The sequence below is a fragment of the Trachypithecus francoisi genome, unplaced genomic scaffold (genome assembly GCF_009764315.1).
Source record: "Trachypithecus francoisi isolate TF-2019V2 unplaced genomic scaffold, Tfra_2.0 Lachesis_group3, whole genome shotgun sequence".
Taxonomy (NCBI): domain Eukaryota; kingdom Metazoa; phylum Chordata; class Mammalia; order Primates; family Cercopithecidae; genus Trachypithecus; species Trachypithecus francoisi.
Window position 1 is genome coordinate 137,739,716 of NW_022681468.1, and position 287,341 is coordinate 138,027,056.

A 287,341-nucleotide genomic window follows, 5' to 3' on the forward strand; every position below is an offset into this window, starting at 1 on the left:
AAGGATGTGGAGAAATCAGAACTCTCAGGCACTGCTGGTAGGTAGGAATGTAAAATGGTGCAGCCACTTTGGAAAACAGTCTGGTAGTTCCCCCAACAGTTAAAGAACAGAGTTACCCTATAACCCAGCAATTCCACTCCTGGAAATACCCAAGAGAAATGAAGACATATATGTCCATACAAAACCTTGTAGATAAATGTTTATAGTAACATTACTGATAATAGCCAAAAGGTGGAAACAACCCAAATATCCATTAATTAATACAATGGAATGTTACTTAATCCCTAAAGAATCACTGAAAAATTAAGAAATAGAGTTCTTTTCAGGGAGGAAATTTAAATTATGCACTTAATAAAAACTATCACCAAAAAATTCAAGAAAGGGGAAATAGAGGGAGAAAAATACATGTGCCATATAGAAAACAACAAATGGCAGACATAAATCCAACCATATCAAAGACTACATTAAATGTGAATGGATTACACACCCCAATAAAAAGGCAGAGATTATCAGACTGGATTTAAGAAAAACAAAAACAAACAACAACAACAAAAAACAGGCACAGTGGCTCACACCTGTAATCCCAGCACTTTGGGAGGCCAAGGCGGGCAATCACAAGGTCAGGAGATCGAGACCATCCTGGATAATACAGTAAAACCCCGTCTCTACTAAAAAAATACAAAAAATTAGCCAGGCATGGTGGTCTGGATCTGGGTGGTGGTTACTTTGGTGTGTTGATGTGTTCCATGAATAAGAATATATTAGACCAGGCGCGCAGCACTCTGGGAGGCCGAGGCAGGTGGATCACGAGGTCAGGAGATCAAGACCATCCTGGCCAACATGGTGAAACCCTGTCTCTACTAAAAATACAAAAACTTAGCTGGGTGTAGTGGTGTGTACCTGTAATCCCAGCTACTCAGGAGGCTGGTGCAGGAGAATCGTTTGAACCTGGGAGGTGGAGGTTGCAGTGAGCTGAGATCATGCCATTGCACTGCAGCCTGGGTGACAGAGCGAGATTCCATCTCAAAAAAACAAAAAACAAAAAACAAAAAAGAATATATTGAGCTGTACAATTATTATTTGTACCCTTTTCTGTATATAATTTTATTCTTCAATATAAGTTTTCTTTAAATAATAAAAGCAGCTAGATTCTCTTTTGAACGCTGAGCAATCAGGCAGCTGTCACTACTGACCTTAAAGCTTTTCTTTTTCTTTATATAAAATATAATTATTTGGGGGCAATAATATAAATAATTTTGTATATAAACAAATGCAAAATTAAATTTACCATAATCCTCTCTTTGTGGCATTTATCATTATTGATCCATGCCAGGTCCCTCTTTATATTTTTTTATCTCCTTTTTGAAATCTCCAATTCCATTTCTCTCCCTCATAGGTATCCACTCTTGCATATTTAATGAATGACTTTGTGATTTATCCTCCACACTTCTATTCACACATAGTTGTACCCATGAACAATATTCAGTATTGCAGTTCTTGTGAGATTTTAAATATTAAAGACTTCGGGTAGACATCTATTCAACATTGTTTTTTATTTCTGAGTCAAGTAGATCGTGTCTATCCCTACTAGCAGCTGTAGAGTTTTACATGTATATATTATTTCTTTTTTTATTTTTCTCTGCTGTCTGCCATGTATATACTATTTTATTTATTCCCCTATTGATATTTAGATGCTTCCAACTCTTTGATATATAGCTATGTTGTGATGAACATCTACTTAACTGTCTCTTTGGGTGACTATGTGAGAATTTTTCTGCCTACATTTATTTTCATAAGTATTCTCAAATTGCTCTCTAGGCTGGCAGTATAATCCCCACCAGTTATGTGAGCAAAACAAGTTTTATTTTCTCGCATCCTAGGCAGTATCTGATATTGTCTAACCTAAATGTTTTTGCCAATATGATGGGTATAAAGCAAGATCTCATTGTTTGCATTTGTATTTATCTGATTACTGCTAAAGCTGACATCTCCTTATATGCTAACAAGCCATTTAAGTGTCCCCATCTGTGAATTGCCTATTAATTTTTGTCAATTTAAAAAATTGGATTTCTTTTCTTTAACGAAGTAACAATTCTTATATATGGAAACTACCATAACCCAACATTTTAAAGATATTATCTTTCTTTTTTTTTTTTTTTTTTTTTGAGACGGAGTCTTGCTCTGTCACCCAGCTGGAGTGCAGTGGCCGGATCTCAGCTCACTGCAAGCTCCGCCTCCCGGGTTCACGCCATTCTCCCGCCTCAGCCTCCGGAGTAGCTGGGACTACAGGCGCCCGCCACCTCGCCCGGCTAGTTTTTTGTATTTTTAGTAGAGACGGGGTTTCACCGTGTTAGCCAGGATGGTCTCCATCTCCTGACCTCGTGATCCACCCGTCTCGGCCTCCCAAAGTGCTGGGATTACAGGCTTGAGCCACCGCGCCCGGCCATCTCTCTTTTATTCCTAATAATTTCCTGTTTTTAAGTTTTATTCGTGAATCCATCTGGAGCTTATTTTTGGACGCAGTGTTTGCCACGGATCTGCTTTTATTGTTTATCCATACAACAGGCCCACCTAATAAATATTCTTTTCTTTCACTATCTGGTCCTTAAGCCTACCGTATAATGTAGGGCCCTGTTGGGGGGCTCCAGCATGTTCCATTACTCATGTATCCGTTCTCATGCAAGTGTCACACTATTTTAATGACTACTGCTTTGTTATGTCACTAAATATATGGCAGGACACATCTCCTTTGAGAGTTGTCTTAGTTATACAGGGCTTTTATTCTATAATGAAATATAGAATCACTGTACAATTCTCCAAAAGTTCTGTTAGGATTCTGATCCCAATATATTAGGCATATATATTGATTTGGGTAGAAGTGACACCTTGACCATATTAAATATTCCCAGCCAGGAAAATGGCATGTCTCCCGTTTACTCGGGCCTCCTTTTAAGATATTTAAGAGAATTTTAAACATTTTCCCACAAAGGCCAAGGGCATTTTTGCGAGTGTAATCTCTGGATGCTTTATACTTTTACTGCATTGTAAATATCTTTATTTGAGACGGAGTCTCGCTCTGTCGCCCAGGCTGGAGTGCAGTGGCGCGATCTCGGCTCACTGCAAGCTCCGCCTTCCGGGTTCACGCCATTCTCCTACCTCAGCCTCCCGAGTAGCTGGGACTGCAGGCGCCCGCCACCACACCCGGCTAATTTTTTGTATTTTTAGTAGAGATGGAGTTTCACCATTCACAGGATGGTCTCGATCTCCTGACCTTGTGATCCGCCCGCCTCGGCCTCCCAGAATACTGGGATTACAGGAGTGAACCACCGCGCCCGGCCATAAATATCTTGTATTGCATAGCCAATGCTCATATAAAGGACCATTACTTATTTTTGTACTGGATTTTTAATACGATGACCTTGCTGGACTCTCTTAACACTTTTCTTTGTGTTCAGTTCGTTGATTCCCTTGGGTCTTCCATTTAAATGGTCGTATCCTCTGCTCTTTGAGGAGCTAACACTCGGGCCGGGCAGCCTCCGGATGCATCTGTTCCTGCCTGGCAGCGCGCCCCGGGCCCCAGCCTTCTCCACCCGCGCTCCCGCCAGGTGCAGCCGCCGGGCCCCGGCCAATGGCAGCGCGGACTAGCCGGGCCGGGCTTGGAGGGACCAATCCCGCCGCTGCCGCCTCCCCTCGCCGCCAACTCGGGAACACGAGCAGGAGGCCATTGGAAAACTTTGGCCAAGATGGCCCGGCGGTGATTTCCGTGCCCGTCTCTCCTGCGCCCGGCCTCTGCGACGCAGGCCCAGCCCCCAAGCCTCGCACGTGCTGCAGCCCCGGCCGGGCCCCGGCTCCTGCTGCCCATGGCGGTGGCCGAGCTGTACACACAGGTAGGAGGGTCCGCTGGGCTCCCGGGAGCGCTGTGGCGGGCCGGCCCTGCTAACGCTGACTCGACCTGGCGCCCGGGCCACACCTGCGCACCTGACACGGCAGGGCGGGCGGGCGCTCGCTGGGGGCCGCGGAGGGGCCGCGGGGACCGGGGGCACGAGCGAGCGTCGCCCCTCCAGGGCCCCGACGTACTCCGTCTCTGCCCGCGGGCAAGCCCCCTCCTGGCTCCGCCCCGCCTGGGTGCCCTGCGCGTGGGAAGACCCTGTGGGAGGGAAGACCCTGTGGGAGGGGCCGCTTCCGCTGCTCCGGCCTCGGGGCCTAGAATCCCCAGTGACCAGGGGTCGCGCGTGGGTCCCCATCTCCCGGGACTGGAGCGCCTCGGCCCCTTCCTTCCACACCACGGGTGGAATCAGAGTTGCCCATGCAGACGTAGAAGCTGAGACGCCAGCGAGTCTCCTGGCACTCCCTTGAACGAGTTGGCACAGAAGCTTATGGCCGCAGTGTTCGGGCTGCTTTCTAGAATTCTGTGCCTTCCAAGTGCGTGAACGTGCATGTAGGCTCATCAGATGCCTAAAGCTGAAGCAGCCTGGGTCACAGGCTTGAGGGCACTGCAGTGGCACCAAGCGCTTGGGGAGCCCAGGGGCCACGAGAGGCAGTCGTAGGCTCTTTGCCTAACATCTGTACTGTTCGCAACAGTACAAATACTACAGTTTGTAAAGCGCCTTTCGTATACCCTGACTCTGGGAAACACTAGAGAATTCCTCAGAAACGTCCTTTCTGCTGGCTGGGGCTCCACCTCTTACCTCGGAAGGGCAGCGTTCCCTCTGAGATGGGCTTCCAAGCCCTCTGAGATGGGTTTGGGTAATTATTTGGATAAAGAGTGTGACAGTGTTAGCACTTTTGAAAAAAAAAAATCTGTTTGAATGGCCATAAAGCCTGATCCTCCTATATACCAGTGGGGAAATCCAGAGACCTCAGTATTCAGACGAGTGGGACTAGAATCCATCCATTTCCCCGGACATGTGCTCTAGCTTTCTACTTTAAAAGACGCTTGCTGTAGATAGAAAAGATAGTCATGAAAATAATCCTGTTTCAATGGTTTAAGCAAACGTTTTTCTTCTACTTTGATTACTTAGTAACAGTCTGGACACAAAGCAACCAAACTCTAGTTTCTCCTCTGTTGCATCTCCATTAACTGGAGTTCTAAATGGACAGTGTTTGAATTGCCCTAGTTTTGTTCTAGAATATTTTCACCAGTGAGAGTGTGAGCCCTCAGATAGCCAACAGCGCTTCTTCAGTCTTCAGTTTACTGGAAGTGAAAGAAGTCTTGGACTAGTCTTAGACTATACTTTGGAGGACACAGAAAAATGCTGCTGCGGAACCAGTTTGAGGTGAGAGTATTTCCAGAAGCAGAAGCACACAGGTGCAAGTGCCCCTACCCTCAGGTGCCTCAAACCTCAACTATTTATTGAATGTCTAGTAAGTACCAGGCACAATGTAGGAAAACTGACAGGAAGGAGTTTAAAGGTACAAGCTTGGAGGGAATGAGAAGCTGAGAATCCCAGAGACTGACGCAGCCCGATGGCCATCCCCACCGACCTTGTGTCCAGGTGGACACCTGGGACACCTGTGTTCCTAGGCTGCCACCTCCCTTCCTGGTAGGCAGTTAGCCCCCATTTTGTCTGTTCTGGAGGTGGGAAGGGGAGGGCCATGGCAGCCAGAGAACGAGGTCAGGGCTTTATTCCCCAGTGCGGGTTTTGAGTGGGGGCTGGCAGGATCAAGGGTGGTATGTTAGGACTGTTAGATTTGTTATGTATGCCAGCAGTGCCCTTGGGCTGTGGAGGAAAGGGGCTGGGGTCAGGTAGCTGAATTCTCAGGTCATTCCAGCTGTTGGAAGATAATTAGAGCTGCAGTGTTGGCCATGGAGGGTGGAGGCAGGTGAGACTGAGAGGCCGGACTGGGGAGTGGGGTGGGGGGGTTGGAGGGACCAGCCAAGGATGACATTTGAGGTTAGATGTGTATGAGAGAGAGCAGGGTGGTGCTCTTGAGTGAATTAAGGATGTGGCCTGAGGAGGAAATATTTCTTAGGAAAGTCATCAGGCAAGTTCTGTATTTGCAGGAGTTGAAGGGGTGAGGGGGCTTCCAAGGGAAGGTGCCTTGCAGAGTGGGAGGTGTCAGAGGGAGGGGATGGGCCCTGCCAAGGGTCTTCTGCCCAGAGGTGGTCACTGAAGCCAACAAGACACTGAGGGTCGCACCACGGTGGGAGAAGGCAGACAGAGAAGAGGGCCAGGGACAGACCAGCGGGAAATGCATCTGTGCAAGGAGTGAGAGGAAGCAGAAGGGCTGAGATGGAGCCAACCAGAGGAGGAGCACACAGGGGAGCTGGGAGGCACCCTGTGGGAACAGGGAAGAGGGAACTCCAGGAGAAGTCTTGGTGAGGGCAGCAATCGCTGCCAGGTGAGGTGTAAAATCATCCATCTCTTTTCAAAAGCTACAGGTGCCATGTCTTAGAAATGTTCAGAGTAACAGTTCCCCTATTTGAAATCTCTCTAAGAGCTGGTCTGGCATTCTCTGCTCGACTACCTCTAGAGGCTCCCATTGCATTCAGACTCACTGACCAGCCTCGAGGTCCTGCCTGTCTCCCTGCCTTCACCTGGACTCACGCTCTGCCAAACTCCTTGCCATTCCCTCAATGCCTTGCCAGCACGTCACCACTGCGTGCCTTGGTGCACGGAACTCCACCTGTCTGAGTCTCTGTCTGTCACCTTTGCCCACAGCACCTGCACCTTCCACCTTCAATTTGTGCAGAACCTCTTCTGAGAAAGCCTCTGCAGCCAGCCCCTCCACATGGTGCCTTCCATATTGCCTGTTAACAGTTCGTGAACCCTCTGTCTCCCCCATTGACCAAGAACTTTCAGTGAGCAGGGGACAGTGGGGGCTTCGTGTTTGTTGTGCACCTGTGTGCATGACGGAACGTTTCTGCTTACAGAAATAGCTAGGACCGTGGAGACGATGATATGGATGATGGTTATTTTTATTTCTATGTACTAGATGCCATCCTCAGAGTTTCATGTGCCCTCTCTCGTTTAATCTGAATAAACAACTCTATGTGTTAGATGATCTCACACTTTTAGAAATGGCTCGAGTCGAGTCAGTTGCTAAGGTAACATACAAGTGATGGAGCCAGAGGTGAAAACCTGTGTTCTTGGTGTCTCTCACCACCACCACCTTGGTTCAACCGCCTTTATTATCTTCCTCTTCTTCAAGGGATCTGACCTTTTCCCCAAACACAGTGGGCTTGTGGGAAGTTCATCCACTTTCTAGTGACACCTCTCCTGACACCTGCTTTTTTATAGTATTCCTTATAATAACTAAATTGGAACCAACTCCAGTGTCCAGCGAGAGGGGGAAAGTTGAGTAAATTATGGAAGACTCACATGATAAAACAGCACGAAGCCATTAAAAGTACTATTTCTGAAGAGTTCCTAACATGAAAACATGGTTATGTGAAAAATGGGGCACAATTATGTATACTGTATGAGGATAAACATAAAATATGCAAACAAAGGAAAAAGACCACATATATCACTGCCTAAAGATTGGACGGTCTTTTTTTCTAGTAGCTGCAGAGAAGTCAACAAGGATGAAGGCTGGGGATGGGTCGTTAGGTTTGGCCACTGGGTTTGGTCCCCAGCATCGTTTCTGTTTAGGTAGAACTGTGAAGGGGAAAGGCAGACCCTGACATGACCCGCTAAAGGGAGGAAACTGGCAGAGGACTGCGGTCTGAAGATGTAAGAAAGGCACCAGGCACGGGTTAACCTTGGAAAGGAGTGAGGGCCTGAGGCTGCAGTGGCAAGAGTTGAAGGCACAGAGATACTGACAGAGAAGGAAGACAGCCCAGAGAACTTGGCAGCTGCTGAGAAGGAAGGATGGGTAGGACGGAGGACTTGAGGGGAGTGACAGTGCCACCAACCTTTTCTCTGACAGCATCATTCGAGACCCTCAGCATCCAGGCCACCTTCTTCTGGGTGAATTTTCACACCTTGATGCCCATTTTAGTGGCACTATTCTCTAGCCTTGGCCTACTCAGCCATGAGTACAGTGCAACTTCTTGTGAGCATCCCTCAGTGCATCCTGGCGTTATGTTAGTACTTTAAGCAGAGCTGGTACATGCTCTGCCCCTAGTGGGTCAAATAAAGTCCTGGTCCTGCCCCTTACTAACTGTGTGATACCAGGCAAGTTACTTAACCTGAGTTTCCACACCAGTATAATGGACTGAATTGTGCTTACCAGCTGAGGAGGTCACTATGAAGATTAATGTGTGTAAAATCCTTAGCACAACACCTGACACATAATGCTTAATAAAGATTACTCGAATACTGATGCTATCATAATACAGTTGATTTTTTTTTTACCTAAATACAGACTTTACATTTATCCCTATAAAATTTTCCATTTTATTTAGTGCCCAGCGTTTCTGAAGCTTGTAAAAACCTTTTGAATCTTGATCATCTTTAGCTAATCATCTGCTGATCTTTAGCTATTTCATCTGCTGATTTGATACATGTGTTTTGCTTTTTCATCTACGATACTGGTGAAAGTGTTGAATGAAAGGGGAGGCAGTAGAGCTCTGTGGCATGCCTCTGGAGACCTTTTCGCTTTTCTAAAGGTTGCTCTTTGCTCATTAATTAGAACTCAGGTGATGAGTGTTTAGTGACAGATTCCCTACAGTCATTCCACCATCTGTTTCTTTCACTTGTGCAAGAGGAACTCACAAATATCTTCGAAGTTCTGCTGAAACTCAGATGTGCAAGGTCAAAAGAAGTATCTTGACTAGCAGTCCAGGGCCCCTGTCTAAAATGAGGTCAAAGTTCAGTGTAATGATTTTTTTTTTTTTTTACTTTGGCTAATTCTAAATAGTTTTTAGACTTTTATATATCATTAACAACTCTGGAAAATTAAATGTATCCATTGTATTATGTATGGGTAGTTCAAAGAGAAAAAAAGGGATGAAAAGACTGAAATCCTAAGTTGAGTCTTTAACTGGTGGAACTGAACCACTGGGAATTTGAATTTTTGCTCAAAAGTTGTTTATGGAGTGCTGGCTATGGGAAGTCATTGCGTTGGATTCCTAGCACAAAGACTAGGCTCTTGAAGTTCAAATGCCAGCGGGGGAGATGGGAGGCAGCCCAGATACCTGGGGGCGGGGCAGAGAGCGCTCAAGGGAAAGCATCAGCTCTGCTAGACGGCAAGCGGCAAGGAGAGTGCTTGGGTGAGGACTGTGTCCAGCTACTCCACACTATTCAGAGCTGTTTGCTCATGGATGGGGAGAGGATGGGTGGGGCCAGGGTGGAAGGAACAGAAGTACACAGCAGAAAGCCAAAGAAGGCCTGCCATGTTCCAGAAAGTGCTAGTGGTTTTGGGTGGCCACAGGCAGAGGGTGGATTGAAAAGAGGGTGAGGCCCGAGTAGGAAAATCAGCCAAAATGCTGGTTGTCCAGGCCTGGCTCTTCCTCAAAACCCATGGGGGGTTGATTTTCAAAGCTTTTCTCTTGCCGGGCCCCACCCACAGGAATTCTAATCAAGTACAGTTGAGAGAGTCTGTCTGTTCAAAGAAACCTGGTGCTCAGCCTGGCTGAGGAAGCCCCTGGGGGCTGCTGCACCAGTCAAGAGAAAATTGGTGGGGGTAGGGTTGGGGGCTGACTTATGGCCATGGCAAGGGGGCTGGTGGGCAGAGGCGGACAGGAGAGAGCTTTTAAAAGGCAGTCTTTTCCAGCACCTGGTGACCGTTGGGCTGTTGGGGTGGAGACACGGGGGGCATCCAGCACTGTCCCAGGCTTCTGACATGGGGGCAAGAGAGCTAGGAAGGAGGAGCGTCCGCATCACTGGAGTTTGGAATTTATGAGTCTACGAGGACATTTAGGGGCTGACATCTTGGAGGCAACTGGAAATGTGGTATAGAGCTCCAGTGCACGATCTGGGTGGGAGGGCTCAGATGCACAGGTGCCAGGCAGTTGCAGAAGCTCTGGAATTGGGTGGAACTCTCCAGAAACAGCCTATCATGAGAAGAGGCTGGAAGGACCTTGGGAGACACGGACATGGGGGGAGTGGGAGGGGCAGGGGAACCAGGGAAGGGGCCTGTGAGGAGTGAGTGAAGAGGAGGAGGAAGAGAGGGGCATGGTGTGACAATCTGGCCTGGCTGACCTGGAGTGTGGACACTCCCAGTCCAGAAAGTGGTTCTAGGAGGGAAACTCATGTTGTCCCATCTTGTCCCATCTTCCATAGACGTCTTCAAGTCATTTCTGTGGCTGATGCCAGAAGATCCCTCAGAAAAGCGGGCGGCGTGAGAAGATGCTGTGTGCCCTAGGGGGGTGGCTGACATGATCTTGAGCTCATAAGGTTCAGTGGTCCCAAGCCTCTGCCTCAGCTTGGAGCCTTAGCATGGGAGGGCACTCGGGGAAGGTGGGAGGTGGCCCTCTCTTTCTTGGCTCTGCTGACGGGCTTGGCAAGCCGTTCCATCCCAGTCCACAGGCTCCTGCCTCATGGGAAGGCCCCATATTCTGGAGGTCAGTTGACAGCTGGTTACATTGTTTGCATGGACTGTGGACTGTGTCTATTTGGATGAATGCTGTAAAGTTAGCTCTTCCTCCAGTTTGAAGCATTGCTTTGTGGGTAGAGGAATGTGAGGGAGGGGGGGATGGGAATGAATGGGTGGAACTTACCTGGAGCTGAGTAAACTCACCGTGTTTACTTACCAGGCTGGGTTTCAGCTGCAAGGGCACTCAGTGCCAGCAGAGGCACCAGGATCGCAGGGTATGGGCAGCCTGGGGTACTGGGCTGAGGAGTCACTGGTCTTCAGAAGAGAAGCCGCCAGTGGTTACGTATGTCCTAATATTACCTGCCATTTAATACCATTTTTAGCTGAAACCAATCCTAAACTATAGTTAGGAGAGCACATGGACTGTCAAGTAGATGGTTGCAGTTCAGAGTTCAGGATTACTTTCAGGGCCAGATTCGTTTAATTAACCAGGAGTTCAAACTAGGAGTCACAGGCCCTAGCTCCACTGGAGTCCTGGTCCTTTGAGACTCTGTGTGCTGTTTGGTGAGTTATTGCTCTCTCTGGGCTTCAGGTAGGGGCTCTGTCAAACAAAAGGATTGACTGGCCTAGTGACTTTCACATTACTTCTCAGAGCCCAGGCTTCCTTGGATTGTCCCCAGGGCCCTCCGCTCCAGCTCCATCAGAACACCACTTTCGCCTGCTTCGCTTAGCCAGCCGGACAACTTCATTTTTTTTTTTTTTTTTTTTTTGAGATGGAGTTTCACTCTTGTCGCCCAGGCTGGAGTGCAATAGCATGATCTTGGCTCACCGAAACCTCTGCCTCCTGGGTTCAAGCGATTCTCCTGCCTCAGCCTCCCAAGTAGCTGGGCTTACAGCCACACCTGGCTAAATTTTTTTGTATTTTTAGTAGAGACGGGGTTTCTCCATATTGGTCAGGCTAGTCTCGATCTCCCGATCTCAGGTGATCCGCCCGCCTCGGCCTCCCAAAGTGCTCTTCCATTCTCGCTCTCTCAAAACTTACACATCCATGTCACATTTCTGCAAGCTCCTGCTTTTTGCTAGCTGTTAAGGATTAAAGCAATTCAAATGATTTAGGGGTAGTCACGATTGATATCCATCCAGTGACTTTTTTGTTGATTAAGCAAGGCGATTTATATTAATAAGATATGTTCCTCATCCAACATTGTCCTAGTCTAGTACTTGTACCGTGAACTTTTTTTTTCTTTTGAGATGGAGTTTCACTCTTGTCTCCCAGACTGGAGGGCAGTGGTGCGATCTCAGCTCACTGCAACCTCCACCTCCTGGGTTCAAGCAATTCTCCTGCCTCAGCCTCCCGAGTAGTTGGGATTACAGGCGCGCACCACCACACCCAGCTGATTTTTGTATTTTTTGTACAGATGGGGTTTAACCATTTTGGCCAAGCTGGTCCTCAACTCCTGACCTCACGTGACCCACCCACCTCAGCCACCCACCTGCTGGGATTACAGATGTGAGCCACCGTGCCCAGGCTGTTTTATTCTTATTCTTTATTTCTTCCAGCATTTTTATATGAACATCTTAAGCATAATGCAATGTTGAAAGAACTTTACAGGTCAGGCATGATGGCTTATACCTGTAATCTTAGCACTTTGGGAGGCTAAGACAGGAGGATCACTTGAACCCAGGAGTTCAAGGCTCCAGTGAACTGTGATCATGTCACTGCACTCCAGCCTGGGCCACAAAACTAGATCCTGTCTCTTAAAAAAAAAAAAAATTATAGTAAACACCTGTTTTACCACCTGGATTCTGGTGTGGACAGTCTACCATATTCATTGTATCCCATGTCTATCCACCTTTCTGTTCTTCTATCTGACCTTCAATTCATCTCAGTTTTTTGAAGCATCTTTAAGTCATATATCAACACACCTTCTACATATTTCAGTATGCGTATTAACTAGAGTTCCATGTTTTTTGTAAAATTTACACACAATGAAATGCACCAATCTTAAGTCTGCATTGTCTTAGGTTTGAAAAGTGCTTAGCCCCTATGTAACCCAAGCCCCCTCAAGATACAGAATGTTACCATCGCTCCCAGAAGACCCCCTCACACACCTTGGGAGTCACTCCCTGGCCCCACCCACCCTCAGAGGCAACTACTGCTGTGAATTGTTTCCCAGCACACATTAGTTTTAGCTGTTCCAGAACTTGATTTTGTGTTCACAATCGGTGGGTTCTTGGTCTCACTGACTTCAAGAATGAAGCCGCAGACCCTCACAGTGAGTGTTACGGTTCTTAAAGATGGTGTGTCTGGAATTTGTTCCTTCTGATGTTCAGACGTCTTTAGAGTTTTTTCCTTCTGGTGGGTTCGTGGTCTCGCTGGCTTCAGGAGTGAAGCAGCAAACCTTAGCAGTGAGTGTTACAGCTCTTAAAGGCAGTGCGTCTGGAGTTGTTTGTTCCTCTTGGTGGGTTCGTGGTCTTGCTGGCTTCAGGAGTGAAGCTGCAGACCTTTGCTATGAGTGTTACAGCTCATAAAGGTAGTGCAGCCCCAAAGAGTGAGCAGCAGCAAGACTTATTGCAAAGAGCAAAAGAACAAAGCCTCCTGTAATCCCAGCACTTTGGGAGGCCGAGGCGGGCGGATCACGAGGTCAGGAGATCAAGACCATCCTGGCTAACACGGTGAAACCCCATCTCTACTAAAAAAAAATACAAAAAACTAGCCGGGCGAGGTGGCGGGCGCCTGTAGTACTAAAAAAAATACAAAAAACTAGCCGGGCGAGGTGGCGGGCGCCTGTAGTCCCAGGTACTCGGGAGGCTGAGGCAGGAGAATGGCGTGAACCCAGGAGGCGGAGCTTGCAATGAGCTGAGATCCGGCCACTGCACTCCAGCCAGAGCGAGACTCCATCTCAAAAAAAAAAAAAAAAAAGAACAAAGCCTCCACAGCCTGGATGGGGACCCAAGCAGGTTGCCACTACTAGGCAGCCTGCTTTTGTTCTATTACCTGACCCAACCCACATCCTGCTGACTGGTTCATTTTACAGAGAGCTGATTGGTCCATTTTTGACAGCGTGCTGATTGGTGCATTTACAATCCCTGAGCTAGACACAGAGTGCTGATTGGTGCATTTTTGACAGAGTGCTGATTGGTGCATTTACAATCCCTGAGCTAGACACAGAGTGCTGATTGGTGCATTTACAACGTTAGCTAGACATAGAGTGCTAGACAGAAAAGTTCTCCAAGTCCCCACTAGGTTAGCTAGACACAGGGTGCTGAGTGGTGTATTTACAATGTCTTAGCTAGACGTAAAGATTCTCCAGGTCCCCACTAGGCCCAGGAGCCCAGCTGGCTTCACCTCGTGGATCCCGCACCAGCGCTGCAGGCGGAGCTGCCTGCTAGTCGCGCGCCCTGCGCCCGCGCTCCTCAGCCCTTGGGCTGTTGATGGGATCAGGAGCCGCGGCGCAGGGGGCGGCGCTCTTCAGGGAGGGGCGGAGGAGGGGAGGGTCAGGCATGGCGGGCTGTAGGCCCGGAGCGCTGCCTGGCAGGGAGGCAGCTGAGGCTCTGTGAGCATTCGAGCTCAGCGCTGGCGGGCCGGCACTGCTGGGGGACCCGAGGCACCCTCTGCAGCTGCTGGCCCGGGTGCTAAGCCCCTCACTGCCCCGGGCCTGCGGCTAGCCGCTCGGAGTGCTGGGCCTGCTGAGCCCACGCCCTCCCGGACCTGGCGCTGGCGCGCGAGCGCCGCGCGTAGCCCCCGTTCCCGCCGGTGCCTCTCCCTCCACACCACTCTACAAGCAGAGGGAGCCGGCTCCGGCCTGGACCAGCCCAGAGAGGGGCTCCCACAGTGCTGTGGTGGGCTGAAGGGCTCCTCAAGCACCGCCAGGGTGGACCTTGAGGCCGAGGAGGCTCCGAGAGCGAGGGCTGCTAGCCTGTTATCACCTCTCAATTTGAAGGGACTCACGTAGGAGGTACTCATTTGTGTAAGGCTTCTTTGACTCAGCGTGCTTTGGTGACTCACCCATGCTATTGCTTGCATCAGTAGTTCATTCCTTTTTATGGGTAAGTTGTATTTCATTGTATGTGTATACTGCAGGCATTTTTTAAAATTCTCATTTATGGACATTTAGTCTGTTTCCAATTTTTGTCCATTATAAATGAAGTTACTATGTCCCATATCCCAGAATTTAATGTACTATTCTTTGAGCGGGGGCTTATATTTTGATATTTGCCTTTAAAGATTAATATTTATTGTTCTGATTATAAAAGTAATAGATGCGTATTGTAGAAAAATACATCAAACTTCTCAGGTGTCTTATGTAAGGACACTAATTTTAAAATCCTACTGGGCGTGGTGGCTCATGCCTGTAATCCCAGCACTTTGGGAGGCTGAGGCGGGTGGATCACTGAAGATCAGAAGTTCGAGACCAGCCTGACCAATATGGTGAGACCCCCGTCTCTACTAAAAAAACAAAATTAGCCAGGCGTGGTGGTGGGCGCCTGTAGTCCCAGCTACTCAGGAGGCCGAGGCAGGAGAATCACTTGAACCCAGGAGGCAGAGGTTGCAGTGAGCCAGGGTCATGCCACTGCACTCCAGCCTGGGCAATAAGAGTGAAAATCCATCTCAAAAAAAGAAAATCCTGTTGGGTCAGTGCCTTATCCTCATGACGTCATTGAACCTTAATTACCTTCTGAAGACCCTGTCTCAGGATATAGTCAGTTGGGGTTAGGGCTTCAACGTATGAATTTGGGGGACACACAGTTCAGCCCACAGCAACGTGGTTCTACCCAAAGACTTGTACATTGGCCGAGCCAGGCGTGCCCATTGCCTGCTGGGAATTGAGCTGGGTGGCTGTATCTGGACTTCTGCATTTCCCACTGTGGGAGTCCTTGGCAGCCCACCGGTGTGATAAGATTGTGATGACATTGCTGTAACAATTCTTTCATAGCATTTTACAAAGTTCTTTCAAGTACAAAGTCTAATTTAACCTCCCAGGGAACTTGTGAAATAGATATTGTTGTGGCGATTTTGTGGATGAGAAAAATGAGGCACTGTTAAGTGTCTGGCCCAGAGTTCCATAGTCAATCAGTGGTAAAAGAAATCACTCTCCTCTAACCCTGTAGACAGCCATGAGATGTTTCCATTAAGGTACTCGCAGATTTCTTTCCCACGTCCAGGCTTTCAGCATTCAAGGTTTATCTAGAAGGCTTTGGGAGTTCCATTGCCTGTAAACTGAGGCAGCCAGGCCCAGTGCGTTGCAAATGCATGAAAGATCACCTCATAAGCAAAATTAGGTAGACGTATTCCTCATAAAGGAGCTGACCTAGTGGACAGAAAGAAACCTTCCTGCATCTAACCATGCATTGATCCATGCTTTTGAAAGTTCTGAAATTCAGCTTTTCTCATCCTGTTGGTCAGTACAACAGGGTCTGGATTCCCGATCCTGAAGAAGTTTGGAAGTCTGCTGAAATAGCCACGGACTACAGAGTTGGTGACAAGGTCCTGCGACTCCTGCTGGAGGATGGAACGGTGAGGGTCCTTGCTGTTCGCAGCTGCGTCGATGTGTAAAGTGGTAGCTGGGGTATGTGTGAGGATGGGGGCACGTGGACCCCGTGGGAGGCACCCAAGGGAGAGTGCATGAGTGGGCACCAGCACCATCCCCAAACGGCCCCCTGGCACCAGGACTCACTGATGTGTCTGTACTCCTTCCCTCCCTCCCCTATGCTGCCCTGCATCCACCAGGCCTCTCTCTGTAAAGAGGGCCCAGCTGCAGGAGCCAGGTCTGTGCCACGGCACTGCATTTCCAGGCACCCAGCATTACTGGGAGACTGCTGAAAAGTGATTCGCCATTTTGGCTTCCTGAGTCTCAGCCCAGAGATTAGGCAAAGATGAAAAACTTGGAGAGAAGTCGTTTGAGCCCAAGGCATGCACTGGTAAAGAAAAACATCAAGATGCGAAGGGGAGGAAAATGAGAAGAGGAAGAAAATAGGCAGGGAGAGGGAGGAGTGGGAGGAGACTGGAGGGAGTCGGTCCACGGATGTACAGAAATGTGTAAGGGAGGGAGTGTGGCAGGAACAAGAAGACAGGGATGCCTAGCTTTGTGTGACATTATGAGGTGCCTCTGTTGGTGCTGGTGTGGTGAGGGGGAGGTGAGGATGAACTTCAGCAGTTGCTCCTGTGGTGGGATGAGCTGGTGAGGAGCTTCCCTGCAAGGCTGCATGTGCCTTCTGATGACGCAGCTTCGGAAGACTTTGCATTTGCTCGAAGTGTCCCTCATGAGTCGTCCTTGCCCACCACTGCTGTAGTGACATTCCACTGGATTTGTAGCTAGGGTGACTGGATGGGTTTAGAATCAAGTATCTGGATAGAGAACTGGGCAGGGGATTTGTGCTCCGTCTGGATCCCAGAGGTGGGTCTGGGGAACATCATGTGAGGATTAATTGACAAAGCATGTAAATGGGTTCTGCAGGGACAGGGCACACTACTTCTAATCAGACTGTCCTGGATTTGGGAGACATTTCCTGAGATCCTGGGAAGGCAGATGACCATAGCAGTTAAAGACACACCCTCTAGAATCAGATGGTCTGGCTTCAGATCCTGGCATGGCCACTTGTTAAGTCTTTGGCAGCAAGCCCCCAGTTTCCCCATATGTACGAAGGAGGTAATGACTGCACCATCCCAGGGTTGCTGAAGTGCGATGAGACAATCCTGTGTGCATGTGGGAAGGCAGGAGCTCTGGGAAAAGCCTCTCGCTCCCTGGGGCTTCCCTGCCCAGCAGGAGCTCTCGCAGCTTTTATTGAGTGTCTCCTGTGCACAGTCTGGGCTCCAATTAGGGATCAGATGGCTTTGTCTGGGGAGGAAAACCTCAAGGCAGCAGCTGCAGTGTCAGTTTGCTGCTTTGGTAATGTCTGCAGGGCTTCAGGTGGCTGCATTCCCGGCCTTGACCCGGCTGCAGAGGCGAGTAGGATGGCGGACAGCCAGACCACTCTTTAATTCAACCCTTTGTCAATACTGTAAGAGAAAAGGCCTGTGTGCTGTAGGAAAATGTCACCTCTGCCTCCACCTGTCAACATAATGTTCGTTACATTTTCTCCCCTCCCCCAAAGACTGTCCTTTCTGTCTCCCTGTTGCTTTCACACATAACACATACAGAGGCCAAGCCAGAAGTGGGGGCTGTGGATTTACAATAGAAAAACAGAGACAAGGAAAGTCAGGAGGTATGAGAATCATTTTTCCTGATTTTATTTTCAAAAGTGTTTAGGTTGAGAATATTCTGGTTGGGGTTAGGTCACAATACACTTGCACTGGTAACAGGGGAGCAGGAGCTGGCCTGAGGAGCTGTGTCCGGTTGTGGATTGCCCCGAGCTGCTGGCTTTACGCAGAACAGACCAACCAGCCAGCGAAACCCCTGCCATCGACAAGGAAGCACTGTACTAGTGAGAGAGCACAGGCTTCAGAGTGAGGCCCAGATTCACTGTGTGACCTTGGACAACAGACTCCTACTTTCTGAACCTGTCTCATTGACTTTCTTGGTTGGGGTAGTCACGTCCTCCCTGGAAGGCAGTTTTGAGGATTAAATGAAACAATCCATGCTGAGTGCTTGGCATGGGGTCTGCACAGTGGCACTTGCTAAGGGGCAGCTGGGCCACCTTGTGGAGCTGGCCCAGGACCAGAGATCAGAAGGAATCCAGAGATACTGACTGAATACCAGGAAGGCGGCAGTGGCCTAGGAAGGTATAAGAGAAACAAGCATGCTGGGTAACCTGCTCAAGTCGCTGTAGTTGGGCTTCACGTCCCCCAGCGGTGAAACAGGAGTGTAGGAATTAGAATACTCTGACAGTGGAAAGGCCCAGTCGTCTGTGGCACAGATGTGACGGGACATACTCACCTCACCTTCGTTCTTCTAAGGCAGCCGTTTTAGGAATACTAGGTTAAATCTGTCAGAAGAGGAGCAAGCCTGGGAAAATTCCCTGGCCCAGGGCTGAGAGTGATAGGAACAGACAGCCCTGCTCGGGGAGCCGTGAGCCCTCGGGCATGTGGGCGACTGCAGACAGGAGACACCTGCACCAGGGGCCTTTCACGGAGAAACCACCACCTGCACGGACTCCTTTAGGTATTTGTCACCACCAAGTGTGTCAACTTTGAGCAGAGACTCAACAACCTTAGAGTTAAAGGGACCTTAGGTCATTGTGTCATTTTAGCTGCAGCATCTTGTTTTCAAACGAAAACTTGCATGACCTCAACATTTAAACCACATACAGGTAGAGCCCCTTTGGGAGATTCAGGAATGGGGCACCTGGATCTCTGCCCATGTAGCTTCTCCAGCACCTCTTATTGAGGCCTCTGTAGCTCTAACAACCCGTGGTCTGGTCTAGCTCCTCTTCGCAGATGAGAGAAATGAGGCCCAGAGAGGGCGAGTGACTTGCCCCAGTGCACATAGCCAGTGCCCTAGTCCCCTGCTCCTACTTTTCATTATTCCAGGAGTCAGCTGTGAAGATTTTCTTGTTGCTATACATGCATTTGCTTTTTAGTGTCAGTGATGACTCTGGAAATAAAAACAGTGCTTCAACAGAATGCCAAAAATCTTCTATTTCCAGAGCTTTACTTTTATCTTTGTCCATAGGAGCTGGATTATTCCGTCAATCCAGAATCTCTGCCTCCACTTCGGAATCCTGACATCCTCGTAGGCGAGAATGACCTCACGGCTCTCAGCTATCTCCATGAGCCCGCGGTGCTCCACAACCTCAGGATCCGCTTTGCAGAATCCAAACTCATTTACACCTACAGTGGTAAGGAGAGCAATTCTAGGAAGTAAGGAATGGCACTGGAATGGAAGCTTGCTGTCTAGAGCCTCCTGGTTGTTTGTTGTTTATACTGAGCACCCAGAGTTTGTTGTAAAAAGAAGTATCTAGGTGGGGAGAGTCTTCAACAAGAACTAAGACTGGACCACCGAGATAAAGAGATGTAACAAAGCTTGTGTTTGGGTTTCTCATCGGATTTGATACATTTATTACTTATTTTGGGCAACTGTATTACTTACATTGTGAACTGCAAAAAGGTCTCAGTTTGGGAGCATTTCCACCTGTCCTGTCATCCAACCATCAGACCAGCCGGAGGGTGTAGGTGACTGGCAGGGAATTCATTCAGTGCATGAAGTGACTTGTCCAGAGTCACACAGAAGGTTTAATAAGTGACAGACCTGGAGTTTCTTAAAAAAACAAACTGGAGAGGCAGGTGGCAGTAAGAATATTGTAACTGCATCTAACATCTTTCCCCAGGAATCATTTTGGTGGCCATGAATCCTTACAAGCAGTTGCCAATATACGGAGATGCCATCATCCACGCCTACAGCGGGCAGAACATGGGTGATATGGACCCACACATATTTGCTGTGGCAGAAGAGGCATACAAGCAGATGGCCAGGTAGCTTCCTGCCAAGCTGGACTTCCCCTTGCTCTGCCAGTGCTCCCTGCATTTGCCAGACCATCACAGTGGAGGGGAGATACCTAGGTTGGGCTCATGAAAAGAGAGAGGCCAGAGATGGTGCTTTGTCGAGCCGACTACCTGGAATGAATAGCGAACGACTGTTCCATGCACCTGACCTGTCAAGACTGAGTTTCCTGGGTGTTGTTCCTTCAAGGTAGTCAAGTCAGTCCTACCAGTTGGGGAATAGCAGATCCTTTTCTTGCAGTGTGTTTGGTTGGAGGAGTGTTGATTTATTCTCTGCTATGAGATGTTTAAGCTTTTTTTTAACCCATTCAAGGAAGCAGAATCTGATGACAGGGGATTTAGCTGCAGGAGGTTTTATGTGCAGGAGACTTGGAGTTGTATCCTAATTTCACTGCTAGGTGTTTCCCGTGGGTGAACTCCCGTGGAGTTCTTGTTTCCTAGCGCACGTGTATGGAAAGCCTCCTGCGAATGAGGCACCGTGCACACATTCCCATATGTCATCTGGGATGGCCTCAGAATAGCCCACGATGCAGATGTCTGGGCGGTAAACAGCTTCGTGGAATAACCAACCTAGGTTAGGCAGCAAGTAAAAGGCAGATCTGGGATTTGTGCTCAGATTTTTAAACTCTAGTTTATTTTTCCCATAACTATCACTTTTGGCTTCAGTGTCTTCATCTGTAAAGTATGAAGAATAAAAACACCACCCTATCTTTGTAGCTGCCTTTACAGTTTGCAAAAGAACTTTCACATACAGTGGTCTCCCTTGAGTCTTACAGCACTCCTTTGAAGTCAACTGACTTCATTGTGCTCTTTTCACAGATGGGAAATCCGAGGCATAGGACCTGGACCTGCTGACTCTTTACCTAAGTCTTTACTGCATAACCCCAGCCGCAGCTCCTGAGCTCCCTCCACTTTATGTCTTTGTCCGTGAGCTGGACTCTCAGAGGGCACCCATTCCTGGTTCTGCTGCTTATAATGAGGGGGCAGGTGGTAGCTTACATGAGGTAGAACACGTGCTGCTTTCCTGCATAGCCGTCTAATGGGCAGTCTGGGGATAGACCGAGCTTCTTCACAGTCATCAGAGACCCGGTGCTGTGCAGCTCCCTGTCCCTGGGGCGGGGCAGGCATCCTCAGGGACAAGCTAGTTCTCAGCTCTGTCTTCCATATTCTAGGTGACAAGGCATATGAGGGGAAGGGTACAGCCCTCCAGGTTAGGGAGACTCTCCGGAAGCCCCACAAAGCACTTCTGCTCACAGCTCATCAGCCAGGACCTCACTCACACAGGGAGGCTGGGATGTGCAGCCTTTCATATGCACAGCGGGGCACTGCCTGGCCACTGGGGCCTAGTCCCTAAGAAGGAAGAGGAGAATGCAAGTGAATACTGGGTAGAGAATTAGCAGCTTCTGCTGCACCAAGATTCCTTCTAACCCTAAAACCTCCACGGTTCTGAGATTTTTCCCTGGCTCCCTGCCGATCTCCCAGGTATTATGGTGATTAGGGTCTGGGTATCAGTGGGATGAGCTCTTTGGCGCTGTAGGGCTGTGCTCCCTTCAGCCCTGAAGAGGCAGTCTCCTTGGCGGTCTGTGACACTGCAGTGACAGAATGGAGCCTAAAGCAAGCTCGTGTGGGCCTTATTTGATGCTAGACAGGGAGTGTCCCTCAGGGCTGTAGAACAGGCCTGGGATTACTGAAGCCCTGTTCTATGCCCTGAGGGACACTGAGCATGTCATTCCCCTTCTCGGAGTCTTCATCTTCTCTCTGAAATGAAAATATTGGACCAGGGCTCTGTACCCAAAGTCTTCTCCAGCATTCACATGGGAGGCTGTGGCTCTGTGCTCTGGGTCAAGTCACTCCACCCACGGTCACCATTTTACTCCTCTGTAAGAGAGATATCTATGTCGTAGGATTTTCGTGAAGCTTAAGTGAGAATCTGTATTCACTCAGCACCTGGCATGTGAGCGGTGCCACATCCACAGAGCCGCGTTAGAAGCTTCCACCATCACGATCTTATGACATGAAAAGTTTAGTGCATTTTTAAAAATCTCTAAATTATATAACAGAGCATGTTGGCTTACAGAGCGCATATGTTCCCAAGCATCTTTTGAATAATTGCTCTCAAAATAATGTCCTTGAAATGTTTTTATGTTTAAGTGGGATGTGCAGAAAGGAGTTGACATAGGACCTGAGGCTGCTATCTTTAGAGGCCTGCTTGCAAGGTGGCCCATGGCTGGCCTCAGATTTCACGACGGTTCCTGACATTTCTTGGTTGATAAAGTGGCTCATTTTACCTAAACTCAAGCTGTTTGTGTAAACAATGTGCTTTATGCTGAATCCCTGCTTTCCTTCTGGGAGTCTGGAATGTTGGCATGTGCTAGGCAGAAGGTGGGCACTGCATCTCTGATGAGCTTCCCTGGCAGCCAGCGTTTCACATGTGCCGTCAAATTCCTTGCTGGAGGAATTGAGTGTGTCCTGTGTGACCTGACTGGGAGAGGACCCCTAGAAGTTTGCACCCAGGTTCCACTGGACCTCGCCCCGCGTGCCTTTTCCCTTGCTGCTTTTGCTCTGTATCCTCTTGCTGCAGTCAGTCTTAGCTGTGAGGATGACTGTATGCTGAGTCCTGTGAGTTCTCTTACTGGGACATTGAACCTGGGGTTGGTCTTGGGGCCCCTCAGTAATTTTGGGGTACTCAATAAATACATGTTGACAGGCAGCATGATGACCTGCACAGGGTCCATCTAGAAAGAGGGTGCTCAGGAGAGGGTGGGGAGGGCAGAGGAGAGATGAAATTCAAGAACAGAGTTTAAAAGCAAAAATCCTGCCCAGAGACTGGGAGGGATGGGAAGGAGCAGTTTTTTGGTTGAGTGGAAAGGTTGAGTAGGAAAGCAGTAAGGTGTAGGGATTGGAATAAAGGTTGGATGAAAAATAGAAAAAAAAAATCTAGAAGGAAATTGATTGAGGTTTTTTTTTTGTTTTCTGTTTTTTGAGACGGAGTCTCACTCTGCTGCCCAGGCTGGAGTGCAGTGGCGTAATCTTGGCTCACTGCAAGCTCCACCTCCCGGGTTCCCGCCATTCTCCTGCCTCAGCCTCCCGAGTAGCTGGGACTACAGGTGCCCGCCACCACGCCCTGCTAATTTTTTGTATTTTTAGTAGAGATGGGGTTTCACTGTGTTAGCCAGGATGGTCTCGATCTCCTGACCTCATGATCCGCCCACCTCGGCCTCCCAAAGTGCTGGAGTTACAGGCGTGAGCCACCGCGCCCGGCCTTGATTGAGATTTTAAAATAGTAGAGTGGCAAAACGGTTTCCCTCTTTTGTCCACATTTGTCTTAGTTAGCACACATCGCCTCTTTAATGGGAAGAAACTAACATTTGAAAACTCTTTTATTTGCTTTAGAAGCAACAGAAACCAGTCCATAATTGTAAGTGGAGAGTCGGGCGCTGGAAAGACAGTGTCAGCTCGCTATGCCATGAGGTACTTCGCCACTGTCAGCAAATCGGGCAGCAACGCTCACGTGGAGGACAAGGTCCTGGCATCCAATCCCATCACCGAGGTGCGTACCACTGTGGAAGGCAGCCGTGTGTTGATGATGGAAATGGGGGTTGGTTGGGTTCTGTGCTCTCCTGGCTAATTCAAGTTCCCACCCTTTAAAGACTAAAGAAGTGAGGTCAGGAGAGACCCAGGAAGCCTGTTTGCTGGTGGGATTTGAAGGAGGTGGGGGCTGCTTTCAAGGCTCTCTCCTGCTATACCTCCTGGGCTGGAAATCTACCATCAGATTCCAGGAGTCCTCTGTTTACATTTACATCCCAGAGGGAAACCAAACATCACTGGTACACTGAATCACTGGTGTTCTCCAGCCAGCTGGCATCAGCTTTCATGAGCTGATTGTTAAAATATTCAGGAATTTTACAAGCTGATTGATAAACCTTTGGTAGTTTGACATCAGTCATGGGAGGAGTATTTATACCTTCTGCCTTGGCAAAGGTCACATGTAAAGACTCTTCCTCCTGCCCTCCCCAAGAGCCGATTCATCAGCACAGTACTGACTGGGACAGACGGTGGGCAAGACCAACCGTGACAGTGCCCAGGGGTGAGGAGACAGCCCTCAAGGAAGAAGGGGCACCCAAAAGGGTGTAAATATTTAGGTTGAGTAGGGAAGCAGTAAGGAGTAAGGATTGGAATAAAGGTTGGATGAAAGATGTGAACTTTTAATTGAGCATCATAGGCATTTGGGGCCTGAGTGAGTTGAGTGAGGCACCTCGTATTCTCTCATTTAATCCTCCCAATTCTGTAAGTGTTCTGGTCAGTCTGGGCTGCTATTATAATATTAAATATAATATACTTTAGTATAATATACTTTACTGTCATTGACCAGGTGGCTTATAAACAACAGAAATTTATTTTTCACAGTTCTGGAGACTGGAAGTCCAAGATCAGGGTGCTAGCAGGGGTCAGGTTCTGGCGAGGCCTCTCTTTTGGGTTCCTGCCTGCTGTCTTCTCACGGTACCTTTATATGGCAGAAAGAGAGCAAGAGAGGTGTCTGGGATCCCTGTTATGTAGGCATTAAAATCCCACTCCCAGGGGCTCTATCCTTGTGACATCATTACTTCCCAAAGGCCCACCTTACCATACCGACACACAGGGTTAGGATTCCAGCGTGAGGATTTTGGGAGGACACAAACATTCAGTCCATAGCAGTGAGTTGCTTATTATTCTCATATTACAGATAGAGAAATTAAGACCTGGAAAGATGAACTACCTTTTTTGTTTGTTTGTTTTTGAGACAGGGTCTCACTGAGTTACCCAGCCTGGAGTGCGGTGGTGCAATCGTAGCTCACTGCAGCCTCCAGCTCCTGGGCTCCAGCAATCCTCCCAGCTCAGCTTTCTGAGTAGCTAGGACTACAGGCACATGCCACCATGCCTGGCTAATTTTTTTGTGTTTTGTAGAGACGGGAGTCTCATTATGTTGCCTTGTCTAGTCTCAGATTTCTGGCCTCAAGTGAATTTCTCACCTCAGCCTCCTGAAGTGCTGGGATTACAGGCGTGAGCCACCGCACCTAGCCAGTGAACTAACTTGTAAGACATTACACAGCTAGCAAAGATAGAACCCAGGGCCCTGAAACATCAGAACCTGTGCTCTTTCTGGTCGTCCCCAGTGTCTGCCAGTGGGACCGAGGAGAGGCTTGAACAGCAGGCTCAGGATTTGTCATGTTCCCTGCCAGCCTGGGGTTGCTTTCTTTCCCCAGACCTCCCTCTGCCAATCAGACCTTCCCCTAGGGTACGGAATTGCATTTTACTAAAAACTCCTGCAATAACTTTGAGGCAAAAATCTTTTAATGTTGTTATTTCAAAAGAGTTATGTTTTTTTAGGCCGTCGGAAATGCCAAGACCACCCGCAATGACAATAGTAGTCGGTTTGGGAAATACACAGAAATCAGTTTTGATGAACAAAATCAAATTATAGGAGCCAACATGAGAACTTACCTCCTGGAGAAATCCAGAGTTGTCTTTCAAGTAAGTATTAAATTTTTCCCCAACTTTTTGAGCATTATTTACAATTACATTCTTATTATATATACTCAGGCAAGCTACGCTATGCTATGAATTGAAGAGTAGGGTTTTCTTATCATTTATTTGCAGTTTGGATTCTTTTTTCTGTTTATTAAAACTTGATGGTGAATAGGTGTAATATCAGGTGAGTTGTATGACTGTAGGAAGAGGTTATGACTTTTTAATTTGGGGGATTTACAAAATCCTTATAGTTGAGAAAGCAAGTATCTCTTTCTAGAGTGCAGAAACTGTTTGAAATAGACAAAGCTGACAGACTGGCTTTCCTATCAGAAAGGGAATGGGATCAGAGCTATCGAGGGGGTTTTAAGAGAAAGGCTTTTCTGCCAGTAAAATGGAGAAAATTCTCACCGTTTTGGCCCAGGAGGAGAGCAACAGTAAACCTTGTATTGCAGGAAGTTTCTAAAAATTTCACTAGGATGAGTTATGTCATTCCCATTCCATAGGACGTTTTCATTTACTAACACTTTCTCTGGGTTGCTCGTTACTTGGAAGGCCATCTCAGGCCACCCAGTTCTCAGTTGAGAGGAAGGGCCTCTTGTGAACTGGCCAGATCACATCCCAGACAGATAATTATCCATCCAGATTAGACATCTAAGACTCTCTAGTTAAAAACATGGCATTTTTGCTTGTGAGGATTTGGTGTGATTTTGAGGACATTTCTTTATCTTACAGTCGGAAAATGAACGAAATTACCACATTTTCTATCAGCTTTGTGCATCTGCACAGCAGTCGGAATTTAAACATCTTAAATTGGGTATGTGATGGATCGTGTGTGGAAGGGTCTCTCTTTTATGTGGGGGCTTAAATTCTAGGTTAACTTTCTTCTTATACTAATATGGCTTTTTTTTTTTTTTTTAAGTATTTGCCCAAAGATATAAGATTCTTTGGTTTCAAGGACAGAATTGGTGCATCTAATTAAGGGGCTGGATTAGGGCTGGGGGGATGAGTTTAGAGAGAGAGGGCACTCTTAAGCCTGAGGTTATTTTTAAAGCTCATTGGGACTGGCATGGTGGCTCACACTTGTAATCCCAGCACTTTGGGAGGCCAAGGCGGGCGGATCACCTGATGTCAGGAGTTCAAGACCAGCCTGGCCAACGTGGCGAAACCCTGTCTCTACTGAAAATACAAAAATTAGCCGGGCATGGTGACACACACCTGTAGCCCCAGCTACTTGGGAGGCTGAGGCAGAAAAATTGCTTGAATCCGGGAGATAGAGGTTGCAGTGAGCCGAGATCACACCACTGCACTCTAGCCTAGGCAACAGAGCAAGACTCCATCTCAAAAAAAAAAAAAAAAAATAGCTCATTGGGTGTTTGTGCTCCTCCAGCTAGAACCACCTGATTAAGACCTCCTGACAGCTGGAACATTTGGTGTCACTAAACCTTCCATTTTATTTGAACATGCATAGATAGTTGTTTTTCTAACACGTATGACATGTTAACCCATTTTTTAAAACAAACCACCTCTATCATAATTTGATGGCTCAAGGTCATTCATTATTTGTAGTCATAATTGATTATATTCTAGAGATAGCTAAAACACAGGGCTATTTGTCCTTCAATACAAAAGGCCCCGAGCCCTGTGCTGTCATGGCTCTCCTGCCTTAGCCATTTGTGCTATGCTGGTAGATGAGAATTGTCGAAGATAACTTCTAGTATGTTGGAGTTGAACTCACACACTCTCTAATTTTGGAGAAGTTGCTTGTGCTCTTAGAATCTAAGTTTCTGCAGATTTCACATGACGGTAATATCCTTGGCGTTGTCTACCAAACAATATGAATAGCGAACTTGCAGAAGGGCTTTCTGAAAGATCCTCTACTATTTAAACGTTAGGTATATGTACGTGTGTGTGTGTGTGTATATATATATATATATAGTCATTATCCTGATTGTTCTAATGGTTTTATAGGAGTATATGCATGTCAAAAGTTTATCGAATTGTACGTGTTAAACATACAGTTTATTGTACATTCAGTAAACCTCAGTAAAGCTATACAAAAATGTTGGGTGCAGGAACAAAAGCCATGAGCTTTAGAGTTAGGCCAGCATTTAAATTCTCAGCTATGGGAGCTTGAGAAAGTTACTTCACTTTTCTGAGTCTTAGCTTCTGCGTCTGTAATGTAGAATTCTTTTTTTGTTGTTTTGTTTTTGTTTTTTTGAGACAGGGTCACCAAGGCTGGGGTGCAGTGGTGCCAACACAGTTCACTGCAGTCTTGAACTCCTGGGCTCAAATGATCCTCCCACGTCAGCCTCCTGAATAGTTGGGACCATTGGCATGTGCCACCATGCCCAGCTAATTTTTTGTAGAGTTGGGGTTTTGCCCTTTTGCCCAGGCTGGTCTTGAACTCCTGGGTTCAAGCAAGCGCCTGCCTCAGGCTCCCAAAGTACTGGGATTACAGGCATGAGCCTCCACACCTGGCTGTAATGCAGAGTTCTAAGGAATAAATGGAATAAACTGTGTAAAGTGCATGACACAGCTCATTAAGTATGAACTTCCCTTCTTCTGATAAATGTGTATGTCCAAATTTCTGTGTTACAGACATAACAAATCTTACTTTTTGATTTCAGGGAGTGCCGAAGAATTTAATTATACGAGAATGGGAGGCAATACTGTCATTGAGGGTGTGAATGATCGAGCTGAAATGGTAGAGACTCAAAAGACCTTCACACTACTGGGTAAGAGCAAATATCCCATCAAAGGATGTAGCCATTTTCCCTTAAAAAAAAAATTAAGGCCAGGCGTAGTGGCTCACGCCTGTAATCCTAACACTTTGGGAGGCCGAGGCAGGCGGATCACAAGGTCAGGAGATCAAGACCATTCTGGCCAACATGGTGAAACCAGTGTCTACTAAAAATACAAAAAATTAGCTGGGCATGGTGGTGGGAATCTATAGCCGCTGCTACTCAGGAGGCTGAGGCAGAGGAATCCCTGGAACTCAGGAGGCGGAGGGTTGCATTGAGCCACTGCACTCCAGCCTGGCGACAGAGCAAGACTCCGTCTCAAAAACAAAATTAAAAGGGGATTCCCAGCATATGTGTGTTCTGAAGGCTCCTAATCAATTCTAATTTTAGGACAAACCATCAGAACGTATTTGGAGACTAAGTGGTCAAGACTGCTTTTCCCTTAAAAGAGCTAGAAATTAACTCTTTTTTCTCCTCAGCCTTCCTGGCTCGCTGTCAGAGGCATGGGCTGCAAGCCATGTGACTGCTGTAATCTCTTCTAGGCTGAATACAAGGATGACTGGTGAAGCCAAGGTCTGATTCGGTTCAGAAGTGGAGCGTTGGCCCTCTGTGGCCTTCATAGGTCTCCTGATGATGACAATAATGACAGCACTCATCTGGAGCTTACAATGTGCTGGGCACCATCCTAAGCACTTCATAACCCTGTGTGAACTCATTCAATCCCTACAACTACCCTAGGAAGTCAGTGCTGCTGTTTCTCCCATTTTATAAGCAGGAAACTAAGGCACAGAGACGGGAAGTGATTTACCCAAGGTTAGGCAGCGGATTCAGAGTAGAACTGGCTTTTGCACTCCAGGGTCTTCAAGCATCTCATTTTGTACAGAAAACCCCATCTTCTGTTGCTCGGATGCTGGCACAGGTGGAGCAGGCACGACTCTCACAGCACAGCCAGTTCCTCCCAGTCCTTCTCGCCTTACTTTTCCCACATAGAGCTCATGTTCAGAAAGGCTGTCTACCAGATGGTGTTTATAAAAACAGGCGTTCGCTCTCCCATTCTGGATGAGTCTAGACATCCACATGAAGCTGCCAGTCAAAGCTTTTGATCAGGGTGAGGCCATCGGCTATTTCTTTCTTTCTCTATTCTTTTCTTTTCTTTTTTTTTTTGAGACGGAATCTTGCTCTGTCGCCAGGCTGGAGTGCAGTGGCACGACCTCTGCCTCCCCGGTTCAAACAATTCCCCTGCCTTAGCTTCCCAAGTAGCTGGGATTACAGGCACGCACCACCACGCCTGGCTAATTTTTGTATTTTAGTAGAGACGGGGTTTCACCGTGTTGGCCAAGACAGTCTCGAGCTCCTGACCTCGTGATCTGTCTGTCTCGGCTTCCCAGAGTGCTGGGATTACAGGTGTGAGCCACCACGCCCGACCGGCTAGCCATTTCTACGTCTTGCTGAAATCTCTCTTGCTAAAATCTCCTACCAATTCATTCTAAGTGCTTTCATTCTTGTGGCCTGGTTGACTATATCTGAATGTAACAGGCTAAGAATTTCAAGTTAAATATATCAAAGGAATAGGCAAGACAATCACAGCTGGATAATGGAAAGTGAAAACAAGATGGTTTTCTAAGCAAAATCACCATCAGACTCTGTTCCCTCAAACCTGCTTCAAGGAGAAGGGCAATTTAAACATTTTATAATAATAAGGTAAACACTTTTGGCACTGATTCACATTTTCTGAAAATAATTATAGTCATCATTTCAATCTGTATAATCTCCGTGGAGAGCGGGCTCAGTGGGTGAGGAGGGGACAGGTGGCCAAACTCTGGCTGGGCTGAAGGATATGCCCCGCCCTGCCCACCGTCATCTCCCTGATCCTTCTACTGTCTCTCACCTCTATCATGTCCTCCTCACAGCAAGGTAATGTAGGGCAAATCGAGTAGGTTTTAGGATCAAATGAATGTGAATTCACATCCTAGTTGGTATGAGTCTAAGGTTACCCACTCTGAGACTTGGTGTCTTTTTTTGAGATGGAGTCTCGCTCTGTCGCCCAGGCTGGAGTGCAATGGTGCAATCTCGGCTCACTGCAACCTCTGCCTCTGGGGCTCAAGCAATTCTCCTGCCTCAGCCTCCTGAGCAGCTGGGATTACAGGCACATGCCACCGCCCCCAGCTAATTTATGTATTTTTAGTAGAGACGGGGTTTCACCATGTTGCCCAGGCCGATCTTGAACTCCTGACCTCAGGTGATCCACCTGCCTCTGCCTCCCAGAGTGCTGGGATTACAGGCATGAGCCACCGTGCCCAGCCAAGACTTGGCGTCTCGATCTGTGAGTGGCAGCACACCTTACCTTTCATGACAACTGGCGGAGGAAGTGTATGTAAAAGTCCCCAGCACCAGCCCAAACACGTAGCTGGTGCGTGGTAACTGCTACTCCCTGCCTTCTAGCTCTCTACGTTCCCAGTTGTCCAAACCCTCACCATACTTTGAGTAAAACCGACTCTTCTTCCATGAAACCTTTTCTAATTTTGGAGATCAGCAATTTGCAGCCATTTGCCCCTGTGTATCACACAACTTAGGTTATGTTTACAGATTTCCACATCACATGCCTCAGTCCCAGGGCCAAGACTGGGACAAGGCGAGAGAAGCACTCGCCCTCAGGGCCCCGCATGTGTGGGATTGGCCCTGGACACAGCCTGTGCACAGACCTAGATGTTTTAGACAAAGCCCTCTGGAGTTCTGTAGAGAGGTGGAGTACTGTGTCCTCTCACAGCGTTAACGGTGATGGCTGCCTGCTGTGCTGTGTGAAGTGGGCAGGTGGTAAGAGGCTGGGGCCACTGCACCTCTTGCCTGCACCTCTCCCTTCAAGAGAGGGTACCTCAGCAAGCGACCCTGCTCCATCTTTTCCTTCACCTTGCACGAGGTCATCAGGGACTCCTCTGTTTAGACACGCTAGGGTGAAGCTAGGTGGCTCATGAACGCTGTGGGTCTTTTCTCATACTGTGGTGGGCACTGTTGTTAAACTGCTTAGATACACCTTGCCCAGTGTGACCTCGGGTGAGTTCCCTAACCTTCCTATTCCTTAGTGTCCTCTTCTGTGAGACGGGAACAATACTAGGATTCCTTCCTGTGGTTGCAATGAGCATGAGAGGAGCTGATGTGTGGAAAATACCGAGGACAGTGCCTGAGGCGGTGTTCCGTTCGCCTTCCCCTCGCTTCTGCTGCTGAGGTCCCTCAGCTAGCATCAAGATTACCCCTGGAGAAGCGCGAGAGGATGCATTTTGATTAAAAAGTCCCTCTCCTCTGCTCTTCTGCTGTGTCTTTCTCATGTGATTCATCCACTGATCCCTGCCATTTGAGTGTTGCTATGCCCCTTGCTCTCTGATGGGACAAACACCTTGGAATCAGGCTGTCTCCGGGACCTCAGGCTCTAGGAACTTGACCAGTGAGCTCCCCCTGGAAATCTGATTCAGGCTGGCATTGCTTTTGTGTGACAGGCTCACTAAGGGTGATTACTTAACACAGGTTTCGAATTCTTTCTTTCATATTATTGCTTTGGAGTTGTCATCTCCCTTTTGCATTTCTGGAAGGCCTGGAGTAGTTGAAGGGATTTAGTTATGGATCACAGAAAGCAGGGAGGAGTGCCAGGATGGAGGCTCCTGCACCTGGCGTTTTTAGTTGCTGCTTGTGATCACTTACCTGTCATTACTGTGGCGGAGGCCTAGGGCTGTGTTTCTGTGGGACACATCTGTCCTTCAGATGGAGGAGCTACCTCCAGATGGAAAGGCAGCAAGTGCCTGGACTCAGCTGGAGCTGGAGTCTTCCCTGTGTTCTTGGATTGAAAGCTTTTGAGACTGATTTTATTTAATCTTTATAGTACAGGAGACTCGGCCAGGTGCAGTGGCTCATGCCTATAATCCCAGCACTTTGGGAGGCCGAGGAGGGTGGATCACTTGAGCCCAGGCATTCAAGACCAGCCTAGACAACATGGTAAAACCCCATCTCTACAAAAAGTTAGCTGGGTGTAGTGGCACACATTTGTAGTCCCAGCTACTCAGGAGGCGGAGGTGGGAGGATTACTCGCACCTAGGAGGTCAAGGCTGCAGTGAGCCATGATCACGCCACTGCACTCCAGCCTGGACAACAGAGTGAGACCTTGTCTAAAAAAAAAAAAGTAGGTTTTGAAATTGTTAAAGAACGTGACCTACCTGCTAATGAAAACTCCAGGTATCCTCAAATGAGGGGTCACTGGCTTCCATTCCAGTGTCCATTCCAGGGTGGACCAGGCAGCCTGCCTGGTGTGAATGAGCCTGCCTGCCAGCCCGAGCGCATCTCTCAGCTCCTCAGGTCACCACAGTGTCATTAACACACGCTGGGAGGATCCCGACCTGGCATCACCGGGCTCACAGCGTGCAGGTCTACACTGTGATTTGCAGGGTTTGAACACACAGTCCTTTCTAGCAGCTGGTTTGCTTTCTTTTTGGCTCCAGGAAATGTGCTAATGCCCTCATGGTGACTGAATATGGTATGTAGTTATAATTTATATTCTACTTACTGCAATCAAAGTCCCAATGGGAAACATGGGGCAGGCTCACAATAGGATACAAGAGGGATTATTTATTATTTACAACTACAAAGTTGTGAGTGGAGTCTAGGGGATCTACTAATACAAGGGGCAGTGGGCACCTGGGGGGCAGCGGCAGAACTGTTCACTGCTCTTTCCCATGTGGGCATCCAAGTGTTTCTGGGTTTCTGGAGCCTAGAAGGAGAGTTGGGTAAAGTCAGCCCCAGAGGAGTAGTGACCTCCTGTCAGTCGGGCCACACAGCCAGCTGGAGGCAGCTTCGCAGAGAAAGCGGCTGGGGAGGATGCACTCAGACCCTTCTCCGCTCCTCTCTCTGTTCTCCTGCCGGGGCTCCCCATGAATCAAGCCCAACCAAAGGCCAGAGGGCATGAAAGGCCATCACCTTGGTTTATAGCAAGTCTCTGGGGCAGAGAGCAGACGATCTGGAGGGGCAAACGGAATCCCTCCAGCAATCCCACCTAGAAAATAATTCAGGGATTCAGAGAGCTTGTGAGCAAAAAGAAAAGTGAAAAACATTCAAAATCAAGCACAGAATCAAGGCAGGACGACTCTCCGAGGAACCTGATGTGAAACAGTTACTCGGGTATTAATTTTTGTGTTGAACTTCCTAGCAGGCATGGCAAAGGGGAAGCCTGTGTATAGACACATATGGCATGTGTCTACAGAGGTCGACTAGAAGGAATAGCGCACCAGAGGCCCCTGGGGTCCACTTCACATTCCTGTCCCAGAGCTTGGCACTGATGCCACCTGCATATCTCGAATGAATCCAGGTGCCCATCTTAATAGTCAGAGAAGAGATGCAGTATTCCTAATCTGGGAAAATGTTTGTTTTCAGGTTTTAAGGAGGATTTTCAGATGGATGTTTTTAAAATCCTGGCAGCCATCCTACATCTGGGCAACGTGCAGATCACCGCGGTGGGCAACGAGAGGTCCTCAGTTAGTGTGAGATGCTCATTTGTTTTACTTTTCCTTTGTCTGAGGGTCATAGTGGAACCGGTTCGCAGCTGGCCTGCCTTTGCTTTTTAGCACCAGGCATAGACGGCCTCCTGGGTAGACTGGTTTAGCAGGAAGCAGGCGGCAAGGGTTTCCAGGGGTTGCCTTCAAGGAGTAAAGCCTCCTCCCCTTGCAACAGTAGAGGAGGGGAAATGTATCTTCTGTGTGTTTTTCTTTTATTCAACAAGTCCGTATGAAGCACCTACTAAGTGCCACGGACTGTGATAGCATCTGGGGAAACAGCAGTGAACAAAACAAAGCAAGAAGCCCTTCAGAGAGCTTATGATCAGGGGTTGGGAGGAGACAAAACCAGCAAATATGGTCTCCGGCAGCTGGTGACGGCTGGCACAGAGGAAAGTAAAGCAGAGGGGGCATGCACAGGGGCTGTGTCTTTCATGTGGGGTGGTCAGAGAAAGCCTTTCTGAGAAGGCGGTGGTGGGCAGCGGCCTGAAGGGGATGAAGAAGCAGGTTGTACCTGTGGATGGGGAAAGAACAGCAAGTGCGGAAACCCACAGGCAGAAGATGTCATTTGAGATACAGCAGGAAGGTCCATGTATCCAGAGGGTGAGTGACAGGGAGAGTGTGGATGAGACCAGAGGGAGAGGGGGATGGCAGACCACGTAGGACCTTAAGGGCACTGGGTAGTTTTCAGCAGAAGGACACTCACTACCTCCTTACACCTGCTTGAATCAGACATCAGTGGTGCTGGCTTCCTGGGAATGTGTGGTAAGTTTGGTGATAGATTTCTTTAATGGATGCAAGTTAATTTAATGTGTATTTCTTCTATGATACATACTATGAGTAGTGATTCTTGGGGGAGGGGTATGTGTTTAATTAGTCTCATCAATGTCCATGTAAAGAAGAAAATGAACACAAGTAAAAAATGTTTCTATGAAACACAGAATCTGCCTACCTTTAAAGCTTTGCATTAACAGTGACATGTCTGTCCTAGTCAACTCAGAATGCCATATCAAAATGCCACAGGCTGACTGGCTTCAACAATAGACATTTGTTTTCTCACAGTTCTAGAGGCTGGAAGTCTGAGAGCAGAGTGTCAGCCTGCTCAGTTCTGGTGAGGACTTCCTGGCTCCTAGATAGCCACCTTCTCATTGCGTCCTCATGGTGGAGAGAGAGCAGACACTGTGTTGCCTCTTACGAGAACACTAATCCCATCATGGCAGGCCTCACCCTCTTGACTTTCACCAACCCTGATTACCTCCCAAAGGCCCCATCTCCAAATACTGTCACGTTGGGGGTTAGGACTTCAACATCTGAGTTTTGGAGGGACACAATATTCAGTCCGTAACCATATCTATTTTCATGTCCCTCAAATAACTGATGGGAATAGTTGATCATTTTGTGTACCCGGTGAGTTCTTGGCTGTCTGCTACCAACGTTTTGGGGAGAGAGCAGAGCTGAGTGGAGCATGAGCTCCTGGGCTCAGTGTTTCAGGCCTGTTGCTGTGACCAGGAAGTAATTCTCCTTCCTCTCCTCCAGCTTTCATCTCAGCACCCTTCCCATCCCCCCGCAGTGTCCAGACCTCCCAGAGTGAGTCAGTTCCCCAAGTGGGAAAGCAGAGAGAGAGGTGACGAGAGGCCTGGGGGAGAATCTGGTGTGTCTGAAGTGGAAAGTCCCTCTGTTTCTTTGCTCAGTTACCTCAGAGAAGCTGGGCTTCTGCCCTTTTTTCCTTAAACCCCCAAAGACTAAAAATGTGATTTCTACCCAACAAATGCCATCACACTGAGCCCTCTCCCGTGAAGCTTGTTATGAAGGTAGCATTTTGGAGGAGGAATTAACATTGACTGGCAGAAAATCCTTTGGAAAGTGTTCTAAGAATATCTGTGGAAAATTCCCAGTCCTATAATTATTGGTCCTAGATTTGGGATCTATTTCCACCCATTTGTATCAGGAACTTGAAATGTTGGACACGTTAAATTTGGACAAAGCCGTCTGACTTTTTGAAAAGCTGCTGCCCCTTTGCATTTTTTCCCCTAGCAGCACCTGCAGCTGAATTGTTTTTGACTCAGAAGGTTTTGTTCTTTCTTAGAAGGAAGGAAACCAAATGCCTCTGCCAGTCCCCTCCCTTATGAGGTCAGGCACGTCAAAGCCAGCTCTGTGTTAGTGTCATGTTGGTCAGCAGGAGTGTGGGTAGACCGCAGGGAGGGGCAGGACTGTTTCCGTGGCTTCCTCCACTGTATCCTGAAGCTTTTTAGTGCAATCACGTGGGTTTCCTGGTGGGCTGGAATGGTGCCCGCAGGGGAGCCTGCCTTGGGAGTTCTGACTGAGAGAGGAGCTGGGAGTCACATCCTCGCCTGAGGACAGGAGCCCTTTGTCCACACCGGCTGAAGGGAAATGGGAGCACCTCTTCCCTCTTTTCATCTGCTGACCAGCGGGGCAGCTCTCATGCCCGGGCTTGGGGGAGAAGCAAGATTTCACTTTGTGCATTCGGGAAAAGTCCCACCCCAGCCCTCATGTCAGCTGAGGCACTAGCTCAGCCACAGGAACCCCACCAGCTTCTGCCTGGCAACAATACCCAGGTACCTCCTGGACCATCATCCAGGCAAACCCCTGGCCACATGAGGTGGGGCAGGGTGAGTGCACACTCTGATAAATGGCCCAGGATGGTACAAAGGGAAGAGAGAGGGCTGCATCCACATCCACAGGAACAGGGCGGGGTCTAGGGAGGATGGCCTCCATGGCCTTAGTCACCACTGACATTCTTTGGTTAAAATGAAAAATCAGTGTGGGATGCAGCCCTGGACTCCGCAGCATTGCTGCAGGGGTGGTCTGCCAAGGGCCAGGTGCAGGAACCGTGCCAGTGCAGCCCTCTTGCTCTACTCCCAGGTCTGTCTCCACCTCCTGAGGCCTGGACATCCTTGTGCCAGCTACTACTCAGCTCTTGCACAGGCCTGAGTGTGGGCACAGAGGCTTTGGCCGGGTGGGTTTGTGTGGCTTTGGATGACTGGGCCACCTGACGGGGCTTGTGCTTGTTTTTGAAGGAGGATGACAGTCACCTGAAGGTGTTCTGTGAGCTCCTGGGCCTGGAGAGTGGCAGAGTTGCTCAGTGGCTGTGCAATCGCAAAATCGTCACAAGCTCTGAGACGGTGGTAAAACCTATGACCAGGCCTCAGGCTGTCAACGCCAGGGATGCACTGGCCAAAAAGATCTATGCTCACCTGTTCGACTTCATTGTGGAGAGAATTAACCAAGCGTTGCAGTTTTCAGGCAAGCAGCACACTTTTATTGGTGTTTTGGACATTTATGGGTAAGATTCTCTTCAGTGAGCCTGTCTTTCCTCCTTTAAATGTTGAGAGTCATGTGGTTTTAGATTATTTTGTTCTGGTTCCTTTGTATTTCACATGATTAGAAAGACAACATTCTTTGCTTTTGCCCCTATAGATGCTGAGTACACTCTACTGGGCTATGGTGCCGTTTATTTAAAGCGCATTAAAGAGATGCTGAATTAGTAATGGCTAGCGTTAAGAGCTTACTGTGTGCCAGCTCTGAGGCTGCTTGACTTCCCTGGGCTTTCTCACTTAATTCTTAAGGAACCTCATAACTATCCCCATTTTAGAGCTACAACAACCAAGGCTTAGAAAGACTCAATAACTTGGTCACAGTTGCTCCACTGGTGGGAAAACCCAGCCCAGTTGTGAGGCTCCTGCTTCTGCTTTTCCCACCAAAGGCCCCTGAGGTGTGGAGCCCCAGGGTTCCTTCCCATTCAAATCACAGGGGATGATAAGTCACCTAGGCCTGCACCTTGCCCAAGCCCAGCGGCCAGAGGTGGACTGAACCCAGGTCTCTGATCAGCGGCCCCCCCCACCCCAGTCATTTTCCGTTCTCGGGTGAGAAGGTCTTCGATGTTCCCCAGCCCTCCTCCAGGAGGTCTTACCCTTCATCCCATCCTGGAATTGGGTTCTTTTTCATTGTCTCTGCATGGTCCTCCTTCTCTAAACCCCAGGCCCAGCTCATGCTGAAACTGCTAGGGAGTAACCAGAGTGGAAGCTGGTTACTTCCACTCTGTAACCAGGGCTCCGCAGAGATTGTTATCCCTCAGGCTTTTCTCAGCAGCTGGCCCCAGTGCCTAGCCCTTGCCCCTCTCCTGGGACCCACCCTGGTTTCTTAGCAGGAGAAGGGGGAAGATTGACCCATGAAAGGCATCGTGGAGTGTTCCACCTGGATTGGGGGATCTTCCCCCACACCCTGGCAAAAAGCAGCTCAACCCCATTCCCCATGCAAAGGGGAGAGCCGAGCCCTGGCCTTCATGGCCCTGCTGCTGCCTCCTGGGGAGGAGCGGGACAGGGCCACAGCACGCTGTTGGACTTGCACCCAGGTGGAGAGGCAGCTTTTCCCATAGCTGTCAAATGGGAGACAGTGCCTCAAGGGAGTTGCTTTGGTTAATTTAGATCCTACGTTAATACGTATGGCTCCCAATTAATAGTACATGTCAACAGTTATAAAATGCTTAATACATTACTGGGATAGTCTAGTCAATTATTTACCTGGTCTTGTTCCAAGAAAGTGTTTGAGCAGCCAGTAAAAGCTCAAGTGAACTTTTAAAAATGGATAGTCCTCATTAAAAATAGTCCTGTTTCACTGTGGTGGAAATATGTAATTGTTCTGTTATTCCCTGTTCTTTTGGGCGTTTTCAAAATGTATTTTTAAATAATGGCAGTTCTTTATTTTAAGAGTATATTTCTTTTTTTTTTTTTTTTTTTTGAGACGGAGTCTTGCTCTGTCACCTAGGCTGAAGTGCAGTGGCACCATCTCAGCTCACTGCAACCTCCGCCTCCCAGGTTCAAGCGATTCTCCTGCCTCAGCCTCCTGGGTAGTTGGGATTACAGGCACCTGCCACCACGCCTGGCTAATTTTTTGTGTTTTTAGTAGACATGGTGTTTCACTGTATTAGCCAGGATTGTCTCGATCTCCTGACCTTGCAGTCTGTCCACCTCGGTCTCCCAAAGTGCTGGGATTACAGGCGTGAGCCACCGTGCCCGGCCATTATTTCATATTTTTATCTAACAAATGTTTATATCCCAGGCACTGTGTTGGAGGCAATGGTTGAACAGCATAGACACACGGCTCCTGCCGCCGTGGGACTGAGACTGGTGAGGGTGGCAGGCCAGCAGTAGAGGTTGGGATGAGTCCTGGGAAGGGAAGAAGGTGTGCTGGAAGTTAACAGGGGATGGGGACAGAGAAGGGGCAGCCATGTGCAAGGAGTAGCAAGCTGGACGGTGGCCCCCAGGCAGGATCCAGGACCACTGTAGTAAGGAATTTGAATTTTTCAGCTATGTGGAAAAACCTGAGACAAGTATTTATAAATTCACAAAGACTTGTTAGAATAAATTATTTTAAGATTCCTCTCAAAAATTCTAACAGCAGCCTCTTTACTGCCACCCTTGAGTTCATGATACGCCTCCAAAAAAATCAGCTTTCCTCTAGGCAGCAGGGCTGCAGCCTGGGGCCAAGCCTTTCCCGCCCCCTCCAGCAGCCTCACTTCTAGGCTAACCCTCGCCCAGGCGTACCTGCAACTTTTGAGAAAGCTCATTTTGACTCGGAAATAAGGAAGCTTCAAAGGAAGAGTTAGCATCTTTGAAAGCAGGTAAAGCTGAAGCTGTGAGCTTCAAGGTCTAAGCTGAGAGCGGACGAAGGCTAGTGACTCCCCGGCCTGTCGTGTGTTATGTTCTTTGGATCCAGAGTTGGAAAAGCCTGGGTCTGGGGGTCAGACCCCTCGGAGTGAGCTCCATAGCGTACCAGTTGCGTGACCCCAAGAAAGTCACAGAACCTCTCCAAGCCCCAGTTTCTGCATCTACAAGATGGGGCCTCTCTTGCAGGGTGATTTTGAAGACGAGATGGAAGGTATGCAGGTACCTTGAAAACCATAAGCATGGATCCAATGTGAAGTGTTACCACAGTCAACGCGCCTCTAGCATTTTAAGTCACAGATCTAGCTCTTTCCATAGGTCCTAAACTTCAGTTCTTTGTGCCCCCAAATAATGCATTGATATTTGACATTTTGCCAGGTTCTAGAAAGCCCTGCCCTTGGCCCCAGCTGTGCGCTGCAGAGCTCAGTGAGACCCTTTTGAATCTCCCCTAGGCCCAGCCCTGGCCTTGCTTCCATGAGCAGACCAGCCTCCAAATCTCAGCCACCAAGGCTGTGTGTGGAATGGGGCCGTTCAAGCTGCCATGAGTCACCCTGGAGCTACCTAGAGGACAGTCCAGGTTCTTACCCTGCCCAGGAATTCCAGATTGAGCCAAACCAGCTCAGTCGAGTGAGACTCTCAGGGGACCCATGATAGGAGCTGGCAGGAACCTCTCAGGATTAGGGTGATTAAGAACAAAGCTTTGGAGGCACCAAACACTGGGGTCGAATTGCATTTCTGGCACCACTTGCTGGTTGTTGGTCCTCACCATGGTCACTCCTTCTCTGACCCTCGTGTGTGACAGTGGAGCCACAGGAGCCCTTCACATAGGGCTGTGTTAGGGTTAAGGGAGGTGACGTGCATAAATGCTGACACCTTAAAGCTCTCAGCAAGCTGCCTTCCAGCAGGAGTGCATCTGGCCAGGTGGTACATTTGGTGCCTCTGTTTTGTTCCACCCACAGCATGTTTTGCAGAGTGACTCACTTAAAAGCCCCAGTTTTCTGACTTTTCTTGAGAACCAGTTAATCTAACATCCTGGCCCACATTCATCCATGGCTACAGCCGGCAGGAGCTGAGTAGCAGCTGCCCCTTGGACAATCCTGATGGCTCTCCAGGCCCCACACGGCTCACTGTTGTGCCATATCCAGTCTGCTTCCCAGGCCTGTCCCCACTGGCTCCTCTCAGTTCTTGAGCTTGCAACTTCAAGGCAACTGCAGAGGCAACTGATGAAAGTCTGAACATGGAAGCCAGCTGTGTCTGTCTCGTCCCTGACGGAGTGTGCTGGGCTGTAGGATATGAAATGACTTTGTCCTTTTCCTCCAGGAACTAGGAAAGCACCCCTTCGGGAGGCAAAATTGTGCCACAATTGTGCTGCTCCTCCCCTCAACAGACAAGGAAAGGAGAATAGGAAACCACATTGCTTTCTCATTGGAGGCACAGGCATCACAGTTAGGCAGCTTCGCAGCTAAGTTCTGACACAAGCTGTGTGACTTTTGGCAAGTTTCTTAACCTCTCGGGCTTATTTTTGACCTATAAAGTCAGAATAACAATTGCCAATATCACTGTTGTTGTGCGGACTACACCATATCGTGGCATGCCTATTTTAATGCCTTGCTTGGGGTAGGTGTTTTATACCTACCAGATTCCTTCCAGGGGACAACCAGGAAAAGGATTATATAGAAACTGACTACTAGGATATCATTAAAACCAGAAGCTTTGAGGGGCATTTAAAACTTGTAGAAGATATAGCAAATGTTTAAGCTTCTAAGTCAAAAAATATCTATAAACAAATGCATATGTCCTGCTTCAGGTTATATTTTAACTTGTTTAAATTGTATTTCAGTTTTGAAACCTTCGATGTGAACAGCTTTGAACAATTTTGCATCAATTACGCTAATGAAAAACTGCAACAACAGTTTAACATGGTAGGTGACCCTTCTGCCTTCTTGACTAGTTCTCAGCCGTGTGTGTGTGTGTGTGTGTGTGTGTGTGTGTGTGTGATCATGGAAAGAGGCATTCTTCAGGTTTCAAATTTTTATGCAAGGAGCCTCATGCTGGGTCACTGCACCACCTTGTGGCCAAATCTTGAAATCACACCCTCTCATCTATTTGCTTTTTTGAATCACCTGCCAATGTGTGAGCCTCACTGCGCCTCTTGGATACAGACCCTCTGTGCAGCCAGGCAAAACTATTAAGTTGGTTGCCTGAGGCCTCCACTTTCTTTCGAGCCTCTCTGTCTTTGCACTTGCTGCTTTCTCTGCCTTAACCCACCTGCTCCTGTTTTTTCCCCATTGCTTTATCTTCACCTGGCCAACTCCAGCTTGTGTTTTGAGATCCAGCTTCCCTGAGAGCCTTCCGCAATACCTCCTGGTCTCCTCCTATGTGCTTCCTTATCACAGGCCCATCACATGGGATTATCATCATTTGCATGCAAGTCTCCAAATAGACTTGGTCACCTGGAGAGTCCAGGACTGGCATTCTTTGTCTCTCTCAGCCCAGTGCTTATCTCAGCGCATGCAGCACTAAACAGCAGATGGCCAATGGATTATGGGAATGAGTTTCTCCAACCTTAATTTAGAACAAGACATATATGGTACCTTCCTAACTACTGATAAGATCAATTATCCTCCCATGGAAACAGACAGGAGATGGATTCCAATTTTTTTTTCCACTAGGAAGATTTGTTTATTCAAAAGACATTTTTGAGTGCATATTGTGTATACCAGGTACCAAGTTAAGTGCTGAGATAGAAAAATGAATAAGACAATTTTTAAAATGTTGACTAAATGCTACTTGTGGCTATTTTGGCATTTATTATTGCTATGTGTATTGAATACAATTTCGACCTCTTAAATCAGTTCCCTAGATGCAAGAACTTTAGTGAATTCACTTTTGAACTCCCAACAGTACTGATGCCTTTCTGCTCCTAACAGAAATGGATGAAATTAAAAGTTGATTGGACATCCTTCTACATTGGCTCTACCATGAAACTACCCTCATATTTTTTAAATAATTGCCTCCTTCACATTTCTATTTGGCTCTGTTTCTGAAAAGCCATGAAAGTGAAAATGCTTTACTAACTCACATTTTCCTTTTAACCTACATCCTAAACTTTGGCTACATGTTCATGGGAAAAATTTTGATTCCAGTTCATAATAGAAATCATGTATTAATACCCTAAAAGTTACTCCATGGAAAGGTTATACCTTTGTTAGTGTTTAGTCTTATTCTGCCTCAGAACCCCTGAGGAAAAGTCTTGGAGAGCTTGGGCTTTGGCTCAGACTAAATTGGGTTTGAGTCTCAGCTCTACCTCCCTCTGGGACCTTGGGCTCTCTGAGCCTCTGTTTCCTTGTTTTAAAAATGAGTCGTCATTACACATTGTATGCATGTGTCAGAATACCCCATGTACCACAAAACTATGTACAACTATTACATATCAATTTTAAAAGAGTCAATAATAGCTGTCTAATATTGTGAGAAGACCTAACATTGAATCCTACTCAGAAGTTTCTTTTTTTTTGCCCAGAATTAATTCATGTATAACCATTAAATTTCATTCCATTGTAAATTTCTATTTCTTTAGCATTTGCAAGGCTTTCCTGGAAATTTGACATTAATAACTACAGCTGAGGTTTATTCCAAGTGCATATTCAGTATAACTCACCTGAAGTCCAACTCTCTGTAGCTGCTACCCTGTCCCCTGGCTGCAATGGCGTTGCTGCTCCCCAACATGTCCACCTTACCCTCAAAGGACACCGATGCCAGATGGCTTGCCAAAAATCACAAATCAGAGGCTGCAATTCTGTTTTTTCTTTTTGCTTCTGTTATCCCTTCCTGTTCTTCTTCCTCATCCACTTCCTCCTCCTTCTCTTCCTTTTTCCTCTTCTCCTTTTTCTGAGTCATCTGTCCATCTGGAGATCCTCCCAGGAGGGGTAGTACCTTCCTTCAGTTGTCGACACAGGAAGCTTTGGTTAGGACTCTCCTGATCTCCGGTCCCCCTCATCTGGCTGCCACTGGGCCTTGCACCTGATGCCCGGAGGGAGCTCAGCAGTAGCAGGTGTAGAAGTGCAGGTGCCACCTTCTCCTCTCAGCCCACTTACCCTCCACGTGACTTTCTGTGGTCAAGTCACGGCGTGGACCCTGTGTCCTGAGCCTGATGTTCATCCTGACCTCTTCCCTCCTCATCCTCCTCCCCAAGTCGCAGCCACCAAGAGCATCAGGCTGAGTCCTCACTGGTCTCATTGCCTCCGGTCCTTCCCTCCTCTGAGCCATCCTTCAGGTCTCGTCATAATCCCTCCACCCTCCAGTGGGTCCTCACTGCTCCTAGAAAGAGGCCATAGGCCCAGAATTCTCTAGGGAGGGTGTGAAGGTCTCGGATGATCTGACTCTGCCATTCTTTGCCACCGCATTGCCTGCTGTCCTCCTGTACTTTCTAACCTGCTTGAGGTGTGTTTCTCAAGCACCCATTGAGCTTTTGTGCGGTTCCCATTGGGATTCTCCATGGGAGGCTTTTGTTCTTGATGCCCCACCGACCCCACCCCACCTCACCATACCTCACCACACCTCACCACCTGCCAGCCAAACTTTCTTTCATCCTCCATGGTAGGCCTGAGTACATCCTCTGGGAAGCCTCCCTGATACCCCTACAGCCCAAATAAGTAGTGCACAAAGATCTCTAAGCAGTGAGCTTCTCGCCCTAGCCCTGCAACTAGCATTCTCAGGTAGGTTGGCTCCACCCAGCCAGGCTGTATTAGGCCAAAGAGACTAGATTTGTCCTTGAATAGCTCCTAGCAGGAAGGGGCTGTAGGACCACACTGAGTACCATGTAGTGCTGGTGGTGACACAGGCTGGCCCAAGCCATGTCCTGGGAGGTGGAGACCCACTCAGACTAGGTGGGAGGATGACAGCTAGACCCACTTTAGGAACTCAGTGGTATTGATCGTAGTGTGGGCCTTGTCCATACTTCAGGGTCTTCCTGTTTAAACATAAATATTACAGATCAACCATTTATGTTTTCCAAATGCTTACGTCCTGCTCTTTGGAAACACATTTTAATATTCTGTTTTACTTTCTGTATTAACTTTGGATTCCCAGCATGTCTTCAAACTGGAACAAGAAGAATACATGAAGGAAGATATCCCTTGGACGCTGATAGATTTCTATGACAATCAACCGGTTATTGACCTGATTGAAGCAAAAATGGGAATTCTGGAGTTACTGGATGAAGAATGTTTGGTAACTTTTAAGAATAATTGTTTTTTTCAACTTTTAAGTATTAACAGATGAGCATTTTGCAAAGCAGTTTTTTTGAAGTGTGCTTGTAAAATCCTGATGTTTACCCAGTTGGTTGGGTGGATATTAATGCTGGGACAGCATCCACAGCAGGGACCCCAGAGGGCCCACTGGGCCTTTTGCCCTCAGCGTGTATAAACCACCCCTGGGGAGCTGCACCACCTCTTAGGTAACGTCCAGCATGGAGGCTGTCCCAAGGTGTATGTAGAAACATGCATGGAAACAGCAAGTGACTCCACTCAAGTTGTCGGTGACTAATAACAATTGAGTTTTCTTTTACATCCTGATTCTTGTGAGTCATCAGCTATAGCTGAAAAATCAACATCGTATGATTCACCGGAAGAGAAAACTCTCTAGGAGTTTTCTTCTTACCATTTCCCTCTGGGAAACCCTGAAGTTGGCCAGCCTGGCAGTGTCTCTCGTGGGGGCACAAGAACAGATAATCCCTGAGAGGATTAATAAGGTTTCAGGGTTAAAGGATTGTTTTTTGGTTTTTTTTTTTTTGAGATGGAGTCTTGCTCTGTCACCCAGGCTGGAGTGCAGTGGTGTGATCTCAGCTCACTGCAACCTCCACTTCCTGAGTTCAAGCGATTCTCCTGTCTCAGCCTCTGGAGTAGCTGGAATTATAGGCGCCCACCACCAGGCCCAGCTAATTTTTTTTTTTTTTGAGACGGAGTCTCACTCTGTTGCCCAGGCTGGCGTGCAGTGGTGTGATCTCGGCTCACTGCAACCTCCGCCTCCCGGATTCAAGTGATTCTCCTGCCTCAGCCTCTTGAGTAGCTGGGATTACAGGTGCACACCACCACGCCCGGCTAATTTTTGTATTTTTAGTAGAGATGGGGTTTCACTATGTTGGTCAGGTTTGTCTCAAACTCCTGACCTCATGATCCACCTGCCTCAGTCTCTCAAAGTGCTAGGATTACAGGCTTGAGCCACCATGCCCAGCCATGCCTGGTTAATTTTTTTTTTCTTTTTTTTTTTTGAGGTGGAGTCTCACTGTCTCCCAGGCTGGAGTGCAGTGGTGTATCTTGGCTCACTGCAAGCTCTGCCTCCTGGGTTCATGCCATTCTTCTGCCTCAGCCTCCCAAGTAGCTGGGACTACAGGTGCCCGCCACGATGCCCAGCTAATTTTTTGTATTTTTAGTAGAGACAGGGTTTCACCATGTTAGCCAGGATGGTCTCCATCTCCTGACCTCGTGATCCGCCCGCCTCAGCCTCCCAAAGTGCTAGGATTACAGGCGTGACCACCGTACCCGGCCAATTTTTGTGTTTTTAGTAGAGACAGGGTTTCCGTCTCAAAAAAAAAAAACAATCACATATATCAAGAACAAATTTTGCAACTAGCTTAGTACAAGGAGGTATGCTCTTATTTCAAGGAGTGAGTTAATTAGGAAGTAAAATCAGAAAAACTATTTTCCTGAGGCAAGGGAAGGGGAAGACTCTCTATTCAGGTACCAGCCTTTTCCCATTCACCCGTGAATTAAGGTCATGTTCATGTAATGGAACCCACACTATTTTTTTCCTGAACCTTTAGACTTCTTTGGGAAGAAATAAAATACCGCCAATTTTTTAGAAATAAAATTCTTCGGCCGGGCGCAGTGGCTCAAGCCTGTAATCCCAGCACTTTGGGAGGCCGAGGCGGGTGGATCACGAGGTCAGGAGATCGAGACCATCCTGGCTAACACGGTGAAACCCCGTCTCTACTAAAAAATACAAAAAACTAGCCGGGCGAGGTGGTGGGCGCCTGTGGTCCCAGCTACTCGGGAGGCTGAGGCAGGAGAATGGCGTAAACCCGGGAGGCGGAGCTTGCAGTGAGCTGAGATCCGGCCACTGCACTCCAGCCTGGGCGACTGAGCGAGACTCCGTCTTAAAAAAAAAAAATAAAAAAATAAATAAAATTCTTCGGCCGGGCGCGGTGGCTCAAGCCTGTAATCCCAGCACTTTGGGAGGCCGAGACGGGCGGATCACGAGGTCAGGAGATCAAGACCATCCTGGCTAACATGGTGAAACCCCGTCTCTACTAAAAAAAAAAAAAAAAAAACCGGGCGAGGTGGCGGACGCCTGTAGTCCCAGCTACTCGGAGGCTGAGGCAAGAGAATGGCATAAACCCGGGAGGTGGAGCTTGCAGTGAGCTGAGATCCAGCCACTGCACTCCAGCCTGGGCGACAGAGCGAGACTCCGTCTCAAAAAAAAAAAGAAAAAAAAAAAAAGAAAGAAATAAAATTATTCATTCTAAAGTCATTGTGCGACCATTTCTTTTTAAAGTTTTGTTCTTTAAAGGGACATTGATGTATCCATTAAAATATCACCTCAAGTACCCCACACATATATGTAATTGTTATTTGTCAATTAATAATTTTTAAAGTGCCCTAAAGATTAAGATCAAGGACAAATTGATGCCTAAAGTTGCTTTTTTAAAAGCCTCTAAGGCCAGGCACAGTGGCTAATGCCTGTAACCCCAGCACTTTGGGGAGGCCGAGGTGGGCGGATCACCTGAGTTTAGGAGTTGGAGACCAGCCTGGGCAACATTGTGAAACCCTGTCTCTACTAAAAATACAAAAATTAGCCTGGCATGGTGGCAGGCACTTGTAATCCCAGCTACTTGGGAGGCTGAGGCAGGAGAATCACTTGAACCCAGGAGGCAGAGGTTGCCATGGACTGAGATGGCGCCGTTGCACTCCAGCCTGGGTAGAAGAGCCAGACTCCATCTCATAAATAAATAAAAGCCTGTAATTGAGAGCAGTTCACCAAGGTGCCAAGTCACCTTGGTTTCTTAGAATTAGTGCTTTTCCTCGCCTGTATGAATCTCTAGTTTTCTTACTTGCTAGTTGGTGTATTTTTGTTTTCCAGTTACCACATGGAACTGATGAAAACTGGCTTCAAAAGCTGTATAATAATTTTGTCAACAAGAACCCTTTGTTTGAAAAGCCTAGAATGTCGAACACATCCTTTGTCATCCAGCACTTTGCTGATAAGGTACTGTGAAGGTCTCTCCAGCAATGCTGTCGACCCCAGAACCCGCACAGCCTCCTGAAGGAGTAGGCAGGCCGGGAATGTTTCTGGTCAGATTCAAGTCACACTTAACATGTAGCTTTGATAAGTGTGTGTTTAACAGTTCCTGATTTGTCTTTATGATGACATACATGAGTTTCAACTGTACTACTTTAAAGACGAATGTGTTGTTAGAAGACCTCACTTCTGATTTTGAATTTACTGTGAATTCATTAACCTCTTACCAGTTTATTTTCTGTATGAAATTGTGATAATCAAGACAGCGTAATTCTTTCCTATGATGAAAGCTATATCTTTTTCTGAAGTTCTGTTTGATTAAACTGGACTATATTACAATGGCAACATAGGTTAATTCACGATGTTGATGGGTTATCTTCGTGCTTTTTTTCATGTTTTGTGTCTTTTTTCTTCTTTATATGTCTCCTTTTTCTTTTTGCTAAACAGATGTTACTTGTCTGAAATGAAAAATTTTTGTTAAAATCGCATTATAGAAAGCTTAGAAAACAGAAGGAAAAAATTGCCATAACCACCTGTCCTAAATGTACATCCTTATTTGTTTTCCTTCCTTAAGGGAGCTCCTACCTCCTCCCATGTCCTGGTTGGGTGTTGCCTTGGTAGCCTAGCCCAGTGCCAGGGCTCACGGGAATGACTTGTGCTTGTCTGTGTTTATTGTAGAGGCTGGTGCTGTGAGTCAGAGCTGGTCACTCCCGAGTGACTGATGGTGGAGGGAGGGGACAGCAACCTGGAAAGCTGTGATCACCTTTGTGTGCTCGCAGAGGACTGTAAAATATTAAAATATAGGATTGGCCAGGTGCAGTGGCTCACACCTGTAATCCCAGCACTTTGGGAGGCTGAGGCGAGTGAATCGCTTGAGGCCAGGAATCCGAGACCAGTCTGGCCAACATGGCGAAACCTTGTCTCTACTACAAAATACAAAAATTAGCCAGGCGTGGTGGCACGCACCTGTAATCCGAGCCACTCAGGTGATTGAGGCAGGAAAATTGCTGGAACCTGGGAGGTGGAGATTGCATTGAGCCGAGATCACGCCATTGCACTCCAGCCTGGCCGACAGAGTGAGACCCTGTCTCAAAAAAAAAAAAAAAAGTTAAGTTTTTAGTGCTTAGACTTTTTCAGACGGGCTCCTGAAAAGATGCCTATGAAATGAATGATCATATGTTAAATTATATTTTCTAGCTATTGTCTTATAATTTCAGGGTTCTGGTCCCATGGGAAAAGGGGGGCGGGGAAGACCAGACTCCATAAAAAGCACATATGGGATTTCTTTCAAGGGTCTCTCTTTATAGGATGTAGTTTCTGTACATGTAAATTCTCTCACCTGCCACTTCCAGGAAGTCTCCCTTCGAAGAACTAGGCAGCGTTTGGGCTGGACTGTGGATTGATTGGTGGGAAGAACCCACACACACTGTGGGGTTAGATGAGGTTTTCAGTCTCACTGGCCAGGGAAATCAGGTCATATTGAATGCAAGGCAGCTGAGCTTAGATGTAGGCACTCAGCACATCTTCCCTTGGTCCCAGAGTCCCCAACAGAGGCACCAGCTGCCTGTGACACTGTCCCCACAGATGCTCGCCCGGACCAGGACAGCTCTATATTTGCCACCTTTGCCTGTCTGTCCTAGTGGCTCACACCACCATTCTGGAAGAATTTGTACAACAATCCAGGTACTTCATTCACAAAGAAGCGTTTACAAACAGCCGGTGTTCCTGGATCTTAACCTACCGGCAAGGATACTTCCTTGCCTGGGGTACAAAGCAGAGGCCATGCCCAGGAACCCTCTGCCTCCAGATTCCAGCACTCTCCCCTATTTCCTCATTGTCAATTTTTAACATTAATTTTAATATATGTTTTTAATTTATGAAAAATATATTATCACATATTAAGATATGCAATCCAGAGGCATAAACTACAGAGAGGTTGAATGTTAAGCAGCCACCCTGATATGCCATGGTTTGAGGGATTCGAGAAGCCTTACTCATCAGAAAGGGCAGCATGGAGAAGTTTTCTAAGCCAGATTCAAGCAGTGCAAACGTTTACCAACTCTAAACCTGCTGATCGGTTTTTCTGTCCTTTCTACCACATTCATGTTGATTTAGGAAACAATGTCTGTTTGAACCCAGTGAACACCACTAAGCTTTTTCCTCCTCCTGGTGGCTTCAAAGGCAAAGGGAGACCTAAGTCAGGTGTTCTTGTATGAACTGCACATACCGCAGGGAGCAACAGGACCCCTGTGGCCAGAGGGAGCTGACAGGTGAGTGCAGAGTGATCAGCAGGCAGGTGAGAGATCCAGGTGGTAGGAGAGAAGACATATTCCCAGCTTATACATAATGGGGCTGCTGTGGTGACGCACAGAAAACAGACCTATTTTTGTAAGAGCGCCTCTATAGCCTTTTTATTAATCTTTCTTTAAAAAGAGATGAAACTTGTGCTTAGAGCCTGTATTCTTTGGCCTCTTTGGGAATAATTAATTGCTTCCTCTGTATAGGTAGAGTATAAATGTGAAGGTTTCCTGGAGAAAAACAGAGACACCGTCCATGACATGCTGGTTGAAATCCTGAGAGCAAGCAAGGTCTGTAAAGTCCTAGTGGTAACTGAAAGTATTATATAATTGACATGGATCTGGATGTACATAAGGAAAGAGTAAGGAGAGAGAGAGAGAGTGTGTGTGTGTGTGTGTGTAAACTCTCTGGACAGTGGTAACTTGTAGCTCACAGTTACAAAAAGATAACTACTATAAATCTACTACATGCAAAATCAGAAATCAAACATGCAGATGACAGGAAGGACAGCTAGTAGAACCATTAAAAAATCACAATTCCAACCAGACGTGGTGGCTTACACCTGTAATCCCAACACTTTGGGAGGCGGAGGTGGGTGGATTGCTTGAGGCCAGAAGTTTGAGACCAGCCTAGCCAAAAAGGCAAGACCCCATCTCTTCTAAAAATACAAAAAATGTTAGCAGGGAGTGGTGACATGCCTGTAGTCCCAGGTACTTGGGAGGCTGAGGTGGGGAAGACTGCTTGGCCCTGGGAGGTAGAGGCTGCAGTGAGCCATGATTGCACCACTGCACTCTAGCCTGGGCAACAGAGCAAGACCCTGTCTCAAAACAAAACAAAATATGAAATTCACTCTGAGAGAAGATAAGACATTTAAAGAAATAACTGATACAAAGCAGAAGGTAGTAAGTGCTTTTAAAGAGGTACAAATACAAGATGAAGACGGTTCAGAGAAGTTGGGATTCGTTCATTCATTGTGAAGGGGGTGGGGCTGGAAAATATTTTAAGAGATTCATGGGTAGGGTTTGGATTTGCAGGGATGAGAATGTGGAGTAGGAGGGAGGAGATTGCAGGTGGAGACACAGAGTGAGCCAGGCACGGAGGTGAGAATAGTAGATGTTTCCACTTTCTGACACTTAGAGTGATACCCACATACAGACATTCACACACTTTTCTTCTCTGTTCCCATTCCTGGGAAAGAAGCCATGGGCCATCCCTAGGGAAGACAGTCCTCTTGTGGAATTGAGATTTGGCTGTAGACGTTGGTGAGGTTGTTCACTGCCCACTAGTTTAGCTGGGTTGTTGTCACCATTTATGTGGCTTGTATGAGTGAGGACTGTGGACAGTTGCTTTTGGACATTGAGATCCTCTCTGTTCCTTCCAGTTTCATCTCTGTGCCAACTTTTTTCAAGAAAATCCAGCTTCTCCTTCTCCTTTTGGTTCAATGATTACAGTTAAATCTGCAAAGCAAGTCATCAAGCCAAACAGCAAGCATTTCCGGACCACAGTTGGGAGCAAGGTACTGAGAAGGTGTTTGAGAGTGAGGGTTCTAAAGGTAGGACCAGGCCCTGGGGAGCCAGGGCACTCAGAGGACCCACATTCCAGGCCTGGACATGGATGGATGCTGGGGCTCTTCCAGTGTAACATGCACTCCACTGCAAGAAGTTCATCGTCGTCATACTTCCACCTCCAAGGCAGCACGCACTGGAGCGAACCACACTTTTGCACAATAACATGGTTTATTCAGTTCTCTGCTGTCTGGGAGTATTAGTGTTTTGTCCAGAACGGTAGGACATGCTGATAAACCACAGTCATGGACTGAAACCTTTCATAAAAGGTGTTTATACGTGAGGTTAACTTTTCTTCCTATTGAGTAACTTAACAAGGTTGGGCTGTGTTTTACCGTGATATAAGCAGAAATTATTTCAGAGCCATGTTTGATCTCTAGCTTTGTTTCCTAGTTCCGCAGCTCTCTGTACTTGCTCATGGAGACCCTCAATGCGACAACGCCCCACTATGTTCGATGCATCAAGCCAAATGATGAGAAGTTACCCTTCGAGTAAGTGTTCTTATGCAACTCACAGTGAAGATGCGGGGAGGCAGTTGCTGCCATAAAGTTGGAGAATTTGCTTCCAGTTGTCTTGAGATTCACCCTGTGTCTGGGTTTTTTTAGTGATTTAGAACAATGCTGCCCTTTACATAAAATGTTAGCTCAGCCCCTCTGGTTAAACCCCCTCATCTCCAGGGCTCAGCAAAAGGGCTAGATTTGAAAGAATCTTCTACAACTAAAGTTTTTGCAACTGAGCCAGAACCTGTTACTTGATTAAAAGAAGAATGAGTATGTGTGTTTGTAGAAGATCGTGGAAGGTCGGAAGATTTGTCCCCACACGTGATGGCATGAGGCATTAGGCTTGTTCTCTGGGACCCCATGGAGGAGACCCAATGCCTGTGAATATAAGGTGTAACGAGTCCCTTGTAGCTTACTAGAGCTGAAAGAGGTGCCTAAAGGGGGATGAGCTGTCTACGGAGGTGGTGAGTGTGTCCGTGGGTCACCAGATGGGTGAGACCTAAGCTGCAGAGCCACCTGTTGGGTGTTTTGTAGAGGAAATTCAAGCATCAGTGGGTGCTTGGGCCAGGCGAGCTAGCACATTTCTTTCCACTTGGTTGTTTGAAGCTCAACTCAAAGGCCGGTTCCCTCAAGGCCTTCTCCCTGCCACCTCCATCAGAGTCAGCTGCTCCTTTATATCCCACTGCACCTTTCTGGACTGTTTTGCAGAGGTGCTATTGTTCTTGGTCATGCAATAGAAACGTACTAAGTATCTGCTGGGTACCTGGCACAGGGTCACAGTCTAGGCAGGTCTGCTGTGCCTGCTTATGGGCATGTTGAGCAGTTACGTTGGCTTAACACATGATAACATTGTCTTTTTTAAGATTTGACTCCAAAAGAATTGTTCAACAGCTGCGAGCCTGCGGTGTTTTAGAAACGATTCGCATTAGTGCACAGAGCTACCCTTCCAGGTATGTTGTCCATCCTTGTTTTGAGGGGAAAAGTAGCCAACTTCAGAGCTATGCTGAGAACCAAGGACATGGCTGCCATGATTTTTGTCAAACACTTTTGGCTTCTGTCAAGTGCCCCCAAGATTTTCCCACTGCCCTGTGGAAGTCCAGAAGAGGCTGAGAAATAGGCTTTGTGGGGGATGGAGGCCACCACCACCTCCTCACCCCATCACTGCATCTCGGCTGCTGGTGGCAACCCCGCTGCCTCCCCGGTGTGCTGGGGAAGACGCTGACTGGGAGAAGGAGCACGACTGCTGGGGCAGACAGTTGTGCTCAGGGTGGTCTTGGTAGTGTCCCAGGCAGGCAGGGTATCAAAGATCAGTGCCTTTATCCTCAGGACAGATTCCACCACCCCCGCCCTGTGACAACAGTGGCAGGTAAGGCAGTGGCATCCCCAGACACAACGCGCTTCCTCTGACACGCCTGGCTTTGATCCCCTTTGATTTTCCAGGTGGACATACATCGAGTTCTACAGTCGCTACGGCATTCTCATGACCAAGCAAGAGCTTTCGTTCAGCGATAAAAAGGAGGTGTGCAAGGCAGTTTTACACAGACTCATTCAGGTCAGTTTCCCCACCTCCTGCGATCGTGGTCTCCTTCCTGGAAGCACGTCTCCCAAACATGCTGTTTTATCTTTGTCTCGGACGCTCAGGACTGTAATCATGAACACCTGAGAGGAGAGAAAATGTGCCCGGAGCATCTGTCTGCTGAGGAGACCGCAGCAGAGCGTTCAGTGGGCCATGAGTCCCTGTTAGGGACGCACATCCGAACCCTGGCCTCCCCAGTGTCCTTGTGTCCTGCTTTGCTCTCCCACGATCTAACCCAGTCCTCTGTGGACCAGGCTTATAGGATATGGTCAGCTGGGGTTGTCGCCAGGCCACGTGGGCTCCAGGCATGGTACCCAGTGTGGATTGACATCATTGCTGCAGTGATGAGTTGTGATGGGAAGGAGATGGGAAGTTACAAGGTCCAGCAAAAGGGATGGTGAAGAGAACCCAAAATGAAGACAGAAAACCAAACTTCCCCGGTTTCTTCTACTCTGATGTAGAGACCACGAGTGAACGGCTGAGGTTCTCCAGCAGCCCAGCTGAGAATCGCCACAAATGACACCCCCCTTCTCACCACAGATGGATTCCTCAGCCTAAGTCCCATTTCTCCCTCCAGGGTGACTTTAAACAAACAACTCAAAGTATACATTTCTAGATCATGATGTGAGTTTTTCTGCCTTAAATGTCAAAATCACAATATTTCTGGCACCTTTGAATCCCTAAAGGTCTTTTCCAAATACTGTACTATAGAAAATCGGAAAGATTTTAATTCTAGCTATATCATTTTTCTCTTCCAGGATTCTAATCAGTACCAGTTTGGTAAAACCAAAATTTTCTTCAGAGCAGGACAAGTGGCTTATTTAGAGAAACTTCGATTGGATAAACTGAGGCAGAGTTGTGTTGTGATACAAAAGCACATTCGTGGCTGGCTCCACAGGAAAAAATTCCTCCGGGAGAGACGAGCCGCCCTGATAATCCAGCAGTACTTCCGGGGTCAGCAAACTGTGAGGTGTGTTGGAATCAAGGAACACATGTGGAACTGTGGGGCTTTCTGTGCTGATTATCTCCAGGGGGAGGACCCATCAAGGACAAGGGACCCTTCTCTTGTGACCAGGGTGCAGATGTGCAGGGGTCCCCTTGGTGGCCATGAGCACTGGGGCAGTAGTGCTGGCCCTGCCTGGCATCTGTGTGGTGAGCCGACACCCAGGGCCCTGCAGGGAGGAAGCCCTGGTGAGAGTGTTACTAAGGAGAGTCAGGGTTCTGGAAGCTCAGGGAGAGGCCCGGGGCCCCTTTCTTGTGGGAACTGAAAATGCCTAAGGCCAGCAAGGCCCAAGTGAAGATCCAAAGGACAGATGTCAAGAATAGCCAGCGATCAGCCTGCCAGCAACAGGTGGGGTGCACCATGGCAGAGGGGGTCCCTGGCAAGGCGTGGCAGCAAACCAATCGCAGAACCCCTGAGCAGGAAGACCACAGCAGCCCCAGCCAAGCCAAGGGCTGAGGGGAGGGCGATCCACCAGCTGTACTGATCCCACCTGCCTTGAGGGGTCCTGAGAGTCCACATGACTCTGCCAGCCCACTGAAGGACCACGGTCGTTTCGGGACTTCCAGGGCTTTGGCGTACCTGCTGGAAAGCACGAGACCAGGGTGCCCCTAGATAAACTCTGTGTTTCTCTCTGCCTGCCCTGCCCCTACTTGGGATGCTGTGAGGATGCTTGAGAAGGCCGGTGTTTAGGGTCAGGCTGCATCTGCAAGCCTGACTTCTTCCTGAGCTGGAGGAGACCAGTGGCAGCCTCTGGCCTTCTCTGCATGACCAGCGTGGTGTGGCGTGGACACACGGCTGGGCTGGCTCGCCCTCCTGTGCTTCTGGGCCCAGTTGATAACAGCAGTCTCTGGGGAAGGAAACCACAGTTATCTTCCCTGCCAAGGCTATGCTCCCTTCCTATTTGGGGCTCACCAGGGCCTGATCATCCTGCCCTGCTGGCCTCTTGCCTGTCCCATTCATTCCGTCCCACTCCTGCCCCCAGTTTAGCTCACAGCATCACCTGCCTTGTACTCTGACGGCACCGTGCTCCACCTCCCACTTCCTTCCCATCTTCCTACATCAGAGCCTGGTTGAGCCACTGGCCTGCACCTGCCTTTAAGGCCCCTGTTTCCTACAGAATAGCATTCAGTCTCTGACGTGATATTCAAAGCCCTCCATAGCCTGGATGCATTCATAAGAATGGAAGCTCCATGAGGGCAGGGGCCACACTTGTCTGGTCATCCATACCTGGACCTAGCATGGTGGCTGTCATAGAAGGTGTTCAACAAATATGTTTTTTAAATAACAAATGGTGCCCATCTGTTTTTCTAACCTCATTGACGTCTAATTTTCTTCATCCATCTTATTATAGTGATTCCAAACTCCTTTTCTGAATATTTCAGGCACTGCAGAGCCTCCATGCCTTTACTCATGCTGGTCCCTCATCCTGAAAGCCTTTTCCAGCCTTCACTGTGTACAGACATCCTACTCCATCATGGGCTGGTTCACGTATTAGCTTTCCCCAAGCAGAATAACTGTTTTTTCCCCTCTCACTTACAGATCTCGTTAGTTGGCATTTTATTTTTCTTTTTTCTTGGCCATTTATTAGTCTTTCTGTACGTGAGGTTGTAAATTCTAAAGGCAAGAACATTATCTTCACCTCTAATCATTTAGACAGGGGCAACAAACTTTTTCTGGAAAGGACCAGATGATCACTATTGAAGGCAGTGGGGTCTTGCAGTCTTTCCTGCTGCTGAGGCGTGAAAGCAGCCATGGGTGGTACGTAAATAGTAGATATGGCTGTGTTTCAGTGAAGCTTGATAAGGACAGGTGGTAGCCATCGTTCGCCAGCCCTGATCTGGAGCCTCCAGCACGATGGCTCCCATGAATGAATGAGGACGTGAATGAGCAAGTGCAGCGCCAGTGCACGGTCTCGTCGTGGTCTCTGTGGGTACCTGAGTGGAGGCGAATTGATTGGCCTGAATGGGAAGCGTGTGGAAGTTCCCATGTGGTTCTTCAAGGAAAGGGAACTGGGGACTGGCCTCAAGTAGTCATTAGAATAAAAAAACCGCTCACAGAGTTTAATATGGAGAGGTGCAAAATATTTGAACCTTCCTTACTAAACACATGCTAGCCAAGCTTGCAGCTGTGTGATGGAAGCTGATGCTCTGTGGATAACAGACTCACTCTTCATCCTTGTTAACCAAGGAAAGCTATTACTGCAGTGGCCTTAAAAGAAGCCTGGGCAGCCATAATCATTCAGAAGCACTGCCGCGGGTATCTTGTTCGCAATCTGTATCAGCTGATTCGCGTGGCCAGCATCACCATCCAGGCCTACACCCGAGGATTCCTGGCAAGGAGGAGGTATCGAAAGGTAAGGCCAACCTCTCTCTAGAGGAGGGGAGGGTGTATGGACCTTCCTTACTGAGAACAAAACGGGGGCCAGGGAAAGACTCCACTATGGGCAACCTCACTTTGTACAAAGTGTCAGCCAAGCCAGAGAGGAGATTCTTCCAGGTGCTGTGGCTCAGGCCTGTAGTCCCAACTGGACATCAGGGAGCTGAAATGGGAGGATTCCTTGAGCCCAGGAGTTCGAGGCTGCAGTGAGCTATGATCATGCCAGTATACTCCAGCCTGCGTGGGCAACAGAGGGAGACCCGGTCTCTCTCTCATGCACACACACACGCGCACACACACACACACACCAGTTGCACTGTTGGTTTCTCTTTCTCCCAATTGGCCCCAAAGAGACCACACCAAAGGAAAGTACATTTTAAGCCAATAATGTGCACGTAACAGACCTTACCTAAAGCAGAGACTGGGTGGGGAAAGACACTTTAAAAGATCAGCACACTGGCCGGGCGCGGTGGCTCACGCCTGTAACTCCAGCACTTTGGGAGGCCGAGGCGGGCGGATCACAAGGTCAGGAGATCGAGATCATCCTGGCTAACACGGTGAAACCCCATCTCTACTAAAAATACAAAAAATTAGCCAGGCGTGGTGGCGGGCACCTGTAGTCCCAGCTACTCAGGAGGCTGAGGCAGGAGAATGGCGGGAACCCGGGAGGCGGAGCTTGCAGTGAACTGAGATCCGGCCACTGCACTCCAGCCTGGGCAACAGAGCGAGACTCCATCTCAAAAAAAAAGAAAAAAAATTCAGCACACTGCCACCCCACAGACTGTAGAGAGCTCTCACAGCCTGATGAGATGGCCAGGGTACCCAACTCCAAAGAAACAAATTCAAAGTAATATAAAATTGAACAAGTTTTCCACATACGCTATTCAAGATTTCTCCAGCACTAATACAAAGCACAATGAGATGGCTCTTTTAGAAGCAGCAGCTTTAGACCCAGAAAAGGGTGATGAGATGAGTTTCATATGGCAAAAACATAATTTTCTTTCTTTCAAGGAGGCAGGTGAGCAGTAAGTGTTCACTTCAATGTAAGGGGTGCATGATCCATCGTGTGAGTGGATGGGAAAGGGGTTGAGATAGGACAAAAGTTTGGTTTCAGAGATTTCACAGTCTTAATTTGGTCACTTCTGATGAAAAAATAAAGTTGTCCAAAGACACTTTAAAGCTGAAAACCTGAACAGTATATTTTGGGGGTTTCTTTCTGGCTAACTCCTGGAATCACCTTTTTTAAAAGAGAAAAAGTATTTATTTTTGAGACAAGTCTCACTCTATTGCTCAGGCTGGAGTGCAGTGGCACAATCATGGCTCACTGCAGCCTCAGCCTCCCAGGCTCAAGCAATCCTCCCATCTCGGCCTCCTGAGTAGCTGGGACCACAGGCGTGACCACCATGCCCAGCTAATTTTTCTTTCTTTTTTTTTTTTGGTAGAGAATGAGTCTCTTTGTGTTGCCAAGGCTGGTCTTGAGCTCCTGGGCTAAAGGGATCCTCATGCCTCAGCCTCCTGAGTAGCTAGGACTACAGGTACATGCCACTACACCTGGCTAATTTTTAAAATTTTTTTGCAGAGATAAGGTATTGCTATGTTGCCTAGGCTGGTCTTGAACTCCTGGCCTCAAGTGATCTTCCCTCCTGGGCCTCCCAAAGCACTGGGATTACAGGTGTGAGCCATAAACCCGGCCCTAATGCAACTGTTTTGATGCTGAATATGACAAGTATCTTTTTGAAATAACTAGTCTCTCTAAAAAATAAAAAAGAAAAAGAAAAGAAAAAAAGAAAGTTATGGCAGAGACCAATTTCTCGGGACACGGATTTCTCATACCTTTTTTTTTTTTTTTTACCAACAATAGTAAGACTGTTTTAGAGAAGCAGTTGGGGTCCAGTTTATATTTCACAAAACCTTGTTTTAAAGATGCTGGAGGAACACAAGGCTGTGATCCTGCAGAAATACGCACGGGCGTGGCTGGCCAGACGCAGATTCCAGAGTATCCGACGATTCGTGCTCAATATTCAGCTTACTTACAGGGTCCAGCATTTGCAGAAAAAGCTGGAAGATCAGGTAGGTGCTCCTAGTGCATCTTTTACATTTACTTTTTCTTACATGGCTGTAGTTTGTTCTGGAGCAGTTCCTTAGCTGTGCCATTAAAATGTATGCCCATGTTAGGAGGTTCAGTTTACGTGGACCACCTGAGCTAGGAAACAGACATACACTGTAAAGGGTTGCTGCCTGTGGTGGTGTAGGTTATATACTGCACAAGTATGCCTACCTCAGACGGCAGGTGGGGCTGAGTCCAGCCTGGCTCCACTTGCCAAGGCAGGTATCCCTATGCGAAGCTGTGTTGCCTTGAGGCAAGGGTAGCTCCTCATTTGCTCAGAGATGCTGTCTGCATGCCAAGCGTGCTGCCTTGGGATGACATCAGCTCAGAGGAGCTGCCATTTCTCATTTCCCACAGGTGCCTTAGGGTCTAGCTGCAGCCCTGCCTAGTTTGGGAAGACTCCCCATACCATTCCCACTGGTATGAAAAGAAACATCCAAGGCCAGGCGTGTTGGCTCACGCCTGTAATCCCAGCACTTTGGGAGGCCATGGAGGGGTGGATCACCTGAGGTCAGGACTTTGAGACCAGCCTGACCAACATTGTGAAATCCCATCTCTACTAAAAATGCAAAATTAGCTGGGCATGGTGATTCATGCCTGTAATCCCAGCTACTCGGGAGGCTGAGGCAGGAGAATCACTTGAACCCGGGAGGCAGAGGTTGCGGTGAGCCAAGATTGCGCCACTGCACTCCAGCCTGGGCAACAAGAGCAAAACTCCATCTCAAAAAAAACAAAAGAAACATGCAGCTGGGCACGGTGGCTCACGCCTGTAATCCCAGCACTTTGGGAGGCTAAGGCAGGTGGATCACGAGGTCAGGAGATCGAGACCATCCTGGCTAACACAGTGAAACCCTGGCTCTACTAAAAATACAAAAAATTAGCCGGGTGTTGTGGCGGGCACCTGTAGTCCCAGCTACTCAGGAGGCTGAGGCAGGAGAATGGCGTGAACCTGGGAGGTGGAGCTTGCAGTGAGCCGACATTGCACCACTGCACTCCAGCCTGGGCAACAGAGAATGAGACTCCATCTCAAAAAACAAAAAAGAAAAGAAAAGAGACATCCATATGCTATGGAACACACAGTGTCCAGATCCGTAAAACTCACTCCCAGGCGTGTCTCCACTAATCCTGAGGCTCTCCTAAGGATTTAAACTTAGGGCTTTAAACTTAACCCTAAGCTGTACCACAGGGGTCCTGAACGAAAAGGTGAGTGGGTGAACAAATAGACTTGGCATCTGATGGGGTTTCCCTCAGTGTGCTGTTGTGTAACAGGCCTGCATGCTACACAGCTTGTGCAGAATAACACTTAAAAATAGCTGCGGCCGGCCAGGAGCAATGCCTGGTGGGAGTCCTGACGCTGCCTGAGCTCTGTCCTAGGTATGTTAGTTTGCTAGGACTGTCAGAGCAAAGTATCACTGACTGGGTGGCTTAAACAACAGATATTTACTGTCTTACAATTTTGGAGGCTGGAGGTCCCATATCAAGGTTTTGGCAGGGTTGGTTTCTTCTAAGTCCTCTCTCCTTAGCTTGTAGATGGCTGCCACTTCTGTCTGTCTTCACGTGATCTTCCCTCCATGCCTGTGTCTGTGTCTTAATCCCCTTTTCTTCTAAGGACGCCAATCATATTGGACTAGGGCTCACCCTGAGGGCTGGTTTTACCTTAATTCCCTCTCTAAAGACCCTGTCTTCAAAACAGCGATATTCCTAAGTTCAGGGGTTAGGACTTCAACAAATGAATTTTGGGGGGCACAGTTCAGCCTGTAACACTAAGGTTGTCCTGGTTCGCCAGAATTGGAAACTTCTCACATTAAAATAGCCACCAGTTTGGGAAGACATGGACCCAGCAAGATCTGCCATACTGTTTCACCACAGAGAAGATGCTAACAAATGTCAGTGCAGTGATAAGTGTGATCAGCGTAAAGCAACCTCTCAAATTTGGATGCCATGTCAAAGGCTATGAGAATTAAATGGAACAGCATCTTTGCTTGGATAAACCTCTAAACATCTGAATTTTCTTTTCTCTAGAACAAGGAAAACCATGGGCTGGTGGAGAAGCTGACCAGCCTGGCTGCTCTTCGAGCTGGGGATGTGGAAAAGATTCAGAAGCTGGAAGCAGAACTAGAAAGAGCAGCCGCCCACAGGCGAAATTACGAGGAGAAGGGGAAGAGATACAGGGATGCTGTGGAAGAGGTCAGCTGCGGGCATGTGAGACAGGATGGAAATACGTGGACTCTCTGTGGAAAAGATGAGCGCTGCAGGCTTTTCCTATGAAGTGGATTTCTGCAGAGCAAATCAGATTTTGCTATCAACTTCCATTACCAAAGGGAGCCTACCTTTTAGGAAGAGCGAGATCAGAGGATTAGAGTCTAGGGGAAGGGAGGAGGTTAATAATGAGAGAAATGCAACATAGGTTTTCTCTTTCGAGTTTTGCAAAGTGATGATAGGCCCAAAGAGCCCTGGCTGGCTGCTTCCCTTTCTTCCAGGATGACCTTGGTCTCCTCTCACTTGTCCTTAAGGTCTATGCCCTGGAAACATCTTCCCCTGAACAGCGATGCGAAGCTAGAGTAGGGTTTTCATCTCTGGTGTAGTGAAAACAGCAGTCAGCGTAAAAGCCAGATGCCCTAGATTCACATCTTGCCTTTGGCTGGGCAGCCTTGGGTAATTCCCTTACCCTCTCTGAATTTTAGTTTCCTCATACAAAAAAATGAGAATAACAAAAAAGGACTGACAGAATTGTTATGAGAATAAAATCATCAGATGAAATACTTTAGCCAAATGCCTACCATAAGGAATTTTAGTTTCCTCCTATATAAAATGAGAATAACAAGAGATTGACAGAATTTTGTGAGAATAAAATGGTCAGATGAAATAAGTTAGCCAAATGCCTATGGTGAGTCCCTGCAAAAGTGTGAGCTAGTGTGTTCCAAGAAGGTGATCTTTATTACCATCCACTCTGCTGCAGTTTGGGTTTTTTTTTTTTTTTTTTTTTTAAGACGGAGTCTCGCTCTGTTACCCAGGCTGGAGTGCAGTGTAGTGGCACGATTGCGGCCCACTGCAACCTCCGCCTCCCGGGTTCAAGCAATTCTCCTTCCTCAGCCTCCCAAGGAGTAGCTGGGATTACAGGCACACACCACAACACCTGGCTAATTTTTTGTATTTTTAATAGAGGTGGGGTTTCACCATGTTGGCCAGGCTGGTCTCGAACTCCTGACCTCCAGTGATCCACCCCCGCTTGACCTCCCAAAGTGCAGGGATTACAGGCTTGAGCCACTGCACCCGGCCTCTGCTGCATTTTCAAAGTCCTAGCACCCAGGGTTGGTGGATTGGAGGCCCAGAAGACATCTCTTTGCCCTCCCCATGCCCTGGTGCTGGGTGCACCAACACTGCTGCCGTGGGCATCGCCAGCTGCCAGTCACCATCAGTCAGCACCACGGGCCTGCTGCCAGCCCAGCAGACACCTTACCAGGAGAAGCCGAAATGATAGGAATTCTGCTGCGCTCACACATCCTTCCTGAGTCATAACAGTTGCAAAGTGTGAATCCCTTTACGCCATCAGCTGCGTAAGCGTAGCATATTTGATATATAAAGTCCCCTGGCTATTGAGAAGCTCAGTAAAAGGAAGAGGTATGTCCCTGACATTGAGGAGGTCTTGGATGTGTCCTTTCTCCTTGTTTCAGCCCTTGCTGGCCAGGTCGGGAATAGTGTCACCTTTGAAGTCATGTTGAGCCCTTGCATGTGAAACTAATGGCAGCGTCCTACAGTGGGCTGGTGCTAGCTGTTATCTATGGACAGGAGCTGAGAAAAAATAAACTAATTTAAGAATATACATCTTTTTGCCAAGAAAGGCAATGGTGACAGCTTGAAGTGAGGTTTTCAAAAAAGTTTGTTTTTCCCCCTTCCGTCTGCTAGAAGTTGGCAAAGCTTCAGAAGCATAATTCAGAACTGGAAACACAGAAAGACCAAATACAGCTGAAGCTCCAAGAGAAGACTGAAGAGTTGAAAGGTAAAGCTCAGGGGGCACAAATCCAGACAGTCACTGATGTAGTCACTCAGTAAACAATACTGGGGTGACCAGTTTTAGAACCAGGGGTCTCTGGTGTACACTTAGTTTAGTGAAACAATTTTTGCTCACAAGGAATAGCCATATTTAAGTCGTGGTAACTTTGCCCTACAGATTCGTCTGTTCTATTTCCGTCTTTTGTCAGACAGCACAGCAATTCCTCTCTGTGCCTGAGAACTTCCTGGGCCCTTTGCAAAGTGCAGATGGTCGGACCATGAGCCCAGAGCTTTTGCATCAGGAAATGAGTGTGTGTCTGTGTCTGCACATGGGTGTGTAGTGGTGTCAGAGGTGGTTCAGACGTCTAATTTTAGAAAACTTTTATGGTAATCCTGATGTGCAGTCAGAGTAATGCTGCGGTCATGTTTGGTGCTCACCAAAGATTTGCAGAAAAAATTCAGATCTGTCAGAGTTATTTAGCCTAAGTAATATCCATGTCCTCTGCTACTGTCCTGCCCTGAGTGAAGGGCAGACCCTGGAACCAGTAGGTCACTTCCTTTAGGGGTGTGGAACAGCTATGCTTAGCCTAGCTCTATACATTTGAGCTTTTTAGCTCAAATTCAACTTGACAATACTTACTTGCTGTATCCCAGAAAAGGCAACAGGCAACAGAGCCTGGCGGTCCCTGACCAGATAGTTGAAATCACCACCGTCAGTGATCTTGCCTAGGGATCTCTTCCTTGAGCTCCAACGTGAGGGCAGCAGGAGCACGAGGGTTCAGGCCTGGGGATTCTACACACACCTCCGGCCCAGCAGATGGTGGATACGATGGGACCCAGAGGAGCGCAGAGCCCTGGGAGTTCAGAGAGTGGGAGGAGCGAATGTTGGTGAAGAGGGAGTAAACAACCTGACGCCAGGGCACTGGGGCAGGAAAGGCTGTGCCCTCCTGTTCCAGGTAGTGTGTGCCCTCCACCCCATCTCTGTAGGGCTGATGATGTGGGCACCGGAGCCATGCGAATGTCAGAGATGAACAGGAGCATGTCAGAGGTCCGGGAGTAAACCTTGAACCTGAGTTAGGAAAGGGTTTCCCCATCTCCACCCTTTTTATTACAGCACACTCCTCTTGGGTGGTGGTTGTGGTTTTTTTCCTCCCAATTTCAAGTAGAATTTCCCACAAAGGCATTTAAATTCTCAGGAATATAATCTGAAAATTATGTTTCTGAGACCATGTCATGTTTGGATGAGTAATTTTATATCCTCTTCCAAAAAGTCCATGAAAACTTTCAACGTAGTATTTATAAACTGCTTATCCTGTGCGCCTCCCCGCTCCTGGCAAACAGTGTTTTGTGAACAACACCAACCTTTACCTATGCTTGTGACCTAAGACCCAGAGATGCTATCAAATGCTGTTTCCCCTTTTTGAGATTCTGACTTAACATGGACATAATCCCGTTCCCCTTGAGAAGTAAATCACATTCGAGCAGCTTCTTTAGCCCATCTGCAAATGGCCCAAGATGGTAAGCACTAGAATTAAAGCCAGTGCTTTTGGTTAATTGAAAATTGAAGTGATATCAAACGTGTTGGCTTCTAAATGAAAGCTTGAGCATTTTCCCCAGTATTTCCTGGCTGCCTTACAACGTTCTGAAGCAGTCATTTTGATTCAGAAACATTTGGCACTATGTTAGACAAACTATTAAACTGTTGGCTTAAAAAAAAAAAAGTAATTTGGAGAATCGCTATCGACACTGTACCCTGAGGACTCCTTCTGGGGCGGGCTCAGAGGTGAGGTAGAGCTCAAGGATGAGATGTCAGCTCAGTGCAAACAGGAGCATCGCCGTTTGAGGGGCTGCGTTGCCTTTCTCCCATTTTGAGGATCCCTGTGGCATACGGGTGTGTTGGGAATGTGGGGTTGTCACAGCCATGGAACGTCCTGCCCCTCGGCCTGCAGACTTTGTGTTTGCAACTCTTGTATTTCAGTGTTAACAGCTGCCTTTTTGTACTTCCTCTTTCCCAGACATTGAATTATTTTCTTGGTTGTCATAGATGAGTGGTTCTCAGCTTTGCTGCCGCCTCACCCCCGGACATTTGGCAATGTCTGGAACCAATTTGGGTTGTCACAACTGGAGCAGAGGTGCTACTGGCTTCTAGAGGGTAGAAGCCAGGGGTGGGCAGCCCCCTCTCCACAGGAAAGAATTATCCAGCCCATAGTAGCAATAATGCCAAGACTGAGAAACCTTGTCACAAATGGATCATTTTCTTCCCAAATGGTTTCTATTTATTTTTAATGATATTCATTGTCTCAAAGCCAATATATCTATTTTAATAAATAACAGACCAATAAAAGTACTATAAATGAAACTATTTATTGATAATTCCAACCTGACAAATTTGTGAGAATTTTTATTTTGAAACTCCCTCATCTGTATTTCTTGTTTATAAAAAATGATCTATACTCTCATTGTAAGTCCTGTTAATAATAAACATCACATGATTGTCCTGATATTCTCACTTTCTTAAACATAACATGAAACAATCAAGGCATTGATTTGGCAGACATATCTCAAAAAGCATTCTCTTTTTACAGAAAAAATGGACAACCTCACCAAGCAGCTCTTTGATGATGTACAAAAGGAAGAACGGCAAAGAATGTATGGAATCTAGTTTGCCTTAAAGCTACTTTCTTTCTTCTCTCTGTGCTGTTTTATATTTTCCATCTCAGTTTGCATATAGGAGATCACAGATACAAGCAAGTGGGGTGTGACTGTCTGTGATATAGGAGATCACAGATACAAGCAAGTGGGGTGTGACTCTCTGTGATATAGGAGATCACAGATACAAGCAAGTGGGGTGTGACTATTTTTAGGAAGTGAGATTAGAGATTTATGAGAGCTAAGTTCCACAATGTGTACTATCAGATACTGAACACATTCTAGAGTAGTCCATAAAGCTTCTGCTGGGTGGGCACAGTGGACCACCAGGAACTAATTACTTTCTTTCTCTTTCTCTCTCTCTCTCTCTCTCTTTCCTTCCTTCCTTCCTTCCTTCCTTCCTTGCTTCCTTCCTTCCTTTTCTTCCTCCCTTCCTCCCTTCCTCCCTTCCTCCCTTCCTCCCTTTCTCTCTTTCTCTTTCTTTCCCTCCCTCCCTCCCTTCCTTCCTTTCCTTCCTTCCTTCCCTTCCTCTCCTCCTTTTCTTTCTTTTCTCTTTCTTTTCTTTTTTTTACTTTATAGCTAAGACAGTGCAAACTTCAGAGACTACCACCACCTTCAACTTCCACCAAATCCAAGCGTTAAGATTCTTGCCTAAGAAGTAAACCTCCCTCCCTTCTTCCCCACCTATTGTACTTGTTAGTTTGTCTTTTACCCCAAGAGATAAGGTAAATAACGCACCTCACAGAGATTAAGGCAGGTGCCTGACCTTGTACTGTACCAGCCTACCTTTCCTATCTCAATAGCAAGCCCTTTGCTAACCTCCAAGGACTCCAATCTGGGCTTCCCTTCTCTTAAGTCATCAAAGGTTTTTAGATCTCAAAGTTGGGGTGCATGGCAGGGTGCTGGAAAGAGATAGAACATTCTTGGCACATCTCTTTTGGGGGCTAGAAAGCTCAGGTCTGCCTGTGGTGGTAGGATACAAAACTTTCCCAAGCAGTGAGCAGGACAGCCTGGGTCTGGGTGAGGAAATAGGATTCTAAAGAGAGGAGGGAATATCCCAGAATCGCTCCAGGAGTTAACAAATATATGAAGTGTTTCATGATCCTCCATCAGTTTTTAAATATGTCTAATTAACTCATTTACCTAGAAAAATATAATTGTCGATGAGTGTTTAATGTGAGGAGAAGAGCTCGGCTCTTGGCATCTGTCCACGTGCAGGGACCACTTGGGAGTGATCATTTCAAGCTGGGGGTTTGGGGAGCCAGGCTGAGGCCAGGTCATTTTGGGCTGTTTGCAGTCCTAACTGGGTCAGGGCAAGGCAGGCCAGTGAAGGGAGTAAAACTCTTTACCCTCTCTAGGCCCGTGTTCTGCTTCCTCGTTAGCACTCATCTGTAGCTTGGTTTAGCCCTTGGTCAGCCAAGTGGGGAATTCTTGGCCCCTGTCACAATTCTCAGGAGGCTCCAAGAGGCCTGCAGTCTGTGAGCACCCTCCTGACCAGCTCAAGTCTGTGGGTCTAAGATTCTTTTCACATAAGACTTCGGGGCCAGGTGTAGTGGCTCATGCTTGTAATCCCAGCACTTTGGGAGGCCTAGGCGGACAGATCACCTGAGGTCAGGAGTTTGAGACCAGCCTAGCCAATGTGATGAAACCCCATCTCTACTAAAAATACAAAAATTAGCCGGGCGTGGTGGCAGATGCCTATAATCCCAGCTACGCGGGAGGCTGAGGCAGGAGAATTGCTTGAACCTGGGAGGCGGAGGTTGCAGTGAGCTGAGATCATGCCACTGCACTCCAACCTGGGTGACAGACCTTGTAAAAAAAAAAGGAAGACTTCTGGTTGCAGTTTTCTTTTTCAAAGGCATTTTACTGGCCTCTTGGGAGCACTGCAGTTTTTTAAAAAACCTGGAAACAAAGTTAATATCTGTAGAAAAAAGAGGCGATGTGCAGTGGCTCACGCCTGTAATCCCAGCACTTTGGGAGGCCAAGGGAGGCGTGGATCACCTGAGGTCAGGATTTTGAGATGAGCCTGGCCAACATGGCAAAACCCTGTCTCTACTAAAAATACAAACACTAGCCGGGTGTAGTAATGGCACCTCATAATCCCAGCTACTCGGGAGGCTGAGGCAGGAGAATCACTTGAACCCGGGGGGGACCCGGAGGTTGCAGTGAGCTGAGATTGCGCCACTTCACTCCAGCCTGGGTAAGAGAAAACTCTGTCTCAAAAGTAAATAAATAAATAAATAAAATCTATAAAAAAGAAATCAAACAACTTTATTGGGAATGTGGCTCTCTTTCTCAGAGTTTTTCCCTTTGTGCTATAAAAGCAAGTTATAAAAGGAACTGAGATGACAGCTCAGCAAGTAGAATGATTTAGTAAACTCATAGAGCTTCTGACACTGCTTCAGGGCCCCTGTGGGCTGTGTTGGGCTTGTCTAGGTTATGTATCTCTTTTCAATTATTTTCTTAGTTAATCATCACATTTTTAATTGAGCAACCTTCTAGAGCAGTTGGATTTACACGCACTTTTGGGCACCTGGATTTGCTGCCATTTATTCTAGAATTTTTGAAGGTCTAGACCCCTGGACATATCAGATAGCTCTATTGTTTAGGATCAAACAGACTCCCAGCAGGATCCTTGGAACGAGGAAGGAGTCAGGACTTCGCAGAGCACGCCAAGGTATTCTCTAAGGGAAAATGGCCCTTCCAGGGGACTGCATGGAACCCCAGGGGATTGGGAATACGGTGTACCAACAACCAGTGTGTATTTTAAGTTCAGTCTCCCTATCCAGTGTCCCCTGTGCGTGATCTTTGTAAAGCTACACCTTTCAGATCAGGAGGTGTAAGAAGTTGCCTTTAACCTAAGGGAAGAGGAAACAGTTTGCTAAAAATAAGGCCATTATCTGCTGGAACTGTCACAGTAGGTCCTAATTAACTTGTTTCCTCTTGTTTTCAAAATGATGTATTCTAATTCAAAGTAAAGACTGTAGAAACAATTCTAAATTATTTTCTTTTTTTGGGGGGTGGGGGGTGTTGTGGGGGAGGGTCTCACTCTGTCATCCAGGTTGAAGTTCAGTGGCACAATCTCAGCTCATGCAGCCTGGACCTCCTGGGCTCAAGCGATTCACCCACCTCAGCCTCCTGGGTAGCTGGGACTACAGGCATGCGCCACCACACCCGGCTAATTTTTGTATTTTTAGTGGAGACGGGGGTCTCTCTTGTTGCCCAGGCTGGTCTCGAACTCCTGGGCTCAAGGGATCCGCCTGCCTTGGCCTCCCAAAGTGCTGGGATTACAGGTTTGAGCCACCACGCTCAGCTCTAAATTATTTTCTTCTTTTGCTGCCTAGGCTTCTTGAAAAAAGTTTTGAACTGAAAACACAAGACTATGAGAAGCAGATTCAGTCTTTGAAAGAAGAAATTAAAGCTCTCAAGGATGAGAAGACGCAACTCCAACAACTGGTAGAGGAGGAGCACGTCACTTCTGATGGCTTGAAGGCAGAAGTGGCCTGCCTGAGCAAGCAGGCCAAGGTAGAGCTGCTCTCACGTTCAGCCCTGCCCTCTGGTTAAGTCATTTGATTGCAATTCCAAGTTCCCACAGATTAGACAGCTAAAAGCATCTGTGTAAAGGCCACAGGCAAATAGAGCCTGATTCCTCAGTCCTTCCAACTGTGAACCTCCAGGCTGCCTTTGATTTAGCAATCATTGTATTCCATATATTAAAAGTCAACTTTCTAACTTTTTTGAAATTACATTTATGTAAAGTTATTTAACTTTAAGTTAAAGTTATGTTGATGTAGAGAATACTTCCAAATTAGACTGTAAATTGAGGTGAATCCTTATTATATAATCCATCACTATAAATCTATAAACACCTGCATTAAAGTTAAGTTACCTTATTATCAAAATATTTCATTTAAACCATTACTAGAAAATTTACAAAAACAATTATCCAGTGCACAGTGTGTGAATGTAGTTAATAAAAGCATATTGTACATTCAAAATTGCTATGAATAAATCTTAAATGTTCTCACCACAAAAAATGACAAGTATTTGAGGTGATAACATGTTAATCAGCTGAATTATTCCACATTATAGTCATAAATTATAACATCAGTAAAGCTATAAATTGTCAATGGTAGAAATTTTTAAGTAAATTTTTATAAACCTGAGAGGGAAAAATCACATCGAATTTTTAAAACTGCATAATCATGGCCGGGCGCGGTGGCTCAAGCCTGTAATCCCAGCACTTTGGGAGGCCGAGACGGGCGGATCACGAGGTCAGGAGATCGAGACCATCCTGGCTAACACGGTGAAACCCCGTCTCTACTAAAAAAAATACAAAAAAACTAGCTGGGCGAGGTGGCGGGCGCCTGTAGTCCCAGCTACACAGGAGGCTGAGGCAGGAGAATGGCGTAAACCCGGGAGGCGGAGCTTGCAGTGAGCTGAGATCCGGCCATTGCACTCCAGCCTGGGCGACAGAGTGAGACTCCGTCTCAAAAAAAAAAAAAAAAATGCATAATCATACATAAAAATATTGTTACCTGTATTTATCATTAAAAATATATAAATATTCCTGGGCAATTTAATAAAAAGCTCTTGAGAAAAATGAATGAATGGATGAAGTAATGATCCATGCTTGGACAATCAAGGCTTAAGTGAATTGTTTCCCTACCAGAAAACTTAAACCTGAGTGTACCTATGTTCTTAAATGTAAGACATTTCATCATTAGGTTGGAAAGCTTTTAAGCTTCTACTAAATATGTGAGATACATATTATCAGAGTATTTGTAGGATTATGCAAATATTCTTTGTAATTGTCATGAACTAGCCATGCATGGTTTAGAAGAGCTTTTGGAATTGCATCCGGGTGGACACTGAATTCCATAGCTGAAGTATCTGTCTTCTCTGGGCCCCGTCCCCTATTGTTTAAAAGTAGGAGGTCAGACCACATGATCAGGAAGGGTCACTTTCATTCCTGTGACTGCTTCACTCTTAGCAGCCACATGAGCCTGATGTCAGTTAGTCTGTGGGAGTCCTGTCATCTGGCTGAAGTCTGAGGTCTGTATCTTAAATGTAGGAAATTGTGGGACTGCACTTGCAGAGAGGTACCAGTAGGTGTCACTCACTTCCTCTTTGGTAGCTAAGACTGGGTCACTCTCCAGTGTGATCTCTTAAGATTACTCTGGGCTGGGCGTGGTGGCTCACGCCTGTAATCCCAGCACTTTGGGAGGCCAAGGCGGGCGGATCACGAGGTGAGGAGATGGAGACTATCCTGGCCAACACCACGGTGAAACCCCGTCTCTACTAGAAATACAAAAAAAAAAAAAAAAGCCAGGCAAGGTGGCATGTGCCTGTAGTCCCAGATACTTAGGAGGCTAAAGCAGGAGAATCGCTTGAACCTGGGAGGTGGAGGTTGCAGGGAGCTGAGATCACACCACTGGACTCCAGCCTGGGTAACAGAGCAAGATTCCGTCTCAAAAAAAAAAAAAAAAAAAATTACTCTGGGTTTTTGATTTTTGTTTTTTGGGGTTTTTTTGAGACAGAGTTTTGCTCTTGTCACCCAGGCTGGAGTGCAATGGCAGCATCTTGGCTCACTGCAACCCCACCTCCCAGGTTCAAGCAATTCTCGTGCCTCAGCCTCCCAAGTAGCTGGGATTACAGGCACCTGCCACCACACCCGGCTAATTTTTTTTTTTTGTATTTTTAGTAGAGACGGGGTTTCTCCATGTTGGCCGGGCTGGTCCTGAAGTCCTGACCTCAGGTGATCCACCTGTGTTAGCCTCCCAAAGTGCTGGGATTACAGGCGTGAGCCACCGTGCCCAGCGTACTCTGGTTTTCAAAAAAAATAACTCATCATTATCAAGTTGTATGTGTTACAGTCAGTCTTAAAAGCCTAAGTAAATGCAAGTCTGACTTGGAACATTTCTACTGAAACATTACAAAGAAAAGCACGACCTTCAGGATTTGGATGGTCCTGAGTCCCCCATAAACCTGGCATGTGACCCTGAATGTGCCAGTCAACCTTCAGTTAAATGTAGCCGCAGTTTGTTAATCGAGAAAAGATCACTCTATTCACCTTATAGGCCTGTGAGGAGGATTAGGTCATCTAGGTAAAGTGCTCAGCACATACCAGTTTGATTCTCCTGCTTACTCTGTAGAAACAGGGGCTGGAGCCCTTAAATACTCAGGGTAACTGAAAAAAACACCAAGGGGAGTTTATTATCCCTGAAAGTCCTTATATCTCCCCCTTAGATACAAAAACAAAAGCACAGACCTGTAATTCTTATTCAAGCTGAGTTCACAAGGGAGAATAAAGGCAGAATACTGCCTCTTCCCCTCCACCAGAGCTGCCAGGCCACCTCCTCCCCAACAGCCTGCTAACTCCCAGACATCCTGGACTCACCAGTCTCTGCCACTGCTCCATATCTAAGCCGAGCTGAAGCCAAAACCCACAGTTATGAAGGTGGCAACTTTGCCCATGTCCTTGTACTCAGTATTTTATTATCCATTAAAAGAGAATTTTAACCCCTGTGATTTTACCTTTCTCAGTCTTCCCCGTGTCCCACCCCACCCCAAGCTTGTAGTAGGTACTTATTATTTTTTTCTTTATATAACAGGGAAGTTAATTTTTTTTTTTTTTTTTTTTTTTGAGGTGGAGTTTTGCTCTTGTCCCTCAGGCTGGAGTGCAATGGTGTGGTCTCAGCTCACTGAAACCTCTGCGTCCCGGGTTCAAGTGATTCTCCTGCCTCAGCCTCCCGAGTAGCTGGGATTACAGGCATCTGCCACCACGCCCGGCTAATTTTTGTATTTTTAGTAGAGACAGGGTTTTACCATGTTAGTCAGGCTGGTCTCAAACTCCTGACCTCAGGTGATCCACCCGCCTCAGCCTCCCAAAGTGCTGGGATTACAGGTGTGAGCCGCTGTGCCCGGCCTAGGGAAGTTAATTCTACTGATACAACCCAGTAGGTCTGGCATGTTGAGTAGGTAAGCATGCCTCAAGGCCAAGCTGTGTGGGCAGTGATGGTTTAACAAGATCTTAGCTAAGAAAGAAACTGCAATGAGGATGTCTTGCATAGACAGGCGACGCCGTAATTGTGTTCCCTTTGTCTCATATCAAGCATAATCGCTGTTTTTTTCTTTACCTGATTCCATCGTTGCTGTGATTTAGACAATCTCTGAGTTCGAAAAAGAGATACAGCTACTTCAGGCACAGAAGATAGATGTGGAGAAACATGTGCAGTCACAAAAACGGGAAATGAGAGGTAATAAAAATATGAGTCTCTTAGTCCATGGGTGCAGACTGAATTTATCGTAGCTGTGTCACTGCTAAGGAAACGTGTCCTTTGGTATGAATTTGGTTGGACATATGGTAGATTGCTTAGTTGGTAGGCTGAATAGCTAGTTGGTTGAATACTTGGAAGATTGGTTAGTTGGTTGATTGGATGGCTGGTGAGTTATTTAGCTGGAGACTGTGAAGCTAGAAAACTGGGCCCTGGAAAGGGAATGGGAAAAGATAAGTCATCCACAAATGTAATGTATACAACTCTGCCTTTTCCTCTCAGAAAAGATGTCAGAGATCACCAAACAACTTCTCGAAAGCTATGACATTGAAGATGTAAGAAGCAGGTAATCATTTTTGCATTATCAAACATTTTAAGACATGTAAAACGTGAGAGAGATGATAGATTTTCTTATCTTCCTTATTTTGCAGGCTCTCTGTGGAAGATTTGGAACATTTAAATGAGGATGGAGAACTTTGGTTTGCTTATGAAGGACTGAAGAAAGCAACACGGTTAGAAATTCTCCTCAGGGTTCTTCTTTATTTTTCAGAGATAATAAATAGACTATTGGAAAGTCCAAAGTGTACCTTACATAGATTGATACACAAATTCCTTATAGTAGAATGACCAAATAACCACTAGAAATACTTCTCTGAGAAGTAAGTAATTAGCTTATTCATGAAGAGCGATCTCTTCATGGGATAAAATGCCTAGTAAAAAACCCCATAACCCATACAGTGAAAACTGATTATCAAATAAGTTAGTTAGTGTTGCCAGAGATATGTAGATACATTTAAATTTAAGTCATGTGCTGCATGTATTTAAATTAATAAATTTGGCCGGCGCGGTGGCTCAAGCCTGTAATCCCAGCACTTTGGGAGGCCGAGACGGGTGGATCGCGAGGTCAGGAGATCGAGACCAACCTAGCTAACACGGCGAAACCCCGTCTCTACTAAAAAATACAAAAAACTAGCCGGGCGAGTTGGCGGGCGCCTGTAGTCCCAGCTACTCGGGAGGCTGAGGCAGGAGAATGGCGTAAACCGGGAGGCGGAGCTTGCAGTGAGCTGAGATCCGCCACTGCACTCCAGCCTGGGCTACAGAGCGAGACTCCGTCTCAAAAAAAAAAAAAAAAAAAAAAAAAAAAAAAAAAAAAAAAAAAAATAAATTATAAATTTTATTTTTTACAGCAGTTTTAGGTTCACATCAAAGTTGAGCAGAAATACAGAGAGTTCCCATATACCCATCACCACACGCACACAACCTCCTCCACTATCAGCTTCCCAAACTGCAGTGGTGTGTTTACTATGACTGATGAACCAACACTGACACGCCACTGTCACCCAAAGTCTATAGTTTACATTAGAGTTCACTCTTGGTGTACATTCTGTAGGTTTTGACAAATGTATAATGACTCGTATCCACAACTGTAGTATCATACAGAACATGTTTTGTTTTGTTTTTGAGGTGGAGTCTTACTCTGTTGCCCAGGCTGGAGTGCGGTGGCAAGATCTCGGCTCACCGCAACCTCCACCTCCGGGTTTCAAGCGATTTTCGTGCCTCAGCCTCCTGAGTAGCTGGAACTACAGGCATGCGCTACCACACCCGGCTAATTTTTGTATTTTTAGTAGAGATGGGGTTTCATCATGTTGTCTAGGCTGGTCTCAAACTCCTGACCTCAAGTGATCCGCCACCTCGGCCTCCCAAAGTGTTGGGATTACAGGCGTGAGCCAGTGCGTCCGGCCAAAATTTTTTAACTATTACGAGTGTAAAAATACAATAACCTCTAAAATTTTCTTCATTGTTAACTACATGTTAACCCCCACATAATGCTTCCTAACTAGCTAGAAGATTTTATAATTAGGCATTGCTGATTCTGTAGCCTGTAACCGTGAGTGCATAAGTAAACTTGATGTACTTCGTGCACGGCTCTTGTGGGTCTTCATAACTGCCTCCCAGCCGTCCGTACAGCAGAATAAAGGCCACGCGGTTTATTTCCTGACCCTTCCTTTAATAGTGTTTTGGAGAGCCATTTCCAGTCTCAGAAGGAGTGCTATGAAAAGGAGATTGAAGCTTTGAATTCCAAAGTGGTGCATCTAAGTCAAGAAATCAACCACCTGCAAAAGTTATTCAGAGAAGAAAATGACATCAATGAAAGCATCCGTCTTGAAGTGACCAGGCTAACATCAGAGAATATGGTATGGTCTCAGCCAGGGGCCCCAGTCGTGGCCATCATACTAGAGATGTTCTTTGTCAGTGGAGTCAAATTCAGTTTCTTGGCAGTAAAAGAGTGGATATAAATTACTTTTTCCAGAAGTGAAATAACTCAGTCTGGTGATTAAACTATAAAATGACTGCAGACCAGAGAGCACTCTGATACAAGAGTGTGTGTGTTCACCACAGGATGGGTGCAGGTGCTGTGATTGTGTGTGTGTGCGTAAGTGTGTATGTTTTAAAGTCTATATTTAAATCCAGCCCTAACCCCTTGGAAAGTGACCATAAAATTGAAGGGTAGCTCTTGAAACAGGAGTGTGTCAGAAGACTAGTCCTGCTCATGCTTCAAATCTCATCTTTTTTTTCTTTTTTTTTTTGAGACGGAGTCTCACTCTGTCACCCAGGCTGGAGTGCAGTGGCACAATCTCAGCTCACTGCAACCTCCACCTCCCGAGTTCAAGCAATTCTCCTACCTCAGCCTCCCGAGTAGCTGGGATTACAGGCACCTACCACCACGCCCAGCTAATTTTGCATTTTTAGTAGAGACAGGGTTTCACTATGTGGGCAAGGCTAGTCTTGAACTCCTGACCTCGTGATCCACCCGCCTCGGCCTCCCAAAGTGGCATAAGCCACCGTGCCCAGCCTTCAAATCTCACCTTTTCAAGGGCTTTGTCTTCCATGACGTGCATTCCTAACCACTGCATTTGTCTCAGTCTTTCTTCCAACTCATGCCTACTGGCCTGGAGAAATGCTTTAGGAATCTCCTCACTCAAAAAGCCATCTCTGTCTTAACCCCACACTCCTGTGGCCATCACCCGTTTCTTTGGTGAGTTAGTCAGACTTACAAAGACCCACTAGGCATACTCCCTTCGCACACCTCCCATTCACTGCCCACCACCGCATTCTGTTGTGTGCCCCCACCACTGGCTGACTCTGCCTGCACAGAGCTGAGCACTAAGGGTTCCTTTGCACCCTCATCTTACTGTGTCTCAGCAGCCCCTGGCAATGCTAATCTTGCCCTTTCCGCCTTGTTCTCTCGGCTTCCAGGATGCCCAGCTCTCCCAGCATTCTTGTCCTGCCTCACTGGCTGCTGCTCCCCTACTTCCTTACTACCCTCTCCTCTCCCTAAACTGGGAGTGTTAGGAAGTCTCGGGGCTGTAGCAGCAGTTGAGGACCAGGGGTGGACACAGGGAACAGTAGTGGGGGACCTTTACACCTTTGTTTTTTCCTTGGATGAAATTTCAATGAGGAATTTGCAATGAGACACAATTGCACAATCCAACAAGTACAGATGCTCCTCAGCTTACCATGGGGCTATGTCCCAATAAACCCATCGTTTGTTGGAAGTATTGTATTGTAAGCTGAGAATGCATATAATACATCTAACCTACCAGGCATCGTAGCTTAGCCCAGCCTGCCTTAAACGTGCTCGGAATGCTTACATTTGCTTGCGCTTGGGCAAAATCGTCTAACACAAAGCCTATTTTTATAATAAAGTGTTGAATATCTCATGTAATTTATCAAATACTGTACTGTGAAAGTGAAACACAGAATGGTTGAATGGCTACTTGAAGTATGGTTTCTACTAAATGCATATCACTTTCACACCATCACAAACTCGAAAAAGAGTAAGTTGAGCCATTGTAAATCCGGGGCTGTCTGTATTCTTCATTTAGACTTCGGAGGCCTGGATCTCAGCCACTCAGTTTTAAAATGAGCATGTTTATAAACTTAGGGAAGGAAAAAAAACAAAACCCTGTTTTAACCTAACTGCGGGTGGAGGCGATAGACATGTAAAGAAATATACAGATAGGGACAAAGGATTGAGAAACTTACTGGGTGATTTCAGACCTCTACTAACAGAGCAGTACGTGTCCTGGAATTCAAAAGTTGCAGTGGGACCCTTTGAGATGGCTTTTCCTGTTCCTAGATGAGGAGATGATGGCTCTGGGCTTGGACCAAAGAGGCCGGCTGCCATTTCTTCACCTAATTCCTCCCTCAACTCAGCATAGGATTTCTATACATGTACACATCCTTCTCTCGCTATCGTAGCTGTATGAGAACTGCTTCCTCTGAGCATACTGGTGTTTCCTGGGACTATATAGGTTTTGAGGTTAAAAAAAAAAAAAAAGAATGTTAATCCAGTCTAATGTCATGGCTAGCTCTTTTACACAAGTATATGTTCCGCAGGCTGAATGCCAAGACAGTTTAGTTTGCTTCTGATATTTTAAAGTTCATAGATCAAAGTATTTTATATTCTAATATTTCTAATTCTTCTCTTAAGATGATCCCAGACTTTAAACAGCAAATTTCAGAATTGGAGAAGCAGAAGCAAGATCTTGAAATCCGCCTGAATGAACAAACTGAGAAAATGAAAGGTAACTGAAACCATCACGAACCTGCTTGTAGAAAATGGTTTCCCGTACCCCGGAAATGACATTGAAATGTCTTTATACTCGGGGGTTTTAAACTCTGGCTCTCCAGGGGGCTGGGCAGGTAACAAATGTGAGAAGGGGGCTAGTTGAAACATATGGGAAGGTATGTGGGACATTTAAAGGAGGTGCAGGCTGAGTGCAGTGGCTCACACCTGTAATCCCAGCACTTTGGGAAGCAGAGACGGGTGGGTCTTTTAAGGCCAGGAGTTCGAGTTTGAGACCAGTCTGCCAGTCTGGGCAATATGATGAAACCTCATCTCTACAAACTTTTTTTTTTTTCTTTTTGAGACTGAGTTTCACTCTTGTCGCCCAGGCTAGAGTGCAATGGTGCGATCTCTGCTCACTGGAGCCTCCGCCTCCCAGGTTCAAGTGATTCTCCTGCCTCAGCTTCCTGAGTATATGGGATTACAGGCACCCACCACCACACCCAGCTAATTTCTTTTTTTTTTTTTTGGTATTTTTAGTAGAGATGGGGTTTCGCCATTGGCCAGGCTGGTCTTGAGCTCCTGGCCTCAGGTGATCCATCTACCTTGGCCTCCCAAAGTGCTGGGATTATAGCAATGAGCTACTGAACCCAGCCCAAAAAGTTTTAAAAAATAAGTCAGGCATGGCAGTATGTTCCTGTAGTCCCAGCTATGTGGGAGACTGAAGTGGAAGGACCACTTGAGCCCGGGAGGTGATGGCTGAAGTGAGCCATGATTGTTCCACTGCACTCCAGCCTGGGTGACACAGTGAGATCCTGTCTCTGAAAAAAATACAGTAAAATAAAGAGGCTTCTGCCTCCAAGCTCCACTGATTGTTGCCCAGTGGGAATGTGGGCCCAGTATTGCTAGAGATTCCTATTTTTAAAGAACACCCAGGAATCCAGATTTTTATGTGAAATATTACAATTTTTTTTTTTTTTTTTTTTTTTTTTTTTTTTTTTTTTTGAGACGGAGTCTCGCAGTCGCCCAGGCTGGAGTGCAGTGGCCGGATCTAATATTACAATTTTTAAATGATGGTTTAAAAATGTTTAAACATTGTTCAGACCAAATAAAAGTTAATCTCTGCCTGGATACAGTTTAAGACAAGCTTGTTCAAGCCACAGCCCATGGGCCACATGCAGCGCAGGACAGCTTTCAAGGAGGCCCAACACAAATTTGTAAACTTTCTTAAAATGTGAGATTTTTTTGCAATTTTTTTTTTTTCAGCTCATCAGCTATTGTTACTGTTAGTGTATTTTATATGTGGCCCAAGACAATTCTTATTCCAATATGGGCCAGAGAAGCCAAAAGATTGGACACCCCTGGTTTAGGACTTTTAAAAATTGAAAATAATACCAAACCCAAATCAGAATGCAGTGATATGCCCCCCCACCCCCCACAAAGTATTGACAGTTCTTCTCATTATAGGAAAACTAGAAGAATTGTCTAATCAGTTAAATCGCAGTCAGAAGGAGGAAGGAACACAAAGAAAGTAAGTGTAAATATGTGTGTACCTCAAGTTCATGCTCATGTAATGCTTTTCTGAAACTGCAGAATATACCAAGATGTGTTACTAATGCCAAAAAGCAATATGCTAATTAATATATATGATATATTGCCATTCCAATGGGAAGGAAAGAAGTATGTGTATGTACAGCACACTCAGCAGCAGCAGCTGCAGCATCTCTGGGAGCCTGTTAAGGAACAATACATTGGTTGCCTCCAGGCAGTTGCCTCCAGGCTTGGTGACTGATGCACAGAGGAGGGGAGGACCCATACTTTTCACTGTATATGTACACTTTTGTACCCTTGAAATGCTATACCATGCACTTGAATAATCTGTTCAAACAACGGATAAGAGTTTGTGAGAGAGAACGGTTTCTATTAGCAGACTATTTAGGATAAGAATTAAAAGCCCATGTCGATGGAAAATCTTCATTGCTAATCCCCCCACATTTCCATCCTGACCAACAAAGGGCCTGATGCCCTGGCAGAGCCTTGTGGGGAGAATGTTCTGTTTTGTTGCCAACTTGTTGAGACAGTTATTTTTCCAAAATAATAAATGGACACTTGACATCCCCAAGAGCATCTTTAGTCATGTGACTTTATCAGTAGGATGAGGACCCAAAGTAGTGGAAAAGGAGCAAGGCACCATTTTGGAACTCTTCTCATGGTCTCCCCTCCTCTCTTCTATCTGAAGCCTGGCTTCTTGAGTGTCTGGTCCCCAGGCTGGGTCACCAAGGGGATGACTGCTGAGCTGTCACAGGGTATGGTGGGCATGGATGTCCCATGGGAACAGTGAGTGGGGCTGGGGTTGGGTGGAGAATGGAACCTCTTATTGGGTGAAGGAGACTAGAGCAGTCCATGGACAGTTTTCTGTCCCAGCCAGTCGTGGTCTCTTTTCCCTCCCCTAGAAGGACACCCCTATTCAAATACTATTTGCTTTACACAGAAATTGGCCAAGGTGTTCTTCCATCTTTGGAAATATCACTACTTGCTATGACAGTGAGTGACTTCTCCATGACGGTCATACTGATACCAGCCATTCCTCCCTCCCTTTCTCAGGGCCATGGAAGCCCAGAATGAAATACATACCAAAGAGAAGGAGAAGCTGATTGATAAGATTCAAGAAATGCAGGAGGCCAGTGACCACTTGAAGAAACAATTTGAAACTGAAAGTGAAGTCAAGAGTAACTTCTGGCAGGAAGCATCTCGGCTCATTTTGGAAAACAGGGTGAGAAGTCTTCTAACTTGGTGATAGAGACTGTCTGTGTGCAAATGATGCTGAAAGGGGGGACGTGCTGCCTAAAGCATATAATTAATATCTATAGACCAAAAGTCCTTCTATCAGAACAGTCTGTTTTCTTATCCCAAAAGACAGGTGGTCTCTGAGGTTGGCTTTGGGAAGGCATTGGGGACTTACAGGCCTCAGAGACTTACAGGCCAGCCCGGGGAGGGTGAAGGAGGAGAGACAGTGAGGTGCAGGCCGTGGTTCCCCAGCACTATCAGTGGACGGCACCATCCAGGATGGAGTCACCATGCTCTGGAACACACTGAGGCTAGCAAGGCCTACGTGTGAGTGCTTTACCCAGCAAAACTCACCCCGTATAAGTGCCCATGCTTTCTTCTCAGGGGGTGGCCTTCCTACAATTTTTACAGTCAAAATGTTCTTCTATGAAATGATCATGATGTCGTTGGAAGGCTTAAAAATTTTTTTAAAGTGTTTAAGGTCTTTTCTGAGTTTTAAATGCCCTTACCAAAATGAAATTGGGTAACCCTACGTCAAGTCCCAGCAATTACTTTGAAATTGTGATGCTGTATGGAACCCAGAAGACTGAGAAGTGCTGAAGTGACAGGTAGGCCACTTTCCTAGGAGCTGGGACCCTCTTGGGCCCCTTCGAGACCTGAGAGCTTCCAAGAGGGTGACCCAGGAGGGCTGACAAGTCCAGTGGGTCATTGTGGACATGCCCACGTGCCCTTCTCCCCGCTGACAGGGCCCCCATTTCCAATCTCACAGGAAAACCCTGATAGAGGAAAAACACATTTTAGGTGTCAGGGTTTAACTCTGAAGAATGGTTACATCCAAAAAGAGAAATTCCAGGAGTTTAACATTTAATAGGAAGTAACAGATTCCAGTCAGTGGCACCTACATGATGGCTGCCTTTTCTGAGGTGGATATAACTTTCTCAGAGACTGGAATCCTCATATTACACCAGAGAAGCAACCGCCTGCTGTCCATGTGTGTGAGGCTGCCTTGCCTTGCCTTCTGTGGGCCCCTGGGATCTCAGTGGAGCCAGCGGTCAGGGAGAAGCTACATGGGTGGGTCATGCATGTGCTGCGCATGTCATCCCACTTGATCCTTTACTCTGACTGTCCCAGTGCATTGTGATTTATGAGTTCGTTCCTGGTGCCCGAGAGCACAGCCCAGTCCTGGTGCCCTCTTCTGGAGCTCCTCTGAGTGTCTGGCTCTGCTCCCCACAGGTGCGCTGAGCTGGGGAGACGACAGGCCTGACATGTTCATTTCAATAGCTCTTTCTGAACCCGGAGTAGCCTCACTGTTACATATAAGCAGAGGGACATACAACAAGAGTATCATCTCTATACATTAGCCGGCGGATTCTACCCACAAATGAGACCTGATCTATATTAGTTTGCCAGGGCTGCCGTGACAAATGACCACAAACCAGGTGCCTTAAAACAACAGAAATGTGTTCTCTCCATTATGGAGGTCAGAAATCTGAAGTCAAGGTGTCAGCAGGGCACACTCCTCCGAAGTCTCTAAGGAAAACCCGTCCTTGCCTCTCTCAGCTTCTAGAGGGCTCCAGGCCTTCCTTGGTTTGGGGCAGTGTAACTCCAGCCTCTGCCTCACTGCACCTGGCCTTCTCCCTGTCTGTCTCTATGTTCTTTTCTGTCGGTTACAAGGACATCTGCATTGGAGTTACAGCCCACCCTAAATTGTAGTAGCCATCTCTCATATTGACTCTTAGCTTACCACAGCTGCAAAGACCCTATTTCCATATAAAGTCACCACATTCTGGAGTTTGAGTTGGACATGAATTTCAGGGTGACACTGTTCAAGCCACTATGTGATGCTTTGAGTCAAAGAAATTTCTTTTTTTTCCCAGACTCTTTTGTCACTGAAAAGGAAATTCTTATTAAGAGATTAAAAAAAAAAAACTTTTAGTAATAATTTTACTATTTATCAAAGAAATTCAAAATTAAAACTAGGTATTACTTTTGCCTGTCAAATTAACAGAGACCTGGGCCTGGCACAGTGGCTCATACCTGTAATCTCAGCACTTTAAGATGTCATGGCAGAAGTATGACTTGAGGCCAGGAGTTCAACCAGCCAGGGCAATGTAGCAAGACCCCATCTCTACAAGGAAAACTTTTTTTTTTTAACTAGCCAAGTGTGGTGGTGCATGCCTATAGTTCTAGCTACTCAGGAGGCTGAGGCAAGAGGACTGCTTGAGCCCAGGAGGTTGAGGCTACAGTGAGCTATGATCACACTACTGCACTCCAGCCTGGGTGACAGAGCAAAACCCTATCTCTAAAAATACTGCTACTACTACTAATAATAATTAATAGAGATGCTGCTGGAGAGAACATCTTGAAATGGGCACTGTCATACATGGTTGCTGGGAATATAAATTGGTATAAACTTTCTTGAGGGTTTATTTGAAGGTATGGATCATGAACCTTTGGAAAGTACATTCTCTTTGACTCAGTAACACAACTTGTAAGGTACTATCCTAAGTAAATACTTGAACATGTGGACCAAGATTTTTGTTCAGAGTGATCATCATAGTGTTATTAATCAGAGAGAAAAAAAAAGCAACCCAAAGGAATCAAATGCATATCTAACAATAGAGCAAGGGTTAAATTGTTGTATGATATAGTATGACTTGGCTGTTAAAATGATGGTTTGGGTATATTATCAATGACATGGGAAAATGTCTGCAGTATAACTAGAGATAAATGTAGGATTTGAAATTTTGCATGTAATATGATCCCAATTTTATAAAATGTACATTTACCATATTGGGAAAAAAGGAATGAAATAAAAATGTTAAGAGTGGTTTTTTTGCCGGGCGCGGTGGCTCAAGCCTGTAATCCCAGCACTTTGGGAGGCCGAGATGGGCGGATCACGAGCTCAGGAGATCGAGACCATCCTGGCTAACACGGTGAAACCCCGTCTCTACTAAAAAAATACAAAAAATTAGCCGGGCGAGATGGCGGGCGCCTGTAGTCCCAGCTACTCGGGAGGCTGAGGTGAGAGAATGGCGTAAACCCAGGAGGCGGAGCTTGCAGTGAGCTGAGATCCGGCCACTGCACTCCAGCCTGGGCGACAGAGCGAGACTCCATCTCAAAAAAAAAAAAAAAAAAAAAAAAAGAGTGGTTTTTTTTTCTGGGTTATGGGTTGATGGGTGACCCATTTTATTAGATATATTATAAGATGGGCTTGAATTGGAGGGAAGAAGCTATACTGACACCTCCACTTCTAAAGTCAATAGAGTTCCTAACATGTCTAGCCAGGGACACAGAATGGTGGCAAGGAGAGAGGTGGCCGCACAGAGTAGAAACAGTACAATGTCCCTTGCCCCCAAGAGTCCCTAGAGGGCACACAGCTGCAGTGACCCAGCATGGTGGGTCTTTCTGGGTCAGAGAAGCCTGAGTTCTTTATGTGTCAAAGGCTCAGATCTGGAAGAACTTAAAACACTGTATGTCCTTTATAGGAACAATTTCTAGGTATCCAAGGACTCTCCTGGTTCTTGAACCAAATTCAGCATGGGCAAGGCCACCTCCTTATCAGGAAGGAAAGGTAAAACCAGGCCCAAATCTCTGAACATTTCTTTGGCTCCAGCTTCTGATATCTAGAAAACCCTTTTCCCCACATTCATATTTTTAAATTCTCTATGATGGACATTCCTATGTAATAAGAGCAAGATAAATGTACATGCATACAATGGGATATTATTCAGCTGTAAGAATATGTGAAATGCTGATACTTGCTACGGCATGGATGAATTTTGAAAACCTTATGCTAAGCAAAAGAAGCCAGACATACAAAAAAACCTATTCTATGAATTTATTTATATGAGATGCCCAGAATAGGCAAATCCGTAGAGACAGAAAGTAGATGAGTGGTTGCCGGGTGCTGGAAGGGTATGAGGAACTAGAGAGTGACACTAAAGGTTAGTTTTCTTTTTGGAGGAACAAAATGTTCTGGAATTAAATAATGGTGATTGTAGCACAACTCTGACTACCCTAAAAAACCTTTGAGTTTACACTTTAGGTGGGTGAGTTGTACGGTATGTAAATTGTAGCTCAATAAAGCTGTTACCAAAAAAAAAAAAAAAAATAGATTAAAGTGCTTGCTTCTAAGCTAAATCCTGGTTTCTTTTTATTGCTGTAGGATCTTGAAGAAGAATTAGACATGAAGGACAGAGTGATTAAAAAGCTACAAGATCAAGTCAAGACACTAAGCAAGACAACTGGAAAAGGTAAGAAACAATACTTGTTTTCTTATTCTTTTGAGCTAAGGCTAAAATGCACTCGTTTATTTTCTCTCTGGTCCAAAGCTTATGAAACCTAAAGGAATGATTTTCAAGTGGTGAGGTTTGGGATCTAGTGCTGGGCTAACGAAAAGATCCTTTGGGACAAGAAGACAGCTCCCTCCCCCTCAGAAGATACCAGATACGTTCTTGTACTTGCAAGAGACATCCTATAATTAATCCATTAACCTCTTCCTCTGTTAGCTCCCTTTTGTAAAAAATGAAATTGTGAACAGGTTTTCAATTAACTGCTTGAAATTCACCTTCTCTCCCTGTTACCTATGTAGGATTAGTAAGTATCCAAATTTCTATTAGAAAAGTAGAGAGCTAAGAAGCAGACATCCTGAACATGGACTGCAGCGCACACATAAAGCGTCCTTATGAGCCTCTGTGAAAGGGACCCTCAGCCCTTCATCCCTCCTTCTGCTTCCATCACTGAACTTTGCCTGTGTTTGGCTCCTGCTCACATTTCTCACTCTTTCATTCCTTATTACTTTTTCCTCTTCCTCCCAGCCTTATTGCCAAGGCTGTATCTAGTTTGTTCCTTTTTCTATATTCATCTCTTTGAAGAGCGGCTTTATTCTTACTTACCCAACTCTCACCTCAAATTTGAAATGTCCACAAGCAAACTCAGGATCCTTTTCCTTCAGTAATAAATGACAAATGGCAGTCTGCCCCATGAGAGCAGGGCCCAGGTCTGTGCTTCCCAGCCCCTGCTGCATCCCCACTGTTGGGATGAATGAACCACCATTCACCACCCTGGCTCACCTTTCAGACTTCTGACCTCCAGAGCTGTATGATTAAACATTTGTGTTGTTTTAAACCTCTGTGTTTGCGGTAACTTTTTACAGCAGCCACGGGAAACTAATACAGCCCTCTCAGTAAGGATCATGCACATGGTACTTTGCACACCAAATGTATCACGAGTCTTCTTGCACAGTAGCATCGGCATCTTGAAGACAAGGCAACATCTAGTATTTCTTTCCTGTTACCAAGTGCTGGATACATATCAGGCACTCATAAGGCTCTTCAAAGGATAACTGGGCCTTTTCTGCAGCAGCTGTACTCACTCATGTACTCACAAAGAGGAATCACTACTTGGAGAAATTCTTCAGGATACAATACAGTACAGTTTTAATGTATCTGAAAGCCACAGACATTTACGTGCAAACCAGCCAGAATGGGGTAGGAGAGTAGTCACATTATGAGACCTATGAAAGCTGTTTTTGTGTATTTAGCTGATTGTTTGCCTCTGTCTACAGCCAGTGATGTGCACTCATCCTCAGGACCTAAGGAGTACCTTGGAATGCTGCAATACAAAAGAGAAGACGAGGCCAAGCTCATTCAGAACCTCATTCTTGGTAGTGAAACCTGGAACTCTGGATTTTTGCTTTCTCTTTGAGAATTTGCACTTCAGTCAGTGCCAAAGTCCTGGGCAGGGGTGGTCCTTTTTCTACTTTCTTCTTCCACTGCTTCTTACCCCAGCCCAGAGTTTCTCAACCTCAGCACTGTTGACCTGTTAACTCTGTGAATGGTGAGTAACAAAGGATGGAGCAGCATCCTTGACTTCTACTCGCTAGAAGCCAGCAGCAACCCCTAGTGATGACAATAAAAGATGTCTCCAGGTATTGCCGAATGTCCTGTGGGGGCCAAAACTGTCCTCAGTTGAGAACCATTGCCCTGACCTTTTCCAAATTGTAGGACCAGGGTAGAAAAGAAACATCACCTCATTTTTGTGTCTCAGCACAGAAGCCATCATGGAAGTAATTGTGGCTCTGAGCTCCATTTGACTTCCGAGAAATTTCTCTGCGGGCAATGTGATGGGGCTTCCCAGCCATGCCTCAGTTACAGGAATATTCCATGTGCATGCTCAAGATCTGGTGGTCATAGAAACAATCTTACTGCACTGTCTTCACTGTGACCTTCCACGTGGTTTTCTGGCATCGGGAGAAAAATTTGCCTCCCTGTCAGCTGGCCCCAAGATCTCAAAACAGAAAGCCAACATGTAGCCTTCCTTCCTCTTCTGCGAGTGACCCCCTCAGCTCATGTGGGCACCCCCACCCTTTTCTTTTCCCCCCATCACTGGTGTCATACAGTGTGAGCCTCTTCTTTGTTCTTCTGTCTTCATGCAGCCAGGGGGACGTCCTTGTTTGCTTATCTTAACTTTTTTGGAAAGATTTATCTCTCCCCTTCATCCCCACTGTGCGTCTCCGCCATTCTCTTCTCCCCAAGGCCAGCTAGACATCCTCTGCTGCACTGGTGTGTGCCTGCTTTCCCTATTCAAGGCAGCTTCATGTGATTGCAGACACTGTACTCCATCCTCATCAAAGAGCTTGGAGTAGGGGTGCATGGAACTGGAGTTCCTTTCTTACAATGGGGGTCTGAAATCCAGAGTTTCCACACCAGGGAAAAATAAAGATTCTGTCTCTTATTCAACCTTTTAAGAAAGAGAAAGTCCTTTGTAAACAAGAAGAGGAACGAGTGGCACCTGTGTATTCTGTGACAAGAAAGGAGCCAGATGGAATTCCTCAAAGAGGAAATAAATCCATATACATTCAGGCACTGCATCAAGCACAGAAAAGCAAACAAGCCCCTGCCCCTAGTTACAGGTTCCTTAGCAGAGCTGACCTGTCAGCTGTAATCCTCATTGGCTCTCTCTGCTTCAGACTTGAAGCCCCGTGGCGTGGTGGTGAACATGATCCCCGGGCTGCCGGCTCATATCCTGTTCATGTGTGTGCGCTACGCAGACTCTCTGAATGATGCCAACATGCTGAAGTCCCTCATGAACAGCACCATTAATGGCATCAAGCAGGTGGTTAAGGTAGGAAGTGCCTTTGACATTGGCCCTTGGTATCACATGTATGGGAATGACCAGACGCCCAGTCTTTGCCTATCCTGAGCCTCCAGTGTGTGGTGAGACACGTGATTCCTCCCTCCCCACTATTGAAGGGAGCCACATTGTTAGGGAAAGATAAATGGATGAGCAACTGCCATAGCCCTCAAAGCCTTACCGGCGAGACTGCAACCTGGTAGCCACTGCACCCACCACTGCTATCCCCTTAGGGTGTGAACTTATCAGCTGTGAGGGGTATATGTTCTATCTCTGTAACAAGGGTAAATCATGAGAAATGAAAAGGAATGAAAAATTACTCATCTCTTCCCTTGGCAATTATATAATTCTTCTTCCTCAAAGCACATTGTATATTTTTATTCCCAGTCCACAAATGAAGATGAACCGTGTATTATTTAGGTTAGTTACTTAGTAAAGTTAAGCTATTGTAGCTATAAGACACCTGCCACCTCCCTTTGCCCAATACACAGTTTCTTAAAGAAGATGGAGGATTTTTCTTTGCTGATAGCAGTTCCATAATGAGCCATCTAGGTTGGAAGGTGGCTCTGTTCTATATGATCATGCAGGGACCCAGGGTTCCTTCCAGCTTGCTGTTGTCCATTCCCTAAGTCAGTGTCCTTACTGGAATGATTGGACAAGCAGGCAGCCAGCAATTAGTTTACCACTGGGTAAGAGGGAACCTGCCATAGGACATAGACCATGTGTGTATGGTGTACGTATCTGAAGTCACCAGCTGAACTCTTAGGAGCAATCATCTCTTCGTGGTGTGACAAGTGGATAATGATCAAAAATGACAATGACAAAGGGTGGGATTTTGTGAAGGCTAACTTAACAGTAACATAAAGTTTATTGCTAATTTCCTTTCCAACTGAAACATAATCCTAAAATCATTCTTAGCATACTGATTATTTTTCCTGGGAACTCCATAAATGATCAATGAGTAAATAACTGTATCTAAGCATTGAAGATTTTTGTAAACAGACCTGGATCCTTGCTTACAGGGATAGTTACTTTGTAAAAAGAGTTCTCTGGTAATGCTTAGCGCATGCTGGAATCTTGGGTATGGGTAGGGTAATTGACTTAGTTCTAAGCCAGATCTGATGCTACCCTGAGTGTGGAAATTCCATTAGCCACAGTGGAGTTAGTACAAAAACCTTCTCTCTTTTTCTCTTTCTAGGAAATGACCAGAAAAGTACACGTTTCTGGGAATTACAGTGTACTTATCCATATTGGAAGGGGGCAATAAGACATAAATAACACTAAAATAACAGTGTTTTTCATGCCCCTCCAAAAGAGAAGTGATGTTCGATATTAGGATATATGTGAATTTTTAATTAGGGAGATCCTAACTTATTTTTAGTAAAATATGTGTTCTAAAGAGTAATGAGGAATTAAATTCTATTTTAAATACTCTAGGGAAGGTCAGGTGTGGTGGCTCACACCTGTAATCCCAGCACTTTGGGAGGCCGAGGCAGGTAGATCACTTGAGCTCACAAGTTCAAGAACAGCCTGGGCAACATGGTGAAATCCTGTCTCTACAAAAAAGACAAAAATTGGCCAGGTATGGTGGTGTGTGCCTGTAGTCCCAGCTACTCGGGAAGCTGAGTGGGGGAAGAACACTTGAGCCCGGAAGGCAGAGGTTACAGTAAGCCAAGATCACACCACTGCACTCCAGCCTGGGTGATAGAGCCAGACCTTGTCTCATAAATAAATAAATAAATAAATAATTAAATAAATAAACTCCAGGAAGAAAGAAACATAAAAACTAGATTTGTGAGAGGTCAGAGTATGGTAATTCTTCTCTGCTTCCAAAAGTATCATGAATTCATTATTTATCTGGAGTTAGGAATAGAAAATTCACATTTGTTTGGTGCTGGATACTTTATAGTCACCGTCTTCACAGGAGCCACCAGAGTGTTTTTGGAAGGGGCTCCCATAAATTGATATTTTCCTCCTGTCCATATTTGCATAAATTGGGTTTTCTTAAGACAAGCTGGTATTGTGTTACAGCACAGGACACAGAGTATTTGCCACCCCAGTATTGCTCTGAGGTGTTTAGCCAAATATTCATAAACCAAGAGATGCATGGCATGAGGACTGTAAGACCCCTTTCTCACCAGCATCTTCAGTCTCAACTTCTCCATGGCCCCCTCCCACTGCCTTTGCATGTGCCCAGGACCTGCCCCTCCCCACCTCCAGCATACAGCAGTTACAGCAATGTGCCCACATACCTTCTTCAGCCACTGTTCCTTTCCCTCCACCCCGGACTGCCAAAGTGCTTAAACTAGTGGTCTCCACCAGTTCTCTTTGTCACTCCTTGCAATCTGGCTTCTAACCCATCACTCTACAGAGAGATCACCAGTAATTCCTCTTACTAAAACCAGTGGTGTTTCTTTACTTTTTATTCCCTTTAAATTGACCAAAGCATTAGCACCATCTCCTTGAAAGCTTCCTCCCTTGTCTTTTAAATCCCAGGATTTTCTCTGTTTTCCTCTTCCCCCTCTGTCACTGTACCTTTGTCTTCACTGCTTGTTCCTCTTCTTCCTGCCCTGTAAGTGGAGGCCTTCTCCCCAGCAGTCCTAGTCCTGAGCTCTTGTCTCTCCACCCATTTCCCTTAAGGGCTAGACCTCCTGCCTCTCTGAGGTTTCCTCAGCTGCTCTGCCTCCCCATCCTCTCTCTCCATCCCCTGAGCTTTGTAGCACAGTTTACAACCGTTGTATGGGTACTTGACCACCTACTAAACTCTGTCCTATCTATCTTCCCAGTGAGAGTGTGAACTTAGGAGAGCAAGAAGTGAAACTTACACTGCTCATGCATTCCTTCAAGGCCGCTTCAACTTCATAATGAGCGACACAACCTGTACAGAAACATGTTACAAACTGTGACCTAAATAAATATAAGCTCTTACCATTATAGTATGAATTAGATAAAGGCTTTAGTGAATAAAAGAAAAATTAATTTTGGTCAAAAGCTACAAATAACCAGACAGGTAAGATGCTCAGAGGTACAAGTAATCATCAAGTCCAATTCTGTCTTTTCTTATTTTTCTAAGGAACATTTAGAAGACTTTGAAATGCTATCCTTTTGGCTTTCCAACACTTGCCATTTTCTCAATTGCCTGAAGCAGTACAGCGGAGAAGAGGTAGGGGGCGCTCACCTGTTTGTTTTGTGCTGACAGCCAGTCTATAACCGCCTGAGCCAGAGCTCAATAGAGCCTCTATTCTCTTCACCCAGGAGGCCAACAGCACATTATCTGTGGGACTCTTGGGTATACACCACAGGCAAGAGACTTCTGGAAGCAGCTTAGATGTTGGGCATGGTACTAGGCCTCCTAGGTTTCCATTACTTTTAAATCAATAGGTAGATAAGATGAATTTTAAGTTTCCTTCTGGTTGTAAGACGTTTAGCATTGTGACTCCAAAATACAGCCTTTGGTTTAAAATGCCTGTTTCTTCACAGCTGTTCTCTCTACAGGACCCTGACTGTTCCTCCATAATCTATAAATATGTTTCCTTTGCCATTCCGACTCTGCTTCCAGGAGGCTGATGTCATAAAAGAGTTCTCCACCTTCAAGTACTCGCAGAGAAAAATTTCATTGAACTAAAATAACAAAGTGGCTTTCAGGGTTTTCAGTGCTCTCCAAAATGGCTGTACCATTTCACAGCCCCACCGGCAGTATATGATGTTTCCAGTGTCTCATACCTTCACCAACACTTGGTATTGACACACATTCTTATCCTTTACCAGTGTCAGGGTATAAAATTATATCTTGTTGACTTAAATTGCATTTATTTGGTCACTAGCGAAGTCAAGCATAATTTTATATGTTTATTAGTCATTTGGGTTTCCTTTTGAATTGCCTAGTCACATCCTTTCTTTCTTTTTCTTAGGGTTGGTTTTTTTGTTATTGATTTGTAGGAGGTCTTTATATCATATGGATAGACTGTAGCTTCACTTCTGATTTTCTTTATGAAGTCCCTTGTCACACAGTTTTTGAATTTTGATATGCTTAAATCTTGTCAAACCTGTTCTTTTATGATTTGTATCTTGTTAAGAAATTCTTCCCTGCCCTGAGATCATGAAGATACTCTCTTCTAAACTTCTGTAGTTCACCTTTAGAGTTAACAATTATGTTTTTACCTATCCAAAATTGATATGTAAGGTAATGACCTAATATCCTCTTCCATATAGATAAAACAGTTGTCCCAGTGGAAAGAAGGTAAAATAAAATATAACAGTAATCTGACTAGTACTATAGAACAAAAGGAGAAGTAAAGAAAATCCAACCTCTGACTAAAAGGAATACCAAAACAGGAGGAGGCACAGACTAGTCCATTTACAGCAAACTGGTATCTATGAGACATTAGTAGAAGAATGCCTTATTCAGCACTGTTTTATGATCCTTTCTTTGCCCTCTTCAGCCATGTATAGAATGTTCTTTTCCCTGTCTTGACTGCTTTTTCAGTTACCATATTTTTATTTCTAAAATCTCTCTTGTTCCTTTTCACCTCTGCCTCTTACCACAATGTCCTATTCTTTTTTTTCTCTCTTTCTTTTTTGAGATGGGGTCTCACTCTGTCACCTAGGCTGGAGTGCAGTGGCATAATCTTGGATCACTGCAGCCTTCGCCTCACGTGTTCAAGCAATTCTCCTGCCTTAGCCTCCTGAGTAGCTGTGGCTACAGGCATGCACCACAATGCCCAGCTAATTTTTGTATTTTTAATAGAGATGGGGTTTTACCATGTTGGCCAGGTTGGTCTTGAACTCCTGACCTCAAGTGATCTGCCTGCCCTGGCCTCCCAAAGTGCTGGAATTACAGGCGTGAGCCACCATGCCCAGCCCCATAATGTCCTATTCTTAATTTTTTCTTTTTCTTTAGTCTCTTTGAACATGTTAAACATATTCCATTAGTTCACTTAGGCTACTATAACAAAATACCGCAGGCTGGGTGGCTTAAACAAGAGATTTATTTCCTCAGAGTTCTGGAGGCTAAACATCTGAGATCAAGGTGCCAGCATGGTCACTTCCTGGTGAGGGCTCTCTTCCTGGCTTGCTGACAGCCACTTTCTCCATCCCTGTGTCCTCACAGGACCTTTCCTGGGTGCATGGGTCAGGGAGAGGGAGAAAGAGGGCAAGCTCTCTCTGGTGTCTCTTCTTATAAGGACACCAATCTTATTAGATCACACCACTAGCCTCATGACCTCATTTAACCTCATTACCTCCCTAAAGGCCCCATCTCCAAATACAGCCACACTAGGGGGTTAGGGCTTCAGTGTATGATTTTTAGGAGGGCACATTCAATCCATAACAGACACTTTAAAATATTTCAACTTTGTACCCTATAATTATCAGGTTATGAATCTCATTTATTGTATCCACTTACCTCTTTGTAGCAGTTTGTTTCCTTGGATGCTCTGCAGTTTTGTTTCATTTTCCTATACAGCTCCCATGGGCCTTCTATGAGTTTTTCCGCTTAGTCTGTAGGTTCCAGGGACAATGTAGGGAAGTGGGTGGGACAATGATAGTGTGGCAGACTGGGATCATATAGGAAATCAGTGCAATTTTTCTCTTATAGAAGGTACATCCTACCCCAAGCATCATGAACTCATTTGATATAAATCAGACATTAAGTTTTAAGGTAAAAGAGTTATAGTAGCTGATTATTATATTAATTTCCTACATGTTTGTATTATTCTAATATTTTATGTTTAAAATTACTTTTAGGAATTCATGAAGCATAATAGTCCACATCAGAATAAGAATTGCTTGAACAATTTTGACCTTTCAGAATACAGACAGATTCTCAGTGATGTGGCTATACGAATATATCATCAATTTATTATCATAATGGAAAAGAATATCCAACCAATAATAGGTAAGAAGAGAATTGATGACCAAAAAATATTTATAGTAACATTAAGACTTTTTAAAACATAAACTTGGTATGTGTAATGTGTGATTATGTGTAACATTGTTTAAAAAGTCAAGGAAATATAATCATGTAAATACCTACCTTTTAATTCTTTGCTTGCTTAAAATGATTCCATAAATAATAGTACGCTGTTGGTAACTTTCTTTCTATAAGGATGATTTACCCTGAAGGAAAAAACTTGGGGAAACTTCTACTACTGCTATTATATGTGGTACTTCTACTTCTTGGCTTAGCCAAGTATTTTTTAAATCCTAAAGCCCCATTCGAATTCTTGTATACTTTCCTTAATTTCCTGAAATTTAAATACTTTAGGCTTTAATGCCCAGTCCATGAGTTGTCACGCTAACCGGCTTTCTTTCCTGTGAAGCTGAGAAACGTGCTGCTTCAAACCTAGAAGACGAGCGGCAGCCCCGCTGGAAACAGCCGTCCATTCCTACCCCCGACACACACCCTGCTGTCCCAAACCCTTGATTCTTTTGCTTTCTCTATCACAAGTACATTCACCGACTCTTGTAGAAAAATGTCCCATCTCCTGAAACAAACAGAAGAGCGTCGGGAACGTTCCGTGTGTGTCTCCTGGCGTATCAGCACAGCCTCCCTGTCTCTCCGCAGTGCCAGGCATGCTGGAGTACGAGAGCCTGCAGGGCATTTCCGGCCTGAAGCCCACAGGCTTCCGGAAGCGCTCCTCCAGCATAGACGACACGGACGCCTACACCATGACCTCCGTCCTGCAACAGCTGAGCTACTTCTACACCACCATGTGCCAGAACGGCCTGGACCCCGAGCTCGTGAGGCAGGCGGTGAAGCAGCTCTTCTTCTTGATCGGAGCGGTCACGCTGAACAGCCTCTTCCTGCGTAAGGACATGTGCTCCTGCAGAAAAGGGATGCAGATCAGGTAAAACTCATAAACTGCCACTCACGCAGAGAGGCCGGCGGAAAGGATACTCTTAAAGACCGAGGCCGTACACGCCTGACCCTCCTTGCTGTGGCGTCAAACCCCTGTTTAGACCTTACTGCTGTAGGGATATTCGAGTCACCCTAAGAACCCCAGGATGCTGGCGCCCAGGGCCTACTCCCCTCGCGCCACACCCTGCCAATTTGATGCGCTGGCCTAGGCGCTTTAACCGGGAACCAGTAAATTTTTATCTTAAATTCTGGCCCTTTAGGGTGGTCATGCATTCAACCAGTAGTGACCAGCTTCTCTGAATAGCACTGCCAGGTGGAGAACACAGGAAACAAGGAAAAGTCGATATGATCCCTGCCTTTGAGAAGCTTCAGAATAGCTAAATAATAATTGAAGGCAACTATGATTAAATCACAAACAAGTGGTGCAGGAAATGTATCAGAGAGGAGAGATATTGCAGACGGAACAGTTGGGGAAGCCAGAGAGTTGTGCCTTGAGTGATAAAGGAAACGGAGAAGAACGTTCCAAGCAGGAGAAATGGTCAGGGGCATTGTGGGGAGTGACTGAGAACCCCTGCTCAGGCTGCTTGTGGAGTAAGCAGAGGCTGGTGTGGGGAGCAGCAGGACCAAGGTAAAGAGGTAGGTTGAATCCACACTGGGAGGGTCTGGAATGCCAGGCTAAGGCATTTGGAGTTCATCTCGAAGACTTGGTAATCTAGTTTTGAGGTGTGTCTACTATCTCTTAATTGAGAGACCATGGTCCCTGAGCTACTATTTGAATTAACACTGATCAAGTGATTGGAAAACACGTAATATAGGATAGATATTTAAGTTTCTTACAGTGTGTGCAAAAATTTGATACCTGTATCTGTTATGAGAACCTGGGGTAGTGATGATGGTAATGATGTAAGGGAAAGTGACAAAGAAAGTATCTGTCATTATGCTACGTGAAATAAGCCAGGCACAGAACGACAAACATCAGATGTTTTCACTTATTTTGTGGGAGCTAGAAATTAAAACAATTGAATTCATAAAGATGGAAAGTAGAAGGATGGTTACCAGAGGCTGGGAAGAATTGTGGGGGGCTGGGGAGAGGTGGAAATGGTTAATGGTTACAAAAAAGATAGAAATAATGAATAAGACCTACTATTTGATAGCACAACCGGGTGACCGTAGTCAATAATAACTTAATTGTATATTTTTAAATAACTTAGAGGCTGGGCGAGGTGGCTCACGCCTGTAATCCCAGCACTTTGGGAGACCAAGGTGGGTGGATCACCTGAGGTCAGGAGTTTGAGACCAGCCTGATCAACATGGTGAAACCCCTCTCTACTAAAATTACAAAAATTAACTGGGCGCGTGGTGGCACGCGCCTGTAATGCCAGCTACTCAGGAGGCTGAGGCAGGAGAATTGCTTGAACCCCGGAGGCAGAGGCTGCAGTGAGCCAAGGTTTCAGTGAGCCAAGATCACACCATTGCACTCCAACCTGGGCGACAGAGCAAGACTCCGCTCTGTTTTGCTCTAAAATAAATAAATAATTAAAAAGATAAAATAACTTGGAGTGTCATGGATTGTTTATAACTCAAAGAATAAATGCTTGAGGAAACGGATACCCTATTCTCCATGATGTGCTTATTTCACATTGCATGCCTGTATCAAAACATTTCATGGGCCAGGCACAGTGGCTCACACCTGTAATCCCAGGACTTTGGGAGGCTGAGATAGGCAGATCATTTGGGGTCAGGAGGTCGAGACCAGCCTGAGCAACATGGTGAAACCGCCATCTCTACTAAGCATACAGAAAAATTAGCTAGACCTGGTGTTGTACACCTGTAATCTCAGCTACTCATGAGGCTGAGGCAAGAGAATCACTTGAACTGGGGAGGCAGTCATTGCACTGAGCCGAGATCACACCTCTGCACTCCAGCCTGGGGAACAAAGCAAAACTCCATCTCAAAAAAAAAAAAAAAATTTCATGTACCCCATAAATACATATACCTCCTATGTACCCACAAAATTTTTTTTTTAATTTAAGTATCTTAAGTCAAAAACTAAATGAGAGGCGTCCCTTACACCTTTTTAGCATTAGTGAAACTTTGGAGTTGGAGTCAATCCCCATAGACCATTCCCACAAATTCCCATGACAGCAGGGCGTGGTTTTCAGATAGGAAGGGGTATTCCGAAGGACTAGTCTTTGCAGATCTTTATGTCTTCATTGAGAAATGAAAGACTTATGTTTATTTCACAAGCTCCAAACAGATATCCTGTAGTCCTCTGTAGCTGGTTTCAGCCCTAAAGTCAAGTCACATCTTAATCTCAATTCTCACTCCATCAGTGAATCCCCCAAGACTGAGTAGAGACATGAATGAAAAGGATCATGAGGGAGACCCATGACTGTAGGTCTTAGAACAACTTCTTTGAGGACAAACACATGCCCCCCAGGTACCTAGTACTTTTTCCCTTCCACCAGGTGGAAGTGGCCATCAGAGAAGTAATACTTTGATAGTGTTTTGCTCTGAGGAGCACGTGCATTTTAGTCATTTGGATATTTGTTAATTGTCTGCCATAGCAGGACCTACAAAGAATTTGCAGTGGCTTTACAATGAAAACATAAGCAATAAAATAATAAAATATGAACGCAAGTAGAAAACTAGAACCGGCCGGGCATGGTGGCTCACACCTGTAATCCCAGCACTTTGAGAGGCTGAGGCGGGCGGATCACAAAGTCAGGAGATTGAGACCATCCTGGCTAACACAGTGAAACCCCATCTCTACTAAAACTACAAAAAAAATTAGCTGGGTGCGGTTGTGGGCACCTGTAGTCCCAGCTACTAGGGAGGCTGAGGCAGGAGAATGGCGTGAACCTGGGAGGCGGAGCTTGCAGTGAGCCGAGATTGCGCCACTGCACTCCAGCCTGGGTGACAGAATGAGACTCGGTCTCAAAAATAAAAAAGAAAAGAAAATTAGAACCAAAGAAAATTAAAATGTACATAGCGGGCAGAGTAGCTTGAAAACTGGCTCTGGGCTTCCTGGCTGCCAGGACAAAAAGCAAAACATGATCAGCTCTTTAGTTTTATTGGGTATTATGAAGCAGAGTGATTCCTGGGAAGATACAAAGATTTTTTCCTAGTACCTAATTATTTTTTGTTCCTAGTCACGAATCACAAAAATAATGCCTCACATGGAACATTATCTCATAAACACCACACTAACATTTTTACAGCAATTTCCATTGTGGCTGCTTTGCCCAGTGTCTCATGGAGACAGTTCTGTTAAAAACTACAATAATGCAGGCTGAGGAGATCTGGGAGAATAGGAAAGGCAAGGATTTGAGTGTTGAAGAACAAGTCAACAGACCAAGAATTATAGAAATGAGCAGATGGTGAAATGATGGAAAACTGAAGGCAGAATATGAACAGCCCCTTTGAATGAAGCATGCCAGGAATGATGGAAAAATTGGTTAGAAAGAGAGTGGAATGCTAGGGTGAGAAATGCATGGTTTATTTTTATTGTTTGTTTGTTTGCTTGTTTTGAGATGGAGTCTCACTCTGTGGGTGAGTGCAGCGGTGCACTCCCAGGCTGGAGTGCAATGATGCAGCCTCCGCCTCCCAGGCTTAAGTGATTCTCCCACCTCAACCTCCCAAGTAGCTGGACCCACAGGCGAGTGCCACCATACCTGGCTAATTTCTTGTATTTTTGCCTAAGACAGATTTTTGCCATGTTGCCCAGGCTGGTCTTGAACTCCTGAGCTCAAGCCATCTGCCTGCCTTGGCCTCCCAAAGTGCTGGGATTATAGGCTTGAGCCACCGTACCCAGCTGAGAAATGCATCAGCAGAAGCAGCCACTACAGCTTTTTTTCTTCAACAGGTTTGAGTTATGAATTCAATTGCTTTAATAGCTGTAGGACTCTTCCGGTTATATATTTGATCTTAGGTGAGTTTTGGTAGTTTGTGACTTTTCAAAGAATTGATCCATTTCATCTAATTTGTTGAGTTTACGTGCATAGAGCTGTTTATAATATTTCCTTGTCATCCTTTTAATTTCTGCAGGATTGGTAGTGATATTTGTCTTTCATTCCTGTTACTGGTAATTTGTGTCTTCTGTTTTTCTATTGGTCAGATTTGCTAGAGGCTTATTAATTGCATTGATTTTTTTCAAAGAACCAGTTTTTTATTTCATTGATTTTTCTTTTATTTTTTTGAGGTGGGGGTGGTCTCACTATATTTCTCAGGCTGGTCTCAAACTCCTGGGCTCACGTAATCCTCCAGCCTCAGCCTCCAAAGGAGCTGAGACTACAGGCATGTGCCACCACACCTGGCTAATTTTTAGAGATGCAGTGTCTAGATATTGCTCAGGCTGGTCTTGAACTCCTGCCCTCAAGTGATTCTCCCACCTCAGCCTCCTGAGTAGTTGGGATAACTGGCATGAGCCACCACACCCAGAATTTTTTTGTTTTTAATTTAATTGATTTCTGAGATTGTCTTTGTCATTTCAGTGCTTCCACTTAGTTTGGATTTATTTTGCTCCTCTTTTTCTAGTTTCTAAAGGGAGAAGCTTTGATTATTGACTTTGAGAACTTTATTTTTTTCTAAGCATTTAATGCTGTACATTTTTCTCTTAGCACTATTTTAGCTCCATCTTACAAATTTTGATGTTTTCTTTCTATTTTTGTCCAGTCCTAAATATTTTCTAGTTTTCCTTGAGGCTTACTGTTTGACCCACGGATTATTTAGAAGTATGTTAGCTTCTAAGTGCTTGGAGACTCTCTTCTTATCTTTGTTTTTGAGTTTTGGTTTAATTCCATTATGGCCATAAAACATACTTTTTCAGTGAAACTCTTAGAAACAGAAAGGAGAATGGTGGTTAGGGGATTTGGGAAGTGAGAAAAGGAAGTAGCTGTTCAATGAGTATAGAGTTTCGGTTTTACGAGTTGAAAGAGTTCTATAGATATACTCTATAACAATGTACATATAGTTAACATTACTGTACTATAACACTGGATAAGATGGCAAATTTTATGTTATACCCTTTTTACCGCAATTAGAAAAATATCTCAATGTGCATACAGGTTGAAATGTACCATAGATTTTGATACTGAAATGGAACCTGTATGGACTTACCATTCCATCTTGCCTGGGACTTCCCCAGTTTTACTTTAAAAATAACAATCTCTAAATAGTTTTACGTTTTTTAAAAAAGAACATACTTTAAGGCCAGACACGGTGGCTCATGCCCATAATCTCAGCACTTTGGGAGGCCGAGGCGGGCAGATCACGAGGTCAGGAGTTCAAGACCAGTCTGGCCAACATAGTGAAACCCTGTCTCTTCTAAAAATACACACACACACACAAAAAATTAGCCAGGCGTAGTGGTGGGTGCCTGTAATCCCAGCTACTCAAGAGGCTGAGGCAGGAGAATTGCTTGAACCCAGGAGGTGGAGGTTGCAGTGAGCCGAGATCGTGCATTCCAGCCTGGACTACAGAACGCGACTCCGTCTCAAAAAAAAGAAAAAGAACATATTTTTTATTAAACTCTTTTAACATTTGTGAAGATTTGCTTTTATGACCAAGAATATGATATGTTTTTGTGAACATTATACATGCAGTTGAAAAAAATATGTAGTCTACCCTTGTTGGCTGGAAGGTTCTGTAAACATCAATTAGACTCAGTTTGTTGATGATACTGTTCTACTAGTTCTATTAATTACTATGAGGAGTGTTGAAGTTTCCAACTGTAATTATGAATTTGTCTGTTTCTTTTCTCAATCTCTCAGTTTTTGCTTCATGTATGTTAAAGCTCTCCTGTTTGGTACGTACACATCAAGAATTGTTATGTCTTCTTGGTGAATGTATTCTCTTATCATTATGTAGTGTCCTTCTTTGTCCTTCTCTGGTAATTTGCTTTTTCTTTTTCCTTTTTTTTTTTTTTTTTTGAGGCAGAGTCTCACTCTGTCACCCATGCTGGAGTGTAGTGGCGCAATCTTGGCTCACTGCAACCTCCACTTCCTAGGTTCAAGTGATTCTCCTGCCTCAGCCTCCCAAGTAGCTGGACTACAGATGCATGCCACCACGCCCAGCTGATTTTTGTATTTTTAGTAAAGACGGGGTTTCATCATATTAGCCAAGACGGTCTCAGTCTCTTGACCTCATGATCCACCTGCCTCGGCCTCCCGAAGTGCTGGGATTACAGGTGTGAGCCACTGCATCTGGCCTCTCTGGTAATTTTCTCTGCCTGCCCCAAAGTCTACTTTGTCTGAAATTAATATAACCACTATAATTTTCTTTTAATTAGTGTTTCCTTAGTATATATGTTTGCCTATCCTTTTCCTTTTAACCTACCTATATCATATTTGAAGTGAATTTCTTGTAGGCAGCAGATATTTGCATCTACTTTTTTTTTTAATCCAACCTGACAATCTATGCTGCTGCTTCTTTGTTTTATTTTTAAAGTCAGAGTCTCACTCTGTCACTCAGGCTGGAGTCCAGTGGCATGATCATGGCTCACTGCAACATTGACCTCCTGGGTTCAAGCGATCCTCCCTCCTCAGCCCCACAAGTAGCTGGTACTACAGGCATATGCCATTTTTGTAGAAACAGAGTCTCTCACTATGCTCAGGCTGGAATCTATGCTTCTGAACTGTGACATTTAGATCATTTTAATGTAACATAATACTTATATTTAGGACTACCGTTTTATTAGTAATTTCTGCTTGTTCCTTCTGGTTTTCACTTCTCCATTTTCTTTATCTGCTTCTTCTGGGTTATTTGAAATTTTTTAGTATCCCTTTCTAAATTATCTGGTTTTTTTTTTTTTTTTAGTATTATGCCTTTGATCTTTTTTTTTTAGTTGTTGCTCTAGGGATTCCAGTATATATACTTAACTTTTCACAGTCTATTTAGAATCTATATCTTACCACATCAAGTGGAATGTAGAAATCTTACCATCACATAGGTCCCTTTAGCCTCCCTACTTTATGTTGCAGTGGTCTTATATATTAGATCTACATACATCAAAAACTACACCATACAATATTATAACTTTACTTTTCAGCCATCAAACATATTTTAAAGAATTCAGTAAGAGAAGAATAGTGTATTATACTCAACCAGGTATTTACCATTTCTGTTGTTTCTTCATTCCTAATGTTCCAAGTCTCATTTTTTTCCAAATCTCATTTTGATGTAATTTTCCTCCTGCCTGAGGAAAGTATTTTAGTATACCTTTTAGAGCAGTTTCATTGGCAATAAATTCTTAGTTTTCTTTCAGTTGAAAATGTCTTCACTTTACCTTTATTCCTAAAGGATATGTTTGTAGGATGTAGAATTCTGGATTGACAGTTGTTTTCTTTCACCATTTAAAAAATGTTTTACTTTTTTTCTAGCTACTGTGGTTTCAGATAAGAAATCCATAGTCATTTGAATTATTCTCCATAAATAATGCATCATTTTTCTCTGATTGCTTTTAAGATTTTTTTTTTCTTTTTCTTTAGTTTTCCACAGTTTGTGATGTGTCTGGGTGTGGATTTCTTTGGGTTTAGCCTGTTTAGAATTTCCTGAGCTTCTTGAATCTGGCCATTCACCAAATTTGGTACATTTTGAGCCACTATTTTTTCAGATATTTTGTCTGCATCATACTCTTTGTCTTCTCTTTCTGGAACTTCAGTGAACCAACTGTTAAAGACTTTTCATTATTGTCCCACAGGTCCATAAAATTCTGCTCCTTTTTCTTAGTTCTTTTCTTCTGTGCTGTTCAGATTGGATAATCTCTGTTAATCCTTTCAAGTTCACTGACTCTCCTCTGTCATCTCTATTCTGCTAGTAAGCCCGTTCAGTGAGTTCTTTTATTTCTATTATTATATTTTTCAATTCTAAAATTTCCATTTGTTTTTTCTTTATATCTTCTGTTTCTTTTCTGAGACTTTATATCTTTTGATTCATTACAAGAGAGTTTGGCTTTACTTTTTGGAGTATTTTTATGATGACTTCTTTAAAGTCTTGGTCAGATAATTTGAATATCTGTGTCATCTCAGTGTTGACTTCTATTAGTTGTTTTGTTTAATGTGAGTTGAGATCTTTCTGGTTCTTCATATGCCAATTTTGAATTGTATATTGGATATGTTTAAATACTGTATAATGAGACTCTAGGTCTTATTTTTTAGTTTTTATTGGGTTTTGTTTTTGTTTTTGTTTTTTGTTTTTTTGAGACTGAGTCTTGCTCTGTCACCCAGGCTTGAGTGCAGCGGCCCAATCTTGGCTCACTGAAACCTCCATCTGGGTTCAAGCAATTCTTGTGCCTCAGCCTCCCGAGTTGCTAGGATTACAAGTGCCCACCACCATGCCTGGCTAATTTGTGTATTTTTAGTAGAGACAGGGTTTCACCATGTTGGCCAAGCTGGTCTCGAACTCCTGATCTCAAGTGATCCACCTGCCTCAGCCTCCCAAAGTGCTGGGATTACAGATGTGAGCCCCCATCCCTGGCCAAGACCCTAAGTCTTTAAATCATATGGAGAATTATCAAGGGAACCCACCCCCGATGGTTAACATGGGTTCTTTTCTATTTCCTATGCATCTCGGCTGGTTTGAGAAATAAAGGGAAAGAGCACAAGAGATAAAAATTTAAATCTGGGTGTCCGGGGGAGACATCACCTGTTGGCAGGTTCTGTGATGTTCCCCGAGCTGTAAAACCAGTAAGTTTTTATTAGCGATTTTCCAAAGGAGAGGGAGTGCACGAATAGGGTGTGGGTCACAGAGATCACATACTTCACAAGGTAATAAAATATCACAAAGCAAATGGAGGCAGGGCGAGATCACAGGACCACAGGATGGTGCGAAATTAAAATTGCTAATGAAGTTTCGGGCACACATTGTCATTGATAACATCTTATCAGGAAACAGGGTTTGAGAGCAGACAACCTGTCTGACCAAAATTTATTAGGTGGGAATTTCCTCATCCTAATGAGCCTGGGAGCGCTACAGGAGACCGGAGCTTATTTCATCCCTTCAGCTTCGACCGTAAAAGGCAGCTGCCTTAAGGGGGCAGTCTATAGACTACCCTCAGGGCGCATTCTCTTTCTCAGGGATGTTCCTTGCTGAGAAAAAGAATTCAGCGATATTGCTCCTATTTGCCTTTGAAAGAAGAGAAATATGGCCTGTTCCATCCGACTCATCGGTGGCCAGAAGTCTTATCTCTCTTGTTCCCTGAACATTGCTGTTATCCTGTTCTTTTTTCAAGATACCCAGATTTCGTATTGTTCAAACACACATGCTCTATAAACAATTTGTGCAGTTAACGCAATCATCACAGGGTCCTGAGGCAACGTATATCCTCCTCAGCTTACAAAGAAGATGATGGGATTAAGAGATTAAAGTAAAGACAGGCATAGGAAATCACAAGGGTATTGATTGAGGAAGTGATAAGTGTCCATGAAATCTTCACAGTTTATGTTCAGAGATTGCAGTAAAGACAGGCGTAAGAAATTATAAAAGTATTAATTTGGGGAACTAATAAATGTCCATGAAATCGTCACAATTTATGTTCTTCTGCCACGGCTTCAGCCAGTCCCTCCGTTCAGGGTCACTGACTTCCCACAACAGAGAATGTTGATATTTTCACCAGGTGGACAATGCACTTGGGTCCAGACTGCAAGTTCTGACCATCTTCTATGTTTTGTGGTTCTCATGTCATTTCCATGTGTAAGGGTTTTGTAGTGCTCTTTGGGTCCGTTTCATATATGTGAAAAACAGTGGCCACCTTGGAACTTGGGTAATGGTATGTTTCATAGTTCAGTTCTCAAAGTCTGTGTATGCTGTTTAGGGTCAGATTCATGCATGGGCTCAGGGATAAACCCAGGAGTTAATAAAGAACTTTAACAAACTGCTTTTCCCAACTTTCCTAGGCTCCTCCCTTTCTGTGGCATTCCTATTACTTTCTGCCCCCTTTTTGGTGCTTCAGCTAGAAAACTGGAGCTTTCCTTGACTTGCTCTGCCATGTACTTTCTGCAGATGTCCCCATCTGGGGTCAAATGGTGAGGGCAAAGAGAGAACCTTGAATCACAGATCCTCCAATTGGAAAGGAAGTTTCCCTTCTCTTCGAGTTTTAGGTTCCTCCTGGCCTCCTTTGCCACCACTGCTGTCGACATGGGATCGGAATTTGAGCATGAAAGAGTAGAGAAAAAGGAGAGGGAAAAGGTAGGGCATTGAGCATTAGGAGGCCCCTTTACAGCTCCTTGAGCTAGCACCAGAGAGCTCCCCCTGGAGGTCTTTGTTAGCATTGATGCCCACCTTTGAGTTTCAAACTGTGGCGAGTAGAGGCCAGTGAATAGCAGAGGGGAAAAGTGATGATCTCACTTTTGACTTGGAAGTACTTCAAATTCTGGTGATCTTCCCCAGTACACCTGCTACTATTTACTTTTCCAAGTCCTCAAATAGCTGCCCAATGCATTCCATCCAGGCTTTGTAGCTGCGTTCAGTGGGACAGACAAGATGGAGTGTGGACAAGTACTCCATCTCACCAGGAACTGGAAACCCACTACACATCTTTGAGTGGGAGAATTAATATGCTCAAAATTCAGATTTTAGAATAGACTGCGGCAGTATTTGAATAGGGTGAATTAGAAGGGCTGAGATGGGAGCCCCACGAAACCTGTAATAAAAACTAAAAGGGCCAGGCATGGTGGCTCATACCTGTAATCCCAGCACTTTGGGAGGCCAAGGCGGGCACATCACGAGGTCAGGAGATCGAGACCGTCCTGGCTTAAACATAGTGAAACACCGTCTCTACTAAAAATACAAAAAATTAGCCAGGTGAGGTAGCAGGCTCCTGTAGTCCTAGCTACTTGGGAGGCTGAGGCAGGAGAATGGCGTGAACCCGGTAGGCAGAGTTTGCAGTGAACCAAGATCATGCCACTGCACTCCAGCCTGGACGACAGACCAAGACTCCATCTCAAAAAAAAAAAAAAAAAAAAAAAAAAACTAAAAGTAGGCCGGGCACGGTGGCTCACGCCTGTAATCCCAGCACTTTTGGGAGGCTGAGGTGAGCAGATCACAAGGTCAGGAGTTTGAGACCAGCCTGCCCAATGGGGTGAAATCTATCTCTACTAAAAATACAAAAATTAGCTGGGCATGGTGGCCAGCACCTGTAGTCCCAGCTACTCGGGAGGCTGAAGCAGGAGAATCTCTTGAACCCAGGATGTGGAGGTTGCAGTGAGCCGAGATTGTACCACTACTCTCCATCCTGGGCAACAGAGCGACACTGACACTCTGTCTCAAACAAACAAACAACAACAACAACAACAAAAAACCTAAACAAAAGTAATAAGAACTCAAAACTAGTGGGACAAAAGTAGCAATGCAAAAATGGGGGATAGTGAGAACCAATGCAAGATACGTTATCTCATACCCACTATCCTATGGAATAACATTAATTCAGCATCACTGTCCAAATGTTACATCCAGAAAGAAGACCCACATGGGGCATTGCTAATCCTTAAGGTCAGAGCTGGGACTGACTTTATTTATTTTGAGAAAGTCTCACTCTGTCACCCAGGCTGAAGTACAGTGGCACAGTCTCAGCTCACTGCAACCTCCGCCTCCCAGGTTCAAGTGATTCTCCTGCCTCAGCCTCCCGAATAGCTGGGATTACAGGCATCCACCACCACACCCAGCTAATTTTTTGTATTTTTGGTGGAGACAGGGCTTTGCCATGTTGGCCAGTCTGGTCTCGAACTTCTGACCTCAAGTGATCAGCCTGCCTTAGTCTCCCAAAGTGCTGGAATTATAGGCGTGAGCCACCATGCCCGGCCCAGAGCTGGGACTGACTTTAGAGATCACTTTATTCAACACTCAATTTTTTTTAGCAGTTTCATTGGTATGTAATTTGTATACCATACAGTTCACCTGTTTAAAGTATGTAGTTCAGGCCGGGCACAGTTGCTCACACCTATAATCCCAGCGCTTTGGGAGGCTGAGGTGGGCAGATCGCTTGAGACAAGGAGTTCAAGACCAGCCTGGCCAACATGGTGAAACCCTGTCTCTACTAAAAATACAAAAATTAGCTGGGCATAGTGGCAAGTGCCTGTAATCCCAGCTACTCAGGAGGCTAAAACAGGAGAATCGCTTGAACCTGAGAGATGGAGGTTGCAGTGAGCTGAGATTGGGCCACTGCACTCCCGCCTGGGTGATAGAGTGAGACTCCATCTCAAAAATAAATAAGTAAAGTGTATAGTTCAATCTTTTTGATATATTTACATAGTTGTGCAACTATCACTGTAATGCAATTTTAGAACATGTTCATCCCTCCAGAATGAAACATTATACCCATTAACAGCCACTCTCATCCCCCACCCCAACTCCCTACTCCGCCCAGCCTAGGAAACCATTAATATGTTCTCTTTCTCTGCAGATTTTGCCTATTCTGGACATTTAAAAATAAATTGAATCATAAAATGTTACCTTTTGTGGATGGCTTCTTTCACTTACGTAATGTTTGGGAGGTTCATCCGTGTAGCAAATATCAGCACCTCATTCCTTTTTATTGCTGAATAATATCCCATTGTATGGATAATGCCACAGTTTGTTCATTCATTCATCAGTTGATGGATATTTTGGGTTGTTCTCACTTTTGGGCTATTACGAATAACGCTGCTGTGAACATGTGTACAGGGTTTTGTTTGGACATGCTTTCACTTCTCTTGAGTACATATCTAGGAGTGGAATTGCTGTGTCATATGGTAACTCTGTATTCAATTTTGAGAAACCACCAAACTGTCTTCCACAACAGCTGTACCATTTTACGTTCCCACTAGCAATGTTTGAGGGTTCTCAACACTCTCATTGTGCCCGGAGAGGTTGATTAACTTCCCAGGCTCACACAGTGGATTGGTAGGACTAAAACCCATGCCTCTTAACTCATAAACCTATGTGGCAGTTAGTGACAGAAATAAGAATAAAAACTGCAGTCGACTGAAAGAAAACCTTCACTAATTGAAAGATTTCTACCAATTCAGGAAAAAGAAAACTGTTTTTTATACTTATGGAAGTCTTCTCTTCAGATATCACTGTTTCTTTACTTTAATCAATTTTCACAATTGTATTTCGTAAGTGATTGCAATCACTGTTCTTTGCTCAGATTGTCCCCAAAGTCTATAGCTGTTCTGGCCCCTCAGCCTAGACCACCGTGAGTCTTAGAACTCTGGATTAGGAGAGCTCATCATCAGTCCAGCTCCCTCATTTTGCAGATGAGAAACTGCTGAGCTGTGGTCTTAAGGATCTCAGCGAACTCTGGTACCCTCTTGGGACACACAGGGGGATCTAGCACCCTTCCCTAAAGTGTTCTCTGTTCTTCTGCCGCTCCCTCCAGGTGCAATATCAGCTACTTAGAAGAATGGCTTAAAGATAAGAATTTGCAGAACAGCTTAGCAAAGGAAACTTTGGAGCCCCTCTCTCAGGCAGCCTGGTTGCTTCAGGTCAAGAAGACCACAGACAGTGATGCTAAGGAGATCTACGAACGCTGCACCTCACTGTCTGCTGTACAGGTGACCGGGCTTGTCTAGTGTCTCCCTGGCTCTTCCCTGACACATCAGTGCAGTGGGCATTGCCTTTCTTGGCTTAGCCCGCTGTGGGCACCCTGATTCTGTGTGTTCTCTTGGGATCATACCTGTCACCCATGGCCCACCCTTTCATCTATAAATATTTATTAAATACTAACACTAGGTCTTAAAAACATAGAAATGGGCTGGGCGAGGTGGCTCACAGCTGTAATCCAGCACTTTGAGAGGCCAAGGTGGGAGGATTGCTTGAGCCCGGGAGTTTGAGACCAGTCTGGGCAACATAGCAAGACGCTCTACCAAAAAAAAAAAAAAAAAAAAAGAAAGCTGGGGGTTATGGCACAGACCTTTGGTCCCAGGTACTTAGGAGGCTGAGGCGGGAGGATCTTGTGAGTCCAGGGCTTCGAGGCTGCAGTGAGCCAAGATCATGCCACTGTACCCCAGCCTAGTCAATAAAGGGAGACCCTATGTCAAAAATAATAATAATAATAATCACACACATACATACAAATGTCTGCGATGCATTCCCTGCCCATTAAACTCACAAATGTATATGTGGAGGGGTGGGCATGTGGGAGGTGGGGAGGCTGAAAGGGGCTCCTCTTACTGTTGTCTGATTATCTTATTTGCCTTTGCTCCCTATGGCACTTTTCTCCCCTTGTTTTCTTTTCTTGGAAATAGGTAATATACAGTTCCTGAGCCAAATTATAGGCCAAAAGAACCACCAGTGCTTCCCAATGGTTCCCAATAACCAGAACCATTGTTTTATGAACAGAGTTATTATTTTGCATGGTCTAACACCATGTTCTGTACTGTTTGCAGATCATAAAGATCCTTAATTCATACACGCCTATAGATGACTTTGAGAAGAGAGTGACTCCATCCTTTGTTCGCAAAGTACAGGTGAGATTCTTAAGGATGTGCCTTTTAATTTTTATCTCCTAACTATGGTATAAGATGTTGATATTTAATTAACATTACAGAAATCCAGGATTAAAGTACATTTACCCACATACACAAATGGAAGGCACCTAGCTCAAAGATAAGCAGGAAATTTTCCTGTGAAATTTTCAGAATCCACCTTAGTCCAGGTGGGAAGGGAATGAAAACACCAAAACCATGATTCCCATGCTGTATTCTGTCAATATATCTTATTTCTTACTGATCTTTGAATACCATGCAAGTGGGCAGAGGCTGAATGGAAACCAAGATGATTTTTCTTTTATAATCATTTGTATAACCATTTTTTCTTATATAATCCCTAAAGTTTCTCCCCTAAGGAACTCTAGGGCAGCAGTTCTCCAAGTTTGGCTCAAGGATCCCTGGGAGTCCTTGAGATACTTTGAAGAGGGTCTGCAAACTCTTCCTTTTTCTGAATACATACCTGTGGATTTTCTAAATAGGTATCTGTGGATTTTCTAAATAGATACCTGTGGATTTTCTTCGTGTATTTCAACCAAGATAACGTATCACAACAGATTGAATGCAGAAGCAGATATATATGATATATTATATATATGATGATATGGCATATATATTAAAATATAGCATATATAATATATGGTTATATATGATATATTAAGTCAGACATTAAAGGGATTTGCAAAAATAGAAAATACCACTTCTCACTAAATTTTCTTTGTTTTGGAAACTTATGTTTAACATGTATTGAGCTTATTTTAATGAATTAATGAATCATTTTAATTACTAATATGGCAAATACTGATAGTTATACCCATATACACAAAAGCTTTTGGGGCCTCGGTAATGTTTTAGTATAAAGCAGTCCTGAGACCAAAAAGGTTGCAAACCCATGAATGAAGAAGAAAGATGGGTTCAATAAAAATGTAATACTTGAAATCTACTCATGTTTGACCTTAGAATTATGCCATGAGAATAGATTAGAATAGAAAACAGATTTATGGTCAGCTCATCCCATGGGAAATTAACTTCTGAAGTGAAACAGGGCTAGTTCATTGTTCATGAGAGCTGATCTGGAAGCCCTGGATAGCCTTTGGAATTGTGCTGTTGCTAAAAAGCTCTCATGTATGTCATTTCACATGATGGTGCAAGGAGTTCTCCACTAGAGACAGTTGTGTTTTGCCTTGACTTTCAGGTAGCAGTAAAGCAGAACGTGTTAGTTTCCCTACTCATTTTTCCTCTGATTCTGATTTCAGGCTCTCCTAAATAGCCGCGAGGATTCATCACAGCTGATGTTGGATACCAAATATCTCTTTCAAGTCACATTTCCTTTTACCCCCTCTCCACATGCTCTGGAAATGATTCAGATCCCCAGCAGTTTCAAGCTAGGCTTTCTGAATAGGTTATAGCAGGAGAAAAAGGCAATGCACTTTTTCCTCAAAAGCTAAGTGAAGATTCAGTATGAGGGATGTGGTTTATTAATTGGCAATGGAAATTGGAATGTGATTTAAGGAAGAAAATAGACTTTTTTCAAATGGACCACATCATCTCTCACTCACAGTGACAGTGCTGCTGCTGTAATTTTGTAAGAATTCACATACACCAGCTGTCGTTGGAAAAGCCATGTCTCACTCTCAAATCTCAGCTGGTTTTGACTGAAATTCCTGGAGGGCTCATATTTTCTTCCACATGCCTCTTGATCTGTCTGTGGCAGGGCTCATATTTTCTTCCACATGCCTCTTGATCTGTCTGTGGCAGGGCTCTACCAGGAAGGAGTGAGATCTGGGGACACAGTGGCTTCCAAGTTTTCTAAGGTTCATGTGAAGCCTGAGTACATTTACAAAGCTGCAAGTGGATTCCAGGGCTCAGTCTTCCAGGAAATAATCCCATTTGGCCACCATGGCCTGCCAAGAGCTCTCTTGCCCCATGCCTGCTGGGGACGGAAGGTTTTCATGAACTCGTTTTACTGAAAATGCCCCGCATTTAGAAATGTTTATTTTAGAAAAATTAGCCAGGCATGATGGCGGGCGCCTGTAGTCCCAGGTACTCAGGAGGCTGAGTTGGGAGAACAGCGTGAACCCGGGAGGCAGAGATTGCAGTGAGCCGAGATCGCACCACTGCACTCTAGCCTGGGCGACAGAGCCAGACTCCATCTCAAAAAATAAAAAAAGGTTATTTTAGACCCTTCTAAATTTTTTTTTTTTTTTTTTTGAGACTCCAGAGTCTAGCTCTATTGCCAGGCTGGAGTGCAGTGGTGTGATCTCGGCTCACTGCAACCTCCGCCTCCCAGGTTCAAGTGATTCTCCTGCCTCAGCCTCCTGAGTAGCTGGGACTACAGGTACACACCACCATGCCCAGCTAATTTTTGTATTTTTAGTAGAGACGGGTTTCACCATATTGGCCAGGATGGTCTTGATCTCTTGACCTTGTGATCCGCCCGCCTCAGCCTCCCAAAGTGCTGGGATTACAGGCGTGAGCCACCGCACCCAGCTGACCCTTTTAATTTTTAAGAGAGTGTTCAATCTGAGATGAATCATATGAAGTATTTTTATGTGTATATCTATTTTAAACTAATATATTATTAAAGCGTAATTGCCATGCCATTTATCTTCTCTGAAAGAACTTTTCTTCACATCTTACCTGCCAACATATTCACCATAATTTTTTTATTTTTTAATACCTTTCATACAATAACTTTAAAAAAAAAAAACTCAGTTTAAAAAGGCAACCTAAATTCTTTTCTCTCTCTAATCAGCATTTCAATGTATTTATTTTTTAATTTTCTCCAAAAGTAACTAAAAAATTATATCGGACCCTCCTTTTGAGAAATCTGTTTCCCAAGTTTTATGGGAACTGGCTATTTCTTGTCCCAGCACACCTTCTCATTGCTTCCTTTCAGAGCCTAAACCTCGTTTGATAAGCACTCCTAGTCTCTGGCCTGGGGGCCCAGTGCTGTTGTGTTGCCAACCCAAGAATCCCAACTGCACCTTCTGCGTCTAACAGTCACGGGTGATAGCTGTGATTCTGTAATACAGACTGGTGGCTTAGAGGTAGCAATAATACAGGACTATGAAGCAGTATCACCCTGCTAATATGTAATAATATCTTTTCATATTATAAGTGATTGAGTTTAGTTCATTTCAATACATTGTACATGAAACAATGAAAAGTAGAACTTTGTCATACTTTAATCAATAAAATTAATTACCAAATGAATTGGGTCAGATTCTTTCATTGCAAGGAGATGACATGTCTGTTAACTGCACAAGTTTTATGCCTTTCTTTAGGGTCACACTGAAAGATGCTAGAATCTTTACAGAGCCATAATATCTCATTTAAAGTATATTAAAATGTGTAGAAAGGAAGTAAACATGTCATAGTGCTGGCTCAGGCTGTGTCTCCAGGATGCTTCCACACTGGCAGAATGAGGGGCTACTTGGCAGAGAATTGGCTGGATTTCTGATCCCGAGCTGTGACCTCTATGCCCTTTCCAGACCTTCCCCACCCCATGAGGAGCCATCACAGTTAATTTTCGGCTTCCATAACTCAGGATTTATGCCTCTTTTGTAGCACTTACGCTGGGCTGGAAGCCAAAAATGCTGCCCACTTCCTCTGTAGGCCCGTGAGCCCCAGAGGGCAGGTACCACATCCTCTGCATCCCTGCCTTCATCCTACTGCCAGTGAGGTGGGAGAGAACTGATGGAGCCAAGTCCTGTTGGAGGACTGTGTGTGTGGCGGGGAGTCAACCATGGGACAAAGTAGGTCATGTTTGGGGACAGGGAGACCTGTGGAGGCTGAGGAGTTTATGTGTGGAAACATGGGGAGAGGGAGGCACTCACCCCACAGTCTTGATCAGTTCTACAAAGCTGACAGTGGCAAGGAGACCAAAATAGAGAAATGTTAAGAACATGCGGCCCAGGTGAATGTGAGGCCTGCTCAGTGAGTGGGCACAGACACAGAGGTCAAACCTGCCAAAGTCTCCCTCCACAGTGGGGCTGGGCAGAAAGTTCCAGGGGTGAGTGAGGGATGCAGATGGCAGCGCGTGCCCAGCAGGGAGCATGGAAGTGCAGTGGAGGAAGAAAGCAAGCTGAGAAGCACTCTTGAGAAGATAAGGAGATTAACCGGTGGGAGAGGTGCTTCACACCTCAAGCTGCGTGCCAGTCCTCACCTCTCACCGTCTGCTCTGTGGCTCCCAGTGCTGACTCTGGAAGGTACGTGCGTGCTGACATTCACTTAAAATACTCCAGCTTTTGAAGTGCTCGGAAAAGCATCTAGATGAGTACAGGCCACAGTGTTAGCAGGTCTTTGTGGTGGGAGCATGGGTGAGGGGTTTTGTTGCTGTTAATCTGTAAAATCTAATTTTTCTACAATACACATGAATTTATTTTGAAATAGTAAAGTGTTTTTTACATTAATAGTGGCATCAGGAAAGAGATTAAGCATACTTAAAATCACTAAGTTTTAAAATTTGATCCAGGTGACACATGACAACATAAGCCTCTGAGTACAGCTTATGGGGTTAGAAAAAGGTTTTTGACACTGAACATTTTGTAGTTATAAGTCTGAGATACATCCACATTGTTGTGTGTATCAATTTGTTCTTTTTTACTCTGCTCATTTCACAGTTTAGTCTACAACTGGTGAACATTTGGGTCTTTCAAGTTTAGGCCTTCTATGAATAAAGCTGCTGGGACATTTATGTGTGTGTGTGTGCGTGTGTGTGTGTGTGTGTGCGTGTGTGTGTTTTTAAGGAAATAAGCATTATTTTCTCTGGCATATGTGCAGGAGTAGAATTGCTTGGTCATAGAATATATCTGTTTCACTTTATTAGCTCCTACCAACCAGTTTTCTACAGTGGTTATACCAACTTACACTCCCACCAGCAGAGAAAGGCAGTTCCAGTCTCTGTATCCTTGCCCACACTTTTGTGTTGTCAGGCTTTTTAAGTTTCCTGATGCGTAAGTAGTTATATCACACCGTAGTTTTACTTTGTATTTCTTTGATGACTAATGATAATGAGCACTTTTTTATATGTTTATTGACCACATAAGTATCCTCATTTGTGAAGTGACTACACAAGCCTTTTGTCCATTTTAAAAATAATCTTTATTGAGATATGATGTCCACATGTTTTGTTTCATGTTTTAAAACCCATCATTTTAAAACATATACTTCAGTGTTTTTTTAGTTTATTTACAAGGATTTGCAACCATTGTCACTAACTCCAGAGTATTTTCATCACCCCAAAAAAGAAATCCCATACCCCTTAAGCAGCCACTCCCAACTCCCTCCTTCCCCCTTATTCTCTCTTCCCTCCACCTCCCAACTACTCATCTGCTTCCTGTCTCTATGAATTTGCTGATCCTGTACACTTCACATAGATGAAATCATACAATATGTGGCCTTTTGTGTCTGGCTTCTTTCATAGGATAGCGTTTTTAAGGTTGGACCATGTTGTAGCATGTGTCAGAACGTCATTCTTTTTTGTTGCTGAATAGCAGTCTACTGGAGGGATAGACATTTTGTTTATTCGTTTGTCAGTTAGTAGACACTTGAGTTGCTTTCACTTTGGGCTAATAATGCTGCCATGAACATTTGTAGGTGTATTTTTTTCTTTTTTCCTTTTTTTTTTGAGACAGAGTCTCCCCGCGTTGCCCAGGCTGGAGTGCAGTGGTGTGATCTCAGCTCACTGCAACCTCCATCCCCTGAGTTCAAGCGATTGTCATGTCTCAGCCTCCCAAGTAGCTGGGATTACAGGTGCCTGCCACCACGCCTGGCTAATTTTTGTATAGTAGAGATGGGGTTTCACCATGTTGCCCAGGCTGGTCTTGAACTCCTGACCTCAGGTGATCTACCCACCTGGGCCTTCCAAAGTAGTGGGATTATAGGCGTGAGCCACCACACCTGGCCAGTGAACATACATTTTCAATTATCCTGGGTATATATCTAGAAGTAGGATTGTGGGGTCATATGGTAACAGCTGTATATTTAACGTTTTGAATAACTGCCAAACTGTTTTCCACAGCTGCACCGTTGGAAAATGGCTACCCCACTTTACCTTTCCACCAGCAATGTATGAAAGTCCTTTTGTCCATTTTTAATTGAGTTAATGAAGCAGTATTTTAAAAGTAAAAAGTGGATATACCTTAAGTATCCAAACACAGGAAGTTGGTTTAATAAATTATGACACTCCATAGGACAGAATAATGCTGAATCTATTACCAAAAAAGGTAGATCTATAAGTGTTAACAGAATATGTTAGACAAAGAAAGCAAGTAGCCCTATTTGCATGACTACCAAAGCTGTAGCTATGTGTTTGTGCCAGAAAAGTCTGGAAGAATAAACAACAAACCAAATAAGTGCAGTGAAAATGCAGGGCATGTGATGGGGGATTCAAGTTTTACTTTCTCATCTTTGGTATTGGTTCTTTTTAAAATAAACATGTATTTCTGTGGTAATTTTTAAGCCATATATTTAGGTAAAACAGATATCAAAAGCAGTTTGTGCTTGGCATAAGGTTATTAGGGGAAGGTTTGAGAAGTTCTATGAACTCCTACTGGAAAGCAACTTCATGTCAAAATTTGTTAGATGGGGCATTTTTGTCTTGTCAAAATGTTCATCGAAACATTGGCTCTAGCTGTGAAAAATTCTCTCATCATAAAAAGGATTGTTGACAATAAGTACAACAGAAAGTACTAAAATTAAATTTAGCTCATGATATAAATACTAAGTGAAAAACATCAAGATATAGAAATATAATCAGCATACATGAACAGTATGACCTCAGTGGCCTCAAATCTATTCTTGCATACACCAAAATGTAAAAAGAAGTTTCTCTGAGTCATGGGATTATAGGTGATTATCTTCTTCTTTATATCTTTTTCCCCCCAAACTTTCTACAATCATATGTATAACATTTACAGTTTAAAATGCTTTAAATTTAGTTTGTAGCTTGCCCATGTTTAACCAGTGAGGTCTAAAATGCTAGCTATGTGATATGACTTAAGGCCCATATGACTCAAAAATTGGAGTGTCGGTTAAAAAAATGGTGTTTTCCAGGAATATGCAGTGACAGGAAGATGAAAATGCTATTATATAAGTTAAAGTAGTATATGGCATACAATTCCAGTTTTTAAAAAAGCACACACATATATGCTTATAAAGATACTAGAAGAAAACAAAATACCAACAGGTCAGTTATTTGTTGGCATAGGGCATGTAGGCAATTACCTTCCCCTTTTTGTGTCCTTCTGTTTCCAGTTATTTATTCACTTATTTGACATGGAGCCTCACTCTGTCGCCTAGGCTGGACTGCAGTGGCGTGATCTCAGTTCACTGCAACATCTGCCTCCTGACTTCAAGTGATTCTCCTGCCTCAGCCTCCTGAGTAGCTGGGATTACAGGTGCACACCACAATGCCAGGCTAATTTTTGTATTTTTTGTAGAGATGGGGTTTCCTTATGTTGGCCAGGCTGGTCTCAAATTCCTGGCCTCAAGTGATCCACCCGTCTTGGCCTCCCAAAGTGTTGGGATTACAGGTGTGAGCCACCGTGCCCGGCCCTCTGTTTCAAGTTATTTATAATGAACATTGTAAGCACCTTTTATAATTTGCAAAATTTCGCAATTTAGTTTGAGAAGAAAAACATTGCCTCTATCTAGCTATGGAATATCGGCCATCTTTTCTACTTGTCTTTCTCTTCCGTGCCTCCCAGCCATCCTTCTATTCCTCCTCTACTTGGTGCCATGGGTTTCTCTCGCCTTCCATTCCCATAGCTGCTCCTCTGTCTGGAGCTCATTTCTTCTTCTCCAGAACATAGCAATCTCTTAACCTAGTTTGTTTTCCTGCCAGCTGTCCCTTCTCTCTCTCTCTCTCTCTCTCTGACCTATTTCTGGAAGCACAAATGCTGGAATAATCCACGTGGATGACGCTGCTCCCTTGCTTAACAGCCCGTGGCTCACCATCCTAATGCTATTACTGGGAGTGCTCAGCCTGACCTTGTTACTGGCTGCCTTTTACAGGGCTGGGGAGTGGGGTGCAACCGTTACCAAGCCCCACCATGGGCCAGGCTCTGGAGGGCAGGCCTTTATTTGTTAACTCACCTTTTGTGACAAAACCATGCAGCTTGACCATGCTAGCTTGGAAGTAGGGTTCCAAAGTGTGTATTCACGCTACTTACAGACTCAGCTCTGCTGCTGACCTTGAACTTGTTTAATCCCCCTGCTGCTTCTCAGCTGTAACACCGATGTCCTGCCTCCCTCCCAGGATAGTTTTGTGTTTCTGTGGCAGTTGGTAGCTGGTTTCCTTGTGAGCTGTTGTCCCTAAGGGATGCCCTGTAGGCCTTTGTTGCCTAGAGGTCTCTGGAACTGTGCTGGCTGCCCCTTTGCTGTAGGAGCTCAGCCCAACTCATGAGCTCCCCATTCTCTCTCCAGCCCCAGGGTGGGCTCCACATGGCAGACGTTTCTCATCAGAAATGTCCCCACTGTCACCTCCCCCATAAATGCATCCCTCTCAGATTTGACTCTGTTGAAATGTTCAGACCAGCGCTCCCAATTATCTTTATGTTCAGGGAGTCATGTCTTTGAATCTTGAAGGGACTCACCCTGGAACACCTACCAAATTAACAGGGCCACACTGGCCTCCCTTCCCCCTTAACCATTTTGTCCTCATCTCCAGCAATGGCAACATAACCCCTGGGTCTCCCAAAGAAATCTAGGCCACAGCACCCACATCTCCCTCTCCTCAACCCCACATGCCAAATCCAGCTCCTTCTCTTTCTCTTTCCTAAGCATGGTCCAAGTCCATCCCACTACATTGCTTTGTGGGCCTAAAAGGAAGAGGCTGTAGCACAAAACAAGATTTAAGGAGTTTACCTGAGCCAAAGTGAGGACAGATGCCTGGAAGGCCCAGACCCAAGTAACCTTGAACATTGTTTGGCCTTTGTTACAAGCAGTTTTTTTTTTTTTTTTGTAAAGGCAAAAAAGAGGGACAGGGAGTTGGCTGATACAAAGTTGTCAGGAATTCTCATTGGTTTACAGAAATAACATTGATTAGTGATTGGCTATACATTGTTACACTACAGGGTGTGGGTTGGGTTATAGTGTCCAGTGTGGCATTATTAGGTTCTTTTTTAGCTACTTGTGTGAATAGCAAGCAGTTTCAAGAGATGAGGCCAGGTGTGGTGGCTCATGTCTGTAATCCCAGCACCTTGGGAGGCTGAGGTGGGCAGGTAACTTGCGGTCAGGAGTTCGAGACCAGCCTGGCCAACATGGTGAAACCCTGTCTCTACTAAAAATACAAAAATTAGCCTGGCATGGTGGTTTATGCCTGTAATCCCAACTACTTGGGAGGCTTAAACCTGGGAGAATGAGGTTGCAGTGAGCCGAGATTGTGCCACTGCACTCCAGCCTGGGAGAGAGATACTCTAGTCTCAAAATAATAATAATAATAATAATATGAATACACAGCTCAAAGTGGGGACTAGAATGTTATTGCTGTCTCATTTTCATGACTCCCTGGGCCTGATAATTTAAAAGGACTTGCATTCCTCAGATAAAAGTTACTTTCTCACCTTTAGTCCATGACTTCCTTATGTTGTCTGAATCGTTGCCATAGGCTCCTCTCATTTTTTCCTTGGCATCTCCAGCCTCACTCTGCCCCTTCCCCTGTCCCTCCCCAAGGCAGCCACTGTTCCCACTATTGCTGCCACTCAGGGCAGCATGACCTAGCTGGCGCACTCCCTGTATTACCAACCTTGAGCTAAGTGCTTTATGCACTGACTCTTATCATTCTCCTGATAACCCCAGAGGGTAGATTTTAAGATCTCCACTTGACAGATTAGCAAAACCAAGCTTCAGAGAGGTCAGGTAACTAGCCTCAGTGGTGGTCCGGGACCAGGCAGCCACAGCCTGTCCCTGAAACCACTAGATGCTTGTGCTGCGTCAAGGCTGCCTCCCTGCCGTGGCCTGGGCCTGTCTGCTGACTTCCTTGTGAACAGACAGGGACCCTGGGTCTTTGGCTGTCAAATGTTTAATAAGTGGGTGCTTGCCTTGCAGGGAACCCACACCACCCTTACTCAGCCCCCTGGCTTTGGTTGGGGTCAGGCTCCATCATTTGCTGACCCTTATCTTTACTGCAAAAGTTCACCCTGACGGGAGGAATGTTTTTAAAAGTTTTAAATTATAGCATCCATTACAACAACATTTTCCATTGTGAAACCCCACAGAATTGATACTGTGCTGCCAGGATCAATCCTGACTGTGTCTGCCAGCTGCCAAAAAACCGGTTAGACGTGTTAAGTTCAGAAAACCTATTGTCTGATGCTTTCTCACTGATTAAATAAATGAGTTGTATTGACCCAGCATGTTGTAATAGTTGAAAGGTTATAAATTAATTGCATATACTCTATCCTATATGTAGATGTCTGAATAGCTACCATGGTACAAGCAAGAAGAGATTTTAGAAAGCTAAAACCATTGGCTTTTCTCACTCTCTCTCCCTTCTTTTCACTTTTTCTCAGTTCATCTTGGGTAGAAGATGTGTGATCAGACCTTTCTTGTTAATGTATTTGGCTCATGTGACAAATGTTTCAAACAAAGAGCTCTGAGACCAGTTTTCAAGAAATCTCAACAACTCAGCTACTGTTCAACATGTGCAGAAATCGTAAGTGCCACTTTAAAAAAAATTTAGTTATCTGTCTTAAAACAGTCAAGCGAGAGTCCTGTGACAGACGAGTTGCCATAGAATCAGTTTCTATAACACACAATTTTCAGTATGCCTAGGCTTGGCGAGGCAGTATAGCATAGGGGTTCAGGATGTGGACTCTAGTGTCTGACTGCCTGGGTCCAAATCCTATTTATGTTCCTAGTTAGTGGTGTGCAAGGAGGTTCTCACCTTTCTCCTGAAGCCTGTTTTCCCATCTGCAAATAGAAATACGAATAGCACCTACGTCGTAAGAGTTTTATGAGGCTCACATGATTTCATTTGATAACTTATTTGAAACAGTACCCAGCAAGGAAAGTGCTCAATGAATGTTTTAGCTTCTCTTCTTTCTTAGGGCTAATACTTTTTTCTTCTGACTTCTACAAGTCTGCTTGGCAGGCAATCAAGCAAAAAGAGAAGCTGGCAAATAAACAGTCTGGGAGCATCTTTCCAAGGACAGGTCCCAGTGGTGTGTGGGTCCAGCTCTAATGAAGATGGAATCTTACAGGGCCTCAGTAGTGAGCAAAATTCAGCTCAGAAGTACTCCTTCGGCCTAAGCCTTCAACAAAGACTAGGAATGGAATACAAATCCTGGAATTTTTCAAAGTACACAAAATCAAGTCCGCACCAGAGGTGGCTGTGCACAGGCTTCAGATCTTGCAGGAAAAATGCCCACAGCATCACTGAAGCCCTAAGAATTAGTCCTATCTCAGAGAATTTGCAAAGCTGTGCTCCATAGTGCAGCTGAGCAGAGTCCACACTTGGTGAAAAGTGGTAAAGCACTCCTCCTGAAAACCCAGTAGGAAAGCCTCACATATTTAAAACAACAAAATCCATAATACAATCAAAGAGAGGAATACATTTTATCCAACTGAAAAAGAAAGGGCGCTTTTTATCCTTCTGATTCCATTGTAACCCCTGACAGTGATTACATGAAAAATTACCCCCTTAAAGCAAATAGCAAGTAAACAGCCTAGGGTGGCATAAAAACGCTTTGATACAGCATAGCAATTTGGATGTGTCTTCAGTCTAGGTGTAAGGGGCTTCTACCTGTAGTATATTTCTACAGCCTATGTTCTAACTTGGCTCTGCGAATTGTAGAACTGAGGACATTTAGTTCTTAAAAACAAACCTGCTTTCTGGGGGCCTTACCCCTGCCCCCCCATTATTTATTAATCTAACTCTTCTTCTTTTTAAACAACTTCCCCTGCAAAATCCCAGATTTTGAGTCCTCTGTGGCACACAGGTTCTCCCAGGCACAGGGGCCAGGCCTGGAGATACTCTTCTAGGGAACAGTTGACGGCTGGCGCTACTATTAGGTTGGTGCAAAAGTAATTTTGGTTTTTGCCATTGCTTTCAATTGAAGCAATGGTGCGATCTCGGCTCATTGTAACCTCTGACTCCAGGGTTCAAGCGATTCTCGTGCCTCAGCCTCCTGAGTAGCTGACGTTACAGGCACGCACCACCACACCTAGCTAATTTTTGTAGTTCTAGTAGAGAGAGGGTTTCACCATGTTGGCCAGGCTGGTTTTGAACTCCTGACCTCAGGTGATACACCCATCTTGGCCTCCCAAAGTGTTGGGATTACAGGTGTGAACCACCGTGCCCAGCCCACACCATCTTACTTAATTCTCATAACAATTCTCATTGCTTTCAATTGAAAGCAATGGCAAAAACCACAATTACTTTAATACAATCTCTACTCTCTACTTGGGGGTTCCCAAATATTCAGACAGCATCATTCAGCTGAGGAGACATCCAGTGACTGACAGCTGGCCTTTCATTCAAGTGTCTGGGATTATGTAGACGCAGTCCCCACTGGGCCTTTTTCATGAATAGGAGTGACCCTTTATCTCAACCACTGTGGAATGTAGCTGACCTCACTTTTCTGATATCTGGCTTCCTCAGCGGGAGTGAACACCAAAATACAAGAAAGCACTTGGCAAACTGCCCAACCATTAAAAGTTTGATGGCCTTATATCTAGATAGTTGATTCTCCAGGTTGGAGGCTATTTGAGGTTTATTTTACATAAAGAACCCCCAGAAGAGGGCACACACCAGTGAGAAGTACCACGTGCCTCAGATCTTCACAGCCAGCAGGACCCCGAACCACACACACACATCCTGCAATGGTCCAGAGCCAGCCTAAGGAGGTGATGAGACGAGGCTGCCTTGCCTGAGCCCCCCGAGATGGCCCTTGTGAAAAGTATCCCCCATGACCCAGTGTCTCATTTAAATTACCTCATGTGAACTGCTCAAGTGTATCAGGCAGCCTCAGTAATAATAACAGATGCATATCGTGTGCCACGCACTGCTTTCTCCACATGCCATACAGAGTCTGGAGGAGGTGTTGTCTCCCGTTTACAGAAGAGCCTGAGACGCTGACAAGTAAATCCCTCAGGCCACACAGCAGAGCCAGGATTTGCCCCCAGGCAGTCAGATCTAGACAGAGCCTGTGCTCTTAAGCTTTTGCTCTACAAACTCTCAAACAGGTGTAACATTTTTGCTTTTAAATTTTTACATTGTTATACTTAAATAATTGTATTTATGTTTATTCATTTATAAAAATGTTTGTTATACGTTTATATTTTTAACAGTTTATACAGATTTATATATTTTATATATTGTTTTATACATCAATTTAATAAACTAGCATTAACTGAGCACCTACCATATGCAAGTACTATGCTAAATACTTAAATACTGAGGAACAATGACAAATAAATCTATTAATATATGGATGGGAACAGAAAAGAGAACTAGCAGTGAATAAGCATCTGCTATGTACGGAGAAGTCTGCTAAAGTCTTCACCCACACTATCTTTTTGTTTTTTTGAGTCTCACTCTGTTGCCCAGGCTGGAGTGCAGTGGCATGATCTCCGCTCACTGCAACCTCTGACTCCAGGGTTCAAGTGATTCTCGTGTCTCAGCCTCCTGAGTAGCTGAGGTTACAGCCATGCACCACCACACCCGGCTACTTTTTGTATTTTTAGTAGAGAGAGGGTTTTACCATGTTGGCCAGGCTGGTTTTGAACTCCTGACCTCAGGTGATACACCCACCTTGGCCTCCCAAAGTGTAGGGATTACAGGTGTGAACCACCGCGCCCGGCCCACACCATCTTACTTAATTCTCATAACAATCCTATGAAGCAGATCCTATGAAGAAGCTTTTCCAGATAAGGAAACTGAGGATCTCAGACTCTAACCTGTAAAACAACTATGTACAGATTAAAATATCAAGTACCTTCAACTTTTCTCGGATAGAGGGGGTCCGGGACAGTAAGTGCAGGCTGGCTCCTCTGGGAGGGAGCAGGTACAGAGAGGTGGGGACAGCACCCAAGGTTCTGTTTAGTGATGTTCCCGCAGAATTTGTAACTTTGATCTGCCTTCTCATTCTCTGCACAAACGCATGCAAGATCACAGAAGAGGCAACAAGGAGAAGGCTTGAGTTGGATCAGCCACACCAAAGTCCAGAAGACTATGGAGCCAGCCTGTCTGGGTCCAAATCCTGTCTCTCCCTTTCTTGGAACGTGCCCCCTGAGTAATCACTTAGTCTTTCTGTGCCTCAGTTTCCTCTTCTGTAAAGTGGGGATAAGAGTGCCCATTCAAGGTGACTCCTGCGAGGATTAAACAAATGCGATTTAAAGCACTTAGAACAATGCCCCTCACACTTCAGGCGCTTGGGGCGAGGGGATGCTTCAGTCTGGCAGAAGTCACTAAATGTGCATCCTGGTAGAACTGTGCCAGCCCTTTATTCTAAAGGGCTGGAGGTGGCCTCAGAAGTGAGGGATCCCAGATGCCTGGGCGTGGGCTCAGAAGCCCCAGGTCTGAGCTTGCGTGCCCACCGACCCACGGCCATCTCCTTTTGCCGCCCCCAAGCCAGGGACCTGATTCCTGCGTGAAGAAAAGAAAAACTAAGGGTGGGCCTCCTAATGCCTCAGAGACTCCGTCTCAGAACCCAGCAACTACTTTTATTTTTGTTTATTTAGATTAACAAAAGAAGAGGGTTTCCGGTTCCTTGTTGGGGGAGCACCATAGCTACCTGCGGCCAAGCCTCGTAGCCATCTCCTCTCCCGTCCTCTCTCTGCCTGCAGGAGCCACGGGCCCGCAGCCCGCAATCAAGTCCCACAGAGCGGAGATCTGCACAAGAGGCTTGGGGATGGGAGGGCCGTGTCGCGGGAGCCTCACCGGCCTCCTCAGAAGCGGGAAGTCCCGAGGTGGAATCCCGGTTTGGCCCTTCCCTCTGTGTGCGTCCTCGGGCAAATCACCCAGCATTCCTGAGCCTCAGTTTGCCCGCCAGTAAAATGAGCCTGACACTCCCTGCCTCTCCGGGGTAGTGTGCGCAGCAGCGCTGACGCGGACATCGCACCGGGCACTGCGCCAGAGCGCGCGCCCAGGTGCCGGGGTCTGGGGGCTCAGGCGCAGCAGCCGGGCCCGCAGCTGCTGGCGTCATCGCGGAGGGCGGGACCGTGGGGGCGGCGCTCCGAGCCGGGGACGGCAGCTGGAGCGGCGCCCACCGCGGCTCAGCGCATCCCCGCTCTCCGCTTCCCTCCCCGCCGCGTCCCCGCGCGAAGATGGCAACCGAGGCGCTGCACGAGAACGAGACGCTGGCGTCGCTGAAGAGCGAGGCCGAAAGCCTCAAGGGCAAGCTGGAGGAGGAGCGGGCCAAGCTGCACGACGTGGAGCGTGAGTGCGGGCTGGGAGGCGGGCGGGGCAAGCCGGACACGCTCGCGACTTCCCTGGCGGGGGCGGCCGGGGCTGCGACGGGAGCCAGGCCCGCGCCACCTCCCGGGAGCAGGGCCCCAGGGCCGGGGCGCGCAGGTGAGCCGCGGGTAGCAGTCCCGAGCCCCGGGGCGCGCGGGCGTGGGGCCCTCGGAGGGTCCGGGCACCTGGCAGACCCCCGCCGCCAGCTAGCGGAGGACTGCGGGACTTGCTAACCTCATCACCTGCCTGGAAGCTGCTAACTGATCGCGTTCTTGCCCCTCCCATGCGGAGGGCAAGAGGTGGGGTGTCGGTGGTGACGACCGAGCGCGGCGAGCCCGTGTGGGCGCGGCCTGGGAGAGACTCCTGTTTTGTTTTTTAATGATCGTCTAGCTTTCTCCATCACTGTTTTGTGTTTTCTCAGTTTTGCTTTTATGAGACTGCAATTTCAAAGCTCATGTTTCCAACCTCTCCGCTATCCTTGGGGGCGGGAAGCTGGATGACTGAGAGAGAAGGGAAGTGGAGGAGCTCACCAAATTCAACCTTTCAGTTCGTTTAAGGCTGTTTAAGAAGCTTTTGGATCGATATGGTGGATTGGCATAAAAGAGCCATAGCAATCTTAAACTTGCATTGTTCACCACCACCGTAATTCAGAACTGACTCTGTGATTTTTATGAGTGAGTGATTAGATTAAATAGCCAGGTTCAGTGACTCTTGGCCAGAACAATATTCCTTTATTTTGTCAGAGGGCTCCTCCTCAGCAGAGCTTGGGCTGGGGACCAGGCTTGGGGAAGTGGTAGTATCTGCTCACTTTCCAGCTCCGAGGGTGGCATCTCCCCTTTGCTGAGCAAGGCCTCACACCGTGCCCTCGCGCACACCTTGACGTTGTTCTCCTGCCGTTCCTAATCGGTGCCACCCTTTACATTCTATTTGGAATGGAAAAATGGGGTTCATGCTAGGGCCTTTAGCCTTTGATCTCTGAAGATGACTTAAGAGAAGTGGATGACCTGGATCTAGCGTGTGCTGTGCTTTCCTAGGGGTCTCCTTTAAACAGGAGGCACTCTAAGCTTAGAAATCGTATCCAGCAGTCACTAACCACAAACCCCAAATAATGTGGTAATGCAAATTGAGAATTACTTTTCTTACATAACAAGAGCAAAGGTGGAAGATCACCTGCTTTTGTTCAGCTGCACCCCCCACTCCCACTACCCCCCATCAGGGACCCAGGCTCCTTCTGCTTTCTTCTCCACACCTTAGAGCAGTGGCATTTGCCCCATGATTATAATATGATTGCCACAGCTCCAGACATCACTTCTGTATCCAAGGCAGGAAGAAGGGGGAATATGGACACCAATCTCTCTTTGCTGCCTATCAAGAAAGCAAAGCAAAAGTTTTCCCAGAAATCCTCCTCCCAGTTTGAGACCAGCCTGGCCAACATGGTGAAAAGTATTCATAGGTCGTCTAACTTCTCCATTTGACAGATGAGGAAACTGAAGCACAAAGAACTTAAAGGACTTACCGAAGGTCCCCTGCTGATAAGTTAAAGGACTTACCAGATGTCGTCCCCCCCCCCCCCCCCCCCCCCCCCCCCCCGGCCCAGGCAATCAGTGTACCAGCTCAGGCTCACTTCAGATTTCTTTTGCCAAACCCCTTTGAGCTTCATGCAGAGGGCGTTCTCCAGAAACTCACTTATTCAATAGTGCAGGCTGCATGCCTGGATAGTTTCAGCTTTTCTGTGAATTTGTAAGTTGTCTTAAGACAGAGAGATAGCAGAGATGCAGCTTTTCAATAGGGAACCTCAGGGGGCAAATGTAGTCAATCCAAAAGAGGAAACTTTTTTTTGTCTTGCCAAGAGTGTGGTGCCCTCAAAAGCTAGGGCCAGATTTTAGACCCACAGTGGAAGGGTCTGTCCCTACCTGCATGTGTCAGAATTTTGAGCTGGAAAGACCAGAAGTCATGTGGTTGTGTCCCTCTTGATGCCCCTGCAGCTTCCAGACCACTTCTCTTCCACGCCCCATAAAACCTTTGCTCTCTGAAGGTTCTTATCACTCTATTGATCACTTCCCCTTTGACATGTCTCCTGATCTCCCAGACAGGTTCTCTCATTTCTTTTCTTTCTTTTTTTTTGGTGGGGGCGGTGGACAGAGTCTCACTCTGTCGTGCCCAGGCTGGAGTGCAATAGTGCGGTCTTGGCTCACTGCACCTCCACCTCCCGGGTTCAAGCGATTCTCCTGCCTCAGCCTCCCAAGTAGCTGGGACTATAGGCATGTGCCACCACACCCAGGTAATTTTTGTATTTTTAGTAAGCTTCACCATGTTGGCCAGGCTGGTCTCAAACTCCTGACCTCAAGTGATATGCCCGCCTGCGCCTCCAAAAGTACTGGGATTACAGGTGTGAGCCACCGTGCTCAGCCATTCTTTTCTTTATTCATCTGTTTTTTGTTTTTTTTTTTTAAGAGACAGGGTCTCAGCCAGGCAGGGTGGCTCACGCCTGTAATCCCAGCACTTAGGGAGGCCAAGGCAGGTGGATCATGAGGTCAGGAGATCGAGACCATCCTGGCCAATGCGGTGAAACCCCGTCTCTAACAAAAATTAATTGGGCGCAGTAGCAGGTGCCTATAATCTCAGCTACTCGGGAGGCTGAGGCAGGGGAATAGCTTGAACCAGGTTCAAGCTTAGAGGTTGCAGTGAGCTGAGATCTTGCCACTGCGCTCCAGCCTGGTGAAGCGAGACTCGTCTCAAAAAAAAGACAAAAAGAGAGAGAGACAGGGTCTCACTCTGTCACCCAGGCTGGAGTGGAGTTATAGCTCAGTGCAGCTTCAACCTCCTGGGCTCAAGCAGTCCTCCTGCCTCAGCCTCCCAGGTAACTGGGACTACAGGTACGTACTACTACACCTGGCTACTTTTGTTTCAAAATTCTTCGTAGAGACAGGATCTCACTATGTTGCCCAGGCAGGTCTTGAACTCCTGACCTCAAATGATCCTACCGCCTTGGCCTCCTAAAGTGCTGGGATTATAGGCATGAGCCACCGTGTGCCTAGCCAGGTTCTCTCACTTCTTAAGGACTTTGGCATTTCTTCAGACTGTGGTTTGAGTCTTCCTCTTGCCCCTAAGCCCTGCCCCATCCTGTGAGATGACATGCGGCCCCCTCACCTTCACAACCCCTGCTGCACACATGCCTGGGTTCTTGTCAGCACTCAGGACTGCTCCTCTTCCCACATCTCCAATCACTGCCTCCACCTCCAAGCATGCTCTCTCCCTGGGGAGATCTCGTTCCTCCAGGATCCTAGCTCTCCTCTCTTCCAGTCTCTCAGCCCCTTCCTTTCTTCTCTTCCTTCAGTATCCAGTGTTGAGACTTTGGCCACCATTTCAGCAACCGTCTTGCCAAGCAATCCAAATTTCCTTGTCCTTCTGTGTCTTCATGGGAGCTGCCTGGCAGAACCTCAGCCTGGATGAATCTACTGTCCCCTCTCTCTCGTGCCTGCAGCTGAACATCAGATGCTGCTGTAGAAGCGGCACACAGGAGGCTCACTGAGACCACTCTCAGTCCCACAGTCACTAGTTCGCCAAGGCTCTCAGAGCTGGCTGGAGTTTCTCTGGTCAGCTCTTCACAGTGAAGATTTTAGACTCTCTCTATGCGGCATGGGTCTCTGACTCCTCCCCTTCCACCAGGACTCCTTCTCCACAGAAAATGGAAGCTCTAAACTGATCCCTCCATGTCACACTTCCAAACCCACCTCCACATGCAGTGACCTCAAACCTGTCCCTGCCATGGCTTTGTCAGTTCCCTCCCACCACCAAGCGTGAGATCCTATCATCTCCAGCCTTCAGTCAGCTTGACCTAGTGGTTATTCCTGTCTGCACCCCTCTGTTGACATGTACACACACCCAAGCCTGTCACTCATTCGACACATTCTGCCAGCCCATTGTATGTCAGGCACTGTTCTCAGCCCTGGGGGATACTGAGGTGAACAGTCAGACCAGCATCCCTCCCTGGCAGAGCTTCCATTCCAGTGCGGGAGTGACACACTAGGTGACACGCTAGATGACACGCGTTAGGGAGAAAAGAACTAAAGCAGACAGCGGAAAATGAGGTGTGGGGGAGCAGAAGCTTTAGAGAAGGTAGCCCAGGGAAGCCTCATTGAGAAGGGCCTTTGAATCCAGACCCGAAGGAAGAGAACCAGCACCAGGACTACCATCTGGAGAGCAAGCTTCAAGCAAAAGGAGGAGCTAGGCAGAGGCCCCGGGAGGGGCTGTGTTTGGCATATCTGATGTATCTGAGGAAGAGCGAGGAGGCAGGTGTGTCTGGAGGGGAGTGTGCAGGGCAGAATCCAGCTGCAGGTTATGCTGGGAGCTCATGCAGGACCCTGTGGGCACAGTGAAGATTTGGGCTCTTATTCCCAGTGAGTCGGGAAGCTCTTGGAGGGTTTCTAGAGAGAGGATGGATCTGATTGCTTTTCTGGGCTCACTCTGCCTGTCATGTTTTGTGACAGAACAAGACAGCTTGAGGGAGGGAAATAAAGTGTGAGAGCTAAGTGACCTGGGGTGAGAATTCTTGACAAATATCTCTTTCCCTCTTATCAGACAGCCTGCCTTGGGTGCCACTTTCCAGCTCCTAATGGAAGTTACAGCTGAAGGTGGAAGAGCAAGAGATGATTTCTGAGCTTCTCTTGGTCCCATAGTTGACCCTGCAGCCGCTTTTACCTTACCCCAGCCCAGACTCACCCAGCTCCTTCCTCAGTGTGTTCATCCCTTGGCACTCAGGTGGGAAAGGGAGGAAAGGATGCTGATGAGTTTTACTTGTGGAAGTATAAGCTGGAGCCCTGCCAGGTGTCAAACAACTGTGCTGTCATTTTTCCCTGTGTGAAGGAAAGTGGTATCATCACCATCTGTGGGATGAACAAGCAGGCTTAGCAAAGTCAAATGATTTGTTCAGGGTCATGTAGCTGGTTAGTGGTTGGGCTGGGATTCAGTTTGGGAATTTCTTTTCAGGGCTCCGCGCTGAGCAAGTGGCTGAGAGCCTGGGGGAAGGTGGGAAGGGTCTGGTGAAGCTGGGGAGGACCATACACTGAATCTGTTCACTGGCCAGAGCAGGGGCTGGCAGCCTGCACTTTCCTGTATCTCTTACAGTGACTGGCAGCCCCTTAGTGGACAGATCTGGTTGTTTTGTTTTGTTTTGTTTTGTTTTGTTTTGTTTTGAGATGGAGTCTCGCCCTGTCGCCTAGGCTGGGGTGCAGTGGCACGATCTCGGCTCACTGCAACCTCTGCCTCCTGGGTTCAAGGAATTCTGCCTCAGCCTCCTGGGTAGCTGCAATTACAGGCGCTTGCCACCACAACCAGCTAATTTTTGTATTTTTAGTAGAGACGGGGTTTCACCGTGTTAGGCTGGTCTCCAACTCCCAACCTTGTGATCTGCCCACCTTGGCCTCCCAAAGTGCTGGGATTATAGGCGTGAGCCACCACGCCTGGCCTTTTTAATTTTTTTAATTAATTAATTAATTAATTTACTTATTTTTTGAGATGGAGTCTCACTCTGTCACCCAGGCTGGAGTGCGGTGGCACAATCTCAGCTCACTGTAACTTCCGCCTCCCAGGTTTAAGCCATTCTCCTGGCTCAGCCTCCTGAGTAGCTGGGACTACAGGTGCGTGCCACCTTGCCTGGCTAATTTTTGTATTTTTAGTGGAGACCAGGTTTCACCATGTTGGCCAGGCTCTTCTCAAACTCCTGACCTCAGGTGATCTGCCCGCCTCAGCCTCCCAAAGTGCTGGGATTACAGGCGAGAGCCACTGCACCCGGCCTGACAGATTTGTTTCTGACACACACAGGCCTTGTTTCTTGCCCAGCTGAGATTCACAGCCCCTGTTTCATGATGACCTCAGCAGGATTTCCCATTTTGGAATCCAAGGATGGTTTGCTGTGAATTGGGAATGTGTGGCCAGACACGTGAGTTTTATAGTACCAAATTAGGGTATGCCACTGACACCAGAGGGGCATGGTTCATTCCCCAGAGCAACATGTGTTAGATGCCTGTACATTTTTGCATTTTAGTGTTATTGTATAGGTGACCCAGTAACCTCTGCCCTGGTCAGGGAGACCCCTTTAGACTATCAGCTGGAGTAACCAACTCATCCCAGTTTGCCTGGGACCCTAGGGGTGTGTGTGTGTGTGTGTGTGTGTGTGTGTGTGTGTGTGTGTTCGTTTGTTTGTTTTTGAGACGGAGTCTTGCTCTGTTACCCAGGCTGGAGTGCATTTGCACGATCTCGGCTCATTGCAACCTCCGCCTTCCAGTTTCAAGCAGTTCTCCTGCCTCAGCCCCCCGGTAGCTGCGATTACAGGCACACACATCACGCCCAGCTAATTTTTGTATTTTTAGGAGAGATGAAGTTTTGCCGTGTTGGCCAAGCTGGTCTCGAGCTCCTGACTTCAGGTGATCCACCCACCTCGGCCTCCCAAAGTTCTGGGATTACAGGCGTGAGCCACCGTACCCAGCCAGACCCTAGGTTTTAAAATGGAAAGTCCTGCACCCCAGGAGACCCTGCAGTCCTAGGCAAACCAGGATAGTTGTTACCTCCTATTAGCTTGGACTTGCCCAAATTCTTGCCTTAAGGTCCACACAATAAAATGTATAGCATAAACTTTGAGGGAAAAAGGAAGGTTTCCTCTTTCAGACCCTGAGTTCTTCACTTCCATCCCTCTGGCCCTCATCCCCAAGCCAGACCCGTGGCCAACATTAAATGTAGGAAGTATTAATAGCTTATATGGGTCCTCTGATGGGAAGCCAGCTCACATCAAACTCCACAGTCCCAAGCCCCGTTTTCCCCTTCCTCCCGCAGAGCTTCCTGCTTCTCCCCAGAGCTTTCTCTTTGTCACTTTCTGCTTATCCTCTACCAGAGGCGAGTACTCCCTCGCTTGATTCCAAGGCATTTTAGAATCATGTGGTTACAGCACATGCTGCTGTACAAATTTCCACAAACTCAGTGGCTTGCAATAACATACATTTGTTTTCTTACAGCGCTGGAGGCCTGTAATCAGTGACGAAAATGGGTGGGCAGGTCCTTCGGGAGGCTTTAAGGGAGAATCCATTTCTTGCTTTTTCCAGCTTCTAGGGGCTGCCCATGTTCTGGGCCCAAGGCTACATGATTCATAGCACTGCTTCTGTGGTCACCTCTCTCTCTGACTCTAACCCACCTGCTCCGTCTTACTAGGATCCGTGTGATTATGTTGGGCCCACCTGGATAATCCAGGATCATCTCCCCATCTCAAGATCCTTAATCACATCTATGAAGTCCCTTTTGCCATAAGATAGCATTGTCACTGGTTCTGGGGATTAGGATGTGGACACCTTTGGGAGCCATTATTTAGCCTATCACACAGCTCTTAGATCAGGAGGGTTCCCCTGCTTCAGCTTCAGTCTTCCAGCACAAAACATTTCCTTCTCTTCCCAACAGCCCTGTCCCTTATAGATGAAAAAGCAGCTGAGATCCAGGGAGGGGTGAAGCGATTTCCCTAAGATTTTGCAGCTACTCTAATGTTGAAAAGGGAGTAGAGAAGGTTCAGGCTCCCAGGACAGCTGTCCTCCTCACCATGCTAGACCTTCTCTTAGAAAGTTGAGATTTGTCAACAGTCTCCCTAACTGACCTAGTTCTATCTACCTCTTCTATTTCACCTTGGATCAGTCTATGCCTTGCTCGCTATTGCCAGTCACACTGGCCATCTTGGTGAGCTTCAGACCATCAAGCTTGTTCTTGCCTTCAGCCTTCAGACATGTTGTATACTCTCTTCTGGAATGTCCTCCCACTTCTTTGCATAGCTTATTTCATATATTCTGTCTCGGTTCATATTCCACCTCCTCAGAGGCACCTTCCCTTATTATAAAAAGCAGTAAATGTGCTGGGCACGGTGGCTCATGCCTGTAATCCCAGAACTTTGGGAGGCAGAGGCAGGTGGATTGCTTGAGCCCAGAAGATCAAGACCAGCCTGGGCAACATGGAGATTCCTTAATCTAAAATGGCCATGTCTGTCCCAACTTCCTACAATTTCAGCTCCCTTTCATTGTTCACTTCATCACTCTCTAAAATTACTTTCCTTCATTTATTCTTTGTTGACTGATTGATGATTGGTTGATTTTATGTCTCCCTTACTAGAATGTAAGCACCTTGGCAGCAGGTACTTTATTTGTATTAATTACTGTGGATCACTCTCCTACAACAGTGAGCTAGGCTAAGTAAATATTTATCAAATAAAAAAAAAAAAGAAGAGATTGGCATTGAAAAGAAAGAAAAGTAAATCCGTGTATGAAAAGGCGTCAATTTTTTTATTAGGTGAAAGAAAATAAAAAGCAGTGTGCCAAACGGTATATATAACATGATCTTAATAAACAGGGGGTGCTTGTATATGCAGTAAATGTCTGGAAGGATACACAGGGAACTTGTTATCTCTAGAGAAGGGTTTGGAAAGTGAAGGTGCTTTTCATTTTATACCCATCTATGCATTTACTGGGTTTTTTGTTTTGTTTTGTTTTTGTTTTGTTTTATTTTGTTTTTTTGAGCCAGGTTCTCACTCTGTCACCCAGGCTGGAGTACAGTGACCCGATCATGGCTCACTGCCACCTCAAACTCCTGGCCACCTCAGCCTCTCAAGTGGCTGGGACTACAGGTGTGTGCCACCACATCTGACTAATTTTTGCATTTTTTTGTAGAGACGAGGTTTCTCTGTGTTGCCCAGGCTGGTCTTGATCTCCTGGGCTCAAGCGATCCACCTGCCTCTGCCTTCCAAAGTGCAGGGATTACAGGCATGAGCCACTGCACCCAGCACTTTTACTGCTTTTTAAATAAGGGAAAAATGAGTACTAGAATGGGATTCAAGATCAAGAATAAAAGGAGGCCGGGCATGGTGGCTCACTTTGGAAGGCTGAAACGGAAGGATCACTTGAGCCCAGGAGTTGGAGACCAGCCTGGGCAACATAGCAAGACCTCAACTCTCAAAAAACAATTAAAAATTAGCCAGGCATGATGGTGTGCACCTGTGGTCCCAGCTACTCGGGAGGCTGAGGTGGGAGGATCACTTGAGCCCAGGAGGTTGAGACTGCAATGAGCTATGATTGCACCACTGCACTCAAGCCCATGTGACAGAATAAGATCCTGTCTCGAAAAATAAAAAGAGAAAGGGAAAACATTTCAGCTCTAAAGAGTCTTTAACTTGAAATTAAACTGAGGAGTAATCTGAAAGGCTCAAAGCAGACAAAACAGGAAGGACATGGTGTTCGTTTCAGCCAACAGGCACAGCAGCCTCCTGGGGCCGTGTGGCAGCTTCACCCCAATTCCCAGCTCCTTGAGGCAGATTCTAATATTGTAAAGGAACAAAGCAAGTTTATGTCGTTTCTCTGAGTACAAACCTAGACTAAATTTGACACACAGGATGTACTATCTGATACCATTAACTTTTCTATCTATTCTAAATGTAATTTTTTTGAAAAGTTTTATTCTTGAATGCTTTATGGCTTAGAGCCTTGGACTATTCTGATTTATGGCTTAGGGGAAAATCTAGGAAAACTAACTTTCTAGATTAGCCTGGAACAGACATACTCCTTGACTTTTTTCATATTCTAAGAACATGTGATCTGTGTACTGAAGCTTACAGAAGTCAGTTTCTCTACAGTCATCCTCTTCCCTGTTGCTCGGCCACATGCCTCCTGCAGCCGTCAGAGGCAACAGAAAGCTAACCTGCCTTCATTTCCTTTCCCCTTCCTTTCTCTGCATTCACCATTATACTCGAGCTGGCTAATGCAAGGGTGTTTAGAGTACTTTCCCAATAAACAAATGCTCACTGTGGAAAAATCTAGAAATATAAAGAAAACAAGTCATTCATAATCTCAATACCTAGAGGAAGCCATTTTTAATATTTTGATGTACTTCATAGCTTATGTTTCCATGTTTGTGTATATATTTCTAAGCTTACTAGGGACTGTACTAGATAGAGGATTTGAGCCCAGTTTTAACATTCAGCAAAATGGACTGAGTAGCTCCCCATGTCATTTACATTTCTTTTAATGTCATCATTAAAAATTCTTATATGGAACCATATAGTATTCCATCTTAAAGATGGTCCCAGCCGGGCGCGATGGCTCAAGCCTGTAATCCCAGCACTTTGGGAGGCCGAGACGGGCGGATCATGAGGTCAGGAGATCGAGACCATCGTGGCTAACACGGTGAAACCCCGTCTCAACTAAAAAATACAAAAAACTAGCCAGGCGAGGTGGCGGACGCCTGTAGTCCCAGCTACTCGGGAGGCTGAGGCAGGAGAATGGCGTGAACCCGGGAGGCGGAGCTTGCAGTGAGCCGAGATCGCGCCACTGTACTCCAGCCTGGGCGACAGAGCGAGACTCCGTCTCAAAAAAAAAAAAAAAGATGGTCCCTAACTTAATTCTCCAAACCTTTTATTTAACTTTAAACAATTTTTTTATTACAGAAAGGTTGTCACATAGTTGGATATTTTTCTACTTTGTACACAATTATTCTCACTCTCCACAGAAAGGCTGCTCCTCATCTGGTGGTGGCAAGCACTAAAATTCTGATTTTAACAGAATAGTAGTAAAAATGCCTCAGTGATTTAAGTTGAAAGCAGTACATTGGCACATGGCTCTCGTACCCAGTATCAGGAATGTACAAATGTTTTTTATTCAAAAATGCAAAATAAATGATCTGTAGGCATAGACAATGACAGCAGTAAACCATTATATATTTTGTCAACTGAAACCAGTAACTGACTGTTATAGTGATTTTCAGCCAGCCTTTTTCTTCAGTTTCTCCAACTGACTTCTCTGAAGTTATTGGTGAGGAACACTGCCTTGGGCTTCCTGTCACAGTTCATTAATAAAGGTAAAGCGCTAGTCTAGGAGTTAGAACATGCCACCTCCCATACCACCTCCCATTCCACCCGTTGCACCCACTCCAGGGTCCTTCTCTTCTTTAGGAATTTCTGTGTCTACAACTTCTGCTGTAGATAACAGAGAGGCCATACCAGCAGCATCCGATAAAGCAGTTTTCACAACCCTTGTTGGGTCAGTAATTCATATTTCCACCATATTCACAAAATCTCCAACCATAGCATCATAACCAACTTCTAAGGAACTTTGCATAATTTTCTCAACTATCAAAGATCCTTCAACACCTGCATTCTTAGCAATGGTCATTGCGGGAATTTTGAGTGTTCTTTTAACAATTTCTATACCAATTGTTTGATCTTCATTAGCTGGAGTCAATGAGTCCAAGGCTGGAATGCATCGAAGCAGGGCACAACCCCCTCCCAAAACAACGCCTTCTTCAATAGCAGCTCTTGTAGCATTAAGGGCATCTGTAACTCTGTCTTTCTTTTCATTCACTTCAACATCACTTGTCCCACCAACCTTCAGCACAGCTACTCTATCTGAAAGTGTTGCCAGCCGTTCATTCAGTTTTTCCTTTTCATATTCACTAGTTGTGACATCTAACTGCTCAATGATTTCTTGAATACATTTTTCAATTTGAGCCTTGTCACCTTTTCCTTTTAAGAGCATGGCATCGTCTTTGGTCACAATGACCTCTCCAACTTTTCCTAAGTCATGAGGCTGAACGTCTTCAAGATTTAGAGTCAACCCGTCTTCTCCAAACACTGCACCACCAGTAGCAATAGCCATATCTTTGAGCTGGTTCTTTCTATAGTCACCAAACCCTGGAGCCTTGACTGCCACAACCTGAAGACCAACCTTTAGCCTATTCAAGATGAGTGTACTTAGAGCTTCTCCATCAACGTCTTCAGCGATTATGACCAAAGGCTTACAATGATCTTCGGCAATTTCAAGAGGAGGTACGATGGACTGAACATTAGAAATTTTCTTTTCACTCAACAGAACATAGGCATCCTGAAATTCACATTTCTGACCTTTTGATATATTAATAATAAAGTATGGAGAAATATAGCCTCAATCAAAATTCATGCCTTCAATAATGTCTAATTCATCATTCAGTGTTTTTCCATCCTTTACTGTGATGACACCCTTTCTTCCAACCTTTTTCATTGCATCAGAGATGATATTGCCAATTTCTTTGTCTCCGTTTGCAGAAATCATAGCAACTTGTGCAATTTCTTCAGGGGTGGTCACAGGTTTAGACTGCTTTTAAGTTCAGCAAGTACGGCATCAACAGCTAACATCACACCTCTCGTGATTTCCACTGGATTAGCACCTTTGCTAATCTTCTCAAAGCCTTCCTTGGCCATAGAGCGTGCCAGTACAGTAGCAGTGGTAGTGCCATCCCCAGCCTCTTCATTTTTGTTATTGGCGACATCTTGAACAAGTTTACCTCCAATGTTTTTATATTTATCCTTTAAGTCAATTGACTTTGCAACAGTCACACCATCTTTTGTTACTTTGGAACTTCCCCAGCTCTGCTCAGTAATCACTGTTCTTCCCTTTGGCCCCATTGTAATGGCCACAGCATCGGCTGAAAGGTCTACACCTTAAGCATTAAGGCTTGGGCATCTGCACCAAATTTTACGTCTTTGGCATAAGCCCGAGTGAGATGAGGAGCCAGTACCCTGGACATCGGTCTCATCTGGCGAAGGACTGTGGGTAACCAAAGCATTTCTGCGGGGCGGTGGCAGGGTGTGCACGCGGTGAGACAGGTCATCTGCGGCGAGTGAGGGACAGAGTACAGGGCACACACAGCAGTGAGCCCGTGTCCCCTCCCTGTACCTCTCCCCCTGCCCCGCGGCACCGCGTGTCTCCAAACTTTTCATTAGGGAATTCAGGGTAGAATTTTTTGTGGCTCATTAATTTTTTTTTGGAGATAGAGTCTCACTTTATTGCCTAAGCTGGAGTCTAGTAACGTGATCTCTTGCCTCAGCCTCCGGAGTAGCTGGGATTATAGGCGCATACCACCAAGGCTGGCTAATTTTTTTTTATATATATATATTTTAACCATGTTGGCCAGGCTGGTCTCAAACTCCTGACCTCAGGTGATCTGCTTGCCTTAGCCTCTCAAAGTGCTGGGATTACAGGCATGAGCCACTGCGCTCAGCCTCATGAATTTTTTTAAGGCAATTCACAAATCTCTGACAAATACAAGTGAGATAAATGTGACTGTAAATGTTTTCCTTCCATACAGGTGTTTGAGAGGGGTTTTTTTGTTTGTTTGTTTTTTCTTTCTTCAGCTCTTAAGTTCCAGGGTACATGTGCAGGATATGAAGTTTTGTTACATAGGTAAACATGTGTCATGTGGTTTGCTGCACAGATCAGCCCATCACCTAAGTATTAAGCCCAGCATCCATTAGCTATTCTTCCTGATGCTGTCCCTCCTGCTATGCCCCCGGCAGGCCCCAGTATGTGTTGTTCCCCCTATGTGTACATGTGTTCTCATTGTTCAGCTCCCACTTATAAGTGAGAACATGTGGTTGTTTGTTTACAAGTGAGAACATGTGGCCATCGCCCCACCCTGTTTTTCCTCGTTCTCCGTGAGTTGCCCCGACTAGCTAGTCAGTCCCAGTGCAAGAACCTGGATACCTCAGTTGAAGGTGTAGAATTCACTCGCCATTCCCCTCTCCAGGAGCGCTGCGGTTCGCAGCTGCTTCTAATCAGCCATCTTGGCCCGCCTTGTGGTTTTTTTTTTTTTTTTTTGAGACAGAGTCTCGCTCTGTCTCCCAGGCTAGAGTGCAATGGCCGGATCTCAACTCACCGCAAGCTCCGCCTCCCGGGTTTATGCCATTCTCCTGCCTCAGCCTCCCAAGTAGCTGGGACTACAGGCGCCTACCACCTTGCCCGGCTAGTTTTTTGTATTTTTTTTAGTAGAGACGGGGTTTCACTGGGTTAACACCAGGATGGTCTCAATCTCCTGACCTCGTGATCCGCCCGTATCGGCCTCCCAAAGTGCTGGGATTACAGGCTTGAGCCACCGCGCCCGGCCTGGTTTTGTTTTTTAAGGCTAGTCAAGTGAAGCAGTGGGAGTGGAGAAGGAACAAAGAAATCTGTAACTGGTTGTAATTAATTAGTAGTAAACACCATTGCACTCGGATCAGCCTATTTGAGGGTTTTGTATCCATCCTATCCCATTCTACTTTGGCACAGAATCAGACTACAGGAGTTTTTTAAAATTAGCATTAATTTTTTTTTCCTTGATTCCTTTAATCTACCAAAAGGTGCCATGAAAAGACTGTATATATTAGTGCAAATTTGAAAGTGATTCCAGATCATTTTTTGAATAGTTTTGTCTTCCTATTTAAGACATCTCACTTGTTTTCTTTACAATCAGTTTCAGAGTATTCATTTTCAGGGACATTTTAGAGCTTGTTCATGCTTTGGTTCCTTTTTTTTTCCCCCATTGCCTTATGATGTAATGAGAAGGACCCTGTTGTGAATTTTTGCTTTATAAATTTACGTGGTTTGAATTCTTGTGTATTGAGCTGCACACCATATCTTTTGCGTTCAGTTCATGTATGCACAGATTATAAGATAAATAACAAAACTATTCCCTGAAGGTTGAGAGTAAGCCACATCTTGATGAAAAGTTAAGATTTGGCCAGAATTATATCATATTTCCAAGGCCCTGTGAGATATACTCTAATACCCTCATTTTACAGAGCAGGGTCCAGGCCCAGAGGAGACATGTGTTCACCTTTTATTTGTTAACTGTGCTCTTCCGTCAGGCCCTGTTTTCCTTTTCTGAGAAGCGAGGGGGCTTGGTGTAGCTCACGGGCCTTCACGCTTGCTGCTTGGGCTCCAGCGGTCGAGTGATATTTGGAACTTAGGGGTAGACGTGCCTTTGTGTCTGGCCGTCACCCTCCCTCCACTATTCACCAGCTCAGTTCTACCTTCATCTGTTTTCCATATTGGACTTCTGGTAAGATTTTGTCTATAAGCCAAAGCAGAGGCGGTTGGGGGAGACTCGTATAAGTAAAATGGGAGCTTGAAGACTACCGCTCCACATAGTTACCCAACTCCAAGTTCCATCCAGTTGGGAGCCGTCCATCAGGTTCCGCCTGGCGCACAGCACAGGACCAGCCTGTGAAAGGTGCTCTGTCCTTGCTTGTTGAGTCATTCAGGTCTCTTCTGTGTCTCGCTTTCCATGATTCTTCCAGCCAAGTGGTGGCCAAGCCAAGACCCAGACAGGTTTCTTCACTCCTGATCTAGACTCTCTAGCTCTGCAGCCCATTGATCTGGCTACATCAAAGAGGTATGGCCAGGCACGATGGCTCACACCTGTAATCCCAGCCCTTTGGGAGGCCGAGGCAGGTGGATCACTTGAGGCCAGGAGTTCGAGACCAACCTGGGCAACATGGTGAAACCCCACCTCTCCAAAAAAAAAAAATACAAAAATTAGCCAGGCGTGATGGCGCATGCCTGTAATCCCAGCTGCTTGAGAGGCTGAGACATGAAAATTTCTTGAACCTGGGAGGTGGAGGTTGCAGTGAGCCAAGATCACACCACTGCACTCCAGCCCTGCGCAACAGAGTGAGACTCTGTCTCAAAAAAAAAGAAAAAAACAGAGGCATGGAGGATCCAAAGTTAGGATGTCTCCTGGACTAAGAAACCATTGTCAGTGCCTCACCTACTCCTCGATTTTCTAGATAATGAGAACCACCTGCCCACAGGTTCGCCCATTATTGAAGATATGTAAACGTTCTTAGGGATCCAAGTATATGTGTGTGAGGTCCTTCGCCTCTCTGAGCTCCAGGCTCCTCATCTGTGGAGATGGAGATAAAGCCTTTGTCCTCAGGCTGTTGTGTAAAGCACTCAGCCCAGCGCCCGTCACCCAGAAGACACACAATCAGTGGTGGATATTGGTAACATACATCAAAAGCCTTAAAAAATATGCTTTCCCTTTGACTCAGCAATTCAATGATTTGGAATTTATTTAAGGAGATAATACAGTACAAGGGTATCATGGTAGCCCTGGGTCAAAGTAAGTGTCCACCAGCAGGAAAGTCAGAGATTATAGTATGTGTATACAGTGGAGTGTTATGCAGTCATTAAAAATGATAGATAGGCTGGGTGTGGTGGCTCACGCCTGTAATCCCATGCCTGTAGTCCCCCAAATTTTATGTGGCATGTTTTCTGCTTACACACATATATATGTGTGTGCACATATGTGGAGGAAAGGCTGGAAGGGTACACACCAAATGATAAGAATGGTCGGGCTAAGCAGAATTCTAAGTTACCATATATTTTTATTTTCTGATTATTTTCAATGAATATACATTTACTTCCATAATTCTATAAAAGGCAATCAAGACAAAACCATCTCTCCATTCACAACCCCTCTTTTCACTCACCCATTCTCTGCTATTCTAAACATGATCTCTAGTTTTCATGAGCTGCCATTTCAAAAGCCCCCTTTTTCTCCGGGTCATGTTGTTTCCAGTCTTCTAGTTCTCAGTTCCTAGTACACCAACTCTAGATTTGCCACTCCTGGCCTGCCAGCTGCCTGTTAGGCACTTTAATTTGCCTTCTCAGTTGAACCTCAGAACACTCCCATGAATTGGGTCATTGTCTGCCGTTTTCCTAAAAAACAGCAACAAATGTAGACGTTAAGAAGCTAATTTCCCAGCCAGGCTCAGTGGCTCATGCCTGTAATCCCAACACTTTGGGAGGCAGAGGCAGGTGGATCTCCTGAGGTCAGGAGTTCGAGACCAGCCTGGCCAACATGGTGAAACCGCATCTCTGCTAAAAATACAAAAATTAGCCAGATGTGGTGGCATGGGCCTGGAATCCCAGCTACTCGGGAGGCTGAGACAGGAGAATTGCTTGAACCCAGGAGGCAGAGGTTGCAGTGAGCCAAGATCACTCCATTGCACTCCAGCCTGGGCAACAGAGCGAGACTCCATCCCCCCCCCACCGCACAAAAAAAAAAAAAAGAAGCTAATTTCCCACCTACCCTTTTCCACCCCAACTCCTATGCATCCTCCAAACTAGGCTGCAGTGACATCCCCTCTAATGACCACGCCTGCCAGCAGAGTCAGCCCTGTTCCCCTCTGGCTCCCTGACCCTGGGTGACAGCCTCTGTCAGCCACCATCACACTGCACTGTAGTTGTTACCTGGGTGCTGACCTAGGTCTGCCCCCTCCAGACTGTGAGCTCAGTAAGAGCAGAGACTGGTTACTCTTTTCTGTACCCAAGCCCTTGGCACAGTTCTTGGCACATAGTAGAGATTCTGGAACCATCATTCAAGCAGCAAACATTCACTGGCCTATACTTCCTCTTGAGTTCCTCCCATGACTTGGATTCTGATTCCTCGGTCTGGACTGGCATCCAGAATATTCAGCCTCTCAAGCTTCATGGGACCCAACCAAGCCTGGAGGCCACAGAGGCAGGCGTCCTCTCCCTGGACATGGGAAGGAGAACATCCAGGTACGGGGAGCAGTTTCTGGGCTGTTCCAGTCTGACCTTGGAGGGACCACGGAGAAGGGCGGTGCAGCAGAAGGTGTGTCCACTGCAGAGGGGCCTGCCAAAGAAGAGGAGTCTCTTCCCCGGTTTCCCTCCTCCAGTGTTGTCTCCACCAACGCTGTCCTCCAGCGCTGCAGCCACAGATAGTCATGACAAGGCAGATCCGACCACGCCAGTCCTCTGATGACAGCAGGCTGCTGTCACTGTGGGATAAATGAGCTCTGTCATGGGGGTACAGCGCCATTACTTGCCCGCACTACCCCTATCTCTGCAATCAAGTTATTTATTCCACCCCTAAAAAATACTGATACAAAAAATTTTACATCAGTGTTATTGTTGGGCCTTTGCTTTTGCCATTTCCTCAGCTTAGTGTACCCACCTAGGACCTCCTCTCATCTGAGTCACCTTTTTATCCTTTCATCTGCGCTCAGATGCCACCCCAAAAGGCCCAGTGCAGTGCCCCATCCTCTGGGACAGAAGCTTCCTGTGTCCACACATCTTGCTTAGCAAGTCCCACATTGTGTGGAAATCATCGTTATGGCTCCATCTCTTCCCTTGACTCTGAACTCCAGTGAGGGCAGGGACTGACTCTCATATACCTGGGTGGTTCCAGGGGCTGGCACAGACTGAACTGGAATGAACTAGGAAAGAGTTTGAGCTGTATCTAAATGGCATAAGGGTTTGCGCGTGGTAACGACCAAATCCAAGTTGCTCAGGGAACAGGAGAGGGCCAGGAGGGGGAAAAGAAAAAAAGGAACTTTTTTTAAAAACAAAAGGCTGGTGAGCTCCTTGGATCAGAAAATAGGTCTGAAACCATGTGTGTGCCTCCCACTCCCAGTGCTAGTGAGCGTGCCCTGTTAAAGTGGTGAGTTGCTTGACAGCTGAAGTAGGGATGATGGATTAGGGATCGGGAGAGGTACAGAAAAAGAAGGGAAAGAGGCTCGATTGTTTTGTTGGTCCACCAAAAACTGCTGCTTAGGATTGCTGCCGTTGATTGAAATTGAATAAACACTAAAATAAACACTAAGCATTTCATTTATTCCTTCAGTAAATATTACTGGGTACTCACTGTAGGCCAAGCTGGAGAATGTCATAGCCAACCCTTATCAAGTGTTCCCTTTGTGCCAGGCTTGAATAGTTGTCCCCACAACCCCACAGGGGAAGAGAGGTGGCGAGAAAGTATTTGCTCAAGGTTGTGCAGCTGGTGTGTGGCAGAGCCAGGCTTTGACCCAGGCCCCCACATCCAGAGCCTGGATTTTTAACTGCTTTGCTCCAGTTTTGCCTCTGAAGATCAAACAAGACAGCACTCCTGTCTTCCTGGAGCTAGTGGAATTTCTTAACAGGTTGCCATTATATTCTAGCAAATTCTTATTATAGAAACCAACTGGTTATATTCAACATTAAAAAAAAAAATTAAATCCTGGAGGAATGATCCTCCAGAAGGCAAAGGAGAAACCACGTCTTCCCTGAACCAAGCTCGCACAAGTAATACCCAGCACATATTCAGCTCATTTCTAGGCCTTTTTTTTAAAACTTCCTAATATTTAATTTAAAAAATTGTTTTTAATTCCGTGGATGCAAAATTTGGCAGATAGAAACAGGATGGAGTGGGTTGGCAGTGATCTACATGTGGGAAGAAAAAAAATGTAGTGAGAAAAAATAATTAATAGTTGGGATCTATTCAAATTCACGTTATGTAAGGAGGGCTCTATTTTGGTTGGGTGAATCATCTTTTTTATTAAAAGGGAAATTATCAAAAAGTTATGGCCTAATGCTGAATTGGGGGAAGCAGCAATAATATTGATGTAAAATTTCAAAGTAAAATACTAAATAAAATATGCACACAACTCTGGGCGGATAGAGCCTTATATAAAAGACCTATATGGCCGGGTGCGGTGGATCACTCCTGTAATCCCAGCACTTTGGGAGGCCAAGGTGGGTGGATCACGAGGTCAGATGATTGAGACCATCCTGGCCAACATGGTGAAACCCGTCTCTACTAAAAATACAAAAATTAGCTGGGCATGGCGGTACGTGCCTATAATCCCAACTACTCAGTAGGCTGAGGCAGGAGAATCGCTTGAACCCGGAAGGTAGAGGTTGCAGTGAGCCGAGATCATGCCACTGCACTCCAGCCTGGGTGACAGAGCGAGACTCCGTCTCAAAAAAAAAAAAGTTCTATAACTATAAGAATTTGGAAAATTCAATGTTTTTAAACTTCATTTGATGTATTTTGTAAAGAACATATCTAGAAAAGACGAATATGCTGTTTTGTGGCAGTAAATAATGCAATGTTTTAGCAGAAACAATGGCATAGTAATTGAACATTCATGTAGCACTTTAGAGTTTAGCAAGATTTTTGGGTTTTTTGTTTGTTTGTTTGTTTGTTTAGACAAGATCTGGCTCTGTCACCCAGGCTGGAGTGCATGGCGCAATCTTGGCTCACTACGACCTCTGCCCACTGTGACCTCTGCCCCCGGGCTCAGGCAATTCTCCCACCTCGGCCTCCCAAGTAGCTGGGATGACAGACATGTGCCACCACACCCAGCCAAGTTTTTGGATTTTTGATAGAGACAGGGTTTCACCATGTTACGCAGGCTGATCTCAGACTCCTGAGCTCAAGCAATCCACCTACCTTGGCCTCCCAAAGTGCTGGGATTACAGATGTGAGCCACTGCGCCTGGCCTAGTTTAGCAAGTATTTTTACAGTTTGGATTTTCACAAAGAGTTTTAGCCCATGTGCAACTTTGCTCTTTTATCACAAAGAAACGAGGCAACTAAAAGGAACTAAAACTTCTTGGAGAAGCAGCTGATTTTAGGGCAAGGACAGGGAAGGAACAATGGAAGCTTGGAATGAGAAGTGCTCAGAGTATGAGGGCGACATGTCAGAAGGTCACGGGAACCTGCTTGACGGGGCTCCCCATCACCTGGGACAATTTGAAGATCAAGGTCAATAGTATTAGTAATGGATTACAACCTCTTGAATAAAGTAAGAACCCATGAGTCTCTACTAATATAAATCAATGAATAAATAAATAACCGGGAGAGGAGGCAAAGCTCCTCCTTAGAAAACCAACTAATGAATGCAGAGGGAAGGGTGGACTGAGAAAGATCACCACTTGCCAGCCATCGTCACGATCACTCGTTCAGACCAGAATCATTAGCGGTATTAAATTAAGGCCATTGAGGTTTGAGGGGTAACACGACGTTTTTATAGTCTCAGAGTACCTCCCTAACAAGACACTTTTCATTACAAAAGGTGAAATGGTAACTCTCCAGTGGAGAGACCTGGCAAGTGCCCCCTTAACCAGATGATCCCCGGTGACCCCACCAGCAGTGGGACTCCTGTGCCCAGGCGGGAGGCAGTGACATTAGCTCAGCACCCCATCTCTGTGTCCCTGCCAAACGTGTTTTACCCAAACTAATCTCAAGGAAGCATCAGACCACATTACAAGAAGGAACCAAATAACTGGGGCCTCAATAAACATGACAACTGAATTCAATCTCTGACCATGGATTTCCTTTTGCTGTGAAGGTTATTATTTGGATAATAGGCAGTATCTAGATACAGACTAGTATCTAGATACAGACTAATCTACTAAGTCTGTAGATTAGTATTGTTTCAGCATTAATGTTCTAATTTTGATCATTATCCTTCGGTTATTTAAGAGAGTTCTTTGTTTTTAGGACATATACACAGAAGCATTTTGGGGAGGGAAGGATGGGAGGAAGGATTTCCCAGGAAGGGATGCTGCTGTCATAGAACTCAGACCACAGAGTCAGCCCCTCTCGGCGCAGGCTGCCAGTTGAAGGGAAATGGGCCACAGCCCCGTCAAGCCTCAGCAGCTCCCTGGGAAGACATGAGGGGCAGCTACCTTGCCTCTTCCCACCCTGTTCCTCTGTCTGTTTGCCTAGGCTGTTCCCCCCTGAAAATGCCCTCTACCCTCCTCACCTGCCTGGAGAAAGGCCAGCTGAGAGGTTTCAAAGAAGGAGATGTAGATGGAGAGTTCAGAGCCCTGGCTTCTCCTTCTCACATACCACCAACAAGAGAGGGAAGTGGGGAGTGGCCGCAGGATCCCTGCAGACCTGGGCGTCCTCCCCTGCATGATGAAGGGTCTGGACCAGCTGGTCTTTGTGACTTTCCAGCCATTTCCTATGAACTTGTCCCTCTCAGACTCATGAGTCTCAGCTTCTCTACAAGCCCCTAGAAAGCTCGCCCTTGACCTCAGAAAAGAAGCTGTTGTCCCAGCCCTGAGAGATTTTTTGGTTCTCCTTTCTGGTATAAGTGGTGCTATGAGTGGATCGTGTGTTCAGACTTTTAGGACATTGCATTGATTTCTGTGGACGGTAAGTTTTTCAGTATACTCACAGGTATGCAGTTTGCAGACAGCTTGCTTGGCAGTTCGCTGGTTCATTCTTTCCTGCGCCATGTGTGTGAGGTACCTGCCACGGTCCAGGCCGGTGCTAGGCACACAGAGGGTCAGCTAGACACAGCCAGGGGTAGAGCCGCAGGGTGTACCTTATAGTCCTGATGGAACAGTTTTGTAAAGTCAGTTTTCCTTGTGATGTGAGAGTGGTAGGCAGGAGAACCAGAAGCCCCACCCTGGTTCGCTGGTGGTCATATGAACTTGTCTTAGCCAGATAACCTCTGTGAGTCTCAGTTTCCCCACCTGCTAAATGGGCATAGCAGTCTCACTCTGCTGCCTGTCCTGCCCTCCTCTCGGAGCTGTGGCCCTTAAAGGGAAGAATTTTATGTAGTGCTTTATGAATATGAGGTGGTCTTGTTGTTAATCCCTCAACATGCATAGATAAAAGTGCTTTGAAAAATATAGGGTCTTAAACACAAAGAGAGAATGGCAGTGTCATCTCTACCCTCTACTGATCTTAAAAGAAGGAGTACTGCTAGGATGTAATGGTAAAGAATCAGAGAATCAAGCTGTGGCTTCTTGTGGAGGAAACCCATGGCGCTGCCTCCCTGTGCAGAGCCTGTGTCTGTGCTGTGCCAGCCCAAAGCCCAGAACCTGGTCCTTAGCAAGGGGACTGACTATGGCCTTGTCCTTCCAGTGCACCAGGTGGCGGAGCGGGTAGAGGCCCTGGGGCAGTTTGTCATGAAGACCAGAAGGACCCTCAAAGGCCATGGGAACAAAGTCCTGTGCATGGACTGGTGCAAAGATAAGAGGAGGATTGTGAGCTCGTCACAGGTATGTCACACCTGCTGCATAACGGGTGAGCGGGTTTTGGATTTTATAGCTAAGGGGGAGGAGAGCTGTCCCTTTCCAAAAGCCCTTTTCTGATCTTTGTAAGACTTTGCTCATTCTCCAAAGGATGTGATTTAGCATAAAGAACTCTCTTGCATACTGTAGAACTTCACTAATTTGGGTAGATTTGAAGTTGGTAATAGTTGAAACAGTGTAGATGTAGTTTAACCAGTATGATGAGCCATTGAAAATAATTTCAAAGTCTTATTTGTAAATGAAACCATTTTTTAAATAGCTTCTTTTTTTTCCCCCAAATTGAGGGCATTAGATTCTATCAATGACTTTCTTTCAATTTAAGGAGTTTAGCGATTCTTATGTCATAAAGAACAATGTTAAGATACATATCTTGTAAAATACAATTTTAAAAATCATATCATTTACATAGTTTATTTTATATATTATTTATTAGTTATCTATCACTCCAAAAAATTACCCCAAATTAGTAGCTTTATAATCTTGCATGGTTTCTGAGAATCAGGCGTCCGGGAGTGGCTCCACTGGGTGGTTCGGGCTCAGGTGGTTTGTGAGGTTGTGTGAAGATGTTGGTCGGGGCTGTAGTTGCCAACAGCTGGACTAAGGTGGAGACTCACTTCCAGGGTGCCTTGTTCACAGGGCTCTTCGCTAGAGGCCTCAGTTCCTCACCATTGGACCTGCTCACAACGTGGTAGCTGGCCTCTCCCAGAGCGAGTGATCCACAAGAAGGGGCAGAGGCAGGGCCATTCCATATTTCATGACCTGGCCTCAGAGGTGACATTGCTTCTGTTGTATTCTGTTGGTCACACAAAACAACCCTGATATAAAGAGGAAAGAGACTATAGAAAAGTGTGACTACCAGGAAGCTGGAATGATTTGGACTCCAAGTCTCACTTGGAGTGTGGCTCCCGCAGCTTAGTACTTTTGATGTCTATTTTTATGTAACATGTATTGAACATAAAGCTATAAACTGAAGTCACATGAGATATTCTATAGGCTGGTTATGGTGGCTCATGCCTGTAATCCCAGCACTTTGGGAGGCCAAGGCGGGAGGATCACTTGAATCCAAGAGTTCACCCAACCTGGGCAACATGGTGAGACCTCGTCTTTACAAAAATACAAAAATAGAAATAAAAAATTAGCTGGGCATGGTGGTGTGTGCCTGTAGTGCCAGCTACTTGGGAGGCTGAGGTGGGAGTATCGTTTGGGTGTAGGAGGTCAAGGCTGCAGTGAGCTGAGATTATGCCACTGCACTCCAGCCTGGGCAACACAGTGAGACCCTGTCTCAATAAAAAAAGAGATATTCGGCTGGGCGTGGTGGCTCACACCTGTAATCCCAGCACTTTGGGAGGCAGAGGCGGATGGATCACCTGAGGTCAGGAGTTTAAGACTAACCTGGCCAACATGGTGAAACCCCATCTCTACTAAAAAATACAAAAATTAGCAGGGCATGGTGGCGGGAGCCTGTAATCCCAGCTACTCGGGAGGCTGAGGCAGGAGAATCACTTGAACCCAGGAGGCGGAGGTTGCAGTGAGGTGAGATCATGCCATTGCTCTCCAGCCTAGGCAACAGAGTGAGAGTGTTTATTTTTTTCTCAAAATCATATTTATTCTATAAATCATGTTTTTATGATCAGCATAGTTTTCCCCCAACCCCTGCCTTGTGCTCAGTTTTTCCAAAAGCAGATTGGTTTGCTTTTTTTTGTAACCCTTGTAAAACTGGATATACTCTAGAGAATCCACAGCCTGTAACGTCTGTGTCAGCTTTGCGTTTGATAAGACACATGTTATTACTCTCCTGGATTACCTACAAATCTAGTATGTCACATTGCACTTGCTTTTTTTTAAGATCCAAATAAATTTATCACTTATGTATTTTACTATATTAAAGAAACCCTGGAAAATAAAACAAATAAAAACCTTTTACTCCCACCATCCTGTCACAACCATTATTATTATTTTTTCTTTTGCTTTTTTCTTTTCTTGAGATGGGGTCTCACTCTGTTACCCAGGCTGGAGTGCAGCTTACTTCAGCCTTGACCTCCTAGGCTCGAGTGATCCTCCTGCCTCAGCCTCCCAAAGCATTAGGATTATAGATATGAGCCACCTTGCCCTGCCCGTTATTATTATTTTAGAGCACTTCTTTCTAGTCTTTTTCAAGAGCTTATTCTTACAAGGTGCTTATCAGGATATCCATGTTGCTCTCTAGCCTTTCGACTTCTTAAATCCAGACAAGGTAGGCTTTGTGTTAGGCTTTCTGTCACTCACATGCTGCTGTTGGAAGGGAGGACCTTCAGCAGGGCTGGGCACACCCTGTCCATCCTGCTCTGTTCCATCCTGGATGTGGGTGTGGGGAGGAGGCTGGAAAGCAGGAAGCCTCTGGAACAGACTTGGACTCATCAACAGCCTTCCTGCTTAGATGCAGGAGAGTAATCACCCTAGCCACGTGGGATTAAGGCTTGAGGGTAGAAGCATATTTTCTGTCTTGGTACGTAGGCCCCTGCACATAAATCTGTGCTCACCGAGGAGACCACACTTAGTTTAATGAGACCCCAGAGCACACAGTAGGTGGCACACACAGGGCTCCAGAGCACACATGGGGGGACAGGCAAGCAGTGAGGTGGAAGAAGCCCCTAACGTGGTCGCTGATGTGGGCAGTGCATGGAACCAGTCCCCAGCCATTAGGGGCTCCAGGTGCAGAGGACCCCATGATACAGGCGTGTGGCCCCACTCCAGTTTCTGTGCTACCGGCTTACCGAATCCACCCCACACATTGTGTGTGGCCATTTAGGCAGAAATTAAGACCAGAAGAACCAATGTGCTTTGGAATCTCAGAAGGCCCCAAACCACCAACTTTGACCTTGCTTCAGGGTCCATCTGCCATGCATGGCATTAACACAGAAATCTTCCATCAGATCATGCAAAGCAAGCAGCTGTGTCACTGCAGATCCAGTCTTGCTTCTGCCCTTAAGTGATGTTTTCCATCCATATCTCTGCCACCTCATTCACCAAAATTTGGCCCCAAATGGCTTGAGTTATTAAAAAATCAAGCCTGCCATAGAGGCTGTAGATTTCCCATCCCTGAGGATCCAATCTCCTTCCACTGTCTGCCCAGCAACCTGCATGCCACGGTCTGGGCAGAGGACTGCTTTGCGGGGACCAGGGCTCACATGGATTTACCTCTAATGGGTTTTCATTACAAATAGATGATGCTGGGCCGGGCACGGTGGCTCAAGCCTGTAATCCCAGCACTTTGGGAGGCCGAGACGGGCGGATCACGAGGTCAGGAGATCGAGACCATCCTGGCTAACACGGTGAAACCCCGTCTCTACTAAAAAATACAAAAAACTAGCCGGGCGAGGTGGCGGGCGCCTGTAGTCCCAGCTACTCGGGAGGCTGAGGTGGGAGAATGGCGTGAACCCGGGGGGCAGAGCTTGCAGTGAGCTGAGATCCGGCCACTGCACTCCAGCCCGGGCGATAGAGCGAGACTCCACCTCAAAACAAACAAACAAACAAACAAACAAACAAAACAAATAGATGATGCTATAGTCACAACCCACACCCACAGGAGGCTGCAGCTGGGTTGCAGTGAAAGTGGCAGCATTCTCTGTGGCAGGGCCAGCTCTGCGTTCATCCTGGCAGGGAGTGCTGTTTGCTTACTGAACAGCTGCCCACAGGGGTTCCCACCACAATGGCGCATATCTCAGCGTAGGTGCGAAATGTCAGAGCTGGAGCTGTGACATCTGTGAGCCCCTGGAGGAATTAGACTGATCTCAGGCCCATTCAGCCCCCTCCGCAGCTGTCCCTGGCGGAGAAATGGACAGGGAATGGGGAGAGGGGTTCCTGGATGGTGCTGCGGGGACCATGGGCTCCAAAGCAAATGGGAGAAAGGACAAAGTAGTGGAGATGTTGTGGGAGAAAAAGGTTTATTATTTACCTGTCAGGTCCCTAAAGGTAATGTCAGGTTTATCTTTCCTCTGTATAATCTGTTGACATTTAGCGTATGGCAGGTGATGATAGTGTACCAACAGTTTGTGCATGGTTTGTAAATGGTATGAAAGAAGTGTCTGTGTGTTGTTTCCTGTTGTATCTTTCCAAGGAATGTAAGGTTGAAATCCTTCAGCTCCACTGGGACATCCAGCCCCTCCCACACTCACTCTGCTTTTTTTCATGGAAGATTAGGGAGTCTTGATTATCCAGATCCTCATTCCGGCTTTCCACTTCACACTGCCCTGCTGGACACAGCTTTTATGAGGAATTCTCAGCAGTAATATGTAAGAACTTGACAACCTCTGAACTGTTTGCTCTTCTCCCTCCAGGATGGGAAGGTGATCGTGTGGGATTCCTTCACCACGAACAAGGTGAGGCATTGTTTCCAGCCACATTAGGCACTTCAGAACCCCAGCCTAGTTAAAGGTGCTCTGGTCCAGCTACCCGGCCCTGTCCTGATTTTTCTCCATGTGTCCCTGCAAGCAGTTTTCTCTAGGGATGGCCCATCTGTGTTTGAACAGCTCAGCCAGCCCATTGCAGCATTTATTCCCCTCTCACCCCGAGAGGACTATTAGAGCCACTATGGGGGCTGCCAGTACCAACACAGAAATGGGCAGAGCATGGAAAACTTGTGTCCACATGTGCAACTGCATGTACTGTTTGTCTTCTGAGTGATAAGAGGCACCGAAATCCTCCATTCCTTCCCCTCTGTTTGACCAGACTCCATAGCCCTGTGGGAATGAACACATGGAGGGTGGGGAAGACGAGGCTGCAGTGGGATTGGGCAGAGCTACCCTGTCATGCAGTCTGATCCCCTTGCAAGTCTGGTCTGGGCATGCACAGCACAACTTAGATTTAAATTTTAGCTCTTAATGAACGTTGAAGACCAAAACCTATGTGCAGGTATGCTGGCACACCTGCATTGCATTGGCATTTACAATAAAGAGTATTGTGTATTAAATAAGAATTCCTATATTTGTTTAGAAAGCCTTCCTTTATGCTGTGAAAAACATGAGACCTGTCTCTGTCTCCTAGTGAACAGCAGCCATATTCCGCATTGTCGAATGTGTTTAGTCACTGTCGTGGGAAGCAGCTGGTGACATGACCTGGTCAAGTGAGGGGCCAGAACCGTTTTGTAGAGTCGAGTCTCTAATGGTCAGTCCCCTGGGGAATACAAATGACAGCTTAACAATTTGCGCAGGGCTTTGCTGTACAGCGCCTAGCTCCTTGGAAGGCTCCGTCTCTCCCAGAACTCCTCAGCATCTTCTGGACTGTGCAGGAGTGTAGTTGCTTCTGTTTACACCTATCATGGCTTAGAGCACAGACTGATTTCTGGGGAGCCGAGGGTGCCTCTTGTGGCCCGTGGCAGGGAATACAGCCATTACTTGTGAGGAAGGGGGCCTGGGATACCCTGTGCTGACAGTGGCTACCTCAGCTCGTTCTCTGGAGAGCAGTAGATTATTCTTGGCCTCTGAAAGCCTACGAGACTGCTATTGATAATAGTATTTGGGCAGGCAGTATTGGGGCCTGTGTTTCCCCACAAAAACACATATAACAGAGAAGAAGGCCAGCACTTGAGTGCACATTGGAAGCATGAAGAACTAAGCGCGCCTGTCCCTGGCTGCTGGCTGGCTGAGTCACCCCTGTCCTCCTGCACGCAGATATGCAAACAACAGAGTCATATTTCCAATACATCTGAGCCTGAGGTCTTATTCCCATGGGAGACGTGGACCCTGGTCCTGGTTTCACCACCACCAAGATGTGCGACCGCGTGCAGGCCAGCCGCTTGTGCCCACGGTGGTTCTTATTCTCCTCTGTGAAGCCAGAAGCCAGGGACTGTCGCGTTTAGTTCTTAATATTTCCATTTTACCAGTTCTCATTATCTGTGGGCACAACCGAAGATCGCTCTCCCCTCCCCGCACCCATTCATACCTTCCCTGGGATGGTTTAGGTCCCACAGTGGACACAGGCTCTTGCAGACTCACAAGTAAACAAACCGAAAATACATCTATAAAAAGTCATTCCAGAGTATATTTTGAAAATGGAGATCAGAGTAAACAAGGAAACGTATGTATCTGAAAGGAGATTTGGGCATACCTTTCAAAGCAAAGGGGCCCTGATACTCAGGCAGAAGAACAAAGGGAGTATGACATTAAGAAGGAAGTAAAACGTGAAGGGTTTTTTTGTTTTGTTTTGTTTTGTTTGCTTTTGTTAGTTGAGCTTTTTAACTTTTCAAATATGTGACATAAAGTTGATTATGAGAGTCCCCTCACAAGTCTTGAGCCCATCTTTACCCTCTACCACTTCCTTTTGAAACTATAATGTAATTCAGTAGGCATCTGGTGATTTTATTTTCTAAAATTTAAACATTAAGATTTTTGTGGCCAGGCACGGGGGCTCACACCTGTAATCCCAGCACTTTGGGAGGCCAAGGTGAGCAGATCACTGGAGGTCAGGAGTTCGAGACCAGCCTGGCCAACATGGTCAAACCCCATCTCTACTAAAACTACAAAAATTAGCCAGGCGTGGTGGCACATGCCTGTAATCCCAGCTACTCAGGAGGCTGAAACAGGAGAATCGCTTAAACCTGGGAGGCGGATGTTGGAGTGAGCTGAGATTGTGCCACTGCACTCCAGACTGGCAACAGAGTGAGACTCCATCTCAAAAAAAAAAAGAGTTTTGTGTGGAAGTGCTAGTTGTCCACTCTGTGCTGTGTTTCAGGAGCACGCGGTCACTATGCCCTGCACGTGGGTGATGGCATGTGCTTATGCCCCGTCGGGATGTGCCATTGCTTGTGGGTAAGTTGGAGCTACGGCAGTTTTTCAGATTTTGTGTTAACCATAAAATACTGTTTTCTTAACAAAAACAAGCAAACAAACAAGAACTCGTAGTTTTTGTAGTTTACTTGTGAAGCAGCATGCTAAATCCTTCCCTGAACTTGGTCAAAGGAGAAACCATAAGCCGGCACAGTGGTGCCTGCTTGTAATCCCAGCCACCTGGGAGGCTGAGGTGGGAGGATCACTTGACCCCAGGAGTTCAAGTCCACCTTGGCAACAAAGCAAGAGCCCCATCTCTTTAAAAAAAAAAAAAGAACCATAAAACTCTCTTTCATAATTATTTTCATTACAAACTGACAGTATCTCAAGCCTATCTCATCTCTCAAACCTGTCTCCTCTCTCAAATGCTTTTGGCAGAACTATAAACGTTGCAAACATTTTGGAAAGCAACTTGGTAATCTCTGTCAGAAGCCTTGAAAAACTGATAGCCTTTGATCTGGTGACTCCACATCCAGGAACTCATTTGAAAGGAATGATGCGAAACATAGAAAAGCCATATGGACAATGACATTAATTGTAGTATTTTTAAAAATAAAGCAAAAAACACCAGGCGTGATGGCTCTCGCCTGTAATCCCAGCACTTTGGGAGGCAGAGGCAGGAGGATCACCTGAGCCCAGGAGTTCGAGACCAGTCTGGGCAATGTGGTAATAACACCTTGTCTCTACAAAAAAAAAAAAATCTAATTAGCTGGGTGTGGTGGTATACACCTGTAGACCCAGCTATTCTGGAAGCTGAGGTGGGAGGACTGCTTGAGCCTGGGAGGTTAAGGATGCAGTAAGCTGTGATCATGCCACTGCACTCCAGCCTGGGTGACAGAGTGAGACCCTGTCTCAAAAATAAAATAAAGCAAAAAAAAAAAAAAAAAAAGGAAAGAAAAAAGGAACCAACATACCCATCCAGGAAAACTTAAGTGAATTGTGGTACATGAATTGAATGGAATATCATACAGCCATTAAAAAGGAAAATTCTTAGTTACGCTATGTGAAAAGGGCATCAAGATTACTAGGAAGAGTGTGCCTTATTCCCTATTCTCCTGGAGCTCAGTTTAACAGGTTTGGCAATGAGAACTGAAACCCACATAATTCCTGGTCCCTGTGTTGAACAATTCTGAGACCGTTCAAAATATTTCTGCCACAGTATCTCAGCCATGTTTTTAAAAAGAGGCATATTAGGCCAGGCGCGGTGGCTCACGCCTGTAATCCCAGCACTTTGGGACGCTGAGACGGGTGAATCACGAGGTCAGGAGATCGAGACCATTCTGGCTAACATGGTGAAACCCCATCTCTACTAAAAATCGGAAAAATTAGCCGGGCATGGTGGCGGGTGCCTGCAGTCCCAGCTACTCGGGAGGCTGAGGCAAGAGAATGGCGTGTACTGGGGAGGGGGGGCTTGCAGTGAGCCGAGATCGCACCACTGCCCTCCAGCCTGGAGACAGAGCAAGACTCTGTCTGAAGAAAGGAAAAAAAAAAAAAAAAAGGCGTATTATAAAGGCTGGGAGGAACTATACCAAATAAAATAGTAGTTCTTTCTGGATGATGGGACTATGGGAATTTCTCTTTATAATCAGGAAGAAAGAATTTTATTTTAAAGAGGAAAAGCCCGGGTCCCCAAGCAAACATTTTGGAGCCCTCTTCAGCCAGTCACACCAGCATCTTCTCCAGTGTCCCCACCCTTTGGGTGGATGCACTGGGGACATATTCTCATTCTCCTTCCAGTGGCCAAGACCACATGTCCCTTTGGAGCCCATGTTCACATACATGTATTTCACTTTTTTTTTTTTTTTGCGATGGAGTCTCGCTCTGTCACCCGGGCTGGAGTGTAGTGGTACGATCTTGGCTCACTGCAGCCTCTGCCCCCCAGGTTCAAGCCATTCTTCTGCCTCAGCCTCCCAAGTAGCTGGGACTACAGGCGTGCACCACCATGCCAGGTAATTTTTGGAATTTTTTTTTTTTTTTTTTTTTTTTTGAGACGGAGTCTTGCTCTTTCGCCCGGGCTGGAGTGCAGTGGCCGGATCTCAGCTCACTGCAAGCTCCGCCTCCCGGGTTTTACGCCATTCTCCTGCCTCAGCCTCCGGAGTAGCTGGGACTACAGGCGCCCGCCACCTCGCCCGGCTAGTTTTTTGTATTTTTTTTTAGTAGAGACGGGGTTTCACCGTGTTAGCCAGGATGGTCTCGATCTCCTGACCTCGTGATCCGCCCGTCTCGGCCTCCCAAAGTGCTGGGATTACAGGCTTGAGCCACCGCGCCCGGCCTGGAATTTTTTTTTTAATAGAGATGGGGTTTTACCATGTTGGCCAAGGTGGTCTCGAACTCCTGACCTCAAGTGATCCTCCTGCCTCAGCCTCCCAAAGTGTTGAGATTGCAGGTGTTAGCCACTGCACCTGGCCCATATTTTTTAATTTTTAAAATAGCTCAAAAGTGGATTATGTCTCCACTTTATAGATGGATGCCAGTATTTATATAAAATTTATTACCATCTACTTCCTAAAAGGATAACAGGTGCTATAATAAAAGATATATATGTAAACATATATATATACACACATATATATATATTTGTACTACATGTGTAACACATCTATTAGAGAAAGCAAGCAAGGGAGAAATAGGCCACAATTATAAGGTTGGTGCAAAGGAGTTTAGCCAACTACAGTTAGCAGGCACAGTTCTAAGAGTGCCCCTTACTTCAGATCCTGGCTGCAAATTTGAGGGTCCCCACAACCCCAGGAATTCTCTAAAACAACTTGCCAAACTCATGAAAGTGCTGTACTTCCTACCACAGTTTTATTACAGTGGAAAGATACAAATTAGAACCAGCCAAAGGAAGAGACCCCTGGGGCAGAAGCCAGAAGGCATCTAGACATGGAGCTGCCAGTCATCGTCTCCCTGGGGTGGCCGCTGACAGCATTGTTTCCTCTTGGCCACGGTGTATGATAATACATGCAGAGTACTGCCAGCCGGGGAAGCTCCTCTGAGCCTTAGGTGTCCAGAGGTTTTATTGGGGGCTTGACCACACACTGCCTGTGTGGTTTACCTTTAGTCTCCAGTCTCTCTAGAAGTTCGGGCAGATACCTTTAGTCTCAAGTTCCTCTGGAGATCAGACCTGATATGACGCATCCGAAAGCCCCCATCATAAATCACATTATTAAACTGGTGGCCAAAGCCCCCAAGCAAACCAAGCCACTCTTACCAGGAAGGACATTCCAGGGGCCCAGAGATCACTTCCAAGTAGCTGAGGGCAAAAGCCAGACCTCTCCTGCAGTGTCAGTTCTTCACTACTCAGTAGGAATCATAAGTTCTCCACATTTTTTTAAATCCTAGGGTAATTCGTTTCTAATTGGACATGAATTTTAGCAGATGCATAGAGCTGGGTGTGTTACATAATCCCTCAGTGTCCAATATTGAACTATTAGATACGCAGTTCTAAATTGTAGAAAGAATATATTGGGTAGGCCCTTCTGCAATGTATAGTGAATATGATAACAGTGAACAATGTCTTCAGCAGTAGTTTAGGAAATGATGCTGTGGCTGTTTCTTAATTTTACCCTCACTAAATGGAATGCAGCGGAAGAATTCCCATGAGGGTAGTGGGATGGAAGGAAGAGAGCAGCATTACCAGGCCCAGAGAGATAGCTTTCTGGTAACTTAGCTTGGTGCAGACACAGAGTTCAGAGTGGAGGGATGGCTGGCACCCTGATCTTTGTCATCTGTTTCCCCACCTTGTCATGTGGGAGGTGCTAGCACCTTTCCTGGCTGCCTCACTGGCTGTTACAAGGGCCAAAGCAGAGGAAGTTCAAGGTATGAACACTTATGAAGGCATTTTTTAAAATATGGGGGTCTAGTGGATGAGAGAGCATCAAAGATGAAACTAATACTCCTTATCGCAGGTAGAAGTACCATCTCCCCTTCCCAGACCTTTCCCAAAACTGCTAAGAGCAGCTGTGATTCATTTGAGTTTCTAGTGGTAAGTCTGACATAATGTTTCCCAACCATGACTGTATGACATCCCTGCAACTGTATTATCACATAGACCTGCACTGATGCCACATTCTCTAAATGTCATCGTAGGTAGTAATGGGGTTATTTTTTATCTTAATTTACCTGGCTCCTGGGTCTCTCGCTCAGTTGTTTCCAAACTTGAAAGCTAAAACCCAAATAGTATTGGCACAATCCCCTTTCCCCAAAAAATGTGTCAATTGATTATATATACAAGTATTTCTTATTTAAGAGCCGTATCCCCAAGAAGCTTTCATTTAGGTGTTGTATACTTACTACGAGCTCCTGTGTGCAAGGCACTGGGCCAGGTGTCATCATGGAATTCAAAGATGAATATGTAACCAAGATCACAACATTAGTTGGGTACTAAAGCAGAGATTCAACACTGGATGCATCACCCAGCAAAACCTTCCTGCTTCTCATACCAATGCGATTAACCCTAAGTAATAAGTATCTCAACAGAAATTACTCAGGATGGGGAGGACATATCCCAGCTCAGGGGTCAGGGAGGACCATAGTCCACAGCATGCTTGTCCCTTACCTTAGCCTAAGTGCAAATCATTCTCTGCACATTCTTTTTTTTTTTTTTAAGACAAAGAGTCTCACTCTGTTGCCCAGGCTAGAGTGCGGTGGTGTGGTCTCAATTCACTGCAACCTCTGCCTCCCAGGTTCAAGTAATTCTCCTGCCTCAACCTTCCAAGTAGCTGGGATTACAGGTGCGTGCCACCTCGCCCAGCTAATTTTTGTATTTTTAGTAGAGGCAGGGTTTCTCCATGTTGGCCAGGGTGGTCTTGAACTCCTCACCTCAGGTGATCTGTCTACCTTGGCCTCCCAAAGTGCTGGGATTACTGGCGTGAGCCACCACGCCCAGCCTCCCCCGCACATTCTATAAACAAGTTTGCCAAAGCTAATTACTGGTAAGAAACTACCCGAGAATACACCTGTGCATCGCCCAAGACGCTGGAAAAGCAGAAGGAACCCTTGGCTTTCCCAGTGTGTCAGAAAAAAGTGACCCCATCTTAAATATTGTTCCCTACAAAAAGAAAGCAGAGCACCTTAGGGTAAGGCTGGGGTTAGGTCTCTGGGGGGAAAAGAATAAAGTGAGCCTAGGATATTTTCTTGTTCTAGAAAGTAAAGGAACATTCAAGGACCAATAGGCGTCATATATAAAAAAAAACAAAAACAAAAACAAAACAGGAGCTGACTTGAAGAGGCCCCAAATTTGGGGTAATTTGAGCATCAAATGTAGTAATGATAATAATGGATCGTGATACAATTAAGAAGAAAAATTTATGGGTGTACAGTGATGGTGGGAAGGAGGATTCTTCATTACAGAAAAACACCAGCTAATAAATATGGAAGACATTATCAAAATAAATCACCCTTTTGCATCCCTAAAGTAATACTTGATTCAAGCAAGGGTAATCATGCAAAGTTTCTGTATGAAAGTGGTTGAGGAAAGGATATTTTTGTGGTCTCAAAATATCACACCACAGATTATCACTGATTATGAACAAATTACCTTTACACTGATATCTGGTGGTCCACCTTAACCAAGTAATCAAAGTTGGCTTCACCAATCTTGGAAGAGACATTACAAGCCTTCTGACATGAAGCAATAAGAAAGAAGTACACAGTAGCACCTTGATACTCTTATTGCCAGAATGTTCTACAGTACTTGAATCTAACCATTAAGAAACTATCTGACAAATCCACCATATACGACATTCTGTACACAGCCAATCTAAGATTTCCTGTCATGAACAACAAACAGTAGGTAGAGTCTGTTCTAGATTAAAAGATCTTAAAAAGATGTAACAACTGAATGTAATATGTGAGCCTTGGCTGGGCCCTGGATCCTGGCAACAATCGGGGAAGATTGAATCTGACTGGCTTATTGAGTGATGTTATGGAGGTTGTGTTGATTTTCTCAAATGTGATAAGGATGTGGTAGATAGGAGACTGTTCTTATTTTTAGGAGATGTAAATTTGCAAATGGAAGTGTTCAGAAGGAAAATGTCATATCTGCAGTTTGCAGTCAAATGCTTCAGAATTTGCTCCTGCAGATTCGACAAAATGTTAAGTCTGTGAATCTAAGGGAAGGGATCTGGGTATTCAGTATACTATTTTTTTTTTTTTTTTCAGTTTTACAGTAAGTTTGAAAATCTTCAAACTGGCCGGGCGCAGTGGCTCACACTTGTAATCCTAGCACTTTGGGAGGCCAAGGGAGGATTGCTTGAGGCCAAGAGTTCAAGACCAAGCTGGGCAACATAGTGAGATCCTGTCTCTATTTGAAAAAAAAAAAAAAATCTTCAAAGTAAAAGTTGGAGGAAAGGTTACAATATATGATACTGCGAAAGAGAATATGTTGAAAAGTTTATGTGATTGGGAAAGTAGACACATTTTCTGTTACTCTGCATTAACCTTTGGTACTTCTTTCTTTCCATCCTAGTGGTTTGGATAATAAGTGTTCTGTGTATCCCTTGACGTTTGACAAAAATGAAAACATGGCTGCCAAAAAGAAGTCTGTTGCTATGCACACCAACTACCTGTCGGCCTGCAGCTTCACCAACTCTGACATGCAGGTAAATAAGCGGCCCCCGGTGTCAGGCTGACCTGCCAAGGAGCACTAAAGAGGAGCAGAGAGGGCCGGGCGCGGTGGCTCAAGCCTGTAATCCCAGCACTTTGGGAGGCCGAGACGGGCGGATCACGAGGTCAGGAGATCGAGACCATCCTGGCCAACACGGTGAAACCCCATCTCTACTAAAAACTACAAAAAACTAGCGGGCGACGAGGCGGGCGCCTGTAGTCCCAGCTACTTGGGAGGCGGAGGCAGGAGAATGGCGTGAACCTGGGAGGCGGAGCTTGCAGTGAGCTGAGATCCGGCCACTGCACTCCAGCCTGGGCGACAGAGCCAGACTCCGTCTCAAAAAAAAAAAAAAAAAAAAGAGGAGCAGAGAGGAGAGGAAGCTTTTGGCATCTCTCTGAACAAGATGGGTGTGCTCCAGTAGTTTGCTCTAAGGGGAAGCTCCCATTGTTTCTCATCAGTTATTATTATGATTTTTAATAACATGAGAAAGTTGGGGCTAGATTGTTGATAGAGTTGAGATAAACTTCATGGCATATTGAAAATCCTCCTCTGATTGACTTGGCGAGGGTGGGAGTAGAGCAGGGAACCCCCTGGGGTGGAGGCAGTTACTGTGCCCTGGTCTGCGTGCTAACGTGTGTAAAGCTTCACTGAGCTGTCGGGCTTCAGAGCTGTGCACTCTATGCATCTCACTTTACAGTCCTGTTTTAACCAACGCAAAAAGAAAATGCTTCACCATATTAAATCTTTGCTCTACTTTGAATACACTACAGTGAAAACAACACAACCTTTAACAGTTTGACTAAGTTTTATTTAGCAAGTGGTGAAAGCACCGCATCATGTATTTATTCACACTTATTCAGCAAATCTTCTCAGTACCTACTACCCACATTGCCAGATACCACATGGCTCTGGGGCCAAAAGCTCAGTCTTGGCCCTCAGGGACCTTCATGAAAACCAGTAATGGTTGGACAGTGGGGGAACTGGGGAGCTCCGAGCAGGAGGGGTTGGTCACAGACTTGCTGCTGTCAGTGAAAAGGGACCGCTGCCACTCCAGGCAGCCACAGCGTGTGAGGGAGCACAGTGGGAGGCAGGCAGCTGAGAGGTGGGTGGGGCCAGATCCCAGGGCTCCCTGAGTGCCTGGGCTGGACCCTGTAGGTGGCAGGAGCCCTTGAGGGGTGAGTCAGATTTTGGTTTGTTTGGAAGAGGAGGGTGTCTGAGTTAGACTGAAGCCTTCCGTAGTTTACTCTGGCTTCAGCGATTGATGTCAGGAGGGATGGGGAGGTTAGAAGCAGGGAGGTCAGGTGGCTGGGTAGTTGTTCAATTGCTGACGGGGGGATGTTGGGACTTGCAATATCACCATTGTGCACCTGTTGTTTACACCTAATATTTGAGCCTACCCAGGAATCTTGCAGACTTGTTCAGCAGGGGGCACTGTGGCCACTGGCTGGCTGCAGTGGACAAAACCAGATGTCTTTGGGCCTGAGGCAAACCAAAGCAACAGAGGACATTTAGGCTGGATGAAGGCAGGCTCAGGGGGCTACCACGACCATCAGGCATCTGAAGCCCCTCTGTGGAGACCCATCCGCCTCACTCTGTGTTGCCACAGGGCAGGGTTGGGGATGAAAGGGGGCACCTCTAGGTTAAAAGGTGCTTTCTTTTCCAACAAGTAGCTTAGCCAGAGATAGAGGGAAGTCCCAGCTGGCTACCTCGGCGGAGACTTGGCCTGGGAGGCAGAGCAGGTAAAGGGTGGCTCCGGAGGCAGACAGCAGGATTAGATCCTGGCTCCGCCATGTTCTAGCTAGTGATCCTAGACAGCATTTGAATTTCTGCATGCTTCATTTTTCTCACCTGCACATGAGAATAAAATCTGTAAAGTATTAAATCTGTCCTGCATAAGGTTTTCTGAGACTTAAACGAGATGATTCATGTAAATAGTATAGTCCCTGGTAAATATCAGTAAGTGTTAACTGTTATTATTTGTTTGTTTGTTTGTGTTTTGAAACAGGGTCCTCACTCTAGTACCCAGGCTGGAGTGCAGTGGCACAGTCTGGGCTCACTGAAGCCTCTGCTACCCAGGCTCAAGTGATTCTCCTGCCTCCGCCTCCCAAGTAGCTGGTGGGCCTGTAGTGGGTCTGCAAGCATGCGCCACCATGCCTGGCTAATTTTTGTATTTTTTGTAGAGATGGGGTCTCGCTGTGTTGCCCAGGCTGGTCTTGAACTCCAGAGCTCAAGCGATCCACTCACCTTGGTCTCCCAAAGTGCTGGGATTATAGGCGTGAGCCATCACACCCAGCCAATTTTATTATTATTAACACAAAGCTTCATGGGTGATTGTGATACACAGCCTAGTTTGGGTACTACTGAACTCATGAACCTCCAGCTTTCTTCAGTCCCTGGGATCTAGGATGATAAAAGAGAAACTCAAGTGGCTGGTATGAGACTATGGTATTAAACCTACAAATTCTCTGCCTTCCAGAACAAATGAGTGACAATGAGTTAGAGGTTCTGTTTAATGCATTTATGTGAATAAATGTTTGGTCTTTAAAATTTATTTTTACTTACAATGAAGATCACAAACACAACATTGAAAAGTATTAGAAATCTACTTTTAACTTTTAAAAACTATTCATTTTTTTGATCAAACAGTATGGTATGAAAATTTCCTAAATTAAAGATCAAGACTGGGTCGTTGCTTAAAGAAAATTGTTTGGACCTGGTGTCTCAAAATAAACTGTAAGTTATTGCAAGTGTTAGGAAAACGGTGAGCTGGAACAACCACTAGTGGGTGTGGGCCAGGAGAGATTGCGGGAATTCAAGCATCTAACAAAATATTAATACCCAAATTCAGCCTCGGTTCAGGTTCTGTGTGTCCATAAGCTACTTTGCCAGCTTAAGTCATCTTATTGGATGTATGCAGGCCTCCTGAGGGAAGTCGAGGCTGGAGGGGGTCCTGTGGACAGCCAGTGGGTTCAATGCCAGGGCGGGAGCAGATTCCCCTCCTCTTCTTGTAATTTGTTCCTTCCCTGCAGGAAAAAAAAAAAAAAAAAATCTCTTTTTTTTTTTCTTTTTTTAAGACCAAGTCTTACTCTGTTGCCCAGGCTGGAGTGCAGTGGCGTAATCTCAGCTCACTGCAACCTCCGCCTGCCAGGTTCAAGCAATTCTCGTGCCTCAGCCTTCCAAGTAGCTGGGACAACAGGTGTGAGCCACCACAACTGGCTAATTTTTGTATTTTTAGTAGAGATGGAGTTTTACCATGTTGGCCAGGCTGGTCTTGAACTCCTGACCTCGGGTGATCCGTCCACCTCGGCCTCCCAAAGTGCTGGGAAAAAAATGAGATTCTTTATGTGCAAGGCCTAACATATAAGAGAGAGGGGAAGAAAAAGGCAAAGGGGGCAAAAGGTGAGGAGGAGAGACCCCATCAGCAGCTGGAAATTGAAGGTGTGGTGTGGTCAGTGGGTGCATTGCGTGCTATCAGCACATAAGGCCTAATTGCTCTTTTCTTTCCTCAGCCATCAGTAATCACCCGCAAAGGGCTATCTTGCGGCCACTTACACTGCAGGAGCCACTTCCTCCAGTCTTATCACTCCACCCAGGCCCTGTGGAGCAGCCAGAAGGCAGGGAGTAGGAGGCTCTGCTATCCAGAGCTTCTCCCTTGCAGATCCCCTCCGTTGCTGTCAGTACCCAGCTGGCTCCAGGGCTCTGTGATGCCGCCAGCTGGGCCTATGAGGGCCCTGAACTCTTGAGTCCTCACTGCCTTTCTCCCAACCCCAGGAAGGTATGCTCAGCCAGAGCCCAGGCCTCACACACACTGACAGTGACAAAAAGTAAAACGTCAGCCCCGCCCCCATGTCTTTCCCCCCGGCACCCCTGTTTGCCTTTACTCTATGGCTGACCTTTGTACTTGTAAGCTATCTAGAGGCTCTTTGGGCCTCCGCCAGAGTTTCCTAAAATATACGTTTGCTCTTCTCATTCTCCTGCCCAGAAGCTTCCAGAGTACCCTCTTGGCTTCAGGCTGAGTCCCCACCTGTGAATGGACTCACCTTTCATTTAGTGCAGCCATAGGCCCCCCTGGAGTTTCTCTCTCCCCTTCCCTTCCTTCACCTGGCCAGCTCTCACTCTTCCTTGAAGACCAACTCAGGTATCACCACACTGGATTTGGGACCCTCCTGTGTGCACACCTGGATCCAGTCACTGGATGCCAGTGACTGCAGGGCCACAGAGACTCAGAGAAGCCCGAGACTAGGAGTCAGGGCGCCTGGGTCGGGGCTTTGCTGCCTGACTGTAAGTTGCATCCTCTATCAGTTGGGCAGAGTGCACAGTGGTGTTTGCACTTCCCTTCCCCAGGATGGGACAAGCAGTAGATGAAAAAGTTTGCAGTGTGTATGCAAATGGGAGGGGCGAGTCTTTCTGTGGACAGCCTGAGAATAAGGACAGAGAGCTGGGCCAGCTGACCTTGCCACGGGTCCTGTCTCACCTCCGTCAGGAGGCAGTGGTGAGACACCCATGCTGTTGTCTTCGATCCTTGTCCACTGGTGATGTCAACTCCCCAAGCGAACATCAGAAATACTTGCAACCAAGCAAAGCTAAGCTTATCTGACCTCCTGCAGTAAGGGAGAACCTCCACTTGGCAGAATCTTAGTAGGGTCTGAAAATGGAGGAATTAAGGAAGGCTACTTAGAGGATTTCAGGGTCCGGGCGTGGTGATTTGAAGGTGGGTCTTGCAAAGCTGTTTTAGCTTTGGATTGGTGAGCCCAGCAAGGGAACAGTCTTGAAGTGAGTCTGGATGAGCAAGCTGTTAATCTTGTTAAGTTGTCTAATGGATTCACAGTCTTTTCTCCCAGGAGCAGGTATTTTCTGCAGCAAGCAGTGAAGTTATTTTTACTCGGTCTCAGTCTGGTTTAACATAGTAACAGGAAAGTTGGCCTGGTCCCAGAATTGTTTAACACAGGGATGGGGAATTATGTTGGTTTCATTCTTGCTGGCAATCCTATTAAACTGAATTCTGGGAGAACAGAAACTGAGACACAATCTTTCTGCAAACCCTCATGCATTAGCAGAGTGCCTGGCAGACACTGTCAGCACACAGCAAATGTTTCTTAAACCTACGTATGCATGAATATCCTCTTGCACCCATCCGTGGTCCTGGGAAGCCTCTGGACAGCACTGTGCTTGGGAAAAGCCACAACAGAGAACGTGTCCAACAAGATGCTGCCTAGACCCCTGCTGCTCCCGGTGTGTCCTGTGACCAGCCTCAGCATTTCCTGGGAGCCTGTGAGAAGTGTAGACTCTCAGGCCCCACCCCAGACTCTGTATTAGCAAGCAGCCCAGTGATGTGTGTGCATCAGTATCCAAGAAGCACTTTAAGTGTCTGACCCGCACAGCAGTGGGAGGCATCAGAGGTTTCAAACATGCAGCAGAGACTAACGGAGCACTTCCTACGAGCCAGGCATGTGTAGAGCCCTGTAGGTGCCACCATGAGGCCGCCAGGATTTCAGCTGTGCAGGGAGGCAGGCACATAAACACACAACTCAAGGACTGTGAGAGTGTAGGAAATGTACTTCTTCCTTCTTTGTATAGGAGAGAGATTTCTGTGCATGAACCCAGATACAGCAGGTATCACCCCTGCGTGTGTGTGTGTGTGTGTGTGTGTGTGCGTGTTTTAGAGTCTGCTTTTTCCTGCGGAACGTTAAGCCTCTGATTGACTGCACCTGGCAGAAGCAATAACCACAGCCACCCACTTCCTGTCCTTTTCTGCGGGCAGATCCTGACGGCAAGCGGCGATGGCACGTGTGCCCTGTGGGACGTGGAGAGTGGGCAGCTACTGCAGAGCTTCCACGGACATGGGGCTGACGTCCTCTGCTTGGACCTAGCCCCCTCAGAAACTGGAAACACCTTCGTGTCTGGGGTAAAGACCCAACGGAAATTCCCTAGGGCTCCTGTGTCCACTAAGGAGGCTTATGGTGGCAGTTCTTGTCCATTCCTGGGACTAGCCTAGGCACTTCCCTAGAAGGGACTGCAGGAATTGTCCTCAACTCCCCACTAAACCCCCAGCTCCTGCAGTGATCTCACTGGCTCCAGGCCCCTCTTGGGGGCTTGGTGGGCAGCTACAGGGCTGAGCTGTGAGGGCCTCCTTCTGTTCTGCCACTGATGTTAGCAGTCTACAGAGTAATCTGGAATGTTCTCCTGTATGAGTGCTGCAACTCAAGGTATATATCTGCCACATTTTAAAATGTCATTCCTCAAATAAATAGCAGAGACTTAGCATCCGAGAGCATCAGAGATGCGCACAAGGGCACAGCAGGTCAGATGGCTACTGAGCTGATGCAACGCTGTGATGCCGCCAGGGCCTTCGGGCCTGTGGGGCACTCTCCCACCCCACCCCTGCCAGCCACTATCCTCTCTCCCATCACAGGGTGCAAGAAACAGAGGCTTTGAAAGCTCAGAGTTGGCAGACAGGGCCACAGAGACTCAGAGAAGCACTAGACTAGGAGTCAGGGGCCTGGGTTGGGGCTTTGCTGCCTGACTGTAAGTTGCATCCTCTATCAGTTGGGCAGAGTGCACAGTGGGGTTTGCACTTCCCTCCCCAGGATGGGGCAAGCAGTAGATGAAAGAGTTTGCAGTGTGAGACAGGACAGGGACGCACACACTGTCAGGTGACTTCTGCAGCTGGGACACATCAGGGGCCTTTGCTCCAGGCTGCCCACACGTCGGTCCTGGGAGCCAGGCCAGAGCTGTGTGAGCTGCAGTTAGCAGGGCCCTGATTTTCTTCCTGGGTATTTGGCCATGTGTAGATGTTTCACCCCGTGCCTTGGTATCTCTGTGTTTATCTCTCCTCGACTCTACTGTGCTTTTTAAAAATTACTGCTCTTACTATAGATCATAGTGTCTCTTTCAGAGCACTCAACTGCATCCAATTTCATGTCCTCTAAAGATGTGAAGGCCTTTCTGGTTTCTTTGCCCACATTTTCAGCAAAGACACTCGGGCCACGGGCCTTCCTCGATGTGTGATCGTGCTTCATTACACACCTCCCTCTGCTCCAAGTTGAAACCAATAACTTGGACACCAATTTTAAGCTGTTACTTTTTGACTGTTTAAGCTATTTGGTCATTTAAGCTATTTGACTATTGAGAGTCCACATGCTGCTTCTTGAGCTTGATAACATGACCACCCTGCAGGACCTTATCAAACTGCTCCCAGAGCCTTGATAGGATAATGGGAAAACCCTCACGTCTGACTCTGGGTCATGTTAGCAACCTGAAGAGAGCACTGACTTTACAGGTGTTGAGGCAGACGTCCAGGGAGGTGACTCGCCTAAGTCACCCGGCGCGTCAATGGCAGCACCCTGATGGGCCTCTGGTTTGCGGATTCCCAGCCCAGCATGCTGCTGAGGGTGCAGGTGGCCCCGGGCGCCTGGCTCTCCAGCTTTGCTGAGGGCTGCTGCATACACCGAAGCAAAGCTGGGATTCTCAGCTGCTCCATTTGGGCACTGCCAACCCATTAATGTCACAGCTAGAGAGGGCCCACCACGCACCACTGCCTGCCTGCCTTGCCCTCTGGGCTTAGGGAGGCAAGTATAAAGAGAAGAGAGAAAAGAGGGAAAATCAAGGGAAGGGAGATGCCCGGGGGAGGGTAAGAAGGGTTTGCCTCCATTCAGAAATGCTCAAAAGAAGAAAACAAGCTAAAAGAGGAAACTGAGTGCCTTCCCTCCTGCCTCCCATCCCAAGACCTAGTTCTAGGCTGCTAAGGGCTTTCTGACTGAGGAAACTGCCCTCAGGCAAAGCTAGTCTCAGCAAAGTGTGTTGTCAACCATTTGCTAATGGGAAATAAATGGTCTCTGTTATATAACTGGGACTCATGCCTTATCTATAGACATTCCTTGAAGTGGCCATAACTCGGGGTAATTTTGCATTTGTAGGGATGTGACAAGAAAGCCATGGTGTGGGACATGCGCTCCGGTCAGTGTGTGCAGGCCTTTGAAACACACGAATCTGACATCAACAGTGTCCGGTCAGTGAGTAGAATGTTCATGCCACCTCTCTGTTCTGCCGGCATTGCCTGGCTTGGGGAATCCTTAGCCAAGGAACTGCCTCCAGATCAGTTTACTTGGATGAGAGAGGCCTCCCCAGGAAGAAAGGCTGATTGTGGTGGAACTGAACAGTGCTTCAGAACTCATGGAGAATTTTAATTTAATTGCATTAGGAGCAATTAATATCCTCCCTAGGTTGAATCAGCATTTTTCATCCATTCATTCAATAAATATTTACTGAGTATTTATATGCTAGATATTATTCTAGGAACTGGGAATAGACTAGTGAACAAGATAGACAAGGTCTCTACTCTCTTACAGGAGACAAACTAGACCAAACACAAATATACAATTTCAGATACTGATAACTACTGTGATAAAAGTAAAATAGGGAGATGGGATGGGTCATTTCTTAGAGGTCAAAGACAGCCTCACTGAGAAGGTGACATTTACATTGAGGCCAGGATGATGAAAGAGCCAGGCACGCAAAGAGCTGGGGGAAAAGCACAGAGATGAGAGGTTAAGGGACCTAAAAAAAGGCCAGGTGGTCACTGGAGAGTTTTGAGTTGGGAGGGGTAGGGGGGGCTAACCTGATCATAAAAGATCGCTCTGTTGGGAAGCCGAGGCAGGCAGATTGCTTGAGCCCAGGAGTTCAAGACCAGCCTAGGCAACATGGTGCAACCCTGTCTCTACCAAAAAAAAAAAAAATACAAAAATTTAGCTGGGCATGGTGATGTGCGGAGGAGGCTGAGGTGGGAGGATCGATTGAACCCAGGAGATTGAGGCTACAGTGAGCCGAGATGGTGCCACTGTACTCCAGCCCAGGCAACAGAGTGAGACTGTGTCTCAAAAAGAAAAAAACCAAACAAACCAAACAGATCACTGGCTATATGGAGAAGACATTGTAGGGAACAAGAATGGAAATATGACAACCAGTTAGAGGTGGTTGTGTGAGTTCAACAAAGAAACGATGGTGACTGGAACTAAGGAAGACATGGTGGAGACAGAGAAATGTCAAGAATTACGAAATGTCTGAGATTTTATCTACCTACATGTTAACAAGTTGGGCTGCCATAGCTCATGGATGCTGGTAGAAGACACAAGACTCCTGGGTCAGAGATGAAAGATAGTTTATTACTCATAGTAATGGCAGTAGCCAGGATATCAGCTTGTTTGTGCTGGTACTTGAGCCCCAGGTCCACAGGGAGACATGAAAAGGGCCAAATGACACTGGCAGATGCAAGGGATGCACTCTAGAAGAACCCTGAGCTTAGGGAACCCACGTCCTTTATCGAGGGCAGTAAGCAGCAGTCCATGTGCTAAGATGGAAGACTGGAAGGATGGGGGAGGAGGTGGGTTTTGCACATGGATTTGGGAGCTCTGTTTGGGGCTAGTTAGGTTTGAGATGCCTATTAAACATTCAAGATGTCAAGTAAGTAGCAGGATCCATGAATTAGATCCTAAGAGAGAGGTTAGGACTTGCCATGTATGGAAGATGGTACTGTTGAGACAGTTTATAAAGTATTTTCCTTATACTCAGAACTCCCAAGAATCTTCGTTATACTTAGTGGGAAAACACGAGAATTGTTTCTCTTAAAAACAAGAACAAAAAACAGTATGTACGTACTTTAGTACTCCTTGCCCTCAAATGTGGGATAAGGAAAAAAAGCAAAAAGACTCTCACTTATTGTAAATATGCAGTAATTACCTAGAAAATCAAAAGAAATCAATCTGAAGATCACTACAGATAGTAAATGAAGTTAGTAAAATGCAAGATAGAAGATAAAGCCACAAAAATAAGCCTCTATGTATTAATAAAGTATAGTCATTCCTTGGTATCTGTGGGAGATTGGTTCCAGGACCTCCCTCAGATACCAAAATCCTACGTAAAACTATGTAGTATTTTCTCAGGGTATGCTGAAGTTATAAAAATAAATAAATAATAAAATTAAAGTGGTATAGTATTTGCATATAGCCTATGCACATCTTCCCATGTACTTTAAATCATCTCTCAATTACTTATAATATCTAATAAATGTATATGCAATGTAAATAGTTGTTAGACTGTATTGTTTGGAGAATAATGACAAGAAAAAAGGTTCAGTACAGATGCAACAATCCTTTTCTTTTTTAGAATATTTTTAATCTGCAGTTGATTTTATCCATGAGTGTGGAACCCATGGCTATGGAGGGCCAATGTACAGCTTTAAAATGCACACGCTCACCTGGGTGCTATGGCTCATGCCTGTAATCCCAGCATTTTGGGAGGCCAGGGTGGGTGGATCACTTGAGGTCAGGAGTTGGAGACTAGCTTGGCCAACATAGTGAAACCCCGTCTCTACTAAAAATACAAAAATTAGTCAAACATGGTGGCACATGGCTGTAATACCAGCTACTTGGGAGGCTAAGGCATGAGAATCGCTTGAACTCAGGAGGCAGAAGTTGTAGTGAGCCGAGATCACGCCACTGCACTCCAGCCTGGTCGATAGAGTGAGACTCTTTCTCCAAAATAATAATAATAAAAAAATAAAATGCACACTCTCTCACCTGAGCTGTTTCATCTCCCCTGAACCCTCTGCCTCTAACCTCCTTTGACCATCAGTTTTCAACTTAAGCTTCCCTCTGTCCAGGAAGCCCCCCTGGTTTCCAGGGCTGACTTAGGTGCCCTCCTGTGTGAGGGGGACCACACTGCATGGCCAATTTACTCATCGATCTCCTGCACTGAGGAAGTCAGAGAGAGAGAAAATCTTACGGTGGTAACCAAACTTTTTAAACTATTTATGAATTCTTAATGGGAGAAATAAAAGAAGATGTTGATAAATGGAGACGTAAACCCAATTCTTGATAGGGAACACTATAACTTAAAATTTTAAATGGCCATTTTTCTACATAGAGTGAATGCAGTTTCAATTAACTTATTTTATGGAATGGTGTAAATTGGCGCTGAGACTCATCTGACGGATGCTACAGGGACTGATTCAGTGGACCATGTTCAGGGTACCTTTTGATTTTCTTCCAGGGCAAACACTGGCTACCATGTCTGCCCAAGGCTGAGGTTATACTGAGCATTGTCATTGTTCTCTTAGCATGCCCTTCGTGGTATACTGGATAAGTTAGGACATGGGCTTGTATGAGAGAAGCCCAAATAACAGTGGCTTAAACCAGATGGAAGTTTGTTCTCACCTTAAAATCTGAGCTGCGATGACAGCTCATTCTGTCTTTGCAACCCACTCCCTAGGATGGTGCTCCCTCTCCTGTCCCCACTGGCCTACCACCATGCCTTCTTTCCAGCTGGTTGGTAGAGGAGAGTGGCACTTATCGCTTCTGTCTGCATCCCATGAGCCAGAACATGATCATATGGCCACATCTGGCTACAGGAAGACTAGAAACATAGTTTTCATTCTGCCATGTGCCCAGGAAAAAACAAAACAAACCAGTGTTTCAGTGGGGCTCACTATTAGCATTTTGGGAAGGGCATTTCATTGTAAGGGAATGTTCCATGTAAGGCATTTACCATCCCTGTGGCCCAGCCACTGAATTCCAGTAGCACCCCCTGGGTTTGGTGCCATTCAAAAAAATCCTGCTTTTATTTAACCATAGCTATAGGAGAGAGAGGGGACACTGGGGGCACAAAAAGTCTCTTCCAGATAATCTACGTATTACCTGGAAGATAATACACTTGGTCCCTGAACTTCCCACCAGCAGAAGGAAATCATAGCCCATGTGGCCCCAAATGGTATTTAATCTAGAAATCATTTTGACATTGGAATATGGATGCATCAGATACTCCATGAATTCGTAATGCTTTCAAAAACATAATGTGCCCACACCGTGATAGACTGACTGGGGCAGAGCTGAAAATGGTTAACATTTCTCATCCAGCTTTTCTGTTCTCCATCCCCGTCTTTCAGGCCAGTGTAAGTTAGTCACACAAAGTCAAGCTTCCCTCTCCTTTGCCAAATGTTTTGACTCTTCCCCTCCCGCGGGTGGGAGGAGTAACTTTAGCTGTTTTAAAGGGCTGCTCCTTCTCTGGCTTTTATGGAGCTATAGGGTAGGTCACTGGTACAAGAAAGGAGAAACAGGCCAGGTGTGGTGGTTCACGCCTGTAATCCCAGCACTTTGGGAGGCCTAGGAGGGTGGTGGATCACTTGAGGTCAGGAGTTCGAGCCCAGCCTGACCAACATGGTGAAACCCCGTCTCTACTAAAAATACAAAAATTAGCCAGGCATAGAGGCATGTGCCTGTAATCCCAGCTACTTGGGAGGCTGCGACATGAGAATCGCTTGAACCTGGGAAGTGGAGGTTTGTAGTGAGCCGAGTTCACGCCATTGCATTCCAGCCTGGGTGACAGAGTGAGACTCAGTCTCAAAAAAACAAACAAGGCCGGGCGCGGTGGCTCAAGCCTGTAATCCCAGCACTTTGGGAGGCCGAGGCGGGCGGATCACAAGGTCAGGAGATCGAGACCATCCTGGCTAACATGGTGAAACCCCGTCTCTACTAAAAAATACAAAAAACTAGCCGGGCGAGGTGGCGGGCGCCTGTAGTCCCAGCTACTCGGGAGGCTGAGGCAGGAGAATGGCGTGAACCCGGGAGGCGGAGCTTGCAGTGAGCTGAGATCTGGCCAGTGCACTCCAGCTTGGGTGACAGAGCGAGACTCCGTCTCAAAAAAAAAAAAAAAACAAAAAAAAAAAACCAAAAAAAGAAACAATGGAAGGTGTGGGGAACACAGTTGGGTGAGGCAGAGCGGAGGGGTTTAAAGACATTTGCTTTCATTCTGCCTCTGGATTATAATTTAGGACCCATATTTCTCACTACTCATTGAGAAGAGAATGACTATAGCAGTAATAATCATCATTTATTGAATGTGTTTTAATTGGCACCATGCCAGATTCTTTGCATGGACTGTCTTATGTAAACTTCACAGCAAAACATATGCATTATTACTCTCACTTTTCAGATGAGGACACTGAGGCTGGGCAAGAGGAAGTCATTTGCCAAAAGTATCGCAGGTAGTAAATGGTCAGTGCAGACATCCAGTGTGGCTTTGTGCATCTGATTCCGTGTCTGAGCTCACACCCCCTTTCTTATCCCTCAGCTCTGGGCCAAGTCTTAGGAATTAGATATGTGATTGAGGGAAACTGTATTTACAGGGGTCTGCTCTGTGTTCTGTGCCTGATATCAACACACATTATCTCACTCTACAAGGCCAGCGTCATTGTCCCCCACTAACAGGGAAGAAAACTAGAAGTCAGTGGGCCTGACATAGGAGCTTCCTCTTCCGTCTTCTGCTGCAAATATTCCTTAAGTCCCTAGAAGTAGAGATTCTGATTCCAAGGGCCTAGCACGGTTCTGATGGGCATCCAGGGTCGGGAGTCACCACCCTAGATAAAGTACTTTCTCTCTGCAGGTACTACCCCAGTGGAGATGCCTTTGCTTCAGGGTCAGATGATGCTACGGTATGTTTCTAAGTTATTGAGAGCTTTTCCTATTCAATAGAGGGATCTGCTAACTTATTTTTAGAAAATAACTTTTTCTGGTTACAGAAGTAATGAGTATTCAATGAAGAAAATTTGGGGGAATATTAAATTACCTTGATCTCCTTACCCAAGACAAATCATAGCTGGATGAATTCCTTTCTGACTTTTTTTCTTTTTGACAAACAAAATGCTTTATAATTTGGCATTTTTACTTAACAGAATGTGAACATTTTCCCAGGCCGATAAATATTTCTCTCCATTATATTTTCTTTTTTTTTTTTTTTTTTTTTTGAGACGGAGTCTTGCTCTGCCACCCAGGCTGGAGTGCAGTGGCCAGATCTCAGCTCACTGCATGCTCTGCCTCCCGGGTTTACGCCATTCTCCTGCCTCAGCCTCCAAAGTAGCTGGGACTACAGGCGCCCGCCACCTCGCCCGGCTAGTTTTTTGTATTTTTTAGTAGAGACGGGGTTTCACCGTGTTAGCCAGGATAGTCTCGATCTCCTGACCTCTTGATCCGCCCGTCTCGGCCTCCCAAAGTGCTGGGATTACAGGCTTGAGCCACCGCGCCCGGCCTATATTTTCTTAATGATTGAGTAGTATTCCATGTTATGAACGTGATATTCGTCTTTAATTTTTGGACATTTGGCTCTTATCAAGGTTTTTTTTTTTTTCATGTTAAAAACACTGCTATTAGTGTTTTTGTACCTTGCTTATCATTTCCTTAGCATTCTCAGACATAACTTGCCGAGCCATAAATAGACCCAGTTTTAAGGCTTTTGATACTGATTGCCAAATTATTTTCAAAAGAAAAAATATTTTCTTGTTGCCCTCAAAATATCAAATACCTTATGAAATAATGGTTTTCATTCTAATTTTCTGCTAAAGAAATTACAAAAGAATCGATTGAGAGTTTTGAAATAATGAAAATTTAAACTTCTGTATGTCAAAGATATATAACAATATAAGGGAATACATCATGGAAAAATTCTTGTCACATACAGTACAGGCCAAGTTGAAATCCTGTAGATATGAATAGGGTTACATAAGCAATAAAACAAACACTCCAATTAAAGAAGAAGGTAAAATACAGGTCATTTACAAAGCAGTAAATCCAAAATGGCAAGTAAACACCTGAAAATGTTTTCAAAGTCACCCATAATCAAAGAAATTTATATTTTAAATTTTCAGTGATCAGATGCCCATTTTGCCACTTGGATTAGCAAAGAAATGCTCAGAGGTTGGGTTGGTGGGGAGCCTGGAACAAGCCTGGGGTCAGGATAGTTGGCACCACCCTGCTAGAGGGCAGATATGAATCAAGAGCTTGAAAACATCTCTACTTGGCCAGGCATGGTGGCTCATGCCTGTAATCCCAGCACTGTGGGAGGCCAAGGTGGGTGGATCACCTGAGGTCGGGAGTTCAAGACCAGCCTGGCCAATGTGGTGAAACCCTGTCTCTACTAAATGAGACTAAAAATACAAAAATTAGCCAAGCGAGGTGGCGGGCGCCTGTAATCCCCACTACTCTGGAGGCTGAGGCAGGAGAATCATTTGAACCCGGGGAGGCAGAGGTTGCAGTGAGCCAAGATTGCAGCATTGCACTCCAGCCTGGATGACAAGCGAAATTCCATTTCAAAATAAAATAAAATATAAAATAAAACATCTCTACTTCTGATCTGGTCATGCTATTTCCTGATAACTCTTCTAAGGATTCTATTTCTTACCTAGTCTAAGGAAAATACCAGAAACACATGTAAAGATTTTTATGTAAGAATAGTCATCATAATATTATTTATAAAAGAGAAAAATTAAACACAACCGAAACAACAGGATTTGGCTAAATAGATTCTGATATATTCAGTAACCATGTTCATAACGTTTTTTCAAGTTTTCTTTTAATGATATGAGAAAGTACGTATAACCTAATGTTAATAGAAGCAATAATGAAACATCCAGCCCATTCAGATACACACATAAAATAGAAATAAGACTGAAGGAAACAGCTTAAAATTAGTAAATACCTCTAAGATTTAGGGTGACCCTCATTTCCTTCTGTATACATTTCTGAATATTTCAAAATTCTCTACAATGAACATGTGTCCTTTATCAGAAAAAAAAAAAGTGGGGCCTCATTTTGTTTTTATACCTGAAGAAATTTGCTGTATTTGTCATTTCTTGACTGACTCATAGAGATTAATAGGAATCAGGACTCTTTACTGACTAATAGAAATTAATAGGAGTCGGGACTAAAGGATGAAATAACAGTAGGGAAAACTAAGAAGTTTTTCCTTCATCCTTTAAACTATACAAGTCACTAGCACCTACCTGTAGCTCTGTGGTCATCACATCACTAAACTGAAGCCAGAAGTAAGTGCTGCTTTATTTATTTGCTCCCCAGTGTCGCCTCTATGACCTGCGGGCAGACAGAGAGGTCGCCATCTATTCCAAAGAGAGTATCATATTTGGAGCATCCAGCGTGGACTTCTCCCTCAGTGGTAAGATTTTATTTCAGAAACTTTTCCCAGGACTGTAAGACAGGACCGGAATGAAACTAGCGCTCCGCCATCACTCAGTTCCTTTTCATGAACTGAGCTTCCTGTGGACCAGTATGAGAAATCATCCACATTTGCACCAGTTTTCTTCCTCTGAGCTTCTGACCTCCCACTTTGCCCTGCTCCAGGCAACTTCCTCTAGCCCCATTCACTCCAGGGGGAAATGAAGGCTGTGTACTCACCTAATGCTGTCCTTCAAGGCAATGAAGTGTCAGAAATTCACTTCTGCAATGCTCTCAGGCATTTTCTCCCCAGTCTTTGCTTCTCTTCATGCCCCAAAGGGAACTTTTCTCTAAGGTGGAGGTTAAGCAAGAGTCCCTTCTTGACCAAACACTGTGACTCACGCCTGTAATCCCAGCACGTTGGGAGGCCAAGGCAGGCAATAACTTGAGGTCAGGAGTTCAAAACCAGCCTGGCCAACATGGTGCAACCTTTTCTCTACTAAAAATACAAAAATTGGTTGAGCATGGTGGTGCATGCCTGTAATCCCAGCTACTCAGGAGGCTGAGGCAGGAGAATCGCTTGAACCTGGGAAATGGAGCTTGCAGTGAGCTGAGATCGTGCTACTGCACTCCAGCCTGGGCAACAGAGCAAGACTCCGACTCAAAGGGGAAAAATAAAATGAGTCCCTTCTCAGTGCCCTGAAGCTCATGGCTCCTTTGTGGGAAGTTACTAGTGAAAAAGCATAGCTCCAGAAAGATCATGTCAAAAAAAGAAAGCAAAATAGAAAGTTAAAGCAGAGCTAACAGGCTGACTACCTGGACCACTCGATTTCCCCAGACACATCCCTAGACTAACTGCACAAGAAGTTCCTGCTACTGCCTGGAGCATCTTTTCCCTGCCTTCTCTGCATGACAGACTCCTATTCAACCCTCAAGAGCCAACTCAAATGTCACTTTAACTTTCTCTCTTTAAACAAGTTTTACAAGTTGTTAACTAGCAAATGACTAGAAATAATTTATTTGTGTCTGCAGTGTCCTCCTTGATCCCCCTTCCTCTCTGGTCCCGTAGCACTTGACGTGTGTAAAGCACTTGCATTATGGCTGTTACCATGGGATGCTACAGTGATCTGTTCCTCTCTGCCCCACATCCTCCACCAGGGGCCATGACTGTGCTTTCTCCCCTTTAAATCCTCAAGGTAAAGCACAGTGTCTAGGACTCAGTGGGCCTGAATCACTGCTTACTGAATGAGTGAGTGAGTAACAATCATGTAATGAGAAACAGGAAGCAAGGAACTGGCTTAATAGCTATCATCTCACCCTGCTTCAAGGTCGCCTGCTATTTGCTGGATACAATGATTACACTATCAACGTCTGGGATGTTCTCAAAGGGTCCCGGGTCTCCATCCTATTTGGACATGAAAACCGTGTTAGCACTCTACGAGTTTCCCCCGATGGGACTGCTTTCTGCTCAGGATCATGGGATCATACCCTCAGAGTAAGAGAGATGGTCTTCTCTTTTCCTGTGTGTGAGAGGAGAGAGGAGGGGTGACGGGCCTTCTGAAGCAGAGGGATGGCTTTCAGAGTAAGCTCAAGTGGCCCTGGTCAGCCTCGCCGAGCTCTCGTTTCCGCTCTGCCCACAGCCACAGAAGGAACTAGTTGCCTGGAGAGGTAGCGAGTGCCCTATCAATGCAGGTATTCTCCCACAGATTTGACAACTGCGTATCAGCCTGTAGGTGAGGGAATAGTTAGGCTTGGTCATCCAGAAAGTTCCCTTTGACCCTAAAAGTCTGATTCTTGTGATTCTAGCCTTTGGCAAACCACAGATAACCTGTCTCTTCTCCTATAGTATAGGGTTCTTATTACAATTATCGACCGTGTGATGACGAGGGTCACAGATCCAGGAGGCTGTGAAGCCCCTGAAATTATTACTTTTATCTTTCTTTTTTTTTTTTTTCTTTTTAGTTTTCCTATAGCTTAATTTTGGAAGTGAAGCCCCTGAAATTGTATATGCCAAATTTGGGGTGTATGCATTTTGTCCTCATGGCTTTCATTAAATTCTCAAAGATAGCTCCATAACCTTGTTGAGTGTTGGCTCCCCCAAAATACTACCAAAATAGTCTGTTTAAGCCGGGCGTGGTGGCTCACGCCTGTAATTGTAGCACTTTGGGAGTCCAGGTCGGGCAGATCACTTGAGGTCAGGAGTTCCAGACCAGCCTGGGCAACATGGTGAAACCCCGTCTCTACTAAAAATACAAAAATCAGCCAGGCATGGTGGCATGGACCTGTAGTCCCAGCTACTCGGGAGGCTGAGGCAGGAGAATTGCTTGAACCCAGGAGGCAGAGGTTGCAGTGAGCCGAGATTATCCCACTGCACTCCAGCCTGGGCAACAGAGCAAGACTCTGTCTCAAAAAAAAAGATGCCCATTCATAGAGCAAAGCTAAATTTATTGCTTACCTCAGTGTGGAACATCAAGAATTGGTAGAGGCAGGCCGGGCGCGGTGGCTCAAGCCTGTAATCCCAGCACTTTGGGAGGCCGAGACGGGCGGATCACGAGGTCAGGAGATCGAGACCATCCTGGCTAACACAGTGAAACCCCGTCTCTACTAAAAATACAAAAAAAACTAGCCGGGCAAGGTGGCGGGCGCCTGTAGTCCCAGCTACTCGGGAGGCTGAGGCAGGAGAATGGCGTAAACCCGGGAGGCGGAGCTTGCAGTGAGCTGAGATCCGGCCACTGCACTCCAGTCCGGGCGACAGAGCGAGACTCCGCCTCAAAAAAAAAAAAAAAAAAAAGAATTGGTAGAGGTGTAGTGGCATCTCAGAAGAGGAGGACAAAGGCATGCATGAGTTTTTTAGTCTGGTTTAAGGCAGGTCTTTGTTTGGGGCCACTTAATTAGGATTGGACAACTTTGTGGCATAATAGTTTTAGGATTGCTGGACACGGGTGGGGGAGGGTTTCAAAGAAACCCTTTAAAACTAAGTAGTCATTTGATGGTCTATATTGTCCTGAGACATGGGTATATTTTCTAAAGAGGGTAAGTTGAGTAGTCTAGTGTTAGGATAGAGAAAAGGATTTTTGCAAAATTCCTGAAGCGAATAAAAATGTTATCTGTGAGTTCATCTTCCTGGGTAAGAGTGTCCTAAATGAGTAAAGTCCTGTTAATGTATATGGTGAGCTGTATGGGTTCAAATGGTTTTGGTTGTCAATCTGTAAGAGTAACCAGACCCTAGTAAGGAGGCTGCAGATGCCCCACAAACAATTAACTAAGGGAGGAGGGGATCGGGTCCAAAGAAGCACCTTTGCGTTGCTAGGAGTACAGTGTTATCCTTCTAAGGCACAGGAGCACCCTATTTTGGATGGTGTGTGTGTGTGAGTGTGTGTGTGTGTATACACGCACATGTATGCCCATGCATGTGTGTGAATAGACTAATTTTATCTCGTTAAGCTCAAGTTTTATAAGTTGTTGACTACAAAGGTCTAAAATCTATCTGTTTGTGTCTTCACAGGTCTGGGCCTAATCATCTCATAGTGCACTCATGTATACCTGAGAATTTGAAATCTTCACATGTAAATAGATATTACTTCTAGAGGAGCTTAGGGTTTACTGCGGTTTAGCTTAGGGGAGCAACTCATGGCTCACAGGTCACTAAGCATCTCCAATATGACTATGAAAACTGTCACCTCTGGAAATACACTAGTGTGAGCCTTCAGCACTGCAAGAATACCTTCAAGTACAGTATTTTTCTTTTGGAACACTTTAAAATGTATCTGTTTTTAAGGTTATTCTAAATAGTAGCCTCAACTCATTCTGTCACCAGTAGAATTCAGCAGTTAATATAGTCCGTATTATTTCTTTGAGTCAATTCATTTTCAGAGCACTTTAAAGTCTGATATTTCTTGTGCACTGTGATGCCTGGAACCTTCCTCTGGAAGTGCTGGTTTTATGGACTGAGCACTGGTAACTGGTCTGGATAGAAGCAAATTCCAATTCCAAATGTAATCAGACAAAAATCGCTTTTTTTAGAATGTTTTTATCGTAAAAGTGTCTTTTTCAGCTTCCTGTTCTATTGTCTTTTTTCGGATAAAACATTTTTGTCTATGGTGAACTGCTGTAAATGATGCAGAGAAATGCCTCAAAAGGACAGGTGGTTTGACTGCTGAATGATGATGATGTCACTGTGTCACTTGGACAGGGCGTTTTCTCTGAATTGAAAGGAAAGCCAGTGCTGTTTGTAAACAAATGCTTCTGAGAGCAAGCAAAACTCTGTATGGGAACACAGGATAGTAAACCTATTTAAAAACCTATTAGTAGAATTAGTGGAAACACTTAGGTTAAAGTGGATCTTGTCCATATAAATTATATTCATATGTATTGCATTGCAATTATAATTACATATGCAGATTGATTGATAGTCATGAATAATAATGTCTGCTTCTCTTACATAGAAAGAAAAACAATATTAAAAGAAGATCTTCTCTTTATTTGAGACTCAGAATTCCTTCTGGAAGAAGGAAGTACTTTTTGGTATAGGATCCCTTTTCCTTTTTTGTTTTTTTTTGTAAGATGTAGATGCTTATTCTTTGCTTTAGAAAACTTCTCATTTAAAAAGATGGCACGCATTATTATCTAGGGGAATAAAAGGTCACCTCAGACACCAGATGTCATTCCTGGTGAGGCCTGCCCTGTGGCCTCGTGGGTGGCCTGGGGTCTGCCGGCAGGTTCTGGCTGCGCCTGAAAGCTGCGTGCACACTGTCCCTTGGACTGTCGGGTCTCCTCTCCTGGTCCTGCTCCAGCCCAGCCCTTCTAGTGGTAGCTCTGGCTTTGCAAGCCCAGCTCCAGGCCCTGCTCCTCAGAGAGACTCTTCCAGAGCTCGAGCTGGGCACAGCCGTAGGACAGGCCTGGACCAGATGCTCCAGGGGTGTGCCAGGCCCACCCTCACCACTACTTGTTCAGGTATTGTGATGGGCCACTTGGTCCAAAATCAGCCAGGCCAGCTTTTCCATCATCTCACTTCAAATAAACATAATAATTTGAACATTTGCAGAGCAGTTACTGGTGGTTTTACTGCACACCGGGGTCTGGGGTAGAGAGAGAAAAATAAAAGGCCTCTGCCTGCCTCCAATGAGCCCAGAGAGAGTGCTTTTAAGTCCCAGTAGATTCCAGTCTGGGCAGGGGCTCAGGAAATGGGCCCAGTGTCTGGCCAGCTCCTGCCAGCTGCTGAAGGGGTCAGGGACACCATGGGATTCCTGAGCTCTGCTCCAGAATGTCCCATAGTGGCCTCTGGTACAGCTGGCCTCCTTGTGGTGGCATGCCCAGCCCTCTGTCCCACAGCCTTTTTTTTTTTTTTTTTTGTCTCTGCAGTGTGCCTTCCGGCTCCCAGAAGTGAAGGAAGGCACGGGAAAGGAAGGAAAGGTGGCCCAGGGGAAGCGCATTCCAGGTTCCATGTTTGGAGGGGTGGAGAGCATCTTCAGGATATGTGCAAAGTAGACTGTGACTTTCCAATCCAAAAAGCCACTTTACAGGCCCAGGGAAAGTATTCCAGAGAATGCGTCCACTCCCTACACGGGCAGGAAGCCCCCTCCACTGTGAGCATGCACTCTCATGGTGGGCGCTGCCGGGATTTGGACTGTGTGACAGCATGTGGAGACTCAGGGGTAAGCTCCATGGAATAGGTTGTGTTTTGCAGATCGAAAATAATGCTGAGTGCATTTTATAATCAGCTTTTCCTTTTTCCAGAGGACTTGGGGATAAACCTACCAAACCAATTGAGGTGAAGGGGCCAGATGGGCCCCCAGGGGTGTAGAGCCTTAGGCAACCCCCTCCCGGGCCAGAAAAAAAGAAAGTGCAGGCAGAAAGGTGTGGGTGATGGCTATTATGGGAAGTACCTGTGACATGAAGCCAAGTCCAGTGCTTTAGAATGCGTGGTCAGCCTCTCACCGGCGGAGCCCTGGCAGCCATCCCTGTTCTCCCAGGTGAGCCAGAGGCGGGCATCCCATTGCCACTGCCCTCTTCCTGCCCTTCTGCCTCCTTCGCACCCCTCTCTAGATTATAAGTGGTTTAAAACAGCACAAGGTTATCAGGGCCTTTGTGTCCCAGGTTCTTGTAGCTGCCAGGCCAGCTGGCTGAAAGGTGGCACCCCTGATACTGGGACTCCTCTGTGAGTTAGAGGGACGCCATGGTGACAAAGGAGGTCTGACCTTGGTTCACACCCAGCCCTGACACGTTCACAGAATATGTGATAATATCTGAGTTTCTCTCAGCCTCAGTTTCCCCATCTGTAACATGGGATGGCACTAAAATATGTGATGTGCATACCTCATTCTTTAGCACATCTTCAGGAAGGTTTCCCAGCTTCCTCTCTGTGTCCTCCTTTTTCCCCTTCCTGTTTGCCCCCTCCTTTCTCCCTCCACCTATCTTCCCTCTTTCTCTTCTCTTTCCCTCCTCCCTCCCTCCCATCTCCTCCTCCCTCCCCTCCCATCTCCTCCTCCTCCCCTTCCATCTCCTCCTCCCTCCCTCCCATCTCCTCCTCCTTCTTCCCATCTCTTCCTTCCTCCCATCTCTTCCTTCCTCCCATCTCCTCCTCCCTCCCTCCCATCTCCTCCTCCTCCCTCCCATCTCCTCCCTCCCTCCCATCTCCTCCCTCCCTCCCATCTCCTTCTCCCTCCCTCCCATCTCTCCTCCCTCCCCCATCTCCTCCTCCTCCCTCCCATCTCCTCCTCCTGCTTCCCATCTCCTCCTCCCTCCTATCTCTTCCTCCCTCCCTCCCATCTCCTCATCCCTCCCATCTCTCCTCCTTTCCTCCCAGCTCTTCCTCCCTCCCTCCCTCCATCTCCTTGTCCCTCCCATCTCTCCTCCTTCCCTCCCATCACCTCCTCCCTCCCTCTCATCGCCTTCTCCCTCCCATCTCCTCCTCCCTCACTCCCATCTCCTCTCCCCCCTCCCATCTCCTCCCTCCCATCTCCTCCCTCCCATCTCTCCTCCCTCCCATCTCCTCCTCCTCCCATCTCTCCTCCCTCCCATCTCCTCCTCCCACCCTCCAGTCCTCCTCCCTCCTTCCCATCTCTCCTTCCTCCCCCCATCACCTCCTCCCTCCCTCCCAATGCCTCCTCCATCCCTCCTCTCTCCTTCCCAACTCCTCCTCTTTCCTCTCCTCTGCCCCCGCCCCCTCTCCTTCTCATTCATCCAGACTCCTTTTTCTAACCTTTCTCAATCTTCCTCCTTTCCTCATCTCCTCTTCCTCTCTCTCCCTGTTCCGCCTCTCTCCTGGTCTCCTTCCTTCCCCTTCTGCCCTTTCTCCCTCCCTCCTCCTCCCTCCCCGTTCCCCTTCCCCCAGCTCTTTCTTTTCTCCCCATCTCCCCCTCCATAGGCAGCCCTCATTCATATAGCACATTAGTAATTCTCATCAATTAGAGCTTCGTCTGGGTCAGTGGTTCTCAAACTTTTTGATCTTAGGATCCCTCTACACTGTGTTTTGTTTTGTTTTGTTTTGTTTTGTTTTAAGACAGAGTTTTGCTCTTGTTGCCCAGGCTGGAATGCAGTGGCACGATCTTGGGCTCACCTCAACCTCTGCCTCCCAGGTTCAAGTGATTCTTCTGCCTCAGCCTCCTGAGTAACTGGAATTACAGGCATGCGCCACCATGCCCAGCTAATTTTGTATTTTTAGTAGAGATGTGGTTTCTCCCTGTTGGTCAGGCTGATCTCAAACTCCCAACCTCAGATGATCCACCCGCCTTGGCCCCCCAAAGTGCTGGGATTACAGGTGTGAGCCACCACGCCCGGCCTACACCCTTAAAAGTTATTGAGGACCCCAAATAACTGTGGATTGTATCTATCCACATTTACCGTATTAGAAATTAAGACTGAGAAAAGTTATAAAACACAAGATTACAGATGCATACGTTCCATTAGCCATCAAGGTGGTGATCTTTCACCCATGCCAGTAGTCTCTGGAAAACTGAGAGAATGAAAATAAAAAAGTCACCAACACACGCTCACAAAGTGTCAGTATTATGAAAATAGTTTTGACCTTGAGGACCCCTGAAAGGGTCTCAGGGACCCTCAGGGGCTCTGGATCATGCTTTGAGAACAGCTGATCTGGGCTAATGAGCCCTTTTCCAGCCCTTCTATGTGAGACCTCCCAGAGGCCATTAAGGGCCTTGGAAGCACTTGGGAAAGAAAGAGGTGACAGGATGATTGAGGAGAGCCACCCTAGGGAAAGCCTTCGGAGGAGGCTTTGAGGCAGCCCTGATCGGTGGGGCAAGTCCCAGAGAGGCAGTCGGAAGGGCTCGGGACCAGCTGAGGTCTGTGACCCAAAAATCCTTTGAAAAGAGGATGCCTGGGAGCCTGGGGAAGGCACAGTGGATGGGGTAGAAGACGGGCTGAGGCCCAGGCCACTCCCAAGCCTAGGAGAGCTGACTGAATGGGGATTTGTGGATCTTCATTTCCCAAACTCGCCTGCTGAGAAGAATCATCCCACCCATGGCAGGTTCATGCACTGCGCCTTCAGGGCCCCGCCTGAGATATGGACTGGGCGGGCCTGAGGTGGGCCAGGAAATCTGAGCCAGAGGCCCACTGGGGAGGCCGCGAGTGAATCTTGTCTCTGTGGATCCTGTGTGAGGATTGCAATGCTAAACCACTTGCCCTCTCATCCGTGACCAGAGAGAATTGGGTCACTCTTCTGGACATGCCACAGACTCCTACTTCTAGACAGGACTTGGCTGAGCCAGGCTGGCCTTCAGGGTTGGTCAGTCTCCACAGGGGACTCTGGCCTCCCGTGGGCTGCCGCAGGGCCAACCCCAGTGAAAGAAATGAAATGACTGAATGTGTTCGTGTCATTCAAAAAAGGATGCAGCAGGGGGTGGGGAGGAGTTGGTTAATGGAATCAAATTTGCCACAAGATAGGAGTCTAGTGTTTGGCGGCACTGTAGGGTGACTATCGCTAACAATAATTTACTGTGTATTTTCAAGTAGCTAGAAGAATTTTGAATGTTCCTGTCAACCTAAATAACAAAGACAGGCTCTCTAAAAGAAAAAGATACTTAATCAAAAGTAGGGCACTGCAACAGGAATATGTGTGCTGTAGTAAACTGTGTGCATATTCCAGGAGGTAAAGAAAAACAAAGGTGGCCGGGCGGTGGCTCACACATGTAATCCCAGCACTTTGGGAGGCTGAGGCGGGCGGATCACGAGGTCAGGAGATCGAGACCATCCTGGCTAACACGGTGAAACCGTCTCTACTAAAAATATTAAAATTTAAAAAAAAATTAGCCGGGCGTGGTGGCAGGCGCCTGTAGTCCCAGCTAAGAATGGCGTGAACCCAGGAGGCAGAGCTTGCAGTGAGCCGAGATGGCACCACTGCACTCCAACCTGGGTGACAGAGCAAGACTCTGACTCAAAAAAGAAAAAAAAAAGGTTTTTAAAGGAAAAAATGAGGAGGGTTACATAATGGTTTTGAAATAATTATCCTTGGCTACAAATATCAATAACAAAGGTCACACCAGTCCGAGGCTGGACAGGCAGTTGCTAGGCAGATGTCCTTGCAGAAGTAATTTTGTGTGAGGTTGTGGCGGCCTATGTGCAAGGTTGTAATTTTTGCAGAATCTTTTGTGATCATTTTTGTATTAGGCATACAAGCATGAGAATCCTCTCTTCATGGCCTCCTCAGCTCTATTTGTCATGGTTTTTTTTTTTTTTTAACACTAGTAACTCTTGAATTCTAACAACTTTCACATTTCCAACACAAAGAAATGATAGATATTTAAGGGATTAATATGCTAATTACCCTGATCATTACACATTGTATACATGTATCAAAATAACACACTGTACCCTATAAATATGTACAATTATGTGTCAATTAAAAATAATTATTTTTAAAAGTAGATGCAGACCCTCTAGTAAGGAGATGGGATCAGGAGTGACTCCATGGTTAATTTAACCCACATAAACAACTAATCGTAAGTATGGTATGAGCGTTTGTGTAAAGACTGTGGCAACAGGAAATGTCTGTCTTTGAACCCAAGGTTATCTAACCAGCACACCAATGGTGAAAGATTAACTTTGTCAGAAACCAGGAACCGTGAAGCAGAGGCCACCGTTTCCAACCTGTGTGTTTTCCACGATAATTGGCAGCCTCCCACTCCTAAGTTTGTACCCAAGGGAAATTAAAACATATGTCCACACAGAAATTTGAATGCAAATGTTCATAGCAGCATTACTCATAGTAGCCCAAAGTTGAAACAGCCCCAGTGTTCCACAGTGGATGAATTGATGAACAAAATGTGGTGTATCCACACAATGGAATACAAAGAAAGAGCGCAGACACATGTTACAACATGGATGAACCCTGAAAATATTGTGCCGGGGAAAGAAACCAGAGACAAAGAGCCACATGTTGTAGGATTCCATGTATATGAAATGTCCTAATAAGCAAACTCATAAAGACAAAAAGCAGATTAGTGGTCACTCAGGGCTGGGGTGAGGAGTGACGGTTAGTGGGCACTGAGTTTCTTTTGGGGGAGCTGAATTAGTGGTGGTGATTGCACAATTCTGTAAATGGACTAAAAACCACTGGATTCTAAGAGGGTGAATTTTATGGCATATTAATTACATCTCAATAAAGCTGTTACTTAAAACGTGGAAAAAATAATAAGCAGTCACTAGCTTTTCTCAATAAAACAGAAACTACATAGGTAAGACCAACATTGTCACATTTTGGTTTTGGTTGAGAATGGGGCAAGTGAGCATAGTCACCCTTGCCAGAGGATTTACCATTTACAAATAAAGGTTTCTCTGGAATGATGGCCTTTTACTATGTGCCAGGTACTGTGCTAAGCCCTTTGTGTATACCAATTCATGTAATCCTTGTGACAGCCCCATGATGCCCCATTTTTAGATGGGGAGATAGATGGAGGTTAGGAGGGTTGAATAACTTGCCCATAGCTGCACAGCTTCCAAGTTGCACAGACAGGATTTTCACCAAGTCTTATTACAAACTGCCTCATATTGTGTGAACTGGAAATTCTATGTTGAGGTTAATTTATTCATTTGTTGTTTAGTTTTATTCATCATTATTGAGTTACCAATGGCAGTGCCAGAGGATTTACCATTTACCCCAAAGCTACTGCAAATCTAAGAAAAAACAATGGTCTTACTGCTAAAGTATAATGTATAAAAAGGTAAAATCATGACTCTCTTGCAAATAAAACATGAACATGTATCCAAGCTTTTATTTAACTCACTGATTAATAAGGGAACCAGTAAGATGTCAAAACCAGTTCAAATGGGAATTTGAGGTACAGAGATTTATATTCCAACAAAATTCATTTAGTTCACTCGAATGAATCATTTGCTTTAGCAGATTAGGCACTTAGCAGAAGCATCAGCCAGCTCAGCCTTTGGAGGGAGAACTCCATATTGTTGGACCCATACACATCCTCTGTCCCTGCTGCCAGGAGCTCTTCGTTCAGCCCATTGAGCAGACGCCAGAGCAGCGGCATAGAGAGGCTGGCTGACAGCCACAGAGCATGTCATTCTGTCCATCTGATTCAGAGTCTGCTCTGCAGTGGATGCCCTTTAGTGGGCATTCACGTGAGATGCAAATATCTTCAGTCTGTGCCCATTCAAAGGAATTCAGCCACATATCTCTTTCCAAGATTTTCTTGTCACCAATCTTCCAGTCCTGTTCTTTTTAAGGCCCTGACCATCCAGCTAAACCATCAGCGACTGTCCAGGAATCAATGTAGGTCTGTATTCTGGCCATCTCTGGACAACCTTGAATTTCTGCCCACTGGAAGGATTCTCCTTCACCACTGTCCTTCACAGTCGCCCGAGTGAGTGTGAGTGAATGCTGCAGCTGTTCTCTTTCATGTGGTACCAGTACATCATATGGACCCATCTATAATCCAGGCTGGAGGTTTTTCTCCCTCAGTCAACTGGACATAAACAGCATCCCAAGAGGCCATAGCCGTGGAATGAGGGAGAGGAGGCAAAGCAAAGTTGATGTTGGAAGAGTCTGAGTGGCCTGCTCGTACAATTTACTTACACCTTCTGAACCTCCCTGGGCTGTTCCAATACGCCATTTCCATTTGATGATAGATGGCTGCTGTATACATCCAGCTTTATGGCTACATAGGTCAGATGACATCCAGTTCGTGATGGGCGCTCAAGCTTCATGGTCAGGCATTCTGCCCCTACCAAGGCCCGGTAGCAAGGCAGAACCTGCTTCTCAAAAGGAGAGTAGTTATCTTCAGAAGAGGTTCTATATTTACTCCAGAATTCTAGAGGTCTGTACTGTCTCCTGTTAGTGCTTGCCAGAGGCTCCGTACAGCATCCCTATTGGACAATGAAAGTCCCACTGGATCTGTTGGATCACAAGACCCAAGTGGTAGGGCCGCTTTACTGCAGCCTGAACTTCTGCAGAGTCTTCTCTTATTCTGCTCCTCAATCCACCAGCCTGTTAATTGGGTTGAAATAGCTCACTCAAACACAGTCTATGTTGCCTTCAAAGTCCAAAATGGCTCACCATGTCCCCCCAAAATTCGTATATTGAAATCCTAGCCCCAGTGTGATGGTATTCGGAGATGGGGCTTTTGGGAGGTATTAGATCACGAAGGCGGAGCCCTCATGAATGAGATTATTGTCCTTATAAAAGAGATCCCAGATAGCTCCTTCACACCTACTGCAATGTGAGGACACAGCAAGAAGCCTGCTATCTGTGAACAAGGAAGCAGGTCCTTACAAGGCACAGAACCTGCCAGGGCCTCAATCTTGGACTTTTTTGCCATCGAAACTGTGAGAAATAAATGCCTTTATTTATAAGCCTCCCAGTCTATGGCATTCTGCTATAGCAGCCTGGACAGAATAAGACAGCTACCAAGTGCTGTGCCTCTTTTGTAGTGATGCAAGATGCAGCAACTCATCTTTCACCCTGCGAGGGCTATTTCAACATGCTCCAGACCCCTGAACCCCCAGAAATATCACTGCTAGTATCCATTCTGCATCAGTTTGGATCCAATCAGGAGAAAGAAGCCATGGAGTCATATGAACTGAGAAAGTGTAATATAAATATTAGCTATATCAGGGGACTGCAGTAATTAGGGATTGGCCAATAAAAAGTAACGAGAACTTCAAGCAGTATCAGAGTGACAGTATAAGAAACAGCTGCTGCCCTAGTACTGAAGACTCCTTCAACTTCTAGTCAGAATTAAACTGTACAGGGACGGCCCTTTTGTTTGCCATCACTGAACTGTAGAGTCCTTGAGGTCAGGAACCACATGTCTTGTTCTCCATTGTATCTTCAGTGCTAAGGGGGGAGGCCTAGCACCACAAAGGCTCTTACTAAATATGAATGAATACAGCCAATATTGGCCCTCTAGCAGCCCCCAAGATAATTCGCCCTTTTCCTGCCACGTGTGCGGGACCCAAAGAAAGGAATCCCCAACACAGACCTGGGTGCTTTCCAATCTAGAGATGCAGATAATGCCCAAGGGAGCGGTCTGTGAGGGGCCGTGTGTAGCCTTTGTCAAGCGCTCCTTAAGAGGAGGCTGAAGCCCAGCCCAGCTTCCCAGACTGTCCCCTCACATTCTTAGTCCCCAGACCTGGAGCTAAATAACGCCAGAGTCTCACAGTGCACCTGATTGCTACAGGAACACATGCGCACCGGCAGGCCTTGCCTTGGGGACTGTAACAGGTGCAGGTGGGATTCCCATTTAAGGCTCCTCTCTCAATCCTGAAAAACCTGGGGCCGGGGGCCGGGAGCCGGGGCGGGGCACCGCAGCCCTTCCCTGGGGGAGGCGCGGCCGGGCCAAGAAAACCAGCGAAGGCCCAGGGCCCCCAGCAGAGGCCCGACCATGGCTGACCAGTTGCGGGAGCGCACCACCGTGGCTGACCCGTTGCGCGAGCGCACCGAGCGGTTGCTGGCCGACTATCTGGGGTGCTGCGCCCGGGAACCCGGCACCCCCGAGCCGAGGCCGTCCACGCCCGAGGCCGCCGTGCTGCGCTCCGCGGCGGCCAGGTTACGGCAGCTCCACCGGTCCTTCTTCTCCGCCTACCTCGGCTACCCCGGGAACCGTGTCGAGCTGGTGGCCCTGATGGCGGAGGCCGTGCTCTCCGACAGCCCCGGCCCCACCTGGGGCAGGGTGGTGTCGCTGGTGACCTTCGCGGGGACGCTGCTGGAGAGAGAGCCGCTGGTGACAGCCTGGTGGAAGAAGCGGAGCTTCCAGCCGCGGCTGAAGGAGCAGGAGGGCGACGTCGCCCGGGACTGCCAGCGCCTGGTGGCCTTGCTGAGCTCGCGGCTCACGGGGCAGCACCGCGCCTGGCTTCAGGCTCAGGGCGGCTGGGTGAGCACGCGGCGGACACCGGGACGCGGGGCGGAACGGGCATCCGGGAAGCGCCGGCACGATGAGGAACCCACCGCGCCAGCCCCCTGGAACCAGGTTTCTTGAAAGCAGAAAGGCTCGTTTCAGCGGGACTGGAACGTTCGGTGTGAAGTCTGGGGCTTCTCCTCCCCTGGCAGAAAGGCCGGCAGAAATCGGCCTTGTTAGACGGCTCTGAACAGTTCCGAAGCAGCTGCTCAGGCTTAGGTTTGCTCACTTGGACCTTGCCCTGGCTTTAGCCTTCGGGGGCTTTTAGGGGGCACCCACGTTAGCTCTGAACGCTTTGCTTCTATAGAAATCCCCAGCCAATGACGTCGGCAGTGGCGGGGCCCGGGCCAGGTGGGGTGTTTTTCTCCTCTGCCTACTAAATTTGCCTTTGGAGAGACTCGGACCCATTGATCACAACCCCCACGCCTCTCAGCCTGTCCAGAGAGGTTGTGGAGTGTGGTGGTCGCCCAGTGGTGGCGGTGACCCCAAGGTTCCTTAACTTCTAATCCGCTGCACCCAGCCCTCGGTGAGGATGTTTCTGGGCCCCTGGCTTTCAGCTGCAGGCCTTCATCTCTGTGGTCAAGGTTAGAGGGACAAGTCCTCGGCCTGCAGCTGATGATCAAGGAAAGCCACCTGGTGGTGAGCCCACCGCATGCCTCTGGGGCTCTGAGCTAGACCCCATTTCTTTCCCCACCACCTTATTGGCCGTTGATTCAATGACTGAAGTGGCTCGTGTTATCGGACACCTATAGCCAGACTATGAAAACCGGCAAGTTTTTTGATCCGAAATGTAGCCTCCTGCGGGTAATTTCCATTTAGACTGTTTTTTGTTTGTTTGTTTTTTTCTTTGAGACAGAGTCTTGCTCTGTGGCCAGGCTGGAGTGCAGTGGTGGATCCTGGCTCACTGCAACCTCTGCCTCCCGGGTTCAAGCGATTCTCCTGTCTCAGCCTTTGGAGTAGCTGGGACTGCAGGGGCCCGCCACCTCACCCGGCTAATGTGTGTGTGTGTTTTAGTAGAGATGGGCTTTCACTATGTTGGCCAGGATGGTCTCGATCTCTTGACCTCGTGATCCACCTGCCTCAGCCTCCCAAAGTGCTGGGATTACAGGCGTGAGCCACCTTGCCCGGCCCCCATTTAGACCTTCTGTAGTGACAAGTTGGGTTCTATCTGAGAAGGGAAAGGGAAAGGGAGTGGGAGGTGTTAGCATGAACTCCTGCCTTGTTAATAATGTTAGTGTTGGTCTTCAACCCTCTGGGCAGGTGAACTCCCTTCAGCTGCGTGCCTAAGGGCCTTACCTGAGCCCTGTCTCAACACAGCATCTGGCTCCTTGGGGCTGTCTGTCCTGAAGAGATTAGAATTGGAAAGGGGCCCGTTGAAGGCTTTGTTTGTTTTTGGCTAATCACTGTTGACTCAAGAATAATCTCTTAACACTAAAAAACTGAAATTCTTGGCTGGGGGCAGTGACTCGCGCCTGTAATCCCAGCACTTTGGGAGGCCAAGGCGGGTGGATCACCTGAGGCCAGAAGTTCAAGACTAGCCTGACCAACGTGGTGAAACCCCCTCTGTACTAAAAATACAAAATTAGCCAAGCGTGTTGGCGGTCGCATATAATCCCAGCTACTCCAGATGCTGAGCTAGGAGAATTGCTTGAACCCAGGAGGTGGAGATGGCAGTGAGTTGAGATCTTGCTACTGCACTTCAGCCTGGGCACCAAGAGCGAAACTCTCTCTCTCAAAAAAAAAAAGCTGAAATTCTCAAATTGGGTAAACATAGTTCAGCCTTGTCTCTGCCCATTGCAGTTAAAATGCCACAGCCTGGAGTTCAATTCCCTTCCTAAATGGGGTTGGTGCTTGCTGTAGTCTCAGGTGATAACTTTTCAATCTAGTGACTTGACAGTTTCCCAAAGGGCATCTCTTCTCTGCTCAGAAAAGAGCATAATAAGCTAACTTCCTCCTGGTTTTGAGTCAAGATATGAGTGTTCCTGCACCAAGTGACAAAGTTAAGTGGTTGCTTCTGTTCACCCTCTTAGACTTACCAATCCTCACTCCTCAGGGCCTCCTTATTGCTGGACATGTATCGGTCAGAATCTCCTTTCCTTTTACTCTTTCAATCCAAACCTTACTTTGCTGTTTAATCGGGAAGTTCCTGCGTTTTTTGAGTGAGGTTCTCAGCATCGTGAGGCAATCTAACTTTTCTCTCTCCCTGCTGTAGGATGGCTTTTGTCACTTCTTCAGGACCCCCTTTCCGCTGGCTTTTTGGAGAAAACTGCTGATCCAGGCTTTCCTGGCATGCTTGTTAACAACAGCCTTCGGTTACCTCTGGACACGATTATTATGAGTTTTAAAATTTTTAACCCACTTCTACCTGCCCAACTGTGACCAACTAAATGACAGAGGTGTGAGAACAAGAACTGAGGGAAAGCACCTTCCCCCACCGCAGACGTTTTTACCTGAATGCGTACAAGGAGTCCTGAGGTGCTGATGTGGCCGGTGTTTTAACTTGTGACAAGTACTCAGGTATGAGGACAAGAATGCAAATGTCTCTTCCCTGAGTGAAAGACATGGGGAGTCCAGCGCCTCATTATGCCAAAGAATCGCAGAAGAAACCTCATTCCATTAAATGGGGAAATACAGTGCTATTTGCTAAAAGTCAGATAAGAATGAGAACCTCTCATCTCTCCACAACTTCATGTGCTGCTGACTAATTTTAATCATGGCCACAGCTGGGGCAAAATAATCCCCAAAGCAGAAAAAGTCCCAATTTAACAAGGAATGTAATGTTAAAATCACTTATAAGGAATTCTTTGAAACCAAATCCTTTGAAATCTAATTCCTGGGACTTCTAGGTTTTTATAGTTAACATATTAATTTCTTCAATAAATAGTTAACTTCAAAGTTTTAATAAATTTGTATCTTTAAAAAAACTTCGTTGTCTTTCCTGATTCAATAAGCTCTCGTTCTTAGGAGTAAGTAGAATTGATGATAACTTGTTTTTATTGTCTCCTTAAATACACATTTAACAATGCTTGATTTTTTTTTTCTCAACACTTAACGCACAAGTTCAAAGTCCCTCCCTCCTCTCCCCCTTCCATTCTGCAAACTATCACCCACCTGCAAGGTGATTAACAGCGTGATTCCCTGCATGCCTTCCCGCCCGTTATTATACTTGCATTTTATAAAACTTAACTGGACCTGCTCTTTTGACTTAATCTTATGAGTGCTTTCTCTCCAGAACATGCAGCTCTGCCTTACTGTTTGAACTGTTGCAGTGCGCTCTTCGTTATCACAGGATATTCTGATTTAATTACCTTTTCACTGCTGTGTATTTCAGGGTGTTTCTCCTTTTTGGGGCTACTAGAAACATCACATGGAATTTTTTTGTGAATAGCCTTGCACACATACACAATCACATTGGTAAAAGAATCCTAGAATGAGAATATAGAGAATCTAGTCCCAGTGGATGTGTATTAAAATTTGGCTACTCCCAAGTTATTACTCAAAATAGGCTCGACCAGTCGAAACTTACATCAGGGCATGAGAGTGCTTAGTTCTTCACTCTTGGTGGTGGTGGGGTGTTTTTGTTTTTTGTTTTTTACTTGCTCTGTTGCCCAGGCTGGAGTGCAGTGGCAAGATCTTGCTTGGCTCACTGCAACCTCTGCCTCCCAGGTTCAAGTGGTTCTTGTGCCTCAGCCTCCTGAGTAGTTGGGATTACAGGCGCCCATTGCTGTGCCCAGCTAATTTTTGTATTTTTAGTAGAGACGGGATTTCACCACGTTGGCCAAGCTGGTCTCAAACTACTGACCTCAAGTGATCCAACCGCCTCAGCCTCCCAAAGTGCTGGGATACAGGCGTGAGCCACGTGCCTGGCCAGATCTATTCTAAATGTTTGCCTTTATGGCTTCAGGGTTTGGGGCCTCCTTAAGGAAGCTCCTTATCCCAAGAGTATAAAAAGTATACTATGTCCTTCGTCACTAATCCATTCTAAATTTCTTTTAGTATAATATGAAGTAGGGCTCATTTCTTGAAGAGCTGGGGTGGATATTTCAGCATTATTCACAGACAGTCCTTTTTTCCCCTGCTGATTTGAATACATGCTCTATTAGGTTCTGTTGACATCTTTTCATCTACTAATAGCACTGTCTCAACTGCTATGTGTTCCCAGTATATTTGAATATCTGATGGGATAAGTCTAATCCCTTCCTCTGTTCTTCAGAAAAATCCTTGGTTCTTTTAGTAGTGTAAGGTGAATTTTTTAAAAATCTGCTTATAAAAAATCCCTTTGAGGCCCAGCTCAGTGGCTCACACCTGGAATCCCAGCACTTTGAGGGGCTGAGGCAGGCGGATCACTTGAGGTAAAGAGTTCAAGACCAGCCTGGCCAACATGGCAGAACCCCATCTCTACTAAAAATACAAAAATTAGCCAGGCGTGGTGGTACGTGCCTGTGATCCCAGCTACTCCAGAGGCTGAGGAAGGAGAATTGCTTGAACCTGGGAGGCGGAAGTTGCAGTGAGCCAAGATTGCACCACTGCACTCCAGCCTGGGTGACAGAGCAAGATTCCATCTCACAGAATCCATTCAGGCCAAGTGTGGTGGTTCTCACCTATAATCTTAGTGCTTTCGGAGGCCAAGGCAGTGAGATCACTTGAGCCCAGGAGTTTGAGACCAGACTGGGCAACATAGTGAAACCGTCTTTAGAAAAACTATTTTTAAATTAGCCAGTCTGATCTGAAGAAAAAACAGAATAAAGGAGGACCAAAAACCCAAAAATTAGCCAGGCATGGTGGTGCACGCCTGTAGTCCCAGCTACTGAGGAGGCTAAAGAGGGAGAATTGTTTGAGCCCAAGAGGTTGAGGTTGCAGTGAGCCGAGATCACACCATGGCACTCTAGACTAGGTGATAGAATGAAAGTGGATCAATTTGGAAATATATAGTATCTTTACAATATTATCTTCCCTATTTTTTGTTGTTGTTGTGTTTTGTTTTTGAGATGGAGTTTCACCATGTTGCCCAGGCTGGTCTTAAACACTGAGCTCAAGTGATCCACCCGCCAATGTGTTGGAATTACAGGCGTGAGCCACCACGCCTGGCCTAATATTGCCTTCCCTTCTAAGAACATGAACTTCTGCTCCATTTATTCAGGTCTTTTATGGTTTTCTCTGTATAGGTTCTATTTAGATGTTTTCCAGCTCTTTGGCTTCTATCACTACTGGGAATGGACTCTATAGAGGATGTCTGCCTTCCCCAAAGCCACGTCCTCTTGTGATGACAGCTCAGTTTTCCTGCGGAAACCTACCCATCCTCTGTTCTTAGACCACGCGTCTCTGGTGGGGTTGACGCCTCACTTCATTCCACCCCAAGATCGGGACTATGACCCAGATCTGACCTAGAGAGCCGACCCCTGAGCAAAGCTGGCAGGGGTTGATGCTAGAGTTCCTGTAAACACTGTGACACTTCGTTTCCACTGGAGTATGGAGGGAACCTGCATGGTGGAGAACAGCGCACAGGAGAGAGTCTACAATTCGGAGGCGGGATGGGGTATGGAGAAACAGTTCTGGTGACATTACTTAAATCTCACAATTTGGCTGTGCCTAAACTACTTGGGACTCAGATTTCCTTTTCTGCTTTGTTGTTGAAAGTAAAACTCAATTCAGTCCCAAATCCGATGATCAATTTTTCCCTATTACACTTATTATTCAGTTATGGATGCCATAAAAGGAAACTTAATGTAAATTCTAAACTGGCTATTTTGAACCCCCATTAGTTCTGCTTCTTTTTCAACACTTGAACTTTCTTTTTCTTCGATAATTGCTTAGGTTCATGAAGGGTAGTGATAACATTCTGTATCTACCAGGAATTCCCTCAGTTGCTGGTCTATTGATGGCCACCTTTTCTTCTGGCATTCTTTTTCACTTTAGCACTTGAAGAGGAAGATGTGGAAGCCTGGCCCAGACCATAATTCAGCCTAGACTCCCTCTAGACACACGTGGGTTCATCCTGCAGCAAGAACCCATCTCCTCACAGTGCGCTGAGCTGATAGCACAGTGGTGAGGCCTGCCAGGGTCAGGGAATGGTGAATGGCTGCAGGAAGGAGTTATTTTTCTGACGTGATAATCATGTCATTGTTTCCTGGCATGTGGATGCTTGTTCCACAAGCGAAATATTCTGGGCTCATAAGAGGAAGGATGATTAGTGTGATGCGAGGCTGATTGCTAGGACAATTTCAATTCTCTCAAGATACAGATTCTTATACCCTGAGATACCATCACCCATCAGCCTGGAAATCACAGGTCTGTCCACTGCAATAGCAGTTCTCAAGGGGTGGCAGTCCTGGAGTCTTGGAGATCAGAGACTTTTGGCCTGATACACGACCATTTGTCTACTACGAAAACTGTTATCTTCTCTCAAGTTTTTCCTGCATTTCTGGCTTCTAGGACTTCCGGGTAAATGCTGTTTGCTTCACTCATTGATTGTTTTTTTCCAGTAGTACTTTCCCTATAACTTTGAAGTCCTTCTGGACCTGCCTCCCTCATCTCCTTGCTGTTTTTCCCCACCAGCACCTGATCATTCCCAGGACATATTCTTTTTCTCTGTTAATCAAAATGTCTTCCATTCTCCCTCTAGTATCCTCGGTGTTCAAATACTTACTAATGATCTTAGTAATGACCTTCGTTATCTTTAATAGCCCACAGGTGCACAAAATTGCATTAGTCATTAGTTCATAACATGTTCCTGATTGTTTTATGCATGCATTTTTATTTTTTATTTTTATTTATTTATTTATTGAGATGGAGTCTCACTCTGTCTCCCAAGCTGGAGTGCAGTGGTGCAATCTCAGCTCACTGCAACCTCCACCTCCTGGGTTCAAGCGATTCTCTCCCCTCAGTCTCCCAAGCAGCTGGGATTACAGGTGCGCACCCCCACGCTCAGCTCACCCTTTGTATTTTTAGTAGAGATGGAGTTTCACCATGTTGGCCAAGCTGGTCTCGAACTCCTGACCTCAGGTGATCCACCTACCTTGGCCTCCCAAAGGGCTGGGATTACAGGTGTGAGCCACTGCGCCTGGCTCAAGCTTCCCAATTTTAAGTCCTATAATGGTGACCCCCAACTTTCAGATGTAGTTCAAATTGCTGAAATTAATTCACAAGAGCCTATGTGATCAGCATTTTATTCAACTTTTATTTCTTTATTCTAAAAAAAACAAAAATGGGATACATGTGCAGACTGTACAGGCTTGTTACATAGGTATACGTGTGCATGGTGGTTTGCTGCCCCTATTGACCCATCCTCTAAGTTCCCTCCCCTCAACCCTCACCCTTATTCAACTTTCTGGCCTTATCTCCTGCTATGCACAAACTACCCCAACACACACTGTGCCTTCTCCCATCGCTTCCCTGCTTCTATCTGCCCTTCTACCTACTGCATTCGTTTTGCAGCTGAATCCTGCTTGCTATTCTAGAAGCCTCCTTGGGAGGACCCTCTCCGGCACAACATCCTGTACTGTGTGCTCATTCATGGCTCAGCCTGTGGCTGTTGACTTGTGTCACCCCCTCTGAACCATAACGTCCTTGAGGGCGGGACTGTGTCCTACTTACTCCATTTGTATACCCAGAGCCTAGCAGTGTCTGGTATGGGATAGAGGAAGGGACCTATGGAATGAATCCAAGCACCAGTGCTAATTATACACTCCCAGGCTGGGTGAGGTGGCTTATGCCTGTACTCCTAGCACTTTGGGAGGCCGGGGCAGGAGGATCGTTTCAACCCCAGGAGTTTGACTGAGATCATCCTGGGCAACATAGTGAAACCCCATCTCTACCAAAAAAAGAAAAAGAAAAAGAAAGAAAAAGAAAAATTAGCTGGGTGTCCAGGCGTGGTGGCTCATGCCTATAATCCTAGCACTTTGGGAGGCCGAGGCAGGTGGATCACTTGAGCTCAGGAATTTGAGACCAGCCTGGGCAACATGGTAAAACCTTATCTTTACAAAAATACAAAAATCAGCTGGGCATGGTGGCACATGACTGTGGTCCCAACTACTTGGGAGGCTGAGGTGGGAGGATTGCTTGAGCTCAGGAAGTTGAGGCTGCACTGAGCTGAGATCGTGCCACCGCACCCCAACCTGGGTGACAGAGGTGATCCTGTCTCAAAAAAAAAAAAAAAAAAAATTCAGCTGGGTGCCGTGGCACATACCTGTAGTCCCAGCTACTCAGGAGTCTGAGGTTGAAGGATCACTTGAGCCCAAGGAGGTAGAGGCTGCAGTGAGCCATGAGCACACCACAGCACTCCAGCCTGGGCAACAGAGTGAGACACTCTCAAAAAAAAAAAAAAAATCATATACTCCCATTTCAGCTTCTAAGCAAGTAGCTCTCTTGGGTCTGCCGTGTGCCCCTGTTCAGATGATCACAGGAACATCCTTTCCTACTGATCATGCAGACCTGTCATGAGCTGGCCCTGACTTCTGAGCTGTCTTACTGATGGTTATGACTCAGCCTCACTCCTGTGGCCCACTGCCAACATTTGTATTCTGCCCGGGAACACATCCTTTCTTTGTACAAAACTAACGCCAGGATGGGAATCAAATCTACAGTCTGGGTTTCGGAAGTAATATTTACTTGATGGAGTTAAGGAGGTAAGAATAACATTAATACTGTTGACAAGTACAGGTTCTCCGCCAGGCTGCAGTCCTGGAAGTGAGGTGAAGAAAGTGTTTAGGGTGGAAGGGATGATAACTGTCCAGTTTAGCTGAGAGGTCATGTAAGATAAGGACTGAGAAATAACCACTGGATTTAACAATGTGGAGGCCATTCATGATCTTAAGAAGAGCAATTTTGCTGGAATGGTAGCGGGGGAAAGCCTGAATGAAGTGGGTTCAAGAGAGTATGGGAGGAGAAAAATCAGAGTCAGCATGTGGAAAAAAGGACTTCAAGGATCATTGTTACAAAAGGAAAGAAAGATGTAATCGCTGGAGAGGAAGTAAAATTGAGGTGATTTTTTAAAACCTTTTTTCATGTACATTTTCCAGCATACAAAAGAATAGAGGGAAAAATACAATGAACAAACATGTACTCATTATGCAGTTTTTTGCTTGTTTGTTTTTTGAGACAGGGTCTCACTCTGTCACCCAGGTTGGAGTGCAATGGCGTGATCTCAGCTAACTGCAACCTCCGCCACCCAGACCCAAGGGATTCTCGTGCCTCAGCACCCTGAGTAGCTGGGATTACAGGCACCTGCCACCATGCCTAGCTAATTTTTGTATTTTTTTTGTAGAGACAAGGGTCTCATTTTGTTGCCCAGGCTGACCTCAAACTCCTGGGCTCAAGCGATCCACCTGCCTTGACCTCCCAAAGTGCTGGGATTACAGATGTGAGACACCGCACCCAGCCAAGAGGGTTTTTTTTTAAAGGGAAAATTAATAGCATGCATGAAAGCGGATGGAAGTGATGCAAGAGATGGAGTATTTGATGATGCAGGCAGGAGAGGAGATCTAGTGCTGTGAGGACGAGGAGCCTTGAAGATTCATCCACAATAAGACGACAGAGGCCAAGTACAGTTGACCCTTGAACAACACAGATTTGAACTGCGTGAGTCCACTTATAGGCAGATTTTTCAACGAATTGCTGATGGAAAATACAGTATTCAAGGGATGCAAAACCCAAAAGGCTGACCTTTTGTCTACACTGGGTTCCATAGGGCCCATGATGGAACTTGAGTATGTCTGGTTGGGGTATTTTGGGGGGTCCTGGAACCCATCCCCTGCAAACACAGAGGGATAACTGCATATGGACACAGCTGCATGGTATTGGGAGATGTAGAAGAGAGAGGGCGTGGACGTTCTGTTCAGATGGTTTTCATTTTCTCCGTGGAATAAGAAGCAAGGTCCTCATCTGAGAGCCAGGATGAGACAGGCAATAGAGGTCTGAGGAGAAAAGAGGAACTGAGAGAGCAGGCGCTGAGTGTTAATTATCCACCACGCCATCCTTAAGATGAAGAGGAGGAAGGCAAGTCCATCAGCTTGGCCACCATTAAAACACAGTACACAGGGAACATCTGGGGCATGCGGCATGGAAGTGAAATCTCATCACCTCAGGGTTCAGGAATTTATCTTAACTTTGGACGTGATTTGAATGCCAAGTCACTGGAAATTTTATTTTTAAAGAATCAGCATTAATTAATGAGCCATTTCAAGGCCTAATGAGCTACTTATTGCAAAGTTCTTTCCAGTGAGCCTGAAAGGGGAGAAACTGCCTTTGCTCCTGTTTTATTCCTTGAGATTCTGTTTTCTGATTTGAAAATTTGCAAAATCAGGCTGGGCGTGGTGGCTCACGCCTGTAATCCCAGCACTTTGGGAGGCTGAGGCAGGTAGATCACGAGGTCAGGAGTTCGAGACCAGCCTGGTCAACTTGGCAAAACCCTGTCTCTCCTAAAAATAAAAAAAAAATTTAAAAATTGCAAAATCAACTTGGAATTTCTCTGAACTGTTTCATAGTTAGTTGGAAATAAAAGAGTATTCAAAGTATACATGATTTTTCCTTTCCGTTTCCCTCCTTTACCTTTATCTTTTCCTCTATATAGTCCTGCCTCCTTTCATGAGGCTCACTAGCTTATGATGGTTAATAATATTCATTCATCACTGACTCTATGCTGAGTTCTACTCATTTGAGGAAACTGAGATTCAGAGGTTGAGTAACTTGCCAGAAGACGTGGTTGGCAAGAGGACAGTTCTTGAACCAAGATCATCTGATTTCCAAGTCTTAGCTGTGACACTGTTTTTTGCTTTTGTTTTTGTTTTTGAGACAAGGTCTTGCTCTGTCACCTAGGCTGGAGTGCAACAGTAGGATCACAGCTCAATGCAGCCTCGACCTCCTGGGCTTAAGGAATCCTCCTGCTTTGGCCTCCTGAATAGCTGGGACCACAGGCACCACCACACCCAGCTCATTTTTTAATTTTTCTTTTGTAGAGACGAGGGCTCGCTATGTTGCCCAGGCTGGTTTCGAACTCCTGGGCTCAGGCAATCCTCCTGCCTCAGCTTCCCGAGGTGTCGGGATTACAGGCGTGAGTCACCGCACCTGGCCCTCAGCCACGACTCTGCATCTGCCTGGTTCTTACCCAGAGGTTTCCTCTGGGTACCAGTCACAAGACGACATGCTGAAAGCAAACTAAGAAGACCTGGCTGACCTTCTGATCCTGCCTGCTCTCATCTCAGCCCTGCCACTTTTTAACTGAACGACATTGACCAAGTGTCATAAATATGTTTAATACAGTGGCTGCCTCAGCATCCATTTTCAGGCCTGACCTAAGTTGTCTGAAGCTCAGTCTCACTGTATCACCTCTGGTCTGGGTAACACTTCGCCTCGCTGAGAGGTTGTTTGTAATGCGGCCCATTTATTCTTCATCCCACTGACCCAGAACCCACACATCACACAGCTGCTGACCATGATAAAACCTAATGACCAACACCAGAATCCTGTAAATAAGCCCCGCTTCGCACGTGTTCTTTTTGAATCAGCCAAGCCACACCCCCACGGGAAAGCCCAAGGAAAACGCTTCAGGCCCTCCCTCTGCTCTCTGGCTCCCCACGGCCTCCAGACTCCCCCTCAGGCTCCCACCACTCGCCAGACCGCCCTGGGATGTGTAAGTAAGAGATTTCTTCTGTTCGTGCGTTTTGGTTTTGCCTCCTCCTTGTGCCTCACCTGACACCTTAGAACCTACCTTTCCCCCTGACCAGGACTCTCCCAGAGAGTGACTGGCTTCTGGTCCCCTCCAAAGAGAGACCTCAAGACTAAATTAGAGAGACATCTAATATATAAATCACAACATCACGTTATTTAACCTTCCTTAACTTCTGTAACCTCATCGGGAAAAAAATGCCTATTAATATTTATCCCAGCACTTTGGGAGGCCGAGGCAGGCAGATCACGAGACCAAGAGATCGAGACCATCCCGGCCAACATGGTGAAAACTCATCTCTACTGAAAATACAAAAATTAGCTGGGCGTGGTGGTGGACGCCTCTAGTCCCAGCTACTCTGGAGGCTGAGGCAGGAGAATTGCTTGAACCGGGAGGCGGAGGTTGCAGTGAGCCGAGATCATGACATTGCAATCCAGCCTGATGACAGAGCGAGACTCCATCTCAAAAAACAAACAAAAACATTTATAACATGAGGTTGTCTTGAAATCCAGAGCCAAGCCTATAACAAGTGCTAAGTCAGTGTTCCCTGAGACCATTGTTGTTTTTACCGTGCATCAGTTTTGGGCAACAGACTTCCCGTCTCTGAATATCACGTGCCTTGTTTGTAGAGTGAGGCTCTAATACTCCCTTGATTCACTTGATAGAGTTTTGGGAATCACTGTACAATGTAAGGCATGCCCAGGGTGATTGTGTGCCCTGGCTCTGCCCTGTTAGAATGATAAACTATAAGGACATCCAAGTTTCCCTTTTTCTAGTGGTCCTATGAAACTCATTTCTTCTTTTCTTACAATGATCGCATTTGTCCTGGTGAGCTGTTATAAGCTATCTGCCTATTATTTATTTGTGAGTACAGTACAGAGACTTTTTACTTCTTGTCAGTGTTGCTTTCCAACAGAAGAAGGTTAATTCTAAGAAATAAACCATGCAAGAGTTAAAAACAAAAATCAAAGATGCTTTTTAGGGAGAGAGGTATATAATATTCAGATGACCAGAGATTAAAAATCTAGCACACAAGCTCAGTGGTGCCCAGTGCCATACAGTAATCAGACAGGCAAAGAGCGGGACAAAGGCAAGGCTTTGGGGTTTTGAAGGGAGGAGCTTGGTCTAAAGTCCTCGGCTCTTATTCCACCCAGAGGATCACCTGGGCTTGGGCAGCAGAGCAGGTGGGCGCCCCTCTACATCTCTCTTTGAAAGGTCCACCTGGCAACAAATGGTCTTTGCAGGAAACCATTTTCTTGCTTTGTCTTCAAAGCTCATTATGGCATTAACTGTTACCGCTGGAAGAAGGTCTCAGGCTTTAATAGTTGACCTCGGAACAGTGGGGTATCTGCCTCTTTAGACACCTTGCACACAAGCCTTTTGGTCTTTAAAAATGCTCAGATTTTTGTACTTTGAGAGGTAAGTCCACTTTATTTCAACATGGCTGAAAGTTGCATTTTTCTTTAAATCAAAATCGTAAAGTTATCTGATTCCTCTGGGAAAAATGTACAAAGTGATCTGATAGTGTTCAGCAGTTGCGTGACCACTTACTGGGGTCTTTGGTCTTGAAGTTTTAAATGATCTGGACTGCAGCTTCCTCACAGTGGTTGTAAAGCTGAAATGCACTCATATATGAAAGCTACCCACTGTCATTAGCATTTCAAAATGAGAAGAAATTGGATTTTAAGACATTCTGGGAAACAAGGGTTGTCCATTCCTACATTTGTGCTGTAACAAATACACCCAAATTCCTTTAAAAAAAAAAAAAAAAAGGTTCTTCCTCCCTCAAGTATCATTAAGTACATCTAATAATGTGCTAGGCAACATGGTTATTAGCAGTTTAAAAAAATGAATTGTCCTTTTATTCCTTATGCATTTATTGGATATTTTATTTAGATTTCTAAACATGGAGGATGATACATTTAAAGGTGGTGTTCTTCTAACCAGTTGTAAAGCTACTTAGTTGAATGAAATTCCAATTTCATGGTTGTGTTTTATCTTTACCCATTTTTCTGTAAGAGGCCTCCACTGGCCAAATTTGGGACAATGTGAGCATCAAATAGATACTAGGAAAGGATTAGAACCCACTGATAAAGTTAAAAAAACAAAACCATAAGCCAATGCTAATAGAAATAAATAAGCAAAAGGAAACCCTTTCTCCAAGGAGTCCCGGTTCCTTTTAGTGGCCGGTGGTATTAACATCTGAGCTGCATTTTACTTTCGTACAGCTGTATTCATTTGACCTTAACATTTTTATTTTGTTAGCAAGATTACATTTAATGAGTAAAACTTAGCATTTTATCTTTATATTATCATTTTTATCACAAAATTACTTGTATCAAATTTGATAATAGGAAATCAACTATTCATTTTTTGAATGTATTTGCAAATAATTGAAAATGTATTTTAAAGCTTTAGTTTAAAGCATAAATAGTGCTCATTTTTTTCAGTTGGATTATCTCTTACCCTCCCTCTTCCTTTTCAAATTCTACTGAAAAGATCAGTTACAGCTCAATAATCAATAGTAGCATTAACACACTGGAGGTGGGGGGTGCCATCAGCAATGTGGGATTTCCAGATTTAATGTCAATGGGAGTAAACTGACAATAGAATCCAGCTAGAGGGATCTCTAGCCCACTTCAGGAAATAAAAAGCACCTCTCAAAAAAGTGAAATTTTTCTCTTACAAGATGATGGAACAGGCCGGGTGCGGTAGCTCACGCCTGTAATCCCAGCACTTTGGGAGGCCGAGATGGGTGGATCACCTGAGGTCGGGAGTTCGGGACTAGCCTGACTGACATGGAGAAACCCCGTCTCTACTTAAAAAATGAGCAGGGCCTGGTGGTGCATGCCTGTAATCCCAGTTACTTGGGAGGCTGAGGCAGGAGAATCGCTTGAACTCGGGGGGCAGAGGTTGCGGTGAGCTGAGATCGCGCCATTGCACTCCAGCCTGGGCAACAAAAGCAAAATTCCATCTCAAAAAAAAAAAAAAAAGATGGAACAATACCAAGATGGGGAGCAGCAGTCCCCAGCAATTGGCTGGGCTAGTCTTTCACCCCACACATCTTAGCTCTAGCTATTAACTGACCCCAAGGATCATCAGATATTGAAAGATAACTAATTGCATGGGAGAAGTAACAGACTCAACAGAAAGAATACTCTCAAGGATGCATAATCAAAGAAGAAACTAGAATAAAACTCTAAAGGAAACATGGATATCTCAGATTTGGAAGGATCTCCATCCTTTTTTTTTTTTTTTTTTTTTAAATTTCTGTGATTTCAGTTCTTGGAAATCAAAAGTATTGCTGAAATAAATTTGCTGGGCATTACTTTTTTTTTTTTCCTTTGAGACGGAGTCTTACTCTGTCACCCAGGCTGGAGTGCAGAGGCACGATCTCAGCTCACTGCAACCTCTGCCTCCCAGGTTCAAGAGATTCTCCTGCACGCCACCATGTCCAGCTAATTTTTGTATTTTTAGTAGAGGAGAGGTTTCACCACGTTGGCCAGGCTGGCCTCAAACTCCTGACCTCAGGTGATCTGCTCGCCTCGGCCTCCCAAAGTGCTGGGATTACAGGCATGAGCCACCACACCCAGCCTGGGCATTACTTTTATAACAACTTTTTATTAAAGTATCTTTTGGCCAGGAGTGGTGGCTCACCCATGCAATCCCAGCACTGTGGGGGGCCAAGGTGGGCGGATCACCTGAGGTCAGGAGTTTGAGGCCAGCCTAGCCAACTTGGTGAAACCCCACCTCTACTAAAAATACAAAAATTAGCTGGGAGTGGTGGTGCGTACCTGTAATCCCAGCTACTCGGAAAGCTGAGGCAGGAGAATCACTTGGACCTGGGAGGCAGAGGTCGCAGTGAGCCGAGATTGTGCCACTGCACTCCAGTCTGGTGATAGAGTGAGACTCTGTCTCAAAAAATAAAAATGCATAAATAAAGTATATTTTAAGGTGGTTTTTTCTTCCCTGGTTTTTGCAATTTAAAAATTTAGATAAAATTTATATAACATAAAATCATTTTAAATTATACAACTCAGTGTTTTCTAATATATTAACAATGTTGTGCAACCATCATCTTTATCTAATTCCAGACATTTCTGTCATCTCAGAAAGAAACCTCATACCCATTAGGAGTCACTCCCAATTTCTCCCTTCCCTCACCCCCTGGCAACCATTAACCTCCTTTTTATCTCTATGGATTTGCTTATTCTGGACATTGCATATCAATAGAATCAGACAACACATGGCTTTTTGTGTCTGACTTTTTTCATTTAGCATAGTGTTTTCGTGGTTTGTCCCCATTGTGGCGTATGTCTGTACTTCATTTCTTTTTTATGGCTGAGTAATACTCCACTGTTTGAATACACCAAACTTTGTTTCTCCATTCATCAGCTGATGAACATTTGGGTTGTTTCACTTTTTGGCTATTATGAATAATGCTGATGTGAACTTTAAGCTTTTGTGTGGACATGTTTTTTAATTCCATCTAGGAGTGGAATTGCTGAGTCACATGGTAACTCTGTGTTTACTGCTTTGAGAAACCACTAATCTATTTTTCACGGTGGCTACGTTATTGGCTTTTGTTACAGTTGTTGTTAAACAATCATTTTATTGCTTGAGTACCTAGACAAATATATGCGACCAGGGCAGAGGCTGTAGATGATTCATATTTCCCACTGGGAGGGAGAATTCACTTGGTCTTATAGTATCGAACCAAGTGGTGAATCCAGCTCTCTATCAGAATCAGACGGAATTTAGCATCCTTATTCTTTCTGCTGCTCTCAGGATACTTTTGAACAGCAACTGCTTTCTTAATTAAATGGTAGAGATCTTCAGGGAGATCAGGAGCAAGTCCCTTAGACTTAAGAAGTCTTAAGATGTTATTGCCTGTCACAAAATGTACTTGTGCAGCATGGTGTGAATCTCTCAGGATCACACCGATTTGTGAAGGAGTTAGGCCCTTCTTGGCCAGTTTGTAAATCTGCTCCTTCACGTCGTCAGATGTCAACTTCAGCCAAGTGGGGACGCTGTGGCAATAGGGCAAAACCAACTGGGACAGGCCCTTCCCAGGAGCATGCATGCGACCCATGATGGCGCCGGTCAGGCAGCTAAAGTGTGGCTGCGTTATTAAACGTTCCCACCTGCAACATAGGAGGGTTTCACCTCCTCCCGTGTTTAAACCTCAGGATTCTCAAGGGTAAAGGGAAAGGACTGCCCAGGCAAGACCTGGAGAAGAAACACCTGTGCCTTTAAAATAGAGAGGACTGGTGACTTATAGCCACTTGGCTTTCCTGACACCACACAGCCACCAACCCTGTCTTGTCAGCACCACAGCTGGAGGGCAGGGTGCCCGTCCTAGACTAGGTCAGAGGTCAGCTGAGATCCATCCTCCCTCTGCCTCTTACACAGCTAAATGGTGCTGCTTCTTTTTTTTTTTTTTTTTTTGAGACGGAGTCTAGCTCTGTCGCCCAGGCTGGAGTGCAGTGGCGCGATCTCGGCTCACTGCAAGCTCCGCCTCCTGGGTTTACGCCATTCTCCTGCCTCAGCCTCCCGAGTAGCTGGGACTACAGGCGCCCGCCACCTCGCCGGCTAGTTTTTTGTATTTTTAGTAGAGACGGGGTTTCACCGTGTAGACCAGGATGGTCTCGATCTCCTGACCTCGTGATCCACCCGTCTCGGCCTCCCAAAGTGCTGGGATTACAGGCTTGAGCCACCGCGCCCGGCCGGAAATGGTGCTGCTTCTAACCCTCATCACTCAGCTGCTTCTCACCCTAAGGCCTCCATCTGGCACTGTCTGCCATTCAGTTGCTGTTCCAAGTTCTGCTCAAGTAGCTAACAGTGTCACATTTCTAAACCATGCCTCTTGTAATATTTGAAGCTAAGGAATGGAAAATGGGTGACAGTAGTCCATAAGAACCCAGAGCCAAAGCATTACAATCCTCATGTGGTTAAGCATTCCCTTGGGGGCAGGGTTCGTCCTTCAACCCCTTGAGCATGGCTTGTGGAAGGACTATGCTTATGATGTACTGGCTACAACTCTCCAAGTCTGGCCAGTTGAGTAAGGCGTCCCTAAGTCAGACCACCTCCATCTGGATGGTACCTTCCTCTGCAGTACTAACTTCACAGAACTGCATTTTAGCAACCTTCAGAAGCTCGTCCTGAGGTGCAAGGCTGTGCAAAGCAGCCACATTGCATTGTGATCCTTATATAAGTGCTTCCAGCTGCAAGGCAGGCCACCTCTGTCAGCCAGACTGTCCTCCCTAGTCTGCTGGCTCCATAGACCTTGGCACCAGGGTGAAAGCCACTTGCCTTCTGCTACACATTGACACAGCCATACACATCAGGCCAGAGGGGTGTGGCTAATGCTGGAGCATTCCAGGCCCCGACAGCCGGGATGTTTTTCCTTTCCAAGGAAAGGATGAGAGGGCAAGCAGCTGAGATGAGCTGGGATAGGCGGTTGGGAAGGAGAGGAGCCACCTGGCAACACCATCACCTCTGCCTCCCAGCCTCCCTCCTGACCTGTTTCCTAGATTTCCTTTTTCTCCATGGATATTTAACGTGGTACTGTCCCAGCATGAGCCTTGTACTGTGAATTCTGGTTCTTATTTGACCATCATGTGGTCTTTGGCAAGTTAGCAAGTGTGGTTCACCCAAATACCTCAGGGATGAGGATATGCACGAAGCACTTAGAACACCACCTGGCACACGGCGCCTATGAAATGCTAGCCATCCTCGGTCCTGAGCTAGTGTCAGGCAGGCCTCATCATGCCAGAAGGGAGCAGGAGACTCCTTTGGGGAGGTGGGACCCTCCGTTTTGCTTAAAAACCCGTTTCCATCCTGGGCCTCAGGTAAGGACATTCCCTGGGAGTTGAGACCATTAAGGCCATTGCTCTTGACTTGGCATGTAATGATAGTGACCTTGACTTCCAGACACAGCCCTGAATATCCAGCATGGGCTTGCTTCCAAGTGTTTTCTGCATCTGATTTATGAAATATGCCAAGTGGGAAGGAAGTTGCTGCTGACCTAATGCTTGCCCATAAAATGTGTTTTTAAAAATCAAGTGCAGACCTGATAAATCATAAAGTCATCCTGCCTCTGAGACTAATACAGAGTGGTTCTAGCAGCCCAAAGAGAAGGAAGGGATCATTAGTTTGCTCTTATCTGCTAAACATAATTGTTTTGAAGGTTTGGTTTATGTGTTTGTTGTTTTTTGTTTGTTTTTGTTTTTGTTTTTTTGAGACAGCATCTGGCTCTGCTGCCCAGGCTGGAGTACAGTGACCCGATCTTGGCTCACTGCAAGCTCTGCCTCCTGGGTTTACGCCATTCTCCTGCCTCAGCCTCCCAAGTAGCTGGGACAACAGGCACCTGCCACCACGTCTGGCTAATTTTTTGTATTTTTAGTAGAGACGGAGTTTCACTATGTTGGCCAGGATGGTCTTGATCTCCTGACCTTTTGATCCACCCGCCTTGGCCTCCCAAAGTGCTGGGATTACAGGCATGAGCCACAGTGCCCGGTCTGTGTTTGTATTTTGAAGAGTCACAGGCTAACTTGTGCTCTGAACACATGATAAAGAGGAATTCTTCCAGCATTTTGTTTTCTTCAGGAGGAAGAAAATTAATCTGTGGCCCGCATTCCCACTCTTCGCACTGTGCTAAGGCCATGAAGTCTATTGCTCTCATGACCTTAGGATTATGTTTAGTGGCAACACTGACTTTGACTTCCTCGTACAGCCTGGATTCCCTGTTCTGTTCCTACCTCCAAAGCGCGGTCATCTTCTACCTAGCCTCCTTCTCTCGGAAGTGGGACCAAAACTTAGATTCTATGCCATTAAGTATCCTTTGAGTTGCATTTAAAGGCAACTTAGGAGTGAATTTAAAAACATTTCCTCAGGCCGTCATTAGAACTGTGGTTCTCAATCTTGATACACATTAGAATTTTTTCTTTTCCTTTTTTATTTTATTTTATTTTTTTTCTGAGATGGTGTCTCACTCTGTCACCCAGGCTGGAATGCAGTGGCGCAATCTCTGCTCACTGCAACCTCCACTTCCTGGATTCAAGTGATTCTCCTGCCTCAGCCTCTGGAGCAGCTGGGACTACAGGTGCAGGCTGTCACACCTAATTTTTTAATTTTTAGTAGAGGCTAATTTTTGTAGTTTTCTATTTTTGGTAGAGGTGGGGTTTCACCATGTTGGCCAGGTTGGTCTTCAATTCCTAATCTCAAGTGATCCATCTGCTTCGGCCTCCCAGAGTGCTGGGATGACAGGTGTAAGCCACCAGGCCCAGCCACCTGAAGGACTTTTAAAACTAGGAATGGGCCAGGCGTGGCCACCTGAAGGACTTTTAAAACCAGGGATGGGCAACCGGGTGCGGTGGCTCACTCCTGTAATCCCAGCACTTTGGGAGGCTGAGGCGGGTGGATCACGAGGTTAGGAGATTGAGACCATCCTGGCTAACACGGTGAAACCCTGTCTCTACTAAAAATAATTAAAAAAAAAAAAAAAAAAAGCCAGGCGTGGTGGCACATGCCTGTAATTCCAGATACTCAGGAGGCTGAGGCAGGAGAATGGCGTGAACCCAGGAGGCAGAGCTTGCAGTGAGCGGAGATCACGCCACTGCACTCCAGCCTGGTCGACAGAGCAAGACTCCGTCTAAAAACAAACAAACAAACGAAAAACCAGGATGGGCTGGGTGCAGCGGCTCCTGCCTGTAATCCCAGCACTTTGGGAGGCTGAGGCAGGCGGATGACCTGAGGTCAGGAGTTCGAGACCAGCCTGGCCAACATGGTAAAACCCCATCTCTACTAAAAATACAAAAATTAGCTGGACATGGTGCCATGCACCTGTAGTGCCAGCTACTCGGGAGGCTGAGGCAGGAGAATAGCTTGAACCTGGGAGGCGGAGGTTGCAGTGAGCCAAGATCATGCCACTGCACTCCAGCCTGGGTGACAGTAAGACTCTGTCTCAAAAAATAAAATAAATAAAAATAAAACTATGGATGCCCCTGTGAGCCCTAGAGGCTCAATCTGAGTGGCTTGGATGGGGCATGGCATGAGTAGGTTCTAAAAATTCCCCTGGTGGTTCTATTGTGCAATCAGGGTTGTGCATCTGGGGTTGTTAACCATTGCATCAAATGAATATCTAATATCCAACCGTTTTATAATACCGTTCCATTTGAGCTCAGTCAAGCTCATTGACCCAGTTAAGATTTCTCTTAACTTTTAAGATACTTAAAATAAGGACACCCACTTGAATTAGATGAGTGTCAACTTTTTATTTTTCAAATTATACATAGTCATAATTTAAAGAGCCAAATCATTTAATGAGGTCTCTTAGGAAAAACAGCAGTGCCTAGTCTCCCTCCCCCAACTTCCCAGCCCCAGAGGCAATTATTTTTAATTATTTTAACTGATCTTCTTAGTATTTATCTCTGTATCTTTAAATAGAATGCTTGGATGACTGTGTCTTGATTTTCAGTTGGGGACAGTATCAATTGTGTTTGCACTGTGATAAGTAGGGATTTAACTCTTTCATCTCCTCCTGTCCCATATTATCTGCCACACACACAATTTCTATTTCCCAACCCCACCCAATATATTTATATCATAATTTGGGTTAAATCAGTATTATTATTTACATTGACTTTGTATGCTATTCAGAGCTGAGCCATGTAATTAACTATGATTACTTTTCTTGCACCATTTTTTTCCTTGAGTTAATTGTCTTAATTTTTTTTTACTTGTTGACTAGCTTTCTGTAAACTTTCAGGAAACTATCTTTAAATTCTCTGTTATTTAAATCTCTTCTCAAGACGTTTATCTACCTCAGGTATTTTGTAGATTTTATCTTCCTGAAGAACTGTCTCCCATAGGCTTCTGATCCTCTCAAATCTGGACTGATTGTCCTTTGTGACTACTGTACAATTGTTATCTGGCAACATCCCTTCAGTATCATCATCCTGGGATTTCTTTTGCTTTCCCCTGTGTTGGATCTCTTGTTTCTGTATCCCTGGACTTTCTCTTTCTTGGTTTGACCCCTAATTTTGATGGAGCATATCCTCTAATATCTTTCTCAGAAAGAATAGGTAGGAAGTAAATATTTGAAACCTTGCACATCTGAAATGTTCTTTATTCCACCTTCACAGTGGAATAATACTTTATCTGGTTATAAAATTCTATATTTAAAAGTTTTTTAATTTTTAATTTCCATAGGTTTTGGGGGAACAGTTAGTGTTTGGTTACATGAGTTCTTTAGTGGTGATTTCTGAGATTTTGGTGCACCCATCATATCTGGGCATAAGATTCTAGATCTCAGATTATTTCTCTTCAGAATTTTAGAGGCGTTTCTCCATTTTATTTTACCTTCCAATATTAAAAACAGTCTTCCACGTTCTTTAGCTTCCAGTGTTGATTCCCGATCATGTGTGTGGTCTGTTTTCTCCTGTACAGGGCCTGTAGGTTCTTCTCTTTGAACCCAGAGTTCTGAAATTTCCCGATGACATATGGGTATACTTTTGTTCATTGTACGGGGCACTAGGTAAAGCTTTTCAATCTGGAAACACATGTTCTTCCATTCTGGGAGATTATCTTGGTTTATTCCATTTAATTTCTTCTTGCTGCTTTGCTGTTTTCTTCCTACTGCTGTTAATATTTGGATGAGCTTCCTTGATGGTATCTAATTTTCTTATCCTTGTACTACTATTTTCCATTCCTTAGTTTTGGCTTTTTTGTTTTGTTTTGTTTCGGCTAGATTTCTTTATCTTCCCATTCTTCTTTTGAATTTCTTATTTCTTTTTTTTTTTTTTTTTTTTTTGAGGCGGAGTCTCGCTCTGTCGCCCGGACTGGAGTGCAGTGGCCAGATCTCAGCTCACTGCAAGCTCCGCCTCCCAGGTTTACGCCATTCTCCTGCCTCAGCCTCCTGAGTAGCTGGGACTACAGGCGCCCACCACCTCGCCCGGCTCGTTTTTGTATTTTTAGTAGAGATGGGGTTTCACCGTGTTAGCCAGGATGGTCTCGATCTCCTGACCTCGTGATCCGCCCGTCTCGGCCTCCCAAAGTGCTGGGATTACAGGCTTGAGCCACCGCGCCCGGCCTCTTATTTCTTTACATTCTTTGTTTCCTAGAGTTATTTTTTGTTCTCTGAATATTTTTCATAATATATTCCTTTTCTTTTGTTCCATGGATGCATAATATTATCTTTCTGTGGATATGAAATATACTTCTCCTTGTAGTCTTCGTTTATTCCAAATACTTCAACTCCCCCCGATTTATTATTAATTTTTTTGTGCTTTCTTTAGTGTTAGAGGTTTTCCTTGGATGTTTTGTTATCTTAGATTCTCAGCCTGGATCTAAGAGCAGGGCCTGAAATAAAATGCTGATTGAAAGCTTTGAGGGTATTTATTAGCATGCTTCACTGTAGGGTGATCTGGTTGGTCTATGTGTTGCGGGATCTCAAAAGTTGTTATCCCAAGGTTCTTGGGAATGTCAGAGTCCCTGAAGAAGACATTCTCAATCTATGAAAATCTGAGATCAGAACAGAGCCAGGTTTGGTGGGACACCTGTACTCAGGAGGCTGAGGCAGGAAGATCACTTGAGCCCAGGAGTTTGAGGCTGTAGTATACTATAATTACACTGATGAATAGCTGCTGCACTCCAGCCTGGGCAACATAATGAGACCCCATCTCTTAAAAAAAACAGTCCTAGCCAGGCTCAGTGGCTCATGCCTGTAATCCCAGCACTTTGGGAGGCCGAGGCAGGTGGATCACGAGGTCAGGAGATCGAGACCATCCTGGCTAACACGGTGAAACCCCGTCTCTACTAAAAATACCAAAAATTAGCCAGGCGTGGTGGTGGGTGCCTGTAGTCCCAGCTACTCAGGAGGCTGAGGCAGGAGAATGGCGTAAACCTGGAAGGCGGAGCTTGCAGTGAACGGAGATCGTGCCACTGTACTCCAGCCTGGGAGACAGAGTGAGACTTAGTCTCAAAAAAAAAAAAGTCCTTGACCGCATGAAACCCATGTTGTAACTGGAAAAGACAGACAATGAATGGAATTAGTAAATACAGTATGTCAGAAAGCAGTGTGTGCTATCAGAGGGAGGGGAAGAAAAGGGGAGTAAAGGGGATCAAGAATAGGTAGGGAGGGGTTATCCTCATTGAAAAGATGAGATTTTTACAAACACTTGAATGGAGTTAGTCAAGCAGATATCTGGGAGAAGAATATTCCAGGCAGACAGAAGAAAGAAGAACACACGGTATGTTGAGGAGCGGTATGACAGCCAGTGTGGTCAGGAGCAGAATGAGCCAAAGGTACGTGACAATCACTGAGGTGAGACAGGCAAGGGGCTGTAAGGGTGCATATCATGTATAGCCCTCGGGACTGGCTAATTTTTGTATTTTTAGTAATGATGGGGTTTCTCCATGTTGGTGAGGCTGGTCCTAAACTCCTGACCTCAGGTAATCCACCCGCCTTGGCCTCCCAAAGTGCTAGGATTACAGGTGTGAGCCACCATGTCTGGCCCAAGATGATGATTTTTTTTTTTTTTTTTTTGAGAAGAGTTTCACTCTTGTTGCCCAGGCTGGAGTGCAATGGCACGATCTCAGCTCACTGCAACCTCCACCTCCCAGGTTCATGCGATTCTCCTGCCTCAGCCTCCTGAGTGGCTAGGATTACAGGTATGTACCACCATGCCTGGATAATCTTTTGTATTTTTAGTAGAGATAGGGTTTCTCATGTTGGTCAGGCTGGTCTTGAACTCCTAACCTCAGGTGATTCGACTGCCTCGGCCTCCCAAAGTGCTGGGATTATATGCCTGAGCCACCGTGCTCAGCCAGAGATTCATTTTTAATAAGACTCTAGGCAGACTGATTTTTGTTTTGTTTTCTGTTACTTGCAGCCAAATATCCTCCTAACATACATGTTTGCTGGCAGTAGGTGCTTGACCAATGTTTGGCTGAATTCAATGTTTATTTGGAGATGAGAGCTTTGAGCTCATGGATGTCATGTCTGCAATCATGTCATCTCTGAGTGGGGAAAAACTGAGAAGAAAGAAAGAGTGTGCCCAGGTCTCTCGTGGTGTCTTCAGAATATCAGTAGAAAGGGATTAGGAAAACCAAGAAGAACTTTTCTTCAAGGGAAGCAAATGAAGACACCAGAGGAGCTTGGGGAGAACGAGAAAATAATCAGCGTCATGGCAACAAAAGAGCACCTAAAACCTCGGCACACTCAATGCCACGTTTTCTCTTTACAAGCTCAGAGTTTTACAGTATTTGGACAACAAGGGGAGGCATCTGTTAAAGCAGCAGGAGAGAAAAAGACCCAAGAGGCCTGGCAGAGGTTTTCTCTAAAGCACAGTTGTATCCATGTGTGCCACTTCCTTGTTCTATATGTTGAACCAAAATAATAATCACCCTGTAATCTGTGCTCCCGAGGTAGATCATCCTGGAATGAATGTTTTAACAGCAAAAAAAATGAATGCATAAAAAAAAAAGCTTATTTTATTCTAAAAATCAAACATTGAAGCTTTCTAGAAACAAATACAGTTCAGCATGATTGTAATTACATGTTTCCATTGCCCCAAAAAATCAAGCAGCTAGAGCAAGAGTAAATTTGATTTAAAAGATATGTATTTAGCAGCAATTGCACATTCAGAACAGGCCCCATCTGGCTAAGAAGTTGGTTTCCTACTGAAAAATCAGGTCAGATAAAGAGAGATGAGGGCCATCACCCACCCACAGGATGGTGTCATTCGTGTACCTTTAGAAACTGGAGTTTCCCCCAGTGGAGACAGACCAGCTATTCAAGGGGAGAAGAGCATTTCTCAGAATCAGTTGTCAGGGCTGGGCGCAGTGGCTCATGCCTGTAATCCCAGCACTTTGGGAGGCTGAGGTGGGTGGATCACCTGAGGTCAGGAGTTCAAGATCAGCCTGGCCAACATGGTAAAACACCGGCTGTGCAAAAATACAAAAAGTAGCTGGGCGTGATGGCGGGTATCTGTAATTCCAGCTACTCAGGAGGCTAAGGTGGGAGAATTGCTTGAACCCGGGAAGCGAAGGTTGCAGTGAGCAGGGATTGCGCCACTGCACTCCAGCTTGGGCGACACAGTGAGACTCCATCTCAAAAAAAAAAAAAAAAAAAAATCAATTGTCAGGAGGGAGAAGTTGGGTATTCTGTGGTTTGACACCTCTCACAAGTGCAGTCTTTACCACAGCTATTTATACTTTTAAAGCTGTTTTCCAGTAACTGAGCAAACCCTCAAGGTTGGCAAGTGTCCTGGGAGGCCCGCAAATACCAAGACCCTTCTGCCGAGGCTCACAGCTGGCTCCAGCAGGAGGTGGGAGGTGTGGTGGGCTGGATTTGTAAAAGGGGCCACAGGATAGTAAAAAGCAATGTAGCGAGTGAGGAAGGGAGTACCCCGTAGGCTAAATGCAACCTGGTTACCTGGCACAGTCTGGGCCACAGCCTGGAACATGCCAGGTATCTGTGCTGCCTGACAAGGGGCACTCAGACACAGCCCTGCTCTCCCAGCACAGCCTGCTGCTGGGAGCTGCAGAGATGAGCAGCAGCTCTCAAACAAATTCGAAGTAACTCTGGCTCTCTCTTTGTGTGGGGTTGGTAATGCACCCTAGGCTGTTGCTTGTAGTGAGGTAGAGCACTAAGCGGTCCCCAGGAGCCCTGGATAGGCAGCGACAGAAAGGCTGCCTTTGCCTCTAGACTCACAACGTTGGTCTTCTGGGAACCCAGCATGCTTGGTTTGCTGCTTTTCTGCTTCTACAGGAGAGAACAATGGAGCACAGAGGCACGTGGGCATCTCAAGATTGCCGGTGTGTTTCCTTCTTTGAGCAGAATTTAAATTCTCTCTCAACCTGAACTCTTCATCTGTTGAAGCCAGAGACTCTGATTACTTATTCATTTATCCATATGTACAATTGGGTCCCTGTCATTTTTTTTTTGTTTTTTACAACTCAGGTTTTTTTTTTGTTTTGTTTTGTTGTTTGTTTTTGTTTGTTTGTTTTGAAACGGAGTTTCGCTCTTGTTGCCCAGGCTGGAAGTGCAATAGCGCAATCTCAGCTCACTCCAGCATCCGCCTCCCAGATTCAAGCGATTCTCCTGCCTCAGCCTCCCGAGTAGCTGGGATTACAGGCATGCGCCACCACGCCCACCTAATTTTGTATTTTTATTAGAGATGGGGTTTCTTCATGTTGGTTAGGCTGGTCTCGAACTCCCGACCTCAGGTGATCCGCCTGCCTCGGCCTCCCAAAGCGCTGGAATTACAGGCATGAGCCACTGCACCCTGCCAACTCAGTCTTCTTTATACCCAAATTTTTAAAATTCGCAGCCTATATAACAACATATCTTTAAAATATATTTAAAGTACAGGCCTGGGGCAGTGACTCATGCCTGTAATCCCAGCACTTTGGGAGGCCAAGGCGGGTGGATCACTTGAGGTCAGGAGTTCGAGACCAGCCTGGACAACATGGCAAATCCCATCTCTGTTAAAAATACAAAAAGTAGCCGGGTGTGGTGGTGGATGCCTGTAATCCCAGCCACTCTGGAGGCTGAGGCAGGAGAATTGCTTGAACCCGGCAGGTGGAGGTTGCAGTGAGCCAGATCACACCACTACACTCCAGCCTGAGTGATAGGGCAAGACTCTGTCTAAATTTAAATACATGTATATGTATATATATTTAAATATTTATAATAGGCTGTATAAATGACTCAATACTTCATATAGCCATCTAAGATTACCATTATGATTCTACACCTCTGCTGGAGGGAATGGAAATTGGTACAGTCACTTTTTCTTTTAATATTTCTAGACTTTTATTATGAACAATTTCAAAAATGCAAACTTAGAGAAAGTAACATAGTGACTCCCTCACATACCCATCACCTGGCTTAAATCATCATCAACTTATGGCCAGTCTTGTTACATCCCTACCCACACTCACTCCCCATCTCTTCCTATGTGCGAAGCTCAGCCTCTCCAGGCAAGCGCCTGAGTCCTCTGACATGGGCACAGTGGTCTTCAATACGTTCCTTGCTTTTTGGTATGACAGGATGTTCCAGGTTCATCCTGTATCTTTGCTGCTCCAGGCTAGAATCAGCTGTTTCTTTCAATGGAAAATGTACTTACAGACCATAATCTGGGTTCTTGGGGTGCTATTGTTCCTAGGGCGGTCACTGTCCCTAGGTTACGATGCCCACTTTGGAGTTCTTCTCAGGGTCTGTTCGACGCTTGGACTCGCATGACTACAACAGGACATGCTTGGCATTGACTATTTATTTATTTATTTTGAGATGGAATTTCATTTTGCCCAGGCTGGAGTGCAATGGTGCAATCTCGGCTCACTGCAACCTCCACCTCCCAGATTTGAGCGATTCTCCTGCCTCAGCCTCCTGAGTAGCTGGGATTACAAGAGTCTGCCACCACGCCCGGCTGATTTTTTATATTTTTAGTAGAGACAGGGTTTCACCATGTTGGCCAGGCTGGTCTCTAACTCCTGATCTCAGATGATCCACCCACCTTGGCCTCTCAAAATGCTGGGATTATAGGCGTGAGCCACTGCACCCAGTCTAACTTAATTTAGAATAGGGATACAAAGGCATGAAATAGCACGCCAGCTGCGTGATGGCAGGTGTCTCTCTAGCTCCTTTTCCCCAAGTAGGGTTGCCAGATAAAATAAAGGATACCCAGTTAAACTGAAATGTCACGTAAACAGCAAGTTAAAGCCTTATTCCAATGAGAAACTGGTATTTCTAGTTAAGAGCCTCATGGGAATAGCTTCCTTGTCTCCTCAAGGGGCATGTCCAGCTCTAAGAGTCAAGATTCAGAACTCCAGAGCCACAGGTTCCCACCAGGTACTTATGATTCATTTCCAGCCCTCGCTGTCCAGATGAAGTGGATTGTTCTTACCACGAGCATTGTTGCCTGGTAACACAGCCGACGTTCCACCTTTATCAGGTTTCCAGGAGAACAGAGCTAGAAAGAAAATGCCAAGAGAATGAGAAATGAAATTTTAAGATCAATTATTAGAGGAATTTTTTTTTTTTTTTTTTTTTTTTTGCCCTCTACATATATAGGCCTTTTTACTGGTCAGAGCTAGGAATGTAGAGAGACAGTTAGTAGGTAGGTAGATAAATGATGGATATTGAGATTAATAATATGCAAAATTATAATCAACCTAGATGACCTACAAGAGGGGAATGGTAAAATCATGATGTAACCAAAGTTTTATATATATACTCTTGTTGATTATATAGGTTTACAAATAATTTTTTTTTTTTTTGAGACGGAGTCTCGCTCTGTCGCCCGGGCTGGAGTGCAGTGGCCGGATCTCAGCTCACTGCAAGCTCCACCTACCAGGTTTACGCCATTCTCCTGCCTCAGCCTCCCGAGTAGCTGGGACTACAGGCGCCCGCTACCTCGCCCGGCTAGTTTTTTGTATTTTTTAGTAGAGACGGGGTTTCACCGTGTTAGCCAGGATGGTCTCGATCTCCTGACCTCGTGATCCGTCCGTCTCGGCCTCCCAAAGTGCTGGGATTACAGGCTTGAGCCACCGCGCCCGACCAATTTATATAATCTTAAGTCATCTTCTCACAAAGGTTTATTTAGTACCTACCGTGTGCTTCGAGCTGTTCTAGGCATTTGGGGTGCATCACTGAACAAAACTGACAAGGATTCTGCCGCCTTGGTGCTTATATTGAGGGGCGATGGAGAGACGCAAAGTAAACATGATACATGAGGAAACTGTTTAGAGGGGAAAGGTGGTAAATGTTGAAGAAAACAAAAATAGAGCAGGATAGGGAAGCTGGGGTGCCAAGGTGTTGAGGGAGGGCAGGCTTCAGGCTGAGCAGGGCAGGGGGTGTTCAAGGCCAGAGGGCTCAGCTACAGTCTGGAGGAGGCATGGCCTCAGCTGCCAAATTTACATTTTAACTTGTATGTTATGTATACCCATATGTAGATTCTTTACATATTTCATATCTTTTCATAGAGAAGGGACTAGATAAAACACCAGAATGTCAACAGTGGCTATCTGTGGTTGTGGTAAATTTTTTTAATGGAATCTTTTTTGTAATTTGCCTCACTTGCTAAATTTTATGACAGGAGTAGGCACAGTTTTATTATCAGTAATAAAGCACATGTATTATTCCATGTTTTTAAAAGCAGACCGAATCTACTCTCTAATCTTAGGAACGGTTTTCTGTCAGGGGCAACGTGTGGTTTGCAGGCGAGGAGCGGCGCTTGACCTATTTGAGGAGAAGGTGTTCTTCCACAAGGGGGCGCCTGGTTTTAGGGCAAGGAGGCGGCTGAGCCCTGAGTTTGGGAGTGGGGTTTTAGGGGAGGAGCGTGCCATGGGTACATCTTGCGTGTAACTCCACCAGTGCGCCTAAGAACCACACTCAAACTGGTTTGAAAGCTTTTGGCCCTCCAATGCCTGCCTCTTTGGTCGCTGATAACGTGCAAGCCGGTATTCCCTGAATTCAGTCAGTAGAGTGTAGGAGGTTTGCACTCCGCAAATGCAAGGAGGAAGAGGGGTCTCCTCGCCCTTGCGGGGAGTTCGCATCTAACCACAGAGACCAGACTCAGGGTTACCCACGTACGATGCAAAGACCTGTGGGGCGAGGGAAGACCCCAGGGAGACCAATACATGCGGAAGCAAATGCGAGTGGGTGAGAGGTCCTCAGATGCTTGGAAGATGAGTGCATGCAGAGGGAAGGGACCTGGGGCAGGAGAGCAGGTAGAGGTGGAGAGATGCCAAGGCCGGTTGTGTGGGGAGACATAGTAGATAGTGCTGGGAAAAGCAATCAACCTGATGACCCCAAGGACTAAGTTGCCAGGAATTACACTCCTGGCCCAGGTCTCTTAGCAAACCTGACGTGAACCCAAAGAGAAGTCCATGGCTCATAGCCAGTTTGGCTTGCAAGTTTTCTGGTCTGAGAGAAGCTGGATGCACCCCCCACCTCTACTACCAAGGCTTGCTTCACTGCATGCCTGGGAAAACTGGGGGACAGGCCCTGGCCAGAGGACTGCAAAACAAAGCTGGATAAGACATACCCCCAGGGGAAAATGTACCTCGTACCCACACAAGGTGCTATGGGAAGAGAGAAGAGAACCACCCAACCCAATCTGAAAGGTCAGGGAGGGCTTGCTGGAGGACATGGCACTTGAGCTAGTCAGGAAGGACATTTGAGAGTTTGAGAGAGGAAAGGGTTCCATGCAGAAGGGACAGTACAGGAGCAAGAGAGAATGGGCCATCTATCCATGCAAGTAGCTCAGTATGTCTGGAGCCTTGGGTGAGTGTGTGAAAGTGATAAGCGATGATGCCGGGCCGGGCTCGGTGGCTCACACCTGTAATCCCAGCACTTTGGGAGGCTGAGGCAGGTGGATCACGACCATCCTGGCTAACACAGTGAAACCCCGTCTCTACTAAAAATACAAAAAATTAGCCGGGCATGGTGGTGGGTACCTGTAGTCTCAGCTATTCGGGAGGCTGAGGCAGGAGAATGGCATGAACCCAGGAGGCGGAGCTGGCAGTGAGCTGAGATAACGCCACTGCACTCCAGCCTGGGAGACAGAGCGAAACTTTGTCACCAAAAAAAAAAAAAAAAAAAAAAAGAGAAGAGAGAGAGATGATGCTGGAACAAAGGGCACTCTATCTGAAGGGCAGTAGGGAGTCTTAAAGGATGTTAAATAGTGGAGTTACCTGATCATGGACGTGGAAGTTTGCTAAATTCACCAATGATCTTTCTGTTGCCAAGTCCATTGTGTACCTTTTAATCGGCCTCGTATGTGAATTCTCTCAGCAGCATTTGATCCTGCTGGCCTCCCCCTCCAAGCTGAAACACTTTTGTCTCTTGACTTCTGAGTCCCCCTGTTCTCCTGATTTTCTGTCTACCTCTTTCATCACTTCATCTCGGCTTCCCTTGCTGGCTGTGCCTCCTGTCTCTGGCCTCTGACTGTTAGTGTCCTACAGGGACCAGTCCTGGTTCCTTCTCACCATTCACTCTTGTTCTCAACCACCTCATTTCTTCCCATGGCTTCACATGCATCTTATATGTGATGGTATCAGGGGAAGGGGAATACAGAATCAAGCAGAAGGCCCTGTCTCCTCGGTGTCATGGCTGAGTGAGACATGTTCAGACTGAATCGTGAGCAGTTGTGGGATGAGTCAGGATGAGTTGTTCAGGGATAAGCAGAAACATGCTTAGAGGCTGACAAGTTGCTGATTAGTATAGTTGGTGCCCTGGATCTGAAGGAAAGCAGCATCCAGGACTTGCTGTTCCCAAGGGGAGAGGGGAGGGGTGGACACTGTAATGTGCATTAAAAAGCCAAGTCCAAGGTCTGAGAAGAACACGAAAGCAGGGAGGGGCAGGGAAGATGGGCAGGCGTGGCAGGGTAAGTGGACTCCAAAGTCCAGAGAGACACCAGAGGCAGGGACCCAGGATCACTGGATCCAGGAGATAGATTGAGGAATGACTGCTAGTAGGGACAGGGTTTCTTTTAGGGGACATGAAAGTTTTCTGAGATCAGAGTGTGGTGATTGTTGCACAACCTTGTTAATATAGTAAAAAGCATGTCACTGTATACTTTCTTAAGGGCGAATTGTATGGTATATGCATTATATCAAAATTAAGCTACTAAATAAATTTGAGGTGGGCCAGGCACAGTGTCTCACACCCGTAATCCTAGCACTTTGGGAGGCCAAGGTGGGTGGATCACTTGAGGCCAGGAGTTTGAGACCAGGCTGGCCAACATGGTGAAACCCCATCTCTACCAAAAATACAAAAATTAACCGGGTGTGGTGGCACATGCCTGTAATCCCAGCTACTTGGAAGCCTGAGGCAGAAGAATCACTTGAATCCAGGAGGCAGAGGTTGCCGTGAGCCAAGATTGTGGTACTGCACTCCAGCCTGGGTGACAGAGCGAGACTCCGTCTCCAAAAGGAATAAATAAATCTGAAGTGGATTACAGATATAAATCTAAAACATTAAATATAGAAGGCTACTTCAATAATTTTGGTATGGGGAAGGGCATCCCAAGTGTGATACCAAATCTAGGCTATATAAAAGACAATATTAACAGATTGAGCTACATTGAAACAAAAAATCTATGTGAAAGACACAAGAAAAAATATATATCATGGACTTTTGCAACCTGTGTGACATATTTAGGGAGTGTTCTTTGAAGTCATTATGAGGCCGGGCGCGGTGGTTCAACCTGTAATCTCAGCACTTTGGGAGGCCAAGGTGGGTAGATCACGAGGTCAGGAGTTCGAGACCAGCCTTGCCAACCAACATGGTGAAACCCTGTCTCTACTAAAATTACAAAAATTAGCCGGGTGTGGTGGTGTGTGCCTGTAATCCCAGCTACTCGGGAGGCTGAGGCAGGAGAATCGCTTGAACCCAGGAGGCAGAGATTGCAGTGAGCCAAGATCACGCCACTGCACTCCAACCTTGGGCGACAGAGCAAGACTCCATCTGGAAAAAAAAAAAAAAAAATTATGAAAAAGGTGAACTCCCTGATAATATGCAGCACTGGCCAGAGTGAGGAAAAGTGGATGCTTGGGGTGGAGAAACAGACTGTTTGTGAATATAAATGGGTACAGCCATTTAGGGGGCAATTTGGTATCCAGGAGTGAAATGCACGACATTTCCAATGGGTATGACACAGCCTAGGTCAGAAGCACCAGCTGAAAATAACGCATCTGCTGCACTGGGCAGACAGGCTAAAAGCCTGTGGGAGAGCCACTGAAATGTTCAGCATAAACCAACCTTGTTCCAGAGTTTCTGCTTCTAAAAGCGTATCCTCAGAAATGACTCAAAGACACACAAAGAATGTTTATTATAGTGTTGCTTGTGATAGTAAACAATGTCCATTCATAGGAAATTGGTTCTACAAATGATGATGCATCCTCATAATTACATACTCTGCGGGCATTAGAAACAACAAAGTCAATTACTACCAACATAGAAAGATGCTTGAAATGTATTGTGAGAAAAGAAAGTTGCAGGACTGTATATGAAATAACCCAATTATAAGCACATATATATTTGTATATACATTTGAAAAATTCTGGATAAATATATAATAAACTATTAATGTCGGTTACCTGTGGAGATAGGGATATTTGGAGGGGAGAGAACATAGAGAGAGCGAAAACAGGAAATTACTTTTATGCATCTTGAATTATTTTTACCTTTGTAAGTATGAAAAAATAAAGCAATTAGCCTGGAGGGAGTGAGGGGAAGAGGAAATACCCAAAATATTAATAGTAATTAACAGTGATCATACCCAGGTAATGGGATTCTGGGGAATTTTTCCCACTTCCTTACCTGCATTTTCTAATTTTTCAACAATGAACTTCTATTTCTCTTTCTCTTTCTTTCTTTCTCTTTCTTTCTCTCTCTCTCTCTCTCTCTCTCTCTTCTCTTCTCTTCCCTTGTTTGTTTCTTCTCCCCTCCCCTCCCCTCCCCTCCTCTCCTCTCCTCTCCTCTCCTCTCCTCTCCTCTCCTCTTCACAGAATTTCGCTCTTGTTGCCCAGATTGGAATGCAGTGGCATGATCTTGGCTCACTGCAACCTCCACCTCCCAGGTTCACACAATTCTCCTGCCTCAGCCTTCTGAGTAGCTGGAATTACAGGCACCCACCACCATGCTCGGCTAATTTTTATGTTTTTAGTAGAGACAGGGGTTTGCCATGTTGTCCAGGCTGGTCTCAAACTCCTGACCTCAGGTGATCCACCTGCCTCGACCTCCCAAAGTAGTGGAATTACAGGCATGAGTGACCATGCCTGGCCTACTTTCTTAAAAGTTAGAAATAAAGCAATGTCTTCATGCTTTTCTGCTCAGCAGCTGGACAGATAAGGAAAGGCCTGGTGATGCAAGGGTGCAGGAGACAGATTCTAAACAGTGAAGCCATTTAGAAGATAGTGCTAAGGGAGTTGGTGATGGAAACATTTATAAAAATGAAACACCCTAAGTCGCATATTTAGTATCATGTAAGTGTCCTTGTAAGTCCTCTGAGACATCATAACTTCAAACTTTAATGTATATTTTCTGAAACATGGACTGGAACCTCTATAGTTCTTTTATGCTAATTGATCATGATGAACAATAGAACTCAAATGACGTCTGAATTCGGATGGTACATAAATTAACATTTGTTAGAAGTCTTAGAACTCTTTGTCTTTTCTCCTGTTGAGCATGGGAAGGTAGCTAAATCAATGACTCAGGCAGGTTCTTTGTCTTAAAGCAATATATGCAAGAATTTTGATTCCAACATTCTCATTTTTGAAAAAATCCTTTAATAAGTTCTGCAAAGTGTATATGTGTATGCATGTGCACACATGGACACACATATATGTATAAAATAGGAACACTGTGTTAGGATGAATATGATTACCTGGCATGTGTGGTGGGGTTTTCTGATAGTGAGGGAAGTAGGCCGGTCATGGTGGCTCACGCCTGTAATCTCAGCACTTTGGGAGGCCGAGGTGGGTGAATCACCTGAGGTCAGGAGTTCGAGACCAACCTGACCAACATGGCGAAACTCCGTCTCTACTAAAAACACAAAAATTAGCCAGACGTGGTGGGTACCTGTGGTCCCAACTACTTAGGAGGCTGAGGTGGCAGGATGAATTGAGCCTAGGAGGTGGAGGTTGCAAAGAGCCAAGATTGTGCCACTGCATTCCAGCCTGGGCAACAAAGTGAGACTCTGTCTCAAAAAAAAAAAAAAAAATAGATTCAGCACATCTTTGAGGGTTTATGATGTATAGATCTTGTTCTAGGTGTTGAGGTCCATCAGTGAAAAACTCTGACAAAGTTTTACTCTCATGGAGCTTACATTCTAGAAGATAATAAACCATAAACAGAATACAGTTGGTAAATCATAAATTACTCAACTGTTATGTATAAAGAAATTAAGTAGTGCCAGGTACAGTGGCTCACATCTGTAATCCGAGCAGTTGGAGGAGTGCTTAAGGTTAGGAGTTTGAGACCAGCCTGAGCAACATAGCGAGACCCTGACTCTACACACACACACACACAAAAACACCTTTTTTAAAATATTAGCTGGGCATGGTGGCACACACCTGTAGTCCAAGCTACTTGGGAGGCTGAAGCAGGCAATATCATTTGAGCCCAGGAGTTCAAGGTTGCAGTGTGCTATGATCATGCCATTATATTCCAACCTGGGTGACAGAGTGAGACCCCGATTCTGAAAAAAAAAAATAAAATTTTAAAATTCAGTAAGCTGGGTGTGGTGGCTCATGCCTGTAATCCCAGCACTTTGGGAGGCTGAGGTAGGCAGATCACCTGAGGTCAGGAGTTCAAGACAAGTCTGGCCAACATGGTGAAACCCCATCTCTACTAAAAGTACAAAAATTAGCTGGGCATGGTGGTATGCGCCTGTGATCCCAGCTACTCAGGTGGCTGAAGCAGGAGAATTGCTTGAACCTGGGAGGCAGAGGTTGCAGTGGGTCAAGATCACGCCATTGCACTCCAGCCTGGGTGACAAGAGTGAGACTCCATCTCAAAAAAATTAATTCAGTAAATGAAATTAATACAGTTTTAAGAATGATATTGTAATAAAATTGGAACATTTTAAAATTAAAAATTGCTGAATCAGTAACTTAAAATTTACAACAAATATATTGGTGTGACATGTAACAGACAGTTGAGTACATTTTTTAGTCATATAAGAAAACTGAAAAAAAAAAAACTGTCTAGGAAGTAATAGCCTGAATTCTAGTCCTGATTTCACTACTGCCCAAACTTGGGCAAATTACTTAATTTATTTCCGTATCCTTCACTCGCAGATGGGGATAATATCTGGTCTACCTGACCTCATAGGATTATTATGAAACTCACAAGAAGTATAGAAGTATGCTCTAAAAATCACCAACCAATCATCACTATACATAAGTCAAGGGATTGTAATTAATTAAGCTATAAACTATCCTGATGAACTCCACAAGAGACAAGCTGGGGCCAGGTGCGGTGGCTCACACCTGTAATCCCCGCACTTTGGGAGGCTGAGGTGGGTGGATCACTTGAGGTCAGGAGTTTGATACTAGCCTGGCCAACATGGCAAGACCCCGTCTCTACTAAAAATACAAAAATTAGCCAAGCGTGGTGGCACAACCCTGTAATCCCAGCTACTTGGGAGGCTGAGGCAGGAGAATCGCTTAAACCCAGGAGGCAGAAGTTGCAGTGATCTGAGATGGCTCCATTGCACTCCAGCCTGGGTGGCAGTCAGACTCTGTCTCAAAAAAAAAAAAAAAGACAAGCTGGTGACATCAATGCCTGGAGGCGGCCAGTGGGTCTTGTTGGAGAAGCAGTGCCCTACAGAATAATATGTCTGACAGCTGACTATAAAAAAGTAAAGAGGAAGAGATAGCTTATTGCCATGTGTTGCAGGTACATTTGGGGACGGGCAGCTAAAAATAATTTTCCTACCTGCCTTCCACTCCCAGTCAAGAAGGATTGACTCCCAACAGCAGCAGCAATCCCTCAACATAACCCTGCCAACTGGCCGTAGATAACTAGGGAGAGGGCCAATATGATTTGCTTTCAGAGAAACCTTGAATTGGGAGAGAGAAATAGGCAGAAGGATGGATAGACAGAAGAACTCTATATAGCTGGAGGGTTACATTTGAAGTTGAAGCTGTAAGTAACCAGATTCTACCCACTGTTGGGATCAGAAGCCCAGCTGGTTGATAAAGAATAGAGCAGAGATGAGATGCAGACTCCTGCCTGGGCTACTGGTGCTCCCCCTCCCCGGGCCTGGTTCCGGTTCTTCCTGAGATCCAGTTCTTGGGCTCCAGAAATCACCCTTGAATCCTGATAAATTTACTGATTTTGCAAAGGCTACCGTGAGGTGGTTTCTGTTGCCACAGATCCTGAGTTAGATGTAGAATCTAGGCCTGGCTCGGCTGCCAGGGTTACGAATAGCAATAGCGCAGAGACAGTTGAAAACCAAACTGCACTGCGTTGTCTTAACTGGGTCACGAGCGTGTTGTGCAATCCTAACAGGTACAGTCATCCCAGCCAGGAGAGCAGGGAGGCAGCTGAGCAGCTGACTCAGGAGCAATACAATGGTTCACCTAAACGGCACCTACACTTGACAATGCGATTAAGGATAATAAACCAGCCCAACCAGTCTTACGTATTCCGAGAATTTCTAACTGTTCTCAGGATTGCAACTTGGAGCTTGCTGGTTCAGGAGAGTCACATCTAAGGAATCCCAAAGTTAGATACCCCTTTGCAAATTGCACAAAGTTGGAGAACTATGAATACTATAACCCCCAAACAAATAAGCAAACCCCAGCCCTATCAGTAGAGCTTCGCTGTTCCAGAGCACCATCAATCCAGAGGGAATTTACAAACGAGGCAGCCAGCATTAGTTTCCTTCATGCCTTCATTCAGTAAATACGGTGTGCTCACCATGTCCCATGCCCTGCGTAAGAGCTGGGGATAGAGCCAAAGTCCCTACTTCAAGGAGCTTATATTCTCTTTTTTTTTTTTTTTTTTTTTGAGACGGAGTCTTGCTCTGTCGCCCAGGTTGGAGTGCAGTGGCGCGATCTCGGCTTACTGCAAGCTCCGCCTCCCGGGTTCACGCCATTCTCCTGCCTCAGCCTCCCGAGTAGCTAGGACTACAGGCGCCCGCCACCACGCCTGGCTAATTTTTTGTACTTTCGGTAGAGACGGGGTTTCACCATGTTAGCCAGGATGGTCTCCATCTCCTGACCTCATGATCCACCCGTCTCGGCCTCCCAAAGTGCTGGGATTACAGGCGTGAGCCACCACGCCCGGCTAAGGAGCTTATATTCTAACACGGGAACACAATCTGTAAATAAAGATATACCATGTCAGCGGTTATGTGCTGGAAGGCAAAATCAAGCGGGTCAGGGGCATATGACTGATGGGATGCATGCTATTTTATATATACATTGGTCAGGCACAGCCTCTGTGATAAAGTGACATTTGAGCAAAAACTTCTAATGAGGGAGGGAGGGAGGGAGTGATGCAGCTGTCAGGGCCAAGAGCTTTCAAGGCAGCGAGAAGAGCATGTCAGAAACCCTAAGATGAGAGCAACTGTGGCCCAGTGCTGTTGGACCCATGCGAGCACAGGAGGAAGGAGTGGAGAGGTGCCTGTGAGCCTCCGTAAAGACATTGGTATTTACCCTCAGGAGGGGAGTCATTCAAATTTTGAGAAACTAGGGGAGTGATGTGGTTTAACTTAGGCCTTACAAGGATCACTCTGCTGTACTGACCGTAAACTGCATGGTGGCCAGTTAGGAGGCTATAGGCATGATCCAGCAGACTGGGAGGGTGGACTGGATCACAAGGCCGCGATGGAGATGGTGAAAAGTGGTCAGATTCTGGATACAGCCATGGAATTCATCGATGGATTGGATATGAGTTTTCAGAGAAAGGAGTGTAAAGTGACTCCAAGGCTTTTGGCTTCTAAATGAAGATGCTTGTTCTAGGGGGTGGGGTGGGGGAAGCAATTGCAGACTGGTGGGCTCAGTCTAGTCTTTTGGAGTCTGAGAGCTGCTTCACTGAATTCGTTTGTGTAAGGGTTTGGCTGGTGAGAAAGGACCAGAAGCTGGAGCCAAAAGTTGGATAGAGCTGGTGGGTACTATGGCTAGAGCGAGAAGCCATCTGTAGGTCAAGGCCAGAAGTTTAGATCGATAGGAGAATGTAATACTGAAGGCAGTGTCAAGGTCAGAATCCAGTGTTTGGTACAATTTGGGTGGCAGTGGGCAGTAATTCAGACAGGACAAGGGCAATGGTGATTTATTAAGTACTAGGCATTGGCCAGGCACGGTGGCTCACGTGAGCCTGTAATCCCAGCACTTTGGGAGGCCAAGGCGGGCAGATCACAAGGTCAGGAGATCGAGACCATCCTGTGAATGGTGAAACCCTGTCTCTACTAACAATACAAAAAATTAGCTGGGCGTGGTGGCAGGTGCCTATAGTCCCAGTAACTCGGGAGGCTGAGGCAGGGGAATGGCGTGAACTTGGGGGCTGGAGCTTGCAGTGAGCCAAGATCACGCCACTGCACTCCAGCCTGGGCGACAGAGCGAGACTCCATCTCAAAAAGAAAAATAAATTTAAAAAGTACCAGGCATCATGCTAAAAAGCCTATGTGTACAGTATCTCATTGAATTCTTACAACTCTACGAGTTAGGTATCATTAGCTCTACTTGACAAATGAGGAAAATCAAAAGGTTGAATAACCTCTCCAAGGCCACAAGGCTTGTAAGCAGAAGAACAGTTTTAAGCTTTGATTGGATCTAACTCTGCAGCATGTGTACCTAAACACTATGCAATGCTGCAAGGTTCAATGTACCAGCTGGCAGCTGAGGTTGCCTCAGAGGTTCAAATCAGGAGGGTGTGGGATTGGTAAGTCCAGGTAGAAGCAGAGTCTAAATGTACAGACGTGGCTCCAAGTTTGTGGTTTACATTAGGCATGAAGAAACAGGCTTGGACTGGACTTTGAACCAGGAGACTGGGATCAGCATCTCAAATCTGGCACCAGCATTCCCACTCACCCAACTACAACAGCACTAAGACCTAATTAGGCAAGATGTTGCAGAGGCTGACAATTGTAATGGAAAGTCAGTATTCTGCTTAGCTAGGTTTGTGACACTACCACTGTATTATACTCAGATAAACATGTGAATCCAGTGGAATTTCTTTGTTAGACCTCTGCATTATAACTGAAACAGTGTTCTAATGTGGACGATCAAACACCCTTCCCCTTCTGTAAGATATTTGTTACATAGATGTTGGAATCTATGTTGAAAGAGCTCACAAAGATCCTTCTCTTCACCTGGCTTAATTAAGGAGACTGCTCTAGATCCTACAGGAAAGAGCTTGGTGAGTTTACACTGCTCTTTCAAAGGCAAACAACCCTGGCGTTCCAATACTTTTGCCTTTTTCTCTACCTGTCAACTGGTAAGGGTGCACTGAACACAAAATTTCATTCTCAGTCTGCTTAAAAGGCACATTGAATGCAGCCAGTTCAATAAAAATAATACAGAAATAAGATCTATAAGCAAGCACATCCTGGCAAGAGCTAATTGCTGTGCTATTATAATGGGTTAGAATTAAATAAGACACTGTCTGGTTCAGAAGTTGTTTCAGGTCAGGCTCGAGTACTACGCATTTCTAGTTTAATAAGGAACTTAGGCTCACCAAGATGGTGACACCCAAGTGACGGAGAGTCAGTGGTAAAACTGGGTCCAGAACTCAGATCTCCTGATTTCCAGTTCAATTTTCTTTCTTCTCTACTCAGAAGGTACTAGGATCTGAATGATAAACAATGCTCACATGGAGAGGTATCAGGTAAAACTGCAATTGACTAATATGCCATACATGATGGACCTACTTAGGGTAGAGTCTCTACTGGCTTTTAATTCAATAGTAAGCAGGTACTGAAAAGGCTGGGAGCAGGTCAGCGGTTCAGACAACTGTCCACTTGCTGACTAGACCACTAACTAAATGTGCTCTATATAAAACACACCAAAGCATTGAATGGAAAACAGTACTTGCAAATAAAATAATTTCATAAGCAATACTATACAGGTGTCTTAACTGAGAAGCAAAGGTGCTATTTGCTTGGATTTTATTTGAAAACCCTATTTGATTCATTATCTACTTCTCCTTAGATAAGGCCCCCAGTATAATTACATAACTGGCTCAGCCTTTAAGATTTAAAGCCTCTGTTCCCAAGCTGCAGTGGCTGCAGCAATAGGAACTGAGAAACAAGGCAATCTCATATTGAAGTGGCTCCGTAAGGATCCCTACGGTGTAGTCATGATTTCCAGCCATGCAGTTGTTTGGAATTAGAAATCCTGATTCCTACTGTAAACTGAACATTGCAAAGCTGGTAGGATTAATTCAGTGGAAGAAACTTGGTTTCGTGTTTGGAGGCATGTGGATGAATAGGAACTCTTGTGTATTGCTGGCAGGAATGTGAGTCAGTACAGTCACTTTTGGACAGGGATATGGCATCTTCATACACTTGAAGATATGTTGCAACTCCACTCCTAGGTATCTGCCCTAAAGACACTCTTACACATGTTCACAAGAATTCTCACTGCAAAGATGTTGGTAGAAGCAAAATTTTGGAAGATGTCATTAAAAAAAATATGTTGTGGCGTAGCAATGAAAACTAAAGCTATCAGGCAAATGATAAGAAGAGCAGGGGTGACCATACTCATGTCAGAAGAAAATGCTTTACAGTCAGGCACAATGGCTCACACCTGTAATTCCAGCACATTGGGAGGCTGAGGAAGATTGCTTGAGCCCAGGGTTCAAGACCAGCCTGGGTCACATGTGGAGACCTTGTCTCTATAAACACATTTTAGGAGAACTATAAAAAAAATTTAAAAACTAGCTGGGCATGTTGGCTCATGCCTGTGGCTCCAGCTACTCAGGAGGCTGAGGCAGGATTGCCTGAGCCTGAGATGTCAAGGTTGCAGTGAGCTATGATCATATCACTGCACTCCAGCCTGGGCCACAGAGTAAGACCCTGTCTCAGAGTAGAGAACCCAGAAATAAATTCTCATCTATATGGTAAAATGATCTTTGACAAAGGTGCCAGCTACTCCTAGGTACTCAAGAGGCTGAGGTGGGAGGATCACTTGAGCCTAGGTTCAAGATTCAGTGAGCTGTGATCATGCCACTGCACTTCAACCTGGGTGGCAGAGCAAGACCTTGTCTCTTTGAGTGTTTCATCTTCATTACCCTATAAAGATACTTTGATTGCAAGTGGGGACAAAGTAAATGGCACATAAAACTTTTATTGCAAATTTGACTTCACAATACTTAGTACTCAGCCTGGGTCACCCTAAAGCAAGCATATTTTATATAAGCGGTTTCTGTTTTACTTTCTTTCTTTGATGACTATGTTTTGACTTTTTAATGCCAACAAGTCAGATCATTGTGTAGATGGTCACTAAACTGCCAAGGTGACAATAACAAATGTGGATTAAGCCCAGGAGCCAAGTTTCCCAGTAAGAAAAATCCTAGGCCTCCTTCAGGGAAGACAGCATTTAAGTCAAAGCTAATTATTCTCAAAATGAACATAGATTTGCAAAAAAATGGTTATAATGGAGGATCAGGGACCAATGTCTGCTGCCCGTTGCTTCCTTTACCTCCTGTCTGGTGCTCTCATGACACTCAAAGCCTCTGCACTTGTCACCCCACCCAGATCCAACTACAAGTGTCCCATTTCCTGCCCCCCACAAATCAATTCTCATGACTGCACTTCAGAGCTTGTCCTCTTAAGGTAATCGGAGTATGTTTAAATTCATAACGTGGACAGTATTCAACCAGAAAACAAACAAAAAAATATATATGTGGCTTTGAGAAGGTAGGTGGGCAGATGTTAACAGAATTGGTATTGTACAAAACAAGGATGAAAGAAAAGTGAGGATGGTTTTATAGCTGGATAGGTAAAAGGGTAATTTCTTAAGCAAAGATGTATTACGGAGCAAATACTTCTCAAGTTTTCTCTGACTGCACAGTTCAAAGATTCAACTATACATTTTACCTAACAGTTTTGAAATACTATAAAGCCTTATTCCATTCCAATGTGTGATGGTTTAAGTCAAAAGACTTCAACCTTCTCAGCCTTTCAGACTAGCAATTTACAGCCATAATTCAAAGTGATTCTGGTAGTAATTTTCATTCTAGCAGAAAATTTTCATTAATCCAAGAGTGAAACAGGAGCCGTATTTGCTGGCCATGTTTTATTTGTCCTTTTTCTTCAAACAGGATAACCGAAGATACAGACAGTATTCAATAAAATAAAATAGATGAAACAAATTCTAAGAGACTGTGATGCCACATGCTACGTTTAACCTAATTTTATTCATGCTTGCCTTGGGATGGGGAATAGATCATTCAGTAAAAACATACAGTAAAAACAAAATGTCTTATCATGTACAACTTTTAAACTACAATAACGATGTACCTTAATTACTTCCATGCACACAAGTCTAACATTCTTTTTTTTAAAAAATAAACACAATTAAGACTTCTAGGAGCATTTTATAATAAAGTAATTCCTAATTAATTTTTCTTTGTAGATAGATCAAGCACCTCCAAAATACAAATTCCTATACACAGTGAGCACGTTACTTAAAATGAACACTTTAAGTAAATTAAGTACGTGGACAGCCTTAGGATAAGCTGACATTATAGATTCAGCTAAGTAGGCAACGAACCATAGTGCCAAATGGAAAAAGTGTATTTGCAAATAAATTTTAAAAACTAAGTTAATTTTTATAATTAAATACAGAAAATATACTGATTTGCTAAAATAAATAAGATGTGATGTATTAACACTTCACTATAAAGAATGCATATCAGAACATTTATAAACAGTGAATGAGTTTTATTAAGAATAGTTTACTACAATAAACGCTGGCTAAATAGAAGTGCATTTTGTGAAGCACTATGGGTGGTATATGTTTTGCCACATACTCTTGTTACCTTGAGGTAGATAACACATGTGTACCAAATTCGGCATTCATTTTCAGTTGCTGCTGGTATCATGTGTTTTAAGAAATGTGTACAGTATGAAAAACTTGAAAATACTCATGAATGAAAAATGTCTTAGGAAAAAAATAGCTATTTTCATGCAATTATGTACAGTCTCACTGTGTAAATTTCAAGGCAAGGTTTGTTTCCTGTAAAACAGATCATTGTTCTATGAGAGAATGTTCTTTACTTGTCTTAGTGCATTTCTTTTCTCCTCCTGCATTATTTTGCTCTAGTCTTTATTTTTGTGTGCAAATGACATGCCAGTTAAAATGAAAACTCTCACATGTAGAAAAAGAAAGTCTGGATTTTAAAAACCAAGGAACTCATAAAATCCTTACTAAATGACACCATCTGATTCAAGTAAAAAATGACTTAAACACTAGTAATAAAAAAAGACAACACATTTCATGAATACAAAGACAAATGTCTGCTGAGTGTTTTAGTTCAGATGTTTCAGAATGCTGCTGTATGTTTTATGAGGAATTTGAGGGGAAGATTTCATAGCAGAAGGTGTTAATGTGGCCTGTATAGACTTAAGTGGTGACCCAACTGGACTATGAAACTGCGGGATGCCTATGGACTCGAGCTGCTTGTTAAAGAGGAACTCCCCACTGTTGTTCAGAAATCCTGCCTCATGTCCTCTCTCCCCAAGCTTCCCATCCTCTACTGGCTCAGTTTCTAGCATTTCAGTATCTTCTTTCCTGCTAAAGAACTTGTCCAAGTAACTAGTGTAAGTGTTTTCCTTCTCAACTTGTTCATCCTTCCTTACCTCACAAAACTGGTTGATGAAAAAACAGTCCTCCCCACCACTCATAAACTGGCTGTCCCAAGAAGATTGGTACAAGGCTTCTAATTGAGCCAGATTTGCCATTCCTTTTTCCTGTTTTTCTTGGCTTACTGACTTTGATATCAAACTTTTCAATTCTAGTTGGGACACTGAGCTATTCAAGTCATTTAATTTATCAACAACATCAGTAGGCTCATGTTGGGAACTAAGTTGAATAGTTCCTGCAATAAAGGAATCAAAATCAAACCCCTGATTCTTTTCCCTTTCTTTTCCAGCCAGTTGCTGTGATGCTTCCTCTAGCGCTATCTGGGCTTTAACCAATCCATTCCTTTCACATTTTGATTTGCCTTTCTTATCAGATTTTTCTTTGCTTTGTTCTTTCCAATTGGAAAGATCTATAATAAGCTTAGGTTCATAGTAATGGTTAACTTCACTCTCTCTCCAAACTAAGTTATCTAAATATGATGACGACCTCGTTTTGTAGTTACAAGTATGGCTACACTCCAGATCACAATATTTGTTTTCATGATGATCTGAGTATTGCCAACAAGGCTCAGTAGAGTAACTGGTATCAAAAGCAGGATCCTCTAGATACTTTTCCCGATCTCCATCCAAATATTTTCGGGGATCAACTTGTACTTCTTCTTCATCAGTGACATCAGACAGAGCTCTTGGATCAAGCTGAACCTCATCAATATCAAAGTTGTTATGTATAGGCCAATCATGCTCTGAAAACTGACAATCATGATACCTGAAAAAAATCAATACACTAGTGTTATTCCATGTATATGATTTCATTTTCAAATTCACCGAGTACCTTTTATGTGACAGCACTGTGCTAGGTCTATGAGGGGATAATTATAGGAGAATAAAGTCATATGCCTGCCTTGCCCTACCAGAACTTAGTCTTGATAGCTAAGCTCTGTTAACATATTTGGTAATTGCCAACGAAGTATGTAACTTCATGAGGAACTGAGTCTTCCATTCTGAAATAAGACCAATTCTCATTTATTTCCAATTTGTTTTCTGTCCACCAGTTTCATGCAAACAAAAGACTTCATGGCCACAAAATGCAGATCTCGAATCTCAATCGGGTACCTTACAAATGTTTACAGTAAGGGCAACTAGAAGAGGTTTGCTGGAAAACTCATCACCATGAATAGCAAAAATCTCCCTGTGTATATGTGTTACTGAATGTGCTATCCTATTACATGCACAATCATTGAGGGAAAAGAAAAGAGATTAGATGACTTAGCTAGGTATAATAGAAAATGCAGGCCAGGTGCAGTGGCTCATGCCTGCAATTCTAGCACTTCAGAGGTGGGCAGACCACTTGAGGTCAGGAGTTTGAGACCAGCCTGGCCAACATGGTGAAACCCCATCTCTACTAAAAATACAAAAATTAGTTGAACATGGTGGTGGATGCCTGTAGTCCCAGCTACTAGGGAGGCTGAGGCAGGAGAACTGCTTCAACTCAGGAGGTTACAGTGAACAGAGAGATGGCGCCATTGCACTCCAGCCTGGGCAACAGAGTGAGACTCCGTCTCAAAAAAGAAAAGAACCATATTTAGGGGGGTAGAAATGGACACATGGAGAGAAAAAATAGTTTGCAGATTTGTGTAAACATACCATACCAATACCTCAGTATTTGAGGAGGAGGAAAAAAACTTCTTAAAATCTTAAGACTGTCATTAGTGGTTCCCAAACCTGGCCATACATCAAAATCACCTGATGACTCTATAAGCTACCATCCTACTCTGAAGCAGAATTATATCTAAACTTTCCCAGAAATGTATTTATTTATTTATATGAGACAGAGTCTTGCTCTGTTGCCCAGGCTGGAGTGCAGTGGCGCAATCTCAGCTCACTGCAACTGCCGCCTCCCAGATTCAAGTGATTCTCCTGCCTCAGCCTCCTGAGTAGCTGGGACTACAAGCGCCTGCCGCCAAGCCTGGCTAACTTTTGTATTTTCAGTAGAGACAGGGTTTCACCATGTTAGCCAGGCTGATCTCGAACTACTGACTGCAGGTAATTGGCCCGCCTTGGCCTCACAAAGTGCTGGGATTACAGGCATGAGCCACTGCGCACAGCCAAACTTCCCTAGAAATCCAATTCTTTCACTTTATGAAACATCAAATTATACACTAATGTTTAGACTTCAAAAAGTCCCTTTTACTGAACCTCTGCTAAGTGTCCCCAAATTAATTTTGTCATTAGGAAAACAGAGTCAAATACTGGCTGAGTATGGTGGCTCACGCCCATAATTTCAGCACTGTGGGAGGCCAAGGCAGGCAGATCACCTGAGGTCAGGAGTTCAAGACCAGCCCGGCCAACATAAAAACCCCACCTCTACTAAAAATCAGCCGGGTGCCTGTAATCCCAGCTACTCGGGAGGCTGGAGCAGGACAGTGAGCCAAGATCGCATCACTGCACTCCAGCCTGGGTGAGATTCCATCTCAAAAAAAAAAAAAAAATCTAACATTAGTTGAAAATAATTTTTATCTTAAGATGTAACTACCACTGAGACACTGGAGATATTTTATTGGATATGATTGAGTCTTGTCATCTAACATCTTAAATTGTTCTGACATTCATAAAATGATTCACTTCCAACCTTCACAGTTTAAGGACTTTATAATTTTATTTACTAAATATGCTTTAATGACTTTGAAAATGTTTCAAAGTAGCATTTAACTTTTCCCATCATGTATCATCTAACCAGTAATTACTTTATTAAATATTTAAATTAATGGCTATTTAAGGATCATTACTAAATTTTTCTTTTGAGATGGAGTCTCACTCTAGGCCGGGTGTGGTGGCTCAACCCTGTAATCCCAGTACTTTGGGAGGCTGAGGCGGGTGGATCACGAGGTCAGGAGATCCAGACCATCCTGGCTAACATGGTGAAACCCCGTCTCTACTAAAAATACAAAAAAAAAAAACAAACAAAACTAGCTGGGCGTGGTGGCAGGTAGCTGTAGTCCCAGCTACTCAGGAGGCTGACAGGAGAATGGCGTGAACCCGGGAGACAGAGCTTGCAGTGAGCTGAGATCCCGCCACCGCATTCCAGCCTGGGTGACAGTGCAAGACTCTGTCTCAAAAAAAAAAAAAAATAGAGATGGAGTCTTGCTCTATTGCCCAGACTGGAATGTAGTGGTATGATCTCGGCAGCCTCTGCCTCCTGGGTTCCAGTGATTTTTCTGCCTCAGCCTCCCAAGTAGCTAGGACTACAGGCACCGCCGCCCGCCACCACACCTAATTTTTGTATTTTTATATTACTAAATTTTTAAGACTTCTACATTGTCTTATATATAATATTAAAAAACTCATTACAGTCCACTGAAAGTTCAGTAAATACTCGTTTTTCTAATTTAGGATCACTTTACCTTTCCCAGTTATAAATGTGACTGTGAGTTTCATCCATAAGCAAAATATCATCAACTTCATCTTCAATATGAAAAGGATGGCTTGAAATGGGCTCATCCATTGGAAAAGAATAGATGCTCATGTAAGGATGGGAGAGCGCTTCTTCTGCTGTTAACCGATCCATGGGGCTAAATGTCAAAATTTGTTCCAGGAAATCCAGTGCTGCAAAAGAAAAGGTAAAAGTTTTTGAGAAAAGAACTGCTCACCTTTAGAAAAACAGCAAATGTTGATCTCATTTATTTAAATGACTAGCTAAGTGATTCCCTTAGCACTTCATACTACACAATAGGAAATGAGCATCTTAATTGTACTAACAGGTCTCCATCTTATAAAGGGGAAAAATGGACTACACAATTAAAAAGTTAATTTGTCAGAAATAAAACTCTGGTCTTATTTAGGACTCTGGTTAACCACAAACCCAATTCTTAAAATAAAACAGGCTAGTAGGCCTTCCTTAGCTCCTCACGCAGCCTGAAAGCTGTATTTACATCAGCCACACACTTCTATGCCTTATGATACCGACCTTCAACCCTGGATCATCACCACCATCTACTCTCTGGCCACACACAACTGATGAAAACTAGCTGCAATATCCCCTATCTGGCTCATTACAAATTCATACTGAACAATTTCATTGTGACCTTTGCTATCTGGCCTTCTCTTTATACTCCAGTCTTCTTTATCATTCTCAACAGATAAACCCACTTCATATTTGTCTCAATCCTTACACTTCTTCACTATGGTCACTCACACATCCTCTTATCCTTGCCTTCTAAGTGAGAAAGATGGCCTTTCTGTCTCAAGCCAACCTGTACTCTAGAAAGAACCCATTCTTTTCTTTAAAGAGAGAATTTTAAGACACAGGGTCTTTGCTGGAGTACAATGGCATGATCACAGCTCATTGTAGCCTTGAACTCCTGGGCTCAAGGGATCTTTCTGCCTCAGCCTCCCAAGCAGCCAGGACTACAGGAATGCTACAATGGTGCTGAAGCATGCTAAGATAGAGCAATGTATGGTAAACCACAGAAAGGGAGGATGAAAGGTAAGTATCGAGGGAAATTAACCAGAGTAGGGCTCCTAGGAGTCTTATAGGTTCACTCAGATTTACTTAATCCTGTTTGCTTTTTTCCTTCAAAGATCATAAAGAGAGTGTGGGGTGAGAACATGTATTCTTTTTACCAAGTTGCCACTGCTTCGGAACGTGCTCTGTCCCAAAATAAAACTCCACTGTTAAGAAGAAAGTAGTATGGAGCGTATAATTGATAAATCTTTTTTTTTTTTTTTTTTTTGAGACAGAGTCCCGCTCTGTCGCCCAGATCTCAGCTCACGGCAAGCTCCGCCTCCCGGGTTTATGCCATTCTCCTGCCTCAGCCTCCCGAGTAGCTGGGACTACAGGTGCCAGCCACCTCGCCCGGCTAGCTTTTTTTTTGTATTTTTTAGTAGAGACGGGGTTTCACCGTGTTAGCCAGGATGGTCTCGAACTCCTGACCTTGTGATCCGCCCGTCTCGGCCTCCCAAAGTGCTGGGATTACAGGCTTGAGCCACCGTGCCCGGCCAATTGGTAAATCTTTAGCCTCAAAAACTCCATCCACTCTGCGTTCACTTGCTTGCAAGCACAGTGCTGCCACGTGACCAAGGATCTTTGCTCAATGGTTAATCCCAGTCACTGGCCAAACATTCAGTTTAGTTCCAAGATTAAAACATGGTCCCCACCCTAAGGAGGGTATGAAAAAGATTCAAATAGCATTATACAGCAAGGTTACAAATGCTTCAACAGCACCATCCTCTTGATGAGACTCAGCAATAAATGACGACGACTCTTAAGTGGATCCAGGTTATGGCTGAGCACAGTGTCTCCACCTGGCTGAGCAGAGCCACACCTGCAGAGGGTATGCAGACACCCACCCTGTTCCCCACTCCACCTCCCAATTCGCAATTACTAGTTTGCATTTTAAAAGTGCTCCTTGGCCAGGTGTGGTGGTTTACACCTGTAACACTACCACTTTCAGAGGCTGAGGCAGAAGGGATGCTCAAGCTCAGGAGCTCAAGACCAGCCCGGGCAACACAGTTAAGATCCTGTCTCTATTTTTCAATAAAAAATAAAAAAGTGTTCCCACAGAGGACTTATTTAGTTCTGAACAGGGATGTTGTGACAGTGGCTGTAGGGTTACGAGAAAGGGAGCTAGCAATGGAATTTGTGAAGACAGACTCAAAGACTGGTTAAGAACGTGGAACTACTGAAAAGCCTGCAAAACCTGCTGAAATGAAACACAGCAGCTTTCTTTCTATCCAGGCATTTACAGGAGTTACAAGTATATCTGAGGAAAAAAATGCCATCATGATTTTGGCCCCAGTGCCTACATTCAAAATACTTGCTACGTGCTCTGGAAAGTGATTCAGAGGAACAAAAAGATCGTAGCCTAAGCACCAGGACAAAAAAAAAGGGGGAGATGAGAGTCGAAGTTTTAGGTACACCTTAAGTATAAAAAGACTATTTGGGAGAAAGTCCCATATCTAAGGATAAAAAGTTCCAGCTCCCCTACACAGATTTCTACTTCACACACAGGCATTCACGTGAGGGTTACTTTCATGTCACAATACCTTCTCGACTAATTCCTGGAAGCAGCTGAGTTAAAGGTTTGTGTGGCTCAGTCATGTCATTTCTAATGTAAACTGGAATTACGCTGAGAAGCTCCTGACGATCTTCCTCATGTACAACAGGAATAGATTCTAAAATCAGCTGCATCTGTTCAAGTTCATGTGCACCTGAGGTAAAAAAACAAAACACACACACTAAATACAACACATTCCTCAATGCTTACTTATTTCATAATAAACATACTAATTTAAATATTATAATGACCAGTGGGGGGATGTTTGAATTGAATCATCAGGTTTCACTGCTTTGACTATCACCAATCTACTTACCTATTTCCATTTCTGCTCACTGATATATTTAGTTTTAGCTCCTTTGTTTCCACAGGGAACTGACTCTAAGTTTGGTCTCATATTAAGGTTATCACAGACTAGTGAAAAAAAAAGCAACTGAGATTTAAGAGATCTATATTCTGGTCTTAACTGTACCACTAATTAACTGGCTATAACTTCAGAGACAACAGCTAACATCTCTAGGACTTAATTTCACCATCAATGAAATGAAGGGTTGGACTAGACTTTTAAAATGAGAAGTTTTATAGTTCTTTGTTAGGGCTCAGTATTTCTAGGCTGTTAGGCAACTGAAGAAATAAAGGGGGAAACTAGGTTAAATAGGTGACTTTTAAAAATTCCATTTGCTGTACTCCAGTATGGATGACAGAGTAAGACCCTGTCTCAAAAACAATAAAAATTCCAGTTGCCTTTCCTTTAATGTCTATAAATGCATTGAACATTCAAAATTTTTTTTAGTTCCTACTATGAGCAGGACACTTGAGAATACAGTTGTGAAACAAAACAGACCAAGTCCCTGCCTTCATGTATCTTACGGTGACATATGCTATAAGGAAAAAGAATAAGCTAAGGGTGATAGGACTGTTGGGAAGAATAGGGCTGTTAATACTTAAAAAAAAAAAAAAAAAAAAAAAAGTGAAGAGTTGGAGACCAGCCTGGCCAACATGGTAAAACCCCATCTCTACTAAAAATACAAAAATTAGCCAGGCATGGCACATGCCTGTAGTCCCAGCTACTTGGGAGCCTGAAGCACAAGAATTGCTTGAACCCTGGAGGAGGTTGCAGTAAGCCAAGATCATGTCACTGCACTCTAGCCTGAGCAACAGAATGAGACTTGGTTTTTGTTTTGAGACAAAGGCAAGCCTCACTAAGAAGTGGAAAATTAAGGAAGTGGGGAATACACCAAACATTCATATGGAAGAAAGAAAGGAGTTCTAGGAAGATGGAGAGAAGCCCAGAGGAGACAGGCAGGTTGGTATGTCCAAGAAACAACAATTAGATAAGCCTAGCAAAAGTAGAGTAGCTTGGAGCATAGTTGGAGATGAAGTCAGAGTGGTACTAGAACAAAGGGTCAGCTTTACCCTGAGTTGGAAAGAAAGCCATCATACAGTTTGAGCAGAGATACGACATGATCTACCTTATCTTTCCACAGGACCACTCTGGCTGTGATGTGGTAACTAAAGACAGCACATACTGAAGCAGGAAAGAGAAGGTCCTTCTAACAGGAGAGACACAATGGCTGACTGGACTGGGGGAGGGATAGTAAGAGTGATAATAACAAGCTGTTAAGAGTCTGGATATGGTTTGAAGAAAGAGCCCACAGATCTGTGCTAACAGACTAACAGAAGTGAAGGACAGTGACAAGATTTTTGTCTAAGCAACTGAAAAATGGAGGTACTGGTTTGCTAACATGAGGAAGATAGTAAAAACAAAGTATGAGGAAGAAATATCAGAGGCCCAGTTCTGGATAGGTTAACTTTTGTTATTAGACATTTGAGTGGAGATATTGAGTTAAGGAACCTGGAATTCAGACAAGAGGTCAGGGCTGAAGATAAACATTCAAGAGTCATCATCAGATATAGATAATTCTTAAAGGAATGAAAAAGAATGAGATTACCCAGGGACTAAGTGAAACTAGAGGAGCAGGGAGTCCAAGGACTGAATCTGGGATACTTCCAACATGAGGCGAAAGAGAACTGGCAAGGGTGACTGGAAAGAGGCCAGGGAAGAACTGAAGAGTGGCATGCCCAAAGACAGCTGAAAAAGCACCTGAAGAGGGGAAGATCAATTGTAACAAATGCTGGAGATGGTTCAAAATGAGGACTTAGAATTGATAAGAGATTTAGCATTATGGAGATCACTGGTGACCTCGATGAGAGTGGTTTTTGGTGGAGGACCAAGCCTGATTGGACAGGGTGAAAGATGGAATGTAAGCAGAGGAATTAAGAGCAGCAAGGATGCACACATCTTTTGAGAAGTTTTACATTCAAAGAGTACAGTAGTATGTGGCAGTAGCTGAGGGACTGCGGGGTGAGGACAGAGATTCTCTTGTAAGACTGGAAAAATTATATCAATGTTTGAATGAATACTGATAAAAACGATCCAGCAGAAGGGGTAAAGTGAAGATGCGAGGAATAGAAGTGCTAAGCAGGAAAGAGGTAAAATACCTATTGCCCAAGTAGAAGTGTTAACCTGGGACAGGAACACCTACAGAGAGACAATCTGTACACACAAGAGAAATGCACCAAAAAATAAGACTATAACACTTTCTACAGGCTAAAAATACACTGGTTTCCAATGAATGCTTGGTCCTTACCTTTTGTTGCTGTGTTCATTTGCAACTTATACGTAATAACCACTCAGCTCTCCCTTCATGTTTTTATCGAATGGTTCACTGACAAAAATCAATGAAGCATCTGGCAACTAGAAAAAAACTACAACCTAGATCTTTCCGATCATTTCACAAACTGTTCCTATTAAATGTAAAAACTATGCTACTTAAAAGAATTTTAAAACAAATCCAATTATTTTTATTCCTATACTTAATGTCTGAATGTGCACTGAATGTTTAAAAACAAACATTTCAAAATACACAAATACAGCTGAGAGCAGTGGGTCACACCTGTAATCCCAGCACTTTGGAAGGCCGAGGCAGGTGGATCACCTGAGCAGGAGTTCAAGACCAGCCTGACCAATATGGTGAAATCCTGTCTCTACTAAAATTTCAACACATAGCTGGGCACGGGGGCGTGCACCTGTAGTCCCAGCTACTCGGGAGGCTGAGGCAGGAGAATCCCTTGAACCTGGGAGGAGGAGTTAGCTGAGCTCATGTAAGCGCACTCCAGTCTAGTGTAACAGAGCGAGACTCCCTCTCAAAAAAAAAAAAAAACCACAAAAAAAAACCTTTGTATAATCCATGCAGCAGCAGTACGCACTGACCTCGTTTCTATGACTTGGAGCATGACCAAATGATTTTTCATTATATAGACTTAAGTTTGTTTTTGTTCTGAGACAAAGTCTTGCTCTGTTGCACAGGCTGGAGTAAGTGGCATGATCACAGCTCACTGTAGCCTTGACCTGCCAGGCTGAAGCAATCCTCTCACCTAAGCCCCTTGAAGAGCTGGGACCACATGTGTGTGCCACCATGCCCAGCTACATTTTTGTTTTTTTGTCGAGACAAGGTCTCACTATGTTGCCCAGGCTAGTCTCGAACTCCTGGGCTCAACTGATCCTCTGGTCTCAGCCTCCAAAAGTGCTGGGATTACATGTATGAGCCACCACACCTGGAGGCTTGTTTTTCTGACTCGTTACTGTGGTGGCTTTAAAATGTGTCCACCTGGCCGGGCACAGTGCCTCCTGCCTGTAATCCCAGCACTGTGGGGGGGCCAATGCAGGCAGATCACCTGAGGTCAGGAGTTTGAGACCAGCCAGGCCAAAAGTGTAAAAAGAGTTAGCTGGGTGTGATGACAGACACCTGTAATCCCAGCTACTTAAGAGGCTGACGCAGGAGAGTCATTTCAACCTGGGAGGCGGAGGTTGCAGTAAGCCAAGATCGCACCATTGTACTCTAGCCTGGGCGACAAGAGCAAGACTCCATCTCGAAAAAAAAAAAAATTTTATATATATATATACACACACACACACACACATATGTACATACATATATATATGTATGTGTGTGTGTGTATCCACTTAATCCTTGTTCATTCGAGAAGGTAAAAAATGAAAAAACGGTCCAAAAATTATTTTGATACTCCTCCATTTAAAGGGTGGAACTGAACTCTGCTCCCATTGATCATGAAGTGTACTTAGTGACTCACTTCTAACACATAAAATAAAGCTAAAGTTGACAGTATGTAACTTTTAAGACTTGGTCACAAAAAGATATTTTACATGTGTGGTCAACTGATTTTTGATGACAGTGTCAAGATAATTCAATGGGGAAAGAATCTTTTCAACAAATGGTGCCAGGACAAATGGACATCCACATGCAAAAGAATGTGTAAGAGTTAATCCCCCTTTTTCTTCCCCCCGCCACCGAATACAGAGTCTTGCTCTGTTGTCCAGGCTGGAGTGCAGTGGCACGATCTCGGCTCACTGCAACCTCTGCCTCCCAGGTTCAAGCGATTCTCCTGCCTCAGCCTCCCAAGTAGCTGGGATTACAGGCGCGCACCACTATGCCCAGCTAATTTTTGTATTTTTAGTAGAGACAGGGTTTCACCACGTTGGCCAGGGTGTTCTCGAACTCCTGACCTCAGGTGATCCACTCTCCTCTGCATCCCAAAGTGCTAGGATTACAGATGTGAGCCACCGTACCCAGCTGTAAAGGTTAATCCTATAAAACTCTCAGAAGACAACACAGGAGAAAACAACCACGACCTTGGGTCAGGCAATTATTCCTCAGATATGACACCAAAAGCAAAAGGGACAAAAGAAAAAGATAACTGGACTTCAGAATTAGAATCTTGTTTCAGGCCTGGCACAGTGGCTTACGCCTGTAATCCCAGCACTTTGGGAGGCCGAGGCAAGTGGATCATGAGGTCAGGAGTTCGAGACCAGCCTGACCAACATGGTAAAACCCCGTCTCTACTAAAAATACAAAAATCAGCTGGGCATGGTGGTGCGCGCCTGTGATGCCAGCTACTCAGGAGGCTGAGGGAGTAGAATCGCTTAAACCCAAGAGGGAGAGGCTGCAGTGAGCCAAGACTGTGCCACTCTACTACAGTGGGCGAGTGCGCAAGACTCCGTCTCAAAAAAAAAAACAAAAACAAAACAACTTGTTTCAAAAGACACTATCAAGAAAGGAAAGGAAACTGCAGAATAGAAGAAAAACATGTAAATCACAAAAGATTTGTATTCAGAATTATGTAAAGAATTCTTGGCCAGGCGCGGTGGCTCAAGCCTGTAATCCCAGCACTTTGGGAGGCCGAGACGGGTGGATCACGAGGTCAGGAGATCGAGACCACCCTGGCTAACACGGTGAAACCCCGTCTCTACTAAAAAATACAGAAAAACTAGCCGGGCGAGGTGGCGGGCGCCTGTAGTCCCAGCTACTCGGGAGGCTGAGGCAGGAGAATCGCGTAAACCCGGGAGGCAGAGCTTGCAGTGAGCTGAGATCCGGCCACTGCACTCCAGCCTGGGCGACAGAGCGAGACTCCGTCTCAACAACAACAACAACAAAAAAGAATTCTTACAACTCAACAATAAAAAGACAAGCCAATTTAAAAAATAGGCAATAGAGCCGGGCGCGGTGGCTCAAGCCTGTAATCCCAGCACTTTGGGAGGCCGAGACGGGCGGATCACGAGGTCAGGAGATCGAGACCATCCTGGCTAATACGGTGAAACCCCGTTTCTACTAAAAAATACAAAAAACTAGCCGGGCGACGAGGCGGGCGCCTGTAGTCCCAGCTACTCGGGAGGCTGAGACAGGAGAATGGCGTGAACCCGGGAGGCGGAGCTTGCAGTGAGCTGAGAGCCGGCCACTGCACTCCAGCCTGGGCGGCAGAGCAAGACTCCGTCTCAAAAAAAAAAAAAAAAAAAAAAAAATAGGCAATAGATCTGTACAGACATTCAACATCCATTAGTAGGGAAATGCAAATCAAAACCTCAATGAGGCCTGGTGCAATGGCTCCTGCCTGTAATCCCTGCACTTTGAGAAGCCAAGGCGGGCAGATCACTTGAGGTTAGGAGTTCGGGACCAGCCTGGCCAACACTGTGAAACCCTATCTCTACTAAAAATACAAAAATTAAGTGGGCATGGTGGTGCATGCCTTTGTAATCCCAGCTACTCGGGAGGCTGAAGGCAGGAGAACTGTTTGAACCTGGGAGGCGGAGGTTGCAGTGAGCCAAGATTGCACCACTGCACTACAGCCTGGACAACAAAGCGAGACTCCATCTCGAAAAAAGAAAAAACAAACCACAATGAGTACTACTTCATACCTGATAGGATGGCTATACTCAAAAAGATAAAATTTAACTCTCATGCATTGCTGGTGGGAATGTAAAATGGTACAGCTGTGCTGGGAAACTGTTCAAAAAGTTACAGTTAACACATGACCCAGGAATTCCACTCCTAGGTATACATACCCCAGAGAACTGAAAACATTTTCACACAAAAACTTGTATACAAATATTCACAACAGCATAATTCATAATGAAGAAGTGGGAACCCAAATGTCCATCAACTGAGGAATGGATAAATAGCATGTGGTATATTCATAGAGCAGAACACTATTTGCCCATAAAAAGGAAAAAAGTACTAATATATGCCACTACATGGGTAAACCTCCAAAATATTGCTACATGAAAGAAGCCTGTCCCAAAGTCCAAATGTTATCTGAAACAACCAGAGTAGGCAAATCCATAGACACACAAAGTAGATTAGTGGATGCCAGGGGTTGGGGGAAAGAGGAAATGAGAAGTGACTGCTAATGGTTTGCAGGATCTTTTAGGAGCCAAGACAGTGTTCCAAAATTACACTGTGTTATTTACAGAGTATATAACTCTGTAAATATACTAAAAAATATGGAACTGTATAATTTAAATAAATTATATAGTATGTGAATTATATAACAACACAACTTTTTAAAATAAGATCTACTGGCTATCTCCTTGCTGTCTTTTGGATCATTAGTTCTAGAGGAAGCCAGCCGCCATATTATGAAGACACTCAAGCAGTCCTATGGAGATGCCCACATGGTGAGAAACCGAAGCCTCTTGGTAACTGTCATGTAAGTAAGCTATCTAGAAGTGGATCCTCCTGCCTTGGTCAAGCCTTCAGGTAACTGCTGCCCTTACCAACATCCTGACTGAGAAAACCTGAGCTAGAACCACCTAGCTAAACCACTCCCACATTCTGACACACAGAAACTGTAAAACGATAATAAATGTTTGTTGTTTAAGCTACTAAGTTTTGGAGTAATTTGTGACACTGCAACAAACAATACAGAATTGTTTATATATACTGGAAGGCACTTGATACCAGGAACATAACCTCTAATCACAGTATTGTTCCTAAGCAAAAATCAATCCATTTAATAATTTAGTTTCCAGGAATCCCTCCGAATTTCAATTTAGAAAACTATCATACATCTTAGAATTTTTTTTTTTTTTTTTTGAGACAGTCTCTGTTGCCCAGGCTGGAATGCAATGGCTTGATCCTGGCTCACTGCAACCTCCACTTCCCAGGTTCAAGTGATTATCGTGCCTCAGCCTCCCCAGAAGCTGGGATTACAGGCATGTGCCACCATGCCTGGCTAATTTCTGTATTTTTAGTAGAGACGGGGTTTCACCATGTTGGCCAGGCTGGTCTTGAACTCCTTACCTCAAGTAATCTACCCGCCGCAGCCTCCCAAAGTGCTGGGATTACAGGCGTGAGCCACTGTGCCCAGTCAGAAATTTTAGATAAATAGAAAAAAATTATAAAGGGCTGGCTGTTATATAAACTAAGTACTGGCATTAACATACTTAAAAGACATTTATGCATTCTGTCCTTTCTTCACCAGTGCTCTCCTATGTACACTAATCTTTCTTATGTAAATAGGCTCTGGCCTATTCCTTTCCTTCTGCTCTTAGCACAGTCTGAGGGTCGGGGGGAACAACTCTAAAAATGGTATGTATAGAGGACAGGGTGCAGTGGTTCACGCCTGTAATCCCAGCACTTTGGGAGGCCGAGGTGGGCGGATCACAGGGTCAGAAGATAGAGACCATCCTGGCTAACACGGTGAAACCCCGTCTCTACTAAAAATACAAAAAAATTGCTGGGCATGGTGGCGGGCGCCTGTAGTCCCAGCTACTCGGGAGGCTGAGGCAGGAGAATGGTGTGAACCTGGGAGGCGGAGCCGGCAGTGAACCAAGATCGCGCCACGGCACTCCAGCCTGGGTGACAGAGCGAGACTCCATCTCAACAACAAAAAAAAGGGTATAGAGGGGGGAAAAAGTAATCTCAAAACACAGAAAAAGGCCTTAATCACTATCACACCATTTCCCCAACTAAAAAATCTTCAGTACCCCTACTATTCCATATGGAAAGTCCTCTGCCTATTTTCTAAATACTTTCTAGTATCTGAACCCATCTTAACTAGTCATAAATATGTTTATTATTATTTGACAACTTGCATGAATCTCAGATTCATGAATGTACCAGGATTATACTTTTATTTATATGGGTACCCTTAAATAACACATTTTCTCCTTTCCCCAATTAAAATTCTTCACTATTATGACTCCATAATGCCTTCCATTCCAGCAATCACTGATGTATAGCTTCTCCAAGTTTATAGCTCTAGTCTATACTAAATAATTTTATACAGATGTATGCTTTGCTTTATGACACAAGACATTTTTCATGGATTATTCATTTTTTCTCATTTTGACAAAGTTCTCTCTCACACACTTCTTTAGACTTCTAAATAGCACCAAACTTAACAAAAAATTACTTGTTTGGTTGTTTACAGGGGGAGGGGACCAAGAAAAATTTGTTGGATTTTCAACAATGGCTTAAAATTTTCACCAGGAAGTGATGATACTGACAGAATTATGCAACTCAAGTATCAACACAGATTACCAACAACTATTATGGGTCCACAAAATATGAAATTATATTTAAACACTAGAGTTCTGATAATTTATGAAGTGACCAATTTAGTGAATGTAAGTTTTCTCAATTTTTGGAATAAAAACACAAATTTATCTGTTCATTTTAGTATTCCAGATCACAACTAATTATTTTAAATCTTATATGAATCTTGCTTCAGAGATAAATGCAAAATTACTTCTCTTTGGGAAAATTTTTTCCCCCACAAAATACTAACCTGCAAAAAGGGTTTTACCAGTCAGCATTTCAGCAAAGATGCAGCCTGCAGCCCACATGTCAATGGCTTTAGTATAATTATTAGGAGAAAGTAAAAGACGTGGAGATCTGTACCATTTAGTAACCAATCCTTCAGAAAGATGACCCTATAAAAGAAACAAAAAACATTTTTTTTACTTTAGCTAAAGAACAGTACTTAAAACTTGATTAAAGAATCCTTAATCTGCCGAGCGCGGTAGCTCACGCCTGTAATATCCCAGCATTTTGGGAAACTGAGCCGGGTGGATCACCTGAGGTTGGGAGTTCGAGGCCAGTATGACCAACATGGAGAAACCTTGTCTCTACTAAAAATACAAAATTAGCCAGGTGTGCTGGTGCATGCCTGTAATCCCAGTTACTTGGGAGGCTGAGCCAGGAGAATTGCTTGAACCCGGGAGGCAGAGGTTGCGGTGAGCCGAGATTGCGCCACTGCACTCCAGCCTGGGCAACAAGAGCGAAACTGTCTCAAAAAAAAAAAAAAAAAAGTAAAATCTTTAGTCTTTAACCCCAGCACTTCGGGAGGCCGAGGTGGGTGGATCACTTGAGGCCAGGAGTTTGAGACCAGCCTGGGCAACATGGTAAAACCCCATCTCTACTAAAAATACAAAAATTAGCCTGGCATGGTAGTACACGCCTGTAGTCCCAGCTACTTGGGAGGCTGAGCTGGGAGGATCACTGAAGCACAGGAGACAGAGGTTGGAGTGAGCCAAGAGCAAGACCCTGTTTTAAAAAAAAAAAAAAATGTAAAACTCTAGTTATAGTGTTAACTCTAGGCCACACATTCAAAGTATTTTTCAGATGTGCTGGTTTCACTCAAAGTCTTGAGATAATCAAGGAGCAAGTATGCTTCAAGTCAGAACAGTAGGAAAGAACACCAGAGGTGCTACTTATAAACCAATGTCAGCCTCCTTACTGACCTCTACTATAAATCCTATTCATAACCAATTTATTCAATTACTTTGCAATTACAAAGCACCATACAAAACCTTATACATATATTGCTGCCTTATTTCATCCTCAAAACTACCCTGAGAGATTGTGATGGTAGATATTAACTCCATTTTATAGGTGTGATGACCGAGAGATTAAGGGATCTGCTTCAAGTCATATAGCTAGTCAGATGTAGAAATGGAGTCAATTTTAGACAGTATAAGTCTTAGTTCAGTGCTCTATCTACAATACTTCACTGTAGATACAGTAAATACATAAAAAGGACGTGGTCAGTGTAGTACTAATCTCTTTTCTTTTTTCTCTAGGAAAAAAAAAAGGTGTCTGTGTTGCCCAGGTTGGTCTCAAACACCTGGCCTCAAGTGATCCTCCTGCCTTCGCCTCCTAAAGCATTGAGATTACAGGAAGGAGCCACTGCGCTCCCAGCCTAGAACTCATTTTCTACAAAATATCTTTTTTTTTTTTTTTTTGAGATGGAGTTTCGCTCTTGTTGCCCAGGCTGCAGTGTAATGGTGCGATCTCAGCTCATTGCAACCTCCGCCTCCTGGATTCTCCTGCTTCAGCCTCCCAAGTAGCTGGAATTACAGGCATGCAACACGAAGCACGGCTAATTTTGTATTTTTAGTAGAGATGGGGTTTCACCATGTTGTCAGGCTGGACTCAAACTCCCAACCTCACGTGATCCACCTGCCTCAGCCTCCCAAAGTGCTGAGATTACAGGTGTGAGCCACTGCACCCGGCCCAAGTAAAAATACTTTAATATGGGTTGGGCGTGGTGGCGGGCGCCTGTAATCCCAGCTACTTGGGAGGCTGAGGCAGGAGAATTGCTTGAACCCAGGAGGCGGAGGTTGCAATGAGCTGAGATCACACTATTGCACGCTAGCCTGGGCAACAAGAGCAAAACTTGGTCTCAAAAAAAAAAAAAAAAAAAAATCTTAATGTGAAACAACACATATGAAGATTTGTCTTAGGCATGTACTGTGAAAAGCCAACAAAGCAGGGCTCCCAGGGGTTCTTTACGGCCAAAGCAGCTCCACTTTTCTATTTTAAACATCACAGTCCCACATAAGATTTCATTTCAAAACTAAAAGACCAAGGTTCAGCTTGAAAAATACTAAATTCTTGTATGAAGGCCATTTGCTATCTAAGAGGAAGTTGCTGTGCATCTTTTTGGCTATACTTACTACCAATTGTTTATGGGAATTTAGATTTCAAGCTAAATTTAGTTTAAACAAAGCAGAACTGAATAGTACAGTCTTAAAGGGACAAAAGAAGACATAAGTTTGGGTGTGCTGGCATGCACCTTTAGCATCAGCTATTCAAGAGGATGAGGCCAGAGGATCACTTGAGCCCAGGAATTTGACGCCAGCCTGAGCAACACAGCAAGATCTTGTCTCTAAAAAAAAGACAAGGCATGATGGTTCACACCTTTGTAATCCTAGCATTTTGGGAGGCTGAGGCAGGCAGATCACTGGAGGCTAGGAGTTCAAGACCGCCCTGGCCAACATGGTGAAGCCCCGTCTCTACTAAAAATACAAACAAATTAGCTGGGCGTGATGGCACACACCTGTAATCCCAGCTATTTGGGAGGCTGAGGTACAAGAATCACTTGAATCCAGGGGGTGAAGGTTGCAGTGAGCCAAGATGGCACCACTGCACTTCAGCCTTTACGACAGAGTGAAACTCTGTCTCAAAAACAAAAGACCTAAAAGTTGAAATAGTATACCCTCTTACCACAATTCTGTCCCAAAGAAAGTATATTCCACTCTTAAATAAGGGAGAATTTCATTTATAATAAATAACCATATACTTTAGAACTTCATTATAATAACCATATTTTTTTTAGAAATTTGTATTTAATTATCCCACTCCACCTTCATTTCAAACAGAGAGACTGTGAAAGATAGATTTGTATCAGAAAAAAGGCACTATGTAAAGTTTAATAAGATTAAAAATTCTGCCACAATATACAAAGAAAATGCAGGTACCTATTCCTGATTAAGCGTATCAGTTTAAAGGTCTGTCTCAGCTGGCTTTCTCTACATACCTTATGGGAATAATGAGGATCCATGATCCGTGCAAGACCAAAGTCACCTATCTTCAGCACCAAGTCTTCAGTATTAATGAAAAGATTAGCTGGTTTGAGATCTCTGTGCAGTACGTTTGCAGAGTGAATATACTTGAGCCCCCGTAGCAGCTGATACATGAACAGCCTGGCATGCTCTTCCAGTAAAGGGCCCTGCTCCAGCACATTAGCCAAGTCTGTCTCCATGTACTCCTGAACAATGTAAACACTGTTCAGCTCCGTAAGAGAGCCCACATCGTCTGTTAACTGGCTTCCACTAGGACCAAGAATTTCAAACACTTTCACAATGTTATCATGGTCAAGTCTTCTAATAATTTTGATTTCACGTAGAGCATGTTTGACACTCTGGGGATCAGTAAGGACAATTTTCTTGATGGCTACTCTTTTGTCACAGTCATTGTCTACAGCAGAAAAAACCAAGCCATTGCCTCCACAACCCAATGGTTTTAAGTCCATATACCTAGAACCCAGATCAAAACCATGAATGTTCATGAGACTTTCAAATTTCTCTGCCATTTTGAAACCCTTACTATTGCCTTTTCCTTTCGAATTGAACTTGTGTAAACAAGGAAGAAAACTGGCATCAAAAGGAAAGATCTTTCAAAAAGGGAGAAGAAAAATAATTATGCTTCCACAGCAAGATGGTTTCTTGATGTTCATTGCATATGCCAAACAGGCCTGTTGAGTTCCCCTTAGATTTAAAGCTCAAAAAGCTCTACTCATATTGAGAATTAAAAAGATTGCAGTACTCATAGTTCAAGAAAGGGGCAGCAACTCTGCAGACATTTAAAGAAAACAAGAAACTCAAACGGAATGAAATGACATACTGTGCACTCAGATTACCGTGCTAAACGATTTAACATTTAACAAAAATGTGAATAAATATGCACACAACAGGCTTCTATGAACATTCTCCTCACAGTGCAGATACATTCAGTGTTGGACTGGTCCTGAGCAGCATCATTCTAAGGTGCTGGTAAGCACTATTTCCGTTTTGCTTCTTTTCTTCCTTTGTTGCTATATATTTATTTCAACAGGAAGCTCTGGCGGCTGTTGGTTAACAGAAGATGTCTTTTGTTAGTGATCAGGTGGCTCCAGCTCACCACAATCACAATCAAAGCTACCGTCCATCTTACTCTGATACAACCTGGGGGGATGAGAAAAAGAAGAGCGTCACCACTGCGGGAAATACCCTTTTCTTCAAATTTGTAGTATGACACAAACTGAGCATTTAGCAATAAACTACTACTGCTACATTAAACTTGATGGTCATTAAGTGACAAATTACCCTTAATCAAAAATAGCTTACAAAACTGTTATGAGCAATTCACACACATTGGCCCGGGCTCCAGATTTCACTACGCTAGATTCTTGGTAACACTTAGGCTCATGAGGTTGTACCATTTCTGAAATGCCAACAAGTATGGGAAGGTTCACAATATTTTTATAGAACTCAAGTTTTATGAGGGGTAACACATTAGTAACATCTATCTAAAAGAATATATAAGAAGTCTGCAATGTGTTTGTTAAAGAGCATGTTTATTTATTAACTATGCCTATCAATATCCAATGAACAAAAATCTAACAGCACAAATAAGTATGTGAATAATGCTCTTCAATTTATAAAAGTAAACTTGAACAATGAATAATACCTATGAAAAGGTATTTAATGTAACTGACAGGAAAAGATTACCTTAAAAGAACATTTCAGATTGAAAAAACATGCTTCTCTGTTAATGTCAAGTCTGAGGGGTGTGGAAAAACAAACTTACACACAATAGTGGTTAGAGTTTAAATTAGTACAAGAACTTCAGAGCAATGTGGCAGAAACATATAAATGAATAAATAAATAGCATACTCTATGACCCAGCCATTTTTCTTCACAGTAAACTCCCTAGAGAAATGCTCATTTTTTTGGTAAAGAAAATTAGAAACAACCTAAACTTCATAAAATAGGAGAACAGATAAGTAGTTATATGCATGCAAAATAGTTTTTTTGCAAGTACATATATGTATATTGCAAAAGGAAAAAAAAAAGAGACAAATACCAAATTCATAATGATTACCTGGAAGTTATTAAGGAAAGAGACCAGAATCATTTCTCTGCATTTTAATGTGTTATTTATTTTAAAATAACAAGCATGGCAGATTACTAGACTCTTACAGAGCTGGCTGGTATGTATATAAAGGTTCGTTATATTGATCTCTGTTCGCTTAAAATATTTCGTACTTTAAAAAATATCCTCTAAAAGGGCAGGAAGAAACAGCCTCAACTCCAGTAGATGGTTCCCTAGCCAGCCTGAAAAAAAATAAATGCAACTTGGTTCTTTCAGTTTCTTAATGGCCTAATCCTTGAATCTGCAGAGTACCCAGAGTACCAGATATAAGGCATTATGGAAAATACAGTGGTCAGAATTCCTAACAAGTAAGACCAGACAATATTTGAGGCAGAAAGAATAAAGCCACCAATTTATTCATTTAATATATAAACATATATTGAGCAACTACTACATGCTAGGCAGGAGCAAACCTGACATGAGCAAAAGGATTCCGGCCCTCAGTAAACTCAACTCATTGTCCAATAGGAGAAAGACAGCTTTAATAAAAACTGATACTTACTATCCTTCAGTTCTTTTAATAAATGAGAACGGGTCTTGTATCTGCTTAACATGAAGGACACTAATAGTAAAAGAGCTTTCTTTTACTGTAACAGATGGCTTCTCCTCTGCAAGTTTTTCTCTGCTTCTCAGAAATCAACCCTCCTAGCCCGCCAAAAAAAAAAAAAAAAAAAAGTCCTAAAAATTCTGTAGCTTACCAGTCTATTTGTAATAAAACACTTAAAAAGTTTGCGAATAAACTTTTGAACTAAAAAAATATTTCAAGGCCGGACACGGTGGTTCACGCCTGTAATTCCAGCACTTTGGGAGGCCGAGGAGGGAGGATCATGAGGTCAGAAGTTCAAGACCAGCCTGGTCAATATGGTGAAACCCCATCTCTACTAAAAATACAAACAGTAGCCGGGCGTGGTGGCGCATGCCTGTAATCCCAGCTACTCTGGAGTAAGGCAGGATAACTGCTTGAACCAGGGAGGTAGAAGCTGCAGTGAGCTGAGATCACGCCATTGCACTCCAGCCTGGACGACAGAATAAGACTCTGCCCCCCACTCCCCCCCAAAAAAAATTTAAACAACTTAAGTCCAACATATCATTTGCCATTATCCAACTGAGCCATTAGTCTTGTCTTTGGTCTTTAGCCACTGGATTTTCAATGCTGTTATGTAATCTAGCCCATGTGATTGTGGAAATAAGTAATAAAAATACATTTTTGGGGCCAGGCGTGGTGGCTCACGCCTGTAATCCCAGCACTTTGGAAGGCCAAGGCGGGTGGATCTCCTGAGGTCGAGAGTTGGAGACCAGCCTGACCAACATGGAGAAACCCTGTCTCTACTAAAAATACAAAAATTAGCCCAGCGTGCTGATGAGTGCCTGTAACCCTAGCTACTTGGGAGGCTGAGGCAGGAGAATCGCTAGAACCTGGGAGGTGGAGGTTGCAGTGAGGTGAGATTGCGCCACTGCACTCCAGCCTGGGCAACAGCAAGACTCTGTCTCAAAATAAATAAATAAATAAAAATAAAAATAAATGTTTGTATTGGTAAAAGTTTCAGATTTTTAAAAAGGGCTTTAATACTGCATCTCCCTCCCACTAAGGTTTTTCTGTTTGTACACATCTTGATTCTTCCTGCTCCCCCGGAAATACCCTAGGAAAACCAGTGTGTTCGTTTGTTTGTTTGTTTGAGACAGGGTATTGTTCTGTCACCCAAGCTGGAGTGTAGTGGCCTGATCACTGCTCACTGCAACCTCTGCCTTCTGGGCTCAAGCGATCCTCCCACCTCAGCCCCTCAAGTATCTGGGACTACAGGCAGGAGCCACCACACCAGGCTTTTTTTTTTTTTAAAGTATATGTGCTGCTGAGGCAAGCATCACACACGGCTAATTTTTGTATTTTTTGTAGAGACAGAGTTTCACTATGTTTCGCAGGCTTGTCAAGAAAACCAGTATTTCTCAAAGGCTCCACTATTTCCAAAATTTTACATCTCTAGTCTCTACCTGAAATAGAATGCTTGTTCATGCCTACCTTCCTGCCTTAATGTAGACAATTCCTTAAAGCTCAGTCATGTTTTACATTTCTGACTGTAAAATCAGTTCCATAGACAAATGAAATAAGAACAATAAGATCTCCAAGTTCTCTCTCAAACTTCTACTTCACTAGCAATCTAGTCAAGCACAAATGATGCTTTGTCAAAAATTACACCACTGTTATCTGACAGAATAGCACTATAGTAGGCATTGTAGCCAGATTAGGAAAGCCATGAAAATGAGAGATCCTTACTTAAGACCTCCATTCACATCTGCCCCACTTAAACTTTATTGAGACCAAGAAGCCTCACAAACTAGAAACTTCAAGGAGAGTGCCTTTTCAGAATTATCAATGACTGGTCAGCACTTAACGAGGCAGAGTGGGTAAAAAATGATACTAGGGAAGGTAGGAGCTTTGCCTACACTGAGAACTGCAGAGCCATCATTGTGTACTCAGATGATGAAGACTATACATTCTAACAAGAGAAGGTAGTATTTATAAACCAAACTGTAATTCCACTAGACAATGAGGATTATACCAAGTAAACATCTGGGGGGAAAAGTATTTACAATGGCAGTGTTTGATCAGTGATTCTGCCTCATTGCTCTGTGAGTAGTAGTCTTCAGGATCCTTCACTATCCATTAGACCAAATGCTGCTGGAGCACCTTTTCAGCCAGGATCTTGGAAAGTAGACCCACCTTAATTAGTAAGTTGGGAGTCATGCTGTACCTCTATATCATACAGTGGATCCATTAAGTGTTTACAATTCAGTCATATTCCATTATTCGGTACGTATTTGATAAGTATCTGTGTCAGTCAATCCCTCGGCAATGGGGATAAAATGGTGAGTAAAGAGAGACTTGGGTTCTGCCTTCATGGAGTTTATCATGTGACTAGAGACAATTTTTTTTTTAAAAAGAAGGAAAGTAAACAAGGAAATGAAGACAGGACAAGTGGTACCAAGGAATGCTACTATACTACTGAGAGTCTGCACACTGGGGGTCTGACCTGATTAAGAAAGTCAAGATGTGTGTGCCTGGTAGCCATAAAAAAGGCAGAGGCCCCTCATGCTCTCCTAGTGGCACTAGAAAGAAAACTGTTCCCTCATCACCTTAACTCTTAGGGCAGTTATATTCCAAATTCTAATGTCTCCAACTACCTCCAACTTTCACGTCAACCATGGAGCTCCTTGGCCTGACTAAAGCATATAAAAAACTCAGCTGGACCAGCAGATGGTCACTGCATCCTCTATCCACATCAGGATCCTATTAATTGCCATTATCTCCAGCATCTTTCATACTTAATTTCATAAAGGCAAAGTTTAAAGCTTAGACCCAGGAAAAAACTGCGGCTCCATATTTTTACATATTCTACACACTTCAACAAGGGAGTAAAAAGGAAGGTAACATAAAGGGACCCTTTCCAGCATCTTTCCAATTTCTCTGCCTCCAAATAAATGCTACCCATTCCTACCAACCAGGCTGATTCTGGGTGGTCTGGGGAGTGATCACTAAGTTTGATTAGCTGGTTTGATGTTGTTTTGTTTTTAAAAACTTGATGAATAAAATGAAGTACAGAGAATAATTTACAAGAATAAAGTTGGCTTTTTGCTTTATCTTTGGCTTTCTTTCAGTGATCTACCATGCCATGGAATTAAGAGCTCTCTATCATCCAGGCTGGATAGCAGCTTCCTAAGTTTATAAGGCAGTTCCCTGAAACTGCATTAGCCACAACTGTCTGCTCAAGCACTGCTCTCTTTGCTACATTACTTCCTGCTCTGTCACCTGGTCTGCCCCCACACCAAGAGCAATGCTGGTACTGGGAGTCAAGACTAAGTATATAAAGTAATGAAATGCAAACAAAAGAAGTAACTTTACTTTGTCCTATCTCGCCAATCTATAGAAACTGAATTTTCTTTTTTTCTTATTAAGGAGCAACGTGGCCTACCTATGTCAAAAAGGAAGTCTAGATGTGCAAAGAAAGTTTGAAGTAAGGGCCATCCCCTCTCCACAAAGGCTCTTACTCATTTTGCTCTTCTCCATAGTCAAGCGAATAATTTGAGTTAACAGGAACCTAGCCAGCCTCACATCTCCTCGGCCAAAACCCAGTTGCTTTTGGACTGAAGGGAAAGGTTGAGTTTTTCTTATATTCACCTAGAGCTATCTCCTAACCTGGCACAGATAAATGTAGCTGTAGCAAATTTGCCCTTCCCTGAGATCATGTCTCAAGCTCTCATCAAAACTACTAAGCTTTTTGGGCAGAGAAGGCCAAGTGCTACAGCTTAGCTGCTTGCTCACTGCATTCTTGACAAAGCCCTTGCTCCTAATGTGTGGTGGGTGGCCGTAAGAGCTACCAGGGACCCTTTCAGGATTTGGACGTCAAGGAGGCTGGGAGTGTAAACTGTTAACAACAAATAATCTTAGGAACTTGGGAAGAGACACAGGACTTTAAATCTAAAATGCCAAAGTCTAAAAGGCTTTGGGTAGTATCAGTAACTATGCTTATCTACAGAGAGAAACTTTCAAAGTCAGAGAAGACAGTAACAAACTATTCAACTTAAAGACAAAACAGGCTGGGCGTGGTGGCTCACACTTGTAATCCTAGCACTTTGGGAGGCCAAGGCGGGCAGAACACCTGAGGCCAGGAGTTGGAGACCAGCCTGGCCAACATGGTAAAACCCATCCCTACTAAAAATACAAAAACTAGCAAGGTGTGGTGGCTCACACCTGTAATCTCAGCTACTCAGGAGGCTGAGGTTGGAGAATTGCTTGAACCTGGGAGGCTGAGGCTGCAGTGAGCTGAGATCGCACCACTGCACTCCAGCTTGGGCAACAGAGTGAGACCCTGTCTCAAAAAAAAAAAAAAAAAAAAAAAGCACATGCCATTATGTTTATTTTGTTGCTTATCTCTAGTTGTTAATTTCCAGTATGGATGACTTACAGTAAATGTGTAACTAGATTACAACTAGTAAGTCTAGTTACAATCAGGCGGGGTGGCTCACGCCTATAATCCCAGCACTTTGGGAGGCCAAGGCGGGTGGATCACCTGAGACCAGTCAGACCAACATGGCCAAACCCCAACTCTACTAAAAAAAACAAAAATTAGCTTGGCACGGTGGTGCATGGCTGGAATCCCAGCTACTCAGGAGCTGAGGCAGGAGAATCGCTTGAACCTGGGAGGTGGAGGTTGCAGTGAGCCAAGATCCTGCCACTGCACTTCAGCCTGAGGGACAGAGCGAGACTCCATCTCCTAGTTACAGCTTTACTATAAGTCATCCATATTAGAAATTCAAAAATTCATAGACCAGATAAACTAGTAATAACATCCCTATAGACTCTCCCAATTCTAAGTCTATGACTTACAAAACCACAGAACAAATCTTACATTTCTTTAGTTTTATTCCCAAGCCCTATGCTAATACGTATGCTCAGAATGGGAGAGAGATTATTCAAATTGTTGCATACTAAACAAATACAATCCTTTCCACAAATTTATGGCTGGAAATTTTTAAATAATTATAATAACCCTTCATCCCATTTCTTATCTTCCTCCTGGCAGGAGGCTTTATTCTAAGATTCCTAACCTAATTAACATTAAAGAAATATTGGTGCAAATGCAGGACAGGAGACACGTGCACAGCCTCTTTCTTCAAGCACCTTTGGACACCTGAGGATTCTAACCAGATGAAAATATAAATTTTCGTAGCAGTCAGGATAATAGATGGCCCCCAAAAATCTAAGTCGTGCTCATGCCACAAGTCCAACGTAGCTGTCAGCCAAGCTGTTAAAGTACCTACCATCTCCACCAATGACATGCAATGTAGCAGAGAAAACAAGACTATCTCACTGGCAACAAAGCTTCCATCCAAAAGTGACACCATTCACTTCTCTGATTTTACTGACTAAAGTAGGTCACATGGTCATACGTGTATAACCAAGGGAGTGAGGAAAAGCAATCCCAATATGAGCCCAGAAGCAGAATGAGCCAAGATGCTTTTAAAACATCTTTTACACAGACTAAACAGATTCAACTCTCCCATCCATCCATTACGTTTCATTCAACATTTTACTGAATGCTCACCATGTGCCAGGCATTGTTTTAGGCATTAAGGTAGAGCAGAGGTCAATTTTTTTTTTTTTCAATCTTGAGCTCATAGGAACACATTATTACTCCTGGAGCACAGGGACATGTAGTGGATTCCTCCCTATCTCACTAACATTTCACTTTTCTTTCTCTTCTTTCTAATAACGTTTTCACTCCCTTTTCTTTTGCCATCCTTCCCCAATCTAATCTAATCTGATTCTTCAGAACCTCTACTCTTCATTTTCCAGAGCACCATTCCCCTCCTTTTTTCTGTGGCTTTGTCTGTTACAAAAGGTGTGGGACTAAGTAGCTTCGGGGACACTTCCTAAGCATAGTACCTGGTAATTAGTAGGTACCCTAAAATATGTACTGAACGAATCAATGTAAATAGCATATGCTATCTGGCAGTAGAAAGCTTTGGAGAAGGGAAGTCCTACCTCAAATTTTTCAGAATCTGATCATATTCTGATCTACCACTAGAAAACATCAGTGAAGATTCCTAGACATGGTATTTTCCTTTCCAGGCATTCCACCAGGACCCTCACTCTATGCGAATGCATAGGTCTGCCAATAACATGAAGAAGGCAGTTGGTTTCAACCCACTCAGAATGAAGAAATAAAACACTTCAGCTTTGTTACAGCTCTCATCTTATTTTGTTGAGGTGGTGGGGAGGGACTGTGCCACTGAAATAGCATCCTATATAATCAGTCAAGCAGGACTCTCAAAAAGTCCCATCAGCCCATTTAATACCAAAGAAGGTATAATGAAGATATGCAAGACCTTGACACTATTCTTCAGTCCATCCTAGCAGGGTTTAGCACCACAGCTTTTCAGACTACAGATCAAACATGATTGCTGTTGTTTTTGAGCTAACTCTGGTGAGGGTCTAAAGAAAGTCACATTATGCAAGGCCATATAAAACATCTCTGGACTCTCATCAAATGGAGAGAACCATACGCTTAGCTGAAGATTCCCCTTCTCTCTTTAAGAGACAGGGTCTTGCTCTGTTGCCTAGGCTGTGGTGCAGTGGCATGATCAAAGCTCACTGTAGCTTCAAACAATTCTCCCAGTAAGCCTCTCAAGCACCTGGGACCTGTAGGCACACACCACGGTTTTTTTTTTTGTAGAAATGGGATCTCACTATGTTACCCAGGCTGGTCTTGAACTCCTGGCCTCAAGTTCTTCTCCCAGCTAAGTCTTCTAAAGTGCTAGGATTACAGATCAGCCCTGCATCTGGCCAATTCCCTAATTTTAAAAAAATTCAGAATGGCATATAATTTTTTTGGAATATCCTTCCTCTTTATCTCTCATTATCTCCAAACTGAAGAAGGCTTGCAAGATTTGGCTGCCCTGCCTATGGAGTAGCCGTTCTTTTATTCCTTTACTTTCTTAATAAACCTGCTTTCACAAGAAGAGGGGAAGGCGGGGAGGGGAAGAAAGGAAAAGGAAAAGGAAAGGAAAGGGAAAAGGAAAGGAAGGAAGAAAAAAGAAAGTGTGTGAGATTTGAAAACAAAATTTTAAGTTTGTTTCCTATCAGACCCAGCTGAGAATTTGGCCCTACTGAAAGAGTCCAGTCTGATTTCACTAGGCCCGTGCCATGCTTTGAATGTGTCCCCCAAGGTTCATGGGTTGGAAACTTAATCCTCAATGCAAGTGTTGGGAGGTGGGGCCTAATAAGTGGTGATTATTAATCACTAGTAAGAAGCAGATGGGTTAATGTTATTATTGTGGGAGTGGGCCTATTACAAAAGCAAGTTTGGCCTTCTCTTCCACCATGGAATGATGCAGAAAGGAGACCCTCACCAGATGCCAGCACCATAGTATCAGACTTCCAAGCCTCCAGAACTGTAAGAAACAAATTTCTTTTCTTTATAAATTACCCAGTCTCAGGTGTTCTGTTTTAACAACACAAAACTAAGTGGGACAGCTTATATTAAAAGAAATAAACCATAAGTTTAAAGATCTGGTGTCTACTCCAGGATCTGTGGCTAAATCAGCTGTGTAGTCAAAGAATTTCACATTTTTATGTCTCAGTTCCTCATCAGGAAAACAAAGTGGCTAACTACAGGATTTCTTCTTTTTTAAGAGACAAGGTCTTGCCCTGTCACCCAGGCACAGCCAGGCAGTAGTTAGGAGTACAGGCGCACACCACCCCACCTGGCTTAAACTACATGATTTCTATGGTCTCTTCCAGCTCTAAAATTTTATAATTCTAACAAAAGGCTCAGGATTTCCACTTCTGACTAGAATGCTCAAAGCTGCAAGATACCAAGCCTCACTCTATAAACTGCAACAAGCTGGATAAGCTACAAAAATCATAGTTTAAGAAAAAAAAAACCCATCAGAGAGCTAAGGATGTAAAGAAATCTAAATAATCAATAAGCTAAATCAGAGAAAATGTCAAACCCTTCAGAAGGGAAGAGACCATAGCTATTCGCATTCCTGGCGAAGTGGCAGAACCAGGAATCCACTGACAGGATTAAGGAGAAACCAGCCAAACCTATAATGAACTTAATTTTAATGGTTGCATGTGGACTCAGATAATGTATTAGAGAATCTGGAGGAGGCCCAACTACAATCCCCAATGCTAACTCTTCCCTATGGGTTTTCTTTTTTTTTGAGATGGTGTCTTGCCGTCACCCAGGCTGAAGTGCAGTGGTGCGACCTTGGCTCACTGCAACCTCCGCTTCCCAGGTTCAAGCAATTCTTCTGCCTCAGCCTCCCAAGTAGTTGGGACTACAGGCGTGCACCACCACACTTGGCTAATTTTTGTATTTTTAGTTTCACCATATTGGCCAGATTGGTCTCAAACTCCTGACCTCATGAGATCCACCTGCCTCGGCCTCTCAAAGTGGTGGATTACAGGCGTGAGCCACTGTGCCCAGCCCCCTAGGGGTTTTCAACGTGTGCAAGTCTGAGGGCAAGGAAGAAAAGCGGAGAAAATCCCATGAAAAGAGCCTCTACCATGTTCAAGGCAGTGGCCCTCTCTGTAGAAGGAGATCAAGACAGGAAGCATGGAATAAACACCTCTGAGGCATTCTGAGTCTTCAAGTCTTCAAAGAATGTAAGACAGATATTCCTCCTAAGGCTAAGTCAAAGAATTAGGGCAAAATCAGGAGATAAGGAAAATCCTGAGTGAGACTAGAGAGCAAAGAGAATTTCCCAGCAGTCCAAAGAACCAGAATCTAGACTGAAAAGCAGAGCTTAAAGGTTCAGTAAAGCAAAGGCATATGAAGAGATAACAAGGCCAGACGCAATGGTTCATGCCTGTAATTGCAGCACTTTGGGAGGCTGAGGCCAGCAAGCAGATCAGTTGAGTCTGGGAGTTCAAGACCAGCCTGGGCAACATGGTGAAACCCCATCTCTACAAAATATACATAAAAATTAGCCAGGCATGGTGATGCATGCCTATAGTCCCAGCTACTCAGAGGACTGAGGCGGAAGGATTGCTTGAGCCTGGGAGACACAGATTGCAGTGAGCCAAGATTGAGCCATTGCACTCTAGCCTGTGCAACAGAATGGGACCCAGTCTCAAAAACAAACAAACAAAAAAAAGGATAATGGACAGCAACCCACAAATCTAGAAGTTCGATGAAACCCAAGCAGGATAAATACAAAAAAAAAATCCATACCTGGGCTGGGCGCAGTGGATCATGCCTGTAATCCCAGCACTTTGGGAGGTAAAGGCAGGCAGATCACAAGATCAGGAGCTCAAGACCAGCCTGACCAACATGGTGAAATCCTGTCTCTACTAAAAACACAAAAATTTGCCAGGCATGGTGGTACGCATCTGTAGTCCCAGGTACTTGGAAGGCTGAGGCAGGAGAATCACTTGAACCCGGAAGGAGAAAGTTGTAGTGAGCTGAAATCACACCACTGCACTCCAGTCTGTGTGACAGAGGAAGACTCCATCTCAATAAACAAACAAACAAAAAAATACCTATGCACAGAGTGAAATGTTGAAAACAAAAAGAAAAGAGAAGGAAGGAAGAGAAAGAACAACTCTTGGCCAGGGCATAGTGGCTCACGCCTGTAATCCCAGCACTTTGGGGGGCCAAGACAGGCGGATAGCCTAAGCTCAAGAATTCAAGACCAGCCTGGGCAACAGGGTGAAACTCCGACTCTATAAAAAATACAAAAATGAGCCATGCATGGTGTCAGGCGCCTGTCCTAGCTACTTGGGCGGTTGAGGTGGGAGGACTGCTTGAACCCAGGAGGCAGAGGCTGCTGTGGGCTGAGATCAGCCACTGTACTCCAGCCTGGGTGACAGAGCGAGACTCTGTCTCAAAAAAAAAATGACAAAAAAGAATAACTCTTAAAAGCAACCAGGAGTCCGGGCACAGTGGCTCACGCCTGTAATCCCAGCACTTGGGAGGCAGAGGCAGGCAGATCACCTGAGGTCAGGAGTTTGAGACCAGCCTTGAGAACATGGTGAAACCCCATCTCTACTAAAAATACAAAATTAGCTGGGCATGGTGGTGCATGCCTGTAATCCCAGCTACTCAGGGTGCTGAGGCAGGGGAGAATCACTTGAACCCAGGAGGCAGAGGTTGCAGTGAGCTGAGATCGCACCACTGCATTCCAGCCTGGGGAACAAGAGCGAAACTTCATCTCCAAAAAAAAAGCAACTTGGAAAAAAAGCAACCAGGGAAAAGAGAGAAAGTATATACTGGAGAAGAAGAATAAGAATGATAGCTGATTTACCACCAGAAACAATGAAAATCAGAAGACAATAGAACATTTTTCAAGTACCAAAAGGAGAAAAAAAAAAAAACTATCAACCCAAAAAGAAAATAAAGAAAAACCAAAATAAAAAACAAAACCTATCAACCCAGATGAATTAGTCCCAGTTCTCCACAGGGACAGAAATAATAGGTTATATGTATATATGAAAGGGAGCTCATTAGCTTATTAGGGAGAATTGGCTCACAGAATCACAAGGCGAAGAAGTCCCACATCAGGCCGTCTGCAAGCTGGGGAAGAAATAAGCCAGCAGTGGCTCAATACCAGTCCAAAAGCTTCAAAAGCAAGGAGGCCAATAGTGCAGCCTTCTATCTGCAGCAGAAGGCTGGAGAACCCCCAACAAACCACTGGTCTAAGTCTAAGAGTCCAAAGGCCAAAGAATCTGCAGTCTGATGTTCAAGGGCAGGAGGAACAGAAGGAAGTATCCAGCACGGGTGAAAAATGAAAGCCAAAAGACTCAGCAAGCCAGCCTTATCCCATCTTCTTCCGCCTGCTTTGTTCTAGCCTCAGTGGCAGCCAACTGGTTGGTGCCTACCCACACTGATGAGGGTGAGTCCTCCTCTCCCAGTCCACTGACTCAAAGATCAATCTCCTCTGGCAACACCCTGACAGACACACCCAAAAACAATACTTTACCAGCTATCTAGGCATCCTTCAATCCAATCAAGTTGACACCTAATACTAACCATCACACCAGAATTCTGTATCTAAGGGAAATAACCTTCAAAAATGAAGACCTTATCAAAAAGACAAAAGCAGAAAGATGCCAGGCACTGTGGCTTATGCCTGTAATCCCAGCTACTTCTCAGGAAGCTGAGGTGGGATAATCACTTGCGTTCAAGAGCAGCCTGACCAACACAGTGAGACTCTGTCTCCATTTTTAAAAAGGAGGCTGGGCGCAATGGCTCACACCTGTAACCCCAGCACTTTGGGAGGCTGAGGCAGGCAGATCACCTGAAGTCAGGAGTTTGAGACTAGCCTGACCAACACGGAGAAACCCCCATCTCTACTAAAAATACAGAATTAGCTGGCTGTGGTGGCACATGCCTGTAACCCCAGCTGCTAGGGAGGCTGAAGCAGGAGAATCACTTGAACGTGGGAGGCAGAGGTTGCAGTGAGCCAAGATTGCGCCATTGCACTCCAGCCTGGGCAACAAGAGTTAAACTCCACGTCAAAAAACAAAAAAAGGAAAAAAAGTATTAAGAAAACTGGATAGAATCTAGAATCTGTCTCCAGCAGATTTTCACTTCAAGAAATGCTAAAAGAAGTCCTTTAGGATGAAAGAAAAATGTAACGAACCCCAGATCTACAGAGAGGAATAAAAAACTCAGAAAGGGTAAATATCTCGAAAATATAAAAAGCCTATTAAAAATATCTATCCATGGCCAGGCGCAGTGGCTCACGCCTGTAATCCCAGCACTTTGGGAGGCCAGGGCAGGCGGATCACCTGAGGTTGGGAGTTAGAGACCAGCCTGGCCAACATGCAGAAACCCCATCTCTATTAAAAACACAAAATTAGCCAAGCATGGTGGCACATGACTGTAATCCCAGCTACTCAGGAGGCTGAGGCAGGAGAATCGCTTGAACCAGGGAGTCGGAGGTTGCAGTGAGCCGAGATTGCGCCACTGCGCTCCAGCCTGGCGACAGAGCAAGACTCTGTCTCAAAAAAAAAAAAACAAAAAAAACAAAAAAAAAACACTTAAAAATTAAAAATTATTGGGCCGGGCACGGTGGCTCACACCTGTAATGCCAGCACTTTGGGAGGCCGAGGCAGGTGGATTATGAGGCCAGGAGATCGAGACCATCCTGGCTAACACAGTGAAACTCCATCTCTACTAAAAATACAAAAAATTAACCAGGCATGGTGGTGGGCACCTGTAGTCCCAGCTACTCGGGAGGCTGAGGCAGGAGAATGGCGTGAACCCGGGAGGCAGAGCTTGCAGTGAGCCAAGATTGCGCCACTGCACTCCAGCCCAGGTGACAGAACAAGACTCCGTCTCAAAAAAAAAAAAATTATTTGTTCATATTATAAAGGAAGTCATAGCACTGAACATGAAAATAAAATGTTGAAATTTTTATTTTATTTATATCTTGAGACAGGGTCTTGCTCGCCCAGGCTGAAGTGCAGTGGCATGAACATGACTCATTGCAACCTCTGCCACCAGTGCTCAAGGTGGGTGGACCACCTCAGCCTTTTGAGTAGCTATGACCACGGTGCGAGCAGCCCTGCCTGGCTCAATTTTTTTATTATCTTGGTAGAGACAAGGTTTCACAATATTGCCTAAGCTAGTCTTGAACTCCTGGGCTCAAGCAAACGTCCCACCTGGGCCTCCCAAAGTGCTGAGATTACAGGCGTGAACCACCACGCCTGGTCAACATTTTTTAATATTTGAATTTTAAAAGAATATAAGCAAGGTTTTATTGAGATTGTATGGTGTGTGAAGCATTGTGTTGGACATACACTCTTACACTAAATCCTCTCAATAGGCAAAATAAATATTATAATCTTTATTTTAGAGAATTTAAAAAATACATTCAAGATCACACATAAATGAGAGAGCCAGGATTTGAACCAGGTTTGTAAACCAAATCCCAAGATCTCTCACTGTACCTTTTTTTTTATTGACTAGTATATATCTCCCTTCACTCCACAACCCTTTGAGTAGAGTATATTTCCTATAGACAAATACCTTCTTCTGGCTGGGCACAGCGGCTCATACCTGTAATCCTGGCACACTGGGAGGACAAGGTGGGCGGATCCCTTGACATCAGGAGTTTGAGATCAGCCTGGCCAACAGGGGGAAACCCTGTCTCTCTACTAAAAATACAAAAATGAAGGCCAGGCGTGGTGGCTCACATTTGTAATCCCAGCACTTTGGGAGGCCAAGGTGGGTGGATCCTTTGAGGTCAAGAGTTCAAGACCAGTCCGACCAACACGGTGAAACCCTGTCTCTACTAAAAATACAAAAAAATGAGCCGGGCAAGGTGGCGCCTGTAATCCCAGCCACTCGGGAGGCTGAGGCATGAGAACTGCCTGAACCCAGGAGGCAGAGACTGCAGTCAGCTGAGATCGCGCCACTGTACGCCAGCTTGGGTAACAGAGTGAGAGCCTGTCTCAAAAAAAAAAAAAAAAAATTAGCTGGGCATGGTAGCACATGCCTGTAGTCCCAGCTACTCCGCAGGCTGAGGCAGGAGAATTGTTTGAACCTGGGAAGCGCAGGTTGCAGTGAGCTGAGATTGCACCACTGTACTCCTTCATCCTGGGCAACAGACTGAGACTCTGTCTCAAAAAAAAAAAAAAAACCCTTCTGCATAACTATAGTACAATCATCAAAATCAGGAAATTAATGCTGGTATAGTACTACCATCTAATAATCAGACCCCATTTAAGTTTCTGCAATAATCCCAATCATGTACTTGGGACGTAAAGGACCCAGTCCAGAATCACGTTACACTGGGTACAATGCAATTATTAATGCAGTTTTTCGCTTCCGAGATTTAAAGGAATCAAAACATTTTATACAGTGCACAAAAATTTACTGAGCACTTAGCATGTGAAAGGCACTGTATGACGATACAGTAGAGAATAAGACAGACAAGGTTATTCTGCTTCCAAAGAGCTTGCAATCTAGTAAGGAGAGACCAACAAACAAGTTAGCTAATCAACAAATTCAGATTTGGCCTAGTAGCTGGGAAATGGCCCTCTGAGGAGCTGAAACCTGAGTAAGAAGCTACCAGCATTGCTAAGAGATGGGAGAAGGGCATTCCCAACAGAGGAAACAACAAATTGAACAACCTAAGGTGGGACAAAACTTGGCATTTTGGAGCAAAAGAAATGCCAGTGTAGCCACAGCATCTCCAGCAAAGGGCATAGGAAAGGAGGTAGCAATAAGATAGGAAGAATACATGAGGCAGGATTCTGAATCTCATAACTAAGACCAAAGAAAAACTAGGAAACCACTTTAAGCAGGCAATCTACATTATTTCATTTACATTTTTGAAAGCAGATTCTTGTTACCGGGAGAAAGAATGTCTGAACAAGGTAGCTGAGTGAAAGCAAAGACCAGTTAAGAGCTATTTCAGTAAGCCAGGTGACATAACGGGGGCTGAGACTAGGGTGGTAGAAACAAAGATGTAAAACAGATCATTGAATAAATAGATTTAAGTGATATTCTGGAGACCAAAAGAACTTGATGATGGATTAGCTATAGGGATAAGGGAAAAACAGGATTCAAGGATAACTCCTAGGTGCCAGTTACGGAAGAGGGAAAGACTGGAAGAATATTATGGAAGAGAGTTCTATTTTGGACATGTGAGGTATATTTAGACAACTGCCTACTTGGTTACTAAGTGGTAATGTCTAGCAACGCAGTTGGATAATATGTCTGGAGCTCAGGCAAGAAGTCTAAACTAGAAACATAAATATGAGAATGATTCACATATAGATGGCATTTAAAACAATGAGTTGAATGAGACCACCTAGGGAATGAATTTAGAAAAAGAGGGTGAAAAAAAAACCCAGGAGTTTTATCCTGTCTTAGGCATGCCAATACTTAGATGTAGGTAAAGGAGAGAAGCCTGTTTAAAAAAAAAAAAAAAAAAACGGCCGGGCGCGGTGGCTCAAACCTGTAATCCCAGCACTTTGGGAGGCCAAGACGGGCGGATCACGAGGTCAGGAGATCGAGACCATCCTGGCTAATACGGTGAAACCCCGTCTCTACTAAAAAAATACAAAAAACTAGCCGGGCGCAGTGGCGGGCGCCTGTAGTCCCAGCTACTCCGGAGGCTGAGGCAGGAGAATGGCGGGAACCCGGGAGGCGGAGCTTGCAGTGAGCTGAGATCCCGCCACAGCACTCCAGCCTGGGCGACAGAGCGAGACTCCGTCTCAAAAAAAAAAAAAAAAAAGAAGTCAACAGGCTGACAGGGTGCGGTGGCTCACACCTGCAATCCCAGCACTTTGGGAGGCCAAGGTGAACAAATCACTTGAGGTCAGTAGTTCAAGACCAGCCTGGCCAACACAGAGACGAATCCTCATCTCTATTAAAAATACAAAAATTAGCCGGGCGTGGTGGTGGGCACCTGTAGTCCCAACTACTCAAGAGGCTGAGGCAGAAGAATCACTTGAACCTGGGAGGTGGAGGCTGCAGCGAGCCGAGATCATGCCACTGCACTCCAACCTGGCCAACAGAGTGAGACTCCATCTCAAAAAACGATAAATACATAAATAAAGAGAAATCAACAGACTGAGCAGAGTGGCTCATGCTTGTAAACCCAGCACTTTTTGAGGCCGAGGCAGGATGACTGCTTGAGTCCAGCCTGGGCAACAGAGGGAGACTCCATCTACACACAAAAAAATTAAGATTAAAAAAAAGTCAAGAGAAGAAGTCCAGAGCACAAGTGGCGAAATCTACATGGGATACAACATGAATGAAGCAAGGCATGAAATTACAGTAACTGGTAGAGACGAAGACTCAAAATATGTGTTAAGCCTGATTCGTATCTTAAGCATATAACTCTATTACAGAGGGCTATAAAATCCAAGCAGGAGGGGGAGGGTAGGTAACTCATATCTACTAAGGACCTATTATGTGACAGGCATTTTCTAATTTTTTTTTTTTTAAGAAGGAGTCTCGCTCTGTCGCCGAGGCTACAGTGCAGTGACACAATCTCAGCTTGCTGCAAACTCCCCCTACTGGGTTCAAGCAATTTTCCTGCCTCAGCTTCCTGGGTAGCTGGGATTACAGGCACCCACCACTATGGCCAGCTTTTTTGTATTTTTAGTAGAGATGGGGTTTCACCATGCTGGCCAGGCTGGTCTTGAACTCCTGACCTTGTCATCTGCCCGCCTCGGCCTCCCAAAGTCCTGGGATTACAGGTGTGAGCCACCGTGCCCGGCCGTGACAGCCACTTTCTTTTTTCTTTTCTCAAGATGGAGTCTCACTCTGTCGCCCAGGCTGGAGTACAATGGTGCGATCTTGGCTCAAAGCAACCTCCACTTCCTGGGTTCAAGTGATTCTCCTCCCTCAGCCTTCAGAGTAGCTGGGAGTACAGGCATGCACCACCACACTTGGCTAATTTTTTGTATTTTTAGTAGAGATGGGTTTTCACCATGTTGGCCAGGCTAGTCTAGAACTCCTGACTTTGTGATCCGCCCACCTCAGCCTCCCAAAGTGCTGGGATTACAGGCGTGAGCCACCGCACCCAGCCATGACAGGCATTTTCTAAATGACAAATTATTTCTCTCTCCTCTAACTACAGTCTTGTAAGTATCATTTTATAAACAAGAACAATGACACTCTAAGAAAAGCAACTTCATGAAATTACACACACAGTAAATGCTGGGATTTGGACATAGGCCTGTGACTATAGGGTTACAATTTTCCCATTGCATATGGTGGGAGGTTAAGGCCAGGCATGGTGGCTCACGCCTGTAATCCCTGCACTTTGGGAGGCCGAGACGGGTGGATCACTTGAGGTTAGGTTACTTTATCTACTTCAAACATGGTTGAAACCCCATCTCTACTAAACACAAAAAATTAGCTGGGCATGGTGGCGCATGCCTATAATCCCAGCTACCTGGGAGGCTGAGGCATAAGAATCACTTGAACCCAGGAAGCGGAGGTTGCAGTGAGTGAAGATCACGCCATTGCACTCCAGCCTGGGCAATAACGGCAAAACTCCCTCTCAAAAAAAAAAAAAAAAGAGGTGGGAGGTTAAGAACCACTCTGTTTCTGCACCTGGAATTAACATAAACAGCAGATCAATCTGGAAGTTACCAACAAGTGCCAACAAGCCTAGAGATACTAGGCCAGAGGCAAAAACTATCCTGTCAATGCTTTCCACAGAATAACGAAGCAAATAATAGACATTTAAAAAAAATACAAGTGAAAATACCTATTAAGATGGCAAGGAATGGACTTCCTTACAACTTAGATTACCTACTTTACTGAATACAGATGTATCAATTAGAAAATCAGCACTGTTTTATAATACATACTAAAATAATATCTGAGCATATTAGAAAAACTAAGTCAACATACCCTCTCTCCAATTTGCACATTAGGAGAAAACAATTATTAAACTGAGTCTAACCCATTATTAAATTACAACTTAGATTTTAGAGTGGGCAAAGATCATCTAGATCTGTATTGTCCATGTAACCACCAGCTACGTCCAACTATTTCCAACTATTTAAAGTAACTAAAATTAAATAAAAAATTCAATTCCTCAAGTGCACTACTTGCTCGTCAAGTATTCAACAGTCACACATGGCCAATGGCTACCTCACTGGATAGCAGAGAACACATCTATCATCATAGAAAGTTCAACTGGGCAGTGATTAGCTTCTACATTTTCCATTTGACTTTTTTCAGAAGGGTCAGTGGAAAGAGCAACTCAGAAGACTAACGAGCTGAACAACCATGTATGCATCATTTTAATTTTTATTTATTTACGTATTTTTTGAGACAGGGTCTCTTGCTGTTGCCCCGGCTGGAATGCAGTGGTGTGATCAGGGCTCACTGCAGCCTCAACCTCCTGGGCTCAAGCAATCCTCTCATCTCAGCCTCTAAAGTAGCTGGGACTACAGGCGTGCACACCACAATTGGCTCATTTTATTTTGTAGAGACAGGGTCTCACTATACTGCCCAGGTGTATGCATCATTAAGCAGTGCTTCTTAAACTGAATGCGCACTGAATGACTTGAAAATCTTGTTAAAATGTAGGTTCTTCCCAGCATGGTAGGAGGCCAGGAGTTTGAGAACAGAATGGGCAACACAGCGAGACTCCACTCCTTAAAAAAAAAAAAAAAAAAAAAAAAAAGGCAGTGTATGATGGCACACACCTGTATTCCAGCTACTGAGGTGAGAAGATTACTTGAGTCCAGGAGTTCCAGGTGGCAGTGCGTTATGGTCACACCACTACACTCTGATCCAAACTGGGCAACAGGGCAAGACTGTGCCTCTTATTTACAAAAAAAATGTAGATTCTAAGATTTTAATTCAGTAGGACTGAGAAGAGATCAAGATTCTAACTTCTAACAAGTTCGCAGGTGATGCTAATACTGTTGGTCCAGAAATCACACTTTCAGTACCAAGGTCTTAGATCTCTCCAGGCCTCAGTTTCCTTAACTGTCAAATGATGTACATGAATGAAGCAAGATAATGCCCATGACACCTCCAAAACAGTAATATTTTAAAAGTTTTATGATTGTACAGAATTAAATACATATAGATTTGTACTCTCTGCAGAGGCAGACTTTTCTGAGGTAAATGCTAGGATTCTAAAAACAAGTTTTATGATACCATTTTTTTTCTGTGAAAAAAATACCAAATTGGCCGGGCGCGGTGGCTCAAGCCTATAATCCCAGCACTTTGGGAGGCCCAGACAGGCGGATCACGAGGTCAGGAGATCGAGACCATCCTGGCTAACACGGTGAAATCCCGTCTCTACTAAAAATACAAAAAACTAGCCGGGCGAGGTGGCGGGCGCCTGTAGTCCCAGCTACTCGGGAGGCTGAGGCAGGAGAATGGCGTGAACCCGGGAGGCGGAGTTTGCAGTGAGCTGAGATCTGGCCAGTGCACTCCAGCTTGAGTGACCGAGCGAGACTCCGTCTCAAAAAAAAAAAAAAAAAAAAATTTAATGAAAATCAATGGAAAAGTTTATTTGCTATATAAACATTCAATCTCTGAACAAGTTTTTAGAAATGGACTTAGAAGACTGACATGTATAAAAGACAAAGCTTTTAGAACTCTATGGGCCGGGCGCAGTGGCTCACGCCTGTAATCCCAGCACTTTGGGAGGCCCAGGCAGGTGGATCAGGAGGTCAAGAGAGCGAGACCATCCTGGCCAACATAATGAAACCCCGTCTCTACTAAAAAAAGAAAAAAAAAGAAAAAAATTAGCTGGGCATGGTGGTGTGTGCCTGAAGTCCCAGCTACTCAGGAGGCCGAAGCTGAAGAATCACTTGAATGTGGGAGGCGGAGGTTGCAGTGAGCCAAGATGGCACCACTGCGCTCCAGCCTGGTGACAGAGTGAGAGTCGTCTCAAAACAAAAAACAAACAAACAAAAAAACCCAACTCTATCAGACAGCCACACAGTATTTTCCAAATAGGCAGTTGATGGAGATGAAAAAACCAGTGGTGGACTTGGCCCACATCACTGTCACCTTAAAAGCATCAGCTTCACATGAAAGCAACCCCTGGAAAATGCCATTAATTACAGTAACATTGGAGTCGTTTTCTTAAAGTCTCAGTCAAGGTTCTCAGCAATAAAAATGAGCAAAATTCCCATACCACAGGCAGGTTGTAGTGTAATGTAACAGCCCACAAAACAGGCTGAAGGAACTAATGAAGGCAGCCAACAATGCCACACAGAATTTACTTCTGAGGCATCTTCTTTCCATTTTAACAGGGGACCTAGAGTAACACAAGGTTCAAATGGTTCAAAAGTAACAAGGAATTGGATAGCAGTGGTGAGAAGGCTCAGCATTTCATAAAACAGTACCTTGGAGATAGGAAGCAAGCTAAGATACCCAGTTTTTGTTTGTTTGTTTGTTTGTTTTTTGGAGTCTCACCTCAGCCTCCCAAAGTGCTGGGATTACAAGCGTTAGCCACCGCCCTGGCTTCAGTTTGTTTTTAAACTCTGAATTATGCACTACAGCTAATTACCTATATTTGAAAACAATGCCAGAAATGTGTTAAACCTCTAAGTAATAAGATGCTCTGAAAATTTTCAATACTTTATATTTGTATTTTTATGTTTCCTTTACTAGAAAAATTTTTTTAAAGTTTGAATTAAGCTTTATTTAAAAATCCTCTCAATATAAAGCACGCAATACTCTTCCAAAATAGTTCCAAAAATTTAATTCACATTAACAATACATTTTACGGGCCGAGAGCAGGGGCTCACGCCTGAAATCGCAACACTTTGTAAGGTTGAAGCAGGCAGATTGCTTGAGCCCAAGAGTTCAAGAACAGCCTGGGCAACATGGTGAAAACTCATCTCTACAAAAAATACAAAAACTAGCCAGGCATGGTCGCACACAGCTGTAGTCCCAGGGACTCAGGAGGCTGAGGCAGGAGGATCACCTGAGCCCAGGAAGTAGAGGTTGCAGTGAACCAAGATCGCACCATTGCACTCCAGCCTGGGTGACAGAGCAAGACCCTGTCTCACAAAAACAACAACAACAAACACTTTACTGTCCACAAACTCCTCAAATCCCTTTGGAAAATTAAACAGTATACACAGAAAAACTAGAGGATGGGTGGGAAATTTTTCTTTTATTTTAAAAATTGAGACAGGGTTTTGTTATGTTGCCCATACTGGTCTTGAACTCCTGGCCTCAAGCGATCCTTCCACCTCAGCGGAATCCTAAAGTGCTGGGATTACAGGTGTGAGCCATCGCACCCAGCCCCACTCTTAAACTGCCATTCTCAATCTTTTCCCCCCCTCAATCTTATTTTAAGCCAACTTGCTAAACATTGCCTATTTTAAAATCAGTCAAAAGATTTATCTTATTACCAAGTTTCAACTTAAAGTTTTAAATTTGGAAGTGTACATTCAGCTTATCTTAAAAAAAGAAAAAGAAAAATAATGCCTAATACCTATTTCAAATTGTCTTTATTAAAACAGAAAATTCACATAAATCACAAAGCACAACATATAATCATGTTTTAATAATTCCATGAGAGTGAAACATTCGTATTCAGAGCCATATCTGATTAAATATTAAAGATAACTCACATAACCAATAAAAACATAAGGTCAATTTCTAATGACACCATAAAAGTACTATCTGTCCTTTATAAATAACTTGTGACAAATCTCTCTCAGCAGTAGCCAAAAACCTGCTAGTATCAAACATTTAATTTCAGCACCTGACCAGCAATTGGTTTTACCTTTCCTCTCAGCAAACGTTACACAATTCCACCTGTAGGGTATACGATATCCTTTTAAAATGCAATTTAAGAAGCCATTACTTTATAGAAACTGCTGTTCCTCTTCAGAAAAAAATGAGATAGAATTTCAATGTGGACAGGAACATTTTAGCCTATCATTAAAAAAAAAAATACAATAAAAAAAAAAGCCACGTAGCAGTCCGTGGGCAGCATGAGTCATCATCCAACTCAAAACTTGCAGCAGCACTTGTAAGCTTCCTCCTACCCGACCCCATCCCCTTCAGCAAAGCACCCTGAGTCAGCAAACCTTACTATTTTGTCAGTTATGTTTCTCACGATGCTTTAAATGAATTTATGTAAAGCACTGCAACATTTTTAGTGCTAACATTTGTCTTTAGAATGTGTGCATTTTTTTAATCGCAAAATTAACTTACTTCAGATCACTCTTCTCTAGATTTTTTAATCACAAAGTAGCCAACGACTACTTCTAATGCTCTTTTGCAAATAACTGAATTCCAAAATATCCTCATATACGAAGTTTTTCCTAAAATATTCTCCATGTTCCAGTGTTTTCTTCTGAACAGTAATACCTAGGTGATCAAATATGTTCTGCTCAAATCTGGCATATTTTCTAGATTAACTGCAATTACTGAATTCAGGACATCAATAAATAATTTGACAAGCTTAACAAGGCAATTCTTAATAAATGATGTAAAGACTTTACACTCCCTGGCACATAGCAAACACTTCATAAACATGTTTGAACAATTACTATCTAAAGACAAAGTTTCTTTCACCCAATTCAAAATTATTTTTTAAAAATTAAAATCTGACATTTCTATGAAGAAATTCCTGATTTCAGGGCCAGGCCCTGTTTGGACCCTACATTCTTCTGGTCAGATCATTCTTTCCATCTCAGTTTTCCAGCGTCAAAGAGAGGACATGCCCAATTGAAACTGTAAGAGACAGGCTAGAAGAATCAGTCATCAGAAAATTACTCTGAAGCTGCTTGCTCTTCATTGTACGGCGTGTTAATTTTTCCCCTCGACAAATCATCTGTATCCGTTAAAATAAAAAGTCATTACTGAGACTACATCTTTAGCAAGGAACATGAATTACGCCGTTAATACAAGTAGGCTTCTAATTCCAACTCACCAGTCTCTTTCACTGGACCTTTTCCAATGAACCAGCAAAAGAAAAAATAAAACAGGAAAGGAATCGAGAAGCTCCTGCTGCACAGAGCTCCCCCGTAACACCTGAACCGGTTGGGTCCTACACTCGTCAATAAACAAAAGGTTGCCAAAACACCTTTACTTTTCGACACAACTCACAAGGCGGACTAAAATGCACAGCAAAGCGACAAGGCCCTTTTTGGTGAACCGACAAAACAAGCTTTCATTTGGGCACTTTCACAGAACACCACTTAAGGTCCCGAAAGAAGCTAAGGCAAGACTGCAGGGCCGGGCGAGGAAATAAGGAATTTCGTCTCCGAGTTTTCAGTACCTCATTCATGGCTAGACTCAAAACTTGGGCGGACTTCAGGGCTCTGAGGCGAGCCGGGTGAGCGCTGCGCGCTACGCCACTGGAGACTTTGCCCGGCCGGAGTCAGCTGAGGCCGAGTCACCGGGTGGGACGGGGGAGGAGACACGGGAGCATTTCGAAGGGCAGAGTGCCAGGAAGGCGAGACTCCACGCCACCTCATGTTCCCCGGGCCGCCGCCCCTCGCTTGCCCGCCCTCCGGTCCGGCTGGGTTTCGAACCCGCGGAGCCGGGCGCAGGTGGCGGGGCGGCAGCCGGCGTGCGGGGCCAGGGAACGGGCGCAGCCCGGCAGGGCGACTGGCGAGGGGCGTGCCGGGTGGGAGGGGCCCACTGGCCGCCTCGCCGGCCCCACGCGGGGACCCCGGCCCGCAGCCCGCCGGCCCGCGCGGGGACGCGCCGGCCAGGCCCGAGAGGGCGGGCAGGCGGGCGAGCAGGGGGCGGGCGGCAGACCAAACAAAAGCGCCTTTGTTGAGCGGCAGCCGCCGGAGGGTCACACACAATGGAGGAGGGAGCCGGCTCCGCCGCCGCCGGGCCCGCCGCGGCGCCCTCCCGAGCCGCCCCGCCGGCGCACCCCGCACACGTACACACACACACTCACGGGACTTCTCCGACTCATCGAGAGAGTGCGGGGCCCGCGGACAGCCCCCAGTGTCGGCTCAGGTCTCCGGCTGTGCTGGCAGCAGCGGCGTCTCCGAGGCTCTCGCTTTGCCGCAGTCGCCGCCATGTAACCCCGACCCGCGAGAGAGGGCGAGGGAGAGGGGGCGGGGCCTCGCCGTGCCACGCCCCCTCACGTCACAGGCTCACTCCACGGGTTCTCCCGCCCCCGCCCTGCCCAGCGCGCCCGCACGCGCAGGAATTTCCAGCGCCCGTGACTAGGCTGCGCGCGCCGCGGGGGCGGTGGGAAAGGCACGCGGTTAGTCCGTCTCCGGGGGGTTTGCTTGCGGGCGGGCGAGGAGGAAGACAGTCGGGGCCGTCTCTGCTCCACTACCTGCCCCGGCATTAAGGGAACAATGTGACCAAACCCAGTGCGAGCGTTTACTAAGCACCTACTACGTGCAGAGCACTGGGCAATCCGAGAGGAAGAGGCCTCAGTCTCCAGGAAGGCTGGACCTCAAGATGGATTAGGCTGGGAGGCGGCAGCCCGCGCACAAGGCAGACGCGTCCGAGGCCAAGTACTAAGGTCATTCATTCTGCCAGAGTATGGAGGAAGGCTTTTAGGAGAGGTCGCCACGGGTGGCCTTTCAGCTGGATCTTGGAGGAGCGGGTGTAACCAGGAGCTGAAGGGGAGGGTGTTTCTGCCGAGGGAACAGTGTGAGCAAAGACTGGGAAGCCTTGTTGCAGGAACTGGGATAGGATAATTTGGATTTGGAAAGGGATGCACTGTGAAACGTAGAAAGGTGGATGGGTACCTTCTTGGGCCCACTTCTTGGCTAAAAGCAAACTGACATTACTTTTAATGGCTTATTGAGTCCAAGGAGCCTTTCCAGTGTTTATGTGAAATTTAAGTATTTATGAAATTAGAGACGCAGGTCAGCATATTTTTTCAATGACTACATCACCATCTCGATGAGAACCATACAACAGCCCCTTAGCCATTATTATGGGCATCTTCAAGAGTGAGGCAAAGACCACTTCAAAAAAATCACAAAGGGCCGGGCGTGGTGGTACACGCCTGTAATCCTAGCACTTTGGGAGGCCCAGGCGGTCAGATCACCTGAGGCCAGGAGTTCGAGACCAGCACGGCCAACATGGTGAAAGCCCCGTCTCCACTAAAAATACAAAAACTAGCCAGGTGTGGTGGCTCACATCTGTAATCCCAGCTACTCGGGACGCTGAGGCAGGAGAATCGCTTGAACCCCGCTGAGGCTTGCCTTAGCTGAGATCGCGCTACTACACTCCAGCCTGGGCGAAAGCGTGACACTCCGTCTCAAAAAAAAAAAAAAAAAATCAGAGTAACGAAGTTAAGTGGTTGGGGTGAGCTCGAATGCTTTATATTTTTTAATATTTAAAACAACGTCAGCTGAGTACCAGATGTGAAGAAGAGGTGATGAGTGAATAAAACCAAGAGAAAGGGGAGACTTATTGCAACCGCAGAATTTCCAACTTCCGCAACAAGAGCTCTTAACTTCAGCCGCACTGCCCCTGCTCTACGCTCTCCTCTGATCCTCAGGACATTTTTCCTCTCACTGTTTGAGAACTCGTGTACCTTCCTCTTCCGTCAATGTTTGATCACCCAGAGAACGTGGGAGAATAAATACCAAGCACTGGGCCTTCCCTCAAGAGCGTTTAATCCAGTGTCACTGCTGACTTCCAGTAAATAACCTGTGGATAATGCAAAGTTGGCTTACAGTAGTAAGGGAGACCACTAAGTTGACAGCATCTTTGTACCTTTTCAAAAGGGGAGGTCAAGGATGGAATAATTACAAGATTTGGGGGCTCTGGTTTTTGTTTGTTTGTTTTTCAGACAAAGTCTTGGTCTGTCGCCAGGCTGGAGTGCAGTGGCGCGATCTCGCCTCACTGCAACCTCTGCTCAAGCGATTCCCCTACCTCAGCCTCCTGAGTAGCTGGGACTACAGGCGCGCGTCACCACGCCCAGCTAATTTTTGTATTTTTAATAGAGACGAGGTTTCACCATGTTGACCAGGATGGTCTCAATCTCCTGACCTGGTGATCCACCCGCCTCGCCTTTCCAAAGTGCTGGGATTACAGGCGTGAGCCACCACACCCAGCCCAGGGATCTGGTTTAAGACTGGTTTTTCAGTGACGGGTTCTGATGGAGTTTGGGACAAATTTGTGATACCATAGTTTAGGATGGGTGGGCAGAGGATGGGGAGAGTTTTGAAGAGAGCCTAAAGGGATAAATAGTTAAACTCAGTAGAGCAGAGGGCTATTTACCCTGATGAAGGCAAATTCTGTCAGTAACTTAATGAGATAAATGGATTTTAGGAAGTTCCTAAAACCACGATCAAGTTATTTGCAACTCCACCGTTTTGGGCAAGAGTTTCTTGGAATTCAATTTATATTTATTGCAGATAGTTGAACTGTAAAGTCATGGTAATGTAATTGGTTTTAGTTTTTTGGGGTTTTTTTTTTTTTTTGAGATGGAGTTTTGCTCTTGTCATCCAGGCTGGAGTGTAGTGGCATAATCTCGGCTCACGGTAACCTCCACCTCCCGGGTTCAAGCGATTCTCCTGTCTCAGCCTCCTGAGTAGCTGGGATTACAGGCTTGTACCACACGCCCAGCTAATTTTAGTATTTTTAGTAGAGATGGGGTTTCACCATGTTGAGCAGGCTGGTCTCAAACTCCTGACCACCCACCTCGGCCTACCAAAGTGTTGGGATTACAGGAGTGAGCCACTGGGCCCGGCCAGTTTTAGTTTAGTTTATTTGTGTGTGTGTGTGTGTGTGCGATGGAGTCTGGCTCTGTGGCCCAGGCTGGAGTGCAGTGGCAGGATCTCGGCTCACTGCAAGCTCTGCCTCCCAGGTTCAAGCTACTCTCCTGTCTCAATCTTCCAGTAGCTGGGATTACAGGTGGCGCCACCACACCCAGCTAATTTTTGCATTTTTATTGGGGGGGGGGGTTTCACCATGTTGGCCAGGCTGGTCTTGAACTCCTGACCTCAAGTGATCCGCCCACCTCAGCCTCCCAAAGTGGTGGGATTACAGGCGTGAGCCACTACACCCAGCCTGGTTTTAGTTCTTAATCCTATTCTAGGCAGTGGCTCACACCTACTGTAGTCCCAGCACTTTGGGAGGCCAAGATGGGTGGATCACCTGAGGTCAGGAGTTTGAGATCAGCCTAACCAATAGGGTAAAACCCCATCTCTACTAAAAAATACAAAAAAAATTAGCCAAGCATGGTGGCGTGCACCACCCAGCTACTCAGGAGGTTGAGGCAGGAGAATCGCTTGAACCCAGGAGGTGGAGGCTGCAGTGAGCCAAGGTCGCGCCACTGCACTCCAATCTGGGTGACAGAGCGAGACTCCCTCTCCAAAAAAACAAATAAATAAATAAATCCCATTCTGTAGCTATAAAAAGTTTCCATGCTTGGCCGGGTGCGGTGGCTCAGGCCTGTAATCCCAGCACTCTGGGAGGCCGAGGCAGGTGAATCACCTGAGGTTAGTAGTTCGGGACCAGCCTGACCAACATGGTGAAACCCTGTCTCTACTAAAAATACAAAAATAAGCTGGGCATAGACCGGGTGCGGTGGCTCACACCTGTAATCCCAGCACTTTGGGAAGCCGAGGCGGGTGGATCACTTGATGTTAGGAGTTTGAGACCAGCCTGACCAACATGGTGAAACCCCCTCTCTACTAAAAATACAAAATTAGCCAGGCGTGCACGCCTGTAATCCCAGCTACTCAGGAGGCTGAGGCAGGAGAATTACTTGAACCTGGGAGGCAGAGGTTGCAGTGAGCCGAGATCACACCATTGCACTCCAGCCTGGGCGACAAGAGTGAAACTCCGTCTCAACAAAACAAAAAAAGTTTCAATTCTCAGCATTTTTTCAAACTGCAGATTATGATCCATTAGTGAGTAGTGAAATCATTTTAGTGGATTACAATTTGCATTTTGTCTTAATAGAGCAAAAAACTAAATAAGAGCATTGCCCAGAAGAAAGGGCAAACATTGTTTTGTGCAACTTTTGTCTTGGTTATGTAACACATTTCAACAGATCTGAAAATGTCATTCATTATGAAACATACCATTATTTTATGTACTATTAAGAAAGTGAAAACTCTATCAAAATATGATAACTTATTGCTACATCTTTTTTTTTTTTTTTTTTTGAGAGAATCTCACTTTGTCACCCAGGCTGGACTGCAGTGGTGTGATCATGGCTCACTGCAGCCTCAAGCTCTCGGGCTCAAGCAATCCTCTTGCCTCAGGCTCCTGAGTAGTTGGGACTACAGGTGTGCACCACCACACCTGGCTAATTATTTTTTGTAGAGATTAGATCTCACTTTGTTGCCCAGGCTGATCTCCAACTCCTAAGCTCAAGTGATCCTCCTGCCTCAGGCCTCCCAAAGTGCTGGGATTATAGGGATGAACCACCGCACCTGGCCTAAATCCTGATTTCGGCATTAAAATGGAGGAAGTACTTCTTAAAATTGATGAAATATATAGTTTATATGAATGTTGTCTCTTGGAACATAATGTAAAATGTATTTCTATTTATTGCTTATTATCGCTATGAGCTATGCTATTGCTGAAAGTTTGAAAGTCACTGCCATAGTGGAGGAACGCAGGAGAGAAAAAATAAGTACAGTGTGAACTAGATGAGTGCTTCCTGAGCAGAGATGCAAATTACTTGCTCTTGTTGGACTATAATGGAAGGAACAATTGATAAGAACTGGGGACACAGGGAGAGAGAGTATTTGAACTGGGCTTGATTCCATCGGGTAGTATCTGGAAAAAAAACATCTCGGATGAAAGAATGTACAAAGACATGAGCATGCAGGGCACACTTTGGAAAACGGGAGAAGTCTGATAGGCCTGGGAGAATGAAGACAAGTTAGCACCACACTGAGAAGGCCTTGATTACAAGGCCAAAACTTTTGGATTTTATGCTAAAGAGAGTAGGAGAGGAATGTAAAGGATACAACTAGTATTTTAGAATATAACACTGGCATTGATAGGAAGGGTAGGTTGAGCAAGAGATTGGAGACCTGGAGCAGGTAGAAGAATCCATTGTTTTTTCTGCCCTGTATCCAACGTATGGTCTTCTGGTAACAAAACTCCCATGTCCTCTAAGGAGCCTCCCTTTCCTGTGTAAGTAAAAATTTTTTTCTGTTGCAAGTAATAGAGAAGTCAAATCAAACTGTATCTCATGAGAGAGACACAATATATTTAGATGGCTATTGTACCTTTACTGGGTGAGGAAGGAGATGGTAATACAAGAAAGATTATTGGGTAAAGTGGACTTGGTGAATGCTTAGATGAGTCAGAGATGTGTGTTAAGTCACCCAGTTGCTCCCACATTACCTCTTTAAGTTCCCTCTTTAGGCTTCTTGTTTTATCTTCTTCTAGTTAAGTTACCCTATGAAGATAAACTATCAAATACCTTGATTTTCAAAATGGATGGAAAATAGAGTTTAGCAATACAAACTACTACATTTGATGGTAAACCCTGGAAAATGTCTGATATAAATCATTAAAGACAGTATGTTAGGGAAAATGTAACAGGTCATCATGACTTCTCTTCAAGTAAGTCATTACAGAGAAATACCACTTCCTTTCTTGATAGGATTTTTACATTACTTAACCAAGAAATTGGTCATTCAGGAAGGCAAGACACCTTTGTGGATAAGATAGAGTGATGTGGGTTTAGATTATAGCAGAGAAAGGTTGATTCAGAGTGCCAATTGATGGCATGACAAGGAATCTTGAGAGAGTTCTCTAGAAAAGCAATATAAATTTTCCCCTCTTTAGTCTTGTGTAATACACATATATTTTTTCAGGCAGAGTCTCACTGTGTCGCCCAGGCTGGAGTGTAGTGGCATGATCTTGTCTCACTGCAACCTCTGCCTCCTGGGTTCAAGGGATTCTCCTGCCTTATCCCCCCGAGTAGCTGGGACTACAGGCGCCCGCCACCACACCAGGCTAATTTTTGTATTTTTAGTAGAGACGAGGTTTCACCATATTGGCCAGGCTGGTCTCGAACTCCTGACCTTGTGATCCTCCCGTCTCGGCCTCCCAAAGTGCTGGGATTACAGGCGTGAACCATTGTGCCTGGCCGGGTAATATTTTTATCAGTGTTTTAAGTTAAGGTACTTATTAAACTTAAAGGAGATATAAAACAGAGTGTGATAGATTTCCAAATAATTACTCAGAAGCATCTCCATAGGTTGCAAAGAATCTTTTTAAAAAGATGACATTTGACTGCAATAAAGTACAATATCTTTGTTCAGAAAAATCATTTGAAAAGGGCCAGGATTTGGGAGAGTTGGCTTAACCTGCTATTGTGACAATAAGGGATATTAATGCGGTGTGAGCAGATGCCAAAAAAAAATGTAACAAAATGTGTTAATAGGAAACAGTGTCCAGGTCCCAGGGGGTATCACACCTATGCGATTCAGCTCAAGATATCTGAACTTACGTGTTCAAATGTAGACACCACATTTACAAAAGCGACCACACATAACAAATTCGAGTAACTGATTAGGAGACCTTCAGGCGGGCTGTGGAAACCACGTTCTCTGAAGAAAAGATGTGAGAATTGGGTCTGATTAACCTGCAGAAGAGATTTGCTGAAGGGTTATTGTGTGCAGAGGAGAGAATGGTTGCTCTGGGAGTTCAGATCTAAAACCACTGAGAGGGCTGTTACCGAGAGGCATTGGCTCAGCATAAGAAAGGACTGTTTTGGATATTGGAACTGAGCCACAGTGGACAGGACTTCACTGGAAGCATTCAATCAGAAAACAATGGCCACCTGTCAAGGAGGCTCTAAAAGGAACTGCTGAGGAGAGGAGGGGCCTACAGCCAGCTGATAACTTCCATGGTCTCCAGCTTGAAGCTTCTGTGTGTCTGTTTATACTCTTAATTTAAATTGACTGCTCTCCTAGACATGGTTTATAGAAGAACACATTGTAATTTGATTTGTAAATAAACAAAACAGCCTTCCACTGAAGAAATTCATTGCCAAGTACAGTTCATCCTTACAGTGGATTCTCATGATTTGTGTTACTTATGTTCTGTAAAGTCATCATGAACAGTAAATTAGTGAAAACTGAACCCTTGCTCCTAGGGGAAATACAAGGTTAGGTTCCTGCAAACCTCTGGCACAACATTCTCATCAGCCAGTGAATATATAATCTTGTCTCATGTGTATTTCTGTTTAAAGACACCTTTTTAAATACTTATTGTTGATTCATTAGCACTGAACTCACTGCCAAAAGCACTGTAACTCATGCCTGAATAAAGCTTATCTAACATGTATTTCCTCTGTAGGGCACTTCACAGCCTTCTGTGCTTAGGAACTCCATACAGCACTTCAGCAATACGTTTGGCGGCCACTTTAACAGCAAAATCACCAACAGAAAGCAAAAAATGTGATGGTTGGGCACAGTGGCATA

General features: G+C 45.3%; 5 protein-coding genes, 3 long non-coding RNA genes and 1 pseudogene across 12 annotated transcripts; 3 read left to right on the forward strand and 6 right to left on the reverse strand.

Moving 5' to 3' along the window:
- Positions 1-3,698: 3,698 nt before the first annotated feature.
- MYO5C (myosin VC) lies at positions 3,699-110,486 on the forward strand. Its single transcript, XM_033190095.1, has 41 exons — positions 3,699-3,887; positions 15,830-15,940; positions 19,035-19,200; positions 19,690-19,834; positions 23,255-23,411; positions 25,229-25,372; positions 26,102-26,183; positions 27,997-28,104; positions 33,523-33,629; positions 36,680-36,945; positions 41,166-41,247; positions 44,417-44,557; positions 47,465-47,590; positions 50,128-50,211; positions 51,303-51,437; positions 51,880-51,977; positions 52,850-52,936; positions 53,427-53,538; positions 54,321-54,532; positions 56,753-56,918; positions 58,865-59,011; positions 61,071-61,235; positions 62,955-63,048; positions 65,627-65,690; positions 69,035-69,215; positions 72,856-72,949; positions 73,250-73,313; positions 73,399-73,479; positions 74,982-75,162; positions 77,463-77,556; positions 79,005-79,068; positions 80,142-80,310; positions 84,493-84,580; positions 85,894-85,992; positions 87,298-87,452; positions 90,535-90,624; positions 93,207-93,357; positions 94,027-94,309; positions 107,675-107,849; positions 108,684-108,764; positions 110,039-110,486. The coding sequence occupies exons 1-41, from the start codon at positions 3,861-3,863 to the stop codon at positions 110,189-110,191; spliced, it is 5,229 nt and encodes a 1,742-aa protein (XP_033045986.1). The 5' UTR covers positions 3,699-3,860; the 3' UTR covers positions 110,192-110,486.
- On the reverse strand, positions 74,995-90,775 carry LOC117070645. The gene is made up of 3 exons (XR_004431991.1): positions 90,640-90,775; positions 90,287-90,339; positions 74,995-75,081 (listed from the first exon to the last, which is right to left on the reverse strand). It is a non-coding gene; the product is annotated as an uncharacterized LOC117070645 (long non-coding RNA).
- Positions 93,294-124,043, reverse strand: LOC117070646. Its single transcript, XR_004431992.1, has 3 exons — positions 123,524-124,043; positions 122,726-122,878; positions 93,294-94,285 (listed from the first exon to the last, which is right to left on the reverse strand). It is a non-coding gene; the product is annotated as an uncharacterized LOC117070646 (long non-coding RNA).
- GNB5 (G protein subunit beta 5) lies at positions 123,968-181,276 on the forward strand. Its single transcript, XM_033190096.1, has 11 exons — positions 123,968-124,167; positions 146,661-146,797; positions 151,147-151,188; positions 153,539-153,615; positions 160,103-160,235; positions 166,002-166,145; positions 168,157-168,248; positions 173,675-173,723; positions 176,140-176,236; positions 177,564-177,730; positions 179,741-181,276. The coding sequence occupies exons 1-11, from the start codon at positions 124,056-124,058 to the stop codon at positions 179,750-179,752; spliced, it is 1,062 nt and encodes a 353-aa protein (XP_033045987.1). The 5' UTR covers positions 123,968-124,055; the 3' UTR covers positions 179,753-181,276.
- LOC117070642 lies at positions 134,622-136,884 on the reverse strand (annotated as a pseudogene). Its single transcript, XR_004431989.1, has one exon. The product of XR_004431989.1 is annotated as a 60 kDa heat shock protein, mitochondrial-like (transcript).
- LOC117070644 lies at positions 161,050-164,392 on the reverse strand. Its single transcript, XR_004431990.1, has 4 exons — positions 164,281-164,392; positions 163,493-163,559; positions 163,079-163,263; positions 161,050-162,088 (listed from the first exon to the last, which is right to left on the reverse strand). It is a non-coding gene; the product is annotated as an uncharacterized LOC117070644 (long non-coding RNA).
- Positions 181,277-185,621: 4,345 nt separating the features above from the next.
- Positions 185,622-193,517, forward strand: BCL2L10 (BCL2 like 10). 2 transcript variants are annotated; one of them, XM_033190097.1, is made up of 2 exons: positions 185,622-190,574; positions 192,811-193,517. In XM_033190097.1, exons 1-2 carry the CDS (start codon positions 190,086-190,088, stop codon positions 192,934-192,936), a joined length of 615 nt encoding a protein of 204 aa, XP_033045988.1. In that variant the 5' UTR covers positions 185,622-190,085; the 3' UTR covers positions 192,937-193,517. The 2 variants fall into 2 exon arrangements, with proteins under 2 accessions (XP_033045988.1, XP_033045989.1); XM_033190098.1 differs by having other exon boundaries at positions 185,622-190,667; positions 192,810-192,977.
- A 13,436-nt stretch (positions 193,518-206,953) lies between these two features.
- LOC117069223 (40S ribosomal protein S13-like) lies at positions 206,954-207,352 on the reverse strand. The gene has a single exon (XM_033187220.1). The coding sequence runs from the start codon at positions 207,350-207,352 to the stop codon at positions 206,954-206,956; it is 399 nt and encodes a 132-aa protein (XP_033043111.1).
- A 26,654-nt stretch (positions 207,353-234,006) lies between these two features.
- On the reverse strand, positions 234,007-280,032 carry MAPK6 (mitogen-activated protein kinase 6). 3 transcript variants are annotated; one of them, XM_033190099.1, is made up of 6 exons: positions 279,865-280,032; positions 253,826-255,011; positions 250,793-250,937; positions 241,635-241,799; positions 238,994-239,195; positions 234,007-236,358 (listed from the first exon to the last, which is right to left on the reverse strand). In XM_033190099.1, exons 2-6 carry the CDS (start codon positions 254,378-254,380, stop codon positions 235,260-235,262), a joined length of 2,166 nt encoding a protein of 721 aa, XP_033045990.1. In that variant the 5' UTR covers positions 254,381-255,011; positions 279,865-280,032; the 3' UTR covers positions 234,007-235,259. The 3 variants fall into 3 exon arrangements, with proteins under 3 accessions (XP_033045990.1, XP_033045992.1, XP_033045991.1); XM_033190101.1 differs by having other exon boundaries at positions 279,851-280,031; XM_033190100.1 differs by lacking the exon at positions 279,865-280,032 and adding an exon at positions 279,232-279,623.
- Positions 280,033-287,341: the final 7,309 nt, after the last annotated feature.

Coding starts and splice junctions, on each gene's coding strand:
- GNB5 (XM_033190096.1), top strand. CDS start 124,056: ATGGCAACCGAGGCGCTGCACGAGAACGAGACGCTGGCGTCGCTGAAG. Junction 124,168..146,660: donor CAAGCTGCACGACGTGGAGC/GTGAGTGCGGGC, acceptor TTGTCCTTCCAG/TGCACCAGGTGGCGGAGCGG. Junction 176,237..177,563: donor CGTGGACTTCTCCCTCAGTG/GTAAGATTTTAT, acceptor CCCTGCTTCAAG/GTCGCCTGCTATTTGCTGGA.
- MYO5C (XM_033190095.1), top strand. CDS start 3,861: ATGGCGGTGGCCGAGCTGTACACACAG. Junction 23,412..25,228: donor CATCCAATCCCATCACCGAG/GTGCGTACCACT, acceptor ATGTTTTTTTAG/GCCGTCGGAAATGCCAAGAC. Junction 65,691..69,034: donor AAGGAAGAACGGCAAAGAAT/GTATGGAATCTA, acceptor TTTGCTGCCTAG/GCTTCTTGAAAAAAGTTTTG.
- LOC117069223 (XM_033187220.1), bottom strand. CDS start 207,352: ATGGGTCGCATGCATGCTCCTGGGAAGGGCCTGTCCCAGTTGGTTTTG.
- BCL2L10 (XM_033190098.1), top strand. CDS start 190,086: ATGGCTGACCAGTTGCGGGAGCGCACCACCGTGGCTGACCCGTTGCGC. Junction 190,668..192,809: donor CCGCGCCAGCCCCCTGGAAC/CAGGTTTCTTGA, acceptor CTCCCTGCTGTA/GGATGGCTTTTGTCACTTCT.
- MAPK6 (XM_033190099.1), bottom strand. CDS start 254,380: ATGGCAGAGAAATTTGAAAGTCTCATGAACATTCATGGTTTTGATCTG. Junction 241,800..250,792: donor TGGTAAAACCCTTTTTGCAG/GTTAGTATTTTG, acceptor TTTTTACCTCAG/GTGCACATGAACTTGAACAG. Junction 239,196..241,634: donor TCCAGGAATTAGTCGAGAAG/GTATTGTGACAT, acceptor TTTCTTTTGCAG/CACTGGATTTCCTGGAACAA.